Below are 288,358 nucleotides of genomic sequence, written 5' to 3'. Positions count from 1 at the left end.
AGTGCTTTAAAATTTGTAAAGCAACAGACAGATGTGGGCTTTCATTATCTTATCTTTGAAGTCATGGTCCTATGAAAATTTTAATAGGCAAATAAAAATGGGTTGTTTAAATAACTAGGATAATTCCTTGGTTACAGTGAAGCATTATTTTGAAGGGAGAAAAAAGAATACTACTGAGTGCATTTATTTTCATATATATTTTTTCTATATATATATATAAAATATTTCCTTCCTAGGCTACAGGGTAGTTTGTAAATCAGTGTCATACTGACATTTCTCATCACACCAATCACACCAAAGTTGCTAGAGTTGTTAAAAGAGTTCAGTGATGACAATGAAGGGTGTCCCACTGCAGGATGGTCGAGTGGCATGTTGCTTTCTCTATCGTGCTTCTACCATTATTGCCAGGAAATTCACACAGGACAAAAGACTTAGTAATTCTATCTTACTTTATTCCTACGTTATATTTCAGTGCTGCCAGCCATTTAAAAAAAAACAGTCAAAAGTACATTTTCAGAGAAGGAAGAGGGAAAGGAGGTAAAAGTCGCTACCACCTTTACAAGAATGTTGTGGCAATCATGAGACGTTAATTATAAAAGATACTTTGCATATTCCTGTAAAAGTACATTACAAATATTAGTTATTATTTTAGTGCTTTAAAAAAAAAAACCTAAGTAAAGAAGTGTAGCAAGTTCGTTACCCAGATCTGTTGCTGCATAGCTGATGTAATGTTTTTTGTGGTTTTGACATCCATGATCCCACCCTTCAGAATCTGAACTGGGCAGGAACCCAAATAACTTGTTGGAAACACACAAATCTGTGAGTAGTTCTGCCTGTGACTCTTCCTAAGCTGACCCTGGTCAGCTTAAACTGTGGCAAAAGGTGAAGTAGCCCCACTGGTCTTTAGAAAAAGAAAGTTCTCTTTCAGAGGCCGCTTCCCTTGTGATATGGGTGGAGAGGAAGCCTGGGTGGGAGGCTGGGCTGGGACCCACCAAGGCGAGACAGGGTTCCTGCTGTTCTTGGGAACATCCTGGAAGCCTTGAGAGGTGAGACACAAAATCTGGAGGGACAGTCTGCCGGTCAGCTTTGGCCCAACCCAGGGCCGCCTGCCAAGTGAGCTGTTTTTATTGTTAGCAAATGTCACTCCACCCAAGGCAGGATTTTCAAAGATTCCTTAGACGAGTGGGAACTTCTGGTTGCTCCTTGTTTTCTGAAGTGTGTTATGACAGGCATTTGATCTGTTCCTCCTTTGCAATTCAGGAAAAATTCCTCAGGGCCTAGAGGGTGACCTTTAACAGAGAGCAGTGGACACTGTTATTCCTTGCCAGGCAGTTTCAGGGTCTCTGCTGGGTTGACAGATTCATCTTCTCATAGATATGGCAATGTTTTAGGCTGTTCAAGGAGGAAGAGAAAACCATCACTGTTCTGAATCTCTCCTTGTTTGATTTTGAGCCCCACAAACAGGACGATGGGGCGGGCTGAGATTGCGGCAAGTACTGAGCTTGGGCAGAGGGCCCCGGGAGAGAGGCTGGGCCTGCAGGTACCACCCCCGTGGGCTGACAGCCTACACCAGGGTGCTGGCTTGTGCTGGATTGTTAGAGGAGAGGCGGGCCTGTCATTCAGTATTCCCCTTACAGCCATCTGAGCCTCTGCCTCTGGCCAGAAAAGGGGGCAGGAACATCTGGGCCTGGCATCTGCTCTGGGGCTGGGTCCCAAGGGAGCAGACGCTACATTGATGTGTCCAATCCAGGGTTCCGATTGGCTCTGGGGCAAGGGCTATACCCCACCCTACCCCCATTCCAGAGCAATTGCAACCGTTTGGAGATTTCAAGCAGGGAGGCCTACAGGAGTCACACCTGCTGTCACAGTTGTCTGCTTCTTGCTTCTAGTAAATTTCAGACATGCCGGTGGTGGGCGAGGGCCGAGGCAGCCGCGGTGGCGTCTCCTGGGAGGACCACAACAGTGCCAGAAACTCAGGGGCTTTGCCAGGAAGCTAATCTCACAGTGTGGGTGTGCGCAGGAGTGGGCCCGAGATGAGCCTGCTCCTGCCTGGGGAGCAGCTGCCTGCCTGGGTCTGGGGAAGCAGGAAAGCAGGTTTCCGAGTTCCAGCGCTATCCCCTTCCAGCTGTGTGACCTTGAGAATGTTACCTAACCTCTCAGGGTCATGTTCCTTCATCTGTTAAATGATGAGAATGCGAACAGCTACATCAGACAGTCCTAGTGAGGAATAAATGAGATAATACGTGTGGAATGCTCTGTAAACAATCTTGGCTGCTAACATACATGGAGGGTGCTGTGTGCCTGGTACCGTTCCCTGAACTTCACGTGCCTTAGCTAGAATCCTCACCAACTCTTTGAAGTAGGTTACTATTATTATACCCATTAAAATGGGGTAACAGGTAAGGAAAATGGGGCACAGAGATATTAAGTAACTTGCCTGTGGTCAAACTATTACTAGACAATGGAGCTGGTATGTAAACCCAGGTAGTCTGATTCCAAGGCTGCCCTCTTATCTGAGCAATAATACGACAATGTGGGAAATTTCAATGTGCATATTCATCTTTGAGGCTTCCTTCTTCCTTAACCTAATATTCAATCAGTTGCTGAGAGCTGTAGAGTCTACTAGTATCTCATATTTGTCCTCTTGTTTTTATTCTCTCAAACTCATGTGGTGGTTTTAAAACATGGCCTGAAACTTTTTGACACTCCTCTTATTGAGAGGAGGAGTCTGTGTCTCCATTCCCTTGAATCTGGATGGGCTGGTGACTGCTTAGACCAATAGGCCAAGATAGAGGTGATGACGCCAGACTTCCGAGGCCAGGTCATAAAGGCCATCCTTCACTGGTACACTAAGCCACCGTGTAAGAAGTTTGACTTCCCCGAGACGGCCGTGTAGGGAAGGCCACATGTAGGCATTCCAACCAGCGGTCCTGGCTGAGCCCAGGCTTCCAGTCTTCTCCACCAAGGTGCCAGATATGTGAGTGAAAAAATCATCTTGGAAGTGACTCCTGCAACTCCAGCTATTCCAGTCCCAGCCATGTGACTCACCTCCAGTCTTTCCAGCAGAGGCCCCCGAGTGGGGAGCAGAGACGAGCCATACCCACTGCATAAGAAAATGGTTATTGTCGCTTGCCACTAAGTGTGGGACATTTATTGTATTGCAATAGAAAACTGGACACTTATTACATCCCAAACCACACTCGTCCCTACCCGCTATGGGTCCCCCTCCTTTATTTCTGCCTTTCAGTTAATGGCATCGTAAGTCACCCAATGGGTCAGAAACTTTCACATTCCATCTCCAATTAATCACCAAGTTCTGTTTCTTCCATCTGTTTCCCGTTTCAACTGCTTCTTATTCAGGACCTTAGCACTCCACCCATCTACAGTCAACAGCCTCCTAACTGACTGTCTCCTCGAGCTCTCACCCCCTGTCTGTTCTCTGCAGTGCCGCTGGAACTGGTCTCTGCAGATTCATCTAGGTCTGATCAGTCTTAGTCTTGCTGAAAACTCTTTAAAGGCTCCCCAGTCCTGCCAGAAGGACTCACAAGACCTTCACAGTCAGGCAGCCTCTCTCCAGCCAGGCATATCCCCAGCCCAATGCCCTGTGCTCACACCTGGAGCTACTCACTCTTTCCAGAACATGCCAGGCACGTTTATGCTTCTGTACCTTTATACATGCTGTTCCCTCTGCCTCGACTGCCCAAACCTTCATACTTCCCTTGTGTAACATGTTTTTATTCCTCCAAGGCCTAGCTCAGACATCACCCTCTTTCAAGCTCCCCCTCCACCAACCCCAAGCAGAACAAATCGTTCCTTTCTGTACATCGCATTGTTTCCCACTTTCCCTGTCACTTTTGTAGCACTTACTTGTGGCTTATTTGTCTTTAACTCTGCTTCTCCAGGGAGGTGGAGTACCATGTAGCAAAACCTGAATTTTGCTGTACAACACGCATCTACTATGGAGGCTGCCTGGCATCCAATATGTACTCTATCAGTACTTCTAGGATTTCCACTGCTGCTGCTCTAATTCACAGAACAGTCTCCACCCTAATATAATTTGTCTTCTTAAAATACAGCCCCCAACAGGTCACCTCCCTTTCCAAAATTTAGGTGGCTCTGCAGTGAATGAAGACGGAAATCCTTAGCATGACGTCCATGACCTACACCTATGACTTTGGGCTGAAGGAGACTTGGAGTAATGATCAAACAGTTGAAGTTGCCCAATAAGTTGGGTGGGTTAGCGTATTGCCCACTTCTGTGGTGCTTCTGACCCTCTCTCCTCTTGTCTGTATCCAGATATTCTCCAGCATGTCACTGTCCTCAGTTTTTTAATTTCTACTCAGATATTTATCTTCTTAATAGTCTCTTTCTCTAGACAAAGTTTATTCTTCCATTCCTGTATTCTGTCATTGAGTCTCTGCATCAAGTCTCAGGAATGCCTGTGAGGTCATCTTTATTTCTGGGTGTTAGAGAGCAAGTTCACTTTCTTTATTGCCCATCGCCTGGGCAATGACATATAGACACCTGAGATCAGAAGTATTGTTTCTTTCCTCCTTTCCAATGATCTTAACCAAAATTTTGCTGTGCAACATGCCTCCTGCAATGCTCCTTTCTCTCTTATACTCAATACTCTCCACAGTAACTGGTTTTACAGTTTTATCAGAGTATTTCTTGCTCTACACTATAATTCTTACAGACGGAATCCTAAAATGCTGAAAATCGGTCTTTTTTTCCTTTTCTTTCATTCTGTTACGAGATATTTCAAGCAATTATATACCCGTGTACTGGGAATCCTATTTAAAACAAGGTAATTGTGTAATTAAATTTGAGTTATCTGGTTGAGGAATGATATTTAATAACTGTTTGGACATTCACAGTTCCTTTGTTCATCGATGGCATTTAAAGTAAAAAGAAAAACTATCTCAGGGCAAAAGGAGCATATGGATTTTAATATTTTAGGTAAAGGCAAAATAATGCTTAGAGAACCAACAAATATATCTTAAGTTTCTCAGAGAATAACTAATTGCTTCCAATATAACAGCATAGTTTGTTTCCATTTAAAGAACTTAAACATCAACCAGTTCACATGTTGGTCCTTTTAGAGGAATGTTATACACATGATCTAAAACGTATGTTAGAAAGAGAAAATTGGGATAAGCCCGGGTTTGAAAGTAGTGGTCACTTTTCAAACACAGAACACTTGACAGATTTCTAATTCTCTTTCTTTTCTTTTTATGTGGCAAATAAAGACAGAATAAGCCAGTGCTAAATTTTGGCTCCAGAGCAATGATGAAATGTGCACGTCAAGACACCCTATCCGTTTCCCGTTTGGCTCGCTCTCTCCATTCCCTGCATGTCTGCACACACAGAAAGCTCAGGGCAGCTTTCTACTTTGCATTTTCCTCCCTGATCTCTAAAACGCATTTATTAATCTTATTGGAAAAACATTTTTTTTTGCTTTGCTTCCACACTAGATAATAACATATCTAGTAAAGTATTAAAAAAAAATGCTAGCTATCTTTTTATGACACTAATCAGTTAAACTTTTAAGGCTTCTTTTTTTCCTTAAGGCTTTCTATTTACATTATCAGCATTTCAAAATATCCAAAACAAGACCTTAAACCCAGAAGCCACGCAGGAACAGATCAGATTTATCTACAAAAGAATGTAAAATCTTAATGTGGCCAAAATATAACTTTAACAAAGTTAAAAGATAAATGGAAAAGTGAGGGAAAATATTTGTAGCACATAAAAAAATATTAATATCCCTAATATATATATAAAGATATAAAAAAGCTATATATAAAGAGCTCATACAAATCAATAAAATAAAGTCAATGAAATTAATAGGAAAATGAGCAAAGAGCATGAACAGGCAATTCAAAGAAATACAAAAAACGAGTCAAGTAATCGCAAAATAAGAACAAGATACAAGCTTTCACCTGAGATGGGCCAAAATTTAAGATTGTTCATACAAAATGTTGGTAACGATGGGGGGAGGGAATAGGTACTTTACCATAATATTGTGAAAGTATAAATAGATACAACTTTTTGAAGGTCAATTTAAGAAAATCAAAATTGTAAATGCACATACATTTTTACCCTACAATTTTATTCTTTGATAGCTATCCTACAGAAATACCTATATAAGTAAACAAGAGCATATTGGTAAGGATGTTTATTTACTATATTATTTTAGTTGCAAATAATTGAAGAAAACTTCAATGTTCTTCAATAGAGAGCTCTTTAAATACATTACGGTACATTGGCACAATGGAATTCTCTATTGTTCATTCAAAGTATGGGCTGGATCTTCTCCAAGATATATTGTGAACAGAGTAAATCACAAAACTATTTACATAGATAGTGCGATCCAATTTTTTACCTAAAAATTTTCAAATCATGAAGATGCGTGTGTGCATGTACGTGTGTGTATGAAGTTCTGGAAGGATACATACCACAGTGTGATTATCCCTGGAAAGCAGGGATGAAAAGGCAACTCCCTTTTCAGCTTTATACTCTTGAATATTGTTTAAAATTGTGACATGAATTGTGACATGAATTGCTGTCTAAATTTTTAATGAAAACAATTGAAGAGAAACAATATCCAAAGAAATCCTAACCTTAACTACATTTCTCTCATGAGTATCAACCCACCAAGATTTGAGGATCCCTAAAAGACCATATTTACCTTAAAATGTCAAGTTTACTTTATGGCCCTTTCTCTTGGCACTAGAATAGAGACATAGGATTTTACATTTGAGGCCACGAGTTTCGCTTCTGACTCTCTTCCCAATTACTCTGTCTTACTCATTTCCAGATACTTCATTCCTATGGAGGTAAATCTGACCCTTGATGAAGGTCGCCCAGAATAAACCAGCGTACACTCACTGGGGCAATGGGCTGGCAGTGCCCGGAATCAGGAGTCATACAGAGTGAGTTAAAGAATGCCAGCCAGACACCATGTCCCACAACCAGCTGTGAATGTGTGTTCACACACCTCACCAGCCAGGGCTGCCATCTCTTGGCCATTAACATGAAGGCCCAGTAAGCAGAGTATTCTGAGAAAAGCATTAGCCACACTGCAGGGCTTCTGTCACTGTAAGCACAAGAAATCAGGCTTGGTTTTCCTTGAGGGCAAAGGCGCTACCTTCCAGGATCACTGCCAAGCTAACACAAGAGTCTGTGTGCCACAATTTTGTGAGTCACCGAGTGTTCTTCTGATGTAAGGAGTCTTTACTACTCACTTTACCAATGTTCAACAGAGTTTCCATTTTCCCGACTTCCTGGCCAAGTCTCTATTGAGTGGATAGCACTATTGGGCTTACAGAAGATATTCATTAGTCCTTGTGAACTGTTGATTTCCTTATAAAGAGAATTTATGACAATATCTTATGGAGATAGACCAGTGTTGTGTTGGTGAATGTTTAACAACCGGCTCTCCTGGAGAAACTATGCCCTGGTTTGTAATATTTACCGATTTCCATAGTGTGGCTACAACTCCCATGGCCAATTTCAAACTACCAACAAAATTACACTGACAATTACAACTGAATTACACAATTGGGAAGAGACGCACATAATAGCATACCATTATATCGTATTACTACCTCAAGAGCAGAGGTAATAGTAAAGTATAATAAAATAATTAGAAAGTGATGAGTTGTATGTAGACATTTGTTTTTAATATATTTAATCATAAGTTTATATAATTTAATTTCTCATAATGAATGGGTTTAACAACTGGCTCGCACAATTCCTGAAAATTTAACATCTGACTCTTGCAGGCCAATACAAGCCGGCTCCAACACACCCCTGAGACTACCACACTGCAAGATATTATGGATATTCATTTTACTGGAAAAATCACAGTCATTATTTCCTTAATGGGAACTCAAATCACCCTATGTTTTGGACAATACAAATGTCTGTTTGTATGTAGGGACATTGATGCGTATGTCTGTATTCACGCTTCCTTGGCCTTGGCGTCAGGGTTGGATGGTGTAGTAGAACAGAAAGCCATGGATATTGTAGTCGAATAGGTTAGTACTGCTCTGTGTCAATGTGCAATTTAATTAACCTTAAATTGCCTCTTAATTTAGTAATGTGTATTACCTATGAGATTGTTGCAAAAAGAAAGAGGTAAAGAATATACTTAAACACAGAGCAAGTATAAGGTTTAAGGATTGACATATGTAAAACACTTGGCACATAACAGGAGCTCAATACACTTGAGCACCTTTTCTCTTGAACAAGCATCTCCACAGGTCCCCGGGTAACTGATCGGAGCTATTTAGAGAGAGCTGCAGAGCTGGGCAGCATCAGGACACAGCAGGCTGAACCCGGCTCTCCTTTTCATTTTACCTGATTTGGGAATCAGGCTGGGAAAACACTGACTTTATCATTCTGATGCCTGGCAACGGTCTGTAGTTTAATCCTGCCAATTAGAGTTGCCATTGTGGGGCAGAAAATTCTAGAGATAGAACTGTCCAGGATTTGTGGTGATAATATTGCTTTGGGTCACCAAGGTTGGATAACCAGTGCTACGCATTCTTGGGAACAGTCTTGGCCTCACACAGCTTAGCAGCCTCATGAGCTTATGGAGGAGGCTAGGCCTGCACCTAAGTGAGTCGGAACTGAGTTAAAAAAAGTTTTTAAACAGGAAAACCATGTAATGCAACAATTTGAATTCTTCCCTAATTAACTGATCAAATCACATGCTTTATACATGTTAATGGATTTTTTAGAACACCAGAAATTTAATCTAAAATGTATTTCAAACAATATTACCTGAAACTATGAAACTTCTAGAAGAAAACATAGGCAGTATGCTCTTCGAGATCGGTCTTAGCAACATATATTCAAGCACCATGTCTGACCGGGCAAGAGAAACAATAGAAAAAATAAACAAATGGGACTACATCAAACTAAAAAGCTTCTGCACAGCAAAGGAAACCATCAACAAAATGAAAAGACAACCTAACAATTGGGAGAAGATATTTACAAACCATACATCTGATAAGGGCTTAATCTCCAAAATATATAAAGAACTCATGCATCTCAACAACAAAAAAACTAACAACCCAATTAAAAAATGGGCAAAAGACCTGAACAGACATTTCTCCAAAGAAGATATACAGATAGCCAACAGACACATGAAAAGATGTTCAAAATCATCAACTATCAGGGAAATGCAAATCAAAACTACAATGAGATATCACCTTATGCCCGTCAGAATGGCTGTAATTAACAAGACAGGAAACAACATGTGTTGGAGAGGATGTGGAGAGAAGGGAACTCTCATACACTGCTGGTGGGAGTGCAAACTGGCACAGCCACTATGGAAAACAGTATGGAGATTCCTCAAAAAATCAAGGATAGAACTACCATATGATCCAGCTATTCCACTGCTGGGTATTTATCCAAAGAACTTGAAAACACCAATGCATAAAGATACATGTACCTCTGTGTTCATTGCAGCGTTATTCACAATAGCCAAGACTGGGAAGCAACCTAAGTGCCCATCAAAGGATGAATGGATAAAAAAGATGTGGTATATATACACAATGGAATACTACTCAGCCATAAGAAACGATGAAATCCAGCCATTTGCGGCAACATGGATGGACATTGAGGGTATTATGCAAAGTGAAATAAGTCAGAGGGAGCAGGTCAAATACCGTATGATTTCCTTCATTAAGTAGTAGATAATAACAACAATAAACAAACACATAGAGACAGAGATTGGATTGGTGGTTACCAGAGGGGAAGGGCGGAGGGAGGAGGGCAAAAGGGATAATTCGGCACATGTGTGTGGTGATGGGTTGTAATTAGTATTTGGGTGGTGAACATGATGTAATCCATGTAGAAATAGAAGTATAATGATGTACACCTGAAATTTATACAATGTTATAAACCCATGTTGCTGCAATAAACAAAAAATTAAAAAATAAAAAATAAATAAAAATAAAAATAAAAAAAATAAATAAAATTGGGCAAACGATCTGAACAGACATTGCTCCAAAGGAGATATACAAACGACCAGTAAGCATATGAAAAGATGTTTAATACCATTAGCCATTAAAAACATGTAAATTGGAAAACACTGGCAATTCTCAAAAAGTAAAACATGGAATTACAATATGATCTTGCAATTCCTCTCTTATGTATATATTCATGAGAAATGAAAACACAAGTCCACATAAAAACTAGGACATGAATGTTCGTAACATTATTATTCACAATAGCTAAAAAATGTAAACAACCCAAATATCTAGCAACTGAGGAATAAATAAATAGAATATGGTATGACCACACAATGGAATATTAGTCAGTCATAAAAATGGATGATGTACTAATAGTGTTATAACACGGATGAACATTGCAACATTATGCTAATCGAAAAAGGCTAGTCTTAAAAGAAAACATATTGTACTCCATTTATTGCATTTAATTGTCCAGAATAGACAAATCTTAAAGAAAGTAGATTAGTTGTTGCCCAGTGCAGGTGGGATTGGGGAGAAGCAGGAATTGACTACTAAAGGATATGGGATTTTGATGGGTAATGAAAATAATGTAAAATTAATTGTGGTGATGGTTGCACAATTCTGTGAATATATTAAAAGCATTGTACACTTTAATGGGTGAATTATATAACATGTGAGTCATGTCGCAATAAAGCTATTTTAAAATGCAAAAAAATAAATAAAATAAAAAATACATAAACAAACAAAAAAAGTTTTTAAACAGGAAAACTATGTAATGCAGCAATTTGAATTCTTCCCTAATTAACTGATCAAATCACACGCTTTATACATGTTAATGGATTTTTTAGAACACCAGAAATTTAATCTAAAATGTATTTCAAACAATAGTCAGGTGAAATTACAAATATGCAGAAATAAAGAAATACAAAGTGTGCCCAGCTTTCCCAGGAAATAGAGCATATTATAATTAACAATAAAGTGCAGAGGTACTGGTTTGAACAACAACAAAACTTAGTAACACATCTAAAAACAGACTAAAGCATATATAACAATTCACAAAACAGGATATATAACAATTCACAAAACGACAAATAAAAAAGAAGGATTCAATATAGGAGGAAAGCTGGGATGCCCTGCCCTCGCTGGACCTATTCAAATCAAACTCCCTTTTCACGTCCCAGCCCGGTTCCCAAAGGCTTCAGTAAACCTTTTTGGGTCCACATCTTCCAAATTCCCACAACTATACAACCTGTTATCTCTACCACTCAGTTTGTACATTTGTCATATTCTGGACTGTTCTCCTTTGCAGAGATTCAAATTGTCATACCTTAACATCTGTTTCTGAAGGCAGAGAACATGTACTGTAATTTCATGTAAACTTAACGTAACAGACACTCAGTTCATGAATGAACACATGAGCCAGTGAAGCAACAAATGAATAAACAACTCTGGATCTGGGCAAAGCACAATCTCTGAGGTGCTCGGTTTCCTCATCTGGGCTTCCACAAGGAGAACACATTGATTCAACTTAAAAATGGGGCTTTGGATGAATTGGAGGAAGGTGGTCAAAAGGTACAAACTTCCAGTTATAAGATAACTAAGTGTTGGAGATGTAATGTACAACATGATGGCAATAGTTCACACTGCTCTATGATATACTTGAAAGCTGCTAAGAAAGCAGATCCTAAAAGTGCTCACCACAAGAAAAAAACATTTTTTTGGTAACCATATGAAGTGATGAATGTTAACTAAACTTATTGTGGGTATCATTTCACAATATATGCATGTCAAGTCATTATGCTGTGTACCTTAAACTTATACAGTACTATATGTCAATTACATCTCAATCAAACTGGGGAAAAAAACCTGAGGCTTTTGCTATAAATGTTGTTTATTGGCCTGGGGCCACTGGGACTGACATCTCTGACAATGATCTGGCTGCTCCTAACAACTCCTCCTCATCCACCTGGATAATAAAATAGCCAAGAAAAGACCCCCAGTATTCATCTGAGATCTTATTCTTTGACTTCTATTTTTTTCTCTAGTTCATAACTCCTCTAGGACAGTGTTTTTCAGTGTGTGGTTGTTGAATCACCTCATCGGATCATCCGTGGCCCTGGGTAAATACGCAGATTCCGGGGCCCCATTTGCAAGCTATTGGATCAGAGTCTTGAGGGTGAGGCGAGATGCATCTCCCAGATGACTCACGCACTCTAAAGTTTGAGAATCTCTTATTTAGAAGAGAAGAGAGGGAAGGCAAATAAATGTGTTGCATGCTCCCATATGCCATGGCGTTGTATTTAAGATGCCTCCTTTGATTTCACAACACCACTGAAGGTAGATTTTATCATTTTCTTTCAGTGATAAGTCTCAGACACCAATGTATTGATGAGACAAATTGCCAAAGGCCCCACAGTGAGTTAGTACTAAGGCTGGATTGCAAAGCAAGTCCATCTGACTCTCAGTCCTCAGTTCTTTCCATGACAACACACTGCTTGCCCCACTCCTACCGAGGGGGCCTTCCTATTTGCATGTATTCAGGATCCCAGGTTCCAGCTGATATTTTCTATAATGACCCAAAACGACCTCTGAGATGCTACTCTGCAGCTCATTTACCATAAATGCTAACAGCTCAAAAAGCTCCTGGGAATTTCTCATCCACCTGCAGATGCTACAGGGAGCCACGTGTTCACACTCTCTCACGCAACAGCAACACCACATGAACCGGGTAGGGGTCCTCCACACCTGCCCCTGACACACACACACACACACACACAATTACACCCTCGCCTTAAAGGACAGGCACTCCATACAGACATGTGCTGCCATAGGAACATGGGCATAGAATACGTAGCTGGTTCTCCTCTTTCCTTTATAGATATTTTCAAAACAGTGTTTCTTTGGTGATATCTTTTTTAGGCTCCTTGTTTCCCTGACTACAGGCTGAGAAGGATGAAAAGCCTCTGGATGCTTTTTAGTAGATCTTTCTCCACTGAGCTTGGTGGCTGAATGACTGTATTCCTAGCCTTGATTCAAAGTCTATTGTATTAATTATATCATTCATCTGTTTGCAACTGAATCTCAGAATACATTTGCATAAAACACATCCCTGCTCAAGAGTTTAGGATCCTGTCCTCCTCTTGCCTGTGTTAAGCTCAAGCTTCATTCCTGCTCTCAAGCACTGGTGTTGCCCCACCCTGCCCTGCACAAACCTTCCTTTGCCACCTCTGTTCCAGACCCAGGTGATATTTCCAACCTCTATGCCTTCGTTTATGCTGCTTCTCATGTGAGGTTCTAATCCAATCCCTAACTAATTCCCTATGTGATTTTGAGTATGTTGTTAAAACTCTCTAGGCCTGTTTCTTCATTCACCATAAAGAGACTCCAATTGATCACTGGAGCTACCATTTACTGCCCTAAGTATTTTACATGTTTTCTCAAATTCTCCTAATCACCAGGAGAAAGGGATATTATTGTTCCCATTATATAGGTGAGAAAACTGAGACTGAGAGCGGCTAAGTAAATTGCCCAAAGGTACACAGCTAGTGAGGAGCAAAGAAGGAATTAGCACCTGTGAAAGGAAAACTCCTTGTTTTCCTCTACTACTCTACTCACTTCTGTGATCAGATGTGTGGGTTTTTTTCCCCATACTGACCAATTCTCCAACACCAGTTGGGCATCCCGCAATTCAATCCAGTTCTACACTATCTACCTGGAGTTAGTGTTCAGATCCCACAAGTTAAGGGCTCTGTACCACAACACTGCCCCCCTCAATTCAGATGCCAATTGCACAACCCGTGTTGTTACCTGCACTTCTGACTGACCGGCTATAAATCGGAGTTCCTAAGACCCCCTCCTCATGTTCGATGATTTGGTGGAATGGCTCACAAATTTCAGCAAAACACTTCCATTTACCAGTTTATTATGTCATAAAGGATATGATAAAGGATATAGATGAACAGACAGATGAAGAGATACATAGGGCGAGGTCTGGAAGGGTCCCACACACAGGAGCTTCTGTCTCTGTGGAGTTTGGGTACACCACCCTCCTAGCATGTGAATGTACTCACCAAACAGGAAGCTCTCTGAACCCCATATCTTTATGGAGGCGACATCTTCTAGGCATGATTGGTGATTAACTCAGCCTCCAGACCCTCTTCCCTCACTGGAAGTTGCAGGGAGTGGGGCTGAAAGTTCCAACCCTCGAATCACATGGTTAGTTCTCCTGGCAACAAGCCTCCCATCCTTAAGGACTTTCCAAAAGTTACCTCATTAAAATAAACTCAGCAAAAAGAACTCTTGAAAAGAGCTTGTTATAAATAACCAAAGACACTACTGTCACCTTTATCTGTTCTTGTCACTTAGGAAATTCCAAGGATTTCAGGAGCTCTGTGCTCAATATATATTTGGTCCACAAATTATTTGATACTCCTCCCTTCAAGAATTGGAGCTTAATTCCTCTCCCCTTGAGTGTGAGTTGGACTTAGAGATTATCTTCTAATGAACAAATATGGTGGGAGTGGCCATGACTTCTGAGACTAGATCATAAAAGGCATTAGAGCTTCCTCCTTGCTCTCCCTCTCTTTCAGATCACTGGCTCTGGGGGATGCCAGCTGCCATGTTGTAAGGACACTCAAATAGCCCAATGGATAGGTCCACATGGCAAGGAACTGAGGCCTCCTGCCAACAGCCAGCAAAGAACTGAGACCTTCTGCTGACAACCATGTGAGTGAGCCTTCTCGGAAGAAGATCCTCCAATCTCATTCAAGCCTTCAGATGACTGCAGCCCAGCCAAATCTTGATTGCAGCCTCACGAGAGACCCAAAGCTAAAACCACCCAGCTAAGCTGCTCTAGAATTCCTGGCCCACAGAGACTATCAGTTGCTTTAAGCTGCTAAATGTGGGGCAATTTGTTACACAATAGATAACTAAGATACAGGACTAGCTACAAAACATCCCAAGCAATATTTCACACATACTCTTTTTTCCTACTCATATACCTTGAAGTGAATGATTCTGAAGCTCTAGAAGGCCTCAGGATAGAAGGAGCTAGCATCCCTGAGTCACTTGGAGGAGAGGTACCCTAGAAAGCCATATCTATTGTGTTAAACCACAGGCTTGGGGCTTGTTTGTTGGAGTAGCTAGTGCTACTTCCTCTGTTAATCCACCCTCCTTTTTACTTTTCACGGCATTTGTTTTTCTTTACCTCATATGTTATAATTATTTGTATAAATGTCTTTTTTCCATTCTAGACTACAAGTTGCTTTCTTTTTTAAATGAACATCAAATGAGTGATTAGAGGATGGTCAGCAGTATGTGCTTTGCCAGCATATCTCATTTAATTTTCACGGTAATCCTATAAAGCGGATTCTATTATTATTCTGATTTTTCAGATGTGGAATCTGAGACAGACAGATTAAGTGACTTGCTCAAGATCGCGAAGCCCAGAAGAGGCAAAGCTGACAAGTGTTCTGATTCCCAAACTCGAGCTCTTAGCCACTCTGGTCTGGCCCCCACAGGGATCCCTGCATTCACACAGCGCCGGACAAAGTCTCTTGCATGCAGTTGTTGTTTAATTAATGTCTGTGTTTGTGTGAATAAGCGGATGAACAAATGGTAAAATATTGAGGGGAAATGTCATGAAAGTTCACAAACAATCAAAAAACTCTGTGTCCTGAAATCTTTTTTTGTTAATACAAATGCCCCTTTCTACTTGTATGCATCTGAACTTTAGGGTGTTAGAGGCTAGGACACAGAAAGAGATTCATTCATTGGATGAAAAGCATACTTAGAGAATACTAAGAAATTCTTCATAATGTCTACATTTTTAGACAGCCACAAGTGCTTCAGGACATCAAATAAATTCAGGACTTTTCTGAGGAGCCGACTCATTAAGGAAAGCTGCTGAAATCCACAGGCACCTTGTAAGGAGAGAACAGTAACCAGTGTACCCACGGGTGCCTAATTCTCTAGAAACCTGCGTCCACTCACGGGGCCTGGCAGGGGAACCTCAGCAGCATGACAAAGACCGAATTGTTCTCTCCAGAACAACACGATAATGCAGTGGAAGAGTGGGTGCCCTGTGTACCAAGGAAAAAAGGCAGTAAATGAGTCCTTGGCACCACCACAACAGGTCAGCCTTAACAAAGATGGGGACAGAACTCTCTGCCAAAAAACCAGTCTCGGCGAGCTGGCTCTGTGAGGGAAAACTCTATCAGATTTAAACTAAAAGCAGCTAAATTTCCAAAATATGCAGCCAGTGCACCATGGGAAAAAGAAGACTATCCCTTTCTACAGAGGATAGATAAGTAATGAATAGTCTCAAACTCTTTTAATGAAAGCAAAGCCCAGGTCTTCCTTTCTGATTTGTTTGGAATTAACATTAGCTTCAAGTCACCGTGTTTCTGCCTTAAGTTCATACCTGTGTCTATTCTAGCTCTCCCAAAGGAAAATTTAAACTTTCCTTACAGTAAACTTTTTTCTGAAATGAAAAATGTTGAAAGTGGTTAGCTTTGAGGAGAGAAAGTGGTCTTGGAGCAGGAGGGAGACATTTGTTTTCCATTTTTACCTTCCTGTATTAATTTTTTACCAAGTGTACTTATTAATTTTACTTTTTTAATGTTAGAGTTGGGTCTTCATTTTTCTATTATTCTGTTTCAAAAGTAATCAAATATTATCTTTTGTAAGTTTTATGACTACAAGTCTCTGCCCTAAAACAACACTTATTTTGCCCATAAACAAAAGCCTTGCTTCTCAGAGAAAAGTCCACTCAGTGCATGTTCCTTGGAACATAACATTACAGAACACTTTCACTGAACGGAAAAAAAAAATGTTATTGGATTTTTCTGTAATTTTAGTATTACTTAAGATGGCATAACTCTATATTATTCTTTTATATAGATTCATGGTTTCTAACTCAAGGTGATTTTTCCCCCAGAGGACATGTCTAGAAACATTTTTGGTTGTCATAACTTGGGGGATGGGTCTTGCTGGCATCTAGTGGATAGAGGGTCAGGGAGGCTGCTAAATATCCATAGCGCACAGGACAGTCCCCACAACAAAGAATTGTCTGGTCCAAAATGCCAATAGCACCCAGGTTGAGAGGCGTTGATATAGATACGATGATTCCATTGTACAATAGTAGAAATTGTGTAGAAAGCACAAATTAAGTTGTGCTCACAGAGTAACTGACTAGATGGGAGGAGGGGGAAAGCATCTCTTAACTGTTTGGATGACACACCAAGTGTGAGGTTGGGATTGGCCAGATTTGGGGGCAGCTGTTTGTGTCTGTGGTTCCTAGACATACAAGGCACTCGATACATGCTTCTAAATAGAGTTCAATCTATTCTTTATTTCTCATTCATTTATTTAACAAATATTTGTTGAATCTCTGCCATACTATCTGGTGGACACAACTTATAAGAGAAATCACTCACCAACTATGAGCACATCTGTTCTTAATACAAAAGGGAAGTACCCAGGCCGTGCCTAAATATGACAAGAAATATTTTGGCCAGGATATGTCTTTGGAGAACTGAAATAAAATGAGAATGAAACTGAAATGTTAGATATCTTACACGTTAAACATGCATACAATTGATTTCCAGCATGGCTGATTTTGTCCTGCAGTCGTTATAAATAAACTCCTCTCTCTTTGGGAAAGCCAGGTCCTCAAAGGGCACCAATTCAAGGGGCTAAAGGAGGCTAAACAAAGCAAGTAAGAATTCAGGCCTGGGAGAAGGATGGCAAGAGCCTCTGGTACTTTCACTTGATATTTCTGCCTGGTCCCCGCCCTCTCCAGTCGTCTAAGCACAGGAGGTGCTCTGGGACTTCCCTTTGCAGCTAGAATAGCCGGAAGGACATGAGTGTCTAGTCCCAGGGGCTGGACTTGGCTCCTCACTCTGAATGGAGTCATTAGGAAAGTTTCCGAACTATCCCTCTATGAGCAATCATGAATCCACGCTTAATTCTCCTCCATCAAAGGAAACCTCATAAAAATATTCTCCCTTAAACTTAAAGAAACCCCGGCAGGATGGATTCTCTCAGAGAAGTTATAATAGTTTTAAGATTATTGATCCATGAACAATTGAATTCTTTGAATTAGTGCCTAAGAACACAAAAAAGCCCCTGTACTTTTTCACAAGTCCCTGTGGAATTTCCCATTCCAATGAAAGCAAGTTATGCTTTTTTTTTTTCAAATTTAGCAAGAGCACCATTTCCAACAACCAACGTAACCATTTAATACAGCTTTTTTTGGTTTTGTTTACTTATGATTCAGAAAAATATTTTCTTCTAATAACAACAATAGAAAAGAAATGCAGCTACAAAGTACTAAGATCAGAGTAACATATTTGCAAAAAATATATCACAAATGTAATTCCCTCCTATTTTTGGTTGCCTTCAAGGAAAACTTTAAGTTGGAAGGGCAGCATTGATACCAGCTCAACTGGGCCAGAACTAAAGCTGACCCAGCGCTGGCCAAACCCACTGAGCTGTGGTCAGAGCAGGTCCAGCCTGACCTCCCTGCTCAGCAGGCATCAGATGGGATTCTGTCTATCTCAGATCATTCCAGCTCTCACTGCTCCTCGTTGACCCTGCCTCCTGCCCCCAGTGGAGCTTAGGGTAGTGCCCAACTCCGCTTCTGTAGGTGGTCAAAGCCCTGGTCAGGGCCCAGAGCCTACCGTCAGTCTCAAGGTTTGGAGTGCCCTGATCTGGCCTGGAAATAGCCCAGACCACTTGGGGCCATAGCAGTGGATGCTGGGTCCAAGACCAGCCAAGGAGTCCCAGATCAATCCCACAGCTACTCAAATCCAAGGGCTCTGACTGGAACCAGAAGAATTATGGGAATGCAGCAAACCACGTGCCTGGCTGCATTCAGCCCTGGGTCAGTCACAATAGGTGTTCAGAACCCCTCCCTGGTCCCGTGTAATCAATCAAAGACAGACAACTTCCACTAAGAACTAAAGACTTGGGCAGGCTGTCTGGCTTTAAATCATGCCTTGTGTCACTTTGGAACTATGGAACAAGTTAAACCTCAGCATGCTCCTCGACTGTAACTCGTCCCAGTTTCTCAATGAGAATAAAGAAAACACCAGAAGTTATCCATCAGTAGAGCAATATGCGGCACGCTGAGCTAAGAACTGCATTTTCACCCTTGACTCAGAACTTCCTTTCACTTACAGATCTTGCAAATCCTTTGTTTTGTTAAATAATGGCACACACATTTGTTTTTGTTTATTTACTCTGTGCTGGGCAGTGTCCTAAGTGCTTTATAAACATGAATGTATTTGTATATATGCATTTATATATGTATATATAATACGTACATTTATCAGAAAATGGACATAGTATGGGGTTGCATAAATGTCAACAAAGGGTGCACTTTTTAAAAAAGTTTTATTTGTGACTGAATTTATTTTTTAATATTTTTAATTGCTGAAGTAATATGTGCCCGTTTTAAGAAAGTATAAATAGATAAGAAAGTTTTATAAAGAAAAAGTGAATAATCTTGTCCCCTTCCAGATCTATCCTCCTGACGTGACACCAATTGGTTAGAGAGTGGGGTAAGCCTTCTGAAGAGAGTACTAAAAAATATTTTTAGGGCCCGCCCAGTGGCGCAAGTGGTTAAGTGCGCACTTTCCGCTGCGGCGGCCCAGAGTTCCCCGATTCGGATCCCGGGCGCGCACAGACGCACCGCTTGTCAAGCCATGCTGTGGCGGCATCCCATATAAAGTTGAGGAAGTTGGGCACGGATGTTAGCCCAGGGCCAGTCTTCCTTAGCAAAAAAAGAGGAGGATTGGCAGAGGTTAGCACAGGGCTGATCTACCTCACACACACACAAAAAATGTTTTTAACTGAAACCCAAGTTTCAAAGCAAATGATTACATGAGATAAAGAAAAACATTCTTTCAAGAAAAGAAAAAATTAAGAGATGAAGTGGAAAACAAGATAAAGGAAAAGACTCATGCCCTCAGCATGGAAAGAGGCTATAGCATAGCTGTAGTTGTATTTTTAAGTTAATGCTGTTGAGGTAGGAATGGTGAAGAACAAACATAAGTCAGTGTAGACCCGGGAGGATGGGTGGAGGGGACAATGTGAAATTTCAGGCCTTCCATAATTGATCAGAGAGTTTCTAATAGTTACAGCTAGTGAGCACCTAGTAGTTCCTTTCAGCAGACATCTCAAGAGTTTAGTCACAAGTCCTTTTGAAAATAGTCCAGTTGCCTTCTGCTCATATACCAAGGACCTTTGGGATTTCATTTGAACAGTCTGCCAATGCAATAAGGAAATCTCATCCCTCTTCCCTGGAGACAGGAATCGAGCGGCCTAAAAGGGAAATCTGGAACTAGTTTGTCCACTGAGACTCAGCATCTTCCAACAACCTCCGTTCTCCCCTGTGATGTGTGCACGGGACATTTGGCCCAACCTCCAAGAAGGCTTCAAAGCCGAGGGGTCTCACAGGTACTCTGGAGAGCGAGAGCTAGGGCAGTCAGGCCAAAGGGGTTCTTTGTGGAACTAAAATGCAGCACAACATAGCAGAGAACATTCTGAGTAGAGGGATTAACTAGAAAATAGAGAAGGGAATAATCAGGACAGAAAAATACTATAAACTCTGCGGGGTCACCACTGCAACCCTCGGCATAAAGTGAAGGCTTCAGTCTCCAGGGACCACCCTCCCAGCTGCAAAAATGTTACAGACTGAGCATCTTTGTCTTCTGAGGAGACCAAAACAAAGATCAAATAATGGAGGGGGCGGGGAGTGGGAATATGGAACTCCACAGCTCACGGACCTTAACACTGCACGGGATCTGGAAGATTTGTTGTATCACAAAGTAATCAGTCTCTTGGTCTTTCAAAAATACACGTGTTAATAGTTATTTCATATCCACCTAGAGAACTCTTATCCTCTGTCCATAGCTAATTAATAATTCTTCATGAGGGCATGTGTCTTGACTTAAACTTCAAAGTGTTGGAAATAATAGTGGGACATAGTTAAGATGGTGTTTGTCTTAGGCAGCGGCTTGGCACCATGGCTACACATTAGAATCACCTGGAGAGTTTTAAAACATTGATGCCTGGAATCCATCCTCAGAAATTCTGATTTAATTGTTCTGAGGTAAGGCCAGCTTATCCACATTATTTATAGAAGTTGCCCATGTGATTTGAATGTACAGATAGCTGTGAGAAACACAGATGTAGGATCATTGGAATCCTAATCCTGTCCTACATAAGCACCCCTTCCTGTGAGGTGCACGGAGAAGAAAACACAACAAGTAACCCTTTATCAGGAGCTTCAGCCCCAAATCTCACCCTAGCATTGTAGCGAGCTAGGCTGGGCCTAATGAAGAATGCTTTTGCATACACCTCAACAGCCAAAACCAAAGCCAACTAAAAAAGTAACCCTTCCTCTCCAGCCCCAAGTCGAAACCCAAGCCTCAGCTGTTACCACGCCAAGAGGGACAGCCACGGCCACCAGCAAAAAGCAGGAGAATAAACAGGACACATTTACAACTCATATTTTCAACCAAGAAAGGGTTAGTATCCCAAAATAGAAGGAAATACAAATCAATAAGAAAAAGGCAACAATCCGATGGAAAAATGAGCAAAGGATATAGTCAGTTAATAAAAGAGGAGCCTCTAAAAACCAACAAGCATATGAAAAGATGCTCAGCTTCTCCAGTAATTAGGGAAATGCCAATTATAATGACAAATGAGATAGATGCCATTTCACACTTATCAGAACGACTAAAATCCAAAAGTTTGGTAATACCAAATGTTAGCAAGAATGGTGAGCAACAGAAACTCTGATATACCACTGATGGGGTGTAAATTTGCACAACCACTTAGAAGAGCAATTTTGCAATATCTGCTAGTGTAGAAGATGCTCATACCCTTAGGGAATCAGTTCTCCCTTCAGGTGTACGCTGTGGAGACAGGTATGGAAGGAGACACATGCAAGGGTGTCCATTGCGGCACTGTTTGTAACGTGAATAGGTTGGAAGGGTCAATACCCACAAATTGTGGAACAGATAATTGTGGTTTCATCATTATACAATGAAATAGTATACTCAGTTAAACTGAATAAACAATAAAAATATTGTTTATTTCAGCACAGAGTAATCTAAAATGTAATGTTGAATGAAAAGTGCAAATTAACAAGTCATTTTCAGTATGATACCCTTTATGTAAAATATTAAAACACACAACCAATAATATATATATACTCACGAACAAATATGTAGGAAATGTATAACAACATGAGCAGGAAAAATGCATATAAACAACAAGAAAGTTATTACCTTTGGGGAGGGGTAATATCTCCAAAGTTGAGGTTGGGGAGGCATTTCAACTGCAACTAAAATGTTTTCCTTTCTTTCTTTCTCCTTCCTTCCTTACTTTTTTGTTGTTATTTTTTTAATCTGAAACAAATGTGGCAAAATGTTAACTTTAAAACCTGGGTAGGGCCGCCCGGTGGCTTAGCGATCCCGGGTGCGCACCGACGCACCGCTTTTCCGGCCATGCTGAGGCCGCGTCCCACATACAGCAACTAGAAGGATGCGCAGCTATGACATACAACTATCTACTGGGGCTTTGGGGGAAAAACTAAATAAAATTATAAAAAAAAAACAAAAAACAAAAACCTGGGTATAAGTAAATGTGTGCTGTTATATTTTTATCTGTATCTTATTGTACACTTGAAATATTTAACTTTTTAAAAACTTTTTAAGGGGGAAGAAAAAGAAGCCACGAGCATCTCCTTCAATAGGAGATTTGGTGTATTTCCTCTCTCTCCCTCTAATACTGAGACGGCAAAAGAGCTGCAGTGGAGAAGCCTGCTGCTGGCTGCCAGGATCCACTCGCTGACGGGGGTGGAGACTTCAGGGGGAAGGTAGCGATTCTGTCTGAGGCTGACCTGTGTTTTAGGCTCCTCCCTGCCGAGGGAGCTGTGAGCATCCCACCTGTGAAGGGAGCTGGCCTTAAAGAGAGCGTCGTTCGCACCAAATGGCAGGTTTGTTTGGCTCCTTGGACCTAGTCAAGGATCTTCCATTTCAGATGATACTTGACATATCTTAATCCCTTTCAATTTAGAGACCTTAAGCAGCTAAGGCTTCACTTCTTATGGGCTCTTATTTAAAATAGAACTTTAAAACCTTAGAAGGGTCGCCATACATATCTCCAGATAGAGGTTGATTTGAACTATAAAGATCTGGAAATAATCCATGGGATACTGTGGTTATACACTGTAATCCATGTATTAATATTATTTCAATTTTTTTATGTTGCTGAAATGTTCAATAGTCCATGCGTGTTCTGTGCTCTGAAGATGTTTCCAGTTTGTATCAGTCAGAAGTTACAGAACTGAAAGGCAGTCGATATAAATTGCACTTACACTTTGTACATGTAGAGGCCCAGCTTCTGTCAAACATTGAAAATAACATTCTGAGGGTAAGGCAGGATATCCAGGGAGAGGTTTTATTTCTTTATAGGGTCAACAAGCTGCTTATCTTTTTACCAATTAAATCATGTATTTATTTTATTTTTTCCCTCTTAGTTTAAATTTTCATGGTATTAATTTCTCTTTCAAATGTGCAGTCATTATTTATATCTTATGTTATTCATGTTAGTTAAAATTCTTCTCCCCTTAAAATATTATCATAAGAACCAAAATATAATGATTCCTGGCTTTCTATTTAAGTTGTAAGGAGCAACCTGGTTTGCAATCCAGAGGTGAAAGGATAAATCACAGTCATCTCAGAAGAGAAGCACATGAAATATTTATAATGTGGGCAGGTCAAGGATAAGTGCACTTGAGAGTAATTGTATGTAAGCAATTAGCAGGATGCACAGCCTAATGATATAGAGAAAGAGTGACAGTTCCAAATAACATAAGCCTCTCTGGCTAAATATACATCTTCCAAATGTCTCTGAAACATTTCAGAATGTCTATCATTAGCAGTTATCACAGTGATGGTTTTAATTACTGCCATGTCCCTTTGTGGAAGTGAGTGGCTGGTTCATTCCACCCATCTGGTTGTGACTCAGGTTCCAGGTTCCCATTAGAGAAAATTATGGGGGTTGAAAAATGTGAGAGAAAGAGAGGAGAGAGAGAGGGAGAAAGAGAGAAACAAAGGAGAGAAAAAAAGGAGGACAAGGAGGAGGGGGAGCGAGGAAAAGGGAGGGAGAGAGAGAGAGAGAGCGCTAAGAATTCCAGGAACCCAAACAGAAATCCACCACTGGGACCCCCAAGCTGCCACTGATGTGACGATGCTGGCAGATCATGGATCATGGTGCATTGCCTCAACTTACCACTTTGGATAAGTTAGCAGAGGCATCTTCTCTAGAGGTACTGAGAATCGATGAAGAGTGCTGAATCTCTTTTCTTCATAGGGAGTTTTAAAGCACAGAAACTTCCTGATTTTCTCTCCTGCACATCGCTGCTCCTCACTCAAAGGGAGGTCAGTGAAGACCTCAATGTCCCTCCAGCTGGAGCTGTTACTGCTGTTGCTCCTCGAGGCCCTTCAAGGAAACTTCTTCCTTCCCCAGGGCAGTTCATATGTCTTTAGCACTCATTCTACTCAAGGTGTCTATGAATTTTCTCTGTATCTTTTTATATTTTGAATAATTTATGCTGGGCTTTTAAGCTTTTATATGTTCTGTCTCAGATTGTTTTTGTGACATAAAGTGAAAATGCTCACATTTTCTTACCCTCATTTAATTTATCTGGTTACTTGACTGTAAAGCACATTGTTTTCCGTTCGGAAACATAAGCAAGATACTAATATTCCTACAGTCTACCTGGCTGTCTTCTTCCTCTCTGTGGTAGATGTGCGTTGTGTCAATTTAGCCAAACTGGGACTACATTTCCCAGAACTCTCCTCCTTGCACAGTTGGCTTGGGTCAGAAGAGAAATTTTGTTTGAGATACAGAAGGCAGCAAGGGAGCAGCCATATTCTTTTTGTGCTCAGAAGGTTGATGCAGGCCCAGGGTGCTGTTGCCGCTCACACATGTCATCACAAATCTGGGGGCTCTACTGATTGGTGTGAGGCAGTACCTAGGCCCACAGCTCCTCTAGCTCCCATCAGGTCTCCTATGTCACCTTCTCTGACTCCAGGGCCGGGTAAACTCTCCTCCTTGGGAGAGGGCACCAGCTTGTCCTATGGTTCACCTGTATCATAGACCTGGAGGTTTGCAGGGAGTTGAGTCCAATTTGAGCTCCAACCATTCATGCAGTTTCTGCCTCATCTGCTCATGTTCCCATTCATCTATGCTTCCCCTACTTGACGCCCTTCTTTCCTTCCCAACTGCCTTCCTACAAACTTCAAGTTCCAGTACCAGAGGCAGAAGTAAAGACTCACGGAGACTGTTTATCCAGCTCCCACAATTGCATAAGGTCAAATCCCTAAAATAAATCCCTTTTTCTTTATGTCAACCCTAGTGATTCTGCTTCTCTGATAAAACCATGATGGATACACTAACTTTACTTGGTTGGGTGCATTTTGGCAAATAAAAGAAAAAAGATTTAGGCTACAACTGTTAAGGTCAACGTTACCTGTCCCTTAGCCTCGCCTGGATGGGAAATCCGCAGCACTTAGACGTTTCTCTTTGGGTCAAACACCTGGTATTTGAACCAGTCGTGTCATTAGCCTCCATCCTAGGGCTCAGAGCAGGTTAAGGTTTTTTCAGTAACTTTGCTTTAGGTTCTGTGACATGAACAATGCCAAGACAGGTTACTGGAGCATTGAGTGTCCAGGGTATGACTTTCACCTTGGGAGTGCCTGCTGTCAGTGTTCCGTCAGAGCTGGGAAGTTCAGGGCACACTGAGGCCTCTGATCTGGCCAGTCAGCCTCCCCATCACATTACAGGACATGTTAAGAAGAGGTCTTCTCAGGGAAAATAGAAATCCCGTTGGGTAGCCAAACAGTGAGAATGTATTTAACTCTTCTACATGGGTGGGGTGGGTCTGTTGATTTTAAAAGATATGTTTTAAATTATGAGAGTTGCCCAGAAGCCACAAAAATACATTTTGGTTACATGCTTGTTTATGCACAGAGAGCTGGTGAGATCTGGAAAACACTTTAGGAAATTCTCAGTATTGTTCCCATGGCCGAACTTTCCTGAATATAATGTCTTTTTTTTTTTTTGAACATGAGAGTTTCTTTTGGATCAGACTTAGTTATAAGGGTCATGACTTGTAGAGGATCTTAAATAACCCCAAACTTAGATGAACAAGAGTAGTTTTCAAACACAGCTGCTTGACAATGGAGATTGCCAATGTTCTTTTTATGCAAGGAAGGAAAGGATATCTTCAGAAATCTGTTTTCTTTCCTCTGGAGTTTGTTTTTCACTCAGTCCAAGAAGGAAGACTTATTTCTTGTTAACCCCAAATAACCATTTTTCAAGTAATTTTGGGGCAGTCTTACTGCCTTAATTGTCTTGACACCTTAGCTAAATTATGCTGGATTCACTCTGTGTAAGTTCAAGCAAATAGAGTCCAGCTGGGCCTACAAGTGTTCAACTAATGATCCTGACAGGAAAAAGGTCATAGAAATGGAAGCCCAACATTACCCAAATAAAGGAGATTACATCTTTTGATGTTATCTTCCACGTCCAGGTTTATCAGTGTGGATCATTAGAGCCTCGGGTTTCGCTGGGACATAGCAGTTTGAAGATACACAGGGGCTCATGCATGTAGGAGTATTAGGGTGTTCATATATATGACCTATCTTTTACCCATCTGAGTTCAATAATAATTAAGAGCTAGACAAAGTGTGAGATAAATGAAAATCAAAATCACCAGCTCTATTACTGAGAAAGGCTAAATTAGAGGACACAGTCTAGTTGTGCAATAACAGGCTTGCTCCTGACTGCCCGCAGTCACAAGCACAGCTGGAAGACCTCAGTCCTCACTCATAGCGTCAGGGACTGTTCCTGCATGATCAGGGACAGATGAGTCAGGAGGTCCCAAAGGAGAGGGGGGAGGAAAGGAATGAGCGGCATGCCAAGTTCCTGCCTTCAAAATCCCCCGTCAGAGAAGTCACTACTCTCGTGGGGAGAAGAGAGTAAGGGGTGGGGAGAGAGGCCACAATGTTGTTCTGGGGAAGTCTCCACAGGGACACTGCTGCCCTTCCTGGGCTCTGCCGCTGTCCCCTAGCAAGTTCCATCATGGCTCCTGGAGCCCTTAAGGAACCCAAAGTGGCCCAATGGTCTTTAGCAAAGCAGGAGAGAATGTTTCTGTTCTTTTTCTATTTTTGTGGCAGCATCTTGCTAACAGAATCCCAATTTTGCTCAGGCTGGCAATGTAACAAGCTACTTTCTTCCCCAGCTTCTCTTGCACTAAGGGATGGCCATGTGACACAATTTAGACCAATGACACATAAACAGAAGTCTCTTGAATTTTTCTGTGAAATATTTTGCTTTCCAGATTTTAAAAATATATATAGCTAGTAGTGTCCTCCCCTCCCACTCCCTTCTTCCCGCCTTGGATTGGAAATGATGGCATTGTAGCCATCTTGTGATCATGAGGAAGCAAGGATGAAGATGAAAACTGGCACATTAAGCGTGGTGCAGCAGACATACGGAAAGAGATTAGGTGTCTAGTGGTACTATTGATCAGCTGAGCTAAACAAGCATCAGCCTACTTCTGGGTTTCTTGTTACGTGGGAAAAGAAAAACAAATAGAAAGATGTTCGTATGAGACACTTTGAGATGGGTTTTCTGTTACTTGAAATAATTGCGATCTGAACTGATAGCAACCCTATTTCCCCAAGCAGCTTCAGGAGGGAATTTCATGAAGCGGTAAAGTATGAAGGATGCTCCTCACCTTCTCTCTCCCAACCCGCAGCCAGCCAGAGCATCCAAACCAACACCAGTGACCACAGGGATGAAACATGTTGTAGTCATTTCACCCCTACCCCGTCATCATTTCATAACACTGTGGGGCAGAGCCTGTTTCTTCCTCTTATCACTTTATATAAATTTCACTCTCACTGCCTATACCAAGCCAGGGATTTACCGCCTCATTGACAATAATCAGAGTCCATTCTCCTGGCTTTCTTGTTTAACCTAAGGGTCAGCTAACTTGCTACATCATCTACCATCTAGAAAAAATAGGATACGTGAGAATTGTGTTTCTAATAAAGAATCCATTTATAACAAGCTATTTTGTCACCAACTTTTCCACCTTTTAAGCAATCAATTCCCTTCTCAGCAAACTCAATAACTTGTTATCATCTTCAAAGCCAGATTTGTACTGAAAAGAGACAAAGGCTGAGCTGGAGCCTCCAGATATTAGATCAATAAAAAAATCACATTCTCACCTCCTAGGTAGAGCATGCTCAGATCCCAGGGAGCTCCATTTTACGTAATTTATTAGTATTCTAAGCTAATGAAAGAAGTCAGAGGATGTAGGGAGGGAGAAAAACAACCACCATATCATACTCTAATAGGCTGCTTTGGAGACATACAAACTTGAAAAAGATTACAAGCCAAAAAGATATCTGGATTCTTGTTTTATTTTAATCAGAAATCTTAAATAATATCTTTTCTACCAAGAAATATTAACAGGTCCAGGGAACCTTGCAACAAATAAGTACTTAATGGGTTACTGGTTTTTCACTTCCTTCTGTAATGTTCCATAACGTTCTTTTAAATTAATCTGTAAATTTGTTGTAGTGTTTTCTGTGACTTTATGGTTTCTATACACTTGGATAGCTCTGTGTGCCAGTGAGTCTTATTTTTGTCTGGCTGTATCAATTAGAATGTGTATCAGTTACAATGTATTGAGCTGCAAGTAACAGAAAACCTAATAGTGGTTCAAACCACAGGGACATTTACTGTTTAATTATCTTGAGGCAGTCTGTCCTTAAGTTTGTTCAGTGACTTGGTGATGTTGTCTAGTACAAGAGGACTTTCTATCATGCCACCTTGTCCTCCTCAGAGTTGGTGATGTTGCAAGATGGCTGCCACAGCTTCCAGAATCAGTCCTCATAAGCAAAAAGGCAGAGCAAAAAGACAAAGGCAGAAAGGATTTTTTTCATGGGACTCACTTCTTTACCAGGGAGGAAACTTTTCTACAGCAGCACTCCAACAGGCTTCCCTTTGGATTTCATTGTCCAGGAATGGGTCACACGGCAAGCACTGGCTGCCAAGGGGGCTGGGAAATCCTATATGGCATTTTCAACCTTTTGTATAGGAGACAGGCAAAGAGGAAGGATGTTGGGAACAGCTGCTGAGTAAGCCATGGACATCTGCCACAGAGTATAAGCTTTTAGAGATCAGCAATTGCATACCTTTATTTGCTCTCTGTGTTCTTTTGTAATAAAATAAAAATATATCAAAACAATAATACCAGTAAATATATTCAAATAGTACTCGAAAAAAAACGATGTCAAATGCTACCAAAAAGTCTAGTAGGATGAAGACTAAGAATTGATCAGCCGTTATGCTCTGGAGCTTGGTAAACTCTTAAATCTCTAAGGTGGATAAAAAGCCATGTAAAGCAACCCCAGCAACCATCTCTCCCTGGGCTATTTCAAAGTGACATGGACAGGAATTAGATCTATCTTTATGTAAGTAAGGACCCATCGGCTGGTAGCTGGAAGTTGCAAAAGTTGTAATTCCTTGTTTGAGAAGTATGCTCAGGTAGTCCTGAGGTTGTTCTGAGGACTAAATGGAAAATAAATGCAATGTATGAGGCACAGGGTCTGGCGCAGCATAATCACCCAATTATGTCAGCGTTAGCTATGATTGTAACCCTAGTGAGGCTCATTTAATTTTTGGCTCTAATTCCAGGCTGTTGCTTAGCAGTGTTCCAAAGATAAGCACTAAGTCTTCTGGAAATGATTGAAAGTAATCACAATGTCTTAGAGCTGAAAGGACTGTAGAGATTAATTACTCCATTCTCTTCACTTGACAGATAAGAAAACAGAGATCCCACAAGATTAGGTGACTTTCTCAAGGTCACCCACCAAATTAGTGGTAGGACTCAGATTGGAACACAGGTCCCTCAATGCTGAATCCTTTAGAATTATTTTCAGTAAAGCTCACGGTGGGATAATTGAACCCTCCACGTCAGGGGATCTTTTTCAGATAACGGAAGCTTGTTCCTTTTAACCACCAAAACTTAAAAACAATCGTCATCATCATCATTGTTACTATAGGTTAAAAAATCTTCTACTGCTTTTGATTAAACTGTTCTTCTACTGTTTTGATTAAAACACTTCTCCTGCACAATGGAGTTATTTCAGCCTAGAAGATTTGAAATCTTTAAAGTCAGCTTTTCTTGTTACCTTATTTCTTTACCAGTTAAGGTTTGAGCAGTCCCCTTGACTTGTAAAGCAAGTGACAACTTCATTTGATAGTGTTACAATATTGTCAAATTGATCACTTGATATTTTCTGAAATAACAGAAATATAAGGAGTTAAGAACAGTAACAAGCATATGATTCTGTATCTGAGAGCATCCACCTTTATAAGTGTACATTTATTTATATTACATATACATGTAGAATTGTAAATGTATTATTATGGAGATTTCAGTGCACAACGCAGATCTGAAACTCATGCAGAAATTAATCTTAAATGAGTCTGTTATCTCTCCTTCAGCTCTTCAGAGTACACAGAGTTCATGTATAGTTAGTTATTGAAATAATTTGTATCTCTGTAGCATTTTTTTCATAGAGAAGTTCTGAACATCACTTCATTAAACTCCCAAATACTCCTATGAGAGATGAGGCATCAGACATTATTATTCCTCTTCTAGAAATTTGAAAAACTAGCATCTCAGAATGTTAATATGCCCTGAGGACATATATGAACAGGAACAAAGTCCCTTTCTCCCTTGTCCTTCTCACCAGGCAATCTCTGAGTCTCTTCCAGGAGCCTCAATTTAGCCCTCAGTATTTTCAGCTGTTTCAGGAATAGACCCTGCCAGAAAATAAAGCCTGATGTTCACAAATCTACCCTCGACTTCTCCCATCACTAGTGACCACAGACTTAGCCTCTGCCTGCCTCTAAGGTCATGTGATCTCTGTTGCTACAACAACCGTGAATCCATCACATTTCACCATTAAATGTAAATTGCCAGTCACTTACATTCTATCCAAACTTGTTAGGGCAACTGAGCTGGCATCTCTAGAGAGGGGGTTAGCAAATAACAGACCAGCAAAGGATTCCTTCTTGCCCTATCTAGATTTTGCTGCCTGTGAGTGATGAGAGATATTGTTGGATGTTGGGCATGTGGAATGTTCTGGAGGATAACAGGGTAGTCGGGAGGATTAAAATTTAAGGAGGTAACACATGTAAAGTGCTTACCAAAGGGTCTTGTTCAAAGAAAATGTTCAATAAATGTTAGTGGTTGTTATTATTAGTATTTGCAGGTTAGCTGGTCGAATTTGGGAAACGCTAATAATCGTAATCATGGTCACCATTTATTAAGTTAGAATTAAATCTCATGATAAGGTTACAAGGTGATTATCATTTCCCCATTCTACTGATGAGAAAGTGGCAGACTTAGGATTTGACAAAGGTTTCTCCGATTTTAGCAAGCTTGTTCATTCATTCATTCATTTATTCATTCATTAACAAATACCTACTAAGCTACTGTGTCCCAGGTACTGAGCTGGGCAAAGAGGTGAACAAGACAGACTTGGTCCCTGTCCTCACAGGACTTGGAGTATAGGTAGGTGAAACCCCAATGTCAAGATGTCCCATAACCCACCCTCATTCTTGCCCTGCCACCTTGAATGCAAACCTCTGCCTTTCTCTTCATCCTCCCAAAATAAATCCATTCTATTAGGCCACAACAACTCCTCCATACCCTTAATTACCAGCCAGACAACATAATGAAAAGGGAGATCTGATTTATAATGACACACACACACACATCACACTCACAAGTTTCAAACTTAAAATGATTAGGAACTACGTAATGTGACTTTCAGAAAGAAAATTAAAAAAAAAAAAAAGAACACTTCAAAAACTTTTTAGAAAATTTAAAAGATAATAAAGTGATTCAAACAAATGGAGAAATAGAGTCAATTCCAAAGTGAAAACTTAATAATATTAAGATGTATGTACCAACCAATTTGAATTTGAGTTTAATTGAATTTGTAGATTTAACACTGTTGATCTAAAGCCCAATAACTGTTTTTAATCCAAAAAATTACTCTAAAATGTATGTATAAAAATAATAAGAATACCATCAACAAGGAATACAGAAAAGCAGTGCAAGTTTCTGCCAATATCAGACATTAAAACCTACTATATAATAGAATAAGGATTAAAATAATAGGCTAACTAGATCATAAGTTAATGGAACGAAATAAAGAGACTTAAAAAGGCCAAACAATTTACAGAAGTATTCGTGTGGAATAAATTGAAGTACAACTATATAAATTAATATATATATTATATATAATATATATAATATACACTTAGAATATATGTATCTATTACAAAATAGTTTTTTCAAATATAAAGAGAGAAGAAAAATGTGTGGCAGACACTTCTCATTGGCTGATTCAATAGTCTTCCTCAACCCCCTTCTCCCTTGCTGTCTTCTATTATAGAAGTAGGAAGAATTAAATACTTTCCTAGCCAGCACTGCAGCTAGATGTAACTACATGATGCAGTTATGGCTAATGAAACACAAGTGAAAGTCTGCTGGTAGGTTTCTGAGAAGATTTTTGTTTTCCTGATAAAAGGAACTGATGTGGTTCTCATCACCCTTCCTGCCTGCTTTGAATATAACGTTCTTCCTACTATAGATACAGACGTGATAGGTTGAGGTTCAGCAGCCATGTTGGAACCATGAGATAGTAATCATGAAGGAAAGGCCAAGAAAATTTCAGAGACTCCAGCCCCAACATCACTGCGACACTGAAATGATTGCAGAAGCTACTACATTAACCCTGTTTTTAAAATTTTCTGTACCTTATGATGTTTTGGCATCTTAAAAGTCTTGCTGGCCTAGGAGAGACTGTCCTTCCAAGGCTAGCTAATACTTAAAGATGGTAAACAACTTAAGTGGGAAACACACTTCTTACATACAAGCCAAGTGCCCCCTTTATTTAACTCTCACACACCAAGCAAATATTTCCCCTGCCCAAAATCATCCCAGAGCCAGGTACCAGGCAACTAGAAACCACCCTTATAGCCCAAAGCCAACCAGAATTATTTAAACTAGCCAATCTCAAACTGTTTTCTCTGCCCTGCCTTGCCTTTCCTGCAAAAACCCCAATAAAGGCTCTGGCCTAAGCTTACCCTAGTTCCTGCTTCTGACCAAATCTTGCTGCTTCTCCTGTGATCCTGCCTGGCATGGCATGCCCTCTTCAATCAGGACATGTAAGTGTTAAATCATTTTTTAAATGGCATCGATCTCTCCATGTCATCACTCAGTCACCTCTATAAATTAAAATCCCACAAGTACATTTCAGTACAGCTACCAACCTCTGGACATCTTGTAAAGTAGGAAGAATAAACCCTTACTTGTTTAAGCCACTGTTATTTGGATTTTTGTTACTTGCAGTCATATAATCATAACTGATACAAGGAATATTTGATAAGAGGTATTGGAATTAGTGATAGCAATTTTAAAAATAGCTAAGTACTCAGTATACTCCAGATGGATTAATGAGTTAATTTTTTTATTATAAGACTAGAACATTGAATAAAAGATTTAGCAGATCTGTGAGGAAGAACTTTTTTTTCTTGAAACTATAAGGAATCGTAAAGAAAGAAAGTGATAGGTAAATACACATATAAATTTTAAACTTCTGTTCAATGAAAAACAGCAAAAATATAAGAAAACAAAATACAGAATATGAAAAAATATGTATCATATGTGACAGACTATAGGTTCATATGTAAAATATGAAAGGAGCTTATTCAAATTTATTAGCTATATTTCTTCACTCTGATAGATAAATGGGCAAAGAATATGAATAAGCAATTCCCCCAAAGAGAAATGGAAACTGTAAATAAACACCTGGGAAAAGGTTCAGCCCTGGTAGTAATCAAAGAAATGCAAATTAAAGCATTGAAATGTCATTTGGTACCTTGAAATATCATTTGACACCTACTAAATTAGCATTTTTAAAAATGATGGGTTGGCAAGGTAACAGTGATATTGGTGGACTCATTCATTTCAGGTGGCACTACGAATTAGTACCACCTTGGAGAAAGTACTAGGGCAAGCATGGAGAAAATTTCATACCTTTTGACCCAGTAATTCCAATCTTTGCAATTCGCACTAAGGAGAATAATTCAACAGAAACAAAGAAACACACTCAGCCCTGTTCTTTAGAGTCTTAGCAATTCAATTAACACATATTTTACACCTTCCACCTGCCAAGCAGAGACAACACCAAGTCAGAAATTAAGACGACACTGTAGATGAGCTCAGGGGGCTCACAGTCTGGCAGAGGAGTCAGGTAGGCAAATAAATACATTACAAATGGTGCAATAAGTCTGGCAACAAGAATAGAGATGAAATCAGACGAGATAGATTTTTGTGATGGGGGTTCGTGGGGTAGGTGAGCAGAGAGCAGGCAGGGGTAGAGAAAAGGCTTACTGAGGGGACAAGGTGAAACTCTAGGTGAAAAGGCACAGAGAATTAAAATAAGTGCAATTAGTAGTGCAGTTCTGTGGGAATAGATTCCAGGAGGAAGTTTGTGGAAAACCAAGATATGCGGTAGAGAGGAAAGAGAGCTTTATTGCCCTTGTTTGACATCTATAACAGCAAAAAATGAAACATTCTTAAATAACCAAGATCGGAAATATCTCCATACGAATTATGATACACAGTGGACCATTATTCCACCATAAGAATAAAAATTATGAAAAGTATATGAGACACTTAAAAACATTTACGATATGCAGGCAGGATACTTGGGGAGAGAGCAGCTGGCCTTGACAGCCCTGAGCATTGCTCCAAAATTCACCTTTGTTCCGTTTTTCCCTCAAATTTTTTTTATTGACATATAATTGCAAGCTATAAAATTCACCAATTTAAAGCATACACGTCAATGCTTTTAATATATTCACAAAGTTGCGCAACAATCACCACTATCTAATTCCAAAACATTTTCATCACCTGAAAAAGAAAGCCATTAGCAGTCACTCCCCACTCCTCCCCGCCTTTGGCAACCACTAATCTACCTTCTGTGTCTATAGACTTGCCTATTCTTCACCGTGCCCTTTGAGAAGCCTCCCATAGCCCCTGGGAACAGGGGCAACACCTGTTCAGTGCTCTGGCCCCGGTGCAGATACAGGCCCCCTGCAGAGTGCAACTGACTGAACACAAGTAAACACCACCTACTAAAGGTTCAGACATAACACAAGGGAATTAAACATAATCATGTAAATCTAGAGAATCTGCCTTACAGAACACGTGGCTTGCTCTGTGGGGCTCTCAAGACTCACCATCCTAACTTGAGCCCCTCCTCCCTGAGGTGAGCATCATCTTAGCTCCCACCTCCCAGCTTCCCTCCTTGATATCTAGAGCCAAGAGAATAGAACCAGTGAAAACCAGAGTGAAGAGAGCATGAGGGGGCCGGCCCCGTGGCTTGGTGGTTAAGTGAGCGCGCTCCACTGCTGGCGACCCGGGTTCGGATCCCGGGCTCGCACCGACGCACTGCTTCTCCGGCCATGCTGAGGCCGCGTCCCACATACAGCAACTAGAAGGATGTGCAGCTATGACACATAACTATCTACTGGGGCTTTGGGGGGAAAAAATAAATAAATAAAATCTTTAAAAAAAAAAAAAAAAAAAAAAAGAGAGCATGAGGGTGAGGCAGGAAGCACACCTTCTTGGGCTAACACACCCAAAGGAAATCTGGCGGTGCATTTTCATTTTTCCACAATGGCATTTGCAGGAGGTGCGGTTAGTATGGTGTTGGTCTCCAGCCGCCTTCACCAAGCTCATTATCTCTCTTCCTCTCCAGCCTTATCTCCTGCAGGACACTGTTTTGTTCCATTCCCAGTAAAAGCTGTGCTTCTCTGTGGAAATGACCACAGATGAGTTTCCTTGCAATTTGTATTTGCCGTGTTTTCCTGACCAGCTAAGAAGGACGCTGCACATTTGATGGTGAAGTTTGACCTTTTTGTTTTATGCACCACGGCACATTCTCTTTGGTGGTCTCAGCAGTTAGAAGACCTTACCTCATTCTTCACAAACAAACTACAGCAATGATTCATCGCCCCATTTCTCCCAGTCCCGCATACACCTTGGAGCAAAGATGGGGATGAATCATAGCATTGCATTGAAAGCGCAGACACAGAGGCAGCTTGGTGATGTGTTAGGAGGAGCACTGACCAGGGATCAGGATACGTGGGTTTGGGTTTAACCTCTCAGGTTCTCAGTTCCCTCATCAATAAAGTGAGAGTTGGAATAGAAAGAGGCCCCAGCAGTTTCCACTAGATTGAAATTCCATAGTTTCCCTAAATTAGTAAGGTGTGGACAAGATCTCATTGTTCAAGAGATGTCTGGTCTCAGGGTCCTTGTGAGAGAGAAAAGAAGGCGAGGGAAGGGAGAGGAGAGGGAAAAAACAAGAAGGGAACATAGGGGAAGGGAGGCGAGGGTTCACAAGATGATGGGAGGGAAGGGGACAAGAGGAGATGGGAAAAGACAGAAGGGGAGGGGAAGGGAGGCACAGGAGGGATAAGGTGAGGACAAAAGGAGGGAGGGAAGGGAACAGAAGAGGATGAGAGGAGAAAGGAAAGGAGGGAAGGGGACAGGAGAGGAGGGATGGATGGACAGGAGGAGAGAGGAAGGGAATGGAGAGGAGAGAACAGAAATAGGGAGGAGACAGGAGGAGAGAAGAATGGCAAATTAATAAGACTTCATTGGTAAGAAGATAGGAAGACAGGAACGAACATTTCCTATGTCCAATATCAATTCTCAAAACCACCTTCAAGGTAGGTACCAATATTGCTCTTTCACCAGTGAGGACCTGAAATTTCAGATTCTTTGGGACCCTTTCCTGCATGTTGAATGAGCAACACCTCTCCCCCAAGGGATTTTGATGCAGTTGGACAGGCTTTGCAATAAGCTGGGCTAAGTAACTTGGCCAGAGTCTTACCCTGAGTTAATCACAGTGCTGAAATTCAGGCTCAAGCCTATCCAGTTCTGAGACCTGTGTTCTTTCCAGTTTACTAGGCTGAGAAAAGAAAACACAAAGAGAAGTGAGGAAAGGTTTCAGAGTGGATACCTCTCCACGCGTGTAATAAAAAATAGGCTAAGAAACCCTCTCAATGAAATCCACCCTCAAAAAAAAGAGGAAGAATGAGGATGTCAGCATCCTCTGCCTTCATGAGGAAGGCAGAGTGAGTTGCTCCCTTAGTCTCTCCCCTCTAAGTTATAACCTATGACATCCATTGACCAACAAAGGACTCTCTGCACAGCACATCAGAATGCCTGAGAGATCCGTGCATTCTATACATCTGAAGGTGGGTGGACTAGACCTCCTGGAGGCAGTGGAACCAGGGGAGAAGCAGGCAGCTCCTGAGACCGGAGGTTCCAGGATCAGCGGCCACGCCTGAAACCAGGGTCCCCAGGAACTGAGATAATGCCCATGAACACAGGCCCCAGGAATCCAGGCAGCCCATGCTCCTGGAGGCACAAGGAATCACTGCAGGTCCGTGACTAGAGACTCTGGGAACCTGTAACCCAGCCCTTTCCCCATCCCCCCAGCAATGGGCCTCCAACACCAGCCTTTCCAGCAGCGGGGGCTGCATTCAAGACCCTGATACCACAGCAGTGCCAGCAGTGCCAGCAGTGCCAGCGGTGCTGGTGCCCTTGTGGCAACACTTGTGGCTCTCTCCCCCTCCCACAGCCTCTTCCCCTCCCACAGCAGTGACAGGTGGTGCCCACCAACTGAGGCTTCAGGAAACACAGCAGTGCCCAAGACCCAGCCTTCTCCCCCTCTCCCAGAACAGTGCCTCCAACACTAGCCCTTCCAGCAGCAGGGGCTGCATTCAAGACCCTGATACCCCTGGCAGCAGCAGTGGTGCCCGTGACCTGAGATTCCAGAAATCGGGTGGGCACCTAAGACCAGAGGTTGCAGGAGCCGCAACACCACTCGAGGCTCATCCCCTCCCCCTCCCCCAGCAGTGGCAGGTGGTGCCTGCAACCTGAGCCTTCAGGAGCAGCAGTGATGCCTGCCATCCAGCCCCCAGTAGCAGCACCCGCAACACCAAGCCTATCAGCAATGATGGCTGCATACAAGATCCCAGGCCCCAAGCAGCAGTGATGACACCCATGAACCCAGCACCTCTGGCATCGGTGTTGCCAACACCCCTAGATGACCTGAGAGCAGCAGTGCAGGCAGTGCATGAAGCAGTGCCCAAGCCCATGGAAAGCCTGCAGAGAGCCAGGTAACAGTTACATTGGAGACCACAATCCCAGTCCCCACCAGCTACAGAGGAGACCATGACCCCATCACCCACTCCACTCTCCCCCTCCCCCTAGCCTCAGTAGGGGAACAATTGACCCAGGCAACCCCAGAAGCAGCAGAGGTGCTTGTAGCCTGGTGATTCCTGTGGTGACACCCATGACTGCAGTGACAACCTAAGCAGCAAGGTGCCAGCAACCTTGGAGACACAAGCAGCACAAGGAGGGCACTGACAATGCCTCTGGCAGAGGCAGTGGAGGGTGGAAAGTGCAGGCTCTCAAATACAACCACAGGCAGCTCAGAATCAAAGTAAACAAAGCCATATCCAAATAACTAAGGTGTTTAGTACCACAAATACACCAGCAGAGGAAAAACTCAAAAAGCACCATGAAGAACTACAGTAACATGGTAGAACAAAAAGAAAATGACAACTCTCCAGAAACCAAATTTAAATTCATGGAAGATTGTGATCTAACTGACAAAATTTAAAATAGCTGTCATGAAGAAACTCAACAAGTTACAAGAAAACTCAGAAACACAGTTCAATGAGCTCAAGAATAAAATGAATGAACAGAAGGAGTGCTTCACCAAAGAGACTGAAACTCTAAAAAAAGAGAAAACCAAACAGAAATTGTGGAGCTAAAGAACACAATAAATGAGATTAAGAATAAAGTAGAAAGCATTGGAAATACAGCAGACCATATGGGAGAGAGAATTAGCGAGCTTGAAGACAGAAATCTAGAAATGATTCAGGTGGAAGAGGAGACATAACCAAGATTTTTAAAAAATGGAGAAATTCTACAAGAAATATCCAACTTAATTACGAAAGGCAATATAAGGATAATAGGTATTCCAGAGAAGAAGAGAGGGAGAAAGAAGCAGAGAGCTTATTTAAAGAAATAATAGGGGGCCGGCCCAGTGGCACAAGCAGTTAAGTGCACGTGCTCCACTGTGGCGGCCCGGGGTTCGCCGGTTTGGATCCCGGGCGCACACCAACACACTGCTTGGCAAGCCATGCTGTGGCAGCGTCCCATATAAAGTGGAGGAAGATGGGCACGGATGTTAGCCCAGGGCCAGTCTTCCTCAACAAAAAGAGGAGGAATGGCATGGATGTTAGCTCAGGGCTGATCTTCCTCACACACACACAGAAAGGGGGTGGGGCGGCCTGGTGGCGCAAGCAGTTAAGTGCGTGTGCTCTGCTGTGGCAGCCCGGGGTTCGCCAGTTCAGATCCCTAGCGTGCATCAATGCACTACTTGGCAAGCCATGCTGTGGCGGCATCCCATATAAAGTGGAGGAAGATGGGCATGGATGTTAGCCCATGGCCAGTCTTCCTCAGCAAAAAAGAGGAGGATTGGCAGATGTTAGCTCAGGGCCCATCTTCCTCACAAAAAAAAAAAAAAGAATGAAAAAAGAAATAATAGCTGAGAACCTGGGGACAGAACTGGATATACTAGTACATGAAGCTAACAAAACACCCAATTATCTCAATGTAAAAAGACTTTCTCCAAGGCACATTATATTAAAACTATCAAAAGTCAATGACAAAAAAAGAATATTAAAAGTGGCCAGAAAGAAGAAAATAACTTTCAAAGGAAACTCCTAGGCTATCAGTGGATTTCTCAGCAGAAACTCTACACGCTAGGAGAGAGTGGAATGATATATTCAAAATATTGAAAGATAAAAACTGTCAGCCAAGAATACTCTATCCAACAAAATTATCCTTCAGATATGAAGGAGAAATAAAGACTTTCCCAGACAAACAAAAGCTGAGAGAGTTCATTTCCACTAGACCTACCATACAAGAAATGTTGAAAAGAAGCCCTCCTAACTGAAACTAAAAGGCAAAGGTATAGAAAGTTTTGAGCAAGGTGACAAATAGACAGACAGAATCAGAAAATTGCAACTCCATAACAGAATAGGTTAGTAAACACTTAATTATAACATAAAGACTAAAGGGAAAGAAATCATCAAAAATAACTACAACCACTTCAATTTGGTAACAGACTCACAATATGAAAAGGGATAATTTGGGACAAAAACATAGAAAGGGAAGAGGAAAAAGATGGAACTTGTATAGGCAAATGGAGATAGGATACTATCAGCAGAAAAAAGACTATCTCATATATAAGATCTTTTATACAAACTTCATGGTAACCACAAAACAAAAACTGACAGCAGAGTCACAAAACATATAAAAAGAGGAAACTGAGAAACACATCACAGAAAACCACCAAACTGAAATGGTACACAGAAACACAAGGAAAAATAAACAATGGAAATATAGAACAACCAGAAAACAAAAGGTAAAATGTCAGTATTAAGCCTTCATATATTAATAATTACTCTAAATGTAAACAGATTGAATTCACCAATCAAAAGACACAGAGTGGCTGGATGGATTAAGAAACAAGATCCAACAATGTGCTGCTTCCAGAAGACCCATCTCGTTCTAAAGACAAATATAGGCTCAGAGTGAAGGGACGGAATATGATACTCCAAGCAAATGGCAACCAAAAGTAAGTGGGTGTAGCCATACTGATACCCAACAAAGTAGACTTCAAGCCAAAAATGATAATAAGAGACAAAGATGGACATTATATAATGATAAAGGGGATATTCCACCAAGAAGACATAATATTTATTAATATGTATGCACCTAACATAAGAACACCAAAGGATATAAAGCAACTATTAACAGACCTAATGGAAGAAATTGACAGCAACACAATAATAGTAGGGAACTTTAATACCCCACTAACATCAATGGATAGGTCATCTAGACACAGAATCAACAAGGAAACGTTGGCTTTAAATGAAACACTAGATCAGATGGACTTACCAGATGTATATAGACCATTCCAACCAAAAGCAGCAGAATACACATTCTTCTCAAGTGCACATGGAATATTCCCAAAGATAGACCATATCTTAGGAAACAAAACAAGTATCAATAAATTTAAGAAGATTGAAGTCGTATCAAGCATCTTTTCCAACCACAATGGTATAAAACTAAAATCAATTACAAGAAGAAAGCTGGAAAAGTCATAAATATGTGGAGACTAAACAACATGCAACTGAACAACTATTGGATCAAAGGAGAAATCAAAAAATACCTGGGGACAAATGAAAATGAAAACACAACATACCAAAACCGATGGGATTCAGCAAAAGTGGTACTAAGAGGGAAGTATATAGCAACATAGGCCTATCTCAAGAAACAAGAAAAATCTCAAATAAACAATCTAACACTACACCTGAAAGAACTAGAAAAAGAAGAAATGAATGAAGCCCAAAGTTGGTAGAAGGAAGAAAATAAAAATCATAGCAGAAATAAATGAAATAGAGACTGAAAAGATCAATGAAACTAACAGCTGGTTCCTTGGAAAGATAAACAAAATTGACAAACCCTTAGCTAAACTCACTAAGAAAAAAAGAGAGGGCTCAATAAATAAATCAGAAATTCAAGAGGAGAAATTACAACAGATACCACAGAAATACAAAGGATTATAAGAGAATACTATGAAAAACTATATGCCAATAAATTGGATAAGTTAGAAGAAATGGATAAATTCTTAGAATCACACAACCTCCCAAAACTGAATCAAGAAGAAATAGAAAATCTGAACAGATCGATCACAAGTAAGGAGATTGAAACAGTAATCAAAAACCTCCCCAAAACCAAAAGTCCCAGACCAGATGGCTTCTCTGGTGAATTCTACTGAACATTCAAAGAAAATTTAATACTTATCCTTCTCAAACTATTCCAAAAAATTGGAGAGGCAGGGATGCTACCTAACCCATTTTATGAGTCCAACCTTACCATGATACCAAAACCAGATAAGGACAACACAAAAAAGGAAAATTGCAGGCCAATATTGTTGATGAACACAGACACAAAAGTTCTCAACAAAATATTAGCAAATTGAATACAACAATACATTAAAAAAGTCATATGCCACGATCAAGTGGGATTTTTTCCAGGGACACAAGGATGGTTCAACATCTGCAAATCAATCAACATGATACATTACATTAACAAAATGAAGAACAAAAATCACATGATCATTTCAACAGATGAAGAGAAAGAATTTGACAAGATCCAACATCCATTTAAGATAAAAACTCTCAATAAAATGGGTAGAGAGGAAAGTACCTCAACATAATAAAGGCCGTATATAACAAACCCACAGGCAACATCATACTCAATGGTGAAAAACTGAAAGCTATTCTTCTAAGAATAGGAACAAGACAAGGATGCCCACCCTCACCACTCTTATTCAACATAGTATTGGAAGTCTTAGCCAGTGCAATTAGGCAAGAGAAAAAATAAAGGGATCCAAATTGGAAAGGAAGAAGTAAAACTGTCACTATTTGCAGATGACATGATTATATATATATATAACTCTAAAGAATCCATCAAAAAACTATTAGAAATAATTAATGAATACAGTAAAGTTGCAGAGCACAAAATCAATGTACAAAAATCAGTCACATTTCTATACACTAACACCAAACTAGCAGTAAGAGAAATCAAGAATATAATCCCATTTATGATCGCAACAAAAAAAATAAAATACCAAGGAATAAATTTAACCAAGGAAGTGAAAGACCTGTACACTGAAAACTATAAGACATTGTTGATGGGGCCAGCCCCAGTGGCCTAGTGTTTAAGTTCGGTGCACTCCACTTCAGTGGCCCGGGTTCAGTTCCCGGGCATGGACCTACACCACTTGCCTGTCAGTGGCATGCTGTGATGGCGGCTCACATACAACAAGAGGAAGATTGGCAACAGATGTTAGCTTAGGGAGAATCTTCCTCAACAACAATGAGAAAAAAAGACATTGTTGAAGGAAATTGAAGAAGACACAAAGAAATGGAAAGATATTCTGTGCTTGTGGATCGGAGGAATTAACTTAGTTAAAATATCCATATTACCTAAAGCAATCTACAGATTCAATGCAATCCCAATCAGAATCCCAATGACATTTTTCACAGAAATAGAACAAAGAATCCTAAATAATATGGAACAACAAAAGACCCTGAATAGAAAAAGCAATCCTGAGACAAAAGAACAAAGCTGGAGGTATCACACTCCCTGAATTCAAAATCTACTACAAAGTTGTAGTAATCAAAACAGCATGGTACTGGGCCGGCCCCGTGGCTTGGTGGTTAAGTGAGCGCGCTCCGCTGCTGGCGGCCCGGGTTCGGATCCCGGGCTCGCACCGACGCGCTGCTTCTCCGGCCATGCTGAGGCCGAGTCCCACATACGGCGACTGGAAGGATGTGCAGCTATGACATACAGCTATCTACTGGGGCTTTGGGGGGAAAAAATAAATAAATAAAATCTTTAAAAAAAAAAAATACTTTATAAAACAGCATGGTACTGGCACAAAAACAGACACACAAATCAATGGAACAGAATCAAGAGCCCAGAAATAAGCCCACACATCTATGGACAGCTAAAAGGAGCCAAGAACATACAATGGAGAAAGGAAAGTCTCTTCAATAGATGGTGTTGGGAAAACTGGACAGCCACATGCAAAAGAATGAAAGTAGAACATTATCTTAACACCATACCCAAAAATTAAGCCAAAATGGATTAAAGAATTGAATGTAAGACCTGAAACCACAAAACTTCTAGAAGAAAACATTGGCAGTACACTCTTTGACATCGGTCTTAGCAGTATCTTTTTGAATATCATGTCTCCTCAGGCAAAGGAAACAAAAGAAAAAATAAACAAATGAGACTACATCAGACTAAAAAGCTTCTGCATGGTGAAGAAAATCATCAACAAAACCAAAAGACACCTACCAATTGGGAGAAAATATTTGCAAATCATATATCCAATAAGCGGTTAATATCCAAAATATATAAGAAACTCATACAACCCAACAACAAAAAAACAAACAACCCAATCAAAAATAGGTAGAGGATATGAACAGACATTTTTTCAAAGAAGACATATAGATGGCCAACAGGCACATGAAAAGATGTTCAACATCACTAATTATTAGGGAAATGCAAATCAAAACTACAATGAGATATCACCTCACACCTGTCAGAATGGCTATTATTAAAAAGACAAGAAACAACAAGTGTTGGAGAGGGTGTGGAGAAAAATGAACCCCTGTACACTGCTGGTGGGAATGTAAATTGGTGCATCCATTATGGAAAACAGTACGGAGATTCCTCAAAGACTTAAAAATAGAACTACCATATGATCCAGCTATTCCACTTCTGGGTATTTATCCAAAGAACACAACAACACTAATTCAAAAAGATATATGCACCCCTATGTTCACTGCAGCACTATTCACAACAGCCAAGACTTGGAAGCAACCTAAGTGCCCATCAACAGATGTATGGATAAAGAAGATGTGGTACAGGTATACAATGGAATACTACTCCGCCATAAAAAAGATGAAATCTTGCCTTTGCAATAAGATGAATGGACCTTGAGTGTATTATGTGAAGCGAAATAAGTCAGATGGAGAAAGACAATTACTGTATGACTTCACTCACATGTCCAAGATAAACAAATAGACAAACACATAGATAAGGAGACCAGATTGGTGGTTAGCAGAGGGGAAGAGTGTTGGGAGAGGATGAAAGGGGTAAAGGGGCACATGTGTATGGTGATGGATGGAAACTAGACTGTTGGTGGTGAACACTCAGTCTATACAGAAGTCGAAATGTAATGATATACACCTGAAATTACATAATGTTATAAATGAATGTGACCTCAATAAAACACACACACACACACTGAGATATCACTTCACACTCATTAAGACAGTTACTATTAAACAAAAAGGAAAATGACAAATGTCGGTGAGGATGTGGAGATGTTGGAACCCTTGTGCATTGCTGATGGGAATGTAAAGTAGTACAGCTGCTATGGAGAACATTTTGGCAGTTCCTGAAAAAGCTAAAAATAGAATTACCATATGATCTGCAATTTTACTCCTAGGTATATACCCCAAACAATTGAAAGCAGAGACTCAGAGATACTTGTATACCAATGCTCATTGCAGCATTATTCACAATAGCCAAAAGGTGGAAACAACCCAAGTGTCCATGAACAGACGAATGGATGGTATATATGGTGGTATATGCATATGGTGGTACATTATTCAGCCATAAAATGAATGAAGTTCTGATAAATACTACAACATGGATGAACCTTGAAGATATTATGCTAAATAAAATAACCCAGACACAAAAGAACAAATATTATATGATTCCATTTATATGAGGTACTTAGAATAGGTAAACTCATAGAAACAGAAAGTAGATTAGAAGTTACCTGCAGCTGGGTGGGAGAGAAGAATGGGCAGTTAGTTATTGCTTAATGATTACACAGTTTCTGTTAGGGGTCCTGAAAATTTTTGTAAATAGATCGTGGTGATAGTTGCACAACATTGTGAATGCAATTGGTTCCACTGAATTGTACATTTAAAAACTGTTAAAATAATAAATTTTATACATATTTTACCACAATAAACAATTTTTTTCTAAGTTAAGGAAAAAAAGAGGGAGGAAAAAGTAGGCTGAATTAAGTAAAACCTATTCAGTTCAAGGGAACAGATTTAAGATAAAGTCTCAGAGGCATTCCTGGTACAATAGACCTTCTCCACAATTGACACGTCTCCTCTGCACCAGGCTGGCAGTAACTCTTACTACCTTATTCTTTAATAGGGATCTAGATTTAACAATAATGCTTTTCATTTTATAGCATATTCACAATCTTTAAAGCTCTTTTACATTCATTATTCCAATTGACCCTTAAAATAATAGTGACAATAATAATAGGTAGGAGTTCAAACAAAGATTTTAGAATAAGACCTCAGTTTGACTGCCACCCTGGCCACTTATGAGCTGTGTGACCTTAGGCTGGTTAATTAACCATTCTGAGCCTCAATCTTCTGTTCTATAAGATGAGGATAATAAAAGCACCTACTTCATAAGATTGTGGTGAGCATCCAAAGAGATAATACTTGTCAAGTGTTGCCCAGCACATAGTAAGTGCTCAAGAAATGCTAGCCAGTGTTATTTATATATATATATGTGTCAGAAAAATTATCTGACATTTGAAAATAAGCAGAAAATATTACTGGACCTTCTTTCAGTGCAGCACTGGGCTTGATTTTCTATTGACTTTACAACTCTGTAGGTGCAAAGGCTAACTTAAAAATTTTTGGTGAAGATGCAAATAACTTTTGTCAAATAGAGCAGATAAGAAAAAAGATTACAGTTTATTGTCCTGTTGGACATTAACCAGTTTTGTCTTTAACTTGGCATTCTTATAATATTTCTTTATTAAATTGTACACACATGTAATCTCTAATGCTCCTTGGACCAGTTTTAACATTTTAATGTTCCCCTCAATAAATAAAATCTTTGACGTGTATTCATATTATATCTGCCTGAGAGAATATGATTTTACCCTTTCAAAAACTATACTTTAACATATTAGACAACTAATACAGGTAGGCCTGCACCATTTACTTGAGGGACTCTGAAACTCGAAGAGATTTTGACTTGCCCAGAGTTAGGAGCACAATTCAGTTTTCTCTAACTCCAGTCCAATATTTTTTTGTTTTACCTTATGCTTTTGCCCAAATAATATTTAAAAATAGAATAATAACAATAAAGAATACAATATGAAAGAATATAAGACAGTGTTCTTCTGGCAGCCTTCAGCAGTTTCCAGGCTATCTTCGCAGCCATCACTCAAAGAGGAATGTGAGAAACCATGTGAAGCTATTTTCTAAACGTTCTGCTTCTCTAAATGTTTTTCAAACCCAAAGAGGAGAAAGAGACACTCTTCACAGACAGCAATGGTCTAAAAAAACGGATGAGGTGGGGAATCTGATAGTTCACTAACCTAGTTAACGGGAAATCAAAACTATTCTATGCAAAATAAATTTAATCTACATTGATTAGGTAGAGGGAGATGGGGCTGAATCTATCTTGGGATTTGAGCAGACTCAGCATCTCTGAAAACTTTCTAGTAAAGCCTTCAGAATTAGAAGGGTAATTAAGAGGGAACCCTGTGTCAGGGGCTGAACTTGCTGTTATGATCTGGATGGGGAGAGTAACTAAACCCAGCATGGTGCTCAGAATCTGGTGGCCCAGCTGTTCTGGAAGAAGGCAGAAGCAGCAGGCAGAGCTGAACACTGGGAAGGTGAGTGTGGAACCAGGGTTAATTTAAATTAAGCAGTGCCTAAATCAAGTGAAAGGAGCTACCTTTACATTTACTACAACTGCAGGTTTATTAAAATAACATTAGTGAAGAGGGTTTTTTGTATTAAAAAAAAATTACACCAACGTTGTATATTGGCCCAGTTGGTCCCTCATTTTTGTAACACTTTCGTCTCCAAATTTCCCTGGATTTCCTCCTACCTCTCTAGCTGTTCCTTCTCGGTCTCCTTTGCTGATTGTTCATCCTTGATTTCTCAGTGTCAGTTGACTCGGGGGTCATTCATTCCTTAACCCTATCTTTTCACCTCTACATGGTTTAAATGTCATCTGACTTGTCCCAAATTTTATCTACAGCCTCAATCTTTTGCCTGAACTCAGAACTAATATATCTAGCTGCATATGTAAAATCTCCACTTGGATGCCAATGATCAACTTAAACTTAATACATCCAGAACAGTGTTTGATTCTGTCCCCTCACTCCACATCCATGTTCCCCAAGAGAACAAATTTTATGTCAGGGCTTTTGCACATGCTCTTTCCTGGGCCTAGAACACTCTTCTCCTTTTTTTTTTTTTTTTTAATAATTTTGTTTATTTATTTTTCCCCCAAAGCCCCAGTAGATAGTTGCATGTCATAGCTGCACATCCTTCCAGCTGCTGCACATGGGACGCAGCCTCAGCATAGCGGGGAAGCAGTGCGCCGGCACGCGCCCAGGATCCGAACCCACACCGCCAGGATCGGAGTGCGCGCACCCAACCACCAAGCCACGGGGCGGCCCAGAACACTCTTCTCCTAATCATTTCATTCAGATCTAAGTTCCAACGTCACTTCCTTCATGGAGCTGTCCCTGACCCCTCCATCTGAAGTAGCTCCCCTTTTCCCCAGCACCACCACTAGTCATTCTGGTAGTCATGAAGATAACCTGGAAACTGCCCCAAGACGTCATATTTATTACTATATGGAATTCTGTTACTTCAGTGTTTGCTTGTTTCTTGTTAATCTCCTCCTACCCCATAGCTCTGCTTCCTACCCCAATAGAAAATGAGCCTTGAGGGAGTTGGGACTCATCTATCCTAGTCACTGCTGTTCCACCAACACCTAGGCCCTCAACAAATTGTTATTGAATACATATATGCATGCATGAATGCATCTCTGGGGGTCTATTTTCCCATAAAACCTGAGAGTAATTATCACCAAAAGCATGCATGATAATTGGGAAGGAAGAAGGTACCAGTTCAGGCATGACTTTGAATTTCTAAATTGATTCTGGGATAGTAAATGCCATTGGGACAATGAGGAGGGCAGAAGATGCACTCGTGTCTGTGTGTGCGCACGTGTGTGTGTGCGTGTGTGTGTGTGTGTTTTGGGTGCAGGGGGGCGGGGAGGATAAGAAAATAGAAGAACACAAGAGAGTAAACTGTTCACTTTCCAGATTGAGATTCCAATACTCCCCAAATGTCCAGAAAAGCTTCGAGAGACAGATATAACCATTTTATTTTTATTTTGGCAAGTAAAGATATTAGGGGGGAAGTTATCATCTACTATCATCACCATCATGTCATAAAATAAAGGACATTTAACTTCTAAAAAGTGGAATAGACATGAACTTCATTTTTTTAAGCTGAATAAACTTTGTCTTATGAAAACTCCTTATATTGACTTTGTTTCTCCCATTCATCATGGTGCTTTAGAAATGTCACCACTGATATTGTGGGGAACCATTGACTTAAGTGACTGGTTCAAGGTCAACAAGCAATCACTGGCAAGTTTCTCGAGTCTGTATATCTCAACATGTCTATTGCCAATTAAAGCTTTTCGATAAGTGTTCTCTACTAGGGTATTGTCATGTGTAGGCGACCTCAGAAACTTGGCATTGAGATGTTATTTAGAATTTTCCCATACATTAACCAATTATAAGGCCAGACATACCAAAAAAAAAAAAGTAAGATATCTGAAATAAATGTGTGTGTGTTTGCACGTGCATGTGCTTGGGTGTGTGTGTATAATGCATTAAGGAAGAAACTGGTGGATCAGGAGAATTATAATACATAAAAAAGATCAGTAGGAGCCCGCCCAATGGCGTAGCAGTTAAGTTCACACGCTCTGCTTTGGTGGCCCGGGGTTTGCAGGTTTGGATCCCGGGTGCGGACCAATGCACCGCTTGTCAAGCCATGCTGTGGTGGCATCCCATATAAAGTAGAGGAAGATGGGCATGGATGTTAGCCCAGGGCCAATCTTCCTCAGCGAAAAGAGGAAGATTGTTAACAGATGTTAGCTGAGGGTTAATCTTGCTCACACACAAAAAAAGATCAGTAGTTCCTACTGAAACTAATGACCAAGACATCTAGTATCATGGTTATGTTACATAGAACACAAAGTAGAATTTCCTTTCATTTTACTGTCAATTGTTTTAAAAATAAATATTTTTTAAAGACTAAGAAAAAAGGCACAAATAACAGGACAATTGAAAAAAAAAGTTTAGTCTACTGAGGAAACTAAGAAACAAAAGCAAGTGAGACAGATGATACAAAGTGTTATTCATATTTAATGTTGAACCAAATTATTCAGGAATAACATCCACATGAGAAGGAGAATATATTTTGAAAATGGAAAAGTGAATTATTTCCTTAGGTGACTTACTTCATATGAAAAGAGGAAAATCTGCTCGAGGAGAATATGCAGAATGCAAGCAACAGTGCTTTGAAATAAAGTTGTACAGGGACAAGGAGAGAAAGGTTTTGGGCTGAGGGGTCATTCGTTAGCCAGCCAGTATCTGAAAGAAGCAGGGATGGCTGGGACATGTGTCACAGCCCATTAGATACCATTTTAATAAATTAATAATTTAGGTCCCAGGGGGAGCATTGGGTGACTGTAGTCATACATATAAGCAAATGACAATAAGGACTAAGTGTTCTGGTCATTTCATTGACCTACGGGCTCATGGAGGATAGTAAACAGGGACTCGGTGTCTGGCTCACTAGATAAACGACAATAATAAGAGGAATCATAACAGTTCCAATTTGAAACTCTAGGTCTGCAGGGGGCAGCCACATAATCCACTCAAGTCAAAGAGTAAGAAAACTCAATTAGCAGCTGTCCACCACCCCTCTCCACCACCCCACCCCCTCTGATGAGGGAAAGGAGTAGAATTTTCTCCCACATACTCCCTGAGCCATGGGGGTGTCTTTTGAGCTTCTGAACAGCAGTCAGGAAATGAGGCTGTTCAGTAAGTCGATACTGTGAACCACAGGTCTCCTGAAGAGCTTCAGTGGAAAATAATACCAGTGGATAGATTTGAATTGTCAATAAAACCAAAGTTATTCTTCCTACTTAGTTCAAGTAGAAATTGTCATATTTTAAACAAACACTGTATAATATTTGTGATTTACAATCAGATTCAAAATGTTATCTTTTGATTCGACAAGCAGTCAAGCCTCAGGACAAGAAAAGGAAGTTGGTACCAAGCTTCCTGGACCAGAGACTGTCCACCCAACACGCTCCTCCTGGAAACATCTTGAAAATAAAATAGCCCTCAGACCCTCCTGTTTCCCTTGGTTACAGCAGTCAGAGCCTGTCGTGGGCTTAAATCCCACACTATTCGAGATAGATCCCCATGCAGAAGAAAATAAACCCAGTCACCCTGATTTGTTTGAATTTTAACAAAAAGTTTCCAAAGACTCCTGACATTTTGCCTCGAGATTCACCTCGCTGAACTCATGTTAGTCTTTCACTCATAGGAAGAGTCTCTGTGAAGAGGTGGGGACAGAAGGAGAGAAAAGGACTGGAGAGAGCTGAATTTAGTCTACCTGTACCAGCAGCCAGCTGTGTGTTGATCGTGGTCATGCTGTGTCACTTACCTTCTCTGAACTTTAATTTCTTTAGCTGGATAGTTAGGGTATTGATGATCTTTAAGGTCTTTTCTAGTTCCAAAATAATATGATTTGGTGTTTATAACTCTGTGTGATTGGACAGAAAGTTTGAATAGGTCTGTTGCCCAAGAATAAACTGGTTATATCATTCAGTTGTTGAAATGACCAAGATAACTAGATTAAAAAACTCTTGGCTGGTAATTTCAGCAACCTTAACCACTCACTAGTTGACAATGAAGGAGTCCTTTCGATTGCTTAAAATAGCTTTTCAAAACAGTTAACATAGCTTGGAAAAAAAACGAATAACCGTCTTTGGTCAATTCGTCTCCATCACATAATCTGACCTCGTGTACGGATATCTTGAGACACACATCCTGCAGGGTTATTTTGTAAACTCTCCTCTCTTAGCGCCTATCGCACAACATTTGCTGCATCCTGGATGCCTTTTCTTGCTCTATTTCACAACTCCTCTTTCTCTGTCCATTCCCTAAATGTTACTTCCTTAGCACTCCTTCTCAGATCTTTTCCTCTCTCACTGTATTTGCTCTCCTTGGATGATTTCACCCTCAGCCCACAATAGTGTGTGGTAAATGTTAAGTAACAGCTCTTCCAAGGGGGTAAAAAAGCCCAGATTTATAGTGTTTGCTGATTTCTGTGGTATAAATACTCTCACCACTGCTGATTTCAAGCTACTAATCATTGTGGAGTTTGGAATTGATATACAAAATTGGCCCTTACCAGCTGTATGAGCCAACTCCAGCACACCACCATGCCCATCCCTTTTCTACCACCTACATGCTGAAGTTTCTTTCTCTCTTTCTCTATTTTGAGTTTGTTCCAGATTCAAATCCACTTGAATGTCACGTCTTCTCAACATCATCAAGGGCAAAATGTGCACACAATCTACCTATAAACTTTTTCCTGTATTCCCAGTTTATCAAGGCAACCACGGACAGGAGTGAGTGACCCAGGCTATGGGAAATATGCTAACCTTGAACTATTGTGGGAATGCATCTTTTGAACGATGGAATAAGACCACAGGCTGGTGGGTGGGGATGGAGTTTTTCCCAGCAGAGAACGGATGTTTCTGCTCAATCATCCTGTGAAGTGGTTTCTCTTGGGACAAGAAATGGGAGGCGGGGAATGCTTCGAACTGGAGAAAAGAAAGATCTAGGGCCTAAGTCCAGCTAAGTCTGAATCTGAGATACGGAGAAGCCTAGAGTTGTTCTACTAGCAGAGGAACTGCTGCTGTCACGTGGAGGCAGTGAATAGTAACACCAAGTTTCTGATCTAGCAGCAATGTGGAGGCTGAACAGGCAAGGCAAAAAAGGGGCTAATTTCTGGAGATGCCACGCTGAGGCAGAAATTGTGGACCTGGTCAGTCTCGAGAGGACACATCCCATTTCCAAGTCTGGAACGGGGTTCCATAGGCAGCAGTCACCCTAAGTCAGCTGATCCCGCAAAGGGAGGGTCTCAGAAGGGCGTTAACTATAGCAGCAGCAGCAGCCAAGCAGCAAGATTAGAAGGTTAGAGGAGAAGAACCCAAGGGACTCGTGTTGCTCAACCGAGAGGTGCTCTAAGACACTCTCAGAAATAACAGATAGGACTCTGACAGGAGCTGGTTTCCTGCAAGTAGTTCCAGTGCAGGCTCTATGCTATAAGAATTTAGGTATACTAAGGAAGAATAACTTTATGTCGTAGTCACAGGCTAGTGGGGCCAGGGTATTCTCCTGGATTACATTTATTTCCAACTAATGAGACTATTTACTACAAAGCCTAAGCCTGAAAACTAGGAGTCATTCTGTATTATCTGACCTACTATGTATAATCAGTCACAAATTCTTGTCAGTTCTATTGCTCAGCATTTTCTGGAATCCGTCTTTTCTCTTCATGCTCACAGTCATTCCTTCCGTTCAGGCCTTCATCCTTTCTCATGTGGATTTCTCTGAGAGCCTCCCAACCAGTCACCCTAACTTCTGTCTTGCTCCCTCCGATCAATCCATCTACCACATTGCTACAAAGTGATCTTCAAACAAAAACCTCTTCAAGTCACTCCTTTGCTAAGAATCCTTCAGATAAAATCTAGACCCCTTGGGATGGCTGGCATACAAGATCCTTCATCGTCTTTCACGGCTCATCTCATGCTCCCCTGGTGCCTCCAAAACACAGAGTCATCTTTATGGGAGGATGCTTTGGATCTCTTCCCCGTCTTCTTTTTTATCTTAATAACGTGGTTTTAAACTCTTGTGCCTTTCTCCATTTCACCCCTCTCTTCTGGTTTTCCTCTTACATCTCTGGTCATTCCTTCTCACTTTCTGCTTCCTCTATTCATCCCTCAAATGTTGATTTTCCCAGGGTTCTTTCCTCAGCTCTCTTTTCTCTCTTCCTGAAAAACGTAACTCATTCCTGGGGCATCCACTTCCACCTAATGTTGAACTCTCTTAAATCTTTGCCTCCCGATCAGACTGCACTTCTCAACACAGAATGTCTCTTAGCTATCTTAAATGCCATATGTCTGAAACAGAACTTTCCCACCTTCAGATTCCTCCTATATTCTCTACCTCAGTTTATCTCTCTGTTTGGAAGTTGTGTCAGTTATTTACTGCTGCCTAACAAATCACCCAAAAACACTGGCTTAATACAACAATCATTTATTATTACTCACAAGTCTGTGGGTCAGCTGGGTATTTCTGCTAACCTGAGCCAGACTCAGCTGATCTGGGCTAGGTTCTCTCACATGTCTGGAGCGTCAGCTGGGACAACCAGGCTAACTGGGCCCATATGGTTTCTCAACCTCCATCAGATTAACTGAGGTTTATTCACATGGCAGATGGGCAGAGATCCAGAGAAACCATTCAAGGCTTCTGGAAACCTATGATCAGAACTAACACACTATCACTTCCATTGTATTTTATTGAGCAGAAGTCACAAGGGCAGCCCAGGTTGAAGGGATTGAGAAATACACACCACATCCTGATGGAAGAAGCTGCATTGTGAGTGATGTGGATATACAGAGTGGTGGAGAAGTGCAGTGATTTTTGCAGTCTACCACAGAAGTAATCCCAGATCCCTCCACAGTGATAATGTGGTGGTGGTGATGATGATGATGGCGACTAATGTTTGCTAAATGCCCAGCACATACCCTGCTCGGAGCTAATGTCAGGGAAAAGGCAAATCCTGCATTGTGTTTAAAGTTATTCATTAAAATCACTTTGTATTTTATTTATGAGAATCTCAACTTTATGATGAGATGATATAGAATATGTACAAATTTAACCTAAATTTTATGGTAACTGATATGTAAATATTCACTACTTTTTCTTTAACTGTAAAACAAGGATTGTAACTAATCTAATGCTTTGTATTCTCCATAGAACTTGGGTCAATAACTTCCCTTCTTGCAAACAACTGAATTGGTCTCAAAAGTCCTCATTCATTACTGTGTCTATGTCCTGTATGAGAAGGCTGCTTTGAGCAAGGATGGTTTGAAAACACAGTCGCATGGTTTAGTCAACTTATTTCATAAGGATTAAATCAAAACAAAACATTTGTCATTTAATGGTACCTTTGATTTACTAATCCCTTTCCCTGGACTGGACCAAGTATGGCTTTAAGGACTTTCTGGATATTTTCTCCATTACTTTTCATCAGCTAAATATGCACAAAGAAAACTGAAAGGTAATCTTCTCATCATCCTCAATAAAGTATATTTTCATATTCACTAAGATATTGCATTTAAAATAGGATACAAAATTTATATGTATTCACAAAAAAATAATAGAAAACAAGTGCTCATCAGATTTTTTAAAAATTTTCTCATTTTTGCAAGTTTAATAATAATAATAAAATCTATTTTAATAATAGATAAATTGTAGCCTCTGGTTTTAACCTTAATTTTAATCAAGGCTGAATCAAATATATTTGGAGTTTATATTAATTTTTTTCCAAATAGGTACTTTACATTATTTCATTTAGTCTTCACAGTAACTCTAGAAGGAAGTTACTATTTTTATTAATTCCTTAACGTATAGTTGAGGAAATGGAAGGGTAGTAGGTAAAATATGTAGCTCAAAGTGACACAGCTAGTAAGTGATGGGGCCAGGGTTTGAATTCACGTAGTCTGACTCCAGGGCCACTTGTAGACAAAATGCTAAATTGGGACCTCCTTCTCCTTTACTCCCCACATCTAGTTGATCTGCCAGTTCTACCTCTTTTCCATTTATTGACCCAACACCTCCTATTCAACCCACTGGCCCTGAGTTTATTCAGGCTCTCAGAAATTCTTGCCTAGATTATTCCCTTAGCTTTCTGATTAGTCTCCTTGTTTCTAGTCCTGCAGCTAAAGTACAAATCTGGTAACTTCCTTCTCTTACTTAAAACACTTTGAGGAGTAACATATAAATTAAAACTACAATGTGTTTCCACAACTCTATTAGTCAGCTTGGTCTGCCATAACAAGATACCATAGACTGGGTGGCTTAAACAACAGACATTTATTTACTTACAGTTCTGGAGGCTGGAAGTTCAAGATCAAGTTTCCAGCAGTATTTGTTTCTGGTGAGGACTCTGTTCCTGGCTTGCACATGTCTGCCTTCTCACTGAGTCTTCACATGGCCTTTCCTCTGAGTGTATGCAGAGAGAGAGAGAGATCTCTGGTGTCTCTTCCTCTTCTTATATGGACGCCAGTGCTATCAGATTAGGGTCCCATTCTTATGGCCTCATTTAACAATTACCTCTGTAAAGGTTCTAATTCCAAATACAGTCACATTGGGGGTTAGGGCTTTAACATATGAATTTGAGGGGGGACGGGGCACAATTCAGTCCATAACAACTACACACACACATCAGAATGGCTAAAAATGAAAAAGACAAACAATATCAATTGTTGGAAACTGGAACAACTAGAAGTCTCATACACGGCTGCTGGGACTTTAAATTAGTCCAATCACTTTGTAAAATTGGCAAAATCCAATAAAGCTGAATACATACTTAGCTTATGACTCAGAGATTCCACTCCTAGGTATTTTATCCAGTAGAAATGCATAAGAACACTCACCAAAAGCCATGTACAAGAAGGCAGCACTATTCATAATAGCCTCAAACTGGAAAGAACTCACATGCTGATACATAATAGAATGGATAAATAAATGATGGCAAATTCAGACAACGGAGTACTATACAACCAAAGATTGAATGAACTACCTCTCCACATGACAGAGTGGATGATGCTCAGAAACATAATCCTGGCCGATAAAAGCCAGGCACAGAAGAGTACATACCTTAAAATTCCGCTTAAATAATGTTCAAAAACAGGCAAAACAAATCTATAGTGTTAGAAGTCAGGCCAGTGGTCCTCCTTGGAAACAGAAGTAGTGACTGAAAGGGAACAAGAGCGGGCTTCAGGGGTTCTGGTTACATTATGATCTAGTTTCTGGCTGGACAGCTGTGTTCAGTTCATAAAAATTCATCAAGCTGAATACTTATCATGTGTGCACGATTCTGCACATATTTTACACTTCAATAAAAATTTTTCTTAAAAAAGAAATATTCTGAAGACTCTGTTTCACCCCAGAATGAAGTCCCAATACTTCAGCCTAGCCTAAAGCCCTTTGTAACCTGGTCCCAGGCCAACTTTCCCAGCCCTACGCACACTACTCTTGGCGTAAACTCCAGCCAAAATAAGCCATCACCAATACCCACAATGCATAATGCTCTTTCATGCTCTCTGCCTGCCTGAATTCCCTTCTCACTTCATCTACCTAGTTAACTCCTTTTTAAACTTTGAAAATCAGATCAAGCTTCATTCTCCACCAGGAAGATTTTCCTCACCTCACCCAACCAGGCTGCATTAGGAGTCCCTGCTCTGTCCTCCCTTAACATTCAATGTACTTATCACCCTTAGTACATTGCACTGTCATTTTTGGTTTATAAATCTGTCTTCACTGCTGGACTGTGAGTGTCATGAGGGCAAAGATTGTGTCCTTTATCTCTGCATATGCAGCATCCAGTGCAGTGCCACACAAATGCCCAATGAACAGCAAATGAATTCATAAAGGGATTAACAAAATTTAGCTTATGTCTTCATTTTGGCACAGAATTTTTCTTTAGTCATTCTATCAAGAAAAGTCAAAAAAAAAAAAAAGAGAGAGAAAAGAAACTAATCTGGCAGCACAGACTATACCATGCCCAAAGTTTAGTTTGCAACGAGTGCTTTGTTCCCCACAAAAATTAATGTCAGGGAAACCAAAAACAGATTTTTAAAAATATATAATAGTCATATTGCCCATTCCCTAAAGACTGTCCAACTGAACAAAATGATTGCATTCTTCTGGAATATGGGTGAAGTGTTAATGTTCTTGGTTGGCTTGAAACTCAAGAAATTCCTCTAACATCTAGATTAGCCATGTTTCTTGGTGGATCTGCCAAAAATTCCTCAGATATCGCAGTCTGGGATTTATGAACTGAGAGGTTTATGATATTTCAGAGCATAGAATAGGCTATTGTTTTACATGTTAGACAAGTCGAGTAAATGCAGTGAAAGCTGTGACTAGGCTTGGGGCCTAAAAAGTGAACCAAGTTGACAATAGTCATTTTCTAGGCAAGTTCCAAACAGGCTAAAACCAGGCAAAATGCTAAGTAGTGATCACATTGGATTCTCAACAACGTTTCTTCTACTTCTGAGTTTGGGCTTCAGGCATGGCTCCATAATAGAAAGCCAGACAATGTGTTAATGATGATAAGGATGATAAAGATGATAAGGATATTACCATGATGATGATTCCTGGTAAATAAGAGTGCATAATGCGCAACAGAATAAGCACAGATGTGAAACCTGACCTCACACTGCTTATCATCCCAAAAAGTTAAGGCAAAGGTAAAGAGGTAATATGTGTACAATCTGAGAGGTGAACCTAGGCCTACCTTTAGGGCATTTGCTCACCCTCTCTTCAATGAGCACTTCTCATTCTCTCCACCCCAGGACCGGACCTGCAGGATTATTTGTAGCACTGTCCCTGACTCTGCCTATCCTCTTGAGCCACAGCTGATTGGACCACACACAGATACCTGAATCAAACTGAGCCAATCAGATTGTCTCAATTTGGAATTGAGCCACAGTTAAGCCAGTGCTCAAATGAGACGACCTGTAGGGCTGCCTGCCCAGCTGTTTGGGGTGCAAAGGAGTGGGGAAGCAGAGGAAAGTGGACCGCAGGGAGAAAGAAGAGATACAATAAGTTATCACGGCGGAATGGGGGTTGGCGAGAAGAGACATCACTCGCTGACAGCTTTCCTGTTTCTGTTTCCAATCCTCTGGAGAGATAGGATACCTTCTCTGCCCAAGTCTGGCCTGCTCTTTATGACATAACACCACGTTTTTGTTCATGCTGGTTTGGGTGGGTTTCTGAGGTCCCAAGACTATAGGACACGAGCGCTCTCGTATTCAGGCAGGAGGTCTGTCTTCACCCCGCAGTGCCTTCAGAAAAGGAGAGAGGGTGGACTGAGCCCAGGCTCGGGCGAGTGGGATTGCGCTGCAGCAGTCCGAATCCACAGCCATGGCTGGAGTTTAAGCTCTGAACGCTGGGGGCTTGCGAGCTGTTGGTTAGTGGGGGTGTTAATGTGGTTCTTTAAAAAAGGAAGCCTGACACTGTGAATGATGACATTTGAGCGTCAACAATACAAAATTAAGCCTGTGGAAAATTTTAATTATGATAGCTAACACAGGAAATTGCATTTATGTATGGAAACTAAATTTAGAAGCCCGGACAGATTGACAGGATCCTTCCTAAATCCATGTAAATAGCCCACGCCAGGTGCCAGGAAGTAACTGCAGTAGCAGGGACTGGCTAGGCCGGCAGGCCACTTGGCTGTGCTAAAGTCTGGAGGAAGAAAAGGGCTTTTCTCTAGATAAGTTATTTTTTCAGAAGTCTTATCTTCCAGGTTAAGAGGGAAGTAACAGTTTTTGAAAGAATCATTTTCAAGGCGGTTCCTATTCTCTCCCTGCTTTGTGTCCGTAAACAAGGAAAGGGTGTGGTCGAGACTTGGATTTGCTCTGGGCGGTGTTTATGTAGCCCCTGCCAGCTGCCCCAGGCAGGACACTGTGGAAAAGGGGAAGTGGGAGTGGGTGAGGGGAAATTTCTCGGGCTCCTTTCCCTCACCCACTGTGCCCCCAACTCTTAGGGTTCCCTCCTTCCCATGGTGTTCCTTTACCACTTCAAATCCAAGTGACATGAAAACTGAGATCAGAGGCAGAAGAGTGACATTAATGGTGGTTCAGTAGGGCAATGACATTGGAGTCAGGCAGACATGTTTAAAGCCCTGGTACTGCCTCTGTGCTGCTCTTGGATCCACACAAAAGGGGCCTCTACCCTAGGCCATGGGCTCTAGTGGGCCCAACTGTGGCTCTCCTCAAGGCGCACTCCACTCCATGGAGTGAAGAGTCCATCAGGTCAAAGGAACGTGCCCACCAGAGCTCGTATCTCCCCCTCTAGACCATGCTCCAGGTACAGAGACACCAGAATTCCCTGTGCCAATGGCCCCCAGCCTGCTTCCAGGACCCGTACAGGCCTCTTCCCAGGCGTGTCCTCCCGAGGGTGTGCACCTCCTAGATTTTAGGGTGGCTCAGAGGCAGCCGTTTGTAGACAGTATGGACAAGAGTTGGACGGTGCATGCTAGAGCATCTGCATGTGAGTTTCAGGGGTGGGAAGAGAAGGGCACCAGGCCAGGGACTGGGGCATGACTGTCTTTGCGCCACCTCTTTCTGGTTCAGACCAAGGAGTCTGAAAATTCTAAATTTGAATCTGGCCTTCCAGGTTGTTTTGAAGGTTTATTTTTTAAAGCAGGAGAAGAGAACATATTTTACTTATCTGTTAGCTTGATGTATAACTTTTGCCATGGAATATGGGTCTCTATTTCTACTCTTGCTCCTGGCCCCCCAAATGTTAGAGGTGAGCCATGCTACCACTTCAACACTATGTGACCTTAGATAAGTTACTTTAGGCCCCTGAAACTCAGTTTCCTTCCCTGCAAAATGAAGGCAATAACAGTAGCAGTTATTTTGAGAATTTAAAATGTAATTAGTTCTATTATTGTTATGTGCCCTTTGGCAAGTTACTTAATCTCTCTGTGCCTCAGTTTTCTCATCTGTCAAATGGGAGGATACTAATAGTACCTGTCTTATGGGTTGTTGTTAATTAATGTATGTAAGGGTCTTAGAACAGTGTCTGGCGCATAGTAAATGCTATTAAATGTTAGTTGTTGTTGTTGTTATCCACTGCCCAATACCACCACCACCACCACCCGGCCAACTGGATTAAAGGAAACAGCAGCATATGCGGTGTGTAGGTCGTAGTGAGGCACATCTCTGCCACATTTTTGAGTTACTTTGAGACTTGCCTGGTACTCCAGACTCATCCTGTGATTTCAAAATCCCTACCAGACTTAGGAAGCATGAAGCCTGCTCCTGCTTCCAACTGCGACTGTTGCTTTGGCCAAGTGTAATTTGATGAATACAAAGTGAGAGTCCTGTCCTGGGATAACCCTTATTCTTGTCTGTAAAGGACTTTGAGATCCACTCAGAAAGGTACAAAACAAATCTTAAATCTCTGGGCAGAGACGCGGCGGTAACAGTGAGTGAGGAACGGGCGAGGGGTGTTGGCGGCTCTGCTGAGATCCACCGATTGCCATGCCTTGCTATGGAAGAGTTTCTGCAGCCCTGTGCATTGGCAGGCTCTCGGGGCTGGGCAGGGTTTGGGAATTAACTTGAAATGTTAATTTTGTAAATATCTAGAGAGGGCTGATCTTTTGTAAGAGGAGACTTGATCACATAGAAAGAACCTATAAGCCACACAGAGCTACAAAAGGATTTCCCAACTGCAAGCCTCATTTTTTTCTGCTACATAACACTGCCTCTGTGGATCAGCAGCTCTTTCTTCTGCTCAGCACCCGGGCAGCCCACACTCTGTTTGCTTCAATTTTGTAAGAGATTATCAACAGGCAGCTTAGATACCCCAGTGCTCTCCATGGGAGTGAAACTTAAGAAGGGTACCAGGGAGGCCATTAACAAAACATCAAGCATCAAGCCCCTCACCTTCAGCAGCATCCTCTCCCCAAGGACCCATCGCAGGCAGGTTCTTCCTACATCCCTGTGCTCTATAGACACATTTTATCTTGGGAACGTTCTATTCCTTGTTCACATTAAGGCATGAGTAACTAAGATCAGCATACAGTATTATACCTTTCTCAAATATTTTCATTTAAAAAAGACTGAAGAAAGCCCTAAACCAAAGAAATAAGGCAATTTCAGACCGCAGCAGTCAGCAGTTAGAGAGGGTTTTGTCAGGGTGGTGGTCCTGAGGAATGGCAGGCCTATTCCAAAGTCCTTCTCATCTCAGAATCCGTTTATTCAGCCTACATACTTTTCTACCTGTGCTTTCAGGTGTGATATTAGGGATCAACCCCACAAGTTCATTGGCATCACTGTGGTTTGGGGCCAGTTGCACAGCTATTCCCTGGGGACTATGAGCAGTGACCACTGATTCCCTGTGGTCGTGGTTTTCATGAGGCCTTTGCTTTGGAATTCCCTTCTCTTTATAGTCAACAGCTTTGAGTGTTACAGACAGTCATGGAATAGTGCCGTGACCACATCTTATTTGTGTTTGGTGGTTCTGACCACATACATGCACTCCTACATCATAGGAAGGGGACCATTTTAATATACAGAAAAAGGCTACAGTGAGGGAGAGCAGCTCCATGGTGTTGCCAATGAGGGGACCTGTTTTGATTGACTTGAGTGGTGCCTTTGTTTTTAAGATCATATTTGATGCAGGATGTAAATATGTAAGTTGGATTGCATGCTCTGCTGAACAAGCCCAGCAATAAATTATAAACATCGTTGTGACATTTCTTAAAGGAAGTAGTTGCTATGTGTGACTAGTAACCACTTTTGCAAGGGTTAAACATCCGAGCTATTTAAATTCCTCTGCAAGGTATGAAAAGCAAATTAAGTAATCATGGCACAATCACTCAAATCAGAAGAATGAGGAGTGCAGTAGTTTTTTTTTTTCTTGTAACGGTGAGGTGGTAGGGGAACATCAAATCTCTTTGTCAAAATTTAGGAAAAATCTCTAGCCATTAAAAGATTTTAGGAGATAAATGATCCCCCTTACAGTTGATTAGCTAGGATAAGTATCCTTGTGGTACAATCAAATTAACATGTATTGGATTGTTGACTGTGCGCTGTGTACCACAGAGTGAGCGTGTAAGTCCAGGGCGTGGGGAGATCATTGTATGAGTGTGTTATGGGTGTGTCATGAAGCAGCAGCAATATTTTTCTCAATGTTCTGTGTATGAAGCCTAGTTTGCCAGACAGCTGCTGAGGAGTCGAACCAAAGAATATGATAGTCAATATGTTTCATCCATGAGAACTAATTTAAATGAATTTATCACTGGTGCAATAAGCTATGCTCTATGCCAGCTCTTCTCTGCTCAAAAGAAAACAGATATATTGCTAGTTTATTTCCCATGAAGGAAAAGTTTGGATTCCACCCTGAATGTACCTTTGTTTATTTGTAGAGGTGTTTCCTATTTTGCCTTATCAAAATATTTCAGCTGTAGCTTAGGAAATTGAGTAGGTATAGGAGGTTCCGTCCCAACCAAGTCAGATGAGTGTGTTCAATCACAGCTCTGAAGCAGATCTACTATGTTAGCAATTAGAGCACTTAAAAAAAAAAGGGGGGAAATATTTTTATTCCAGTGAGTATCTCCTATGGGAAAAAAGGCAGATGGAAAGAATAGCAATGATGAAACAAAATTAATATATCTGTATTACATAACAACCAAAAAGGCTGCCATGTAACATTTCTATGTTTCCTTTTACAAATAATGCGCATTTTTTTTCTTTGAGTAGGAGTTTATGCTTGAGTTGGCAGCAGCCAGGCCTTAAAGGCCTAGGATAGATAAATGATTTCTGCCCCTTCAAGGAGATTTTTACATATCTCTGCCCAGTGCCATTATGTGTTGATTTGATAGTTTAACATTCAGAAAGTGTGTTTGTTTCCCTATGTTTTATTTCTTGGCTATACGTGTTTATTTCTCTACTTCCTATTTCTTGGCTGTGTTGGGGGTTGGGGGTGGATATCTTTTGCCCTCACGGACTGCCTACATGTGTGAAATCAAATTCCGAGGAAACGTATTCTAACTCTCTCTAAGCAACATAAACTGTTTTATTATTGAAGACAATGTATTCCAGTTTGCTAACAAATCCAGCTCTGGGGTATCAAAAGTTGGAGACTTCCTCTCCTGTTTCTTTCTACAGAGGAGTCAATGGTATTGAACACACAAGAATTGCGTTACTTTTAGGCCGGAGGAGTGAAGGCAGCAGTCAGGGGAGTAAGCGAGTTAATCATGTGTCCTAAATTGAGCTCGCGGCGATGTACCTAGTGCATCCAGTTAACTAATCTTTAATTTTTGTACCAGGCACAGAGCCAGCATGTCCTGTTGACCGGGAAGGATGACAAAGGAGAACATTGTAAAAATGCTGAATCTATTTCACTATCACCAAAGATAGGCATCTCTGAAGCTGACAGTCTTGTTCATACAAAATGCAATGATATCATTCAAATTGTGAGAAAAGGAGTCTAACTTGGTTGGGATAGGAAAGACAAAACAAAAACAAAGAAACTTTGGCCCAAGAGTCATTTCTCTTTGGAAAGATTTCTAAAAATTGAATAGCCCACAGTGCACCTAACAGTGCAATCTGCAGGCTGCCAACGAGCAGCCGTGGAAGTGAACCCAGTGATTCAAGGTGGGAGAAAATTAAGTGGACAGAGTCTACCTTCTGAAGATGCTCTTCTTATCAGAGTTTCCTGAGAGCTTCCAGAGTGATGAGTTCCAAATTATGTACAGCCATAGTGGGAGAAAAAAGATTTGGCTAGCTGCGGACACTGGATTTAATTATCTCATGGCCTATTTCCAGCTTCAGAACAATTTCTGCTTCTACCTTATAACCCATCACAACCCGGGAGTTTAAGAATTTTATCTTAAGGTATCTGAATGTAGTTTATTTTTTTGAAAGAAAATTACCATAGAAAAAACATTTTTTAAAAACCACTATCCACTTATCCACACATGTACACATGTATGTGTACGAATACATAACATATATTTTAGTCACACATAAAGATTTAAATAAAGTAGGTGCCCTGGCTCTATTCCCTTTATGGAAAGTTCAAAGAGAAAGATCTAAACATGGCTTTTTCCTAAATTAGGTGCTATATTCTTTGGAACATGTTTCGCAGGATATTACTTAGGTGCTCCAATTAGCTGGACAGAATAATTATTACACATACAGAAAACAAATGGCTAATTTCTTTAAAAATATAAAAATGAGTCTTACAAGTCAATAAGAAAAAGAAACAATCTTACAGGAAAATAGGCAAAGGATATATACAGATAGTTCAGGAAAAGGAACAAAAACAGGAAATAGACATATAAAAATATACTCAACTTCACTCATAGTTTAAAAATTCAAATGATGATGAGATAGCAACTTTCACTTCCAATTGGTAAAGACTACAAAGAGTGGTGATCCCAGGATAAGGTGTGAGGAAGCAGTCCCTCTCATACATTGTTGGTGAGCATATTAATTGATATAATGTTTTGTGGTGGCAATTTTGCAATATCAAAGTTGACCCAGAAATTTTACTTTTAGGAATGTAACCTATAGAAACACTCACATAAGTATAAAGACAAATGTCCGTGGATGATGGTTGCAGCATGGTTCCTAACAGCTAAAATATGAAACAAACCACTAAAAAGAATGATGTAGATCTCTACGTATGCACATAGAAAGATATAGCAACAAGAAAAAAAGAGCGAGTTACAAAAAGGATATAGAAAATGGTTCCATTTTTGTTATGTGCAAAGGAGAAAAACCTAATCGCATATATACTATAATGTAAATACTGGTTATTTCCAGGGGTGGGGTTTTGGAGCACCTTCCATTTCTGCCTTGTATATTTCTGTAATATTTGATCATGGATTAAATGTAAAATAAAAATGGTTTTTAAAAAATTACATTATGAACGTCACTTAGGTAATTTTCTTGCCAAACGTTAAATCTGAATCTCAACAAGAGAAAACAGTCAGATAAACCCAGATTATATGATATTCTACAAGATAATCAGCCCAGACTTCTCAAATTTATCAGTTACGAAAAATGAGAAGAGGCTGCTCTAGATTAAACAGGGAGACTGATCTATATTTAAAATAACTAAAAGGAACCAATAACTAAATGCAATATGTGATCTTGACTGAATTCTGAATGCATAAAAAACCTTATAAAAGACCTTTTAGGACACAATTGCCTTGGTGAATCTAGGTGAAAGAACAGAATTTCTAGAATTATATTTTGGGAAATACTAGTATAGGAAACGCCCCTTTAATTAAATGTATTGTGCTCTTCCAAGCTAGATGTTCTCATGGATATATTATCTCATTTAATGTTGGTTATTTATAAGAGAGAAAGATGATTTCCTATTGAAGCCAAAACTCTAATTATTACTATGATTGCTGAAGGATACTAATATATTCAATTCTAGAATATTTATCTGGTTCATAGATTTCCAGTTAGTGCCTAGATGCCAACTAGGATTTATTATAAAGTTGGGGACTTTCAGAGCTGGAGTCTATCTTTGAGAAGATACATGGGATCAATCCTCATCATTTTACAGATGAGCAAAAGGGACTCAGATGGGCTAGATGTTGTACTCATAGTCAGTTAGAAGGAAAACTGGTTTGGGAAACCTTGCCTCCAAATTTAATACACTTACAATAAAACCATAAAGATTTATTTGACTGGTGCTAAAAGTCAACAATAGACTAGGCATCATAATGGCCTGCTCTGAGATGGGCTCCTTCTGCATGGAAAGAGGCTTAACACTGGAGGAGGAATTGCATGATAATCCTCAAGGAGCAAAGAGCCTCCAACTCCTAGCGCTTGTAATAATGCAGGCAGCTTGCCGAGTCCAAGCCGAACCAAGACATGCCCTTTGCTTGACTTTTTTATTACATAAGAAAGCACTAGGAGTTCAAGCCAATACTTTTTTCTCCCTAAAAAAATACAAAAGAAAAAAGAACTGACTGCTTATGGAAGATGGATAACAAAAGAGTCCTAGGTCCTTTACTTAGGCTCCTGATAAACATTTCCCTTGCAACACATTCCCAGCAGGCCTCATCCCGTCTGGTAGAATTATGGGAGAGAGGTTAAATCATTTTTCCTTTATAAAATTTGTGTACCTCCTTTTTTTTTTTTCTTTTCTTTTTCTTTTTTTGGTGAGGAAGACTGTCCCTGAGCTAACATCTGTGCCAATCTTCCTCCATTCTGTATATGGGATGCCACCACAGCATGGCTTGACAAGTGGTGTGCAGGTGCGCGACCGGGATCCAAAACCACAAACCGCAGGCCATATGTGGGGCACGTGAACCCAAGCACTATGCCACTGGGCTGGCCCCTGTACCTCCTTCTTGACTTGACTAAGACTCCAGATTTACATCCCCTATTTTGTAGCTCCCTCTGAGAATCATCTCCTGACCTACACAGTGGAGTTAAGGAAATCAACAAGCCCATCTCCCTAAAACGATTTCCCTGACTGGCTCGTGCCCACTCCTCAGGGGCCAGGAGAATGTTCCACAGAGATGATGGTGAAAGTGTGACTTCTCCTTGTAGTGGGGCAGGTACTGGAGCATGGGACAGGCAAAGGACTCTACTGGGCTCAGGGAACCACAAGGGTAAACAAAGCTAAAGCTTGTAGAGGTAAGCCCAAGTCTAAATAGCTGGCAGAGCACATATCATGTCAGGTCAGGAGGCTACTGAGATCGAGGTTGCTGAGTTAAGGGTTTGGAACTGAATGAAAATGGGCTTGTAGCACAGATAGGTCAGGGTTAGGCAAGATAATCTCTTAGAAAATAGCCCCAGATTCCAGTTGGCATGTGTGGCTCACCATTTGTGGCTGGAAGGGTCTGGTGTCTTGAATTAGCTGAAGCAGCCAGGATCAGCTGCACCCAGAAGAGCAACTGGTTAGTGAACAACAGCCAAGACCACCAGGGCCTGAGTTAGAGTCCAGAGTGAAAACTGGATTCCCACATCCAAGGAGGTCAGCAGGGTGTGAAGTCAAAGACAAATCCATTGTTGGCCCAATAATCAAGTTTGACAAATCAAGGGAAGAGCAAGAAAGCAAGCATGAAGGATAGCAGGCAGCCAAGGTGGTCGACGTCAGAGGAGTGCAGTACAGTGCTGGGGGTGGGACGGGTTGGAGTGATGCCAGGGCCACACAGTGGATGATACAGCCACTCTTCAATCTGTTCCTGCTGCTCTGAATGGGATGTGTCTTGTGCCATTAAAAGTACCTCCAGAAACTTGGTTTACTCTGTTTCCTTGCAATTAACTGAGAGTATGAAGAGAAAGGAGAAGTTTGCTTATGGGGAAGAGTATGTTTGTGTTGATAGGAACTCCAGAATTTCAAACATGAACATGCAGGCATTCCTACTGGAATATGCTGGGGCAGTAGGAATGGGGAAATATGGCCAAAAGGACTGCACCGTGATCAGCCACACTGAGTTCTCCAACTGGCTGGTTGGGGATCCATGGGTCAAGTCAAGGTGCTTTCTTTAAAAAAACTCCATGAAAATGCACACATTTTGGGGAGGGTGAGTAACATGAATACACACTCCTAACAGCTCAGTTCAGATGTATTTATGCTTACAACTGGAGGGAATGGAACAAAGGCACCTCAGGTTTGGGGGAAGGCTATGTTCCCAGCATGGAAGCCTGAGAACACTGGGCACCAACAGGGCAGGGGAGAAAGAGAGGGTGAACCCTAGGGGTGCTCCAGAGCCTGCTCAGAAAGGAGGGTAGATAGTGGGGTCCAGTTGACAGGATGCCAGTGTACCTACCTTTACCTCAACCTCTACCACAGTAGGCCAACTTGCGTCTATTTTGCACATTGGGTTTCTGTGATTTTCTTTCATTTGGCTTAGATAATTTGAAAACCACTGTCCTATACTAAGACAGAGTGCCGTCCATGTTATCCAGAAGCTCTTTGTTGGATGCTATCTTGGTTATTTGCCGTAGGACCCTCTCCTCAAGGAGTTTACAGTCTCTCTGGATAGCCCAGTTTTGTAATGTAATGGCAAAAAGGAGAGAACAAAATGGGGTAAGACTGAAGTGCTAAGTGATGTTTTAGCGGCTACAAGTGACTCACAATTGCAAGAAAAAAGAGATCCCTGGGGTGTGGGGGTGAGGGACCATGTCAAAAAAGTACAGAAATTTCTATTTAAAAAAATGGTATTTGAGCTGAGCTTAAAGGAGTAGAGGCTTTGAATAAGTGGGGACGATATTCTAAGCTGTGAAAAGAGCATGAGCAAAGGTATAGAGATACGAATGCTCAAGACCAGTTTAAGAAACAGTAAATAGAGAAAACATATGGATGACTGACGGTGTTTTCCATTTTTTAAATTACTTATTCAGACTGTATCCTGAGCAAGAACAATTTCCTGCAGTTTATAAATAGGTCCCAGTTATTTTAGTAGAACGTAACACTGGTGATCATTCATGGAATGTTCCACAGAGACTCCAGTTTTCCAAGGGCCAGGAAAATGTATAAGTGTGTAAGAAATGGTCCCATACATGAAACACCATTCATAAAACCTAATACAAAGTTTACGCAGAACCTTAGTGTTCCTAACCAGGTATTTGTCTCTCTGTCTCATTCTCCCTCCTGGACTTGTTCCTGATTTACTATGCAAAGTGCCTAAGGCTTCAGATGACATGTACCTCTGGATATAAAAGAACGAGAATAGAAATCGGGAGATAAAAAAACAGGCACAAGAGATGAAGTCATTTGTCTGAGCTCACAGGGAGGGTGGTGCCAAGGTTACAATTCAGGACGCCTATCTCAAGTTCCCTTTCACCCAAGATCTTGAACACAGAATTCCTACCCACCTCCACAACCAAGAAGCCACCAGAACAGTACAGAATTCCAATTCTCGTGATTCCTAAGATGAGAACCTTTTCACTAGGCTGGTATGTTTCATTGGTTGGGGATCCCAATTGCCTACACTTGAGAAACATTCCAATACATAATACATATTATATAGTGTCCAGAAGAAAGAAGATATTTATATTGGTAGTTAATTAGGTTAGGGGTGGATTTGTATTTAGTTGCAATTAGCATCATTCTCAATTTTCCTCTACTGTTCTATTTTCCAATCTGTTTCACTAGCAATTGTATCACTGTATATTGTTCATTTTGGCCTAAGAAAGATTATGAATGTATACATCTCTTTTATTCGTATTTTTCCTTTGGGTTCCTCTTACTATAGACTTAGGGCGAAAGTGAACTGATGATTATCCTAAATATTCTATCTTCCAGTCATACTGCAGTTGGTAAAAGAGGGAGCTTGGACTTCACTCACAGCTTTGAATGACTAAAATTAAGTTTTAGCAGCAATAGCAGCAGCAGCAGCTGACTGCTTTATTACCAAAACTTTCTTAGGAAAAATATCCAACAGTCAATCCTGTCTTATACCTGAAGCAATTACTATCAAACATCTTCAAAACTATGAAATAACTCTATTACTTATGATTCTAAAAGTTTTTGCAAAAATATGAAGTTGTATCTAAGCCTTCACCCATATCCCAGCTCTCTAAATGAGAATGAGCATTATTAAGTCGCCCTCTCATTCTTACAATTAGGTCATTTTATGGGATAATAAAACCATCGCCAACAGCATTTCTGGCCATTCCAATAATCCTCCCCAAAATTCTTAAACTACTCCTAGAGTTGAAAGGAAGCTCCATCCAACTTATCAAATGTAATAACAACTGCCTACAAAACTGTCCTTTGACAGGCAGAATTTGTAGCCAAAGAGTATTATTTTCACGCAGTGTTTAAGATTTGCAGAATTCTTTTTTAAAAACAAGGGTTTTACTTGGTTCAGCATGCCACGTGTCTAAGTTTTACATTTCATGAGGATTTTCAGAGAGAGAGGGTGAAGATATTCTTTTTAGTGATATGAGAGCAACATTGGATTATATATTAAACCACCAGCTAATTAGAAATTAAGTTCACAGGCACAACCTAGCCAAGCATTGGCTACATGTATTTTTTGGTTCCCAACATCCCAATATCTTTACCTCAGGGTATGAAAGAACTAGAGCAGATATTGAGAGAGTTCTGCTTTAGAAAGAAAATCAGGGCCGGCCCTGTGGCTTGGTGGTTAAGTGCGCACGCTGCAATGCTGGCGGCCTGGGTTTGGATCCCGGGTGCGCATCGAGGCACCACTTCTCCGTTCATCCTGAGGCCGAGTCCCACATGCAGCAACTAGAAGGATGTGCAGCTACGACACACAACTATCCACTGGGGCTTTGGGGGGAAAAAATAAAATAAATAAAATCTTTAAAAAAAAAAAAAAAATAAAGAAAATCAGGTTTTTCCGTTTTGATACCTAAAATAAGCAAACAAACGAAGAAAACAAAAAATAAAAAAAACACACTAGTGTTTTGAGATGTGGAAGTTTAGATAAATTCTTCTCTGTGCAGTCCTCAGAAAGTAAGATTCAAAGGCCCTTCATATTTTAGCATTATATATCCATAAAGAGTGGCCACGCCCAGGTGATCAGGAAACACACCTTTCCTTCCTTTCTCCAGTGTGGTCTATTTAGACTTTCCCAAACTGATGCCCCTCCCAGCACTATTTCTACTGAATGTGACTTGAACAAAGGGCTTGGGAGTAGTGGGAGAGGAGGGGATCATGGTGAAATCAATTTTGGAAGTGTGAGATGCAACATCTACCTCTTGGTTGATTTATGAAGCGTCATAGTATATTAAAGTCGCTGAGAAAATCTGCGATTAAATTAAGGTCTCTTTTTGGCTATCTCAGCATTTCCCAAATTTAGTTGACCACAGAACCTCATTCCCTTTTGGGCTATGCACTAGTATTCTGTGGACTCCTTTGGATAAACATTGGCCTGTGCAAGAGCACTGGCTTTCACTCAGACACAGGGGCCTCAAAGGCTCTCTTTGCCACTCCATAGCTTTGAGATTTTGGGCAAGTGACTTACCCTCTCAGAGCCCTAGTTTTCTCATCTGAATTATGGGGAAATTATATCTATCTCTCACGGTCTTTTGAAGACATAGTTTATGCTCAATAAATATTTACCTCCTTCCCTTTACAATCCACCGTAGTATAAATCTTTCTGGGTCTCAACATGCATTCCAATATCCTAATATGACCACTTTCTTTTTTCAGTCTCATCTCCTAGTAACATGGAGAACTGTTAACACTGTTTTAGAGTCAAACTCTATAGAATGTAACTTTACTAGCTGTGTGACTTATGATTTGAGGTATGTTACCTACCCTCTCTGTGCCTCAGTGTCCTCACCTGTAAAATGGGGATAATAATGGTACCTGCTTCATAGGTTGTGAAGATTAAAGGTTAATATTGATAAAGCACTCAGAATAACACCCAGCATAAGGTAAGTGCTCAATAATCTCATTAAAACTACTGGTAGTTTTATCTTCTAATCATACACTGTGCTCCAGACACACTCGGCTTCTTGCTACCCAAAGATACTTGATGTTTTCCCACGTCTACACCTTAAGTCTTGCTGATCTCTTCACCTGGAATGCCCTTCTTCCCTTTTTCTACCTGGGAAAATCCTGCTCTTCCTTCCGGGCCCATCATGAATGCTACCTTCTTGATGAAGCTTTTCTAGATTTCCCCTAACCAGGGGTCTTCCTCCTCCAAGGAATCACCTCAGGCTTTGTAGCTCTCTCTTGGCTCCTACCATGTTCAACTTTGTATCCAATGAGTTTTATACTCCTAGAGGAGCCACACACACACACACACACACACACACACACACACACACACACTCAGCACCCAGCAGTGTGATCTAGCAGGACAACTTCAGGCTGGGACCCAGGAAACCTGGGCTCTGGTCCCAGGCCAACCACTCTGTAATCTCAGGCAAGTCACTTCACAGAAACTTTGGTTTCTTCTTTCTTAAAACAGTGGGTTGGATTAGTTGAGATCTAAGGACTTTTCTGTCTCTACCCTTCTGTAAGTCTAGTATACACTCCTTGGGCAGCCATATACGTGCCTGTGGACTATCAAGTGAATAGAAGGAACAAAATTGGAGCCAGAAAGGTTTGGCAGAAACTCTTCATTGCACTGTTATTAGAAGCAAAAGACGGAAACAATCCAAATAAATAAATTGTGGTGTATAGTGGAATACTATGCAGCTGTAACAACAACAAAGGAATAAGGAAGCTTACCATGTGCTGATAAGGAAAGATCTCTAGGATGTATTAAATGAAAAGAAACAAGGTACAGAACAGTGTTTGTAGTATGCTACCGCTATATAATAAAGGGAAAGAAGTAATCAGAGTATATATTTGGTTTTGTTTTTATATGACTAAAGAGACACTGGGCAGGTGCTCTGGAAGAGTACACAAGAAATTTAAAAAGTGGTTACATGTAGGGAATGGGGGTGAGGGTATGGGGTGGATTGGGACAGGGTAACAATGAGAATTTCAATACATATCACTTAATACCATTTTGATTTTTAAATAACGTGAATGTATTGCTTATTCAAACAAAAAGCTAAAATTAAAAGAGAAAACTGATTGTGACAATGAGTATTTTTAACAAAAAAAGATGTTTATCTTATTTGTGTATTTTCAGTTTTCAGTGGGGCTAAGAAAGAACTAAGGAATGATTTTCTAATTTATTGCTGCAGCTTTGTACTGAGGTATGAATCCCTGTGGCAAAATTGTCACTGGAAAGGTGAAACTTCGGCTATTAAGATGTTCCTGGAGTTTTCTTCCCAAGGCAGCCACACTGATCCTCCAGTTCATGCCACCTGATGCACATGCTCAGAAACCAAAGGCCTCCATCCATCTGGGACGTAGCTGGTGATTATGTGAAAGGCTAATGGCCGCAGTATCAGCACCCCTATTCTTCCTGGAGGATCCGGGAGAATTCAGTTGAGAAGGAGGGCAGGGGCAGCCTCGCAAATTCTGAAATCCTCTTGAAGGGCAAATTAACAGAGGAATGACTGGAGAAAGCTCTGATTCTTCTCTCACGGATGGTTAAAGATAACGCCCACATGCCAATAGCTAGGACACAATTCAGAGAATGCTTTTGGATAACTTCTCTAGCCTTCCCGTAGCATTTACCCCTCAGAGAGCATGAACCTTCCCACCAAATGGGTGAAATCCCAGGTTCTTTTCAAATTCACTTAACCCAACGCCTTAAGAAACTTAGACCTATAAATATTTTTGTTCCTACCAGAGTCCCATGGCAATTGGAAATCCAACATATGATTTTCTCAGCTTGCTTTGGTCCAAGGTCCTCTTTGAAGAGAATCCTGAGAGTGTAAATTACTTGCAGCTGAGACAGGCCCATACTTACCCAGCATGTATTGCATCAAACCGCAGCACTCCTGCCTGGCTGCTCCTGGGAAGGCCTCAGAAGAGCCTCTCAAAGCAGACCTCATACAAACAAGCACCTCACCTCTACCCCCATCTCCTGTCCCCTTCAAAAAACAAACAACAATACTGCTCTGTTCACCAAACACAGGGGGATCTTCTGTTTAAAGTGTTTTTCTTATTTCATATTGGCAGCACTTATTAAGGAACGGATGACTTTCAAGTTGGGTGAACTTTGTTTGAAACGTAAGCACATAAGAATCCAGGTGCTTAAAATGTTTTCAAACTTAAGTACATCCTTATACCCTTCATCAAATAACATGTTTTTAAAGTTTTATTAAAACTATGTCAGTTAAAAAAAAATGCCTTTGACCACATAGTTTGAGTCATTCTGTTTGCTTTTAGGGCTCGTAATAAAATGTCTAAGATCCTATTTCCCTTTTCAAACTTTTGGAAACAGCTTTGGTGTCAGATGGACCTGGGTTTGAATTCTGTTTGCATCACTTACTAGCTGTAAGACCTCAGGCAACTGACCCAACTTCTTTGTGCCTCAGTTTCCTCATCGGTAACATGAGGATAATAATAGTATGCACCACACAGATTAGTTGTGAGGATTAAATGAGTACATGTAAAGTACTTAGCAGAATGCCTAGAGATATATATGAGTAGTAAAAATAGTAATGTTAAAACAATAACAAAAAAATCATTATACCTTGTATCTCCTTTAGTGGAAATGCTTATTAACAGAAATTTAGCAAATATTTCCTCATTTTTGTGATTTTTTTAAGGGCTCCAATTTCAGTCTTAAATAAAGGCTTATCATTAAAATTGAACTCTTGCTTGCTCAACCCTTGTGTAAAAGAAAGAACCCAAGAGAAGAAACCAGCGCGCCAACCATGAGAAGCAAGCAAGGAAAGAATTTCATTGCCTCCACAGCAAATGTTCAGATAGTCTCAATGTTTTTTGTCATCCTCAGAGAATGAGACATAACATTTTATGCTGTGACTGTGCATCCCCACCCACCCAGCATCTGAGGGCATAGGATGGGAAAGGAGGATACCCCAACATTGGAAGTATCATTAGGGGGCAAGATCTAATCACTCAATCAAGACAGAAGAGTTTCTCCTCAAACCAGCTACATGTTAAAATTCTCTGGCTGTGTGGGGAAGTGATTTTTCTCTCTGTTTCTCTTTGTTCCTCACCCATTAGCCTATGAATTTCTGCAATTTCTTGAATGAATTCTAGGCATGAATCTAGCCCACCTCTGGAATCCTTTACATGGACTGGCAAACTATGTCAAATTAGTGGGGGTGGGGGGTGGCTTATCTTGAAGCAATGACACTCTGTCATTGCCAAGGTCATCTTTGGACTTCCAAAAGAATGATGCCACTCATGAAAATAGTAGCCATGCCTGCCTTCTGCTCTCAGAAAAGCATCATGGCTTGCCATCCACAGATACTGAGGCCGTTGTGATGGAGGCACTATGGAAAGCCTGGAAGTGGAAAACTTGATCTCTTTGGAGTTCTTGTTTTGTGGCATATTCTAAATTCTAGTTGCTTTTCTTCAGTTTCCTCAAGCCTAAATAGTGAGGATGCCAATTACTCAGCTCCCCATTGACAATGTCTGGAACAGAGTTGTCCAATAGAAATATAAGGTGAGCCACATATGTAATTTAAAACTTTCACTGTACACTAACAACGAAGTAGCAGAAAGAGAAATTAAGAATACCATCCCATTTACAATTGCAACAAAAAGAATAAAATACCTAGGAATAAATTTAACCAAAGAGGTGAAAGATCTGTACACCGAAAACTATAAAACATTTCTGAAAGAAATTGAAGAAGACACAAAGAAATGGAAAGATATTCCGTGCTCTTGGATTGGAAGAATTAACATAGTTAAGATGTCCATACTTCCTAAAGCCATCTATAGATTCAATGCAATCCCTATCAAAGTTCCAACAACATTTTTCACAGAAATAGAACAAAGAATCCTAAAATTCATATGGAACAACAAAAGACCCCGAATAGCTAAAGGAATCCTGAGAAAAAGAACAAAGCTGGAGGTATCACACTCCCTGATATCAAAATATACTACAAAGCTATAGTAACCAAAACAGCATGGTACTGGCACAAAAACAGACACACAGATCAATGGAATAGAATCGAAAGCCCAGAAATAAACCCACACATCTATGGACAGCTAATCTTTGACAAAGGAGCCAAGAACATACAATGGGGAAAAGAAAGTCTCTTCAACAAATGGTGTTGGGAAAACTGGATAGCCATATGCAAAAAAATGAAAGTAGATCCTTACCTTACACCATACACAAAAATTAACTCCAAATGGATTAAAGACTTGAATGTAAGACCTGAAACTGTGAAAGTTCTAGAAGAAAACATAGGCAGTACGCTCTTTGACATCGGTCTTAGCAACATCTTTTCTAACACCACATCTGACCGGGCAAGAGAAACAATAGAAAAAATAAACAAATGGGACTACATCAAACTAAAAAGCTTCTGCACAGCAAAGGAAACCATCAACAAAACGAAAAGACAACCTAACAATTGGGAGAAGATATTTGCAAACCATACATCTGATAAGGGCTTAATCTCCAAAATATATAAAGAACTCATGCATCTCAACAACAAAAAACTACCAACCCAATTAAAAAATGGGCAAAAGACCTGAACAGACATTTCTCCAAAGAAGATATACAGATGGCCAACAGACACATGAAAAGATGTTCAAAATCACTAACTATCAGGGAAATGCAAATCAAAACTACAATGAGATATCACCTCACGCCTGTCAGAATGGCTATAATTAACAAGACAGGAAACAACATGTGTTGGAGAGGATGTGGAGAGAAGGGAACTCTCATACACTGCTGGTGGGAGTGCAAACTGGTGCAGCCACTATGGAAAACAGTATGGAGATTCCTCAAAAAATCAAGGATAGAACTACCATATGATCCAGCTATTCCACTGTTGGGTATTTATCCAAAGAACTTGAAAACACCAATTTGCAAAGGTACATGCACCCCTGTGTTCATTGCAGCCTTATTCACAATAGCCAAGACTTGGAAGCAACCTAAGTGCCCATCAAGGGACGAATGGATAAAGAAGATGTGGTATATATACACAATGGAATACTACTCAGCCATAAGAAACGACGAAATCCAGCCATTTGTGACAACATGGATGGACATTGAGGGTATAATGCAAAGTGAAATAAGTCAGAGGGAGAAGGCCAAATACCGCATGATTTCCTTCATTAAGTAGTAGATAATAACAATAAACAAACACATAGGGACAGAGATTGGATTAGTGGTTACCAGAGGGGAAGGGGGGAGGGTGGAGGGTGAAAGGGATAATTCGGTACATGTGTGTGGTGATGGGTTGTAATTAGTATTTTGGTGGTGAACATGATGTAGTCCATGCAGAAATAGAAGTACAATGATGTACACCTGAAATTTTTGCAATGTTATAAACCAATGTTACTGCAATAAAAAAAAAAAAAAAAAAAAATTTAAAAACATAAAAAGAAATGGTGAAATTAATTTTAAAAATAGGTTTTATTTAAACCATTATATCCAAGATAGTATCATTGCAACATATAATCTAAATTTTAAAAATTGAGATATTTCACATCCCTTTGTTTTTCTTTTTCTTTTTCAAGGATGGCTAGCCCTGAGTTAACATCTGTGCCCATCTTCCTCTGTTCTATATGGGAGGCCACTACAGCATGGCTTGACAAGCAGTGCATCGGTGCATGCCCGGGATCCGAACCTGTGAACCCCAGGTCGCCGAAGCAGAGTGCACACACTTAACCACTGGCCCACCGGGCCGGCCTCTACATTCCTTTGTTTTTAACTAAGTTTTTGAATCTGGTGTGTATGTAGATTTCAGAAAATTTACTGTTCAAACAGAGTCAAATATGTTGTTCCAAACATACTTAAAAGTTTTCCAGTAACTGAACTAAGAATCAATTTTTAAATTTAAAGTAACTAAATTTAAAAATTCAGTTTCTCTGGCTGGCCCCGTGGCATAGCGATTAAGTGCCCACGCTCCGCTGCTGGAGGCCTGGGTTCGGATCCTGGGCACGCACCGATGCACCGCTTGTCAGGCCACACTGTGGCGGCATCCCATACAAAGTGGAGGAAAATGGGCACAGATGTTAGCCCAGGGCCAGTCTTCCTCAGCAAAAAGAGGAGAATTAGTATGGATGTTAGCTCAGGGCTGATCTTCCTCATCAAAAAAAAAAAAATTCAGTTTCTCTGTCACTCCAGCCACATTTCAAGTGCTCAATAGCCACATGTGGCTAGTGGCTACTGTATTGGACAGCGCAAGTGGAGAAGAGCACACTGTCATATGGAGAGCCATCACACTCTGAGCTTTTCCCTTCCTCATTCTCAGCTGCTACTTGCCGAAGAGAGATTCTAGCAACTCTTTTTTTTTTTTTTAATTTCTACTTGGGTCCCAACAATAAGGACTCAGAATCACTTTTATAATTCTGGGATGGGATAATTAGAATCAAGCTGCCTGAAAATATGCATGTGGAATAATCATCTCATATTTGAAAGGTATGTGATAAACCATTTCTCAGGAGGAGCATGTAGGAAAGTTTTTTTTTAATTGAGGTAACATTGGTTTATAACATTATATAAATTTCAGATGTACATCATTGTATTTTGACCTCTGTATAGACTAGATTGTGTTCAACAGCAAAAGTCTAGTTTAAAGAACATATGGAAGCCCATTTACCTGATGTGACAAGTGGTTAGTTAGTACTGAAAAATGATGTTAAATGAGGAACTAATAAAAAAAAAGATTTTGAATTACATTTTTTTAATTGAGGTGAAATTCACATAACATAAAATTAACCATTTTAAAGCAAACATTTCAGTGGCATTAAGTATATTCACTATGTTGTGCAACTACCACCTCTATCTAGTTCTAAAACATTTTCATCACTCCAAAATAAAACCCCATACCCATTAAGCAGTTATACCCCATCCTCCCCCCCAGCCACAGCAACCACCAATTTGTTTTCTAAGTCTATGGATTTACCTACTCTGGAAATTTCATATAAATGGAATCATACAATACGTGACCTTTTGTGTCTGGCTTTTTTCACATTATGCTAAGCGTACATATGCTAAGTATACAATGTACTGATACATTGTAGTATGTATCAGTGCTTCATTTCTTTTATGGCTGAATAATATTCCATTGTATGTATATATCACTTTTGTTTGTTTATTCATCCATTAATGGACATATGAGTTGTTTCCACCTTTTGGCTATTGTGAGGAGTGCTACTTCCATCATTCATGTCCAAGTGTTTGGATACTTGTCTTCAATTCTTTGGGCCATATAGCTAGGAGTGGAATTGCTGGATCATATGTAATTCTATTTTTAACTTTTTGAGGGACTGCCAAACTGCTTTCCACAGCAGCTGCATGACTTTATATTCCTACCAATGTACAAGGCTTCCAATTCCTCCACATTCTCGCCAATATTTGTTATTTTCTGTTTTTCCCTCCAGTTTTATTGAAATATAATTGACATACAGCACTATATAAGTTTAAGGTGTATAGCATGATTTGACTTACATATTTCGTGAGATGATTACCACAATAATAAGTTTAGCTAACATCCATTATCTCATATAGATACAAAATAAAAGAAAAAGAAAAAATTTTTTTTTCCTTCTGATGACAATTCTTAGGATTACTCTCTTAACAACTTTCATATATATCATACAGCAGTATTAACTGTTGTTAATAAGCAGTATTTTCATCATGTTGTACATTACATCTTTAGTACTTATTTATCTTATAACTGGGAGTTTGTATCTTGTGGCCACCTTCATTCAATACCTTCTCTCCTCCCCGCCCCACACCTCTGGTTACCATAAATCCGATCTCTTCCTTTTTTTTTACTTAAATCTATCCTAGTGTGTGTATGAAGTGGTATCTCATAGTGGTTTTGATTTGCATTTCTCTAATGACTAATGATATTAAACATATTTTCACGTGCTTGTTGGACATTTGCATATCTTCTTTGGAGAAAATTCTGTTCAACTGCTTTGCCCGTTTTTGAATTGGGTTGTTTGTCTTTTTGTTGTTGAGTTGTAAAAGTTCTTTATTTATTCTACATTCTAGACCCTTATCAGATGTATGATTTGCAAATATTTTCTCCTATTCTGTAGATTGTCTTTTCACTTCCTTGATAATGTCCTTTGATACACAAAAGTTTCAAATTTTGATGAAGTCCAATTTGTCTATTTTTCTTGTTGTTGCTCATGCTTTTGGTGTCATATCTAACAGTTCATTGCTTAATCCTTGAAGCACATTTTGAAAAAAAAATGATAGCTTTATATCTGGAAAAAGACATACTTTAAAGTTTTATTTTACTTGAAACATAAATTTACATTCATCTACTAATCTGTTGATAAACAGTCAAACTGTTTCTTGAACATGTTTACTGAGTGAAAGGCCACTTCTCTTTTGCATAAGCCACAGCTGTTTGATATACACTTTTTTTCTTTTAAGTGAGGAACTTAGAGACACTTTCAAAGCAACCTGACTCCGAATATTTTAAGGTTTTTATCGTTTCCACCCGTCCCTAATTTTTTATCTTGCCCACACATAATTTGATGGTACTATTTTTAGTCTTTAACCAGACATTTCAAAAATATGCAACTTAGTTTTCACTCAAAGAACTCTCTTCGCACACTCATATTTAATTGGTTTATGTAATGCTTAATTATAATAAGTATAATTATTAAGTACAATAAGTATAACTGGCATAAACCAATTTGGGAACAAACACAACTGGCTTGATGAATATAAAGCACAACTGGTGGGAGCTGAAGTATCCAGGTGTAGCAGAGTATGGTCTACTAGCAGAGTGTGTTTGGTTTGCCATGGACATCAGCCAATATGCTTACAACACAGAGGGAGTGAAGAGTGCAATCCAACAAGCGGGTTAAGTGAAGAAGCATTAAGAGAGCATCTTCTCTACTATTCTAGAGGTCTAAATTCAGAATTACTTTAAGAATTTAAAAAAAATTGCGGTAATAGGGGCCGGCCTGGTGGCATAGTGGTTAAGTTCGCCCGTTCCACTTCCGTTCGCGTTTTGGTGGCCCGGGGTTAGCAGGTTCAGATCCCGGGTGTGGACCTATGCACCACCTATCAAACCATGCTGTGGCAGGCATCCCATGTATTTAAAGTAGAGGAAGATGGGCACGGATGTGAGCCCAGGGCCAATCTTCCTCAGCAAAAAGAGGAGGATTGGTAACAGATGTTAGCTCAGGGCTAATCCTCTTCACCAAAACAAAACAAAACAAAAAATTCTTTAATAAAAAGAAAATTGTGGTAACATATCCATAACATAAAATTTGCCATTTTAACCATTTTTAAGTGTACAGTTCACTGGCATTAAGTACATTCACATTGTTTTACAACCATCACCACCATCCATCTCCAGAATTTTTTTCATCTTGCAAACAGAATTACTTTTTAATAATTAATATGCAATGACCAGACACATAGCTCTGATATGCTAGCTTCTAAGCAGATATCTCTGGCACTTAGTAGCTGTGTAAACTTGGGCAACTCATTCAACCTACTAGTGTCTCAGTTTTCTTGCCTATAAAATGGGGTTAATATCTACCCCACAGAACTGACAAAAGGACAAAATAATATGACATTTGCTAAAGCACGTTAAAAACTGGAAAGTATTTTATAGTCGCTGCTTATGATTATTAAAAGAAAATTTGAAGATCGTTTATAGAAAGCTGAGACTGTTTATTCTGATCATTTTATGTTATTTCTGTATATTTAGATTACCATATATTCAGATTTATCACATATATATTTTACTTATTTATTGATTGATTCTATCCCCTACTAGAATGGAAGATCCATGAAGGCAGTGATTTTTTTTACTGTTTTGCCCACTGCTCTATTTCAGATCCTAGAACAGATTACGGCATATACATTTCTCAAATAAATGAAAGAATGAATTATTTTATACAATAAATGTATTGTTAGTACTCAAAAAATACTCATTCATAATAATGACAGTTTAAACATGTAAGTCTTTAAGTTTTCCCAGGGCAAAATTAATACATGTGAATAACCAAATGGAACATTTCTAATATGAGGAAACTTCCCAGACTAGCTCGGGGTTAAAAAAAAGTCGTTTCAGAGTAAATAGAAATGAAAAAAATTTATTCAAGTTTTCAAAATGTGTTCTGATTTTTAAATTTTAGGCTATTATCAGTACAATAAAAGATGGATATTAATTGGGTTAATATAACCAAGGAAAGACTTAAAGTAGCCGGTAGTGGCACACAACAGTACTGTTCATCAATATCTGGTTTCAGATGTAGCCTCATGACTTGCTTTGGCAAATGAAATGTGAGTGGAGGAAACCTTGCATCATTTCTGGGTGGAAGTATTTAGTTGCTGGTACTTAACCCTCCATCACACTCCCCCTACAGTGGAGATTGTGGAAGCACCCATTGACATGGAGGTACCATAATATTAAAGTATTCTGGAAAACTGAGCTGACACATGGAAGACAGCTTCCCCAGAGGGTATCTTGAAACCACAGTTGGCTTTATATAAGTAATAAATTAGCTTTTGTTAATTTGGGACTTGCATATTATACTGAGATTTGGGGACTGTGAGTTATAACATGATAACCTAGTCTATAGTGACTACTATATATGTTGACAAGATTTCCTCCTACATTTTGAATGGAAAGTTAAAATAACAATTTATTTCTGCAAAATTTTTGTAATAAAGTACTACCTCTATGGGAGTTAAAGCCATATATAATCACATGGTTTTAAAAATGGAGAGGGGTATGTTACAGACATGATATCAATGAGTTCTAGGTTCCTTTACATCAACCTTGATGCTAATGTGAAGAGACACTTCAGCAAAGCTGCTTTTGAGATATCTGAGAATAATTCTTTGTTACCATCATTACTGCCCAAGGCTTTTTATCTTTTTCTAGATTCTTGCTTTCCACAGAGATGTATTTCTTCTCCAATAATCTCTTCAGACTTAGACTGTCTTTTCTTTGACCTGTTACTTTTTTTTTGGTCGGCGGTACACTGGGCTGTCCTGGGTGATGATATTTTTCCACCAAAGGGTAAGAATTTGAAATTGTGAGGCAGGTATTAATAGTGAAATTTTGAATCCTTGTCTTTCACATTTTTGGAATACTTACTGCCACTTTACTAGAATACCTTGCTAAGGTTATGTGAGGCCTCCCTTTTTGAAGGAAATTTTTAAAAGTAAGTGGGAGTGAGCGGCCGGCCCTGTGGCTTAGCGGTTAAGTGTGCGCGCTCCACTACTGGCGGCCTGGTCCGGATCCCAGGCGCGCACGGAGGCACCGCTTCTCTGGCTATGTTGAGGTCGTGTCCCACATACAGCAACTAGAAGGATGTGCAACTATGACATACAACTATCTACTGGGGCTTTGGGGAAAAAAAGGAGGAGGATTGGCAATAGATGTTAGCTCAGAGCGGGTCTTCCTCAGCAAAACGAGGAGGATTAGCATGCACGTTAGCTTAGGGCTGATCTTCCTCACACACACACAAAAAAATTAAAAAAAAAAAGTAAGTGGGAGTGGAATGGGGTAGGGGAGGTGACTCATCCATCAAATGAAGATTATTCAAGTACTGTTATCTGTGATAAAGGAAGCAGTCAAGAGACACCAATTCAGAATCACACTGGAAAAATTTAAACAGGCATTTCCCAGTACTGCCATTGTTTTCTTTGGTATTTCACCAACACTGTGGGTGGGGAGGTGCTGGGGGCCGTGGCACAAACTAAGTGAAAGGGAAACAACTCTCATTCCTAGTGGATTTCCTGTATTACCTAATGAGGACAGCCCTTACATGCCGATTCTGTTCCATTCAATTCAACCAATATTTTTTGATCACCTTCTAAGTGCCTGCTATGTACAGTCAAAGAACCTGGCCCTTGGAGAGTTCCCCTTCTGGCTATGTTAATCAATCTTCTGAGAAAAATGTTAAATTACTTGCCTTTATTGTTTTTCATAAATATCAAATGTAAACATTGATACAACCATTCAAACTGATGGTGAATGCCTAAAAGGAAGAATCATTTTCACTTTGCTGGGACAATTTCATGTAGCTTTATTTTAAAATGTGCATTTAAAAAATATATACAGGGGCCAACCCGGTTGCACAGTGCTAAGTTCTCGCGCTCCGCTTTGGCAGCCCGGGGCTGGCAGGCCTGATCCTGAGCGTGGATCTACCCACTGCTCATCAAGCCAGGCTGTGGCAGTGTTCCATAAACAAAATAGAGGAAGACTGGCACAGATGTTAGCTCAGGGACAATCTTCCCCACCAAAAAGAGGAAGATTGGCAACAGATGTTAGCTCATGGCCAATCTTCTCACACATACACACACACAAAATATATATACACACAAATATAAACCCATCAGGCCTCTGGTCTATTGATTTGAAATATAAGCATGACCCAAACTATTTGGCTGCCTTTTATTTCTATTTTTTATTCAGGGGTTGAGGGTCAGATCTCTGGGGAAAAAGGGGCTTTTTCAACCCAGAAAAGCCTTCTTCCTTCTGAAGGCTTACAGTGCCGCAGTTGGACACCTACAGACCAAGCAGAAAGTCACTTTCTCCAGACTGCTTTCTAAAGAGCGTTTCTATTCATGGCCCTGGTGATGACACCATCTTTTTTCCCCAACAGTGGCGGTTCCAGAATTTCTACATAGCCTTGTGGGGGTTGACAGGGTGGGCAAGCTGGTTGGGAAGGGGCACTGACAGTTGAGAAAAATTCGAGAAAAGGTCCGGAGTCCGTCTCGTACTGTGGGTAGGGAGAGAACTCCGGCCCCTCCAGCCATCGCAAGGCCTCCACTGCAGCCGGGACGTCCCCTCTCCGTAGGAGTGGCTCCGGAAAAGCATCGCTTCAGGTGAAAGTAAGCCTGCGTTTGGGCGAGAGGCAGGAGTTGGATGAATCACTTGTGGGGTCTGTTCCCAGCTACCCCGAGGGAAAGGATGAAAAAGCACTCACAACGGAGGAAGATCTTGACTTCACCGAAGAACCACCTCCCTCCCCTCATCGCCCCAAGGTTTCCCACGGAGAAGTCACTATCGCTCTTCATCAGGCTGAGCGGAACCTATAAGGCAACAACACCTAGATCTAAAACCAAACCAGCCAACCAACGCTCTAAACCCTCCCTCAGCACGCTCTCTCCATCGCGTTCCAAACGCAAACATCGCGGGTGAAAAGAGGCTGCACAAGTCACGCAGAAAATTAAGCTGCGCCTTTCCATGGCGATAATCGAATTAGCCTCAAATTAAACGTGAAATTGGCCCTCGCCGGCTGTGGGGACAAAGCCCTCATTGTCCCTCTGCTCCGGTAGCAGCGGCGACGGTGCCCATCCTGCCCAGGCCAGCCCCGGCCAGCCCCCGCGACAGGCGACGAGGTCCGCGCTGGGCGGGGGCAGAGCCTCGGCGGGGTAAAGCGTGGACGCGCCCCAGGATCCGCTCGCGCGCGGAGCAGGCTCTGGGTGAGCAGCTGCGGGGCTGCCAGCAGGGGCGGGGGCAGGCGAGAGGGAGGGACCGAGGGAGGGAGGAGCGGAGGAGAAAAGAGGAGAGCGGAGGGTGTGCGGGAAAGAGCATGTGCGCGCGCGTGTTGCGCGCACCCGGCGCCCGCGCCCGCGCGCTCTCTCTCCCCGCCCCTCGCCCCCTCCCTGCACGCTCCCTCCCCTCCTCCCGCCCACCCCGCGCTCCCGCCCAGCCCCCGGAATCAGTGCAGCTGTTGCCGTGCAGGCTGCGGATTCCTTCAGTCCCTCCCTCGGCCGCCTCTCCGCCCGGAGCAAGCGCGCAGCCCCGCGCAGCAGCGCCCACTGGTCCCGTCCTGTGAGCCCCGGCCCCAGCCGCGGACAGCCCCGCGGAGTCGCCTCCCGGCCCACCCGCCCGGCCGCCAAGGAGCGGGAGGAGGACGGGACCCCGGCGCCCCCACCCCTATCCGCGGGAGGTAGGTAGGGGGCCTGAGGCTGGAAGATGCCAACTCACTGGGGCTGCTTCCCGGGCAGCGGGCGGGAGGAGGGGCGCGGGCCCAGGCCGGGAGGACGCAGCTGCCCTGCCGCTGCCTTGCGCCCGGGGAGCGGCGTGGGGGCGGGGAGGCTGCAGAGCCCGGGCGGGGGCGGCGCGGGAAGCCTGGGTCTCCAGTGCTAATTATTGCGCGGGTTATGCGGGGCAGAGGGCGGCGGGCTCTGCAGTGAGGCGGCCGCAGACCAGCGGTGCGCACCGCGGCCACCCAGCCCCATCCCCGGGCGCAGTGGCGCCGATTCCTTCTCCCTGCCTCCGCCGCCGCCTCCCTCCAGCCAGGCGCAGCGGCCCCTGGCGCGGGGGTGGGTGCGGAGTAGGCTGCAGGGAAGGTGTATTTTCAGGTGGCCTCCCTCTAGTCCCGGCTGGTGGGGAGCGGGGCGGCGTTGACAGGGCCGGGCTCTAGGCTTAACGGTACGGGGGATGCTGCCAGGCGTGGTCCGAACTGCGCTGCGCTGCAGCTGAACCGGAGGCGGCGGCCCGGCGCCCCTCACCCCCGCCCATCCTCGCGCCCGCTCCCCCCTCCGCGCCCGCTCCCCGCCCTCCCTGTCGTCCCCACTCTCCCAGTGCTGGGCGTGAGCCGCCTCGGGGCACCGAGCCGCCGCTGCGCCCGCCCTTGAGCTCCTGCCACCCTCTCTTCAACAGGTTTGTACCAGCGCGGGGCCCCTCCGGGCCTGCCTTTGGGGTGGTGGGCTGGAAGCCCCTCTCGTCATCATTCCTCACACCACGCTCGTGGCCCTCTTTTTCGGGGGGGAGAGACTTCCCTTTGTTTTTCTGTTAGGAAAGATGCCCAGTGCTTGCCATCAGATGGGGAGGGGAAATGTGGGGATCAGTACACAAACCGTGTCCATTTTTGCAGTCAAAAGCCAGGCCCGATAGTAAGTTAGGAGAGGACGAGTGTGAGGGTGCTTCGGTGGGGGAGAAAAATGGATTCGGTGGGGTTTATTTAGGCGGGGATGTGCTTTTTTGGCAAGATGGATGGCTCACGGTGCCCTCGCCGTGATGCAGCACAATGCAGCAGTATCGCAGCCTCCCCTGGTTCTCGCTGGCGGGGCTTGGCACGGCCACTCGGCGCCTGCGGCCCCCGCCCGGCCCCACCCAGGCCCGGGGCTGCCCTTGGCCGAGACTCGGAGCTGCGTCTACCTTGTCATGCTGCTTCAGCTGGATGTGGCGTCAGGAGGACCAGGTCACCTCGCTGTGAGGGGGGAGGCTTCTCTTTGGGCTGACCCCCTTCCGCCCCGCCTGTTGGGCTATGCTCGGATGAAGGGGCGCCCTGCAGCTCTAATGCGGGCAGAAGGAGCCGGCCTGCGGCTGCGGACCGCAATCTGATCTCCGACCGAGGGACCTGAACCGTAGGGAGGGGCTGCAGGGAGGACGGGGCCCAGCGGTGTGCGGAGGCAGTGGTGCGTTCGGTATTGGGAGTCGCAGCGTCTTTCTGTGGATCACCCATGATCTGTAACTACAACCCCACTATCCTTCGGTTTCTTCATATGTGAAAGTTCATGTTTATTAATTGGAGCTTCGCAGCTATGACATTACTGTACCTCGGTCTTTGGTCAATACGGAGAATGATTTTTTCCTAGAGGAAACCATTTTTTGAAATGAAGCGATTGATATATTTTAGTTTTTGTGTCCTTGAGGCATTTCTAAAAATACTGACATTCAGTAGATTGTTTTAAAAGGAACCTATTTTTTGATGGATAGTAAATGGTTTCTTTAACCTGTATTTGCTTTGTTTTTATTGTTTGCTTTTTCTGTAAATCAAGTACAATTACATATTTGGATTCTTTATTAAGGATTATTAGGTAAATGAGTGTCATAATTGATGGTAAGTACTCAGATTGATTTAGATAGGCAAGTTGTCTCCAGTTATGACTAATGGGTTTGTGATGGTAACTGACTGCATTTATGTTTGTTTATATGTATTTTTCGTATAAATATTTTTTGCAGATGTGGCTGGGGAGGGGGTTGAGAAAGGCAGACCACCAAGGCCTCTGTGGCTGTTATCTGGTCAGAAGGAGATGGTTCCCTATGTCTTGTTTAGTCTAGACTAGTACACAGGGAATTTTTCTTCTAAATGCCACTTCGACACTTCATTTATTCAGTGTGGAATGGCAAATGAGATGCATTTCAAATGTCACCCCAGCTCTTCTAAAATGTATAGGTGAAAAAGAGAATTTAGTATTCTAACTGGAAGGGAAGGTCAGTGTTGTAAAGCAAGGGCGTGTCTACTTTTATTTTTTAAATCTCTAATGAATCCAAATTAGTGGCATTTGATTTTATGTGGCTCTGCAGAGTAGAACTGAATGCAAATTGTGTGGTTTATGTGCATTATTTTGAGTTTCTCTGATAGAGGGCCATTAAAATGTAGAACTTTTTGGGTTTGGCCTTCATTGTTGTGCTGGTTGTATAAAACCATGTTGCATAAAGATGGTTGGGAGTATTGTTCCCATGGATTATCCAGACATTTTGGATTTACTACTATGTTGTAAGAAAATATCCTGTGTTGATGTCACAGGAGGTTTAGCTGTTCTGACTTACACACCAGCTGCAGAATTCTGTTAGATTAAGCTCTTTGTAATTCTGTGTCTCTGAACTGACCAAAACCTTCAACTGAGAGGATGAGAAGCGCTGCGGCAGTGAAGAAACTGCCAGCGCCTGGTCATCTTCTGTTGTGCAGGCTTTCTGTGAAGAGCGTCTCTTGGGTGAGACTAGTAACAACTGTCTGAGATATTGTAGGAGCTAGTGAGAAGGCCTCACTCTCTACTTGTGACACATTCTTAGCAGAGACTTGGCATTGGCAGAGTTTCCTTGGAAGAGTTTGAGTGGTTATTTTGCCTTGCTGTTTGAAAGTATGGCTTTACACGTGGAAGAACTATTTTGAGATGGAAGGATTTTACTACCACTAAACAAAGATAGACATGAGGAGTGGAAATTATTCGATGCGGTGGTTGTTGAAATAAGTTTTTCATTTTAAGAGCATATTCTTAGAATTTTAAAGCCCAATACATGTATTTTTCACATGCAGTGATGTGATGCTCCTTTAATTATGTTGGGCCCTGACTGCCATCTGCATTATAATCGGGCTTTAATGTTCTGTGGATTTCTGTATGGCAGTCCTGGTTTCTTCCTTGAGACTATTGGGAATGTAAACCATTCTTCCGTAGGGAAAGGATTAATACCTCTGCTGGAAAAGCTACTTTTGTAGGTCTGTGGAGGTGAGTAAAACATCTCATGAATTTCTCTTATAAGTTATCAGTCTTCGCTGTTTCTCAAAGCACCTTTTCTTTGCAAAAGACCTAGTTTAGTACTCTTGATTTTTCTGTTAACAGTTGTCCTGTATCCAAGTTTATGTAGTGTAGGAATAACATCATCAATCTTTTTACCTTGCTGGGTAAAATGAAATTATCCCAATTACATTCACCCATACTTCTATTTTTAAACATCACTGGAGAAGGTATTTTTATAATGTCTCTTGCTATCATAGTGAGGTTCCTGGACCAGCAGCATCAGGACAGGATCACTTGGGAGCTTCTTATAAATGCAGATTCTTAGAGGCCCCAACTCAGACCTATCCAATCAGAATTTGCATTTTAACAAGACCTGTAATCAGAATAAGTGGTTTGTATTCACATTAAATTGAGAAACTGCTCTACTCCTTCAGCTAAGGGACTTCTATATCAAAAGATTCCTTCTAGTATCTCACTTTTGTCTTTTCTTTTGCTGAAGTATCCACACATTTTTTTCCTTGTGTCACTAAGTAGTGTTGAAGAAAATGATGCACTCAGTGTAAATTATTTAATATAGAAATACTTTATAAGGTGGTTCTTTAATCTTTTGGTGGAAGAGTCCTATTTATTATAGTTTATTTAGATTAATCGTTTTTTTTGGTTCTTTTCTAAAACACCTCTAAAGTTGAAAAACAACCCCCCTACCCCCCCCCCCCGCCCCCCAACCTCGCTGGAGAAGAGGGCATTGACTTTGACACAGCAGGACTGGAGGCCAGGAAGCTAAACCCCTGAGCACAGGGTCCCCTCTACCTCCTCTGCTCTCTTCTGGCATCTTGTTCTCTGTCATCAGCTATTTCTCCTGGTATATTCAACGTCCTGCCTTTCTGGTCCATTATTTTCTTAAAGTTGTTTTCTATTAAGTGATTTGCCTATACAAAATAATGTTCATAAAAGATATGCTACAGAATCACAAACGAGTGGGCACTCAGGCAACCACCACCTAGTTCGAGAAGAACCTTATACACTGAGTTCCTTGTGTGCCCCTCTGTCATCCCATCTGAAGCAACTACTGTCCTGAATTTTGTGCTTCTCATTCCCTTGCTCTTCTTTATGGGTTATCCTTTTAAAAATTCTTATTTAATTTTGTACATTTTTGAACTTCATGTAAGTGAAATTATTCTTTATGTATTTTTCTGTGACTTGCACTTTTAGATTAACATTATGTTCCTGAGACTCATTCATTTTGTTGCTGTATTTCATTCATTTTCACTGCTATATAGTATTGCATATGGCTTATTTGTTCCTTCTACTGTAGATGGAGATGTGGGTTGATTCCAGTTGTTTGCTATTATACAAAGGCAGCTGTGGACAGGTCTTCTACATGTCTCTTGGTACACATGTGGAGATACACACATGCCACACACACATTATCTATTTCTCAGGAATGAAATTTGCTGGATCATACAGTATGTGCATCATCAACCTTCTAGGTAATTCCAGACTGTTTTCCCAAAGAGATTGTACCAATTGTATTCCTACTAGTAGTGTGTGTGTTAGACTTGTTCTACGACCTTGCCAGTACTTCATTTACCAGACTTTAAAATGTTGTCCAGTTGGTATTTGTGAAATGTTATCTCATTGTGTTTTTTATTTGCAATTTCCCTGATTATTGAGGTTAAGTATCTATTTATATCATTGGGCATTTATGTTCCTTCTTTTGTGAAGTCCCTGTTTAGTCTTTTGCCTGTTGATCTTTTAGATTTTTTTTGTTATTGATTTGTAGGAGTTCTTTATGTAGATTGCCTACTAATCCCTTGTGGGTTGTGTGTGTTGCAAAAATTACCTCCCAGTTTGTGTTTGTTTTCTAAAACTGTGGTTTCATTTGATGAATAGTCATTCATAATTTCAGTAGAGTCATAATTAGTTTTTGTCCTTTATGGTTTGTGTGGATGATTTTGTTGTTGTAGAAAAATGTTCCTTAGTTTGGAAAGAGCATGGGTTTTGGAGTCAAACAGATCTGGGCTCAAATCCTAATCCTACTGTATGCTAGCCACGTGGCCAGAGCTAGGTTCTGGCCTTGAGCTGGTTCATTACTCTTAGAACCACAGTTTCCTTGTGAGTAAAATTAAAATAATACTACTTCTTCCCACAATAGTGAGACAGCAGTGCACAGTGCTAGGCACATGGTAGGTGTGCAGCTGATGACAGTTCCATTCCTTTCTCCTTGGACTACCTATGCTGTAGGAGCCACTGACCCCTTTGGGAATGCTGTCCGAGAATTACCTTGACATTTTTATATCAAAAGAGTTATTAAACAGCTTATTCTTTTATTTTTTAAAAGGCTGTGTTAGAATGGAATTTACATATTGATTCACACAGTCTGTGTAAGACCACTTAATTGGAAACCGTTTGTCAGTTCAGGTTCCTTTTCTTGAAAGTAGTGTAATTACAATTCTTTCCACCAAGAAGCACGTATACTAATGTTCTCCCTTTGCTGCTACTCTAAGATTACTTTGCAATATTGTTTTTGATGCAGTAAATATTTATTGGAGACCTTCTCTTGCCAGGGCTTGAAATTGGGTTGGGTGATGGTGGTGTGGGTTGGCTTAAAGTTGAATAAGAATTAGTTCCTAGGGCCGACCCCGTGGCTTAGCGGTTAAGTGCACGTGCTCCGCTGCTGGTGGCCCGGGTTCAGATCCTGGGCACGCACCCATGCACCGCTTCTCCGGCCATGCTAAGGCCACGTCCCACATACAGCAACTAGAAGGATGTGCAGCTATGACATACAACAATCTACTGGGGCTTTGGGGGGATAAATAAATAAAATTAAAAAAAAAAAAAGAATTAGTTCCTAAATCCAAGGACTATATACTCTGCCAGATAGAATATACTCTGTAAATGTACACAGATGATAAAAGACCTTTTACTGACCAGGTGTATGACTTTGGCAAGCCATTAATCCTTCTGGTCTCATATCTAAATTTATAAGATGAAAAACTTAGATGAAATCATAGTGGGGTTAAAACCTGGCACATGGACACCACTCCCCCTGTCCCTAGCAGATGTGGAAAATCAGCCATGGCACTCTTTTTCCACTGAGCTGAGATAGAGCCTCAGTAACACTCTCAATACAGTGTCCTAGGCAGTAACTACCAGTTGATTGGATCTGGCACTTAGTTTTTAAGATCCTGTACGTCTCTAAAATTCTGTGATGGTAAGATAATTGTGTAACACAACACTTCGGCAATGTTTGAAATACAGTGGAACAGGAAGAAACTAGAAGCAAAGAGACAGGAAAGAGGTTATTGTGGAGGCCCAGAGGTTAAGGGAGCAAGTTATGGTGGTGGCCAAGGGAATGAGAAGGAGGGGGGGATGGGAGAAAGGTTGTGAAGGCCCAATCCTGTGCCAGCTGTTTGTAGGGTGAATAGATGGGAGGTGGACCTAAATGGATGAGGAGCTAAGGTGATAAAGGTTTCAAATTTGGGTGATGACAAAGAGCGTGGTCGGTGATGATGAGAGAAAAAGACAAGTTAAGGGGAAGAGTGGATATCTGGTAGGGAAGAGATTCAGTTTTGTCTTTAAACGTGAAATTTGAGGTTCTAGCAGAACCCTTAGTGGAGATAATATTCAAGAGGTTGAAGGAGACAGGTCAGGGCTAGTGTGGCGGGTAGGAGGCTGTTGGATGCAGGGGTCTCAAGCTTTATGCTCTGAATTTACACAGCCTGGTCACTCGCTAAGTGACCTTGGGCAAAATGCCTTGACTTCTCTGTGTGCTTCAGTATCTTCATCTGCAAAATGGTATTGATGATTCCTATCACAAAGGATTATTAAAGCTAAGTGAGATAATCCAGTGCCCATCATAATACATTTTAATTATCATAAAACATGGAATTTTTGCTTAGTGTGTTTCATTGTTATGCTTTCAAATAAGTAATTTGATTTATTCAGAGAAGGTGCATTCCAGTAAACAATACCATCATTCAGATAAATAATGCTAAGTTTGGTCTATGTTAAACTTGTCCCTATGTATCATGTCTAAAATTAGGAAAGACAAACCTGTTTAATATTCATTTTTAACAAACAAGAAAACACTAAAACCCTAGAATTTGGGGAAAGGATAGGAACAGATTGTTTATAAAAGGAGAAATCGAGGAAGCCAATAACTGTATTAAATTGTTCAAACTCACCAGTAATATGAAACACAAATTAAAACAATTAGATTAATTTTTCTGCTTAAATCTCTCTGGGACGCTGTGAGATGGGAGCTCTGCATTACTTTTTGGGAGAATATTTGGATTAATACAAACTTTGTGGAAAACAGTGGGCTATATATATAACAGAAACCTTAAATGTTTGTATCTTTTGGACTGAAATCCCACTTGTAGTTCTCTAACCTAAGAAAAGAATTAAAAATAAGGACAGAGGTTTTTATTTATTTATTTATTTATTTTGTGAGGAAGATCAGCCCTGAGCTAACATCCATGCTAATCTTCCTCTTTTTTCATTGAGGAAGACCAGCTCTGAGCTAACATCTATTGCCAGTCCTCCTCCTTTTTTTTCCCCCCAAAGCCCCAGTAGATAGTTGTATGTTATAGTTGCACATCCTTCTAGTTGCTGTATGTGGGACGCGGCCTCAGCATGGTCGGAGAAGCGGTGTGTCGGTGCACGCCTGGGATCCAAACCCGGCCGCCAGTAGCCGAGCGCGTGCACTTAACCGCTAAGCCACGGGGCCGGCCCCAGGACAGAGGTTTTTAAACAAGGATTTTCTTAGCAGTATAAATAGTGAAAAAGCAAATAGGGCATAATCAAATAAATTATGGCACAGGCATAGGATGGAATTCAATTTAGTGCTTAAAATAATGGTTTGTTAGAGTATTACTGAAATGGGAAAATGCTAACAATATAATATTCAGTGGAAAAATTGTATGCAAAGCTGTATGATATGGTATAACTCTAGTTTTGTTATGTTACATAAAAGACTGGAAGGAAATACATTAAAATGTTTGGATGGTGAGTTGATAGGTGATTTCCTTTCTTGTATGAAAGGAAATTCTTATGACTTAATGTTTCTTATTTTGAGTTTTGAATTATTGTACAAATAGAGAAGAGTACAGTAAATAATATAGTAGACTACCATGAGGACCATTTTTTTAATCAAAAAAGCAGTCAACACTTTAATTTTGAAAAAAGGAAAGAAAAAAGCAGATCTGACGAACTGTAGATCATTATTAAATTCCAAAAGATTGTCATATCTAACCTCCTCTGCGCTTTTCTAAGAGCAGTGGAAAAACAAGTAAGCCAGCATTTTAAGGTATAGGTGTGAGAGAGAAGTAGAGCGTTCAGATGTAATAGAATGCTAACTTGCCTCTCTCCACTAACCTAGGTCAGCTTAAAAAGTGGGGGAGACTAGGATTCTTTAGTATTTCCAAACTGCACACTTGTGTGGAGAGCAGTGGAATTCTGTGACGTACTTGTTCTCACTTGTGGAAGCCCAAACACTGCTGCTGGAGCTAATTTTGTAACCATTAGACCATCGTATTTCATTGGAATTGGTCTGAAATGTAGATGAAATTCCAAGTGAAAATTTTAAAATAAAAATGACTCCAGATTTAGATTACTTCCAAAGAATGGTTTCTCAGCATTTGGGAATATTGTAGGCTAAGAGTGGGAGGAAGCAATTTTAATGATATCCTTCCTTTTTTGTGTGAAAGGATATTCTTATGTAACATTCTATATAGAATTTTGTGTGCATGTGTATGATATCTCTTTTATCTATTCTGTCACATAGGTGAGAAAGGGAGATGTGTGTGTGATTGACTAATCTCTACCATGAAGGGAGAGAAAGGGCTATTTTAAGACTTTTTAAATGGGGAATTTATAGAGAGAATATTCTGAAGGTGAATCCCAGGAATGAGTCACATGGTCCTTAGCCGGTGGAAATGTTTGGGAGGAAATAGTACTTTCTGTTTTATGGTCCGATTCCCTAACTGTATTGGTACCTTGTAAAATGTAGCTTATAAAAATGAGCTATTTTACTTCCGTGAATTTTGTATTTTTTCCTTCATGAACTTAACAGTTGATTGAGGAGGGTTTCGGGTTAAGTGTGCTTCAAGATATGACACTAAGATGCTGTAATTTCAAGGTTGCTTTAAAATTGACCCTTGTTTATAGGCGTCATAATTCCATTCTTAGCAAACTCTAAACTCTGAGAGTGAAGAACCATTCGACATCTGTCCTGTAGAATCTAGAATTCCCTGCTGTTTCTGATCTTTAACATATAAACTTGAAGCCATTAGTTAGGCAGTAAAATCTGTATTAGAACATAACTATAGATTTTTACCCAACAGATGAACTAAGAATGAAATTTAGAATGACATAAAAATATAATAGAATGTATGCTTTTGAAGTATGTGTGTGTAATTAAATATGTCTTTGCTTAGAAAGTCCATTAACTTAATAGTGATTATCTCTGGGTGATGGGATTGTGGAAGAATTCTAATTGCATCTCTCCATATTTTCCAAATTTTGGAAAATACTTAATAAACTCTTGCTCTTTATCAAAAATATCTTAACATTTACCGTAATACACCTCATTTTAGCTGGATAAAAACTAATAAGTAAAATGATTAATTAGCTAAATATACCCTCTGCTGTTCAATTTGTTTTGTACCAGAACTTATGGGAAAGCAGTACTAATACTGAAGATGTAAAGAACACTGAAATTTTGAAAAGATTTTTCGATTCCTCATTTAAATGTGCATTTTGTTAGAGCCTTGGCATTTCATTACTTCTGTGGGAGTGTGGGAAAAGATGTAGGAACTGGGCCACAAGGAAGCCTGACAGAAATGTCCTCCAGGAGGAGATGAGCCTCTGTGGCTACTGCCTGTGGCTCTGGATGAAGTTTCTTGTTGTTTCCCCACCCTCTTGGGTGGCTGTTTCAGGAATAATTTTTGTCCTAGTGTGTTTGCCTCAAGGCCAGATCTAAACATTGAAGGGCTGCACATTTTTCTGGAATGTTCTTCACCAGCTGTACAGTCTTTGGGATTGGGTAATACATGTTCTTATCATGGTTAGCACCCCTCCCCTCCTTTTTGGCCCTTTTATCTTATTTATTTAGAGGAGAAAGAAAACCTAGATTCTTCCCTAAAACAATGCTTATTTATTTTGTTCTGTGATGTTTAAACATTTTCCGTTGTATTTTTTAACCTGTAGCATAGGCGTGCTTTTCTAGTGAGTACAGTAGTCTTAAAAGTTAAAAATATTCATTTTTTGACCTTCTTAGTATCCCCCCCCTGAATTTTTGACAGTGTTTGCTAATATATACAGTGCGTATAGTTTTTTTCTGAATGGTTTTTGAAGAATATATACTTTCATAGAGGTATAAATTAGCATAAAATCATCATAACGAAAACTTTAAAATAACATTTTTTTTTTTTTTTGAGGAAGATCAGCCCTGAGCTAACATCCATGCTAATCCTCCTCTTTTTGCTGAGGAAGACTGGCTCTGAGCTAACATCTATTGCCAATCTTCCTCCTTTTTGTTCCCCAAAGCCCCAGCAGATAGTTGTATGTCATAGTTGCACATCCTTCTAGTTGCTGTATGTGGGACGCGGCCTCAGCACGGCCGGAGAAGCGGTGTGTCGGTGCACGCCTGGATCCGAACCGGGCTGCCAGCAGTGGAGCGTGCGCACTTAACCGCTAAGCCACGGGGCCGGCCCTAAAATAACATTTGTATTACAAAAATAATACATTTTTATTTTGTAGTTTATTATAGATCATATGGAAAATAAAAATGAACACAAAGAAGAAAATGAGAATCACTGGACATTCAGTGACCCCAGAAACATGCAGTTAAGATTTTGGCGTTTATCCTTTAAACCTTTTTTCCCCTCTGCACGTATCTGTTTATCTCACAAATAAGGGCCAATTCTCAAATCTTAGGCTAAAGATGTAAAGTTTTGACAGTCTGAATAATCACTTGATGTTGTTTATCACTCTTTGAGTTTACACATGTAGCATGGCAAAACATAAAGTCTTATTATTGGTCATATTTAAAGCTATGACATGGATACTGTCTGTTGCCCTGAGCTGTTTTTAGTGGTGGGGGTGTTAAGCAAAAACGGTGAAGAAACAGAGAATCCAAAATTTGCTTATTATAGATACTTGTTTGAAAAAAATCTTTTTACAGTGGAAAAATACTAGAAATTAAGTTCTCATTAGATAATGTGTGGTTTCTGTTTTGTTTTGAAAGGAATTCCCATCAGAGTTGCATTAATTCCCTTGAGAGATATCTCCATATGCTTCGGACAACATCTAATTTTACTTTTGTCTTCAGATTTCAGAGAGCTACTCCGTAACTTGTTGCAAATGGAATGGATGTGGTTATTATAATCTTGGTCTTAAATGTAATAAATTTTACTGGGCAGGGTTTGGTTGTAACTGTTGAAAGCATACACTGGAGCTCAACTTTCTTAGGGTCATGGTATAGCTGAATTCTTTAAAATTCTATCTTTGGATCTAGGATCTGTTTCAAGAAGAAAAAGCAATATACATACATATTTGATTGTGCAAGCTAGTTCTTTCAGCCCTGGGACGTCGGATGGATGGAGGTGACTTGCTGACACTTCTTTGTTGCCTTAATTCTAGTATCTGGTCTCTTCCTGAAGAAGGTGCTAAAATAGTTTCTTCATGTGGTGAGAGAACGAGGGAGTAGGAAGAGGGGAAAAATACCGTTTTGTTGGAAGAGAAAGAAAGCCCTTTCCAGCAATTTCCATGAGGTACTTTGTGGTTGTTATTAGTCTTGTTTGGCTTGGTGGTTCTGGAGGAAAAGTGGCAGATGACCTTCTTCCCAGGTTTAAACACTAAAGGCCAGTGGTTGCTACTTTCACAGTTTAGAGGGAAAATCTGAGCCGGGCTGGGTGATGGATGGAACAGGGTTGGCTGATGGAGCTTAGCTGCACTACGTAGACTTCCTCTCTCCAAATAAGGGATCTTCAGAAACTTCCAACCTGATGGGAATCATTCTCTTTGAAGGTGGCCCAAACCCATCAACGAAAATGCTTGATGGTTAATGATCATGGGCTGTCTGAAGCCTGCCATAGGGATCTCAGCTGAAGATCTAGGCAGCTGCAGATGTTGAGTCTAGCGCTTGGAGAGGTGTCAAGCAGAGACAGTGCCCAGAGTGGTCTTAGTGCCCCCAGTTAGGGGACAGCAGGCGACTGGAATGTGGCCTTATCCGGATCTCTGACCGGATGAGCACACCTGTCACTATTTTAGGAGGCGAGAGGTGGTCAGAGGTATCGGTCGGGTGACTTCTCTGAGAGAGGTCTGGTCCTTCTCACAGCGAGGTTGACAACTCTGTGCTGCCAGCTGTCCTTAAATACCCAACTTATCTCCTGGGGTAGAGTCGAGGGAGCACCGTGATCCCGGAGCAAAGACATTTGTGTGCTGTTTGAGGAGGAAAGAAACCAGTGCACACCTTGTGTTGTATTCTTGGTTTTAAAGGTAGGTTTTTTTGTTTGTCTGTTTGCTTATTTTAAATTAACACCCACTGCTACAGGAATTCCTGAGTTTCCCTGATAATCAGGACGATTTCTCATTTTGAAAGGCCTTTGATTTTGAAGTATGAGTTCCTGATGTTAAGAACACCAACTTTCATCCTAGTTCTAAAAATCTCATTTGATTCATAAAGTGAAAGTTTAATTAGAGAGCAGGCTAATTTATTGTCTTGTTCCTGAGGAAGACTACTCTCGTCTGTCAGGTGAAGTTTTTATATGTATTTTTCCAGCTATGAGGAATTATTTTGTTAGTGTATGTTTGCATGAATATTTTATTCTTAATTATAGGCTATATTTCCGTTGGACTACACCTTTGTTAAAGGAAACCTGTTCACATGAAATATATATATCTTTAGTGGGTCATAGTTGAGAACTGCCTGTCAGTCTTCTCAACTTTTGAAGTAAGTGGATATTTAATGTAGAGAGTATATTGATAGCTGACCTATCATTGGAATGTTGTGCAGCTATGCAGAGCATGAGGCTCAAATGTGCTAATTAAATATATGTTTTTAGCAAGGATGGAATGTAGCAGCATGTGGTTAACCATTCTGAAAGTTTGTTTTTAAAGAGGACCTTTTTTTTGTCCAAATATTAACGATTAGAGAGTACATTGACTGAGAGGATGTATTGCTCTGTTAAATTGTTCTTTTCACAGAGGTAATGAATTGGACTCATTAAATACTGAGATTACCCTTTAAAATGTACCCTGATTAATAATCTGCTTCAAATTGTAGGCAGTGGGGGCATGACTAGGGTTTAGGATCTGTAGTCAAGGTGTCCCTTTTTAAAGATTTGACCTTGCTTTTTTCCCCTCATTATCAGTTCTCCTTCCTGACTTGGTGAGTACGCAGTCTTTGCTTGGGCAGTGAGGCACATTGGTCCCCCCAGTTTGAGCAGTATTCTGATACTTGTTTTGGGGACCAGTGTGAATTGGATCATTTGAACTAAGCTGCATCCACACAGATGGTGGTCTGATTGTTTTTTTAGTCAGGCATTGTGCAAAGTGACCTGATGGGAGTAAATGGCAGTTAGGTTGTGTAATGTGGCAACATCTTACTTAGTGTGTCTTTAAAGATAAGTGGGATGTGATTCGAGCAAGGCTGTGCATAAAAAGTTGGAATGTGTTGGAGAACTGCCAAGAGATTGGCTGAAAGCTGTGTGACAAGCGCTAATGCAGGCTTGGCCCGCCCTAAAATAGCTACAGTTTAACAAAATATCTTGAAATTTGTCACTTCACTTGAGCAAACTTGCTCCCCTACATGTACGTATTACCAAGAAATAGAGATGGTGGCTTTCCTCTTTAGTTTAGCAAGGTTTATTTTTATTTATTTATCTTTTTGTTCTGACAGTCTTAAAAAATCTGGTGACTATATGTAGAAAAATACTTCTGTGTAACATCTTGTATGGTTTTACCTGGACTAATTACTAATGCATTTTATCCCAAACTTCACGTTGAGGTTCCCCTGCCCCACCCACCCCACTCACTGCAAAATATGCAGCCTTTGTGGTTTGAATAAAAATTGAGACCCTGAAGGTTTAAAAAAAAGTCCTATATTTTATATGTTGGGTAGTCATTTGGATATAAATTATTGATGTTTGAACACTAAAACATAGAAGCAGAGTCAAAGGCATTGGTTACTGCCCTGCAGAATCTTATTTTTTTTCTTAGTTTATTCACTCTTTGACTTCATATTAAGTTCATTGACGGTTTGTTTGCAGTGCTTGATTCCTGTTTGTAGTTGATTTACTTTCTAATTGTGGTCTCTCCATTTTTTTTAAATAGAAAAGCTTGTTTTTTTCAGTCAGGATGGTAAGAACAAAGCCAGGGGCCGGGAGTGCAGTCTTTAGGAGGGGTCTTGTAAGGTTTGAGCCTGTTGGTGACATCATGAGCACCCGCAGAGGGGAAAGTGGGTGGGTGGAGGTGGGGGCTGCCTGTGGGGATAATCCTGACAGTTTATTAGTTTGGGTGCTGTGAAGATGAAATTTTTAAAAATGCAGTATTTGGATTAGTGAGTGTGGAGCTAACTAAGAACAGAGAGGATTTAGATGATAAATGTGTAAACAGTGAGTGAACTTTATCTTGAGGGGCATAAATGCCAATCAATTCCTACTACTTAAGAAGTTTAACAAAGTCCATTAGAAATTTGGACTTAGGCATTGCGATAATTTTACAGCTTTTTAGAGTATCCCGCAAATGGCTTTGTTTCTTTTATATCACTGTCTTTAGATTTATAATAAGCCTAAATTTTGCTTTGTCACTTTCGGTATCTTGCGTATATTTCAGAGGGCCTCTCCTTGTATAGAAACAGTATTTCTGGCTCTATGTAAGTGCCTTATGCAGAGATTTATAGTTCATAATTATTAGGCCTTTGGTCAATAGAGTTGAGGTTATATTTTTAGGTTTGTTTTTATTATATGTAAAAAACATTTTGTGTTTTTACAACATGGAAAAATATTTTGTGGAAAACGTGTAGAGATACTTAGCTTCTTTAGATGTATTGATCTTTTCATTATTAGATGGCAGATGAATTCTCTATGGTATTGTTGACATGTTGGAAAATTTCTTTATTGAGCCCATGATTTCTTTGTTTTTTAAAAAATTATGTTTTTACCTTTCTCTTCTTTTACACATTCCCTGTTTTTTTAAAGATTTTATTTATTCAGTTTTTCCCCCCAAAGCCCCAGTAGATAGTTGTATGTCATAGGTTCACATCCTTCTAGTTGCTGTACGTGGGACTCGGCCTCACGTTGGACGGAGAAGTGGTGCCTCGGGGCGCGCCCGGGATCCGAACCCGGGCCGCCAGCATCAGAGCGCGCGCACTTAACCGCTAAGCCACGGAGCCGGCCCTCCCTGTTTTTTTAAACACACTCTTGGATAGCTGAATTGGTAAATTGAGTTCAGGAGATGTGACCTCTGAGCCGGAGCCACCGGTCTCCTTTTCACTTAGCACGCCATTATCTGATCTGCTTGTGTGATCTTGCTTTTGGATAGTTTTCACCTCAGACCATCCATTGATTTAGAGGATGCATTCCTTTAATCTTGCAAGAGAGTTCAATCATTCACTGTAAGATAAGCAGACAAAAAGTAAAATATTCCTTTTTTGGATTATTGTCTCAATTAGAAAATCATTCATTTTAATTTTACACGTGCATATTGGATGTCATCTCTCTTTGTATGCCTTGTATTGGCACAAGCTCATAAGACTGGGAACAAATAAGCTTAGTATTTAAAATATTCCAGACATAAACATTTACGGAATTTTCTTATGTATGTTGGGGGGTGCACAGAATAGACTCAGGGTTTAATTGGCTCTTTGTGCTGTGTGAAGGCAGATAGAAACATTACAGAAATCTGCTGCAGATGGTAGCAGAGTGGACAGGTGAGGGCCACATGGAAGTTCATACCAGGGGTAGGTGGAGTAATGAGTTGGTTTATGAAATGCTAGCCATCTTAGATGTTTCTACAGCTGTTGTCAGCTAGCTGAAAATAAATTGAACTTGTCGGAATGCTAAGAGTTTTGCCATCTGAATAGGCTTAGATAAAATAGTGCTTCAGATGCCAATAAAGATACCTATTGTAACATTATTATAATAGAAAAAAAAATTGGTAATAACCCAAATGTCCGTCATTTTTTACTTAGAGGAAGGAATATGGAGGCAGTACAAGGTAGTGGTTAAGAGTGCTGACCCAGGGGCTACCTGAATCTGAATCCCGACTCCACCACAGACTCACTTTGTGACCGTGGGCAGGTCATTCACCCTACTCTGTCTGTTTCCTCATCTGTAGGGTGGGGGCAATCATCATACAGACCTTAAAGTGTTATTATGAGGATTAAATAAGTTAATATCAGTGAAGTGATTACTCTGGCAAATATATAACAGTTATTATGATATTGATAATATTATTAGTATTGAAAACCTTCTAATAACATAGGAAGGTTTTTAATATCAGGGAAAAAAAGCAGAACACAAGATTGTGTAAATGGTATGATCTCATCTATGTAGAAAAACATATCAAGAAAAAGAGATGAGAAGGAAATACTCCAAATGTTAATTTTTTGGGGAGAATGGTGGGATTATTTGTGATTTTTGTTTTTGTTTCAATGCTTTTCTGTATTTTTCACTGTTCTACAGTAAGTGTGTCTTACTTTTATAATTTGAAAAAATAAATTTTTTGAAAAGTGCAGGTTTTCCCTTGTAGACAATTAGTATGTTAATTATAAGAACATCCTGTTTATTCTTTAAAAGCTCGGGACCTTCCATTTGACCAAAGTTTGCCTCCTTTTGATTCTGCAATACAGTACTTTCACATTCTTACAGAGTACCTCAGAGTAATGAAACTCCAAACTTTTTAAAAAAATTTCATAATTTAGGTTTTCCTAGTAATTTAGAGTAATGGTATAGTAAAAAAAATATAAACACATGTAGTTATGTGACTGCCATTTATTAGTGATATGACAAATATTATTATTAGACAAATTATGTAACAGAGTTTGGGTTTTCTCATGTGAAAAGGAGATAATACCAATGATTATCCTCTACCAGCTATCACAGCGTCAAGATTAGATGCAGCAATCTATACACCTCATTTCTCAATGTCTGGCACGTTACAGGCACTCAGTAATGATGTTACTACCCTCACTGCCCATCCTGGTCGACAGACAGACAAACTACGAACAAACTAAACTTGGTCCCTTCAAATTAGTCCATACCATGGTGTTAACTCACTGATCTTGAGTGCTTGATTTAAGATTCTGTAGACCAAAGTGGCCTCCTTAAAGGTTCGTTTTTGTTGTATGCTTATTCTACTATCTACCTCTCCATCCTTCAAATATCTCTCTCTCTATTTTGTCACTTCTAGTTAATTTATATAGATTTATTTAAGAAAATTCCCTTCCATGGTGTAACAGGCAGGTTAGGCTGGTGCTGCAGTAACAAGCATCTCCAAAATCTCAGTGGCTCAAACTCACAGAGGTATATTTCTCATTCATGTTATATGTCCATCATAGGATGGCAGGGGGCTCTGCCCCCTGTTTTTCTCACTCAGGAGCTCTTGCTGATGGGTCATACAAAAACCATTGGCCAGAACTAGTCACATGATGCTGCCCAAACTGCAAGGGGAGCAGCAAGTGTGACCTGCCCACGTGACCAGAAAGAGAAGAGACTGGATATATATGATCATTAGAAGTTTCTGGTCAAACATAGATAACGGTGTAGGTTATATGGTCTAACTGGGCATTTCCCATCAATTTCTTTTTTTTTTTTAATAATTTTATTTATTTATTTTACCCCCCAAAGTCCCAGTAGATAGTTGTATGTCATAGCTGCACATCCTTCTAGTTGCTGTATGTGGGACGTGGCCTCAGCATGGCCGGAGAAGCGGTGTGTCGGTGCGCGCCTGGGATCCGAACCTGGGCCGCCAGCAGCGGAGCACACGCACTTAACCGCTAAGCCACGGGGCCACCCCAGCCATCAATTTCTTTGAAGCACAATTTTTGCAGTATGTTAACGTGTTATTTTTTAAAAAGAAAATGCTAGGCTAAGTAAAATGTAATAGGTTTCTTTAGTGAAGGACTTCTCAGAGCCTTTGTAAGCTAATAGGCATTCTACAAGGGAGAGTAATATATGATGTTTCCCAAACTTACCTGACCATGGAATTCTTTTCCTTTTTTTTCCATAGCCTCTCTTAGGCCCAGGGTTTCATAGAATATGCTTTGGGATACACTAGTCTAGTCTGTTCTCATACAAAGCAAAAATGTTAGGGTTGCATTTTAATGATTACATAAGTTGGGGAGAAGCTTTATTCTTATTGCTTGTTAGAAGAGTTGATTATTTGAAGTCTGATTTCTACTATTATGAATCAAATTGCAGGCAGTGTTTTTTTTTAAAGTTTAGTCATGATTGGTTACATGCCTGTGTTGAATCCATAGGATTTTTCTTCATTTAGTTGCTTTTGTGTTCTAAACTTACCATTGAAAAGAGAAAGGTAAACAAACCATGATCACACATCTTAGTGGTTATACAAGATTAAATTGGTATGAACAGATGGCCCAAACACGTATAATTTTTATTGGCTTCAACATTTTTTTCTTGGTTCTCTCTAACTTTCCATAACAAATTTTCTAGAAGTTTTGACACTACTGAAATGAAGGCTCTGATAAGAAGCAGAGTCTCACAACTTTTGTCAAGAGGTATTACTCATTTCTCTACCAGGAGGCTTTGGATTTTAACATGCTATTTGTTGCCAGGGATTTTATGCCTGCATATGTAACAAATCTCAGTATGGAAGTTTTCACTTAAATGTGGCTATAAACTTCATGTAATAAAACTTTAGGTAAGAAGGAGCTCTTCCTGTTTCATAACTTGAAAACTTGAGAGAGTAAAACTTTATACTGACTAACTCCCCAGACCTTTGAGTTTATGGCTTTTTTTTTTTTTGTGATAAATTCAATTTATGGTAGAAATTACATGAAATCCAGGCTGAGAATTCAGTTTTCATTTTTCTCTTTTGTTTGTTTTTCTGCTTTGTGAGTGAAAAGGTGTGAAGCGCAATTGCTGTTTCGTGACAAGAAACACACTTTTAAATGTATCAGTTAAGTCAGCAGCCCCCTACGCCTCTGTTTTGCCCACTGCCATTTTAGTCAGGAGCTGGCCGGTAGTAAACGTGCCTTATGAAGGTGACTGGTGAGGATTTGAGGCAGGAAAAACCTTCTTTAGAGCATGGTTCCCAGTCTTGAACTTTTTGTTGGTTTTAATATCGTCATAGAAAAAGCGTTCATGACCCATCACATAAACAAACATAAAAAAACATTTTTCACATGGCCTGGGGCTGAAGGAGTCAAACTTAATATATCAAGGAGTATTACAAACATGAGAACCATCGCTGTTTACTACAAGGCTGCTCCTGGTCACAGGACTGTTGCCTGGAGCAGGCCTTCTAGGTATTTGACAACGTGAGGTGCTTGTGTTGGGTTTCAGCACTGGTAGCCTTGGTGTAGGTCTGCTTTTGAGAGAGGATTGTTTATTTCCTCACCTTTGGGGACCTGTAGTGCTGTCGTCTCATGGACCACCCTTGTGGACCAGCGAGCTAAGAAGCAGCAGCCAGGTGTTAGGAAGGTTTGTGGCCGAGCAGTGTTTTCACATTGCAGACTGCAGTTCATGGACAGAAAGATTGTAGACAATACATAGAGTTAGGAGATTTAGAGCTGGGCGGGACCCTGTAGACCTTAGTACATCCACTCCATTGTATAAAGGAGGAGACAAGCTCAGAGAGGTCAGGTGAAGTCACACAGCCTCACACCAGTGTAAACACTGAAATTACCATGTTAAGTCAGCAATAGTTATTCTGAACCATTTGCAGATATGTGGGAACACTCAGTCTCCTTGTGACCTTTTTAAAAGTGTTGAGCCTTGAAAGCTGTCTTACCTGTGCTTATTTGGACCACTTGTGATGCATTTTAAAATTATATATATGAAGTGAGCCTGCAAGGTAATGCTCATGTTTGCTGTTTTCATGCTGTCAAACTAGCATTAACGTTTATTGAGAAACATTTGTTGGGAAAATAGTGTTTTACTAAAGATTATAAAAAAGAGAGGTTTTTTTTTTGTTTGTTTTTATTTAGGGAAAGAAGGAAAACCCATTGTGTGTGGAACTAGAAGTCAGCACATGCAGCATGTCCATCTTTGTCTTCATAAAAATAGCAAGTAACCGTGCCCTGGCTACCCGGGCCAGGCTGAACGAAGGTGCAAGTCATTCTAAAATGGAAAAGGATCTGGTTAAATATTACTATGAAAAGTTGAATATGTTTAAAAATTTTCAGAACCAGGGAGTTAGATATAGGCTGACTGAAGAATTCTCTCTGCCCACAGATGATTTGTGCTGTGTGTTATCAATGGTTTAAAGGGGGATAAAGGACACTTCTGAAAAACCAAACCCTCGCCTGCCCCTGTTCCCCCACCGCACACTGATTTGTAACCATGTAAGAAATCTGGGATATGATTGGTAAAAATAAAGCAATAAATCCCATCGTCCCAAATCCTCTTCTGTGGAAGGTAGGACTTGGGAGAGAGTATCTTATAGTGGTTGGGTTCCGTTTCTGGAGCCGTGCTACATGATGGAAGCTTGCCTCTGCTAGTTACTGCCTCTGGGTCTTTGGGAGGTGACTGTATAATTTATCCTCTAAACTGAGTAATTTATGAGAGTGAAAGGGGACACTTTTAATAATTGTACCAGGACAACAGGCATAAACTGGGACTGCCTGAGGCAAACCAGGTGATATGGTCACCCTAGTCTTATCAAATTGCCTGATGTCTGTGTCCCAGTGTCTTCATGTTGTAAAATGGGCATGATAATACTTGCTTCTTAGGGGATTAAGATTAAGTGCAATAAAACATGTAAATTGTGTGGAATGTTTAGCATAAGATAACTGTTCGGCAGAGTTAGCTATTTTTAAAAAAACTATTATTTAGGATACTAAATTCACATAACCACATATATTCAGTTTACTTTCTCGTCTTCATATTATTTCTCCATAGCAAATTTTGCTTTTACTTTTAGTAAATGAATAATAGCATTTACTAATGATTTCTTCCGTTGATGGCACCCACTCAAACTTAATTACTTGCTTTTTCTGAGCCCTTTACTCAGATAAAGGCTGTGAAAGTAAAATTTACTTTTACTTTGTCAGCTACCCATGTGTCTGGCAATTAGTTATATAATTAGCATCTGTGGTCCAGAGAAGGCTGGGCATTGGGGCACTGGTTATCAGGTGGTGGCTAATTCATAGCCACTCTACGGAGCACAGTTTTTACAGTTGACCCTGAGATGTAGGAATGGTTGAGTGGTTGAGTGGGTAGAGAGCGCCAAAATTAGATCTCCTCCTTGCCTCTCTCAAGTTGAATTTTCCCAGCTTAGTGATATGTACAGTTACCAGATTTAGGAAAAACAAGGAGACCAGAATGCCCAGTTAAATATGAATTTCAGATAAAACAGCTCGTCTTTTATAGTAGAAGTATGTCTCTTGCAATATTTGGGACATACTTATGGTAAAAATTCATTATCTGAAAGTCGACTTTAACTTGGTGTCCTGTATTTATTTGGCAATCCAATTATATGGTCTAAAGAGACTTTTTACCCTGTTCAGTGTAACCCACATTCAGATGTATATACAGAAGCATAATCCAGTGCCTATTGAAGTATTGTGTTAACTTTTAAAAAGTCTGTGTTTTTTACCCTCCATTGGAATGGACAGTTGAGAAACTGTTACTGAGTGACTGCTGCTGGGTGTCCACTAAGGCTGAGATAAAAAAGGAATTCAGTCTGGTTTGCCACAGCAGCAGGGATTACATTTGCTCTGTAAGAACTTCTTGGCTGTGAGTATGGATGGACTGAAGCCAGCCCTTTCTCCTTGGAGGGGAGTCCGTTGGTTAAGGTGACTTGTTGAAGCCTTGGCCAATTCAGGGAGTTCTTGGTTTTGTGATTGAATTACTTTAGTAATAATCTGGAGGGGGTGGTGGTGGTTAATTTTGGATCATTTGTATTTCACTTGTCAGTGTAGAGGGAACAATTTTTATTGTCATTAAGAGTGACCTTTAAATACTCTTCCTATTAAATTCCGCTCTTCCTGTTTCTTTTAGTCGCGCTGCCTAGAAAATGCTGGTGAATTTTTCTGCATCCGCCTTGGAGCTCCGTCAGCTTTCAACATGAAGGGCACTGTGTGATTGGAAGATTAGAGGCCGTGGAAACCTGAGTGTCTATTTGCATTTTTTACACTCTGGGTATGATGCCTCTGTTAAGTCAAGTCTCAGAGAAAAAGGTTCGCTAGGTTAATGATACACTTGGTGAAATTAGTAATGGCAAGTGAAGGTTGAGACTGTGTGTCCTGGAGAAGAGTGAGCCAGAGCAAATGGATTTTGGACCAATACTGGCTTTTCAGTTGCTGCCATTTAGAGAGTTTAATGTACCCAATGAGAAGGCACAGGTTTCAGACTATCCTTTGAAGAAAAATGCACAGTGGTGAGAGCTTACTATCAGGCACAGATAGTGTGTGGGTAGGTTAGCCAAGGGAAGAAAATCCCATTAGAGCTGTTTGTTCAAAGTACCAGATTTGGAGGTGTATTTTGTTGTTAACTGGTGGCTTTCCAGAAAATAAATTATTTATATGTAAAGACTCATGCTAGCCCGGCTTTAGACGCTGATAGTTATTTTGAAAAACTTGTTTCCCTCCTTCATTTACCTTCCTTTCTGAGCTGTCTCCTTTTCTCATTGCTCCTTTAGCGACCCATTTTTTTGGGACATGGTTTTGCTCCTCAGACAAACCTTCGTCATAGTGTCATAGGATTGATTTGCAATATGGGTGGAATATTTGTCCTAATTGTTTACGTGACTTAGTGTTTGCGGGTGTCTGGTTGGGTGAGGATTGGTTATAATGGTAGAAATTTTCAGATTTTAGAGCAAGATTCTCTATCTTAGCACATTTGCATCACCTGAGGAACTTGAAAAAAATGCAGAAGTCGAGGCCCCACCCCCCAGAGAATTCGATTTAATTGTCTTGGGTACAAAATGGGCCCCAGGACTTTTAAGAGCTCCCCAGGTGATTTTAACGTATAGCCACGTTGGCACGTTATCCTTTGGTTTACTTTCAGAATTCTGGCTGTAGCCTATGCTGTTCGTTAGGTTAGCCATGAGCCTCCTCGGCTACTTATATTTAAATTAATTAAAATTAACTAAAACTAAAAATTCAGTTCCTCCATCACACTAGCCACATTTCAGATGCTCAGTAGCCACATAAAGCTCATGGCTACTCTTCTGGACAGATATAGAATGTTTCCAATATGGCAGACAGTTCTGTTGGACAGCCTAGATTTCGGCTGTCTGTAGGATGTTCATGAAACAGAGAGGAGCTGTGAACATTTGAGAAGTCTGATACAGGAAGGACAGGCTTGGAATAGAGCTAATCCAACAGGACTTGCCAGGACTGAGTTACCGTGTGTGTTTTTAACAGCCTTTTTCTCAATGGTCTTTTGGCACCAGAAGCCCTGCAGCAGTTGGTGCAATAGATTATGTGTCACCTCTTGCTGAAAGGCCCCGTTTAAAGCAGGCTGGCCTGAAGGGGTGTGGTAAGGACTGAGGGCAGGAAAATGTGAACTCTGGGGAGTCCAGGGCGAGGAAGGGGAGAATTAAGCTTTATTCCTGTAGAGCCGAGGAATGCACTTTAAGGCACTGAAGCATGAGTATTTGGGGTAAAACTAGGTGAGAGGTGATTTTATCCCTTCTGTTGGAGAAACACCTGCCTCAGTTGTTTGCCTCTCCTGGCTCATCTCTAGTGTGTGGGAGAGAAGGACGGTACTAGCATATATTTCCAGTGTGCTTGTGGGGGTTGGGCAGCAGGGAGGAGTTGAGAGAATGGGATCAAACTAAATCATTTTTATTCAGACATATCACATAAAGATCCAAGTAGGATAGAGTCATGCAAAAGAGAAAGAGAAGAAAAATGAAGTATGCTAACGGGTGTAGATTTTCTAAAGGATGCTTTCCTCAGACAGGTCCTCTGAAGGAGTGAGAAACCCTCAGGTGGAGAGGCTGTCACGAGGCGAGGCGACAATCCAGTCTGTCCCCTCCAGCCTCTTTGCTGAGCCTCTCTTTTGCATTTCACTGGACATTAGCACCTCCCCAGGAACAGATTTCTATTGCTTTTTCTGAGCCCGTCAAAAAGAAAATGCCAAGTGTCCGTGGGCACAGGGAGTGGGTAAGAAGAGCTCTGACAATGCTTGAATCAAAAGTGTGCAGGTCGTCCAGGGGCGAGAGTCCCAGCAGCTTAATAGGGCCTGTGAGTCCCTTGAGTTTTTCCTATTTTGTCATTGTCTGCTGTTAACCGGGGGTGAAGTTTAAGTGCCTGTTGCAGGCTTCATTTCCTTTCTTTGTTACGCTTGCCAGGTGAGTTTTCCTGATGGGTTTGTGTCTAAATATCCGTACTGGCAAGTGATAACCGCACAGCACTGCCTGCCTCCCCCTGAGGAATCAGCGATCAGGACCTTCCCCCAGTTACTTCCACTCAGCTTTGACTGCTGGAGCAGAGACATACTTCCTTTCCCACTGTCAATGAGTTTTATACATTTTGTTAACACTTATCCTTTATTTTGAATTATGTCCAGCCCTTTTATTTTGCCTCGTTTTCTGTTCTGTTTCCTCAAGCTCAGAGAGCTAGGTAGGAAATGTTAATTTCTTTCAAAAAACTTTTAAAACGTTTTAAAAAACTTCTTTTAAAAACAGGAAAATGGAAGATTGGAAAGACCAAAAAGAAGTGCTAAAAAGAATAGTTGGAAAACAAGCATTGACTAATTAATATCTTGTGTGGTAATGAGCCATGCTGGTAACTCGCAAGGGTGCTGCTGGTCCTCCTGCTTATGGATTTTGGAGGCCTTTACGGAATTGAATTTTAAAGGGCAAGTAGGAAACTTACCTCCAAGCCCTTGAAAATTTGCGTTCTGAAGTACCGTAACCTTTCAGTTCTTAGTGTAGTACACAGAGAAATCTAGAAATAAGTAGACCTGGGTTCTCAACAATGAGGTTAAATTGCAATTAAAACCAAAGGATGAGGTGGTGTCTTAGACATCCTCTTGCTTGGTGATTTCCAGATAATGTACATCAGAACCACCTCAGGGCCTTTTAAAAAATTACAGGTTTTGGTCACATCACATCCCTATTGAATAGAATTTCCAGGCACAGGGCCCAGGAATCTATATTTTAAAATTCCTAGGTGATGTTGGTGAGCAGCCAAGTTTGGGAACCACTGGCCTTATCATCTTACCTCAGTTTTCAGATGAGGAAACTGAGGACTAGGGTGGTGAACTGATTTCCTTACAGTTAAAGGTAGCCAGAGGGAGGACTAGACCAGGGACCTTTCTGAGGTCCCTTTCACTCCCAAGAGTCTGTGACTCTCTGGTTTCACCTTAGACTGTCGTGATATCTGACTCATAGTGTAGTCTTCTTTCTGAAATTATTTCTTTTCATTTTATTTTTGGCAGTGTGTTGAATTCTGCTCCTGTTTCATTCTGAGAGTGCTGTTTCTTACTTTATTATAAAAGGTGGCGTGTCACAGGTCCTGCATTGTCACACAAGCTGGATGTGAGCTTTGAGGGTGATCTCTGGGACCCTTTTTCTCAGATTTCAGTGTTGTGCATTATCTCATCCTGGCGACTTCTTTGTGATTTACAGTTTCCTTCCTCCCCTCACCATTTAAAAAAAAAAAAGTTCTATCTCTTGATATATTTTTGGCTGCAAAATAACTCCAGATGGTACGTTTTGTGTAAGGGAAAAAAGTAGCAGAATTTTTCACACTTGTTTGTGAATTATTTTCCTACCTTCAATTTTAATGAAGTTATTACTCTTAAAAAGGATTAATTTTGTAAAGACTAATCACTGAACAAACGTACTTGTATACAGTATTTAATTCCATTGGCAAAAATCAAGAGTCTTGTTACTTTTACATCTTTAAAGATTTTATTTATTTTATTTTTTCCCCCCAAAGCCCCAGTGGAAAGTTGTATGTCGTAGCTGCACATCCTTCTAGTTGCTGTATGCGGGACTCGGCCTCAGGATGAACGGAGAAGTGGTGCCTCGATGCGCACCCGGGATCCGAACCCGGGCCGCCAGCATCGCAGCGCGTGCACTTAACCACCAAGCCACAGGGCCGGCCCACTTTTACATCTTTATATCATTTGTTACTCTTTTATATCTTTAGCATCAGATGCTAAAATAATCCAATTTTCTGGAAATAGAAACTTAACAAAAAGAACTTTTAATGCTTGGGTTTGACATTGAGAAATGAGTGCCAAAAGTGGGATCAAATAATATGATGTACTTGAAAGTACTTTGAAAAATACATGGCACCATACAGATGTAAGTTATTGATTTTAAAAATCATAATTCTTACTTGAGAGCTGATATGGTTTCAAATGATTGAGAGCTTTTACAAAGAGCATGCATACAGAAATCCCTAATTGGGAATGTTTTGCAAAATATTACTGAGTTTGTAGATTATTTATGGAAAATGTTCTTTACTTTGAAATGATCTTTTCACTGTGGTTTTTGATTAGTTGGTTTTTTCTGGATCAAGGAGAGGACCTAGATCTATTCTTTGAGCCTAAACTGTTTTTAATGCTGCTGTTTCCATAAGAATATGAGAGCACCTCAGCATTAATCATTCGTGCTGATCACCCCAAGAATCTATTTTATTTTGCTGAGTTGATGCAGAGGATAAACAACTTTTTAGAGATTTTATAAACAGATCTTTTAATTCTGAAAGTATTTAAGGGGTGGTCTTCTTTGGTGTGCTTTAATTCTAGTGGGTTCCACAAAAAAAGAAAAGCGGACATTTGAACAATCTTGAAACCACTGAAATGCTGACAAGAGAGTTATTTCAAAACGCATTTTCTCCAGAAATTTCTGATTGGGAATAAGCGCTTTAAAGTAACTGGATACTTTGATTAATCTACCATGTCAGAATTTTCCCTCAGTAGTGGATATGTTTTATCAGACTAAATTGGGTAACTGCCTCAGGAGCATAGATGGGCATGGAGCTTCAGAGAGAATGTGGAGTACTTCCCATTGCTGGGCTCCGTGCTGGCACCAGAGCCCAGAAACGAGAGTTCTGCCCTGTCTCTCCCTTCACAGGGGAGCAAATGAGGAACCAGTGACAAGTTCTTGTCATGATTATTACAAAATTGTGGACACAAAATTGGTCTGTCTTATTCAGGTAGGTGACAAATGGGATAGGGACAGCTTTCTGAAGAAGGATGATGTCTGAGACGACTGTTGAAGAATGAATAGTGTTAGCTGGAAAGATTAGGGTGTGGAGGAGTCCCAAGCAGAGGAAACAGCATGCACAAAGCCACGGAGAGAGGAGAAGAGAGTGTGCTTTGGGAGGTGTTCTCTTATGGCCCAAGCTGAGGGAGCGTGTTGAGGAGTGAAGGGAGCTGAGGCAAGGGAAAGGTCTTGCGTGCCCTGAAAAGGAGGTTTTACCCAAAAGATGAAGTGGGAGGGAGTTGAAAGATTTCAGGCAAGGTTGTGTGTTTTTCAAAGCTCATTTGAGCTCCAGTATGGCAGAGAATAAATTTCAGTAGGGCAAAATGGCAGAGCAGGCAATAATTCAGTTATGAAATGCTGAGGGACTTTACTAAGGTCAAGGTTATAGTTCACAATTTTTTTGAGGTCCAGAGAAATTGTTAATAATAAACCTGACTGACAGGAAAAACTGAATCCCCAAGGCATCGTAGTCTGTCAGTGTGAGGGTTTACCTTCTCTCCCACATAGCCATACATTTGAAGAGTCTTCAAATCCATATTCAAGGATTGAAGATTGCCCACATTATTAACAGGACTTTATAATTTTCAAATATGTTCTCTTTCAATTACTCTGCACTTAGGTAGAAAAAAATTTCATTGCCTACTGGATATTATGATTTGAACTGTTATGGTGGTCAACATTCTTGGTGAAGAACTGATCGGAAATTGTTGATCATATTGTGTAAGAATAATTCTTTGGAGTAAATATGTTCCTGAAGAGTTGCATGTAAGGTAAAATTTTGCACATCATATTTTAAGTGCCTTATAGCTATGCACTATTTAAATTAATCCTCTTGAAACTTCTTCAAAAATGATTTGAAGAATCATTTTTAAGTAATTTACTTCTGGTTTCTCTCTTTTCTAAATCCAGATTTTCCTATAGGTTTTGGTTATAGGCCCTTAAAGAAACAGAAGTTTAGCATTGCTCGTGAACATTGTTAGTTCTTTAGATATTTCCAGAGGAATAATGTACTTTAAGAGCTGAGAAAAAAAAAAACTCTGTAAAATATTTGTTTTGAGGATACATTTATGAAAGTAATACATTTATTAATTTCCTGTAATCCCAGGGCTAACCTTTGTTAACATTTTGGTGCACTTCTTTCTGGTCTTGTTTATTCACACTTGCTCACACACGTACACTCACATATTTACACTTTAGTTTTTATGTAATTGTGCTCACTTTGTTACATCATGAGTTGTGTCTATGTTAGGAATGTTCTTTTGAAAACTTTTTTCATGGCTGTGTAAAGTAGCCAGACAGTCTGGGCATTTAGGTTGTCTTCGGGTTTTTTGCTACTATAAAAAACACAGTGATGAGCATTGTTGCATTCAAATTTTTATCCAAATTCTTTTCTGGTGGATTCCTAAGCGGGGAATTGGTGGATCTAAGGAATTTTATTTGACACCTGTTTCTAAGGCTGTAAGTTCCCATGACCTCCTTGCAGGTGTCTTACTACGACTTGTGTTGACTGACTGACTCCTGTGGCAAATGCCTTCAAACTTAAGCAGGCTGGTAACATTTTATATGGGCTTTGGTTTTTGTTACTTAAAAGATTTGCTTCTGGAACATTTATGTAAATGACAGTAGTCTTTATGCTGAGGACACAAGGGCATGTGTCTTATATCTCAAGCAAAGATACTCCCAGCCTACATTAGAAATTAACTGACTACTGGGTGGATTTCCTTTCTTTTCATGTGAAATAAGAATGAGATTTATTTGCTTGTATAAACTAGAGCAGAAAAGTTAATAGAAATAATAAAAGCTGTCAGACTCTGTTTAACTCTATTATGCTTTTATACTCAGATTCTTTTAAAACTGTGTTTAGAAAATTGTTGTGCAGTTTAATGTGTCTACAGAATATTGAATATAGTATTTATCAGAAAACCCAATCCTTGAAGTTTAGATAGAACCAAGGAGGATATCTGGATGTTTTCAGTGTTCTTATAATTTCGTCTATGCTCAAATTACTCTTACTTACATATTCTGTAAACCATATACATTTATGTGTTCTGGATTTAAATAGGTTAAATTTGGGGGAGAAGGTCCAAGACTAAGTACCAAGATAGAATATTTTCACGTAGAGTTGCTTTTCTGTTTTTAGCTCGTGTTGTATTTACTGCTGAATAGCTCCTTAATCAGGAGGCCCTTTAAATCTTACATCTAATTTTGGGTGCTGATAGGGTGTCTATCAAAGACCCAGAAAGTTAATATAACTTCCCTGAAGTCACATGAGTGGGTTACTGTCTTTTCTTGGAACACATACAAAGAAAGAGTCCTTCTTCAAGACTGATATAATCACAATGTCATGCTCTTTCTCACAATACCACTGTAGAGAATTACAGAGAAAGAAGCAATTAAATGGTACTATCCAAATCCAGAAAAGAATGAGGCTCAGTGTAGGGCAATTGGGCAGTGGACAGAATGCAGATTTTTATATAACTATAATTAATATAGGCATGACTCATTTGAAGTTAAAAAACTTCAAATGTGAAGATTGGATTTTAGAAGTTACAGAGAATGATTATTCACATTATGAAATGACTCATCCCTTGTAAAAGGACATATTATCTTTCTTTTAAGGGAGATTCCCCTGGAGCATTTGGGTACTTGGCTGCTCATTGTTTTGTTGGTTTCTTTGTTTTAACTGAATTAGAATGCCCTATGATGCAGTTTCTTAAAAAATTATGATGTGACCCAGGTGTTCCACTCCTAGGCATTTACCCAAGAGAAATGAAAGAACATGTCCACCCAAAAACTTGTACACAAATGTTCATAGCAGCTTTATTTTGTAGTAGCCCAAAACTGGAAACAACTCGTATGTCTATCACAAGTGAATGGATAAATTGTGTTATATCCACACAGTGGAGTACTACTTAGCAATGAAAAAAGAACAAACTATTGCCATATGCGACAAGATAGGTGAATCTCAAAATAATTATACTGAGTGAAGAGGCCAGACAGAAAAGAGTTCATACTGTGTGATTCCATTTATATAGGAGATTTAAACTAATCTCTAGTGATGGAAAGCAGATCTGTGGTTGTTTGGGGGTGGAGGATGAGGATAAGTTGGGGTGGGCTAGGAGGAATGGACTACAAAGGGGCATGAGGAAACTTTTTGGAATGATGGATGTGTTCATTTTCTTGATTGTGGTGATGGTTTCACGGGTGTATACATGTCAAAACTTATCAAATTGTGTAATTTATGTGCAGTTTATTTATACTTATTATATGTCAACTATACCTCAGTAAGTCCCCTCTCCACCTGTCTACTGGCTCCACTACGGTGTTATATCCCACTCAACCCACCCGCAGTCAAGAACAAGGGCAGGAATGGGCGAACAGTTGTAGTCCAGTGTGCAGAATGCTGTGCTAGATATGTGCACAGGGGGTGCAGTGATGGCCTCTGTTGCAGGAGGTGAGCTTGAGCTGAGTGTTGGAGAGGGGTGTTTTAGCAGGTGTGCAGAGTCTGGGAACTGTAAGGGGGTTGAACTGTCTGGAATGAGGGTGTGTGTGAGTTTGTGACAGGGGATCAGACTGGGGGAAAGCAGAGGCCTTGTGTTCTTATCATATAGTCTGAAGCGTTGTTTTGAAAGCCCTGGGCCATCGCTGGTGGATGGTAAGCAGGGGAAAGACGAAATCTGCTCAGGGCCCTTGCCCATGTCTGGGAGGATGAGGAGGCAGGAATCTCAGGTTCAGAGCTCGGGGAGCCCTTATGAGATGCCACTCCCCAATCTGTCCAAAGAATGTTCCTGCCCGAGAGAACCTTGTTACCCAATAGAGATCTGTCTTGCCAGATGACTCTGCTCTGTCCAAGAAACTGCACACTACATTGGAATCCCACCTGTACAAATACTTAAAATTTCTCATTTCAAAAATAAAATGTTCTTTGTAGAAACTAAGGAAAATATAGTTTCCTTAAGAAAAATAAGAAAATTTAAATGGCCTTTAATCCCACCACCCAGTGCTAACTACTTTTAACATTTTGGTATATATTATTCCAGATAAATGTATGTCTCCAAACAAAAATAGAATCATAATTTTTGTGTATGTATTTTGTTACCTGCTATTTCATCTGAGCATCGTCCCATGTTTTACATATATGTATAAAATATCATTGTTTTTATTTAATGCATGAGAGTCTACATGTTAGTGTCATGATTTATTTAACCAAATTCCTTTTTTGGGATTTTTTTGTTATAAAATTTTAAAAATTCTGGGAAAAACAGCATCTTAGTTAAATCAAATAAATCAAAGAATGTACGATTGATTAAAATGTTATTCAAACATTTATTTTTTTAGTTTATATTACAGAAAAATAGCCCTGGGCTAGTGGATATTATAACTAAACGAAGGGGAGGGAGGTCCACTTCTAGAATTACACGTGGGTGCATACAGTGGTTCTTTGTTACCCAGTGATAATTATTTCATCTGTGCTGTTCACAAAAAGTAACCACCAATGTGAACTCAAAAAGGAAGATTTCTTCCTTATCAGAAATAAGTTAAAAAGTATAAATAACAGTAATAGCTAACATATTTTTGAATGTTAATGTATTGTTTTAAGCATTTTACATCCATTACCTCATTTAATTCTCAAAGACAATTTTATGAGATATAGGTTCAATTATTTTTCCTATTTTACAGATAAATAAACTGAAGTACAGAGAGGTTAGTAACTTACTCAAATAAGTGATCAATTTATGATATGGAGACATTCAACAATAGTAGTAAGCAAAGACATGCAAATTAAAATAATGAGAAATCACTTCAGAGACCCCTAGTGATCTTCTCCGTAATAGTGGTGTTGATCAGGATGGAGGGAAAACAAGGCCTCTGGTATAGTGCTGGTGGGAGGGTCCATTTCTGTAAAGTAATAGGTTTCTCTTTTAGAAGTTCATCCTAAGAAGATAGTTGGTCAGGGTTACAATGGTATTACCACATTCATGAAAATATTATTGAGACTAGTGAACAACTGTGTACAGTAGGGACTTTAACAACTCTTATAGTAGGGACTTGGTTAAATAAGTTATAAGTTATGGTACATCCATATGGTAGAACACTGCTCAGCTATCACAAACGATGATTTGGCTGTAAGTTTTTGGGAATAGTTCTTCAGGAAATAGTAAATGAGGATAAACATTCAGCATGGACATCTGTGCACACGCTGTGCTCCTGGTTGGGTATTTGGCCCCCCACCAGGGAACCAGCATACCCGGCTTCCTCCTTTGTTTACTGCAGTGCCAGAGAAACATGTCATCTGTTGACCCATAGGATGCATGTCCATGCAAGGAACGCCTGGAGTTTCTGTGGGGAACCCTCTGGGGTTCTCTGAAAATAAGCATCATAAACAATACCAGCCTTACGGGAAGGAGAGAAGGAATGACTGTAGTTTGTTATTGATCTTACATTAACTTCATTTAACAAATGCAGAAACAGAATTTTATAACTGGGAAGTCCAGCCACAGCAGAACTACAAATTGGTTTTGTTTTGTTTCATTTTTCTAGTCTTCCTCTAGGCCCACCTGAGTATCTTCCTTCTTCTTCCCTTGAGACTTGCTCCACCCAGTGAGTTTTCCTCGTTATTGTCCTGCCCCTCTGTGCCAGGACTTTTTTCCTACCAAAGTTTACTTGTCCTGGATCTTGTTTCCCCTCAAGTTCTTTTTGATTCAGATGTTTTGTTGAACAATGACTTGATGTGTTACCCTTCTTAGGTAATTGAACTTTCACAACTGCCTTTTCTCAAAGATGTAACTATTTTGGGAATTGCAGAAATCCTAATGCCCTGACCCCACCCCTCAGGGGCAGCTCATCCTGAATCCTCCTCCAAGACAGAATTTAAAGGCTGCCTTGATTCCCAAAACTTCGTTTCTTGTGTTACAGAAAGAACTTTGTGTGATGTGCTTTCTACATTTTGAAAAATGTCTGCAAATATTTTGGGAACTGAATTTCAGGAAGGGCTGCCCTCTGGCTGAACTCTGCTTACAAAATCCATAAATACAGGGTTTCGGCCCTTCACAGCAGGCCAGGTGTGAGTGTGCACTAGTGACCTAACAGAGACCATTTCTGTGAACATCCTGCCAGAAGAGTAGAGAATAACAAGGGAAAAAAACAAACTTGATAGTTGGCTTTCTTGTTGAGGGTGTCAGTGAAGAATGGAGCTGCTGTCGACTTGTTTTTATATACTTTTGCTTAAAGAATGGGTGTTAGAGAGTCCCAGTTGGAAAACCCCTTTGTGCTATGTTTTATTAGGTTGGGGGCACAGCATGGAGATGGGAGTCAGGATCTGGAGCCAAACCCAGATCAGGAGGTAGCAATAGAGCATTGCCTAAGAGCGTAGACCAGTGGGGCTTTCTACGATGATGGAAATGTTCTCTGTCTGTGGTGTACAGTTGCCATGAGCCACATGTGGCTTCTGAGTGCATATGGCTAGTACATTGAGGAGCTGAATTTTAAATTTTATTTAACTTTAATTCATTTAAATTTAACTAGCCGCATGTGGCTCGTGGCAACTGTGTTGGGCAGCATAGGATAGACTGAGAAGCTAGACAGCTTGGGTTCAAATCCAACTCCACTAACTTTACCTCTTTGACCTTGGGGAAGTTCCTTAACCACTCTGTGCCACAGTTTTCTCATCTGTAAAATACAAAAGATAATAGTGCCTACCTCAAAAAGGTTATTTTGAGGATTAGATGAGTTAATATTTATAAAGGGCGTAGGCCTGGCTCATAGAGCTTTATAAATGTTTGTTAAACAATGCAAATATACATATATTCATAAAATTAAAAATTAAAGTCAGATCCATGTTGTGTTTTCTTTCAGGAAGCCCCCATACATCAATCATCAATGCGTTTTTCTTAACATCCCTTAAATACTGTGGAGATCAGAAAAGTCATTTATTCAGTAAATATTTGTGGAGCCTGGACTTTGTGCCAAGTGCAGTGCTGGGTGCTGGAGGTACATGTGGTGGTGAATAAGAGACTTGGATCTTATCTCTTATCCTCATAAAATAGCTAACACTCTAGCACAGTTTTCTCATCTGATGGTTATGGAACTTTAGGACAGGAAGGGATTTTAGAAGTAGGGTAAATGTTCAGGTGTAGGCCCAGAAACCCAGAGGAACTTTCTGCCTGCCCCTGGTCAGCTAGCTGAGACATCCATTTTGTCTCCTGACTACTAGCTCACACTTTCCCTTTGCACTTATGGGTCACGTGTGTCCTGAGGCTCTCACTGCCCACTTCAGAAGCCTTCGTGTAAGATTACTATTTGTCCTCTTCTGCAAAGGATTGATCTTTCAATTCTGAGATGATGATGATCCTTCTCCCATTATAAAATAGTGGCAATATTAGATAGTAGCTTTTTGTGTTTGTTTTAATTTTTACTCCTTAACAAAATAAAGGTTGGAAACCCATGTTGGTCCCTCCATTTTTTTGTTTGTTTAACTTTATAGACTCATGAAATTGAAAAGTCTGCGTCGGACCATACTACTCCATTTGGTTTGTGTAAACTTTAAAAAATTTATATATATAAGCCTTGACAGTTATGAAGTACTGAGAGTGAGAAGCTTTTGAACCATAATTGATTTGACAAGAAATGGATATAATGAAGGAAGGTGACTGGTGGTTTGCCCTTTGATTTGCTTTCAACACTTGCTAAAGAGCGGCGGGAGGGGGCGGCGGGAGGGGGAGAGAATCTGCCAGATTGCTCTACATATGAAAAATATTAAAATGTGAGCATGGCTTAGCCACTGAGATAAGAAAAATCGTTTAAAGTTAAGTTTCTAAATGATGTCCTAAAAACACAGCGTTTGTAATTATCTAATTAAATTAATCAAGGCTACAGGTAATAGAAGTGATATGGGAGGCATTTTCTGGCAGATAAAGCTTCAGGAACTTTCCCATCTGCACATGATTATGAAGCCCCTGTTACTTCACTTTCTCCCTTCCTTAGCCCGCATTTCTCACTACGAACTAATCATACATAATAATAAAACCCTGGATGTCAGCCAACAGAGTTTTGGCTAACTTTTTAGAGTGTTTGTGAAAGTGGAAGAAGCAACGCAGCTGTAATACTGGGTACTTTCCAACAGAGGATATGTTTTCCAGATGAAAGCACAAGTAGTAATTGAAATGTAATCAGTATTTTTGGCATCTTGGTATTATAATTCTTTTCACTTTTTGTTATGTTATTTGTTCATTTCTTAGGATTTGTTTTGTGCTTTTTCTGTGGTCTGTAATCCACTAAAAGTGAGGAAATGAACGAGTATTTTAGGCAGTTTTTCACTGTTTAAAAAGAAAACAATGGTAAGTAGTCTTATTTGTTAGCTGAAGACTTATTTTAAATAACCACAAAATTTTCGTTTAAGATATTTTACTGTGAGACTTGTTTCGGGCAGCAGAGAGAAGAAAATCTAAATCCCAAATACAGTGTCCAAATTTCAGAGCTGAGTGGAAACTTCTAGATCATCAGGTAGTCTGCAGCCTCAGTGTTCATCAAGTGTTGTCAGGGCCAGGCCAGCTGGAGGTGCCCCTTCCTTTGAGAGGCTTGCCCTGCTGAGTGATGAGCTCACCTTTTTCGTCCCATCCACCACACTAACGGAGGAGGGATGCAGATGAATTCATTGGTATTTGGGGCTTAGGACGTTTTTTGTTTTGTTTAAGGTGCAAGGGGCTCTAGTTGATCAAGTTCTCAGCCCTTAGTTTTGAAGATCCTCATGCCCGCCTCGCCCACACCTAAGCCTCATTAAATCAGAGAATCGCCCCAAGTGATTGTGACGTGCGGCTAGGGCTGGGAACTGCTGTTCAAGTTGACTCTTCTCTCTTGACAGATGAGGAAACTGAGGCCCTGAGCCTCTAGGTGACCTGTCCCAAGTCCTCCGCTGGGACTGACCGGAATCTGGGACATCTGGTGTCTAGAAGGGATGTCAGAGTCTCTGATTCCAGATCTCTGGTGGTCTTCTCACAAGAGGCCTCAAACTACTTTGTGGAGAGGCAGGCCAGGAGGCTGCAGAGAGTGGGACCCCAGTGAGGAGGATGGAGCCTTGCTCTCCCTGTCCTTTTCACCCATGTGCAACTGCCCTCCTTTTCCCACCAGAGCTGCTGCCTTCCTCAGTGAGAGGATGATAAACAGCCTCAGCTGCTCCTATTTTTTTACAGAAACAAATAGGTTTGTAATTAGCTAAATGAAATGGCAGCTTCCAGACCAGTTGCTGTTGATCACAGAAGAGCCTTTCGAATAGCTGGTCACCTCTGCATATCTTAGAAGCCTCTTTCTCCCCTTTTAGGGGACAGTACATATTATTTAGACACAGTGTTTGGTGTAACTGACAATTTCTAATGCTATGTGTATCCATTAGGGATAATTTAAACCAATTAAATGGTAACCTGGCTTGACAGCAGGGTGCAGATCTGTAATATCCGAAAAGAGGGGTTGGACCGCGTGGACTGAGTTGGTCTGTTCCAGCTCTTCTCCTGTCAGAGGCTTTGTCTAAAAGCCTTACCCGTGCACTAGCCCTGGCCATTCCTTGGCGCTGCAGCTGTGCACTGGACGGTGGTAACCTGGTTCACTCCCCACCCCTGCACTGGGCACCTGTGGGACACCCCCGCCTGGGGGTGAAGCCTCTGAGGAGAGGAGAACACAAAGGAGCGGGGCTGGGAGTTGTGAGGGAAAAAGAAGCAGGGATATGGAGTAACTTATGTGCAGAGACTTTGCTTGAGAAAAGTTTGATCACATTTTTGTTAAGTATTTACAGCTCCAGGTAATCATTAGCATATTTTGGCACATTTGGTAGAAAAACATTTGCATTGTAAATCAAGACTGGATTAAAGGGCTTTGGTTCATTTCCAGACCTGCCGTTTATTCTTGTAATAGGACAGCATCTGTTTCCATATGTAGAAGTCGGAGAAATGAAGAAGAGAAAATTGTGTGTACTTTTCTTTTCAGGATGTCAATCAGAGAATTCTCTCATCTCTTATCTAAACACTCACTGGCCTCTGAAATGACACACCCACCTCCCAGTGTGAGACTGTGGCTGTGACTGGGAAGCTGGTGATTTTCAGATTTCTGGCCTCAAAGGCCTCACTCCTGCTGTCTTCTGGAAGCTGATGGTGAAGGTTTGTTGCTCTTGTCAGGAGCCCATTACAATGACCTAAGGAACGTAGACCTGTAGTGGGCAGCTGGCCTCTGTTGAGCGCTGTGGCATGGTCAGGCTGATGGAGTGGTCTGGCTTTACCTGCCCACCCCCTCCTCTGTGAGGAGTTGGTTTACATCAGAGAAGGCTGCTCCTGACATCACTGTCTGTTTCTGGCAATAGAGCCACAGCAGAGGTGAAGGATACGTCCTGCCATTTAGAGGAAGTGAAATAAATTATTTACTTCAGAGAATACCTTTTGAGGCTGGGATATGTATGCGTGGGTGACAGCTCCCTGCCTGCTTTTCCTGCAAGGTTCTGTACGTAGGGAAAGATTAACGTACTTGGCCTCAAGTCAGACAGAGATGTGTCAATGAAAAATCTATCTCAATGCACAACCAAGGGCAAACTCTGGCTTTGCTGTGTTTGTTTTTTTCCTTTTTGGAATGTACGCTGAAAGCAAGCGGGGGGGGGCTCCTCATCTCTCTTTTGTAAAGCCTGTTGGGCTGGTTAGCAGGAACTTTCTGGAACTTCTAGAGGGAGGTTCCTGGAGAATGTGTGAGTAGTGAGTAGTCTGGTTGAAGAGGGCCAGCACTTGTTGACTTTGCCACCTTAAGAGTCAAGAGGGAGCTCTGTTCAGACTCCTGAGCTAACATATCAGCCAGCTCACCTCAGAGGAGAATGCACTTTAAGTCATTGCCATGTTCCCTCTGGTCATGAGGAAAGAAGAGGGCTGATACTGCCTGCCTGTGCAGCTGGCATCTTTCTTGAAACAGCAGTCACTCTGGATTTTACACTGAGTGGTTTTTAACAACTGGGTACATTCTTAGTTTTTGGTCATTGATCCCTAAGTTAAAAGAAATCCTTTTCCTGTGTGGAGCTTACTCTGTTGAGCTTATTAATGTTAAAAAAAAGATATTTTTGGACCCTGCTCATCCAGTCTCACCTGCCTCCAAGACTGAGACTCCATTCTGATGTATTATACGTGGTTTCTTGGCATGCTCCATTTGGAGATAGGAAAATGATCTCATGGGAACTTGGCCAGTCTTTCAGCACACTCTATAAGCCAGTGGCTACCTTTCTGTTCTCAGAAGACGAGGCAATGTGAGGGGTCTCTTGGCTCACCTGGTTAGTGCCTTTGCAGTCAGAGCAAACTAAGAAGGCCAGCACCCTATCTGTTGTCCTCCTGCAGGCCCAGTGTGGGACAAAATGTGTTTCAGAGAAATCTCTTTGACACTGGCTGCCCACTCCCTCCCTGGAGGATCTGAGGGTTTTAGCTGAATTTAAAAGTATCACAGGCTTAGATGCAAGAAATCTCCATAAGCATGAAAAATGACCATTCTTGTAGGTCACCATTTTGATCTATGCTCTCATCACTGGTCTCACAAACAGGTCTTTCCTTTCTAGTCTTTGAACATATCAACTCTTTTTGAGCAACACAGCAATATCAAAAACATATGCCTGTCATCAAAAAGCAAAACCAACCCATTCGTGGCGGAGGAACTGCTAAATGTCTAACTCTTCATTATCCCATAGCTGAGTGTGGTTACAGTGAGTGGCTTTCCCATACTTTGTTGATGCTTCCAAATGTATCAGTTCACTTTTTTCAGAAACGTGTTGGTGCTATCATGATCAGCCTATAGAACATGGGTGAGATAAGGACACTTCTGGAAACTGCATTTAAAATAGCCATAAGAAAAAAAATTCTACAGCTGCTGTGATACCTTGGTGGTTTGATTTGGTTTGTTAGCAACTCATCCTCAGAGTATCCCCCTCATTATGTCTGGACTTCCCTGCAAATGACTGATGCTGGATATGTGTGCATTGACTTTTAAGTACACTAGGGGGGACTGATGAGTTCAGATCCCCTCCCTTAGAGCAAAACTCTGATCAGGAGGATCACAGAGTAATTTCTTAGGGAAACTCCTTGAAATGCAACCCCCCAAATTAAAGAAGCAAAGAGACATTTTCATTTAAGCAGTATAAACAAAGGACTTGTGAAGCACAGGCAGTTTTATATTCTGACATTCTTAAATAAAACCTTTTTGCATTTTCACATTTATTTAGGTAGCAGGAATGTCTTCACCTTTCGTGAAGGACAAAATCTCAGACTCAGTAATATGCCCTGGGTGAGAGATGTCACACCAGCATAGGCAGTATTTTCTTTCTTTCTTTTTTTTTTTTTTTGTGAGGAAGATCAGCCCTGAGCTAACATCCATACTAATCCTCCTTTTTTTTTTTTTTTTTTTTTTTTTTTTGCTGAAAGGCAGTATTTTCTAATCAAAAGTTTTTTTTAATGAACATATGTTTTACTTGGTACATTATGATATTAAAAAAGTATAAAATTGCCTAATAAAATAATTGTTTTAATGATAAATGTTTCCAGTGGTGCCCTTAAAATGAATGTTTTCATCAAAATGTAAATGCTGTTTTCAAAATTTTTTACCCATTTTTTCAGTGTGGTTGTGAAACCCAGTGAAGATGTTTATAAGTGTTTGCAGAAGAATACTTTTGTTTTAAAGAGAATGCAAATATTTTCTTAATATGAAAACACCCCTACAAGGAATGGTTACAATTAAAGTAAACGAGATTCAGTTAAAAATAGGAATGGAAAAGACATTCTTTTGAAATATCTTGAGCCTCATTGAAGAGAGTATCGTGCATACCTTGGGAACCAAGTTTTGAGTGTTACTACAGTGTATGATCACAAGAATGGCAAATACTTTGTGGTTAACCAAATCTTAGAGGCCTCTTAGTTGGAAGGGATCTTAGAATTCATGCAGCACAGCTTCCCACATAGTACTTGGTCCCCTCTGTAACTGCCCTGTCAAGTGTTACTTCCCCACCACATGTGAACCTCTGGTGATATGGTGAACTCCCTGCTCTCCGGCCAGCCCTCTGCGTTTTTGGAGAGCTCTAGTTGTTAGAAAGCTCCTTCTAACCCTGAGTCACTATGAATTTGTTGCTCCCTGCCTGCCAAAGAGTCTGTGCCTGTGCCCACATGAGGGCTTCTGAAGCTACTTGAAGATAGTTGCCAAGTGTCCCTTTAAGATTTTTTTCCCCTGTGAAGTCCTAGCTCCTGGGTGGGACTCCCAGGTGTCTTACAGCCTGGCTGCCCCCTTCTGGACACTCTTGGGTTGGTCAGTACCCTGGGATGATTACTTGATTTCTGACAGCAAAGCCATCTAGATCGTGCTGCCTTCTGCTGGTGTTTGATACTGAGCTTACAACATCTTCTTTGGACTGCTATCAGTTTTCACCTAACCTTGGGTACTTTAAAAACCTAAATGTAGGACTGCGTGGGTTCTTGAACAATTCTGAGTCTCTTCTCGGTCCAGGGTCCTCCCCTGTGCTAAGTGTGCTTTCTGAGGTAGTGAGGAGGTGTCGCCTGGACCTGGGCCCTGTGTTGTGAATCTGCCCCACCACCCTGTGATCTTTGAGTCAGCACCCTTTGAGTATGGCTATTCAGCCCCAATGAAAATTGGACTTGGGAAATTAGCCTCTGTAATTTAGACAGAAATTTTAAGTTTTTTCTTTGGTCATTGAGGGAAGTAAAAAATTCTGATGTGATAAATACGGTAAAAACACGTAAAATGTAGATAATTCTTGGCCATTTAGGGGTTTATTTCAGTTTTTGTTTGTTTACTATTTACAGCTTACATTTGAACAAATTTACCATTGGGTAAACTGGAAAATTTTTCTTCTTGATATGGCAGATTTGGTAGGGAGAGTGCTTATAATACTTTGGGAAGATAGAAATTTTTAATTATAAAGTTTATTCATTAAATGTTTACCTATTGTGTACTATATGGTAGGCATTGTATCTAGGGATACATTGATGAAAAAGAGAAATGCCTAATAATTCATGGAAAGTATAGAATATAAGGTGAGAGAGTCATTTAACAAATAATTAAATTACACAGGTAATTATTTAAACACTGTTGATACATGCCATGAAGAAGAAATACTGACAAGAGCAAACCAACAGGAGGCCCTGGGCTGGTGGGGCTGGAGGCTTCAGAAGAGCCTTCCTCGACAGGCTGACCCGGTTCTCCTTTATCTGTTGTCCCTATCTTTAAAATCACAAGTTATTGAGAGAGAGCAGCTCTATTGCTAATGAGATTAGAAAGCCTTCCTTGACTGTAGGATCCTTTTTGGGTTGGGATTGGCATTTAATGGCATTCGAGTTCACTGGGACACGGCTAAAAATCCAGCACCACTGGGGTGCCCAACCCCTGATTTTCTCTCTGCGCTGAATCAGAGAATGCTAACAGGATCTGGTTCCCTCCAGTTCTCTGAACTGCCCTACCATCCTGTTCATTCTTCACTCTGTTGCTGAGTTGGACAAAAGAAGCAACTAACTTCTTTGAAAGCATTTGGAGTTGGGAAAACAAAGTGCATGTAATGTAGATATTTTAGGAAGTAGGAAACTGGTTTATTAATAACATATTTCAAGGAGATGAAAGTACAGGCTTGATTTTGGTGAGGCAAGGAATTAAAAAATGTAGTTTCCAAAGTCACATCACCAGGGAGCTTTTAAAGAAACTCAGAGTGGTCTGGATGTTCTAGTTGTTGTTCTTCTAAGCCTGTTTCAAGCCTTTCTAAGCCTGTTTCCTATAACAGGGAAAGTTGCTGCGTTCCTTTGCTCTTGAACCTGATTGAGGACCTTACCAGCTAAGCCCTTATTTTCATTTTGTAATAAGTTGAGCAATAGAGTGGGAGCCAAGCAAATCTGAACTGCAGGCCGATAGCCCTGTGGCTTTGGATAGGCCGTGCTTTATCCTGTGCCTTTCTGAGGAGTGTGGTGGAGTGTTCGGTGGATTGTGGTCTGGCCCTGTGGTAGACATACTTACTTGTGGCTGGTCACCTTACTTGTGGCTGGTCACCTGTGACGGGTGCATGCTCTTAGTTAATCAGAGAGCTCCTCTGTGGTTCTAAACTTATGGGCCGGCCCCGTGGCTTAGCGGTTAAGTGCGTGCTCTCCGCTGCCGGCGGCCCGGGTTCGGATCCCGGGTGCGCGCCGAGGCACCACTCCTCCAGCCACGTTGAGGCCGCATCCCACATACAGCAACTAGAAGGATGTGCAGCTATGACAGACAACTATGTACTGGGGCTTTGGGGGAAAAATAAATAAATAAAATCTTTAAAAAGAAATTGTTTAAAAAAAAAAATAAAAATAAACTTAAGGCAATATTTTAAACACTGTGGCTCATTTTTCTTGTATATCAGTGTTTCAGTATTCTAGAAAGCCAAAGTGAATCTCCACATTTACTTAATGACCTTTGTTACGAAGTTTGATATCGAGCACCTTTGGAAGCACGCTTTTAAAGAATAATGTGCAGAATTCTAGTGAATTGTAGTCTGCATATATTGTTAAACGGTGTTTAAAAAATTTTTTGCCAGATTGATTAAGTTTAAACAAATTTTAGTAATAGACGTTTGATCATGTTAAAACGGTAATTGAACGATTTTTCTGCAATTGAAGTCACTTCTTTTCAAGTATCATAGGCCAAGCTTTACTCATTTTGTTTATTTGAGAGGTTACAGATTTCTAAGTGAGTTTGGGAAACATTTACGAGGCACACAAAGGGTAAACGCTTGCCACGAAGTGTTAATCCAAGCAGTAAGAATTGTTGGAACTGCTCTCTGAGAAAATTTAACTGATAATATTTAAACCTTTGTAAATTTGGGTGTTATTAGACAAGCCTAGGATTTAGGTCACTTTGCAAAGGGAAATGATTCTTAAAATATTACATATTAGAATAAATATGTTTATTTATCTCAAATGAGATTGTGAAATTCATGATTACTCCATTCCTATCCAAATATGACCCATCTTATTTTGCAATAGTTGAAAATAAATTTCTTAACAAAAATTCATCCTTTGCTAAATGAATCTGAGTGAAGAGAAGGTTGCCCCTTACATAACGTTGAGTACTTTTTATTGGGGTCCAGGATGCATACTATTCAGACAGAAAGAAGCATTGTGTTTCAGAGTTAGATTGCTTTGGAGTGATACTGTGCCTGCTGCGTGCCATTTTATTTCGCAGTTGTTTTTGAGCACCTGCTATGGTTTAAGCATGGTGCTGGTGCTGGTGGTATAAAGATAAACAGAACAAAGAGGATCCTGGCCCTCAAGGAGTTTTCTGTGTGTGTGTGCATGTGTGCTTCATTTATCATTTTGTATAGTGTTGCTTTTCAGTGCAGTTTTACATTTTTCTTTCATTTGATCGTTATTCTATTTTCACTTGAGAGATTTGCACAGAATTTTGGCACTGGGCTGCTCTAGGAGTAAATGTCAGCTTCCAAATAGAAAGCACATTATTGCTCCTCTGTTACTTGGGCATACACAATACTGACTTAAGAAATTTCACAAAGAATAAGGCAGTGAAATGCCAAACTCACTGAAATTCAGGATTGGCATTTTGGCAGCAGTACCATTAGACCTAGATTGTAAAATAATTTAAAACTATCTAGAAGTAAAGGTAAGACCAAGATGGTTATTGGCTTAGAAACACCACATTGGTCATAAGGTCACAGTGTTAGGTCTGCACTGAGTTAATGATTTCAATTTTAATTGCTCCTCTCTGTAAGGAGAACAGAAACAAGGATGGCCTTTAACTGCCAAGTATACAAGGATAGCCGTGTATTTAGTAGAAATTATTTAAAATGTTTTTTGTTTGATTCAAGTTAGGTGATTTGAGACTTATAGACATTGGAAAAGCTGACCTTTCTTTTGAGATCTGTTTTCAAAATAAAGCTAGTTTAAAAAAATTTTAAGGCTTGCAAATTTATATTTAGAATCTAGATGGTGTCATATGTAGGCAGAGAAAAGAAATAAGGTGCTTTGTTTAAAATTTTAATGTACAAATAGTAAATGAGAATAAATTTCTATGCAGTATATTAAGAATTTTCCTTTCATTTAAGGCAGTCAGATGATAAACCTGTTTATAATTTAGCTGTTATTTGTGCAGTTTACTCTGTAAAATGGAGGGAGCTCAGAGAGATGCCCTGTTTTCCCTCCACATTATAGTCTTCTTTGTTGTAGAAATGTATTCTTGGTCATACTGTGTAATATAAGTTTTTAAGCCATAATGATGGATTCTTTTTAATAGATTGTTTTAAATAAAATGACCTATGGTCAGTGTATTTTTCCACTAGTGAAATCTTTTAAAATAATTAATTTCCTTTATAATGAGTTGATTTTGCTCCCTCAAATAGTAGAGCCTGCTTTAACCTGCCCATGTTAAAAAAGAAAATTTGTCCCTAGAGCTGTGTTCATAAAACTAGAGCCAGTCTTCCAGGGGCATCTTTTATCTGTGTAAGAAAGAGGTTATTTCTGAATAATGAAGGTGTCTTATTTTGTTATAGCAGCCCAAACAGGCTACCATAGGTTAGATGGCTTCTTTTAAAGAACAAACATTTCTTTCTTTCTTTTTATTTTATTTTATTTATTTATTTTTTACCCCAAAGCCCCAGTAGATAGTTGTATGTCATAGTTGCACAGCCTTCTAGTTGCTGTATGTGGGATGCGGCCGCAGCATGGCCGGAGAAGCGGTGCGTCGGTGCACGCCCGGGATCCGAACCCGGGCCGCCAGCAGCGGAGCGCGCGCACTTAACCGCTAAGCCACGGGGCCGGCCCACAAACATTTATTTCTCACAGTTCTGGAGGCTGGAAAGTCCAAGATCAATGTGCTGGCAGATTTGGTGTTTGGTAAGGACCTGCTTCTTGGTTCTTAAACTGCCGTCGTCTTGCTATAACCTCCTGTGGCAGGAGTGAGGTTACACTGTGGGTCTCTTTTATGAGGGCACTAAACCCATTCATAAGGACTCTTCCCTCATGACCAAATCACCTCCCAAAGCCCCACCTCCCAATACCATCACGTTGGGCATTAGGATTTAACATGTGAATTTTGGGAGGACACAAACATTCAGTCTATAGCAGAAGGTTTATAATGAGTGCTTTAGTCTTTGAATGTTGTAAGCAGAAGATGGCTGAACCATCACTGTTTGCCTAAAGTACATATATTAGCGTTTGGGGAGAGTAGCCCACTGTGAATTTTTACATCAGAGACATGATGAATGGGACCTGTGGTATATGAAATTCTAATTCTTTCGTACAAAGAAATGTGCTCTTCATCTTCCTGTCTTTGAAGACCTGCCTTCAAGTCTTCGTTTACTTAAAGGTGATATGCATTTTCTCTTTAGCTCAGACAATGTTTCTTAACCTTTTTTTCATTATTCTTTTGCTCCACCAGGAGTCTTTTAGACATTTTTTTCCTTATCTCCTACCCATGAAATTTTAATATCACAGACATACTGTATCTCTGTGCTTACACAAAAAAGAGTAAGTTTTTTTGCCCCATCCCCAAAATGAATTTTCATTCTCTGGGAGCCGCATCATCTCCATTGAGAATGTATGAGTTAGGAGGCCTGGTTAGGTAGGTTGCTGCCCTGTGTAGTAATTAGACTTGGAAGAGGGCAAATCTATTTCCTCATTTATTTAAGAACCTTGAGTCTGTCAGATATTTTTTTGATATGGACCACTATTAAGGGTTTGTACCTCAAAACGCAGGCTAAGTTATTCATTTAAAGCATGGGCTTTGGAGTCATACATACTTGGTTCAGATCCTCTTAGCTTCCTCATTTCCTTGCTGTGCTGCCACAGACAAAGCCTTAATTTATTCATCTGTAAAATAGGGCAGTAATGGTATCTGCCTCAAAAGGTTGCTAGGGAGGACTGAATGAAAAAGCAAGTAAATATCATGCCCACATAAAGTAAGCCAGCAAGAAAATTAAGTTATTTTTAATAGCGTTAGAGTTTTCTTTGGTTGTTAGACTCATCAGCTCTCTGCATTTTAAAGATTAGCTTGAGTTTTTATGGTTCTGGATTCAGTGGTGATAAAGGTGTTATAGATATTGGGCTCATAGCTGTGTAACTTGATGTAGTTGTTGAACTCTTTGGACCCCAGTTTCTACATTTTAGTAACTAAGATAGAAAACAAAATAAGTTGGTTGAAGCTTCAAATATGGCAGTAATCCTAATAAATGTAAATGGATTATATTTGCCCACTAAATGACAGAGATTCTTGGATTGAATTTAAAAAATAAGAGCCATAACTAAAACAAAATCACTCTAGAAGATGAAATAGTAGAATGGAAAAAAATATACCAGGCAAATATTACCATCAATCAAAGTAGAATGAATGTGTGAATAGGAAGAAAATAGAATATTTCATAAGGTTAACAACCCACAAGGAACATAAAATAATTATGATTTTTGTATGTATCCAGCGAATTATAAGGAAAATCTGATAAATCCATGATTATGTTGAGAGATTTTAACATGCTTTGTCATTGATAAATAAAACAGGTAAAAGTTAGTATAGAATATTTGAGGACCACCTTTGTTAAGGAGGTTTAATTATTAAACAGGTCTCTGAGCACCCTTCCTTTTCAAAATAGTCTGATTCTATGAATTTTGGCTAGTTTGTACAGTGATATCATATTTTTGTACAGTCGATGTGTTCCTGTAAAGCTGCAGGTAAACTGGATAATTTTAAAAGTGAATGACACTTTTATAACGGACATTGTATGGGTGTGACTTTTCTTATGTTGTTAGCTGTCACACTAGGACTTTTTATGTATGTCTTGGTGTTTGTGAGCAGAAAATTCTGAATGCTTAGGCTGGAATCTTGGGCCTTTTTGTGAAACTAGCTCGGTGAACCTGAGTAACAGTGGGTTAGCTGGGTTTATTCATCACTGTGGTTCTAGATGTGGTTTCTTATGAATACTCCTCTTTACTGGCTGTTTTACACATGCTGCACAATGCCTCAGTGGGCACATGGCAAACAGGATGTGACTCTCTTGCTTTCTGGGGACTGAATAGTTGAGAATGTTTAGGCAGAACTCTCATAGGTCTCTTCCTGGAAGTTCTCAGACACACAGTTTGGTCCCTTCAAAGTCCCTGAGCAGAACTTTTTTTTTTAAGATAGCACACCAGCAGTCCAATGTATACTTTTCCAAGTCTTTTATGAGTAAAGTGGGGAGGTTTTAAGTGTTTGCAGAACATTTGAGTCTGCGAATTCTGCCAAAGTAATTGTTAGCATATGGTTTTCCTCCTCAAAAAGGATTGGCAAATGTTAGTCACCTTTTTCACTTTTATTTATTTGAGCCTTTAATTAAGATTGGGTATTAAGGAAGTGTGTGTGTGTGTGTGTGTGTGTGTGTGTGTAGTGCCAGTGAAAATTCCATTTATTCTCTATTTGTTGCTTTACTCTGAAATCTGAGTAGTTCAGACAAAAAATAAATTCTTTTCGTGGGGAAAAGCTAAATAAAAAAGGGAAACATTTTAATATGTACATGGAGAAGTACCTTATTAAATTTATGTTCATGTTCATTAATAGACTAGTCTAAACTTCCTTGAAAGCAGAGTGCCCAGCAGATCTATGTAGCTCAGAAGAGTCTGTGTTTTGGGCTTTGTGACTGATGGAGATAGTACCAGAGAGGCAGCTTGAATTGACATTGCCTCTGTGGCCTCACCTCCAGTCTTCCTTCTGCCTGTCTCCCACTCAGCCTGCCAGCCCGCAAATAAATAATTAGCAAGCACTTAATGTGTCCAGGCACCCTGCTAGGAGTTGAGAGATATAAAGACAGTATGATGGGATCATGATCTCAAGAGCCTATGGCCTATTGATGATAAGTAAATAGAAGTTTTTTAATTGTGACACAGTTTTAAATGATAAGTGGTAAGTCAGAGATATATAAGGTGTCTGGGAGGGAGTGCATATGCAGGCTGTCTAAGGTTGTCTTAATTCAGACCAGGTGGTGGTGGTGGTAAGTGATTAGAGGTGGCTTCCTGGATGAGGTGATACCTTAGCTAGGATTGGTGGGAAGAGTGGAGAGCTTTCCAGGTAGTAATTTTGGAGGTGAGACAGGAGCATGACTTCCTTCAGGAGCTACGAGAGCTTAGGACAGGAATAGTGAGACCAGGCTGGCAAGCTGGTCAGAATCCCCTCATGAAGGTTCTGATTTCTCTTCAAAGGTTTCTGGGCATTATTCTGAAGGCATGGGGATTTATTATTCTGAAGGCATGGGCATTGGTGGGTTTTAGTCACAGGAATAAAATGATTAGGATTACGTTTGAGAAAGGTCCCTCTGGTGGCAATGTGGGGGAATGGATTAGGGGTTAAAATTAAAGGTGAGGTGCTGGAAGAAGAAACTATTGCTTGAGCTAACCTAAGAGATTTTCAGGAGGTACAAGCAACCTTGGAGCCTGAATGTGGGAGAAGAGGGAGAAATGAAGGCTGACTGCAAGGTTTGTAGCTGAGGTCACTGGGAGAAATGAGGGTGCCATTCAATGAGGGAGTGACAGAGGAAAAACAGAGTCTGGAGGGAGGAATTATGAGTTTAGTTTTAGACACTGACTTAAAGGCAGGGGTGTGGGTGATATCACCTGGGGAGATTTTGTAGAGTAACAGAAGAGGGCAGTGGAAGGAAGTTTGGAAATAAACTATAAAGAGCAAAAACCTTTGCACTTTTCTAGTACCTGTGTGACATGAAAAATACATTTGGCATCTTGGAAAGTAAACAGATGACGTGTTTTCCCTCTGGGCTTTGCCAGGTATTGACTTTAAGAATTTTAAATTCAATAAAGAGGAGAGCTAATAGAATACTCCTAAAACTTGGAATGGTGATGCTCCACTTTCTTTCCTGGTGATTATGACCTTCTGCTAACACATGCCAGAGCTGTAGGAACTTCTTTGCCTTGTAGGTCTAGGATGATTGTTTCCTCATGCGTTTCTGTCCTGGTCTGCCAGTTTGAAGAAATAAAATCGTTTTCTTCTCATTGGGGGTGAAAATGGAAAAGCTTTTGGAATTTCTTTGTATCTTTTGGAAAATTCCAGTTCATAGGACGTAGGATTAGAGAAGAGTAATTTGGTGGAGGAATCTTAGCTTTTTAACATATTCCTTATTTTTACACACACAGACACACACGCACATGCACACACACAGTTAGGAGAGGGAAGAGTAGGGAAGACAGATATGTACTTTTAATCATTTTCCCAAAACCTAGCCCCCAAAGACGTGGGTGTTACTCATATCACACCCAAGCTATTATTGATTTTTATTCATTCAAGGATTATTTAATGAGTTCCTGCTGTGGTGATCAAGTCTGAGAGAATCTGGGCCCTCACTGAGCCAGCGGAGGCAATGAGAACCCTTCTCTGATAGAGGAGATTGTCTTGTCTTGTGCCAACCTTACATGGTTCTCTCAAGCATTCCTAATGGTGGACCCACCAGGCAGTTACAAGATGGCCATCCCTTCTCTCTTCTCTCCTCCTAATCTTCCCTCAGCCATTTAAGAAATACAGATTACTTCACTGGCCCTTGGGACACATAGCTGATAAGTACCTTGGGAAAATCTAGCCCTTTATAGATAACCTCCCAGGGACACCTGTATGTGTGATACAAACTCCTCTCGCAGCTGGCACGGTCCCTTGTTGAAGGGGGTTAGAGAATAATGATGTTTGTAGCTTGCTGGGCTTTCTGAAATCCCCGTGCCTTGGGCGTGCTTGTTCACGTTCTTTCCTTGACTCTGACTATTCTTTCACCCTCAGGTCACTCTGCTGTTGCTGTTGAACACTTAAAAGCACCCTTTCACTATGGCCCTGGTGGGCATGTGGGATGTTTTGCTTTGACATTGCCCTGAAAATTAAGAAAAAAGAAAAAAGCTTCCATCATCATGAAAACTCGGCTGTTTGACAAGGATATTGCCTTAGGACAGATGGAGACTATTGAAGAAAAAAATATCCCATATATCCAAATTCTTAGACACTCGAGTGAAACAATAGAATAAAAAGAATAAGGTATAGCATCGATATTTCTTTTGTACAGACTAGTAGGAACTTTTGCTTCCCACTCTCCTCTTTGTTTTAAGGAACAAGGGTGTTTTTAAAGAACACCATTAAGAAGAATACTTGGAAAAAATACTTATGTTCTCTGAATGACTTAAATTTTAAGCTTAAGAAAAAGATTAACACTTGCTTGTTGAGAAATGTGTGGAAAGCATTCGGTGGTTTTGAGGATAAGTCAGTGGTAGGAAGAGAGATTCATGGGGGGACAAAGGTTGTAGTTGGGCTTACTCAGGAGGCAGGTGTGGTGAAGTTAGAGCTGCCCTGGAGGCCGCGGTGTGGCTTGTTCTCATTGGTCAGCAGGTGGCGCCAAATAGCAAAAGCGACTCAGAGGTGTGGCATTTAGATTTCACCTTGGGTTGGGTTAAATCTCATTTTCTGTACTCTCAAAAATTTGGAATTAATAGCACTTTCACATTTTTTCACCTAGAGATGGCCTCCTCCAAGGCTGAATTTTATAAAAAGTCTTTAGTATTGCTACAGTCATGAAAATTAACCATCTCCAAGTTCAAATGATACATGACAATATTGGTTTTTTTTTGAAGAGGTTATGATTTTGAATGTTAAAAGCAACTGTGAGATCATTCAGTAGAATATGTTTACTGGCTTATGTTTCTGAAATTTTTGTGTTTTTATAAAATCTTGTAAATACATTGCTAATGTAGATGTTAAAATTAATCTACTGATAATTTATATTGTTGGGATTGGTTATGTCTGCCTGATGGGAATCCAGGATTTTGCTCCCATTCAAGATGTTTCTGTTTGAGCAAAGATGGGTGACTGTTTGAGTTACAGATGTGTGGCTCAGTTGTAAGGTGGACACAGTATAGGATGTCCTTAGGAACATGTAGGATGTGTTGGCGCTGTTCTTGGATAGCTTGTGAGAAAACAGCTAATGACAAAGGAGGAGGCAGTTCTGTGCTTCTGCCACCAACTACTATACTCTGTAAGGTGGAGTTCATTTGTTTCAGCTTAATTTATTTACCATAGAAACCTGGTTGTACGTGACATTTGTGGTTCTGTGTTAGAACTTGAGAAAAGCTATATTTGAAGCATAATAGGAGAAATGATTCTTCGCTGCGTATGTGGCTTTATTTTCTTTGTATGTGGCATATATGAGGTTAAAAAATCGGCTGGAGTGGTCATTTTATGGGTGCTAAGTGGTGGTTTGGCTTTATTAGTGCACAAGCTCTGGTGATTAGGCCTGTTAACTCTGGTCTGTGTGCATGTTCTTGGTGCATAGTGAATGAGGCTTTGAAAAAATGAGCATCCAGGTACAAAATCTTAAAATAAATTTTCAAATCTTAAAACGGAGAGTGGGATGGGATGGGAAGGAGAGAGAACAAATATTTTCTCCCTTGGGACATTTTGTCCAAAAAGGGGGCATCTTGCCTCCTCCTCCTCTTAACCCACCTAGATAGCTTTGTGGGAATTGCAAGAATGTACCACACCGATAGGATTTAAGCACATCCTTGCCTCCTGGAATCTGTTTTCCATACAGCATCAGGATTGATCTTTTAAAAACATATATCCAATGGTGTTAAGTTATTAGCCTAAAATCCTGCAGTGGCTTCTGTCCACTTAGGCTCGTAGAGCGCTCCGTGGTCTGGCCCCACCTGCCTTTCCAAGCTCGTCTCCTTGTCTCTCCCCCTGCCCACCAGACTCCAGCCGCAATGACGTCTCCATTCCTCCAGCAAGCCGTGCTGTTACTCACCTTGTGGCCTTTCCACAAGCTGTTTCCTTTGCCTGGAATGCTATTCCTCTTGATCTGGCTGTGACCTGTTAGTTTTTGGCATGGAGATCTCAGTTTAAATACCCACTCAGAGAGGCCTTCCCTGACCGCCTGATCTGAAATGGTCACTCACTCACACTCCTTCACGTCACTCCACTTTTATTTCATTTTCTTTTAACTCTCTTACCTTTTCTTGTGGGCTTTTTGTCCAGCTCCTCCTACTAGGACATAAGCTTCTCTAGAGCCGAGTCCTTATCTTGTTTACTGTTGACCTAGCATCTGGAACAGGGCCAAGCACGTAGCAAGTCCTCAGTACATTCTGGTTCAATGACTGAATAATTATTGAAGGGAGAAGCTATATTTAAAACTAAATGTATTTATTTCTCTTAATTCTCTGAGAGCACTGTGATAAAGGGCCAAAAGTTGAAGCCTAGGTTCTTGTTTCCCATTTATCCCAGTAGAACGTGGACCCTAGGTGGGTCCCTGAGGAGTGGGTATTGATATTGTTAGTAGACTTTGTAATAACACAGCAATATAAATAATTGCAGTCATTATTTATCAAGCATCTACTATGCACTGGTACTGTCTTTGGTGCCATACGTTTACTGTCTCATTTAATCTTAGGCATCACTTTTCTAATATGTAAATGAGATGTTTAGATAAAGTGATCTATTAGCTCTCTTATGTAACATTTTATGAATTTCCAGGAGAAGCTAAAAGATTATAGTTTATGGTGATACACAATAGAAATAAATGAGTTCATTCAGAAGCCCCAAATAGGTGTTCATCCAGCTCCGATAAATCTTTAAAATTCTGAAGTTTAAATTTTAGAGAGGAGGAAGAAACCCACCCTCCGTTGGGCATCCATCATCTCATTCAGTCCCCTTAACAACCTGTAGAGTATCTTCCCTCATTGTTGGTTGGGGAAATTGAGGCTTGGAGATACTGAGTACCTTGGCCAAGGTCACACAAGGTAATGAGGCAATGCTGAAGTTCAAAACCAGCTTTGATTGACTCCAGAGACCCGTTCTGGACATGCACGAATTGTTTTACCTTCTACTCACCTTTGTCCCAGGAGGTTTTATGGGGACTCTGCATTTTAGATGCCTAAATAGGGTTTTCTTTTCTTTCTCGCAGAGCTCTAAGAAGGAGCTAATGTGGAAGAGCGGCTGAGACGGTTCAAGATGACGACCACAGTAGCCACAGACTACGACAACATTGAAATCCAGCAGCAGTACAGCGATGTCAACAACCGCTGGGACGTGGACGACTGGGACAATGAGAACAGCTCCGCGCGGCTCTTTGAGCGGTCCCGCATCAAGGCTCTGGCAGGTAAGTCTCCTTCATGCCCCATCACAGAGGCCCAGGATGTCTTCTAGTTCCCTTTAAAATCATCCACCTTACAAGATCAGCTTACAAGACTCCCTTACAAGATCGGCTCACCTCTACTTAAACATGTCCCATGGGGCCGGCCCTGTGGCTTGGTGGTTAAGTGCGCGCGCTGCAATGCTGGCGGCCCGGGTTCGGATCCCGGGTGCGCATCGAGGCACCACTTCTCCGTCCATCCTGAGGCCGAGTCCCACATACAGCAACTAGAAGGATGTGCAGCTATGACATGCAACTATCTGCTGGGGCTTTGGGGGGAAAAAAATAAAATAAATAAAATCTTTAAAAAAAAAAAAAAAAATATATGTCCCATGAGAGCAAGCTGACCATTTCATAAGGTAGCCAGTTCCATATTTGGAAAACTGTCAGTCGTAAAGCCAAAATGAGTGATTTTTATAGCAGTTCAGAAAGAGCTGCCCTAAGGTTTGTGAGAATTCTTTTTTCTTTCTTTCTTATTTTTTTTTTGGGAAGAAGATTAGCCCTGAGCTAATATCCGATGGCAGTCTCTGATAAATGGCAGTCTCTCAAGATAAATATCCTCTTTTTGCTGAGGAAGATTGGCCCTGGGCTAACACCTGTGTGCATCTTCCTCTATTTTATATGGGATGCCTGCCACAGCATGGCTTGAAGGGGTGCGTTGGTCCGCGCTGGGATCTGATGGGATACCGCGCTGGGATTCCAATGCGGAACTGGCAAACTTAACCGCTGGGCCACTGGGCCAGCCTCCAAGAATTCTTTTATTTTTGATGCATCTTACATTTTGAAATATTGAAGCGTACTATATATACCTTATACAGAAAAATATACAAATTAACTTGTGTACTTAGTGCTTGTGATATGTGAATTGACCTGACTTGTTAGAGCACTTACTTTGAGTGACCAACGTCAGTATCACATGCAAGGGTTTTAGATCTGAGAAGCAATAGCTTCATCTGGTGAGGGCACATTTAATACTGTAACAGGTAAGTCTGCTATTCATTCATTAAAACTAGCAGGGACGCATCATTACTTTGTGATTTCTCATTCCCTTGCTGTTGAATACCTAGAGCACACTTTCGCGGTGGCCTTAGTTGGGGTGGGGAATGTTTGCCCTGAAATTGCCCTGAAAATCAGGAAGGGGTTCTGTCACGGTGAAAACTCAGCAGTACTGAATATATGCAAACCCAGGGTCCAAGTGGAGTTTATGCAGCGTCTTGCATCTGTACTTTGAGATTTCAAATAAAATAGTTTCCAAGTGAGAAAAGTGGGTTTATGATTTTTTTTTCTGTTGTCTTTAATTACGACAAGTAAATTGGAGTTATGACTTAAACAGGTAAGTTTACTGTTAAATTGGGAACATAGCTTACTTTTTTGTTCCCTTTACAATGTAATCTGATTGTGAGGCATGTTTCATTTAGAGCTCTCTTAATTGTAAGTGAAAGGAAACCTATCCCAAAGTGGTTTAAATGACAGAATTTATTGACCAAATGGTAGACAAATTGGCCTTTAAGCAAGACTTACTCCTGGGCTTCAATGGTGTGAGCAAGACTCAGTTTCTCTCTCCCCGCTTTTTGGCTTTACTTGCTAGTGTGTAGCAGGCTGCACGTGAGCAGGCTCTTGGGACCCTGTAGTCCCGAGATGGCTGCCCTAGATCCCAGATCTGTCCATAAGGACATCCAGCAGAAAAGAGCACATTGCTTCCCCAGTACTTCCACCACGGTCCTGGGATCTGTGTCACTGGCCTGATTGATCATGACTTGGGTCATGTGCCTCTCTCAGAACCTCTCTCCCGCTGGAGTCAGAGAAGAGGATATGCTGATTGACATCAGCTAATCAGGACACACTTCAGGAGTGAGGGGGGTTGTGGGGGTATGGGGAGGGGTCAGTCCCACCCAAATAGCTTGGCTAGAAAATTTGGAATATAATAGAAAGGGGGAAGAAGGAAATGGATGTTGGGGATGCAGCCAACTAAATGCTATAGGAAAATTATTCAGCTGCTTAGGATAATGTTTCTTGAGTGGTGGTGATTTAAAGATCTTTCTTGAGCTTGCCCTGTTTATGAGCATAAATGAATGTTTACCCAGATAGTCACTCTAGAATTGGATCTTTATTTTCTAGCTTACTGATTAAATGGAACCTTATGGAAATCATGATCCTGGCTTTCGCTAGTGGATTGGTTTGTACTTTTAATCTCTATCTCTCTTTTCTTGAATCTTCATTTGAGCCTTTAGGCCAGTATGATAGTGGGGCCAGTTACCTTTGCTCGTGAGTCATTTTCTTTCTAGTTCCAGGCTACCATGTATTATTTCCCTTTTAAGGAGGATTTTACTTGCAAACTGCAGGGCAATTCTTTGCTCTTTGTATCTGATCTTTCCTACTAGTCCAGAGGAGATTCCCCCAGGTGTCGTTAGTATTGATCAGTTGTCCTGACACTTCCTAGAATGTGTTTCCCTCAGTGTTATCCAGGTCCCTAAACAATTGTAATTATTATAATATTAGTAAGCACTTAATATGATGCTTACTGTGTTCCAGGCACTGTTCTGAATGCATTGCATATGTTAACAGTTAATCTCATAATAACCATATGAGAGAGATTATTATTATCTACAATGTATAGATGAGAAAACTGAGGCACAGAAGATTACGTAACTTGCCCAAGGTTACACTTTTGTTAAGTGGCTGAAGGCAGACTGGCTCCAGAGTGTATATTCAACTATTTTTCTATATTCCGTAAAATACAAAATGACTCAGAACTCATTGGTGTAGAGTATTGATGATGTGTAATTCAAACATGTTAAAACGCTCAGGAGTGCATCCTGTGGCCTCCAAGAAGCAATGAGTGACCATGAGAAGTTACTGAAAAGAAAGCATGCTGCCTCCAGGTTAAATGATGTTGAAAAAAAGAATTGCTTTCCGTGAATCCAGAAGATAATAAGGAGAACTATCCCTTTACTGGAGGAAATTATCTTATCTGACTTCCCTGTTCTGTGGGACAGAAAAATCTGAGCTCTCTAAGAAATCTTATATGCTGATAACAGGAGTAATAGAACAGTCCAGCAGTGTCTAGAACAGTGGTTCTAGAATTTGAGCATGCATCAGAATCACCTGGAGGGCTTGTTAAAGCATAGATTGCTGGGCCCTACCTCCAGAGTTTGTAATTCAGTCAGTCTAGGATGGGGCTTGATAATATGCGTTTCTAACAGGTTCCCAGGTGACACTGATGCAACTGGCCTGGGGAGTCACATTTTGAGACTGGTATAGGGTATTGACGGTCATCTGGTTTACTTCCTTGGGTGACTGAGACCATTTCATCTAGACCCAGCTAAAGTCTAGGGAGAATTCAAGCATCAAACTCACCAGTGTTGTCTTCAAGATACACTTTAATGTGGGAGTGGTGTGAAAGGCTGGCCACCTGATTTTAAGAAAAGGGAAATATCTTCCTGACTTGCATAGGGCAGTAATATAGTGATAGGCTCAGCGTGGGGGAGTGTTGTTGGAGGGTTTCTGTTACAAATGCATGTTCTGAAGTGGGAAAGCTTATTAGAGCAGTAGAAACATACATTTCAAGTTTCCTGTCTCTCTAAGGTGTTCTCCATGTTGAGTCTTGTCTAGACTTCAATCTGAATTCTGAGGTGATTTACAAAAGACGTCAATGCAGGAATTCATCTTTTTACAGTGCAGTGCATTGTGTATAGATAGTATAACCATTACCTTGTGTTGTCCTTTTCTAAGTAGATTTAAATGTCTGTATCTCTTAGGAAATAAGGTGAGGTAAACTACTTGCTACTAATTTTTATCCAATTTACAGGTACTTTTTGTTATTAGGCTGCAGTATATATATTCTCCTGGTGAGTTGTAAAAACCTTCTTAATTTCAGTTTTACTTGCCTTCATCCTCTTCATGTTCAGGAATTGCTTTTAACTCAGTGTGGTATAATAAGAAGTAAATTTGTTCTCTGTTTCTAGTTACTGGCACAGAGCTTCTAAAACCCTTGGAATTTTCTGTCTTTTGTTATTCATAAAGAGTCCCTTTGATCACACTTGTATTTAGGAGGTGGCTTAGGGTGAGACCCCTATGTAGCCTTAGGATAGGGATGGTCACTGGAAAGACCAACTGATTTAGAAGGTGGGAACTTTCAGGTCTACCCACTCACCAGTGAGAAATGCGGGTAGCGGGGCTTGGAGATTGAGTTCAGTCACCAGTGGCCAATGATTTAATCAGTTTTGCCTACATAATGAAACTTCCACAAAAACCCCTAAACAACAGGGTTTGGAGAGCTTTTGGGTTGGGGAACGCATCAGTGTTGCTGGAAGGGTGGTACGCCCTGAGAGGGCCTGGAAGTTCTGTCCCCCACCATACCTTACCCTACGTACCTCTTCCATTTGGCTGTTCCTGAATTATATCCTTTATAATAAACCAGCAAACATAAGTACAATGTTTTCATGAGTTCTGTGAGTTGTTCTAGCAAATTATTGAGCCTGAGCAGGTGTGGTCATGGGAACCCCTGAATTTATAGCCAGTCATTCAGACATACAGTGGTCTGGGACTGGAGACTGGCATCTGAAGTGGGGGCATTATTGTGAGACTGAGTCCTTAACTGAGGGGTCTGCACTAACTCCGGGTAGTTAGTGTCAGAATTGAATTGAATTTTAGGACGCCCATTTGTTGTCGAAGTATCAGACTCAGTAAGCTGTTTCACAGGGGAGATGGCTTCTCTGGTATAGTGTGTAACATGTCCATTTTTTTTAAATGTAGAAATCAGGCCTGCAATCACTTGTCTGGTGCTGATTTATCATCACGAAGATGAAAGAGTCTGGAGTTGGGTCACTTCCATTGCCCAATGAGCTTTGACTCTTTCCATTCTCATTAAACTTTTTTGCTTGAAAATTAACTCTGACTCATATCTCAGTCACTCATCACCCCTCCTGCTCCTTAGTAGTTAGAAACATCAGAGGGAAACACCAAGTGGAAGCACAAGGAATGAACTCTCCTATCTTTGTAATCCACCTAGAGCATCTCCTGGTGGGATTGAAAACAGCAGCTTTTTCTCAAAGTGAGAAAAACTTCATCTGAAAGCTTCCCCCTCACACGGGTTGGGTGAAGAGGGAGTCTCTCAAATCTTCAGCTTGTAAAAATGAAAGACTTAGGGATATTTTAGAAAATAATTAGAGTTAATATTGACTGTTGCCACATATTCAAAAATTTTATATGTATGAGGCTAGTGAGATATATACTTATGCCTAAAATTAAATGAGTTACCGTTTATAGTTCAGAAGCAAGATAAAAAGAGCATGGGTCCATCATGTTGTGTAGCAGAGAGATCATGTCATGCCAGTTCAGCCTTGAGGCAGAGTGCTGTGAAGTGATTTTTATGCATTCTGTAAATGATTTCCTGCATCCCATGATGGCATACTCACGTTCCTGACCTCTGACCGAATCGCCTCAGTAGTGTGGAACATGTGATGATGAAAATGGCTCAAAATAAGCTAGACTTTTTGGAAACCAGCATTTTATTTTAAATAAAAATAAAACATAAAAGTTGAATCTTTTAAGGAAATGTAAAAGGTAAATGTTTTCTTTTTACAAATGATGGATGTTTATGGTTGTAGGTTATATTTTGTGGAATCAACACAAATTAGGGGAAGTAGTCTTTTAAAAAGTGTAACATTTAGCTTGAAAATACTAAGAATTAATATCTTTATATCAACACTCAAATAGTAAATTTAAAAAATTAGGAAGACATACACCAAAATATTCAGTGTGTATTTCTGAATGACTCTCCTTTTTCCTTACCTTATTTGAATTTTTTCCTGAAATAAAATCTGAACTATTTTGTAATTAAAAAAAAAATGCATGAAAGCATCTTACCATCTAATATCACATTCAGAAGTTTTGATTCTTTCCCAAAAAATAATGGCATAGAGAGATGGTAGGAGAAAGCCTGTGTATGAAAAGAGTATTAAGAAAAAATGACAGGGCCAGCCTGGTGGCATGGCGGTTAAGTTCGTGCATTCCCCTTCGGCGGCCTGGGGTTCGCCGGTTTGGATCCTGGGCATGGACCTACTCACAGCTCATCAAGCCACGCTGAGGCAATGTCCCACATAGAAGAACTAGAAGGACATACAACTAGAATATACAACTATGTACTGGAGCTTTGGGGAGAAAAAAGAAAAAAAGAGGAAGATTGGCAACAGATGTTAGCCCAGGGCCAATCGGGGAAAAAAAAAAGACAAATTAAAAACGAGATTACTTTGGGAGTTGTCACTCATCAACATTTATGAGTTAAAATTTTGCATAAGAGCCTTTCTGCTAAGCTAAGGACATGGCAAAAGAAATTGATCTTGAGTTTACATGGTTATGGGGGAATCAAGGACAGCTGATAGCCGTAGGGAAATGAGGTGAAAGCATCTACTTGTATCTTTTACGTTACCTGTATAGAGTAAATAACAGTTATTAGTGGCTGTATGTATAAGCCAGATTCCCTTTAAACATACATGTTTATTTGAGTGACTAAGAATTTTGGTGAACATTTAGTCAGCTAAAGCAGTAATGTACTTTAAATATCTAGATCAGTGCTGTCCAAAAGAAATATAATACTAGCCACATGTAGGTAAGATGTTTTAAATTTTCTAACTAAGGTGTTTCAGTTAATCAGGTTATCCAAAATGTTATCATATCAACATGTAATCAGTATAAAAAGTTATTAGCAAGATACTTTACATTTTTTTTATACTAAATCTTTAAAATCCAGTATGTATTTTACTACCTGCATTTCACATGGTCAGTAGTCATATGTGGCCATTGGCTACCAATTTGGACAGTGCAGCTCCAGTGCCTTCACATAGACACTTTTATTGGCTAAAATTGCCAAGTAAATATGGGCTTTAAAATATCTATCAGGTGTTTGGTCTCGGGTATATTTATGAAGCAGTAATTAGTTGGCCACTTGGCTAAATGTGAATTTAAATTCTGATGAGTGATGCATCAATTGAATTATTCTAAAAACAAACACTTCTCCTTTTTGTGCTTTCCAATACTAAACTTTTATTAAATGGGTGCAAAGTAGCAACAAAGACAGATCCTCCACAACATCTACACTTCTCTTTCAATTGAAAACATTGACACTGTTCTCAAGCACTGTTTTTGGGTGCAGAAGACTCAATAGCACACTTATTTAATAAGGTGTATTCCAAGGTCCCCCCTTCCACATAAATTGAGATTCACTACTGTGGGAGGGAGCACAGGAATCTGCATTTTTACTGCATATGGTACATTTTGAGAAACACTTTCCTGGGACATGGCCTACGTGTTCTCACTTAATATTCAAATCCTGTTATCCTTGAGTATTCGCATCAAAACGAAAATCAACGTTTTGTCTCTCCTTAAAATGTTAGTCTGCCCTTTCCCCCCCAGTAAGTAGGTCACAGTTTATGTTTGATATCTTGACACCTAAGAAGGCTTAATGTTCTGCCCAAACTGAGTCTAGTGCTGTCACCTGGCAGGAGGGACACATTCTTCCTGTAATCCTTGGCCTCATTACAGCCCCTGCCTGGGTGGATCCTCCTCCACGTGGAGGTGATTGAGACCTACCCCTGCCCTTCAGCCCCTATCACTGTTTGGACCTTTTAATTTGTAATCTCCAGGAAGGTAGAAGATTTCTCCTGGCCTAAATTAGCTCTCTAGTGCTAATTAAAATTAACGGGAACGCTTGAAAAGTATATCCTAAAAATTCTGTAGTTACAGATTAAAAAAAATCAGGCACAGTTTTCTCAGGAGGAAAAGAGCTGGATTCTGTCCTGAGAATTAGAGCAGAACTTGCCATCATTTTCTCCCAGTTGACTGTAAATTTCAAGCTATCATTATTGTACTTAAATTATTTACTTAATCCTAAGATAGACAGATCTGCACATAGATGGAGGAAAACTTATTTTAAAACCATAAAAGATTTTTAAGTTTACCTCTTTTGAGAGATGTCCTAATGTCTTTTCTACCTACAGTCACGAGTTTTTAATTAGCTAGTTTAGATATTGGCTTTATATTTTTTTATGATCTCCTATAATATAGTGGTTTTACTTAGAAACTTTCCAGAATAAGGCCATTAATTCAGTCAACCACCCCCTGCCAAAATGAGTAAACAAATAAATATGTATGTAAAATATTTGACTTTCTTCTAGTGACAGTACAGAGCCAGCTTGCTGTTGAATATATAAAGAGATCTATAAAAGATGGTCTGGAACTGTCTAATTAGAAAGATAAAACCTATTTACATGAAATGTTAACTAAACATGTATGCAAGTGCCAAGAAAGTAGTATAGGCAATTACTGCTCTAGTAATTTCAAGGGAAGGATTGATCACAAGAGGAAGAAAACCGAAGTCATTTTAAGAGGATGGGTTGAGTAATGTAAAGAGGGAGAGAGACTGGGGCTTGAACCTTGGCACGACTGCTTCAGTTTCCACTGCAGCAAAATAGAAGGGGCCAGCCGCCAAGTCTCTGAGGGACCCCTCTCATTAAAATAGTCCACTTTCGGCTTCTCAAGATGATACACCACTTGAAGCTTGGACTCATTCCTCGAAAATTAAGCTAGAGCTTTCCTTATTTGCATACTCACTTCCCTGTTCATATGGAACACTTTTATAACCCCAGGGAAAGGCTTCTTGCATGAAGGAATGGATTTTTATAGTCAGGATTAACAGAGATTTAATAGCTACCCATTATTTTCCTCATCCACTCTTGAAGCTGTTCCCTAAATTATGCATTATTTGGGATTATTTGTGAGAGAGGCATGGTCCGTAATGCATAGTAAATATACCACCCATTATTTGTGAATTCTGAATCTGAAAGAGCGTTTCATATCAGGTTCATTAAAGTTGTTGAAGAGAATGTCTGTTTAGGTCATCACATGTAGTCTCAGATTATGCCCTCAATTTACTTTCTGTGTACACATGGCTTCAGCAGTTTCCTGACCACAGGAATGCAGGAATCTTTTCTTTCTCTTTTGGGTACAGCTTCCTCAGGTTTCCTTCCCCTCCTTTTCTTCTTACTGCTGTAAATGACTCCCTCCCCACTTTTGGAAGCTTGGATTCCTGCTGCTGTTCCTTAGATTCCTCAGATTCTCTTCTCACCTCAGCGAGGGCTGAAATCCCATAGTAGCTGAGGTGAACAATCCTAGCTGGGAGAACCAGCCTGCTGTTCCTCTCCTTCATCAGGCCTCTTAAGCACACACCATTCCCTCTTCCTAACCCAGCCCCCATTCCTGCCCCTCAGTCTTCTAGAGCCCAAGTTCTCATTCCTTAGTCACGTCAGAGAAGTTCTCTTGATCCTCATTCCCTTATTCATCTCTTACTCCACACTTAGCCTTTGTCTTAACTCCTCTTCCCACCCCACCAGAATATTTCCTTAAGTCAGTCTCTACTTTTGAGGAACGCCAATCATCATTGCTATGATGATAAATTTTATGGTTGATTTATGATTAAACTTAGGGAATATAACCTCTCTTTTGTTGGGGGCTTCCTGGGTAAGCAAAAGAGGAAAAACTTATGATTTTTCTCCTTTCTTATGCTTTTCCTGGCTCTCTCTGCATATGTGCCCCCCTCCCCAGCCATCTGTCTGTCTCTTAAATATCAGGTTTATTGAGATATAATTTACATAAAATTTACCCCTGTAAACTATACAGTTCAGTGGTTTTTAATATACTCACAGAGTTGTGCAACAACCACCACTAATTCCAGAACATTTTTATCACCCCAAAAAGAAATCCATACACATTAGCAGTCACTTCTCGTTTTTACCTCCCCTAGTCCCAGGCAACCACTTTCTGACTCTATGGATTTGCCTGTTCTGGACATTTCATATAAATGGAATCATACAACATGTGGCCTTTTGTGACTGGTTTCTTTCACTAAGCAAAACATTTTCAAGTTTCATCCATGTTGTAGCATGTATCAGTACCTCATTTCTCCCTCTGCTCTTTTATATAAGTAATAGTGGTGAATTAGTGATAAAGAACAGAAAAAATTCTGTGAAGGCTGCCAACATCATAATACTGTGATTTTTATTTGGCAGTTGCCTGGGAACAGATGGCAGATCCGTTGTAGGCATCTGAGAGTACTGTAGACTTACGAACTTTTTCATTTACCCGGATGTGGTCATCAAAAAAGCCTACTAGTAGATGTTTAGTGTCTCATGGTCATATTTGTTGCTTTTATTAAACACACTTACACAGTTTAACTCCTTTGCCAATTTTCTACCCAAATGGACCTGTTAGTAGGTACCATTGTAGGAAAAGAAAAAGAAAAAATGTAATTTATATACAGGGCATTTATAAAGTCCTGTACACTTGCAAATAAAACATATCACATGATAAGAACAAACTGAAAGTCATGAAGTAAGTTTTATATTAACAATGCAATTCAAATATCTAAGGTTCTTTTTAACCACCATCTTCAGTTATACTATTCAATTTAATTTTCTAATTTGTAAAGAAAATTGGTGTTGAGTAGATGTTAGTTTCTTAAATTACATTTTGATTTTGGACACCAAGTTGATTAAAGAAGATGGTTATGATGATTAAACTGTATATTCGTCAGTTTTGACATGATCACATTAAATAGTAATCCAATGGGAGGAGTCTGGGTAACAAGGTAACAAGCATTTAGTCTGTGTCTGCTGATTGCCTTCTCTGAAAAGAATCCTGCCTTCAAAATTGTTTTTGGTTAGTCTTTTCTGGTTGTCAGGAACAGAGATTCACTTGAGTTATCTGAATAAAAAAAGATACGTGTGTGGTGGAGTAGGGGAGAAGAGGAGGTTAGTGCAGAGTTTCAGGTGCATGAGACCCAGAGATCCATGAGTGACTGATGCTGCTGTAGGGCTGGAGGCGTTCTTCATCTTTTGGGTCAGCTGTATGCCTCATTCATTGGAGCCTGCTGCATTGTAATGGTATCTGCACCCTCACAACTCAGCTCACACATGGCTTTGGTGTACTGTAGTTTAACTCTGTGTCTTGCCAATCTTTTCTCTTTTGACCTCATTGCTCAGTGACTCAATATCCTGGTTTTCTCTAGTTCAAATTTCTGTGAGTTTGAGCATGGAGATGGAGCTCTGATTGGCCCAGATAATCTTTTTGTACCAGGTCATGGCCAACTGGATATTTACAAATAATTCCCTTTAGAAGAGGTACCCACAACATCGGTGAAGAGCAGGAAGCCATATATATAAAACACTATTCCCATCCATCCATGGCTTAGAGGACATCGGGCTGGCAGTTGGAGGCTATGGTTGGCATTTCTTTTTTTTTTTTAATATAATTTTTTATTTATTTATTTTTTCCCCCAAAGCCCCAGTAGATAGTTCTATGTCATAGTTGCACATCCTTCTAGTTGCTGTATGTGGGACACGGCCTCAGCATGGCTGGAGAAGTGGTGCGTCGGTGCGCGACCGGTATCCGAACCCGGGCCGCCAGCAGCAGCGTGCGCGCACTTAACCGCTAAGCCATGGGGCCGGCCCAATGGTTGGCATTTCTAATGCACAATTGTGGTGTGGTAAAGGAAGGTACTTTGTACTAGGACTTTTGGGGAAAGATGTTGGGGTATCTTGTGTGATCAAGAGCTAAACCGGCAATCTGAGGAAAGGGCAAGGTGCAGACAGGCCTTGTAACCATGGAAATTAAGGCTTTCCATCTTTCACTCTCTTGTCTTTAGATTCCCCGTGTGAGTAAACTGTCTCTGCCCCTGTAGGTGGTCTTCCAAATGACAGGAAATATGGTTGCCATCTGCCCCTAGACTTTGCTGTCCACCACTTTCCCCATTTTTCTAGTTCCAGTTGGAAACATTGGGGGTGTTTGGTAGGGAGGCTATAATTTACTAGGCTTTGGTCAGGGGGCTACTCGTGAACCAGTAAACTGTGGTGTGGGGTGTGGAGGGATGTAAGAACATGGCAGCTGTCCCTGGAATCACGTGGAGCTGTTCCCGAAAAAGGGGTGGTTACTGGGCAGATGACAATAAATAACAATAAATGTTCACCGCACATTTTCAGATAGACTGGTGCTCTTGATTCAGAGATAAAACTATTTTATAAAATGGCAAGGTGACATTCACCATTGACTAATTGCTTCCTTAAAGAAGAAAGCAACCAGTAATGTACAGCTTTCTTTAGGATCTTTGAAAAAACAAAGTTAACAAAGAGAAACAAACATTAGCATTTCAGCCTTTAGAATATGCCTCTAATAAGATGTTAAGTTTGCACCGAAGTTATTAAGTTGAGAATTTGCTTGGTGATTTTGTGACTCGGAAACAGTCTATCCCATTCTTTCTTCTTGGAGCCTCAAAGACCACCGCCATTCTTAGAGTATGACAGGTGCCCAGTCATAGGGTGTCATTCCAGATTTTTTAGCAGTACAATGACGCAAGTGCTGTATAGGCGTGACCCTTACCCACGTGTAATCTATTTTGGGGAAATAGACCATGTGTATAAAACAAGCAATGTATGCAACAGCATTACATAAAAGTGTTGTGATACTTCTCCCAAACCTGAATCTTAGCCTCTTCATTTTCTAGTCGATAAACGTAACCGTTTTCCACAGTGCTTCTCTCTTCTGTATTCTCATTAGTTAATCTTCAAGGGAATTTGCTGAGCTCTGAGTTTTGACCTCTTTCTTGCAAACCTGTGAATTTTCAGAACCCTAAGGTTGTGACATAATTGAGTGATGGGCACATGTTGTTGGATGAGGCTGATAAAAATTTTGCCATACGGGTTTAAGTTTCTGCAGACTCCTTAGATTTCTTGAACATGTATGTGAAATTGCTTTATTAGCCACACGATTGTTTCTGGGCATCTTGAGAAACAGATGGACTTTAGTCAGGGAGAGGCTGGGCCATTTGCTGGTCCCCAGACCCTCCCTGCATTACATGTTACCTAGTAGATCACCCCGTACGTCTTCAGAAACCCCAGCCCTCTCCACTGTCTCGGCTTGAGCCCCAGCTCCTCCATGGAGCCGCCTTGCTTGTGTGTGGTTCACGCTGATCTTTTCAAGAAACTTCTTTGGCCTTTATTATTCTGTACCCCTTACCCGCTGAGTCTCATTCGTTTCATGTGTGTGCTCAAGGTGGGTGTATCCATATTCTCTCTAGCTGATTACTAAACTCCTTGAAGACAGTGCAATGAGTAATATTTCTGTCTGCATCCCCTGCAGCACCTCGTGTAAGTCTGAGTGCAATTAGATGCTTTTATTTGTCAGACTGAAGAACCCATTCGTGGTCAGAGCTACTAAATATCACTTCATTTGGGGGAAAATTTCCCCCTAATTTCTGTGATACCTGCTGAAAAGTGCTGTGTGTTTAAGAATTTTACATTAAAATGTATTATAAAATAATGCATTGTATTGTACATTGTACATTACAATGCATGCATTGTAAAAAAAAATCCCTACATTGTACCCCTAAAACTAATACAATATGTCACTCACATCTCAATTAAAAGAAAAATCCAAACACTACAGAAGAGGACAGTGAATGTTTTTCCCTTCCCCAGACCCCTTTCTGAAGATAATTCCTTTTAGAAGTTTGATACATATCTTTTGAAATATTTTCTGTGTACATTATTGAAAGCACTTTTTCTAGTAATTAATAGAAGCAGGACCAGTTGATTGTTAGAATTCTGGAGCTTAATCTTTCTCCCACCAGAGAATATTTGTCTTAAATTTTCATTCATGCAGAATCTGATCTCCCTACCATGTTAATTTGTGGAGATGCTTTTGGAAGTGGGGGGCATTGTTTGTAAGCCGGTACAATCCCCTACACAGTGGATGGGACAGCCTTCCCACGAGGCTCTCAGTTTGCCCCCTGCCTCTTTTTGTGCTGACACATTTCTGTGATTGTCCACTCCTTCGTCAGATCACTGCAGTGTTTCTGGATCTCTTCCCTCTTTGTCTCTTTACCTTCCATGTTTCTGGGATACTAAAGACCCTTAGTGGGGGCATGTCTCAAGAGGCGCACCCTCCTAGGTTGGCCTGCAGTTTGCCTGTCTTCCTATGTGGCATCATTAGCCTCAAGTCAGTGCCAGCAGTTGGAGTTTGATAATTTAATGGTTCATTACAAATTTATAAATGCTGGCTACAGTTTTTCTCCTGGAATACTGTATTGTGACTTTAAAGATGTAGGGAATTTGTGAATATGGTAGCCAAGCACAACATGGAATGGAATGCTGTAATTGTAGTATATGGTGCCTAGAATACTTCCGTTTTGCTACAGCAGCCAGAGGCCATTCATCTGTCCCTCAGACTAGGCTACAAGTGGACTAGAGTGCTGTTGTCATTGTTGTTGTTTTAAGTGCTGTGTAATTTAAGCCCTTTCTTCTGTGGTTAACAACAACAAAAACAATCTAGTAACTTTCTAAATCCATGGGGCCAGTGGTACGTTGTTTAGCCAGTTTGACCCTGTGGTCAGTTTTTACCTTTTCCTTTAGCCAGGGACGTGGGTTTCCATGGGTTGACAGTCCTGAAGCTGTTTTACACACTGATGTTGGGGAAATAAGTTTACAGACCGAATCTGTTGTGTAGCCCTTTATATGTCTCTACTGTGAACACACAAAATTTTATACCCGGGACTGGTCACCCTACAGAGAATTCGTGTGCACTTCCTGTTTCTGCCCTGAGCCCCTAAACACACCATGCATTGGAATTGTCTCCAAGCATCTGAAGGAAGGCCAGTGTTCACAGGGATGCTTGTAAATAATGTAGAGGTATTCAAGACTGCCTTGAGAAATACAGGATGGAGGGGAGGCAAGGCTGGAGGATGCACTTGATACTAATTCGAAACTCAAAACCCCAGCACTGAATTAACAAGTGTGCGTGTGCAGCTTTCTTCATGCATTTAATCAGCAGTCATCTTCATGCGGGCCAAATGTAGGTCTTTTTTTTAAAACTCCCTCACATTCAGGGAGCCATTTTAATTGGCATACTCAACACCATTATTATCCGAACTGAATTTTATCATGGAGGATGAAGTCTCTATGTTTTTTCAGCTGAATGGAAGACGTCAGAGTCATCATGTCGATCTAACCTATAACTAAGATTTTGAAAGATGGGCTGGCCCCGTGGCTTAGCAGTTGAGTGCGCGAGCTCTGCTACTGGCGGCCCGGGTTCGGATCCCGGGCGCGCACCGCCGCACCGCTTCTCCGGCCATGTTGAGGCCCGTCCCACATACAGCAACTAGAAGGATGTGCAACTATGACATACAACTATCTACTGGGGCTTTAGGGCGGAGAGGAGGAGGATTGGCAATAGATGTTAGCTCAGAGCCGGTCTTCCTCAGCAAAAAGAGGAGGATTAGCATGAATGTTAGCTCAGGGCTGATCTTCCTCACCAAAAAAAAAAAAAAAGATTTTGAAAAAAAAAAATTTGGGGTACAATATCCGTAAGAAATATGTTTTATATGGCAGTCTAGCACACACAGAAATTTATGTATATGGGTATACTTCTGTATACACCCACATTTAAATTTCACGAAGTAGTGTTTACTTGTGCTACCTGAGGTACTCTGATATTTTCTGTTCTCTTCCATTTTTTTGTAATGCTAGTATCAATCCACTGATGAGATTTTTAACTAACAGTGTTGGAAAACCCGGTGGTAGCAGGTACATGTAAAAGTACACTTAAGTGATCTATTTTTTAAGCTTTGTGAATCATGATTATTAGAGTGAGGTGGCATTTGACTTTTTTGTTTCATTCATTTATTAGTGAATGAATGAGTGAAATATTTATTAAGCACCTATATGCCAGGTACTGTGATTAGTGTTAGAAATACAGAGATAGGTGATTAAGTGAAAACACATCTGTGGTCAGTAGAAAAGATCTTCATTTCTCACAGAGGAGAGGCCATGTCAGTAGATGGAAGGGAGTTTTAGGCTGAGTAAGCGGTGCCATGAATAGCATGATGGTGCCTGGCTGTCTTAGGGAGCCACATGCAGAGGGAGCTCAAGGTAGAACCATAGGAGTGGACAAGGAGGGCCTTGAATGCCATGCCAAGGAGTTTAGCCTGTGTCCTTTTGGCCAGTGGTTTTCTTTCTTTTTTTTTTTTTTTGTGAGGAGATCAACCCTTTGCTAACATCTGCCAATCCTCTCCTTTTTTTTGCTGACGAAGACTGACTGTGGGCTAACATCCGTGCCCATCTTCCTACACTTTATATGGGACGCCGCCACAGCATGGCTTGCCAAGCAGTGCGTTGGTGTGCGCCCGGGATCCAAACCAGCGAACCCTGGGCCGCCGCAGTGGAGGGCGTGCACTTAACTGCTTGCGCCACTGGGCCGGCCTGGCCAGTGGTTTTCAAAATTTAGCTCAGGAGAATTTTTATTTTCAAATAGAATATTATTTGTCACCTCAATATGTAAAAAGGCAAACTGGGAGACACCCTGGATGAAACAGAGTGGCCTCCCCTTGATTTCTACCCCCAGGGGTCCTGAGGCCCCTAATGACTTAGCCTGAGAACCACTGTATGGGGTCAGGGAATGGTAGGATCTGACTGGTATCTCAGGACACTGTGGGGGATGGCTCAGTGAGGAGATGGCTAGAGGGAGGGAAGCCGTTTTAGGAGACGGTCATGTTCATCCAGGGAAGAGACGAGGAGAGGCCCTGAAAGTGGGGTGGAGGCAAAGGGCTTGAGAGAGCAAGGACTCAATGTTACAGTCCCTAGGACTTACCATGGGAAAGAGAGGAGGGAGGGAAGTGAGTTTGGTTTTGATTATATGAAACCTCACGTCACGTTTTCTCTCCTGGGTGCCAGCTGCTTGGGGTATTTTGGTCACAAATCTGCAAGGCAGGCCACTGTTTGGATTTTTTTTTTTTTTTTGTCTCTATGATGTGGACTCCAGTTTTCAGGATTATATTACATTTTCCTTAGCTCATATTTGTCTGTATTCTCTCCAGCCTTTGGAAACCGTATGGGCCCTGAGGCGCTCTCAGTCTGCCTGTCCGCATGCATGTTTGGAGTCTTCCTGGGGTGGGCACCCGGATGTTCTTGGGTTTGGATTCCGGCACCCAGGACTGTCGGTCTTAGGGCTGATGCTGAGAATGGAAGAATGGCTTTAGAGGCCTGGAGTCTGAGATTGAATCCCTGCTCTGCCCATTACTAGCTATAAGGTGGTGGGCAAGTTACTTCTATAGGAAGAGAATCATAATGTCCACCTTGTGGGATTGTTGCGAGAACTTAAAATAATATGGAAGGTGCCTAGCTCAGTGTCCGCTCATAGGCCTGTGTATGAGGTATTGATTATAAAATTTCATTGTGAAAATAAGTCTTCTGGAGAGGGGGCTCCTCTCTCCTCCTGCAAGGAGGGCCCTCCATATTGAGAAATGTTACATTAATGCAAGGTGGGAAGATTAGAAGAAGTCAAGCTGGAAAAGCAGGAACATTCAAGGGGCACATGTTCTGATGGCCTGAAGACAATGGTGACCTGTGGCTTCGTTTGCTGTGGTGTTCAGAGGGCATTTGTGACTCTCAGGCCTTCTTCTGGGAGGCAGGAAAAGCTGAAAAAGACTTCCATTTTTTTAATTAAAAAAAAACTAATATGTTCTTTGCATTTGCATCTTCTCCTGCTGCATTTACCTGTTTTAGGTTTGTACTCAGTGCCCGTTAAAATGATCATAACCTTAAACATTTATTGAAAGTGATTTAGGAGAAAAGTGCAAAAAAAAATCTAGAAACTTTTCTTGGAGTGGAGGTTGAGGAATTGATTTTTTTTTTCCCCCTGCAAATAACAAAAATTGGAGGGGGAGAGAGAGAGAGACGGAGATGGGAATGGGAGACCTGTGTTCCTTGGAGGGAGAGGGATGTGCTCAGCATAGAAAAGCCAAGTCAGATAGGCTGGCTGTGCCTGGAAGATGGTTGGTCCTTTGTGGGGGTTATTTAGCTGTAGTGCACTGTTCCTCTTTGTTGAGACAGCTGTAGTTTGGTATCAGGGGATAATAAAGAAGAAATATAACTAGATTTTCGGGGGTTTATTTGTAATACTTATAATTTGTGTATCACTTTCATCTTGGAGGAGATTATAAAAATATTACTATAATATTAAGAGCAGTGTTTGGTAGGAGGCATTAGCCCCCATTTTACAGATTTCAGTCTGAGATTTTCTGAATCAGTTTGTTGTTTGCCCAGCCTGCCTGCTCCAGGGGTAATATAAATCAGGGGCCCCTGCGTTCCAGGGTGGTAATTGAAAGCCTTTGATGCCTGTCTCTGACCTGCCTTTTCTCTCTCGGAAATTGCTCTCCTTCACGTAAGTATTTTTGGGCCTCTGAATGTCCTTTAGTTCATGAAAGAAAAAAATCTTGTGCCTCTCTCTAGAATTACTCCATATTAGAGAATTATGAGTAAGACTTTGAGATACCTTGAGTAAACTTAGAAGATTAGAACTGTTAAAAGAACAGAAATTAGAGCAAAGATTTTTCTTATTTGTTTTAAGAGATGAAGACTCACTTGATGACATCAGTGGTGGTTGAGCTTATTAAAACCTTTCCCAGTAGAGCCAAACGTTACCTCTACTTAACAGGAAAGCTGAAAGTTAAGAATCTAGTATTTTACAGCATTCTTTTTATTCCTGTCAGGCAGAAGAGAAGTGTGACCAGTTAACAAGGGAGGCCTAAGTGACATATATAACAAAAAGATCAAACATTTGTTTTTGTTAAATAGTATACTAAAAAGATATGGCAGTATGAATTATAAGATATGGACATGTAAAATATATCCTAGATATGAGTCTTAGTAGGTTGTATAAACAACTTGAAAAATTTTTTTGAAAAGGGGTATTTTTTTATTGATGTCTTAATAGTTTATAACTGTGAAATTTTAGTTGTACATTATTTTTTGTCCATCTCCATATAAATGCCTCCCTTCACTGAAAAGGGGTATGTTTTTATTTAAGGAAGGATGAAATTAAATAAGTGGAGGTATCCTGAGACCCCACCAAATGACAGATTCTAGTTGGGCACTTCATTTAACACGCCTACTGTTCCATTGCTGTTCTGTTGTTAGAGAAAAGCCAGCAGATGGCCAGTAAAATCTAGGGGAAACATTTTTTAGGTCACAAAGCTATTTTATGGCATTTACAAAAGTGGCTTCAGATCGGAGGCCATTGTCAGTACTGTTACTGAAGTCAGGAGATCGGGGTGCCACTGGGCTTGGCTAGTTGAGGCTTGGGAGAAATCATCCAGCCTTTCTCAGCCTCAGTTTCCTCATTTGAAAAACGAGGTGGTGGTCAGGTTGGATGGTAAGTTCCCTTACGCCTCTAAAATTGTGTGTGAGCTTCTGGGGAGTTAGCAGGCTGACTTCCTGTGGTTACCCAGGTGAGTTTTGGCTTCTTTTTCCCTGTGGTTTCTGTGTACACAGTGAGACGCAAACTGTGTATAGTTATCGAGATGATAGCAACCTTTGTGCTTCTCCAGGAAATAATAAATGCCATGGGACTTTGACTCAAGTCCTAGGCTCTTGTTTATTTTTTAACTTTTTATGTTTGATGAGTCAGAAATGGCAGGCTCTGGTAGGATGATAACAAAATTTTGATTGTAATCACTTCAAATTACAGGCCATTCTCCTGTGTAACGATTTTTGCCATTTGCCCTTCCATAACCTTTTTTTTTTTTTTGAGGAAGATCGGCCCTGAGCTAACATCTGCCAATCCTCCTCTTTTTGCTGAGGAAGACTGGCCCTGGGCTAACATCTGTGCCCATCTTCCTCCACTTTATATGGGACGCCGCCACAGCATGGCTTGCCATGTGGTGCGTCGGTGCATGCCCGGGATCCGAACCGGCGAACCCCGGGCCACCGCAGCGGAGCGCGTGCACCTAACCGCTTGCGCCACTGGGCTGGCCCCTGCCCTTCCATAATCTTTAATAGGCAGAATAGAAGGACAGTGTTTTGATCAGTAAGAACCTTAGTTCGTTACTTCATGAGCACTTATAACACTAAAGTTATCCTTAACAGAAAACTCTGTATGTTCCCACACTGATAGGATATCAGTATTCTTTAGCTGAGTGGGCAAGTCTAAATATTTTAGGATGGTTGATGATGTAGTGTCACAAAACCTTAGGAGTAAGGAAAACTTGTCTATTTAATATCTACCAGGGTGATCTTGTGCACATGTGGGCCTGCACATGCACACACATACAAACTGTGTAAATGTGTGTGTGCCTGCCCTAACTATGATGTGTTGCTACTGACATTCCTAAACCACCAATTGATTACTTTCGTGTTTTGGGGACTTGATCTCAAAGATGCTGACTGAAAAAATTTTTGAACAATTTCATGAAGGTTGGACTTGTAAAAATCATCAGGCCTGACACAAGTGGTAACTGTGATGAATGGAATTTATTCTACAGCACTATACACAGATGTGAGGCTTGGAGGCAATTTGGAATCAAAAACTAATTTATTAGGCCTTTTGTTATAAAAATGAGAGTTGGCAGGATTCCCATAAAGTTTTTTGTTTTTTTTTCCTTAAGGGTTGAAGAGAGGACTTGGAGGGATCCGCGCGTTGGTTGATAGCATTTGAGAACGTTTTGTTCGAGCTTCAGAATCACAGACATATAACATGCGGCTTTAGATCTGCTGTAGTGCATTCTGCCTGAGTCTTTACTGAAGCTTTTTAAAAATTTTTAGTTGTGGCAAAAGACATATAAAATTTACCATCTTAACCATTTTTAAGTGTACAGTTCAGTAGTGTTAACTATATTCACGTTGTTATAGTAGATCTCTAGAACTTTTTCATCTTTCAAAACTGAAACTCTACACCCATTGAACAACTCCCCAATTCCCCCTCCCCCCCAGCTCCTGGCAACCTCTATTTGACTTTCTGTTTCCGTGAGTTTGACTACTCTAGATACCTCATATAAGTGGAATCATACAGTACCCGTCTTTTTGACTGGCTGATTTCATAATGTCCTCTTAATGACTTAGCGTAATGACCTCAAGGTTTATCCATGTTGTGGCATGTGACAGGATTCCCTTCTTTTTTAAGGCTGAATAATATTCCATTGTAGGTATAGGCCACATTTTCCTCAACCGTTCATTCATCAGTGGACACCTGGGTTGCTTCCACCACTTGGCTCTTGTGAATAATGCTGCAGTGAACATGGATGTGCCAATATCTCTTTGAGATCCTGCTTCTATTTCTTTTGGATATATACCCAGAAGTGGGATTGCTGGATCATACGTAATTCTATTTTTAATTTTTTGAGAAACCTCCAGCTGTTTTCCACAGCAGCTGCACCATTTTACATTCCTACTAACAGGGCACAAGTGTGCCAACTTCTCCCCATACTTTTCTGAAGCTTTTATTATGTCATTAAAATAAGGGGTATTGGAGAAAAGGCACTATCATGGTCACAATTTGTATTTTTTCTGATAGATCGTAACTAAAAGGGTGATAGAAATGGTAATACAAAGGTGAGTGGAGGGGCCGGCCCCGTGGCTTGGCAGTTAAGTAAGTGCGCGCGCTCCGCTACTGGTGGCCCGGGTTCGGATCCAGGGCGCGCACCGACGCACCGCTTCTCTGGCCATGCTGAGGCCGCATCCCACATACAGCAATTAGAAGGATGTGCAACTGTGACATACAACTATCTACTGGGGGGCTTTGGGGAAAAAAAAAGGAGGAGGATTGGCAATGGATGTTAGCTCAGAGCTGGTCTTCCTCAGCAAAAAGAGGAGGATTAGCACGGATGTTAGCTCAGGGCTGATCTTCCTCACAAAAAAAAAAAAAAAAAGGTGAGTGGAGAGGTGGTTATGGGTGAGCATGGCAGGTTACTTAGTCTCTCTCTTATCTCACCTCATTCCTTACCTGTCATAAAATTCTAGTTATAATGAATGAATCCATTTATCAGATGGTTTTAAAAAATGCCTCCTGAATAAACTGTTCCCTCAGAACATCATAAAGAAAAGTCCAGTGCAGAAAACTGAGAGAAAGGGTCTTTGGACAACAGAGTGTATTGGGGCTGACTGTGTGGTTCTGTACTGGGCTGGGAGGATGAGATTGAAGCTGCCCATACCATAGTCTGGGTCTTCATTCTCTCTGCGCGGGTACAAGTTGGACGTCTGAGAACATGGAAAGATATGGGTCATCTGCCACTTAGTACAAGCCTGTTGGCTCCAACTTGGTGTTAGATACTGGAAGTTGAGGTGGGAGAGGGGATTAGGATGAGCTTTCTCTGATTTTGTGCTCACAGAGAGGCATGAGAAATGCATGCCACTTCCTTTGTCTTCAGTCCCCTCTACCTTCAAGTTTGCCCTAGAAATGAAAGAGGCAGCAGGAATTCAGAAGGCCTACTTTCTAATTTCCAGTATGCAGTAACTTACTGTGTATCTCTGGGCGTGCCGCCCTGTGCCTCGTTCTCCTTATCCATAAATGAGATGGCTGGCTTAGGTAAGTGAATTTTGAAAAGGACCTCTTGACACCTGTTAGGAGTTCTGGCTTTCTTCTCCTCATTGTGAAGGGTGAAGGTATGGACTGGGGGGTATTACATAGGGTAGAATAGGCTCTGCAGTTTACCACGTGGTGCCACCTCTCTCACACAGCCTTTGTCTGTTTAGGCTTCTGTTCAGGCTTCTGAAATGCCTAAATCATTTTTGAACAACTGTTTCTAAGATGATTCTGGGCTAGGGAGTATGGAGTGAAGGTTATATGAAACTTGCATCTGCCCTAAAACAGATTATGGTATATTTCCAGGAGCAGTATATCTAGAGGACCTTAGAGATTTTTTACTTCAGATCCCTTAGATTTGAGGGAGAGTATTGGAGAAGCCAAGGTACTGCTCGGGGTCACAAGGCCAGTCAGTGTCAAAAGCTGAGACTGGAGTCCACTTTTGATTTTTCTTGAGTTCGTAACTCGTGTACTTTCCATTATTTTAATGAGGTAGATAAGAATGATAATATAATAATGAGGTGCATAAGAAGAGATAAGCTGTACTCTAAGGCAGTGCATGATAGGTGCCAGACAAGGCGGGCTGACAGTACTGGTATAGGGTTTCTGAGGAGGAGGAATCATCCCAGCTAGGATAATCTGGGAGGCCTTGCTGGAGGAGGGAAGTTCTGAGCTGAGCTTGAAAGATGGGTGGACTCTAGACCAAGAGGTGAGGGGAACACCAAGAGCAGAGGCATGGAGATGGGAAAGCCCAAGACAGGTGGTAGGGCATGGATCAGTTTGTCTGGAGCAGAGGGACAGGTAGGAGGAAGGGACAAGGACTGACATTTATTGAGCATCTATCTTGTGTCAGGCACAGTGTCTGGTCCTTTAACAGTGTCATCTCAGCATCCTGAATTGGGAAGTGACATCCGGACAGTGTACTTGTGTGAGGACATCACTTTCTCTCCACCCCATCTGTGTACTTGGCATCTGCCCTCCTTAGAGTAAAAGTCAGTTGTGCTTTAATCTAGTGGGAAAGTACCTCGTTTAAAATGGGGACAAGAAGAGAGGGAAGAATTGTCTGTTTCTGTAAAGAAGGTCTCAGGGGAAGTTGATAGTGTTGAATTCTTTTACAGTAAGCCTGGAGTCTGCCTCCCAGTTAATGGCAGCTGGCAGGCCTTGGTGCTTCTGAGTGACTGGGCTGACCATGAATTATTCAGGGCCTGTGCCCAGTGAGTGGCTGCCTAGCAAAGTCCTGTGGGAAGGAGGCTGTTATCTCATTGAGAGATCAGCAGAAGCTCAGGTGCTGTGGAGGAAGAAATGACTGCACCCTTAAAATATTTCACATTTTAGCATGCCAGGGCCGCACGCAGTGTTCACAGCCCTGCAACTGGGTAATCCGGACCTGTTTTTCAAAGAGCAAGAAATAACACCCGCCACCCCAAATTAATAAATGACAATAACCTACGCTCTCATGTTAGTATGGCACATGTGGGCAGGGATTTAGTTAGAAGCCACATTAAAATTGCAGATATGATGGTATAGCAACAGAGACCATTCATGTAGAAGAAACCCCACTCTGCTCTGTTCTTAGCGCGTAGAGAAATGCTGTTGTTGATCCATTCAGAATGGTATTTAACTACCACTAACCCCATTTGTTGCATGCTATGGTGTGTGTCCGTCCGTCCCATTTCCTCACTAGGTTGAAAGTGCCTGCAGAGAAGAAATCACTTCTTAGAACTGCGTGGGTCCCTCTGATGGCCTGTGTTCCCAGGTGGGGCTGAGAGCACGTTGGATGGGTTCACTCTTGCACTCTGTAGACCAGGAGGTGTGGGGCCTGTGTCTTGATGATGAGGTATGCATCCCCCACTCCCTTCCTCTTCCTCCAACGCTCTCCAGTTGCCTGTTCAACCTGCTCTTTCCACCTTTTCTCGTTGCAGCCAGTTTATACGTTAAGCTCCTGGAGAAGGTAAGATGGGTGTGAATACCTGAGGCCAGGGTCCAAGGCCTGTTTTCACAAAGAATACATTTGTATTTCCTCTTCCCATTTCTTTCCCGTGAGCTGTGCTACCACGAAACAGTGTCTTCTCATTGTCCCATTTGCCCCCTTGTAAACTCGGCCCGAGGGCTCTGAACACCTGTGTGTGTCAGCCTTTTCCCTCCATGTCAAGGTGGGAAGTAGAACCAGAAATCCTGGGCAAGAGCAGGCCTGGCCTCAGCTGCATTCCTCAGATGTTCTTTTCCTTTGAACCACTCTACTTGCAGTGAAGGAGCCCCGTCTTGGCTCTGGCTGGTGTTATATTCACAGGCATAGCAACACCTGTTTGCTAAAGGTGGGGCCTCTGGACTGGGGCATTCTTTTGCCCTTACAGGGAAGCTTTGCTTGTGCAGATAACAGACATGATAAGAATGCAGGGATAAGGTTTGGCTGGGGTAGAAGATTCAATAAACTGCATTCCTTCTCCAGGACCTTGGGTGCTTGTTACTGAGTGTAACTTGCCATTTTTCTCCCTCTCAGCAGAGATGCCAGGTGCTTTGTATTCAGTTCTGCTGTGACCAGTAGAACACGAAACAGAAAAAGGATATGAGTGGAAATTAGATTTGCCCTGGTATTTCACATTCAGCCATATAACTAGATGATTTTGTGGGAGGGTGTATGTGTGTGTAGAGAGAAACATCCATATCCTCCAAGGAACAGAGATAGCAGTTATTGTAGATGGAAAAATACCTTGAGCTGTCCCTTTAATTTTTCTTCTTGTTATTCTACATCCTGAAGTATAAAATCTGATAGCCCCACCTCAAACACTGACCTTTCTAAAAGCACGGGCCCTTTATAACTTGTATCATAGTGAGTATTGTGTTCTTGCCATCTCTGAGGTGTTAACTGCTTTTAATATCTATAAAATATGATTTTGAATATGGCTTTCCTGATGCATAATGTGGTGAGTTAAAGAGAAGAGTTTGTGAGTACTTCCCAGGTGGAGGACTGGTCCTGCCATTCAGAACTGTCGTTGTCCAAAATCCAAAGAGATGACTGCTCTGGTTCCCAGCCTGAGGTCAGTGACTCCATGGGAAACCTCCAGCATCCTCCAGCTGGTAGCCACCTCCATGAAGAGATGGCCAAAGGTAGGGTAGAATTAGTTTTTGAAGTTTCCTCTATGAGGAGTTTAAAGACCAGTAATCATAGCTGCTAGGATAGTGCTAAGATCTTTGTAAACATTTATCTCAATTATAGAACAACTCTATGAGGTTGGTCCCATTATTGTGCCAATGTTTCAGGCTCTGAGAATCACAAAGTTAGAAAGTGGCGGAGCCAGCTTCCTAGGTTCCAAGTCTGTTTTTCACCACCTTTCCTTCTCTAGCTTTGCATTTCCAAACCCAGACCCAAATGCTCCGTCAGCAGTGCTCTAGGAGTAAGTTGAGGGGTTGTCTCAGCCCTGATCTGCTTGGAGTCATGTGGGTTGTGAGGGGACGGAAGTGCTGCTGACTGCTTCCTGATGCCCAGGCTGTGGGCCCTGAGTGTGAGGTGCCATTGCAGAGAAAGAGACATTCTGGAGGGGTGGCAGGGAGGAGGCAATGGCACAGAAATGCCAGTGTCAGAGATGTGTTCTGCCAGTGGGAATTTTTGAAATTGTTTTTTTGGTGGGACTGGTAGTTTCAGATAATTTCTTCTGTTTTCTGTTATTTTTGGCTGGATCTCATGGTAGTATGCTTGGTTGGTTGGTTGAGTTTTCTGGTATGTGGGGCAATTTCCATTGAAAAGGCATGGGTTTTTAAGAGAAGATATAGACTGAGGCAGGCTTTGGGGAGAAAGGACAGTGGTAACTAGGTGGTTAGGGGGTGGGTGGCTCTCTGGGCATTATTCACTAGAGTGGACAGGAGAAGAAGGATCACAGTTAAGGGTTCAAGACTGGGCAAAGTGGGCAGGAGTAGGTGGGCCAGAGAGACCTGACAGAAAGACAATCTAAGCTTCAGCCCCATGGAGCACACATGCAGCGGCATGATTTGGAGTCCACTTCTCTATCTGGCCACGTGAGTGGAAGAGGATTATATTAGTAGTGTTATTTTGGTTTCCTATAAAGAATCGAAAAACGCTCAGGAGAAATTGGCTGTGGTCGTCCACCTGTCAAGGGATTTGATAGTGATGAATGAAAGGCAGATCTGGAAATGGCTGTAGAAAGTGGCAGAGAATTTGGCAAAACAGTTTATATGTGAAACTTTCTTGTGTCCTGCCCCTCCCTGTTCCCACCACTTCTTTCCTAGCTCTTGAGTTGGTTTTTCAAGTCCTTGAATGTGTACAAATCCCATCACATCTTAGCATGTTAGCCATCCTCTCCCAGACATTTTCAATCTTGCTAATGTTTAGATGTTCAGGAAATGAACATCCCATAGTTTACCCTTCCAAGCTTACTGTAATGCAGGAAAAACATTCTTTTTTTTTTTTTTTAACCTCCCAGACTACATAGAACAAACAGAGGCTTAATCTCATCCCCTTAGTGTTCGCATTCATAAGCTGCATGTTAAATCATACAGAATCTTAGTGTACAGGTCCACCAAGTATGAGAAAAGGAATAAAACTAAACCAGATAAGACTAAACAAAACCCATTCACAACAAGAGAACCCTCAAAGTAGCAACTTCTGTGTGAACTAGCAAAGAATGTGCCTGATCCTGGCCTAAACTAAGTGTTGTCAAGGTTCTTGTGGAGGCCTGTTTGGGCTTTAGGTTTATCTTGATACTACTTACTGAGTTTTATGGTTTTTCTGAAAAGCTTAGAAACCATTGGTAAACTGATATTATACTCTAGGTACAAAGGAGAAACAGTGCTAGACTTGGTCGATCTGGGGTCCAGCTGTGGCTCTGCCAGTCACCAGCTGTGGGGCCCTGGGTAGGGCACTGTATCTCTCTGAACCTCAGTAGTCTTGTCTGCAAAATGGACACAATACCTACTTCACAGGGTTAGTCACTTGAGAAAATGTCTGAGAGAGCATTTTGTAAGCTACAAAGTGCTATAATAATGCGATGTTGTTGCTACTGGGGCTATTCAGTTCACGTGGAGATTGATGATAACTGGGACTGCAACAGCAGTCGCCAAGAGGCGGGAACCCACGTCACTCATAAATACATTTAGAACCAGAAGGAGTTTTTTGTGACCGTAGATTCCAACCTGTGTGATTTATAGGTGAGGATTGCGAGCCCCAGGGAAGGGTAGACATGCGTGCAATTACTTAGCTTCTTGGTGGCACTCAGGAGTTGGGGTGAGCCTGAGCACCTGACTCTGGCCTTGGGTCTTTCCACCATACCACAGCACTTCTACTTTGTGCTGTCCACAAATAATTCTAGGGACTTGGTTTTACCTTTCTGGCATCACAAGGATGGAAGATACATATTATTCGGGCTTCGGTTGCTTCGCTCCCATAGCTGACTTTGCCAGATTACGCCTTGGAATCTTGATGCAGCTGGAACGCAGGCACAGCTGCTCATCAGGGTTCACCACATGTGTTGATACCCTGGCCTGGGTGAGGGACAGTAGTTTTTCAGATTAGAAAAGATTGAGGGGCTAGGCCAAAATTGCAGGGTCTATTTCTGCAGAAGGCTTGGTAGACTATTGAGCATTCTCAAAACTATCTCAATCCCCTTAATGTTCCCATTCATGTGCTACATGTTTCTGCCATAGGTGTCTTCAGGATTCTTCTTCTTAGATCACTATAAAGAAAACTGTAGGTAGGACCCCTGGCTTCTTGCTTTATTAACTTTATTACATGCAAGTTCCTTTAAATTCCTGCTTTCCTCCTTAGCATGTCTCCATCCTTTCCCTCCTGCCTCTGTAGGTGAGGGTACCTCCTCTTGACTAAGGTGGACTGCTCCACCCGTACCTTTGAGCCATTTTCCCACCAGCCTTTTCCTGCCTGTGCCAACTCAGGGCTGAAACCTGTGCACAGAGGACACACTCAGCTGGACCCTGCCCCAGAACCCCTTGCCCTGGTCCTGTAGCTCCCGTTCACTAGTCTTATCTTCACAACCTCTATCTTCTTGTTCTCCTTCTTCCCTTTTCTCCTCATTCTTGAACTCTCTGTAATCTCCCTTCAGCTTTTATTACCCCACTGACCTCCTGTTCACGCACTGGATCACCTTTTCTCTGACGTCTAGTTCCTTGTTCATTTTGTAGAACGTGGTGCCATCTATCACCTTCCCTGCTTGAATATTTCTCTCCTTTCTTGGATTTTCATTCTCTAACTCCCTTGGTATCTCCATTGTTGTTTCTTCTTCCTCTCCAACTCATGCCTTCCCCAGGGCTCTAGGCTCAGCCTCTTGCCTCTTACCTGCTTTCTAGATTTAAGCCTACTACAGTCTCCACTCTCCCTCCGTGCGTGGGACTGTATCTTCAGCCTTGAGGTCTCATTCCAAATCCCTGACTGCTTCTGGACATGTCAGCCCGTGGTGCTGCAGGTAACTCCAATTACCTAGAAGGAAATATCCAGTCCTCCCCTACACCCTGCAGCCAGCTGTATAAACCCCAGCGTTTTCTTCACCCTGAGCCTTTGAACCTCCCATATACTGTCAGTTACCAAAGTCCTGTGGATTAACTCTTGCATCAAGCCCATTCCTTTTTTCCTATTGCCACACCCTTGACTAGTCCTTTAACCTGGACAACTGCAGTAACCACCTAAGTGACCATGCTACCTTTCGTCCCTCTCCTTTCTCCCCATTCTAACCTTCCACTACCAGACTAATCATCCCTAGAGCCCAACTCAGACTCCATCCTCCTCTGGCTCAAGAGTCTCCAAAGGTCCCCAGCCCAGGCTTGCTTCCAAGCCTGCTTCTCAAGGCTTCCCCCACTCCTGACAGTCCTTTACGCTGTAGTCAAACAGCAGCACTCACTGGTGCTGTTTCTGGGACAGTCCAGTCCGTGCCTTCACTTGTGCTGCCTTCCCCCACTAGGAGAGGAGGCTTCCCCCTCGCCCCGGCCTGTTGCTAGTCCACCTGTGCTTCAAGGTCTGGTCCAATGCCATTCCCTCCTGCTGTTGTTCCTGCCTGCCTTCCTGGGTGGGTGTGACCTCCCTGTCCTCCGAACTCTTGTAGCTCTCTTCCCCTAGCCTGTATTCTCTTCTTGTAGAATTGGACTGTTTGCATATCTGTCCCATCTCCTTTGGCCAGCAGCTCTCTCAGTCATCTTTGAATCCTCCAAAATACTGGACAGTGTGCCTTGCACACAGTTGGCACCCAGTAAACACTGAATGGAATAAAGAATGAGTGCCTCTGGCCTTCCTTTAACTCCTCCCCCTGCTGAGTTGGAGGTGGTTAGATGAGCCATCAGGGTGTGTCCTCTTCTTCCCTGGGCCCATCACACCAAACAGATTCCCACTACTCACCTCCTGCCCCTGTGCGGTTATTAAACCTTTCCCCAGCCTCAAACTTTTCTTTCCAATACTTACGTGTGTTCACTCTGCCTGGATTGTTCTAAGTCTGCTCTTTAGGATTGAGTGTGGTACACTAGTCCCAGCCTCTACCCCATCACATTGTATGTAACCTGGCTAATTAGAAAGCTTATTTCATCTACTTCTGCATACCACAGTGAGCTGAAAGGGAGACTCTAAGAGTGGTGACTCCTACTCTGTTCATTAAGTGGCTTAAAGATTAAAAATAAAGCCTTGTAAATTGGCAAGCACTTTGCAATCTCCTTTTCTGTGCCCATAGCTGGACACTTAGAGATTTATCATTTCACCAGTTAAGAAGATCTTAATTGAGAAAATTCTCCATTCTACTCTTTGTGGGGAAAAATGCGAGAAGAGGTGCATTTTGAAAAATATAGACCTAATTTTTAATAGTATGACCATTGTTAGGGCATTTTTCACATTATCCCCTCAGTGACCTTGTAGAGATAGGCATTGATTATCCCTGTCGGACAGCAGAGATTTAGAAAGAATCCAGGGTTTCTTCTGAGGTCACAGGTGACTAAGAGGCTTGGCCAGGACTAGAAACTCAGGTCTCGAGAATCCTAGTGAAGTGTTTCTTCCAGTACCCCGTGTTTTGCCACCTTCCTGTCAGTGTCGTGAATTGTGGCAGTGGTAAAGGGCTTTTTTTTAAATAACATATTCATTCTTGTAAATAATTTTTTTAAAATTTTATTTATTTATTTTTCCCCCCAAAGCCCCAGTAGATAGTTGTACATCATAGTTGCACATCCTTCTGGTTGCTGTATGTGGGATGCGGCCTTAGCATGGCTGGAGAAACGGTGCGTCGGTGCGCCCCGGGATCCAAACCCTGGCCGTCAGCAGCGGAGGGCGCGCACTTAACTGCTAAGCCACGGGGCCGGCCCCTGGTAAAGGGCTTTAAACTGTAGAAAACACTGTAGAAAAAGCTCTACGTCTTGGATGATGAGAAGTGTCTTCAAATCCTGGGCCTAGCTTTAGAAAGCTAAAGGTCGACACTGGATATATTAAAAACCCAGTGTGTGGATGGAAGGAGTGGGGGTTGTTCGGAGTTGAGCAGTTAGCCAGACTCTAGGTTTGTTTTAACTCTAGTCTTGGACAGGATGCAGTTGCTTGAATTACAAGTGCCCTGGGGACTAAAGTAAACTTGGGGTGGAAGCTCACCTCTTTAGTGCAGATTGGAATCTCTTAGGAATGAAATTACCTTCTTCAGTGAGTGTTGCTGCTCCATGCTGGAAGCACCAGATTTGTAATTTGTTGTCTGTTTATAGTGAGGAAAAGGGGGGCGGGGGAGACGCGTCAATTATTTCCCAAGAATACATTTTGATCACTGTTATCTTCTCTGTAGAGGACTTTATTTTTGGTTTACATTGGTGGAAGAAGTAGCTAAGGAGGAGGGGAGTTTAAAAATTTTGAAGAACCCACAAGTTTAGAGGCCTTGTTGGACAATAAAAGTAAGATTTGAGTTTACAGCCAAACCACCCTGAACGCGCCCGACCTGTTGGATCTGGGAAGGTAAGCAGGGTCGGGCCTGGTTAGTACTTGGATGGGAAATTTGAGGGTAATATTTGTTCTCTTATCTCCAGATCGGCTCAGAAACTCCTCCAGGTTCGGGATCCTTAAGGTGTTTATCTGTGTACCTTTCTCCCACAATGCTTTGCAAGTCGGTGCTCCCATGAGTCTTCCTTGCATGGAATTACTATTATAGGGCCAGTGTTATCCCAGAAAACCTCCAGCTTAACATCCCATGATGGCAGCAGAAGTCTGTTAAGATTCTATCGTGAGCCCTCACGCAGGCCTCCCGGCACTGTGGCCCCGCACAGCGCCCAGTGTGACTTTGTTTTACTTTTACACGGGCCGGCGGCCGCCGTGTGGTTGGCGCCCGCGCATTGGGGACGCCCGCGCGCCCAGGTGCGCGGCCCTCGTGGCCGTATTATCTCCGCCGACGCTGAACGGTGGGTGAGCCACCGAGGCCGGGGACCTGCGGGGCTCCCTGCCCTCCCGGCCGCCTCCGTTTCGTGTGATAGTAATTGGAGACTTTTCCGTTACGTGAGGCTCTCAACAAAAGATTGTAATTCCAGCAGCTTTGTTTGGGAAGGCACCACCGCGGCGGGCGCGTCCTGGGCCCGGCCCAGGGGTCGGTGGCTCCGGACAGCGAGGGCGCCGCGGGCCGTGCGGGCGGCCGGTGGGTGGGGGCCGGCGGCCTCCCCCGCGCCCCTCCTCGTGGTACAGCCTGCGTTTCCTCTACAATGCTGTTATGCTAATCAGGTGACATCACCGCCCAGCGCACCGCGCAGCGCGAGTGGCTCCTGATTAAATTACAAACCGACGGCCGCCCGGAGGAGGTGTGCGCGCTGCTCCCGCCAGCTCCGGGGCTCGGCGACTGGGGCATGCTTAGGACTGGCCATATTTTAAAAAATTTCTAAGTCGGACTTGCGCCTCCCTCTCTCCGTCCTCCCGCTCTTCCTTGGTAATTTATGTCAAGCTTCTAGCCAAGGGCCGCAAAAGGAAAGAAGGCGACCAGGAATTAGATGCGTGTGTGGTAACTCCTGGCCGGGCTGAGGTGGACTCTTCTGCAGCCAACTCCCTATCAGATCACCCTGCTGGACTTTCAGACTGGAATGGGGCTTCCTTAAGGTCCAGCCCTTTTTGCAGGGGCCGGGAGCCAAGCCGTGCGGAAGCTGCTGTGTGTTGGATGGGGGTTGGAGGGGGCCGGAGCGGGATTTCCACCGTGCAGCCCGCCAGGGCGTTACGCCGGGCATAATGGAATTGCAGAGGACGTCTAGCATATCCGCGCCGCTGTCGCCGTCTTACACGGGGCAGGTGCCTTACAACTACAACCAGCTTGAGGGGAGATTCAAGCAGCTACAAGGTAAGCCGCCTCCCAAAGGCCGGGCCTGCCTGGGGCCGTGCCTCCGGGGGTTCTGAGGCTTTATTTGTGCCATATGGTACTTGACCCTAATGAAGACGGGCGGCTGCATGGCCCGGCCCCAAAGCCTCTGGTTGGCTGCGAGCACCCCATTCGCTGCTTAAAGGAGCCGGTTTCTTACTCCCTACTCCAGAAACGCCACCATTTGGAGCCCCCCCCTCTCTCCAGTGTCCTTTTGGCTCTCTTGGTTGTCAGGTGTCCGCTGCCCACTGCATACACATTTTTTGCCCTTTTAGCTATCTGTGTATCGCAGTAGATCAGTGCCAGTAGACCTATTGGTATGCAAGTATTTGATTCCGGGTCGCCTCTGTCTCCCAGCCCCCAGCCTCTTACCTCTGGGAAGCCTAAAGGTGTAAAGTGCACTGCTCGACACCCAGTCCTGTAGAACAATAGCAAAAGGGAGGAGGGAGTGGTCTTTTTGTTCCTAAGTCTTGGGTAAATTACAGTTTTGATTCCGAAGCTTAATTTTAACTCTTTTGATGTATTGTGTTGGGGGGAGAGCCTTCCCATCAATTTAGTGGGCTATGTAATTTATAATGAAAACCAGTTATTGTCATTCCAGTGTTATGGGTTGGATTAGTTGGATCAATTACAGGTTTCTTGGAGACTATATTAGTCTGAAATAATTGAAGGACTCCGATATTTTACCACACATATTTTTATGGAGAGCAGGGTCCTGTGTGCAGCAGTGTGTGGGATGACGGGCCCGCAGCCTGCGGCCGGGGTGGCCCCTGTATCCTGCCCAGCCAGTGGGCCTGGCCAGCAGTGTCTCAGAGCTTATACATGAAAAAGGATTCATAACTGAAAACAGAACTGCTTCCGTTTGGAAGCCCCTGGAATCAGTAGTAGGCCGGGAATGGCTCTAGTGCTGTGGAATAGCCTTTGCAGACTGTGTATGTTTCTTATTTTAACTCTTCTCAGTGCCCCAAATGTGGTTCCTGTGAGGAGGAGGAGGAAGGAAGGAAGCAAGCAGCTCAGTCCTAGAATGTTTTCATTGGGAAAGGGGGGAGGATGTATTTCATTCATAAGTTTATTTGTCTTGTGAAATAGTTGACAGTAATGACACTTTTCTGGAAAACAAGAGGCAGGACAGGACATGATTTTAAACATTTGCTAGGCTGTGCTGCATTCCTGGGGCAGTTAGCTAAGAGGAATCTCCGTTCCCTCCAGGGAATGGTTCTGTGTCTTTGGTTCATTCCTCTTGAGCTCTTCCAAGGTGGAATTTGCTTTTTTGGAAAACTTGAGGGGACCAAGGCTGTTGGGGGTATTCGCAAGTGATAGAGAAGTGGGAGGTGTGTTTCTATTATCTTCTGGGTCTATGTTAGGAGCCCCACAGTTTCAGATTCTGAGAATTCAGAATGCACCTCTTCTTCAAATGACCCAGGCTCCCCGCTTCATTGTGTCACACACCAAGGAGAAAGCACCCTTGGGGGATCCTCCATCAGAAAACCTATCACTGATGTCCAGTCAGCCTACTCCTCTAGTCTCAGAAGGAATGCAAAACCAAGAAATACAAGGTGTGGGGAGGAGTGTATCCATAGGCCCACCCATAACAAAAGACTGTTATTCTGAAAGGTTTGAGGATGGTTGTAAAACTGCTCACTGAGAAGGGTGGAGTTTACACACAGGAAATGTCTTAAACTGTCCTCTCTGGACAGAGTAAAATTTAAATTAAAAAAAAAAAGAAATAATCACATGCGCCTAATAGTTTTCCTCATGTGTCTCAAAGAAATCCCTTCAAAAGAGGTGGGCTTCACATTTTGTGTGGTGGCTTTTTTTTTTCCAATGACCTTTGTCCGGTAATTTAGTTCTAGATAACTTTCTTATTTCTGAGTATTGTGGTTTAGGAGTTGCACAAGTTTAGTGTTGGTATTTCTGTAACAGAAAACCACCCATGTTGAGGAACTGAGAAAGGGTGAATTAACTCTCAAGTCTGGTGGATCCCAGAAGAATTACAAACATTTGGCACAGTCCTTAGTAACAAATGTAACTGATTGCATTTTAAGCAACTTTAGGAGAATTTTTGATAAAACTTTTCCCCATCCCCCCACCCCCAATTTGGTGTTTTGTTTTTATTTGTAATTCTTTCAATCATCACATCTTTGATAACATAAATTCTATCTGCTTATTTAGTTTTGTACATGCCTACAAAGCTGCTTTTTTCAGTTTTCTGGGTATAATTCTTCCTAGCACTTATAACCCAATATTGACAAGCTGCACCTCTGAATCTGTATAGGTTTTTTTTAATGCCTTTTATATGAATTTATTAATTTAGCATCTATGCCTAAGAGTCTCAGAGTGCTGTGATCTCATGAGGTATTTCTGCATTTTTGCTGGTTTCAAATATTTTCACACTGGATCCTAAAAATTTGGGGAGGGACCATGGGATGAGATGTGATGTTCCAGCTAAGGGAAGTAGGATGTTAAAATGAGTCTGGTCTACTTAGATAAAGTAGTTTCGAGAGATTTGTAGGTAAGTGAATAAATATGGTTAAAACCAAAACCTCATTGACTTAAAGGACTGCGATGCAGAGTGATATCTATCACAGTAATGCTCCTGGTATAAGACAAGAGGCAGGACCTTCAGCCTCTGATGGCTTCAGACGTTAACCACCAACACCCAGCACACACCTAACAGACACACCCAATGCGTGCTCTCTCGCTTGCAAATTTTTCACCTGCAAAATTAAGCTACCACTTTCCTCAGAGTCTGTTCATGTATCTGATCAAGTTGAATTAGTTGTTTTGTTTTTCTTTTTTAAATAAGAGAGGAATACTGAAATATGACAAAACTTAATCTCACATGTTTAGAAAAATGTGTTTGAGGTAACAGAGAGGTTCATAATACTTTTTCTCCGGTTTCACATCAGCTAGCTAACTCCTTATAGGAAAATACTCCTGCTACTCTTCTACTCAGAAACTGTTGCTTGTGCCTACTGTATAAATTCTAGATTCCTTAGCTTGGCATTCAGGACCCTTCCCCAAACGGCCCCACCCCACCGACTTCCTATTCCAGCTCTTACATTCCAGTCAAATCTTCCAGGTAGGCAGGCCTGCAGCTCTTCATAAAACCAAGCCCTGGGTTTTGCCTTCATTGTTGACCTTCTGGCTCAGATGCCCCATCCTTTCATTTTACCTATAGAAATCTTTCCTACAATTTTATAAGACTATTTGTGAATTCCAGTTATTCCTGAAAGCTTCTCCTTGTCTCCTCCGTTGGGGTTGGTGGGAACAAGATTTCATTGAATGCTTACCATATACCAGACATGTTAGTAGGAGCTTTAAATATGGTATTTTATCTTGTCTTCATATCATAGCTATAAGGTTTTAAAGATGAGAAGATAGAGTCAAATAGCTTGTCCAGGGTCGCAGGCATTACTGAGCTCAGGCTGCACATTGTTGTTCTCGAACTTTCTCCGCCCAGACTTCTAGGTATTAATATTATGTTTTTCTGCAAAAAAATAATGAGGTGACATTGTGAAATGCCCACCCTAACCTGATTTCTTTTCCTGCCTACCTGCCCCACAGAGTACTGATTCTGTTGGCTCAGGCAGTGAAATTTTAATGAAGACAGCATCTAGTTGAAAAGCATCCAAATGAACTTTTTCTGCCTTTTTTGCAGCCTAACCCTGACATGACATCTAGCACCTGGTATTTCTGTGGAAGGTGCTTTCTCTTAGGTGTCATGGCTCAATGAATTTGTCCCACTGTCCGGAAAGAGCTGTGGAGTGGTCTTCATTGGGACATAAAGGGAGACTAAAAAGTTTCAGGCCGTGGGAATGTATTACTCAGGTTTATTACGTGCTAGCTCAGAGTTGCCTTGTTGAATTTCTTCATTTTTTTGTTTTGATTTCTTAACTATTAGGGAAAGAATATTGCTGGTTTTATACCTGTGGATCATGAAGAAAATTTATTCTTAAGCTTTTAAGAACTTTTCAGTTTGTTATGGTATCTAGATGTTTGTCTTGTGTAATTTCTTTAACTTCAGAGAAAGAAGATTGCTGAGTTTACACCTGTTTGTCATGAAGAAAATTTTAAGTTCTTAGATATAAAGTAATAGTCTTCAAATATTTCCCACTGTGACAGTGAGAAGAGCTGATGACAAATGATAACCCTGTTTTTTTTCGGGGGGGGCAAGATTTATAAGAACGTATTTGGGTTTAATGAAAGCATAGAAGATTGACTTTTTGGTCTGGATACCTGCCAATACTATGATACTGTAGTTTTTCTAAGCCCAGATAACTTTGTGGGATAAGTCACAAATTAAAAAAACAACTCCTTTCACCAGTTTGCCAGAGTTTGAGCTCAAAATTAAGAAGTTCCCAACAGATTTGTGAATTAGAATCCTTTTTGAATGATGTAGTAATAATAATTATTATTTTTATTAATGTGTGTAGCACTTTAATATGTCATGTTGCATAATTAACTAAATGAGATTATTCAAAGTACCCAGCATGGGATCTAGTACTTGCTAAGTTCTAAGTAAGTGTGCATAATATTAGTATTAATAATCTCATGGGGTGGATATTCTCTTACTTTTTATGGATAAACAGACCATTGGATTAAGATCAGCTGGTATGAGGCTACCTCTCCAGAATCCAGGTTTTCTGACTCCAAATTTGACCTCCTCCTATAACCGCAAAGTGTATGGGTTAGGTATGAGCCACGACACCCGTTACCCAGATATCATGAATACATTCTGATGGCATAGAAAATTAATGAACTCAGAACTGCTCAGATTTCTGGACACGTGGTGCTCTCAGTTTTTGGTGGGCTAGGGATGCTGACAGTTAAAGGAACACCGATTCTTTTTGCTTAAATCCAATGTTTGACTGGGACGACCATTAAAGGGGCTCTTGGAGGCCAGCTAGGAAGAAGAGGAGGGTGATACATAATTCCCTTTTTGGAAAAGATGCAACTTTTCTTAGGGTAGTGAAATAATGGGACTCAAAACATCCTGACTGCTGAGGAAGATTTCTGGATGACTGTGTTCCAGAACATCACCTCTTCTCACGCTGTGGGCCTGGAAGGGGGTCTGTTCACAGCCCCACTCCCTCTTCCTTTGTTTTAGTCTCTTCCTGCGTTTCCTAAAGCCCCCATACAGCTGTCCTAGCCTCCCTCAAGCCCAGCCCTGATAAGAGCTCTCCTCTGCGCAAAAACTTTTGGGATTTGACTACAATGTCATTTGACTTCAGCTGACTTTCACATCTCCAGTTTCAGCTCCTCCTTATTCGGTGGTATTTAGGATTCCCCAATCCTACCCTGCATTTTCCTACCCTTGAGACCCTACTCTTCTGGTTTCTTCCACTGGGAATTATTTCTCATGTCAGGATCATTCTTTTGAGGTTCAGTTCAGATGCCAGTTAATTCTAAGTATTCCCAGTCTGAGGGGAGGTCAGAATCCCTGCTTGGATTCCCTTCCTTTAAGATTTAAAGTTTAAGCACTTGGTCGTTCTGTGATTTTCACATACTGCTTTTGGTTACAGTTTGAGTTTGCCTCTTTGTTTTCCCTACATTTCACGATGTCTGAGAGCATAAAGACAAAAGTCTGACATAACCTGTCTTATGTGTGGCAGTCACTAAGTCTTTTCTTACATGTAGCAGTCACTAAGTCTTTGTTAAAGAGGAAATAGATGAAGTTAATGTTATGGACTGCTTTATTACAGTGGTTCTCAAATTGAGGTCTCCAGACCAGCAGCATCAACATGACCTGGGAACTTGCCAGCAAGAGAAATTCTCAGGCCCTACTTCTGACCTACTGAATCAGAAACTCTGGGGGTGGGGCCCGTACTAGGTATTTTTCACTAGCCTGCCAGGTAACTTTGATGCACACTCAAGTTTGAGAAATACTCCCTTATTGGATCAGCCATACAATCTTTGCGGTTTGGGAGGTGGCAGAGGGAAGACGGGGAAGAACAGACTGCATGAATTGTTCCCAAATGGGAGCAGATATTACATCTGATTTCTTATTGAAGACTGAAGAGTTCTGGAAAAGTATGTTTTAGAACAAAATTATGTAATAGAGAGAAAAAGGCATTTAACTAGCCAGGAATGGGCTCTATTCTGCTAAATCAGAGAAGCCATTTAACGTCTGTAGGCCTCAGCCACCTCATCTGTCAAATGTGGTCAATTATTTGTCCCGGTTCCCCCACCGAGTTGGTGTGAAGACCAATCTAGAAAGAGATGTAAGTTTAGAAAAAATAGAGTTAAAAGTAATAGCATGTGTAGGTTCCTAGGACAGTTCGGTAAGGCATCTAGTTTAGTTCCTTTTAGATTCTTAATCAAGAATCTGTTGGATTTAACCTTAAAAATAAAAGTCCCAGGGCCGGCCTGGTGGCGCAAGCCGTTAAGTGTGTGTGCTCTGCTGCGGCGGCCTGGGGTTCGCCAGTTCGGATCCCGGGCGTGTACCGACGCACCACTTGTCAAGCCATGCTGTGGCGGCCTCCCATATAAAGTGGAGGAAGATGGGCACGGATGTTAGCCCAGGGCCAGTCTTCCTCATCAAAAAGGGGAGGATTGGCAGATGTTAGCTCAGGGCTGATCTTCCTCACAAAACAATAAATAAATAAAAAATAAAAGTCCCAGCAACTTGACATCTGGAAAGGAGGCAGGTGGCACCTGGCCACAACCCTTTCTGGGATATCTGAAGATCTGGGCTGCTTTCCTTATCTGAATGCCGGCCAGGTTTACCTTCCAGGGTGTGTTGAACAGCACATGCCGTAATCTATGTGAAGTTTCCTTGAAAACGTTCATATACTATTAAAAATGTAAAGTATGGTTATTGTTTCCATAATCATTTTTTTTTTTAAGGAAAATTTCTACATATAGATGAACCCTAAGAATTCGAGTATTGTACAGCAATTTAAATAGTGGACTTCAGGGTTCATTTTCCTCTCTTTTGAAAAATGTGAATAATGACAACTTCAAGTTTTCAATTAACGCTAGCTTCACAGCCATACATCTGTTCATACTGGAATTACACTTATGCACGTTATCAAAATAAGCTAGGCAGATTGCAGCCATTTTTAGGTCTTGGTGCCTTTTCTCTCTCTTGCCTGACAAGTTTCTTTCAACTCTTAGGCCCCAGCTATGAAAAACTAATGATGGGGGAAATAAATGATAGGGGCATGGTAAGCATTTTTCTAACTTCAGTCTTCTTTGCTGGATTGGCTTAACTAAAAATTGACAATTGTTAAACCATTTCATGGGTGCAAAGAACTTGCCATTTAATAGCTTAGTAGTCACTAATCTAGGCTACTTTAGAGCAAGAAGAATCCTAAGAAATAAACTAGTAAAATAAAACTGATTTAAAAAAAGAGAGGGCTTGTTTGTTTATTAACAAGTATTTATTGATTGCCTGCTTTTCAACAAGCAGCTGTCCTCTGGTTAGAGAAGGTGTAAGCGTGTTTCCACAACACTGGGCTTGCTGGCTCTGAGCTGACTGGTGAATAAAAACAGTTGGAGAAATAAAACTCCAGGTGAGGGACCAGGAAGGGGAATTTGAGCAGGTTCAGAGTGGCCAGAGTTTAGAGTGCAGAGTGAGGGAGGGCTAGTAGGAGGGTTCTAGAAGGATAATTGACAAAGGCCGGAGGGCGCATGGTCCCTTGAATCAGGTTAAGGAGTTTGGAAGTGTCAGGCAGTGGGAAGCTACTGAAGGGTTTTAAAGAGGAGAGTGACTTGTTGTGACTTTGTGTTTTTAAAGAAAGCCGGTCTGACTTCTGAGTGTGATTGTTTTGGAGGGTGGTCAAGAGAAGAGACGGGAGAGCAGTGAGGCGGCTGTTGCATTTGTGGGGTGAGAAACTTAGAAGCAACATAGCCTCCCTTGGATTTTGAACTGCAGGGTACTTAGAATCTTATCACTCAGTGTGGTCTGTAGATGACCTGGGAATTGGTTAGAAATGCAGAGTCTCAGGCCCACCCGAGACCTGCTGAGTCAGAACCTCATTTTAACAAGATGCCTGAGTGGTTTGCATGCACCTTCGAGTTTAAGAAGTGCTGCCTTGGAAATCATCTCTACTTGCTCCTCTACCCCTATAAACAGAGAAGGAAATAGTCCCAGAAAGATTATGACCTTTCTGAGGTTTAAAGTTTATATGTTTTGTATAAAGTCTGCATTAAAGGTAGTTTTGTGGGGTTTTTTCTTTTAAGTAAACTGGGTAATTTTAACTAACTATAAAAATAATCTTGTAGGGGCTGGCCCTGTGGCGTAGGGGTTAAGTGTGTGCGCTCCGCTGCAGCGGCCCAGGGTTCAGATCCCCGGCGTGCACCGAGGCACCATTTGTCAAGCCATGCTGTGGCCCCGTCCCATATAAAGTGGAGGAAGATGGGCATGGATGTTAGCCCAGGGCCAGTCTTCCTCAGCAAAAAGAGTAGGATTGGCATGGATGTTAGCTCAGGGCTGGTCTTCCTCACAAAAAAGAAAATAATCTTGCATCCAAATATATAATAATTAAAGAAAGTTTAGTATTACCCTAGGAGATTGCAGAGCTTTAAAAACATAGTTGGTTTATTCCTAGTTTTGTAAGTCTTTGTAGAATTTGGCTGGGGTTTTTTTACTTGCTAATCCTGCAGTTCTAGAAATCTGTGATGTTAAAAAAACAGTTTCTTTTCATTTACCCATTTGGTATTAATGGAGAATTACGAAAATACTCAGGGCCCATTTCTCTCAGTTCTTCCAGAAATTCAGCATGGTGTCCTGGGATGTAGAGGCTTATTAAGTCCATACCTGCTTTATGACTTCACTCTTTTATATAATTTTAAACTATTTTTTTTGAAAGCAAAAATATCCCCCCTTCCCCCACATTCCATCTCAGTAAAATGATCATATATTAAATGAATGTTGCTGTTCTTGCAGTTGGTTAGACTTTAGTCCAGTTTCACATGTATCAAACTTACCTAGCAGTGCCTCCGACTTTTGGTGTTAGAAGTGGATTTGAAATACGTTAAGTATCTGTTACTTGATAAGTGCTCATTTCCTGTGAGTCTGCAGGTGAAGCTTTAAAATTACTGGGCATTGATTTAGGTGGGAGAGAAAAAGCACCTGCTGAAACTTGTTGGCTGGAAGGTTTTGTCCCTTAGAAGAAGAAAGAAAAGGGGTGGAGGAGGTAAGTGACTTCTGTTCTTGATGGCACCACACCAGAACCTTGGTGACGGAAGGGGTGCAGATAATGAAAGCACCAGTAGTCAGGAGATGACTCAGATGATGTTCTTTCAAAGGCAGGGTTGAAGGTCATTAATGGATACAGTTAGATTTCTAGCTGTTCTTTGTAGTACTCTAAAATTCTTTTTATATATTTATTATTTCATAGCCATACTATGACACTTTCAACAGAAATAAAAATGAAATAATAGTTCATGTAAGATCCTGCAATCCCAGCAAATCTTAACTTTCCGATAGTTCTTAGCTATATGCATCTATAATTTAACACTATTATAATCATTATACAGATTGTTTGGTCTTGGTGTCTTGCTTGTATTTTTTATTTAACGTTGTATCACAGACTTTTCATATGTGATTATTTCTATGCCTCTTGCCAAATATTGCCAAATTGCTTTCCAAATCAGGGCAGTTTATTTACCAATCTGAGCCTGTTATCTATGGGATGGAGGTAATAGACATTCTGTGTAATAAGATTGTTGTAAGAATAAGTGAGATTCTCCATGGAAACTGTGTCTGACATGGTACCTGGTACATAGTGGGCCCTCAGTAATCAATGTCAGCCTTTATTACTGGTCCTGGTTAAATGGCAAAGCAGGGCTCAGCAGGGGCCAGTCTTCTGAACTTGAGTTGAGTGTCTCAACCCCCACCCCCACCCTGAAACCTGTTCTGGGTGTGGTTTCCTTCAGCATGTTAGAAGAATGTTTAGTTTGCCTGAAAGTGCAGCCAACTGAAACACCTTCTTTTATGTTCCCCTTTAGAAAGTACACAGGGTTGACGGTAGTCACTTGAGTCTGGTGACTTTTGATGTAGGTTGAAGGTCACAATGGTGGTGCTTCTCCGAAGTTCATAAAAAGCATCTGGAGCAGTTACTGCTGAAGCCAGAGCGTCCAGCACTTTGTTAGAGAGGACTACTGTAGCCAAGCTCGTATTAACTGCCCTCCACAGGTTGTTGAATGCCTCTACTGTGTTTGCTTTTGAAAGGCCTTTCTTAGCCTCTCTCTCTCTCTCCCAGCCTTGTTTTCAAGAGGCACAGGACCTTTAAGTAGCAAATCCGGTAATCACAGTAGCATGGAGACCCAGGCCAGCCTATATTTGGTTTCACAAAGGCCTTCTGAAAGATCTGGCCTTAAAGTCCCTTTTTAATGCTGAAATGATGCAAGTGGAAAGTTAATTTGAGGATCACTGAGACACGCTTTATTCATGAAGAATGTGAGCAAAACATAAAAAGTCTGGAGGCTCTGTTCTTCTCTGGTGGCAAGGAAATTACATGGGCTGTGTCATCATTTGGGCGAATTTTACCCCTCCCCCACACACTCACACTGAGAGTGCAATTGTGATGGAATTTTGGAGTGAGAGCTATCTGTTTAAACACAGACTAGTTGCAAGAGTGTGTGTGTGTATGTGCTTTGCCTGAAATCCTTATACAAATCATAGACATTGTTTTTGTGACACTGACATGCAAATGGTGGTTATCTCTTGGAATGTGGCCTTGACATTTTGCATTAGGTATTTTTTTTTTTAAGAGAAACTTTGAAGGTCTATTTTGAAGTAGATGCAGTCTTTGAAAGTCTGCCTAGTCTGTTTGAACTGTTAGATGGCAATGAGTTTCTATAGATTGCTAGCTTGAATGTATGTAGTTGAGAGGTGAATACAAGTCTAGTGCAAAGTATGTTTCTGGTGCTTGAAAACGGTGCCCTGATTTCTATTGAGGGAGACATTTATTCCTACAGAGGTTTAAACGACTTGCTATAAAAAAATTCAGTCTAGCAGTGGTAGAGGGAGATTATGCATTATCTGCAAACAACTGCCAAGCAGATGAAATCCCAGCTGCACCGAGTCTGTGGTAGAGAGTGGGTGGGGGTGGCCAGGGGAGCCACATGATCAGAACCTGGCGTGGTGGTATGGTGAGGAGGGCTGTCCAGGGCTGTCAGAGGCTGTGATCAGTGTTAGGACGTTTGAGCTCTCATTTCAGAAACACAAGGTGGTAGAAAGCACATGGGCCATGGATTCACATAAGCCAACATTAAAATCTTGGTTCCACCAGTGACCTCACTGTGCTCCATTTTCTTCATCTGTTAAAAACTGGGACGAATAAAAAGACCATGGAGTGGTTATGAAGCTTAAATCAGTATATTGTACTAATAGGGTGACCAACTCATCCTGGTTTGCCAGAGACTTTCCTGGTTTTAGCGCTGGCCGTTCCATGTCCGGGGAATCTCCCCGAGTCCCAGAGAAGCTGGGTGGTGGGTCACCCTAATTATATGTGAAAGTATCTGTTACCACATACGAGGACAGTGTCTGTGTGTGTGTTCATCCCTGTGTCCTTCCTAGTGCTGGCCGCATAAATAAATGTCTCATAAATAAGGGAATAAATGAATGAGTAAAGTAATGAAGGCAGTAATACTTTTTTTTTAAAATGAGTTAGTGGATCTTTCTTTCTATTGCCTCTTCTCTCCTGAGAAAAGAGATGGCCTCAGCAGCCATATAATAATGTGTTGAATGAAAGAATGAATCACGCAGTAATGATTTTGGCCCTATGATGTGGCTAAACTGTAACTTCAGGAAGGGCTTATCTGGGTCTACTTTTTTGATAAAATGAAATTTTGATAGGACCTGAGGGACCTCCCTCATAGAGGCTCTGTACCCTGCAGGGCACTGGGGAATTTGCTTACGTTGGGTGGGGAGGAGAGGAGAGGCCCACGATACTGAAGTACTTGGAGAGAGAGAAACAGTTCCCTAGAAATTAATTAAACATCAGGTCCTCTCTTCTTTTTTTGTTGTTTTCTTTCCTTTGAGTGGGATGGGGCAAGAGTAGTTGGACCTGGAGAAAGTGTAAGGGTTACGTTAATGTAATCTAGTCACATAGCAAAAGAGGTCCAAGTGTACCCCGCAAAACTGAAGTCCACTCTTCTAGGTGTGGTGGCCATCCAGAGGTTTATATTGTGTGCCTGTGAAATGAATGCAGCTTCTAACTTTCGAATATGTCTTTAAAGTCATACTCATTCAGCAGTGGCCTTGACTATAGCCAAATTTGACTAGAAGTTCTTGGCCACGGAACCACATACTGCAGTCTTTATCAGGGTAGTAAATTCAGATGGCTTTTTGGGAAGGGAGAGGGCTGGAGTTGAGGGAGGGGGACTAGGCAGTGACCTGCTGGGCTCTGGCTCTGGAGCTGGTTCCTTTGTGAGTGTCTGCCACCAGTGTGCTGGGAGTCAGATGGCGGGGGGTGGGCCCAGATACCATCTCAACCATGGCTGTCATCCAGTGATTCTGAAATGACCTTTCTTACCTCATTTTCCTATGAGGTCATAGTTGTCTGCAGACATAAATTATGTCATGGATTCTTGCTCCCACTTTGTTTGATAAGGAGCTGCTCTTCTGCTCAATGCTTTTTGGAGGAGGAAAGTGGGGTGCATAGGTCTCTCAGTGATTCCACAGTTGATTTGGGATCTTCTTTGTTCTCCTTCCCCCAGCAGGAATTCACAGGGTAACTCATTTGCTAAGGTTCCCTGTATTAAAAACCAACAAGCAAAACTCCTGTTGGAGTAGCGTTGTTAGTGTAATTATTGGCCTTACTCACCCCCTGTTGAATATCTTCCTTAGGGAGGGCCTCTCTCTGTAGCTCTGTGCTAGGCACTGGGGTAGTTTCTATCCCTGTGTTCAGGAAGCTCACAAACAAGTCAAGAGACTGGAAAACAGATACCATTTGTGTAGTAGGATTTGAATGAGTAAGTATAAGGAAGGGGGGGGTGCTTTACCACCTGCCCTCCCCACTCTGTCCGGATTGCTGTGAGAATCAGTTAACAGTAATGTGTGTGAACTCCCTATGAAAAATACAAACTCATAATCAAATCGAAGACATTTTTTTGTGGGAAAACAAATGCTGAGGCTGTGCTTGTTCTCAGGTCCACTCATCTGGTCTGGTGTCCCCTGATGAAGGAAACAGACCTTTTCAATAATAATAGCCAACATTTATTGAATACTTATGTACTCAACTCTGTGCCATTTATGATATGCATTACCTCATTGCATGCTCAGAAGAATGCTAGAGATTAGCACAGACATCTCTGTTTACAGATGAGGAAACCAAGGTTTGGAGAGATGAAGTAACTTGTTCAGTGTCATACAGCTAGTAAGTGGTGGGCCCGGCAGTCACACCCAGCTGTGTGTTCACAGAGCTATACTCCACGCTGCCTCTCCAGAGATAGTTATCTTCCTGGGAGGATCTAGGTGTGGCTGGGTGCGGAGGGAGCGGTTGGACCACGTCTAACAGCAGCCTACACAGTTTCTTGAGTCTGCTTTGAAGCAGCTTCCTCAGCCCTAGTTCCTCAGAATGCATCCTCTCCTCTGGGTGTGGGATTTATGATGTGGTTTCCTTCTTCCTGCTTCTGGAGGTCAGCTCTTCTCCCCCAGAGTCGGAAAGACCATCAGTTGCTGATAATCTGCTGTGCTGGAGTCACTCTGTGCCAGCCCTGTGTTCAGGATGGGTCATGGTTGTGTCACCACGCGGTAAGCCAGGGTGCTGTGAGGGCCAGATCAGTGCAGTCTGGTTTGGAATTGGAGGTCACACCCTTTCCATCACATTGCTCATGAGTCTATTTGATGCCTGTGATGTGAAAGTTCAACCACAAGCAAAAAACCTCTTGCACTGAACGTGACTTAAAAAAAAAAAAGTTTTTGTGGGCTTTCCGCATGAGCCGGCTATGAACCACGTGCCTTCATGTACATATTATTTATCCTTTTAGTAGCCCTGTGAGGTAGGTGGTGTCATATCTGCTCTGTGGATTGAGGAACCCGAAGATCAGAAAGGTGAGATGAGATGGCAAGGTCGCTTAGCTAGCAAATGACAGAATGGGTGACTTTGCAGAATTCTGCAGCAAAAAGAGGGGCTGTTTTCAACATTTCTTTGAACTTAAAGTGTGTACTTTTTCTACATAGGTAGAGGCAGACAGCAAGGCGTAGTGTACACGTCAGCACATGGGTAGATTGTATTGATTTTAGTTTCGTTTTAAATTTTGTGTAAAATGTGTATTTAACCACTTTTATTAGAGATGCAGCGAAATTCCCAGGTGTTTAAAAGTGTCACACTTACTCAGCAACAAATTGAATACACAGCTTAAAAATGGAAGGCTCACCAATCAGTTTCTCAAATCTCAATTTGTGATAAAACCATTGCTATTGATGAGTAAATCCTTCCATTAAAAACAATGCAGTCTGCTAATTTGCTTGTCACTGATATTGCAAGGGGCATAACATTGCAGGAATGGGTAATGCATCTGCATATCTTGAAGGACAGAGTTGACATCCACCCACATGTGGATACAGTATTTGGTAAATGCACGTATGGTATTCTGGAGGTATGTTGAGCCATGTAATAGCTTAAATTCAGGTGATATTGAGTCTTGGTGTATCAGGATTCTTTTGAACATAGCTATAGACGTGGATATAGATAGGCCCACTGCTAGATTTGTGAGGGCTCTGAATTTTGAGTTGTTAGCGATGAAATACTTGCAGCCTGTCATCTCTTGTGATAACAGTGATGTCGTGACTCAGTGGTGGTCAGACTGCGTGATGGCTCAGCTTCAGGGTATCAAGAACTCATTTGAATCTGTCCACAAACCTCTGAACCAAAAGGAGAGGGAAAATGTGTTTACATACATTGGAAAGTTGGGTCCCACCCTGCCTCTGCTTAGGCAGTCATGAAAACCTTGTCTTTCTTCCTTTCTCCTGCGTGAGGCAGGAATTAACCTGTAGCACAAAACAAACATGTTTGGATGGATGCTTAGGGCAGCTTCCAGAACCTGGTTCAGTTTAGGTTATGGCAGCAGAGTTAGAGGGCAATTCTGGTGGGTGATGGTGATGGTCTGTGTTTTATTCCTGTCCTCACCCAAATCTGCCTCTCCTTGCTGCTGCTGCCTTGGCTCAATTAATGACTTAAAACTAGAACATTGACGGGAGGTGTGCATAGGCCCAGGAAGATAACTGTTGGCTCTAGTTGTTGCTTCAGTTTCTTTACTCCAGTGATAGGAGTAGTGTTACCTAGAACTTGTCCTCAAAACTGAACTGGCAAAACTTGGAAGCCAGTTGCTTATAATGTGCTCTAGTTGATGCGCCATTGCAGACTGGCTGTTGGAATAAAGTAGCATGTGCCTCTTAGTTAAGAAGAATCCGTGCTATGGGTGAAGGCAGGATAAGTTTTTAGAACATGTTTATATTGTGAGATCCCTGAAGGAGCCATCAAATCCATCCACTCGTTCAATCAACAATTCAACAAGCAAGAGATTGTCATGGTGAGCAAGTTACAGTGCTACGCACACTACAAACACCGGTGTGTAAGAGGCAGCCACTGCCTCAAATTACATTCTAAGACATGCAAATAACATCCCTTGGTTGTGAGATGTGAGAGAGGCGTTTTGGAGGAGTTGACATTTGAGCTGCAACTTTAAGTATGACCAGGATTAGGTAATGAGATGGTGGGTGCTTGGGGGTGGGGATGGGATATGACCAGATGGAGCTATAAAACCGTAGGGCATGTTAGGGGAATGGCTAGACATCTGCTTAGGATATGATGTATACTTTTTCCTGCCATTTCAGTTTTTAATGCTTATTAGTTGGGGTTTTTGCCTCCTTTTTGTTAGCCAGCATCCAGCTAATGTTGGCACAGGTCCAGGGAATCAGGTGCTTAGCAGCTGATGTTGGTGAAATGACCTTGCATGAGTGACTTGTATCTTATTTCTCTCACCTTTTAGAAAAGGTTGTTAGATCATCATCTGATACAGATTTGAAGGCCCCTGCAAATAAATGCATGGAGGGTACTGCTGGGAGTACCAGTAACCAGTGGTAACTTTGATTTCACCTAATACTTCTTCGTCTTTTTTTTTTTTTTTTGTGAGGAAGATCAGGCCTGAGCTAATATCCATGCTAATCCTCCTCTTTTTGCTGAGGAAGACCAGCTCTGAGCTAACATCCATTGCCAATCCTCCTTTTTCTTCCCCCAAAGCCGCCCAGTAGATAGTTGTACGTCATAGTTGCACATCCCTCCAGTCGCTGCATGTGGGACACGGCCTCAGCATGGCCGGAGAAGCGGTGCGTTGGTGCGCGCCCAGGGTCCGAACCCGGGCCGCTAGTAGCGGAGCGTGTGCACTTAACCGCCAAGCCACAGGGCCGGCCCCACACCTAATACTTCAAGGCTTTGCTGGGTAAGATGCCCACTGCTAAAAAAATGTAAGCATTCCTGGCTTCTGTGTTCTGTGGGCTCACAGAATCGGTCCTGTCAGGAAACTAACAGGCTACCCAGGAGAAGGAAAGCAAAAGAAAAGATATCCTCATGCAGAAAGAAGGAAAGTAGGACCCTACCTAAACTCTAGCCCAGTAGTGGTGGTGGTGGTAGTAATACAGCTACAACTTCTTGATACCCTGTGCAAGCACTGTTTTGAGTACTTTGCATGTATTAATTCATCTGCGGCTCCCAGTGTCCCTGTGAGATAAGAATTATCTCCATTTTGAAGATGAGGAAACTGAGGTAACAAAGGATGCTTTGCCCAAGGACACTTAACTAGTAAGTGGTAGAGCTGGGATTCCAGTCCGGGCAGTCAGCTTCTGGACTCTGTGAGTCCTTTACTCTCTCTCTGTGTTGCCTCTTTCGTGATGCTTGAGGCCTATGCTTTTGTAGATCTCACATTAGCATTTTGTGAGGATCTGGGCAACCTTGATCTGGTGACAGCAGTTGTCGAAAAGTGGAAATTCCTGATCCTATTCCAACTGTAAAGGATTTGCTGAGACTTTCGCTTTTAATTGGTGGTGGTATTGAAAGGCAGTATGATAAATGCAATGTAAAATTCAGGCCCGCCTGGTTTTGGAAGACTTGATTCCTTTTTCTTTGATAGTAGTTTGCTTTGGTGGTTCTGGCAGAATAAGAGGGACTCAGCTGACAATGCAGATGCCTTGATCTTTTTTTTCAGTGTTAAAAGTTATTTGTCACCATGTTACAAACTCACCATTTCTTTCCAGCAGCATTGAGTTTTTGTTGTTTCAACGTTTTGGTTTTGGTAGTGGTTTCTCTTTGTTTTTGCCTGGTATTTTGCCAGTATACAAAATTATTTGTGCAGAAACTGTGAGAAGCTGGAATGCAGGTACTAGTCCTGAAGTAGAATTTTGGAGTTAAAAGTGTAGTGTTCACTTCTGAGGTGTAGCCTGCAGAGAAGGTAACCCTCGGGCAGTTTTCAATGGTGAGGGCATTACCTAGGAACACAGAGTTGGGCCAAAACCCACGTTTTAAGTTCAGATTGTTGGAGTTCACTGATTTTTCTTGACTTGAAACATTTTCAGCTGCTGGAGTGTTTGTTCATGTATTTAGGCTGAGTTTCCTTTTGTTCTGTGATGTCCATGTGTGGATAAAGTAGATAATCTCTATTTCTGGTTCAACTGCTGCTGCCAAGTGTAAGTGAAGACTTCCAGCTGCTATTTGCATTTTGTTTTCAGGCCACCTTTTGAGTTTCCCGATAGCAGAAATGAAAATAGTTTTTAAGAGGGGCACCAGTTGTTATACCCTAAAACCAAAGACTTGATTTTGTTTGCCATCCATTGTGTTGTAAATTTGGCATAAGAGAAGCAAGTAATTTATATTTATTGTTTATATCTCACCTAGTTCCAGAAATGATTTAATTTGGCCTAGGCAAGTGTTTCCTGATGATCATTTTTTTTACGTGTGTGTGATGATAATTCTGCTCCTTGGAGAGTTTGGAATCGCAAGACTCATCATAGGATTGTTGGGTTGGTGAATGCTGGGTTTGTTCTCTTCCTTGGCCTCTCTTTCCAGAAAAATGTGAATGTCTTTTTTAGGAAGGCCTGGCATTGCCAGACTGAAAGCTGCCATGTCACTGCTATTATGCCTGTTTTTCCGGAGAAATTTTCATTAGCAGTGCTGTAGAAAAACCCTCTAGTCTGAGAGTGTATGTTGTAAACTCCCGTTTTGATCTCTTTTGAGATTAAAGCTTATTTTATGGATTTGTATAGTCCAAGTGATCTCTTTTACTTATCTTTGAGATGCAATGTAGTTAAAATGTAGAAGGAGCCAAGACAAGCGTGTAGTCAGAATGAATTATAACAGTTTCCGTTCAACATGTGGTCCCCACAGGTGTAAGACTGTCACCCAAGGAGAGAGAATACAGTACCAGATTATGAGCTCCCACGTTTTTGACATTGACTCTGTGGAGATGACAGCCAGTGTGTGGCCACTGTATGGGTAAACCATATAATATAACAAACCAAACTTTTCTGAAAACACCTAAACTCCCCATCTTTCACATTTACATGTAGGAACCATAGCATACCCTGTTGTGAGGGTTGCTTCATCTCTTTATAGTAGGAACAGCATATTAAGCAGGAAGATCTCCGGCTCTCTTAATACCCAGACTGTGGGCAGACCAGATCGCACTCAGCTGGAGCACATAGCTGTAGACTGGGCATATCAAGGGAGTTGAGCGTTGCTGTTCAGTCCTGCCTTTGAATTGGCAAGTTATATCTGCTGTGGAGTTCTGAAAAGTATCTTCGTGAGTCCCAGTAACTCCTGAGTATTGACCTTTGGGTTTAGGTATAATGTAAGTCTTAGAGAATTGATGAGAATGTAGGAACCGGTTCTAGCCAATGCATTAAGACTAAAGTGACTGCATTGTTTGTCAGGTCTTACCAGAAAGTACAGTGTGACAGAGAGATCCTAAAACTGTAAAAGTAAATAGCCTGCAGCAGTTAACCATATTTACTTTGGAAACAGGTTATAAACCCAAATCTCTATGCTGGGAACATGAATGAGTTTCTTTTCTCCTTTCCCCAGGTAAAAGCTGCTATTGAGAACTGCTCTCTGGTGTTGCTAGGACACACCTGTATGACCTTCTTTATGTAAATAATTAACAGGGAAATATTTTCATTTACGTTAAAGCCATATATGAAAGAGGTTTTCGGGCTGGCTCTGATAGCCCTTGGCCCCTGTGGGAGAGTAAGCTAACACTGAAAAAATTCAAGCTTCCAAATGGTCAGATGGAACCCTAGAATAGCATCGTCAGAGTAAAACCCATGTGAAGGTTACTCTGGGGTGACTTTATTGTTACATAAGGAGTAGATTTTTGTTTCTGTCTGGTATGTCGAGTGGTGGAGGTTAAAGATAGAACTACGCATGGAACTAAAAAGCACCTGAAATTTCTAGGAAACCAGCAACGTTTAGAGGCCTCTGGCCCTCTGTGGCTGGGCACTTTGCATTTTTAATGCCCACACTGGTTCTTCACAGCCTGTTTATTGAATGCATAAAGGGCAGATTGACCCACCTTATTGGGAAAGCAATTTGAAGCACAGGCCTTGTGAATTGGGGAGATCAGGAGTATTGCCATCAGCTGTGTGTGTGTGGGGGGGCATTTAATCAGTGTAGTCAGATTCTCTTTTAACAAGAACATCTTCCCTCCCTCGTTGTTTCTTGACAGCGTGAGAAATTTACTGCCAGTAACTAGTTAATTCTGAATGGATTTGTGTTCCTACCGTGCGCTTCTGAAAGTACCAGGCCTGGTGGTAGCCAAGAGGAGATGTGCACGTAATAAATTCAGTGAAACTACAAGTGTTGAATGGCAAGCAGAGGAGTTGCCCGTAGTCATTAAATGCTTCTCCTTCATAATTAATAATCTTTTCAGTGTTCTTAGTATTGGGGAGGAAGGGATGCTCAGAATTGAGAATTCTCGATAAGATCTTCAGTGAGACACAAGGCGGTGACTGCCCAGCTTGTCCAGGACGTGGTCATCCTTTGGGGCTGACAGAATTTGGTGTTGCTTTCCAGGAATCATGGCTGGCACTGAACTGCCACTGCCTCTGGGCTCCCACCGTCACTCCTCAGCTGGTGAGCCAACCCTCGGGAAGCACAGCATTCATGCTTTAGTTTCTTTGCTTTTTTTTTTTAACATTTTATTTGCCTTGGGATCACTTTGAAGCTTTGGCTTTTCAGGGATTTTCCTGGGGTACAGCCCCACAGTTTAAAAAAACTGTTCAAGGCCTTACTTAGCTCATAACAAGAGTAAAACCCTTTTCCCCTCATCATTACTGCTTCCTCCTCGCTGCCTAATTAGCCAGCTGCTGCAGGTCTCATTACACTTCATTAATCCTGAGCATCTGTCTATAGGAACTGCCTCAAGATAAAAAGAGGAAACTCAGCGAAACATTTTTGTTGCTGCTGCTAATTACCCCAAGCTATACTTTTTATTAATTAATTGCTCTACTTCCAAATCTGAACGAGGACCTTTCCCCATGCCAGACACCAGGCGTTCCGAACACTCCTCCTCCTGCAGATGTCCTCTCTGTGGTTTGGTACGTGGGGTACCTGTAATTATCAGGGCCAAGAATAGGGTGGCCCTGGAAACCAAGGTAAAGGAAAAACACACCTGGAAGTCTGGTTGTGTGTGACCTCCACTTGTTCAAAGCCTTCAGTTGATGCTGATGCTTTTTTTAAACAGATACCATTTTAAATTATCTCATCTGTTTGTTAAAATACACGATGGCAAAACAATTAACAAAGCTAGTTTTCTTGACTCACTAGTTCCAGAGTCTAAAAAAGAATTTTAATGGGGGTTGTGATGGGAGAGAGTAATGGATATTTCTATGTTCTGGCTAAAGGTGACCTTTGAAAAGAAAAGGGTTGATCTTGGGTTTGCAATTGGTGGTGACTGAGAGCAAGGACTCTGATGGTGAAAGATGAATTACACTCCTCCCAGGTGTGGAGCAGGGGAGATGAGCACCTCCCTTCGTGGAACTTGAAGAGAGGTCCTGAATTGAAAGAACAACGGAAAATATGGAGGATTCTTTCTGATGAGGATGTCTGTCATCATTGAATTATGAGTAAAACTCCCAGTTTGGGAATTGTCAGGAATTCAGGTTGCAGAATACCTTAAGAGGTTTAGTTCCATGAGCTCCGTTTAGGTGGAGAAAAATCTTATTCACCATTCAGGCTTGAACCCCCATTTCATCTCAGTTGCAGCCTAAGGTCCCTGCTAGTGTAGAATTCTGTTTAGAACAGTGGGGGCTGTGGGGTCAGACCTTGGTCCAAACTCCTGGGACTGTGCTTGCTTTGTGACTGTGGACAAGCTACTGAACCTCTCTGAGCCTTACTTTGTTTTTATGCAAAATATGTTTGATGATAAGAGTACCTACTTCACATGGTGGGTGTGAGAATTAAATGAGTTTTAGTGAAGTGCTTAGAAGACTGCCTGACTCTTATAGTAAGTGCTGAATAAATTGAGTACAGGGGTGGATATGGGAGATGATTGAATTCCTTCATCCTCCAGGATCGTGTCCATGGAGCTTTCCACCTGTGTAGCTGAAGCACTGGTAGATCAACCCCAGTGGGCTCTGATCTTATCCTTGTGGCTGATTGGTGATGTCACCTGGACTCAAACCTTTGACCCCTTGACTCACCCCTCTGGTCAGTTGATCCCACAGTGTCTTTTGCCACCTGTTAAATGCAGTATAATTAACTGATGTGTCGTTAAACTGTAAACTCCTCCAGCACCTATGTGTATTTTCCATTGCTTATACAGCAATTTACAAACGCTTTTTATTTTTTTTGTGAGAAAGATTAGCCTTGAGCTAACATCCGTTGCCAATCCTCCTCTTTTTGCTGAGGAAGATTCTCCCTGAGCTCACATTCTGGGCCCATCTTCCTCAACTTTATATGGGATGCCGCCACAGCATGGCTTGACAAGTGGTGTGTCCGTCCACGCCTGGGATCTGAACCCGTGAATCCTGCAGCTGAAGGATTCAGCTGCTAACTTAACTGCTGCGCCACCGGGCTGGCCCCTATAGACACTTTTGAAAAATGGAATTTGTTTTTCCCGTAGATGAAATCTGAGGTGGAACCCCAGTAAATAAAAGGTATAAAATGGGAGCTTTTCTGACCAAAGTCAGGACAGAAGGTACTTGTAGCCTGACCTCTGGGAACCTGGTTTGAAAACTCCTCTAGCATCCTGTAGACCTCAGTGTTTCTTCAGTGACTGTCACTTCTTTTTATGTTAATATCCTCAGTGTCCCCATCTATTAAAAGGAAGTATTAATATTTGTTTGCCTTATTTTGCTTATAAATTTTGTATGAGGTTAAACACTGATTTAGTATTCTCCAGAAGAAAGATGTGAATTTCAGGCTGTCGTTTTATTTTGGAGTCCTCATTGAAGACAGCCCTTTACATAAGACCTTTTGTGGTGCCCCAGGAGAATTTTTCCTCCAGTTAGTACCCTTTTTATTCCTACCTATCAATCTCATACCCAGTGGTGAGCCTCAGTTCTCTTATCAAATAAAAATGAATTGTGTTTTCCCTTCAAATGGAAATGCCCTTTACATATTTCAAAAATGATATGTGCTCATTAAAAAAAAAAGCAACGAACAGTGTGGAAATGCCTCCCATCTCTGGTTTTACTCCCTTGAGATAATTACAGTTAATAGTTTGGAAAGTATCCTTCCATACCTTTTTATGTAGTTATTTATACTTAAATATATATATATATGCATAGGATCATACTAAGTATACACACTGTTCTGTAAGTGACTCTTCATTTGTGGCCATTTTCCTAAGCCTGTACACTGAAGATTTCCCTTACTGCTTTTTTTTTTTTGGTGAGGAGGATTGGCTGTGAGCTAACATCTGTTGCCAGTCTTCCTCTTTTTGATGAGTAAGATTGGCTCTGAGCTAACATCTGTGCCCATCTTCCTCTATTTTGTATATGGGACGCCGCCACAGCATGGTCTGATGAGCGGTGCGTCGGTCCGTGCCTGAGATTCAAACCTGGGAACCCCGGGCCACCGAAGTGAAGTGCACAAACTCAACCACTACGCTACCAGGCCAGCCCCCTCCTTACTCTTTTTAATGCATACATCCTATTCTTTTATATGGATGCATTGTATTTTAATTAATCAATCTGTTAGTGTATATTTAGTTGTTTCTGGTCTTTCCTGTTTTGTTGTTGCTTTTTGTTTTTTACAATTATTTTAATAATTTTTATTTATTTATTTATTTTTCCCCCAAAGCCCCAGTAGATAGTTGTATGTCACAGTTGCACATCCTTCTAGTTGCTGTATGTGGGACGCGGCCTCAGCATGGCCAGAGAAGCGGTGCGTCGGTGCGCGCCCGGGATCCGAACCCGGGCCGCCAGCAGCGGAGCGCGCGCACCTAACCACCAAGCCACGGGGCCGGCCCTACAATTATTTTAAAAATCTGCAGTCTGCATCCTGTACAACTATGTGTGCCTACACAAGTATTTCTAGAAAGTAAACATCTATGGGTGTGATTGGTAGATGGAGGAAATGCATATTTTAAATTTTGATATTGTCCCCTTACCCGCCCACCAGCCACATGAGGGTGCCCGTTTCTTCAGTAAGTGTGAAGGGATTTGTTTTTCAAGTCCAAGGAATAGAGTTTAGTTTATTTTCACCTAGTCCTGAAAGTGGACCTTATGCCATCTGCCACCCCAGCAGAACCTCTGTGGTCCCCTAGCCTTTCGCACCCAATTCCAAGATTATCATCTTGATAATGGAGGAAAAACAGCCAAGGTCTTCATTAAGCAATAAAATGCCCCTGAAGAACACATCGGCTATAGCAGTAGGCTTCCCAGGCCATATCTGGATAACTAGCAATAATACTCCTCCTGTGACAGGGTTGGTTTACCTTCCCCCTTTCCCCCACAAACTGGCAAAACTACAAACAGCCAGGTCCGCACACCTGTTGTAAGCAACTGACTTTGTGGAGTGCAAGATAAAGCCTTGCTTGTAGGAATGGGAGGGAAATGGGGTGGGTTGGGGTGGGGGGCCTGCATGTGGGTGTGAACTCTAGGAAGGACATTATGAAGATTTGCATTTTATTTTGTGTGAAGAGATTTGCATTTAAGTTAAGCAACACTGCAACAAGTTTAAGTTTCCAAAACAAATACAACAGAAAAACTGATCTCCTTATTTATACCCCCCCCTTGTTGCTTTCTTTTTTCACTTGAAAAAAGTTAAATTAAGGTAGGTTACCAGTTGAAAGTTAAGAAGATTCAGAATGATCCAGGTCACACCTTGTGCATTGTCTTCTGTAAAACTGTGCTTAAAGCTTTGGTTAGTGTTCCTATTGATGAAAATTAGATTTTGGTTAAAAAAAAAAAAGCAAGCTAGTGTAAACCGTTAACTGTCCTACCCACCTTTGATTAGTGTGAGGGATCTTTTGGGGCCACCCCACATGTCAACTAGGTCATCATAGGGGTTGAATCTGAGGTCATTTCCTCCTCCAATTTTTCTGTCCTCCTTTACTGAAACAAGGCAAGGTACATTGTGTACTTATAGGATCTACCAGCCAAAACTCTGTACTGTCTGGCTTTGAAAGAAATCTTGTGTAACCATTTATCGTATGGGTGAGGTTGAGGAAAACCACAAGGGAAGTTAGCAGAATTGTTTTTCAGTGTTTGACCCTGTGAGTGACAACTTTCTCTTTTTCATTTTGAGATATCTTAAAAATAACTAAATGGTAGTTGAGTATAGCTATCTGTTATCTAGTGTTGTGAATTCCTGAGGAATTGAAAATTGCTCGTTAACTTTTGAAGAAGAGAACTCAATGCTTTTAGGTGCCCTTCCCAGTGTCTTCATACTAGTTACTCAAAAAATGGTTGCTTGTTGGTTGATACATTAAACCGAGGAGGGAAAAATGACAGGAGGCCTTTATTGCTGAATGTCAGGTACTAATGTGTATAACATTTGCTGTTCTACGTGAAATACTTTGTCAGGCAGTGAAATGGTTGGCTGAGTTAAATGTATAATCGAGTATTAGATCAGAGGTTATCATTTAGTAGGTTACTTCTTGAATGAAGAATACTCAATGAGAAGTGAAATTTTGGTTCAGTACACTGGGATATCACTTAGAATATAGTGCTAAGCTCTGAAGTTCTTTAGTTCAGTCCAGGGAATAGCTCATCTTTATAAAATTATGCATTTTGTTTTTGAATCTTGTCACAACCAGTAGTTATTTCTGAAATCCACGTGTAGTTTGGACACCTGCCCCCCTCCCCCTAAACACGCATGGAGGCTTGGGCTTCCTTGCGTGTACAAGTGTAAGTTTGGAGTTGGGCATTGAAGATGAGAGAGTCTTATTTATCATTTTGTCATTTCAACCCTCATAGTTTCTACACTGGGTCGTGGTCACTGACCAAAAGGGTTTAGGTGAATAATTTGTAATGTTCTTTAGGACAGAAGCCAGTTTTTAAATTCTTCTGTGTTTACATTCATTTGTTTTTAAATATAATTTCTCTTATTAAGTGGAACCTTATCCTAATTCTGTAGTTCCAAATGATACCTCAGCATCACCATGACTTGCTTTGTTTCAAAATGCTAATCCTTTGCAGATTAAATTTACACATATAACCATATTTGGAGGACTTCAATGATATCTTAGGGTATCTTCGACAGACACTCCTACAATTAGTTGATTCAGGGAATGATTATTTTAGTAAACTCTCTACTATGCATGAAAAGCAGACAGCTTCATGGTGACCTTTAGCTCTTTTTGACTGCCTCCTCCTTCTTCTCTGTGTTTGTCTCTGGTTTAAAAAAGAGTTCCTCGATCTTAGCTTTTTTGAACTCAAATGAATTACGGTTAACTTGGGCATCCTCATTATTTCGGAGAGCTGTCAGAAACTGTCCTGAGTGGCTGGAATTAGTGCGGTTGTCTTGATGGCATCCGCCTTTCTGGAAACATTGAGGTAGAGCAGTAGTGTCCTCTTGCATCTTGAGTGTCTGACAATAATGTGACTCTAGTGTGTGAAAGAGAGTTCTGTTTTCCTCCCTGCACTGTTGACCCTAAGAATCCTGGAAAACTGGAAAAGATAGAACATCATAAGCAAGGGCCTAGGGGTGCACACTGTGTGATTTTTAATATACTGGTTTAGACCAGCTATGTGGTCCTCAGAACAGTATGGCTACCTTTTTTGTGCATTGTATGAAAAAAGAAACATAGTAAATATAAATTCTCTCTCTCCGTATCCACTTAATCCCAAAGCTCCTTAATAAAAATCTGCCTTTAGTCCTTGAAAATGAAGTGCAAGATTTTATCTTTACCAGTGAATTTGTGTACCGCAAGATAGACTGGCTTAGAATATAATATTTACTGCTTCCTTAGTTGTTGCTAAGAAAAAGTAATTCTACACAGACACCACCCCCCATTATTGCAATTAAATTACCTACATGAAGTCTTATCTCTCGTGTACCTATTACGGTTGTTGCCCTTTAAAAATTCTCTCCTAGATGGTCTGTATTAATGTTCGTGTTCTGCCATATAAGTTCAGTAATTAAGGATGTGGTATCTGTTTAGTTCTAGCTTTTGAGGATATTACAAGTTACCCTCAGTCCACCTTGGACTTAGTATTTTTTAGTCACCTTCCAGGGAGGGTTAGGGGAGAGGAGGTGATGGCAAATAAAGAGCCCCTCAGAGTAGAGAACCTGAAGCTTGCGTGGAGAGGGGTTGGAACGTTGGGAAATCTGGCCTCAAGCCACCAGGCTCCCGCTCATCCTTTGACCTTGAAGTAGTGGCCTTGAGTTCCAGCCCATGGTGCACGTGCTTTTCCCTCCTGACAGCTGGGGTAGCACACTATGAGCTCTGCTGTGTCAAGGCAACCGGATAAATACCCCTCAGCTGGGGAGGGGAGAAGGCCCTGCGTTCACCCCCTAACTGACCTGACATGTGGGCAGAGTCCTCGTAACATAACTTAAAAAAAATAAATGTGGCTACTGCACATCAACCTGGCTGCATGTTTAATAGTGAAATTTAAAATGGTCCCCAGTACAGTACCTTGTTCGTAGCAAGCACTCAGTGCATATTTGCTAAGCTGATTTTGATTTGAAAATGGAAGCTAACAAGTGGGATATAGGACCAATGACATTATAAAAATGTTTTAAACCAGAAATTGACAAACTTTTTTGTAAAGAGCCAAATAGTAACTAATGGCTTTGTGGGCCACATAGGGTCTCTGTCCTATCTCCTCATCCTCCTCCGACACCTCTTCTCCCCTCTTCCCCATCCCGCCAAAATGAAAAACCACTCTAGTTCCCACGCTGTACAAAAATAGGCTACAGGCCGAAGTTTGCTGGTGCCTGTTTTAATTTGATCTTTTCAGTCATGGAGGAGCTGATGTGAGATGGATGGTTGGGATGTTTTCTCTGTTGTTTTGGGGAGCTGATATCTTGTTTTCTTCAGGCTGTGTTTGATGGCCGCGTGAGTGGGAGCTTTGGGATTCTTCAGGGCTCAGATAGGTGAGGGTTCTAATCCTGGATGTGTGCTTGCTAGCCATATGCCCTCAGGCAGATCACCAGAACCTTTCTGTGCCTCCTCTGGTTAGAACTAACGGCTTGTAATAAACAAGGTAAAGTTAGTGAAGATCCTAACACAGCATCCACCAGAGCATAGGAGCAGAGTAGAGCTTACTTCATCCTCCGTCCTGCTGATTCTCCCTGGCTGCAGTTCTGGGCTGTTTCATGCTGCACTGTCCCATAGAGATGGAGAGTAGCAGATGAGCAGACTCATGATATGGCTTCCTGTATATGAAGGCAGTTTTGAAGTGTGACACTCATTTTCAGGCAAATTTAATGAACGGTTTCTGAATATTTCTTCATAAGGTCCTATTTCTATTTTTTTAAGGCACTTAACTTTTCCCTGCTGGTTTTGGCATTTTACACTACTTAATTGACCCTAGTTCTCACCTTAGCTCTCGTCTTAGAAGAGTTAGTGATGTTACTCTGCCCATTTGCTTTCAGGGTTTGCCCCTACCATAACCTCGGCTGCCTCCACGGTCTTGGCTTTTTGTAAATTGTGACTTTAAGGGGCTCACCTTGAAGTGATGACTGACAGGCAGGCAGGCAGGCCAGCCACCTGGAAATTGGCCTGCTTTCTCAGTTCATTATTATAGGTCTCCTTTCAGAAGGTCCCTCTGCAGTGCCTTGGTTTCCATGTTGGCGAAATTGGGCCTGAGCGACTCAGAAGAAAGCCCCTCTGTAAGCTGCAAGCCGGGCCTGTTCCCTGATGTAAACTGTAGGTGCAAGGTTATATAGAGTTCATAGTTGTTTTATAGTCTGCATATCAAACTGTTAAGTATTAGCAGAGAATTGTATATTTGCTACACATGCATTTAGAACAGATGTTTACATGTGTTTTGTCCATGGAGTGGGTTAAACTGTTAGGAAAAATATTTGAACTCAAGTTCTATTTATATCCAAACCAGCAAACATAAATTAAAGTCCCCCAGACTAATCCGTCACAGGGAGGCCTTCAGTCAAAAGATTAGTTTCCTTCCTTTTGCTGCCTCAAGATAACGGTTTGATTCTCCATTATCAATACAGCCAGTTGCCTGTTTCCGGTTTCCTGCTCTGTGTATTTTGTATGTTGCTCATGGGAAATGATTTATTTATTTTTTCAAGCTAAAAACTTATGGAGACTCCACCCTACTGTATTCTTTTGTTTTGAATTAGGATTCCTTTTTTTTTTTTTTTAACAACTTAAGAATTTAATGGAAAAATTGATAAAACTAGTATAAATAAGTCTTGTGACTATTGGCCTGTTTGGGTCATGTTAAAATAATGTTATAAATACACCCTTATATATTTTGCAGTTTCACTTTGTTAGATGGGTATGTGGTGGCAGTTGCCCCAAAATAAAATAAAAACAAATAAAATTTTTTCAGACTTTTTAGGTTAGCTTTGGACCACTTTTAATCTGAAAGACAGTACCACACAATTGCATATTTATCATTCATCAGACATTGAGAAATAATTGCAAGAAGCACTTCAGTTGTGAAAGATTTTTAGTGATGTACAATGATAACATTTAAATGGTTAGGGTCTGTCTATGCGATTAGGAATTTCTTTCCTCAACAATTCCAGTGGGACTATCCCAGCAGCAGCAGGTTTTGTTGAGAGCCTGTTTGTTGGGCATTCGATGTTTGCTGATTCATTCAACAAGTGTTTAGCGTGCACTCTGCCAGCCATATGGTAAGGCTTTACACAGACGTAGAATTGGGTCCTTGCCCTGGAGGCGGTTAGTTGAGGAGATAGGATGCAGGATACGTAATAAAAACATGAGAGACCACAACCTATCAAATGAAGGCCTATTGGAAGAGCTAATCTTGACCTGGGTCTTAAAAGAGAGGTAAGAGAAGAGAAAGTGCCTTCCAGGTTAGGAGAATGGTGTAAGCAAAGGTGGGAAAAGGAATGTGCAAGATGAGAGTTCAGAACATGATGAAGAAGACCTGTTGAGTTCAGGAACACAAAAGTAGTGTGTCAGAGAAGATCCCAGAGGAGGCAGGTGCCTTAGGAGAGGCTGCTCGGAACTCTTGAATGCCAGGCTCAGAGATTTGGACCGTCTTGTGGATGACTGGGAGCCATTGAAGGTTTTGGTACGGTGGTGTAACTTTGAAAAACCACTGTTTGGGGAAGATGACTGTGGCAGTGATGTTTAAGGTGGGTGAGAATGGGAAAAGTACAAGGCAAGAGATTTCAGTAATTGTTGGAGGTTGGGGCCTGAAACCATCCTAACTGTACTAAGCTTTTTCTTCTAAACACCCAAAAATACATTGTTGAATCATTCTCTTGGCAACTGATCCTGTACTACTTTGTAATATCTTTTGTTATTTTTTAACTTTCCATTTAGTTTGTCCAGCTAGACTTCTAGTTCATTGAGGGCAAGAGACCTTGTCTTAGACGTAGAGTTCTGGGTATGTTAGACACTTTGTAAATACTGGAGCTTGTTAACACTCTCAACTTCAGATTAGTCTTTAGTCAGCTAGTTATACAATAGTGTCGATTTAAATAGCCAGTCATGGGGATCTGTTCATGGGATGATTGCTTCGTCATCTCCTTTTGATTTCTTCTGAGTTTCCATCCTTGTACCTCTTTTCCTACTGTGAACCCAAGTCTACATCTAACTTAGCTGTGTGTCTGTATAAAGAAAAATCGCACATGATTTCCAACTCTTACTTAAGATAGGCCATTATCTTAGCAGAATTGAAGAAGATCCTAATAGAAAATATTCTTGGGTAACACCAGCAGGTTCAGACTATGTGAAAAGTAGAAGAAAGATTTGCTCTCTTCAGCCAGGCATAAATTCAGTCTTGGGGAAATAATGAATGGGGTCATTTGTCAGTTCCTGTTTCTGTATTTCTCTTATTTTCCATCCGGAGATGTTCCATGCCTTCAAGCCTTTCTTCATCCCTGGCTCCCATCCCTTTCCATAGCCAGAACTGTGGCACATGGTGAATATGGTTGTGTTTAGTGCTCTGTGCAGAGAGTGTTGCAGAAAGATGCTATACAATCATTTCCATGACAAAATGCCCTTGTGTTCATCAAAGCTATTTCTATATCCTATAGCTTAACTGACTGCTAACACGGTGTTCATTGTCCTCGCTACAGCAAATTCTCCAGAGTAAATAAGAATGAAACATTACAGCCTTCCTATATTGATAATAGTCACTCCCTAAAAAGAAAGGAAAGTTGATTATGTGCTTCTAGAAGGGGAGGATGGACAGGATATTCACAGCCCTTTGGTTAAAATTAAGCAAGTACGTTTCTCTGTTCTCAATATCTCATCCCTTTTCTGGAAGACGTCTTCTGAAAATTTCAAGTTATTTATCAAAAACAAAAGACAATGAATTTAAACACTTAGAGGAGAAGATGTAGCCATGCATCCTAATTCCTCTTAACCACACTGAACAGTGGAAGAGACAGCAACACTCAAGGACACTTAGCACATCCCAGCCCTGCCACTACTGGTTGGTGACACTGAGCAGCCCTTAACTTCACCGAGCCTTGGGCTTTGCTGGAGATCAGTCTTGTGTCCCACCTTTCTGACACAGTTGCTGTGCAGATCTAGTGAGCTTTAAGAAAGTATAAATTGCTCTTCAGATTCGTGATGGTGTTACTGAAGGCATACCATGTTATAAAATTCTGTTTTCAGGGAAGAGCACTATAATAGAATTTCATTTATAATTCACTCCTTCCAGGGATCAGAAACTGACGTAGATGTTGAGACTCACCCAAGGTGGGTTCTCATCTGCTTCTTAGTAGTTCTTATTGACCAGGCGGTTGGCTAATTCATCTCTGAGCCCATGGAGCTAAAGACTTAGCTAGCTGGATCTTCACACTTGGAACCACTTCTGGTTCTCAGGATTTCAAGGACATTTTGGTAGAATTTATGGTTCTGGGAAACTTATTTTGAGAGCAGCTTTAGGAGTCCTTCCTGACTGCCACCCCTGCATTGTCACACAGACTGCCTCACCAAACTCCCTCCCATGGAGGGCTGCTGGTTCTTTTTGCCCTGTCTTCACTCAGGTCCCCACTTTTCTAATCTCTGAACTGCTGGTGCTGCAGCTGCCTCAAGTCCCGGCTTGTATTGGTAGGTACATGATGATCTCTAGGCCACCAAGAGGTGGTAGTGTCCTCAGGTACCATCTGGGGTTCCACTCTGCCCACCACATTGTGAGTCATTGCAAAGAGGGGTTGGTGAGGAGTATTTAAACCTGAAGGCCTTTACGTGGAGGAGTGAGGAGACCTAATTTCTGTGGCTTCACAGAGAGCGAGCCTTGGTGGGCCAAAGAAACAGATCTAGTCTTGATGGAGACACCATCCTAACAATTGGAGTTGCACAGTGATGGAGCAGACCCTTTCACAAAGTAAGGACTTGGGTTAGGATGGTGAGATTATAGGTGATTTCCATATCTTATATCACTGAAACATGTTTTTTAAAAAATGTTGTGCTAGAGGCATTATTGCATAGTGATTGAGAACAGGGCTTTGGAGCCAGCCTGCGAGGAGCGTTACGAGAACCTACCGCATGGAGTGGTTACCAGGACTGTAAAGCACGTAGATCGGTACCTGGGTAGTAAGTCTCAGGGTAGTAAGTCTCAGTGAACGCTGTTATTATTTTAATAAAAAGAAAGAACAAGCCATTTTCTTTCCATACAACTATTAACAACCTCCTGGCACATGCACACACAGAGTGTCCCCCTTTTCTGGGATTTTTAAATAGCTGGCCTGAGTGCAGAAGAAGAGGTTTTTTGCTTTTGAAAGAAGATTGATTTAGATGACTTCTAAAGCCTTGTTCCGCCCTGAGATTATATGATTCTATGATCCCTGGTAAGTTTCTCAAATGGTTGAATTGATGAGAGCACAGCTTTGTCTGGGAAAGGGAGAAGGAACTAATGTAATGAGCAGTTACAACAAGCCGGGCACTTTGATGTGCCCTTTACCTCCTCTCATTTAATGCTGGAGCAGCCTTTAGGTGAGTCCCTCTAAATAAATATAATGTAGGGAATGGAGGCAGACACAGCTGAGAGATACTCACAGGGAGCAGGGCTGTGGAGGTGCTGTTTCTTGGAGGCACCACCTACTGAGTTTGGGGCAGGGCTGAGTGGGAACCTGCCCCGGCGTCAGGCTCAGCCCTGTCAACTTGGAAGGAGATGCTGGCATGATTTGGCTTGATTAACAGCAATATAGGCCCCAAAAAAGTAAAAGGAGAACAGAAATGGCAAGGGGGACAGAAGAGTTGGCTGTCACACTGACCCAGACCAAGCCCTCCCCTGTGGTTCTCTAGGCTGCTGTTCCTCTGCCTTGCAAGGAAGCGGCAAGCCCTTGTGGAATGAGTGGGCCTGAGGGCAGGGAATTTCTGCTGCCATCAGCCAGCACGCAAACCATCAGCATCAAAAAGCCTTCGATGTTGGCTAAGAGAATAATGAATGAATAGCACCCCAACTTGGGTGTCCCTCTTTGTGGAATGCAGTCTGAGACACTACAAATGCCACCTTCAATTAGTGTGAACCCAGAATGTCTAAACCAGGGTTTCTCAACCTAGGCACTACTGACATTTTGGGCTGGATAATTCTTTACTTTGTGGGCCATCCTGTGCACTGTAGGATGTTTAGCAGTATCCCTGGCCTCTGCCCACTAGATGCCAGTGGCACCTACACCCCAAGCGTGACGATCAAAAACGTCTCCAGACATTATCAAATGTCCCCTGGGGAGCAAAATTGCCCCTAGTTGAGAACCATTGGTCTAAATAACCAAAACAATATGGCGTTTGTAAAGGCTCCCTTTTCACATCACCAGATTTGCCTCATATGCATAAAACTAGAAGTGGGCTCTCTTCCCTCTGCTGCTCCCATCATCTCCTCACACAGCTCTCAGGCACAATGACAGCAGCGTGAGCTAGGAAACACACCTCTGGACTGTCTTCCATTATCTGTGCCAAGGGCCTCCTGCTCCTCCTCAGGCAGGCATCTGGCCTAATCTGCCTCGGCCTCACCAGATTGGGAGTGCAGGGCTGATGTCATTGTGCCTTCCTAGGAAGGGTGGAACAAAAGACGGAGTCCCCAAGGACATGCAGCTTCATCCTCAGCTTGGCCCGCTGGGTAGGCTTTTTTCCCTTCCTTTCCCTCCTTCCTGCCTCAGAAGTGTTTGTTGTTCTCCAAGCGCGCCATTGTAAGAGGATACGCCAAGCTGGCCAGGCTTTGTGTCTCTCTCCTGAGCCCGTTTCCTGCCCCTCATGTGTCGGAAGGGTGTTGATTCTGGTCCAGTCCCTGGGTGGAATCTTCCATGCCTTTTCTACTGTGGTGGCGTGAGCCTGAGGAACATAGACCCTATGTGAATTTTCTAGCACGCTTATGCTACCTGAAGCCTGCTCTTAACCTGTGTGGGGAGAGGAGAGGAGAGGGAGCAGGAGAGAGGGCAAGAAAGCAAGCTCTCATTTCTTTCATTTTATGTTTTTAACTTCTCCTCTTCTTCTCTCCCTTATTCCTGGAGTTCCTGAGGACTGTAGCAACCCTGGAGAGCCCTCCTCACACAGATCCTCAGCCTGTTTTATTTCCCCTCAGTTCTCTCTGTTCCACCTGTGACCTCTCTGTTTGCCTCTTCATGGGGAAGAGGGTTGGGGTTGGGCTATAACTCTTCAGGACAGGGTGCTGTGGGAGTGCGTTTACTGTCCTTTGAAGCAGATCCTCAGAATCTCCTCGTAAAGGAATTTAGAACCTGAAAGAAGCCAGGGGTGTTTCTGTAATTTCAGATTCACCCAAAGGAGTGACAGTTGGCTAAGGAACACATTTTGTGCTTCTTTATTTAGAAATACCTTAATCCAAGCAGGTTTTCATTTTGATCTTGTTCCCCTGATAGGCTGGGTGTGGAGTGACTTTGGGCCCCAAACCCTTTAATGACAGCCGAGGATACCCATCAAGGTCTTTATTAAAGACGTTTCCAGTTCCAGTGTAGCACATAAAAGATATTATAATTTAAAAAATATTAGATGACCCTGAATGCATCTGAACCGGGAGGTACTTGCCGTCAGTGAACTGTACCTAGGAGAAGTTTAACGTATCTGTGTACTTGGCTCTGGACCTGCTCTTTTGAATAGCCAACCTTAGGCCAAAAAATACAGCTCCCTGAGTCACTGTCATGAAGTTATCATCCATCATGATGATTGTGTGATTAATAATGCATGTAATCTTTTCTCTGTGACATGGTGTTATTGGTGCAGCTCCTTTTTCAGTCTGCAGCGTGCCCCTCACTGCCTTTTTCTTGTTCTCCCGATCGTGCTCTTTCTGGTCCTTTATTTTGGGTTGGCCTTTTTGTCCCTGGGGAAAGGCCTTCTTTTTCTCTGGATAGGCTGTTCCTTTAGGGACAGGCTGGACTGGGAGGAGCTGCTGGCTGTAGCAGCTGGCCAGCTCCCTTGGCAGGTGCCTCAGTGGGTGCCCCGGCTGCCTCACCTGGTAAAGGCTCATCCCACGTTGTCTCTATCTCGCTCCCTCCCTTTGGTCCGGTGGATGGAGGCCTCGGCAAAGCCTTCCAGGCAGACCTTTCCCTGATGCTCTGGCCAGCCTGGGAACCCAGTACCTGGCCACCGGGTGTATGCTCAGCAAGGGTGGCTTTTTAGTTGTCACCCAATGGTGCTGAAATGCATAAAAAGTTGTTGGAGTCTGCTCCCTTTTTTGTGGATTCGTATGTAAACATCTTGGTGGGTTTGGGCTTGCCCTGGAAGGAGTAGGTCTTGGGTCCCTTTGCTGCCAATTCATGCTGATGGAACTAGAAGTAGGGCAAATAACTGACAGAAGAGTAGCTCTGTGGAGCACAGTCAGGGAGTACGAGTGGGTGGTCCAGGGCACGTTCTGTGGATCCCTGTTGAAGGTCTTCCAGCACCCTGCCTTTAGAACATTCTGCAGAAGTAAGAAGATTGGAAGCCTGTTTGTATGGGATGTGAAGGGGCAGTTCTGGGTAGATGTGTATAGAGTTTTATGCTTTGAATTGGGCAGAACTTGATCACTGAGGTTTGAAAAACTGAATACTGTTTCTTGGATGACTTGGAGGTGCGAATACCACACTATAGGCCATAAACTAGCAGTTGCCTTTTCAACAAATGGTGGAGGTTTGGAGGTGGTAGCTGTCCACTCATCTTACAGAAGGGGACACTGAATCCAGTGTCTCAGCACATTTTTGGTGACACCTTGGGCCCAGGCCCTGCTCCCCTAATGCCTGGCCAGGTCTCTTTGCACTCTATCATGTTGCCTGCCATTTTCTCTGTTGTTCACGGGGTGTGTGACTGAACAGGTACAAGAGTCATTGCAGATCAAGTTCATGAGTGAATTTATCTTGTAGAGCGTTGCCTGATTCTTTGTACATGAGGGAAGCAATTTCTTGGTGTCTCTTGGGCTTTTCTACCTCATTTCCTTCCATATCCTGTGTGCTTCCCCCACACTCGCCTTTTGGAGGAACAACAGCTATAACATACATGTTAGAAACTTTGCCAAATATTATACTGTTGGGCGGGACTGCAGAGGAGCCCACTGTGATCTGTTGCATCCTGCTGCCTCTTCAGCAGAGATGGGAGAAAATGAAATGAATGAGATCAAAGGATATTCTGCTGGTGGTCTGCTTAGGGGCTCAGATGTTCAAGGCTTGTATGATTCCTCTATTCCCAAAGAGTTGACTGTGCTTAAGAGCAGCTAAATAGAGGTTTCATCAGAGTTTAATTTTGCTCTTCTTTCTTTGGATGGGGTCTCGTGACCCTGCTGTCACACACCTGCCGCTGCCCTTTCTGTGGTTGGTGGTAAAGCAAGCTCTCCTCTGCTTGCAGATGAACGCGAAGCCGTGCAGAAGAAGACCTTCACCAAGTGGGTCAATTCCCACCTTGCCCGAGTGTCCTGCCGGATCACAGATTTGTACACTGACCTTCGAGATGGACGGATGCTCATCAAACTGCTGGAGGTCCTCTCCGGAGAGAGGCTGGTAAGTGGGAATGTTATTGTCTTGCACTGTAGGTGGGAAAGTGTTTTAGAAAAATCAAGTGTGGACTTGTCTCCTATTGAATTCTGCAATTAATGGTTGATATTTTGGAGAAGGAGAATCTCGATAAATGAGATGAGTATGTTGGAGAAAGCTCCAGTGTAACGTTCTGAGTCTGGTGATGTTCTTGAACTCTGATAAAGTGGCCTCGTTCTGGTAATTTGTGACGTTACTACCTTTGGTCAGAAAGAGCTTGGCCGATGTCCCCAGTTAAACGGCACGGTGCTGGAAATTGAAGGGCCGGGCTTGGGTGCTGGTTCCAAGATGAATGTGTATCCTACAAGATCATGGAATAATTTTAACTTTGTGTCTTCTTGATTCTCTGGGAAATCTGAGCTGCCGTTTTAAGGTGGCAAGAGCTGAATTCAGCGGTCTCTGACGTTTTTTGCTTCTTGGCACACTTTTATTTTGGGAGTGGAGGGAGAGGCTGGTGTTGTATTGTCTCCTTGGGAACTTGGAGCTTCCGATGAATTCACCGTGCCTTTTCGGGCCGGGGAGTTGTGAGCCTACAGTGAAAATTTTATCCCCATTCTGTTTGCCAGAGCTACCTCGGCTGCCTCGGATGTGACTTTTGTTTATGAACCTTAAAACAAGGAAGCTTAAGCCAGTCACTGTAACTGATCCAACAGGTTTTGTCTTGCCTTTGTTTGAAAATGGACGCTGTATTCTACCAGAGCACACGCAGTTCCATAGGTGGTTGTGGGGCCAAGCCAAACGCTGACGCCCAGGGAGAGAGCCCCACATCTGTAGTGACATCACCAGGAAAATATGATGCTGGTGGTTGGCAGGGCTGCCAGAAAGCCTTATTTTTAACTTGATCTCCACCCTGTAACTTGATAGCCATGGTGGGTCTGTATGCAGACCGACCCACACACCTCTGACCCACAGGCAAGGGCTGAGGTTGTACCCTGCCCTATTATTAGCCCACAGACAGATTGCCCCTTTGCGCCTGGGTAAAAATGGAGTCAGTTTTCTCTCTCCCTGCGCCTCCCTTCATGAACAGGGGCCTCTAAAAGATAGTGAAGCCCCATCTCATCTACAGTTAGTTTTGTTCGTGCTCTTTGTTCCCTGAGCATGCAGGTCTTGTTGCCTCATTTCCTTTGAAAGTTTGTGGGTCAAGCTAGACAAACTAGATAAATAAAGGAGGCTCCTGCCCAAGACCATGATGGTGCCGTGAGGGCAGTGTGTAGGGGGGAGGATGGGGGCAGGAGGCCCATGTGGAGAGGGCAAGGGCTGGTCATTTATTGCATGTCGATTTGTTTTTTGAACTGAGTCTTGTTTGAGACCCTAGGCTAGAGTGACTGTGATATGCACCTATAAATGTAATTTTTGTAACCAACCTTTTCCCCTCCTCTCACTGTTTTTTTTTCTCTTAATGTTTAACCTAGTATGATTGTTTGATTATTTTTTTTTTTTTTTTTTGGAGTGTGGTTTTGAAAGTAGCTAGAAAAATCATTCAAGGTCACGTGGATAGAAATTAGTTTGAACATTTATTTTTGTTCCAAGAGGGTCCAGTCTTCCAGGCTGTGGGGAGTAAATTGTTTACCTTTGAGAGTCCATAATTCTTTTATACCAAGAAGATTGTGTCTTTGATAATGTCCACATAATAAATGGGATCAGGCCCATTGCCCTTTATCCTGAACAGGGCAACAAAAATATTACTAAGGAGGAAAAAGCAACTAACGAAGCATAATTCTGTAGTTCTTACTTGCATGTGCACACCTCCCACTCCTCTCTATTTGCTGCTAGAAATAAATCTTGTTGCAGTAACCCAGAGACCCAGGAGAGCAGGGATGGGGAAGAACATAGGATGGCCGCCATCTCCAACCTCTCAGGCAGTCAGTGCCAGAAACTGTGTTTGGCAATGACATACCACTTTGTAAAACCTCAAGTGCCTTGACTTCTTTTATTATCCATTCCTCTCAGCCAACCCTGATTATAGGTTGGGCAGTCTGATTAATCTTCTCATTCCGAAAATACAGATACCATAGATAGAGTGAGCTAAAAGCTCTTGTTCATTTGGACTGGAGATTTTCAGCCTGTTTGGCCCTGTGGTTTATTTGGTTTATGGAACTTTCTGGAAGGGACACAAACCACTCTCTGCTTTTGGCTACAGAGGCTGCCAGGGACTCAAGTTAGAGACCCTTCCTGCAGGAGACTCCTCCTTGAGGGCTTGCCCCAAAGGATCCTGGCATATTCAGATTCCAAAACTAATGAGATGGTTAGAGCTTCCAGGCCTGGGTAAGTTAATGTCCACAACTAAACGTGTATCATCTGATAACATTCAGTGGGCGCTGGGCTTTCTGCACCAGTGATCCAAAACCCTGGGTAACATAGACATTTGCACTCCATCTGGAGCCGTGTCTCAGTCGGCATTTTAGCCCCAGCACTTACCACCAGCTTGGCAGTAGGTAGTAGATAAATGTTTGAGGGGCTAGGGTATCTAAGTTTACTTTATTAATAGATTCTTGGAGCCAGTTCATCCCTCTTTTCAGAGGAGGAAATTTGATTTTTACTGAGTGAAGTTCAAAGAAACACTAGCTGAATGATCCAGATAATTCCACCTTAACTCCACCCTGCATTTTGGCTTGATAAATTTGAGTTAAATTTGGACCGGTTTTAGGTAGGCATTTGAGTTATCAAGACACTTGATTCTGATGTACTGGGGAACATCAGAGGGCAGAAATCCGCATCTCTGGTCCTGGTTAGGGCAGGGTCCGTGTCTGAAAGTGTTCCCCTCTTGGCCTCAGGTATGTCTGCTGATGGGGCAATGAGGAAACTCGGAAACTGAGCCAGGAAGATGTTGCTGGGATTGGGTTGATGACAAAGAAAACCATTCCTTTCCGATATCTTACTCTGAAATTACTCTGGACTGTAACTCTTCATAAGGGTCTTGCTTTGAAATTCCCTAAAAATAAAGACCCGCCCTTGACTTACGCATCAACTGAGCAGGTAGAAGTGGTGAGCATAGAACCTGTGCCGGTCACTTTGTCATTGGTCCCAGATCCCAGAACCAGATTAGGACAGGACTTGAGGGATGAAGGTTTGTTCCACGGCAACTCTGACATTTGCAAGAAGTGGGGGCCTCTGGCATAAAATTGTCAGGCATGGACTTTGGTGGTAAAGTGGAGGCCAGAGGTCATAAGCCAAGTTCGAAGCTTGCCTGTGCCTGTCCCCTTCCCTCTGGACCTCAGCAGTGAAGAATGGTTGTTAGTAAGACCGCCAGTTTTCTGCCTTGCTCCTGCCAGACTGAGCCCTCACCTCTAACTCAGAGAGGACAAGGTTTTCTGAACACCTCTGCCCCCACCATTTCCAATCACAGATGACTGCTGGTTTTTGCTTACCTTTGTTTTCCTGATATTCTGTCTTCTTACTCTATTAATCAGTCTCAAAGAAGAGAAAGCAACAACAAAAAAAGATTTTTTTGTTTTGTCACAGTTAATTTCAAAAGAGGCTGAGCTAGGTGGAGAACATAGATTTACCATGAGGTTTGTTAAGCCTTAAATCCCACATGGAACTACTCTGAATGAGTTTTACATAAAGCCTTTGTTAGGAGAACCATACTGGCCTGTATTGTTGAAATGGGTTTTGTGGACTCTCCACAGAACCTACCTGTTGTTTGTAATATCGTTTGTGTGGGAGAATTTGCTTTTGTTCTAAACAACCAGGCACAGAAGAACACTCCCATTAAATTGCGGTCTAATTGCACAGATGCAAAAAGTGAATTAATAGTACTAGCTACCATATGATAAAGTACCGAATCAGTGGCCCCAAAGCGCTAGAGTTCAGAAAGGGAAACTAAACTAGCCTTCTGGATGGGGTGTCAAGAAAGCCTAGGAAGTGGCTAGGGTTCCAGCTGGATCCAGGAGGAAAGGTTCAGATGTGGATAGCCAGAGAATATCAGGGTCGAGTGTCAGCTGTGAGGAAGAGCAAAGAGAGGGTTTGGGGGCGGGCATCAGGAAGGAAATGGTGTAGGGATAGCATCCTGGCTGAATTGGAGTTTGTTTTTGGAAGGAATGATGATAGTAACTTCACTGTGTATCACTTTTAATGTTTACTGTCACACACATTATCTCGTTGAGTTCTCACAGTCTAATGAGGTGGACAACTTATGCTTTATAGAAGAAACAGGCAGGTGACCAGGGTCTTGATCAAGGCTGGCATCACTGGTATAAGTAATATAACTTGAACTCTAGCCCACTCTGTCTGTTGGTCCCCTCCCTTCCCACTGAGCCTGCTAAAGGAGAAAATGCTCCTTGGGAGGTAGGTACCAACCAGTGAGGAGATGGGCAGGAATTAATAGAACACAGTATGTTGTTCCCTGATTAATTTTAGTTGGGCAAGAATTGTTTATACTCTTCTTAAAGCTCAAAGTTTGACGTGTAGGGAGGCATTTGGCCGTATAGCGTATTAGAGGAGATTTTGGAATTAGTGCTTCCCATCCTACCCTCTATATTAAGTAGAGGCATTTGTGTGTCTGTGTGTGTGTAGTGAAAATCTGTTTTTGATTAAAAGACAAAAACATAAGCAGGTGTCATTCTCACTGGAATACTGAGACCAGATAGTGTCTTTTCTCTGTTTCCTCTTCTGAACAAGAGATCAGCAGGCACTTCACAATTCTCTGTGCGTGCTAGGGGGCCTTCCACCCTCCAACAAGTAGATGTGTTTTATAACTGGAAGTGACTTTAGTGGCTACCAAGATCCCTTCATTTCATAGGTACCTTAACTCAGAGAGTAAGCGGCCAGCAGGGCCATCCAGCTGGTGTGTGGCAAGTCTAGGCCTAGAGTTGGCCTCTCCCAATTCCCAGGGCTGGTGCTCTGTCCACCCTGCAACCCCTAGAGAGCTGTTGTTCCAGGTGGCTTCAAGGTGGCTTTGGACACCCATGGAGAAAATCGGAGGGAGCGGGATCACCAGCCTCCCCGGGGGGCCTCCCAAAACACCCTACCAGAACCCCTCCCTCATGTCTTCTTCTTCTATTCTAGGAGGCCAAATTGGCTCAGAGAAACATTTGTTTTCTCTTTTTCATGTCTAGGCTCTGACAAAAACCCTGCCATTGTGATTATTCCATAGTTCTGCAAATCCTGAGGCCCTGTGGGGTGTAGTTGACCCAGACTCAAGGCCGGGTGGGCATTTGGGGCAGAGCCGGGGCCCTGGGCTCCAGCTTCCTCCTTCCTTTCTAAGGGCATTGGGTCCACTTGGGCGAATTTGCCCAAGGCCACGCAGCTTCTCAGGGCCAGGGCTTAGACCAGCTGCTCTAATAAGCAATTAAAATTCTGTCATCAGATGCTAGGGGTGGTTATTTAGCCCTGTAATTCCCACTCCTCCTTTGGAGTCGGCAAGAAGATGGGTCTGGAGCGAGGCCTGAGGTGGAGCTGTGCTGGATACAGATTTGGGACTAGTAGGGACAGAAGGGGCCTTGGGAAGGGAAACAGGAAAAGCGCCTGCAAAACACAGGAACATGGGCCATGGTGTGGGAAGAACAGGGCAGCTTGTTAGGATGATTTAAAGGAGGATCAGTAAAGATAGGCATTTCCTCAGAGGAACTGCCTCCCTGCCTGCAGAGCCCTCTTGTTTCTGAGTCACACATGAGTCTGGTATTGATCCTCGTCTTCACAATAATGGCATTTCAAACTGCCCCATCAGAAAGGACACATAGGACAGAAATGCACATGTTGCCGTGGGAACTGACCTGTGTCACACTAGGAATTTGACAATAATTAATGGAGGCAAGACAGGGAGCACTCCTTTTCTTGGCAGAATTAGCTACTCTTGGGACGAGGCTTAGGAAAGTGTTTATTACTGAGAGATGCAACCCCCACCTCTGGTTCCATTGTGTTTAGTTTTCTCCATTGTTATCTCTTCTTCCTTTGGAGAAGATGGAAGTTTAGTAATATAAAAATAGCCCTTTAAGAAAATGGAAACTATCTGCCAGATGGGAACTGAGTCTCTTTATTTCCTGCCACTCTTGGTTCTTGGTGTGGCATAAAGAACGAGCTTTGGAATCCTGGCCCACCACATACTAACTAGCTGCATGGATTACTTCATCTCTCTAAACCAGTTCTCATCTGTAAGATAGCAATAATAATAATTATTGTTACTCAGTGTTATTGTGAGGATTAAATGTGGTAAGAGAGATAAACCACCGAATAGAGAGGTTAACACAGTTAGTTGCTCAGTAAATGGCAGCTAAGAATTTTTAGATCTTGGAAGCTTTTGTTTCCAGTTTGTATAACCAATGTGTTTCAATGTATAGCCCTGTGAGATCATTAACATTTCTTAAAATTAATTTCCTGTAATTATGTCTCCCTAGACTTGCCCAAGTGTTGTACCTTACAACGTTGTAGAAATCCTCTCAGTGGCAAATAGAGCATAAGAGTTGGGAGTGGAATACCTGAGTTTCAGTCTTATTGTTACTCCCCCTCGTGTTGTGCCTTCAGTAACATCATCTAACCTCATCATGTCTAGTTTATTCTTTTGGTATAAAGGGAGTTAGTATGCCCCTGAAGGTGAGTGAGCATCATCTGAGATGAGATGTGGGAAAGTGTTTTGAAAAACATAAAGGTGGTATAATGAGGTGATGAAGCAAATCTCCTCTAATAACTTGTACTGTGCAGTAGTTAGCCTAGTTTGAATTACTAGCTACACAGCAGGAATATGTTATTTAAAATATCTCTGTAAATCATGCTTTTCAGACTTGTTTTCTAGTAAGGTTTGAATTATAGAGTTCTTACTAGGTATAGAAGCCCCAGGTGTCAAGGTTTGGGTATTTCCACACCCCTCCTCTCCCTCATTCCATCTCGCCTCCCTCGGGACACCAACCAGCCACATTTTTCTCTACCACCTTTTCTCTTCGTTCCGGTCCAGAATTTAATTTAGGGTGTCAGGATAAGAAGAGTAGTATTATCATCACTATTTTGGGGCACATTCTCTTCTGGTTTTAAATTTGTCTTTCAACTGATGTATATCAACTTTTCTGGCTCTTAGTAGGAGAGTTCTATCTAGACCCTAAACATTTCCCCTTGTCTGCAGAGGTGTGTTATTTCTAAACAGTTTGAAGCCCAAGTGGCATAGAGAGAAGGGAGTCCTCTTTTTTGTTTTAAGAATAATTATTGGGAGGAAAATACTTGAGGTGCTCCTTGCTGGTAGAGACACTTTGTGGGCTTGCGAATGCCATAATGATTAGTTTACCATTTCATTTACGTAGCAGCCCTTTGAGATAATTATTGAAATTATGCCCATTTTAAGGATAAACTGTTGAGAAATAAGGCACTGATTTGCTAGAAAGTGGGGAAATTGTAGCTTGAATGTGGGCATTTTAACGTCAGATTCATTATCTTCTACACCACGTTACCCAACAAAAGCATATTGTGTAGATCTGATTTGCTCATTTTTGATGTTTTAAAAGATGTAAAGGCCAGGAGCAGTAGGAAAACTAAACAACAACAACAACAGAAACCTTAGAGAGAGAAAAGCAGAGCATCACTCTCCCCTCCCCACCAAATCTTGGTTTGATTTTGGGAGAATTGCGAAAATAAAGAGGGGAGGATCTCATGGAAGTTTTACATTTTCTCGGGCTTTTGGAAATTGGTGAGGTTTGCTTTTTAACTATTTGAACGGAGTCTGATGTGAAGAGAAGGTTTTGTTTCAGTTCCTTTCCTTGTCTCATGCTCTAGTGTTTCTGATGGCTGGAGCTCTCTGGGGACTTGAGTTGCATCTGGGTCTGGAGTGATCCATCCTTAGCTCATTTGGCATGACCAGTCAGCATCAACATGGGGGCCCTACGATGTGGATTAGACTTCCCCAGCATGCAGGAGAGTGTTTGGACCCTGATCACAATCCTCCCCCACCCACACCCTTGCACTCCACATTCATGTAGAAGCACACACATGTCCTGCTGAGATTTTGTAGACAGAGAATAGAGGCTGGGAATGGCTCGTGTATTAGAGATCAAGTTTTTCAAGATAAACTCTGGGGGAGCAGTGGTTATGCCTGATGGAGCATGGGAAGATACCGACAGCCCCCAGTCTATTCCTTGTTCTTCTCCTCCTTAGCTCCTTCTCATTCCGTCTGCATCGTTAGCTCCGTCTCATTCCGTCCACACCGTTCTTCTCACCCTCAATTAGGAAACAACCTTTTCTGTCCTCTTGGAGGTAGACTTGGGAGAATGTCTGCTGCAGTTAGAAAAGTGCCTCTGTCCTCGTTGCTCTGTAGTTCTCAGCATGAAGTCACTTTCTTTGTGATTGAAACACACAAGGAGGTGGACCACTATCTCACTAGTCAGGGGCACAATCCTTGAAAAGAGCTGAGAGGAAAAGTCCTCTGAACAGTAAAAAGAAATCTCAGAAGGCTCTATACCAGAACTCACACACCTTCTTAGAGGCAGTTAATCCCCATCCCTCAACTTTGAACAAAGTTTTAATCAGGAGCCTCGTTTAATCCAGAGCCACCTGGGTATGAGGAGCACAAGGGGCTGCTGGGAATAGTCACTTTTTCAGCTGAGAAATGATCCCGATCCAGAGAAAACCAGGAGAACTGAAAGTGCGCACATGAGAACCAGATGCAGAGTTCTGCCACTTCTTTCCCAAGGGGCAATAGTTGTACCTCCCTCATCAGGGGCACTGCTGATTCCACGCTCATCTCTCCATCTGAGGAGAGGAGCATAATGAGGCCCGGTAATGTGGCCGACTTGTGGGGGCTGTCGGGCGTACTTTTGAAGGAGACAGTACCAATGTCAGCCTCAAACCACATCTACGGAATCAGTCACAGAATTTTATATAGAGCCTTCCCCTTTCTATTTTATGGCTAACCTTTTTTACCTCGTTAGATTGCTGATTTTGATGTAATGTTATCATTTGATATCACATAAATAACAAATCCTAAGATTTCCCACATACCTGAAATAAATTAGTTGTGAAGTATCTGAAGAGAAAACGCCTTTTTTTGAAGGGGGGTGGTGTAAGGAAAGCTACCATAATAGTGTGAAAAGCTTGATTTAGAGATGTTTCTTGTGCTATTGCTATTTTCTATTGCTATTATTTACTTTTTTTTTCCATTGCTATTATTTGAAAATAGAATCTGCTGCTTATGGTAAGGCCTCTGCTTGTAATCTTATTTTCTCAGGGTCAAAGCATGTTCTTATATGCTTGCTAGTTGTTTTTGTAGGAGAAGAGAAAGTCAAGAAAAAAAAAACAGTCTGATACTGGACAGACTTAAAATGGCCACCTGGGGCTGGCCCCGTGGTTTAGCGGTTAAGTGCACGCGCTCTGCTGCTGGCAGCCTGGTTTCAGATCCCGGATCCCGGGCGTGCACCGACGCACCGCTTCTCTGGCCATGCTGAGGCCGCGTCCCACATACAGCAACTAGAAGGATGTGCGGCTATGACATACAACTATCTACTGGGGCTATCTACTGGGGAGGGGGGATAAATAAATAAATAAAATTATTAAAAAAAACCAAAATGGCCACCTGTTGGCACAAGCAGTTAAGTGCGTGCACTCCGCTGCGGCGGCCCGGGGTTCCCCGGTTCGGATCCCGGGTGCGCACTGACGCACCGCTCGTCAAGCCATGCTGTGGCAGCGTCCCATATAAAGTGGAGGAAGATGGGCACAGATGTTAGCCCGGGGCTGGTCTTCCTCAGCAAAAAAAAAAAAGAGGAGGATTGGCAGATGTTAGCACAGGGCTAATCTCCTCACACACACACAAAAAAAGGCCACCTATTGCCCAAGTTGCCTTCACTTCAGATATTTTCCATCTAGCAAATAACTGAGGATCTCAACTACAGAGGGGAAAATGAGAAACAGGCAAGACATTACTGGAGGACCGGCTGCCACCCTTACCTGGGTGTGCCCAGGTTGCTGCACACCTGGCTGCCTTTCCCCTTTGAGGCCGGCACATATAGCACATACCATGCCTAGCCCCTCCTCAGGCGTTCAGTTCACTACGTGCCAGCCTTGTGCTCGGAACTGAACGAACCAGAGGCCCCTGAGATAAAGCATCATCATCCCTGCTGTCAAGAAGCCAGTAGTCTAGTTGGAAGTAATAAGAGGAATACATAAAACAACAGCAAGAATGAAAGATTATGATTAGTTCCTGAACTCTGTGGTCCAGACCATAAATGTGTCAAGTTTTGAGGAAAGGGAGACCTGTGAGAACTGGAATGGTTGGAAATGTTTCCTAGAAGGAAAGATGTGTTTTGACCTGAGCCTTGAAAGATATGGTGAGATGGCCAAGGAGACTCTGGGGAGGTAGGATGGCAGCCACCAGGTCAGCCAGGCCCAGTACATTCTTCTGGCTAGCAGAGTGTGCACACCTGGTGGTATCTTTGTGAAATGGTGAGATCATCCTGAGGTGCAGCGTCTGCTAGAGAGGGAGTGATGGGAAATAGAGAAGGAGGTGGGAAGAATGGAGCCGGGCAGTGGAGGGCATGAGCTTGTTCTGACACAGCAGATAATAGAGACCCATTGAAAATTTGGTGTGTATATGCACACAGATATATTTTTCTTTTGCTTTGTTTATTTAAAATGTTCACCTTCCAAGGGCCTCTTTTGGATTTTGATACAACTGGATAAAAAGAAGAGACGTTCAGGGTGTTCAAATTAGACTGTTCGCATATTTTTTTCCTTTATCCTTTCTTTTCAGTAAGTCACACCCTTTTATTCAACACCCTCCCCATCACCCTAATAAAACCACCACTTGGTGGTAGGTCCCCTTTTTTCATTTTGAGCCAACCTTAGGAACTGACCCAGACCAGCAGGTGGCAGACCTATTTTTACATTTACAGCAGTCAGAAAATCCTCAGAGGTATTTTGCCATGCATCTGCAAAAAATTGTATGGATGGCAGCAGTAGCTCTGAAATTCTTTATGAAAACTGAGTTTCTTTTTCTCTAAACTCTCAGCTTCTATGCTCATTTGTAAATTATGTGTAGCTTCCATGATTAAACAAACCTTTGAAGAGTGATCAGTTACCGTCTCTTAAGTAAACTTTTCTAAGGTTGTTAAGATAAATGCTCTCCTTGGACTGAATGAGCACACATGTTTTTGAGTGTTTTGGTTTGAGTAGGAGAGTGCTGCATGAACAGGCATGTGTGAACTCTGGGCAGTAGCTCTGAGCCTGTGTGTGCCCTGCTGGATGATCTGTTTCCACCTTCTGCTCACTCGTTTCTAGCCTAAACCCACCAAGGGACGAATGCGCATCCACTGTCTGGAGAATGTGGACAAGGCCCTTCAGTTCCTGAAGGAGCAGAGAGTCCATCTTGAGAACATGGGATCCCACGACATCGTGGATGGGAACCACCGGCTGACCCTTGGGCTCATCTGGACCATCATCCTGCGCTTCCAGGTAAGGGGCTTGGCCTGGGGATTAGGCCTTCCTCCCAGGTACAAGCATCCTTGTGTAACTGGCCTCCTCATTCCAGAGGAACCAGGAAGACTAGGTTGAAGTGAATTTCAGAGTCAGGTGTGTGGAGTGGTGTGTCACATCCGGCTGCCGTGTAGGAATGTGGCAGTGACCACATCCTCCTGCAGTTTTGCTGGCCCCTGAAAGTCTGGGCTCTCCTGGCAGATAAAGGGGTTTCTAGGCTACATCCCCACCCACCACTTAACTGGTACCTACTCTAAACGTCTGGTCTCTGCCTTTCGGCTTTCAGGAGCAAAGGTAAAAGGATGTGGTTGATGCTAGGTTACTATCACTAGACTGTCTGGACTTCACCAGGTTGTGGCTTGTATCGTAGAATATTTTTAGGAGAAGCCGTTTACTATTATGACATGTATGTGCGCTCCGTTTTCATCTTCTCCTCATTCTCCTATGGATATGAAGAAGCAGTTTTTAGGGGGAAAATGCAAAAGCTTTATGGTTGTTTGAATCAATTATGATTTTATGGGTTTGTTATCCTCGAGGGGAAGGTTCTAAATATCAAAGTACCCTAAGCTGGAAGGAACTCTCAAGGTCGTTTTGTCCCGTTCCTTCTCTCTATGAGGAAGGGGAGGGACCTTGCCCGGGATCACACAGCCAGTCATGCTGCAGTGCCTGCTTCTGACTGCTTAGGAGAGAGCTCAGCATTTCATGACTGGGAAGCACCTCCAGCCTGATTACTTTCTCCAAGCACGTGCTTCACGTTCATGTGTTTCAATTAAAATTTGAAATGCAAGGAACACTTCCTACTATAGCGTCAGGTTACTCTGCAAACAAATGTCCTAACAGTCCCTTCTCTTTGGTGGCTGTGTTCTCTGTGCCTTTCCTTCCTATTCTGCCTTTTTGATGAAGTCTGATTTTTCTGGGTAAATAAAAATCCAACCAAAAAATGGCAAAAACAGAAATCAAATTATGGCTCTCTGAGTTTTCTTATTAAAACTCTGAAATCTGCCTGGCATTGGGCTTAAGTTTACAGTGTTCTGGGGGGGTGGGGGGGTGGAGTAGGGATGGGGCTAAAACAGAGCGATACAAAGAAACGGCTCCCTGAATGGGGCCTGATGACTGACTCTCTTGGGAACGCTTTTTACTAATTCAGATTCCCTGGTCCCAGCCCCAGTGAATCAGATTAAGTAGGACTGAGGGAGGGAACCACTGTAGAGATGACATCATTAATGGAGTTAATTACAACAATCAAGGACTTTATTTTGCAGATAGAACTCTTACGTAGGTTTCTGTCATTTAGTTCCTGGATGATTTGAAATTGGAGTGAATACTATTAAATCACTAATTATTGCTATTGGGTCCTTGGCCAGCAGAGGTGAAATTAGCAGGACACTCTTTGAGCCTCACCTCCATTTTGTAGAGTAAAAAAAGCTCTATTTCTATTGCCTTGGGCCTGTAGTAATTAGAGCGTGGTAGGGCATCCTGATGGTGGCCTCTCTTGACAGCAGCTCAGTGCCCACATTAGTGAGCTGGCACATGCAGCCCTTTCCAGGATTCTCAGCATGAATTGGGTTGAGTCATTGACTAATTAGCTTCCTACCAGCTTGCCTTTTTCTGTACTTGAACCGTAAAGACTGATAGGTACTTTCTCCTTTTCCTTTAAGGCAAGAACGTAGGCTGCTGATGTCACTGCAAGGCCTGCAGTGTTGGTGTCTTACATGACCCAGCATTCTCCAGCAGCTTTATTAACTCATCACCCGTTCCATAAACATGTATTGATTCTGCATCAGCCGAGGCCTAGCTCACGTTCTGCCTCCTCTGTGAAGCTTTCCCATGTGTCTACAGAGATCTCTCTTTCCCCCAGCTCCTGAATATTATACAGCCTTGTCTTACGTTCCCAGAATGCACATGCGCGTGTGTGCGTCCATGTGTGTGTCCATGTCCCCAGAGCTCCCAGGATGTGGCCTGCCCTGTATGTGCATAGCAGGTATCCATTAAATACTGATGACACAGGTTTTATGCTGCTGTTCCTTTAGAAGAGAGTAAAAGATGGCGTGAGAAGCTGGAATGAAAGTCTTTGAGTTTGCCTTGTGAAAATAAAGAGTTGTCTTCATTTCAGAAGGGTAGACTCTGTTTCTAAATGCACAAGTCTGGAAATAGACTCCCCTCACACAGATGTGTAAGAAAGCTGATGGGGGTTAATGTGTAAAATTCCACCTGCCTTTTCTGGTGAGTCAGTCTGACCCCTTGAATGAGGGTTAGCCTTTCACATTTACTTTCTGCACATGAGCTAATGAGCCTAGTAATAGAGTTGGAGTTTATGCAAACTCAGGCTTCCCATACTTAGCACAGTTAAAAATGGAGAATTTTTTTTAGAAGTTTAATTATTTCAATTTCCAGGTGTTTTTCCTAGTTGAAAATTTCTCTCTCTCTCTTTTTTTTTTTTTTGTGAGGAAGACCAGCCCTGAGCTAACATCCAATGCCAATCCTCTTCTTTTTGCTGAGGAAGATTGGCCCTGGGCTAACATCTGTGCCCATCTTCCTCCACTTTATATGGGACACTGCCATCGCATGGCTTGATAAGTGGTGCGTTGGTGCATGCCCGGGATCCGAACCTGCAAACCCCAGGCCACCACAGCAGAGAGCACGCACTTAACTGCTGCGCCACGGGGCCGGCCCCAAAAATTTCTCTCTTTTAATCTTACATTTATATGTTTTATCCTCCTTTTATCTCTTTTTCAAAAAGAATTCTGAGGCGTGTTTCTAATCAAATGGAAAGACCTTTGACAGGGGCTGGGGCAGGGGGGTTGGAATGGTTCGAGCTGAAAAATGATGGGTGACCTCCTAGGCCAGCATCATTTACCCCCAACCTTCATCCCATATTTTATTATTATAGGCAAGAAACTAAAGACAAAAGGATATTTAGAGCATTTGTCTAAAGTCACACAACTGGTAGGCAGCCCCTAATCCAAAGAGGTAACATTTATGGGTCCTTTCTGTGAGCTCAGCACTTCATTTTCTTTATTCATTTAAGTACACAGCAGCGCAATGAGATAGCCACAGTTGTTACATCCTTTCCTCACATGGGAAGCTGAGGGATCTGCCTAGGGACTACAGTAGATGGTGGAGCCTGGATTTGGATTCAGATGCAGGTAGACTGACTTTGGTGCCAGTAGGCCAGGCTCTGTGTATAATGTTGAAAATATGCTGCCTGTGAGTGGGTTATGAATGCAGACTCGCTCAGTCTGTTGGAGTTGCTATAATAAAATGTTAAAACAATCACAGACTGGGTAGCTTATGAACAATATAAATCTATTTCTCACAGTTTTGGAGGCTGTAAGTCTGAGATCAAGGTGCTGGCGTGGTCAGGGTGAGGGTCACAAACTTCTGGTTGTATCCTCAGATGGTGGAAGGTGCTAGGGATTTCTCTGGAGCCTCTTTTATAAGGCACTAATCCCATTCATGAGGGTTCCACCCTCATGACCTAATCATCTCTCAAAGGATCCACCTACAAATACCATCATGACTGGGGGTTAGGATTTCAACATAAGAATTTGGAGGGGATACAAACATTGAGACCAGAGCACAGACCCTGGAAGCGCAGCATTTAAGTGCACACTTTCTTTGAGAGTTTGGGTCAGCTTTCAGGCAACAGTGCATACGCTGTCCTCATCTATGAAGGACACACCCTGGTGTGAATAGTGTTTGGTTATGAAAAACTGAACTTCATATTTTTCCTGGAGTCTAATGAGGTTCAAGGTGTAACATATGAACCACTGTTCTAGCTTATAGTCGGAAAGATGGGGTATCTTAGGGGTAGAAATGACTCCTAATAGGTGCTGGGAAGTCGTGCAGGTAACTAGTCTTCACTTCCATCTTATCTGTGGGCAAAGTGGAAGACCTAGTTCGTTGGTGTTTCTCTGAGGTGAAGGCTGGATTCAGAAGGGAGTTTTCATTGACACTCAGAGTAGGTAGTCCACAGGGCTGGGCTTTGATCTAAAGTATACTCTTTATGTATATACAGACCTATTATTCATTCTGTGGCTCTTGTTAGGCAGCTGACCCATCTATTTGTCTAATATTTCTTTATAAATCTTAGATCCAGGATATCAGTGTGGAAACTGAAGACAACAAAGAGAAGAAATCTGCCAAGGATGCATTGCTGTTGTGGTGCCAGATGAAGACAGCTGGGTGAGTGTGAACTCGGAGGGCGTCAGGGCCCACTTCTCCCAGGACTGAGTTCCACTGTAGTCATCACGTGCAAGGTGTTGACAAGTACCTCTTCCACTGCCTCCATTGAGAAGTCTTATTAACTCGTAAGCAGTTGATAGGCTGACATTTCAGCTAGCTCTCAGAACGGAAGGAGATCTGATTTATGTTCTGGACCTGTCATCTCTGCGCTCAGTTTCCCTCTCTTTATTAAGGAAACTCAAGAGAGCAGTGGATCTTGAATTTTAAAAGCCTGAAACCATGTTTAGGAATCACATCCATGATATTTAAAAAACGGTTGTGGGTTTTCTCCTCCCTTTAATTTGTGGTGCTTTGGGGAGCTTCATGCAGTAAACTCAAGAGTAATCTTTACACATTATCTGTCTCGGTTTTCCTTCCTTTTATTCTTTCATTGAAATTTTAGTGAAGATATTTTTTAGAGAACTGCATCTTTTTTTTTTTTTTTTTTTTTTTTGGTGAGGAAGATTAGCCCTGAACTAACATCTGTTGCCAATCCTCCTCTTTTTGCTGAGGAAGATTGGCCCTGGGCTAACATCATGCCCATCTTCCTCTATAATATGTGAGATGCCTGCTGCAGCATGACTTGATAGGCAGTGTGTGGGGCCACGCCCGGATTCCGAACCTGCGAACCCCAGGCCACCGAAGCAGAGCGCGTGAACTTAACCACTGCGCCGGCCTGAGAACTGCATCTTTTTTGTTGCTGACGCAAGTTGTCAGGGTGCATAGGTGCTTACGAAGAAGTGATGTTGTACCAGGTTAATTAGAGGGTTACTGTTGGAGCTACTTAAAGGACAAATGTAACTGTAGTGGATGTGATAAGTCAGTGATGAGTATGGAAACCACAAGAGCATATAGCCTAATATGGGGATCAGGTTATGAATGATCCTTTAATCACCACAGATCCAAAGTTGTTAATAATCAATATGGTGCTGAATAGCTGATTGATTAGGGGTAAGTTTCAAACATAGGGCAATTTTTCAGGGAGATAATTTATAAAGCTTTATCCAGTTAAGTGATATAAGGAGGAAAGAAAGCTGAGTGTCACATGTAGGTAATCCTGGCATCTTCCTCTCCCAAAGTAATGTGCAAATTCGGAGCTCAGTGACTACAGGGTCCTGATATCTTTGTTGGTGGAGTAGAAAGCCAGTGGAGGCAAAAAGTTCTCAGAGGTATCTAGGTTTTGGTTGCTTTTTCCTCACTAAGAGTGGTGTTTTAAATCTAGGACACAGTTCACATCTTTTGTCAGATTGAATTACCAAGAAAGAAAAGCCGTGTGCTTGTATATTTTATTTTTATTTTATAGCAAGCTGAAGTTGAGGTGAAATTTGCTCTGACTTGATTGTCCTTATTGATATTCACGCCTCAGAGTTTTACAGTGCTTGCATACTTTTTTTTTTAAACACTGCATTTAGCAAAAGTATAACCCTTTATTTGGTAATTCTGTTGCTTTTCTCCCATGCTTTGTCCTTGGCAGGTACCCCAACGTCAACATTCACAATTTCACCACGAGCTGGAGGGACGGCATGGCCTTCAATGCACTGATACACAAACACCGGTAAGTCCTGAGAAGTCAGGCTAACAATTTTGGGATAGGATGTTGACATTCTTCTGTAGCAGATCTGGGTGACTTTTGGTCTCTTACCCGTTGCGTTAGATGTTGCACCATGGTGGAACTTCCTGCATTCCACGGGAGGAAAATGTGAGAGAATATGTAAATTCTCCCAAACAAAATAAACAAGTCCACCCAATGTCTTCACTTCTCTTAATAAACTTTGAAATGTTTTTTCAAAAATCAGATTTCGTTGTTTGATGATTAATATTGTAGAGTTTTACTTCGCTAAGCGGTGATTTTAACACGTGTGGAGTTTAACACGTGTGGAGTAATAATCATGTCTTACTGGTCACATGATTTGTTTTCAAGCCATGGTTTTTGTTGTGTTCACCATTGTTCTACATAGGCCTGACCTGATAGATTTTGACAAACTAAAGAAATCCAATGCACACTACAATCTGCAGAATGCATTTAACCTGGCAGAGCAGCACCTTGGCCTCACTAAACTACTGGACCCTGAAGGTAAGGACTCGAGGGATAAAGAGTGGGACCTTTATCATTGAGGGGTTATATAAAATCTACTTTTTGTCAGGTAGTTTTCTGTGTACATTGTGCTATGGGAATTGTCAAAGGAAGTGGAGCTTAATTTTGGTGTAGGAATTACTTCAGGATTTGTGCAAAGGATTACATTTGAAAAGGCCTTGAAAGATGAGTATGATTCAAACACGTTCTGAAGGAGAGGGAATGCTAGGCAGAGGGACTTACGTGAGCAAAGGTGAGGAACCAGGAGAAAGGAAGGTGTGTTTGGGGACTAAAGGTTCATTGGGAATGGTATTCAGAGTAATAATAGGAAACATCACTGGAACCGTGGATGGGGGCCCAACAGGTTAAAAGTTTTAGAGGTTATTCAGCAGGCAGTGGGGAGTCAATGAAAGTTCTTAGCAGCTGCACTCAAGGAAGAGAACCTGGCAGAGGCTCTCAGTGAGTGCTTGTTGACTGACATTCATCCCAAGGTGGCAAGCAGCATGGTTTGGAATGGGTGGAAACTGGGAACAAGGGCCTTGTTAGAGAAGGTTGTGCAGTGTTTGCTTATGAGCAGGTAAGAGCTCAAATGAGGAACGTGCATCAGGAAAGTGAATGTGTGGGTAGAAGAAGGAATAACGTAGTCCCCTCTTAGTGCTGGCTGCTTGTGGGCACAGCATCCTGTTCTCTACGTGGAACCGATCTCTACTCTGTGGGTCGCACAGGACCCCAAAGACTGACTGCAGGTGACATGGAGCTGACCTGTGTGGGGCAGTCCTGCAGATGTAGCTCCCTTGCTTAACAAAATCCTAATTCTAGGCTTCATGTTAGCATGAGCTGTCATAGGCACTTATTCTAATTTTGAGAAGCATTTAAAATATAAGAGGATTTGTGTGTAATGCTGGAGCTTTTTAAACCCTTTCAGCTGTGAGTAGATATTAGAGAGAAAACTGTGAGTGAAAGTTTAAAGTTCTATAAATATAGAACAGGAAGTTGTAACTCCTCAAGGGCAGATCGAGGTCGTGAGGCTGCCAGGCAGGCTTCTTGCTCTTTTCCAGTGCATCAGATTCACCGATAGGTTCACCACAGGAAGCTGAGATGAAATTATCTTTGTGCTAACCCATTAAATGATTCCTTAGTATAAACAGAAAACTAAAATTCCCTGGGCTGTGATAAACCCTCTTACTCAACCCCTACCTCACTGTGGGAAGGCATCCTGCCGCAGCCCTAGCTCTTCCGCTGTCATAAAGAACCTTTTTTTTCTATCACTATGACAAATTTTTTAAATAACTTGCTCATTAGTTAATCTTTCTAGTCACTACGCAGTATGAAAAGTGGTTAGTGTTCCCGGATTCAAGACAAGGAACTAAAAAAGGCAGTGATGGGGCCGGCCCCGTGGCTTAGCGGTTAAGTGTGCACACTCCGCTGCTGGCGGCCCGGGTTCGGATCCCGGGTGTGCACCGACGCACCGCTTCTCCAGCCATGCTGTCGCCACGTCCCACATACAGCAACTAGAAGGATGTGCAGCTATGACATACAACTATCTACTGGGGCTTTGGGGGAAAAAATAAATAAATAAAATTAAAAAAAAAAAAAAAGGCAGTGATGTTACATATCCTGTGTGTTTGATCTTGACTATGAGTTGTCCTTCACCAATGTTAGTTGTCCAAGGTCCCAGAGAGCGTCAGTTAAAATACAGTTGTAGACAAGTTAAAAAATAGAAAGGTTTTTGCCTGCTCACTCCTTCCTGTTATATCCACATTTTGTGTTTATTAAATTGCATACAAGGCTGGCGTTTTTTATCTGGCCTTCCTCCAGTTTTCTCTCCTTGGGGCACCCTTTGATGGGGCTGAGCAGACGCAGGGGCCGGCCACAGGGGCCCTGGAGTAGCTGTGGTTCTGGCCCTCACTGCCATTGGCTGCCTCGGTGATGCTTTGCAGGGAGCTTTCCAGCCCTGTGCCCTAGAGTTCTCATCCTTCAAATAAGAGAAACAATCCTGCCTCACACAGGGCTGCCGGGAGGGTAGAAGTGAAGGTGCAGGTGTGAAGGTGTACTGGAAAAGAACCTGATCAATTAAGAGCCTTCCTGTGTGTTCTCTTCTCCATCTGTCCCGAGTCGAGTATTTCACTCAATATTGCCAAACCTTGAGGACTTCTTCACTCATTGCCATCTTCACTCTCTCAATAAATGTTTATGACCACCCGCTTTGTGCAAGACAACACACTAGGGATTTGGGAGGTAGAGTGGCACAGGGCTTACCAAGACAGGGTTCCTACCCTCTGGGACTTAATCTTGTAAGACAAAATGTGCATAAATTATAATACCTGGCAGAAAGTGAACTGTGTGTCAATGTAAACAAAGTCCTTAAGAGAACAGAGGAGAGACGAAATTACGGCTCTAGGGATCAGAAACAGCTGTGTTGGGAGTGGTAACTTTTCAGCTGGACCTTGAAGGATAGGAAGAAGGTGATGGAGTAGGGAAGGCCATTTCAGACAGAGGGAAGTTGTGAGGAAAGGGAAGGACTGTTGGAATTGTGGGATGTGTATGGGGAATGGAGAGTGGCCCACTGTGTTTCAGATAGATAGTGCCTGAGAAACAGTAGGCTATAGAGTTAGAAATGTCTAGAACAGTGCCTGGCAATTAGAGAAAGTCTGATAAATATTCAGTAAATGGATGGATGGAAAGAAGGGAAGGAAAGTTATGACAAATTCCGGAGGACTAAGGGGCTTGCACTTTTATTTTTCAGACTGCAGGGCACTTTTGCATAATTTTGAGCTAGGAGGAAGTATGTTCACAGCTGTGCTTCTGGAAAATCAACTAGCTGCAGTGTACGAAGTGAATTGGGTAGTAGGGAAACCCAGTGAGGAAGCCATTCCTTCAGGTCTGGTTATGTTGTGAGAGTCTGAACCATGAGTGACAACAATCCAGACTCAGACTTGGTGACTAACTATATATGGGTAACAAGGAGATAAAGATATCCAAAGACTGAGTGACTGGAAGAAATTCTGGTGCCATCGGCAGAATTAAGGACCCGAGAAGCACAAACCCACTTTGGGGGTGGGAGGGGGCAGGGAGATGAACATGGTATGTCTGGGTAGTAGCCATGTTGCTAAGAATTCCAGCTGAATTCCTACTATGTTCTTCACTTTCTCTGGAGTAGTTTTGCATAAATTTTATCTTCCTGGTGGCTGGGGATCCTCTAGAGACAGGATCATGTCTCTTAAAACTTGAATGTCCTTATTACAATAGTAATTTCTACAATAGTAGAAAGCATTACAAATATTCATGTAATAAAAGAGTCAGTGAGATCTTCAGTAGCCTTATAATTAATGCACTGATGGCAGAACTCTCAAGTAGGAAAAATGCAGGCACTGGCCTTTTCAGTGTTGAACGGTTGTTCTGGGTTGTTCCTGCTGCCTGGGTGGCGGAACCGTGAGCAGAGTGCTGAACGACATCTTCTCTGGGTTACAGATATCAGTGTGGACCACCCTGATGAGAAGTCCATTATCACTTACGTGGTGACTTATTACCACTACTTCTCTAAGATGAAGGCCCTGGCTGTTGAAGGAAAACGAATTGGAAAGGTGAGCTCACACCAATTTTACAGGTTGTGAGACGTAATTAAGGTTCCTTTCTCAATGTACTGCCACTGAGCACCTTGTTCTCCCGTGCACCCATAAATTTAGCCATCAGCAGTTTGTGGTGGACTCTCCAAACGGCAGGGAAGTAGGCAGAAGCCTCTTCATCCCGAAGAATAATGGGAGGTAGGAGTGGTGGCTAAAATATTCAGGAAGGGATTTGAGGGGAATCTCAGAGCCAGAAACACCCCTCCCCTCAGCCTTACCAGAAAATTGGGTATTGAAAATCTGATTGGGTTGGCTGATGTCATGGGTGTAAAATCCTACTTAGCACAGTTGAAAGGCCTCAGTAGTATGCTTTTTATTTCTGGTTTGACTGATGTTCACCTGCTGTATATTTCAAAACACCTCAGACCAGATGACATGTCTTCTCAATGCAATGGAATGGAAAATTCATGAGCAGTCATGGGACAGGACCAAGCAAAATAGAGCCCTTTTTGTTTCTGTAGGAATTTTGGAGCTTACGCAGTAGGAGTCATTCATAGTCTTAAACCCTTTGCCTGGGGGTTGGGAGGTTACAGAACCAATTATAGTTGAGTTAAGCTATCATTGTTTGCAAATAATAGCCACAGTCTGAGTGCCCATTAGCAAATGGTTCCTCAAGTTTAAGATGCTCGTGCCAGAGTAGCATAGAACTGTTTCAAAGCCAGTCATTAAGTGCGCGTGTCCTCGTGTAGGGTGCAATCATGTTTTTCTTTCATAGTGATATGATCTTACGTTTCCATTTTTCTAACTCTTGTTGACAGGTGCTTGACAATGCTATTGAAACAGAAAAAATGATTGAAAAGTATGAATCACTTGCCTCTGACCTTCTGGAGTGGATTGAACAAACCATCATCATTTTGAACAATCGCAAATTTGCCAATTCACTGGTTGGGGTTCAACAACAGCTTCAGGCATTCAACACTTACCGCACTGTGGAGAAACCACCCAAGTAAGATGCAGAGTGGAGTGCATGGCCATTAGTATGGGAAGAGAGATCACTGCAGCCCAGACCCCTGTTTTCTGACACGCATGATCCCATCTCTTAATGAGTGCCTCTCACCAGTGGCCTGTCGTACTCCTTTCCGTCTGCTCCTGTGTCGCTGAGATTTATTACAAATCATGCCCTCTGTGAGCCCTTTCCAGGAGAGTGTGCCGCTGATACACGTGATACTTGAGAATCCTGAAAAATGGTGCAGGTCCCCAATCCCTTATCTTCTGCCTGTTTCAGAATTCCATATTTTTTGGATTTTAGAAAAGTAGAATGCGTGTATGTTGTATATTATAAGACTCCAGGTGGGTCCAAGGCAATAACCCCTAATCAGGGCCGCTAATATATCTAGCAAAATGTGTAAATATTCACATTGTGGATAAAAACGGACGGTAAATGGTTTTGTATTAGTTCAGATAAGATTTTGCTGCCCAGAAAAGCTTGATTTTTCACATCCTTTTAAAATTCCTAGTTGTCGAATAGGGATTGTGGACCTTATCTCTTATTGTGGTGCTAAAGTCATTGCTCCTTTTTCTGAAAGTCTACTCAGTTGTGAGTTTCTTGCTGAGGTCTCTGAAACCCATTGAAAGTTACATTAGGTAGTCATTTGAATAATTCTTGCTGAATGCATCCAGCTGTGGTCTCTGAATGACGTTAAGACCGTTGTCTAGGACTTATGGTCTAAACTTTGAATGAGGTGATTAATGAAAGAGTGGTATTGTGTGCCCCCAAATATAAATCTCAGTAACAACAACCAACCAAACACAAAAAAATTCCACAGTTGGGCACATTTTGTGGTCTGTAATATCCAAAAACTAACCCACTGTGGTTTCACTAACATGCGTTTCACATAACTCAGACCAGAGATAAATGGCTTTTAAAATTGCGTGGCTGAGTGAAATGTTTTTTTCTCCAGAAGCAAATGAATTTTTCCCTTTGAAGGAACAAAATACAGTCAATAATCTTTATGGGTTTTTTTGTGTGTGTGTGTGTGCGCTTAGATTTACTGAGAAGGGGAACTTGGAAGTGCTGCTTTTCACCATTCAGAGCAAGATGAGGGCCAACAATCAGAAGGTCTACATGCCCCGGGAGGGGAAGCTCATCTCTGATATTAACAAGGTAAAACCGATGCATCTGGTCCTGTTTGGGCCCTGGCTTCCTGGAGGCTTCAGGTTCTATTGCTGAGGCTTGGTTGCTAAGAGGGCAAGAGACTGAAAGAATCCACCCCTGCTGCCTGCTGAATTGATAAGTGACAGCTGTTGCTCAGGTATTGCAGAGGGTCAAGTGACTACTTGGGGTAGGCTAGTCTTTTGGAGGCTGGGGGACAGGGGGAAATGTTAGATTTTATCGAGCGAACCTTGGTTCAGCCTGTTTATCTTGTTGCTCTCATCTGTCCAAGGCGGTTGACTCAAAAGTCTTTAAATTGCAGAAGGGAGAACTCGAAATCTTATTTCATGTCATCTGGCATCTCTAGAGGTTGGGAGTTAGGATTTTGGCTCCTTCCATCAGAGAAGCTGTCAGACGATTTCCATTATCATGCCTGTAAGGTCTGCAATTATAAGATTTCACAGTGGGCATTATTTCCAAGCAGAAATTTGAAAAATCTAGAACTGTGGTCAGTTGTACACATTTAGATTCTTTTAAGTGGAATTTTTTTTTAACGTGAAGTGTGATGTATTTCATAGAAATGAATTTAATGTGGACAATCATTGAGGATTTTGAAAAAAATACTCAGATATATGAATTAAAAACAAGTGGTTCAGGGTAGTGTGAAAGAGAGATTCATAATGTGATTTCGTTCTGAGGAAAAGCATTTATCTTTTTTATATGATCAGAGCTATTGAAGATAATTACTTTGTTTCCTCTCAAAATAAGAGATTTATAACTTAGTTATATTGCTCTCTGTCTACACTGTTTTGTTTTCCAAATATAATACCGGATCTTGAGATTTAGAAGGGGAGAGTGTTCCCATGGGGCTCAACTGAGAGAAAACTGGTTTTTCTCAAGGCTTAAGCGTCAGTGAGAGTGAGGATGAGATTTCCCTTTTAAGTTCACGGGTCTTGTTGAGAAGTACTAGCTGCTGACTGTAACCAAGGACAGTTCCTTGAACATTGCCGGAAACTGTTCTTTTTCACTTCCGTAGGCCTGGGAAAGACTGGAAAAAGCAGAGCACGAGAGAGAACTGGCCCTGCGGAATGAGCTCATAAGACAGGAGAAACTGGAACAGCTCGCCCGCAGATTCGATCGCAAGGCGGCTATGAGAGAGACTTGGCTGAGCGAAAACCAGCGTCTGGTGTCTCAGGTTCTGTTCTAGACGTTATTCGAGAAACTGCTCTCAGAGGAATCTAGAATTGTAGACCATGCCCAAGGGCCATAGGACATCTGCTTTCCAGCATCCAGTGTTCTGAAGTAACTGTCAAGTCATCTTGCCCACTTGCCATGAAGAGGATGTTTATAATTTCTAGTAGACTTTCTCTTCTATTTATTTAACTTCATAGATTTGGAAGTAGTTCAAGCAGAGTTTGGTTCACACACACTCACTGGCTGTAAACATTCTCATTTATATAATTTTTTAAAAATTTCCCTCTTTCCCTCAATCTTTGACCAACTAATTCTTGAGGCAGTTAGACTGGTGGTGAAATAAATACAAGTGACTTTCTTTTCTGCTTGGCTTGACATAACTATCACCTGCTCCAGTATCATGAGTCAGGGGCTAGATACAAGCTGGACCACTCTGTAAAAGGAGAAGTTGCTTGCTGGTTTGCTTTGAGGAGGGCATCTGAGCTCCAGCACAGAGCTTCAGAGGGTCCTAGGGAAGGCAGCGACCAGCAGAGGAGCTCAGCTCAGGAGTTGGTGTTTGGCTTTAGGACCAAAGATTAAGGAGTGCTCAGGATTCCGCCTCTGTTCTCTATTTCTTTGTTCCAGTCAGAAGGCTTTTTTATTTTGTGTTTCTTTTCATTCCATTTCTCTGTAGGACAACTTTGGATTTGACCTTCCTGCAGTCGAGGCCGCCACAAAAAAACACGAGGCCATTGAGACAGACATTGCCGCATATGAGGAGCGTGTGCAGGCCGTGGTAGCCGTGGCCAGGGAGCTCGAGGCGGAGAACTACCATGACATCAAGCGCATCACAGCGAGGAAAGACAATGTCATCCGGCTCTGGGAGTACCTGCTGGAACTGCTCAGGGCCCGGAGGCAGCGTCTCGAGATGAACCTGGGGCTGCAGAAGATATTCCAGGAAATGCTCTACATTATGGACTGGATGGACGAAATGAAGGTAAACCTGACTGAAATGAGAGGCCAGAGCTGATCCAGTGAGGCCTGTGTTTTCTGGGATCCACTCACTAATCCCCCACCATACAGTTGTGCCCCTTGTCCAGCTGCCCACTTCTAAAGCCGGAGAAGGACCACATCACCCATGGGAAGACGGTTAGCTCACAAGTTAAATGAGGTGTGAAGTGTGAAAAAGTTGTAGTGAAGACTGGTTTGTAGCTAGAGATCTGCGACTGTGATTGAGATCTAATTTAGATATATTCCACCATAGGGAATCAATCAAATTGTGGTTTTTTTAATTCTTTAGAGTTGAACTGGCTTTCTATCTCTTTGATCCATGTGTGAGTGGCTCTAGCTTGGGGAGGGGGTCCAGGCAGGTGGTGTGGGTAGGTGGGAGAGTGGTAGGCAGCAGTGTTCTCGGGGTGCAGGTCAGGAGCCAGGCACCCAGAGTTCACATTGTGAGTCCCAGAGCTGCCTGATCTCCTTGAGCTTCCTTTCCTTGTCTTTAAGTGGAGGTCGTAACCATCTCCCTCGTCGGGTTACAGCGAGGATTAAATGTGGTAATATGTGTACAGATCTTAGGGCGGGGCTAGTTGCAAATGGCTGCCAGTGCCGATTTGTGCTTCCCCTTCCATTGTTGACATCCCTGAGCATAGAGTCCTAAGCTTTCCCCCAACCCAGCAAGAGGCCTGCCGCTGTGCCATACCCTTGTGCCCATTAGTATCCTCTAATGCAGGCTGTGGAGAGCTCATCCACGTCAAGCAGTTCCCCAGCTGGAAGCCATTTAGCCTTGTAGCTAGAACAGAACAGGGCAGTTTTCAGACAGTACCATGAAGCCTCCATTATCTCAGCACGTTGTGTTCCCAAGCTTGACCTTATGCAAGGGGTTTCCTTCCCGGGATGTATAAGCCATCGTCTTTTCCTCGCCTCTTGAACTATTCCAACCAGAAGGGCAAGGTGACCTGATACCGTCAGTTTTCCCTGTTATTGTCCCATATTTATGATGTTCTCAGGTTGGGCCTGTCTTGCCCTCTTAAAATAGGAATGTTCATGAAATCTTGCAGAGAGATGCTTTTCATTTTATAAATTATGATGCACATTAGAATTCAGATTGGGCCAGAGACGTCCTCAGAAATAAGAGTGAAGTTGAATATTCCATCTGGAGAGGATGTGGGATGAGGCCCCCAAATTGGGCTGATAGAAGAAATAAAAGAACATGTTGGTGGGTTCAAACTTACACCAGAGTAGTTGCTCGGGGCCTGCTGAGCATGACAGCTGCCTGACCCTGTTCTCCCTACTTGGTTAAAGTTGTGGTTTGTAACTGGATTCTTCTCCCATTGATTATGGAAGTGTCGTGGAGGCATACCTATAAGCTTTTAACCGAGGAAAGCATTCATTTAAGGGGTCAGCAACTTCTAGGAGATTTCTTTAAACTCTGAAGTGAAATAACTCTGTTACCTTTATCCGTTAGCTTCTTGGTTAGTTGTCGCTGCAGCGGTTTCTTCTTGGAGCCCTAGATTACATTTCATATCAATCGCCCCTCCCTCCCTTTTCCTCTTTTCTGTGGTTTTTAGTGTAGATTCGACTTGCTTATTCCAAGGTAGATGATCCTTAGTGTATTATGTTTCTCCTGATTCAGGCTTTCCGGTTTGCTTTGTTCTGCTCTGGTTTGCTCATCGTCATCTTCCCCTAAAGATATGGGGAGGATGGCTTGCTAGGGGGAGGGTGCAGCTGGGTTGCTGGCTCTCAGCCTGTCCAGAGATGATGAGTAGCTGAAGTCAAGGTTGTATTCACAGGTGTCCTTTCTGTTGCCTCTTGTGCACAGGTGCTATTATTGTCTCAAGACTATGGCAAACACTTGCTCGGCGTGGAAGACCTGTTACAGAAGCACGCCCTGGTGGAAGCAGACATCGGCATCCAGGCAGAGCGGGTGAGAGGTGTCAATGCCTCTGCCCAGAAGTTTGCAACAGACGAGGAAGGTAAGGATGGACCGTTCCAGACATTACCTCCTAGTCACCAGAGGTCCATCTTTGTGGAAGTCGATAAGTTGTGTGTGGCAGTGGGGCTTTTGAGCTTCCTGTGCCGTTGTGGTTCCCAGTGGGTTTGTCTGCTGCTGCCGTGTTGTGGGTATATGAGATGCAGTGGGGTGGCCTTCTGAGCACTTTAACTCTGTCTTGCTTTTCTGAAATGAACTTGTCTTTTCCTTAAATACTCAAGTGCTGTTTGGTTTTGAGTGGCTTAAGGTTTGGCAGTGAAACTTTGCCAGACCACACTCGATGTACACCAGCAACCTGGTGTGGCTGCTCAAAACTCTCATGGCTTTCATGCTTGGTTGTGCATGTCTTTGTTTAAAGCATGTTTGGAAGGATTTGGTTTTGTTTCTTATATTTTAGAAACAATTAAAATGCAGCTGTCTTCTTTCTTAGAATTTATGTGCTTTTTGGTTCATAAGTGATCTAAAAATAATAACACTTGGGGCAAAAAAAATAACACTCCTCCCTGCTCTTCCAGTCAAGGTCCGAGAAGGTGCTCCGTTGCCCCATGATGTGGCCCTGCACTTAAGAGTTGACCTGGTAATCTAGTAGTAAGAGCATGGGGTGTAGCTTACTGCCTGCAAATGAGCAGGAACCTATGCTAAACTCTGTCACACACCCACGTTCCTTCCTTGGCATTAAACAGGTTACAAGCCCTGTGACCCCCAGGTGATCCGAGACCGAGTGGCCCACATGGAGTTCTGTTATCAAGAGCTTTGCCAGCTGGCAGCTGAGCGCCGGGCCCGTCTGGAAGAGTCTCGTCGCCTCTGGAAGTTCTTTTGGGAGATGGCAGAAGAGGAAGGCTGGATACGAGAGAAGGAGAAGATCCTGTCCTCCGATGATTATGGGAAAGACCTCACCAGCGTCATGCGCCTGCTCAGCAAGCACCGGGCGTTCGAGGACGAGATGAGCGGCCGCAGCAGCCACTTTGAGCAGGCCATCAAAGAAGGTGAAGACATGATTGCGGAGGAGCACTTCGGGTCAGAGAAGATCCGAGAGAGGATCATTTACATTCGGGAGCAGTGGGCCAACTTGGAGCAGCTCTCGGCCATTCGGAAGAAACGCCTGGAGGAGGCCTCACTGCTCCACCAGTTCCAGGCAGATGCTGACGACGTTGATGCTTGGATGCTGGACATCCTCAAGATCGTCTCCAGCAACGACGTGGGCCACGACGAGTACTCCACACAGTCTCTGGTCAAGAAACACAAGGATGTGGCAGAGGAGATCGCCAACTACAGGCCTACCATCGACACACTGCATGAGCAAGCCAGCGCCCTCCCGCAGGAGCACGCGGAGTCTCCAGATGTGAGGGGCAGGCTGTCGGGCATCGAGGAACGGTACAAGGAGGTGGCAGAGCTGACGAGGCTGAGGAAGCAGGCGCTGCAGGACACCCTGGCCCTGTACAAGATGTTCAGCGAGGCTGATGCCTGTGAGCTCTGGATCGACGAGAAGGAGCAGTGGCTCAACAACATGGAGATCCCAGAGAAGCTGGAGGACCTGGAGGTCATCCAGCACAGGTGAGTGGGGATGCTGCTGGGGGTGCCAGCCCACCCCTCATTACCACCAGTGACCAAGGAGGTGACTGTCTTGTTGAATTGCCTTTTCAGATTTGAGAGCCTAGAACCAGAGATGAACAACCAGGCATCACGGGTCGCGGTGGTGAACCAGATTGCACGACAGCTGATGCATAGCGGCCACCCAAGTGAGAAGGAAATCAAAGCCCAGCAAGACAAACTCAACACAAGGTGAGCGTGAGCCAGGGGTGTGCTGGCTCCCTGCGTTTGGGGCTGAGGAGGGCGAGGTCACTTGCCAAGCCTTGCTGTCAGGAATTTCCTGCACAGCGTCACTGGCATTGTGGCGCTGATGTCATGGCATTGGCATCTGCCTTTGGACATACCCTAGTGTTGCAAGAAGTGTCTTTTGGGGTGACATCATTCGGGACAGCCCAGCACCTGCCCCTCCCCACATCAGAAGTTAGGGCCTTGGTGAGACCTGTACACAATGTGGTAGATGATGGCATCAAGTTGGCACCTGTGCTGTCCATTTTAAGATGACTTCTGGAACAGGACTTGAGCATGTTTGAGAGATAATTGGCCAACGAAAGTCCTGATTATCAAGGTAGACCTTTGTCCTGGTCTTATCTTTCTGTTGAATAAACACATTTGAATAGGTTGTGGTGGCACGATGGCCTCAGTTCTGAAGGTTACTGTCAGGTTGGGTTTGGAATATGTTCATTGGGTGCAGTTCAAAGATGAGTAAAATGTGTATGGCAGTTGGGGGACAGATGTGTTGTCACTGCTCATGTTGGAGCTCTTTAACAAGTCCCTGTTCACGTCAAGCTCTTTCCAGATTATGTTGTGTCCCTGAGCTGTTTCAATGATATTTGGTGTCCATATACTGAGTGAGAGCATTTTCCAGAAAGCATTTAGTCAAAGCAAAGATGGAGAAAAAGAAATTGCAGCTTTGACCATCACTGTTAGTTTCATTATCCAGCCATGAGCTTTCAGCCTCTCTTTCACACCACTCTCCTCCAACCCCCTGCACTCACAGGTGGAGTCAGTTCAGAGAACTGGTCGACAGGAAGAAGGATGCTCTTCTCTCTGCCCTGAGCATACAGAACTACCACCTTGAGTGCAATGAGACCAAATCCTGGATTCGGGAAAAGACCAAGGTTATCGAATCCACGCAGGACCTGGGCAATGACCTGGCCGGCGTCATGGCCCTGCAGCGCAAGCTGACCGGCATGGAGCGAGACTTGGTGGCCATTGAGGCGAAGCTGAGCGACCTGCAGAAGGAGGCGGAGAAGCTCGAGTCTGAGCACCCCGACCAGGCTCAGGCCATCCTGTCTCGGCTGGCCGAGATCAGTGACGTGTGGGAGGAGATGAAGACCACCCTGAAAAACCGAGAGGCCTCCCTGGGAGAGGCCAGCAAGCTGCAGCAGTTCCTGCGGGACCTGGACGACTTCCAGTCCTGGCTCTCCAGGACCCAGACGGCCATCGCCTCAGAAGACATGCCCAACACCCTGACTGAGGCGGAGAAGCTTCTCACCCAGCATGAGAACATCAAAAACGAGATCGACAACTATGAAGAGGACTACCAGAAGATGAGGGACATGGGCGAGATGGTCACTCAGGGACAGACCGACGCCCAGTACATGTTTCTGCGGCAGCGGCTGCAGGCCTTGGACACTGGATGGAACGAGCTCCACAAAATGTGGGAGAACAGGCAGAATCTCCTTTCGCAGTCCCACGCCTACCAGCAGTTCCTCAGGGACACGAAGCAGGCTGAAGCCTTTCTTAACAACCAGGTAATGTTCATCCTTGCCTTCACTTCCTATTCGAGCAGGCTCTGCTTGTGTATTGAAACATATTGGCCGGCGCTACTGGTTTAAACCACACCTGTGATGTAAATGAAATTAGATAATTTAGAGACATGTTTTCCTTGACCTCTGAGTCATTGAAACCCATTACAACGTAGGGGACAGGAATTGAGGAATTCCATAGGAACTTTCTTGCCTTGCAAAATACAGATTTGTTTCAACTACTGTCAAGGACCTCTAATGTTCATAGAATGTCCTCATAGTATCTCATTAAATTGGCAACATTCTGTGAGATATTAATTCAATGGAAAATGTACAGTGAGGATTTTTTTTTTTTTTGGTGACCAAATGCCTCTGTCTTCCTTGCTCTAGAAGAGCCAGGGACCTCACCTGATGACACAAGGCAGAGATTAGGAAAAAAAAATAGCTGAGGATGGTGGGCAACATCAAGGTTGCTAATCTCTCTTAAAAAAGAGAGTTTGAAGGGTGTGTTGCTGCTGCCTTCGTGGACCCATGAGAAGACCTTTCTGGCTGATGCACAAAGCTTTGTTTGCTTTCCTTACTCACTTTGGGAAAAAATTTACTGCATTTAACCAGTTAAGGAAATTTAATCACTTTTATGGTATCCTACTGGCTTTTTTTCCCCTCCCAACTTTTTGTTTTATCTGACTCAAGGGATAATTTTATTTAAGTGTAATGAAGCAAGTGTTGTGAAGTATGTTGCATGGAAATTTAGGGCAAAGGAAAGAGTGCTTGTGTTATTCTGAAAGTGAGTTATATTTCATGAAGTCTCATCTTGCTATGCTTTTATCTTTTTAAATAAGGAGTATGTTTTGGCCCATACCGAAATGCCCACCACCTTGGAAGGAGCTGAAGCAGCTATTAAAAAACAAGAGGACTTCATGACCACTATGGATGCCAATGAGGAGAAGATCAACGCTGTTGTGGAAACTGGCCGGCGGCTGGTGAGCGATGGGAACATCAACTCAGATCGCATCCAGGAGAAGGTGGACTCTATTGATGACAGGTACGGTGTTCTCACGTTCCTAAGGGGGTCTTGCACCCTGGGACTCTCAAGCATTTGAATCATTGGCCGAAAGTCCTTGGGACTGTGGGTATAAATTTCCCAGGGGACAAGATATGGGCACCTAGCAAAATTTAGTCTGCCTATCACAGAATCAGCAATGCATGGCTGCCTGAGAATGTGGTTCTCGTTGTCAGACATGTACAAAAGAAAAGCCTGAGAGGCCAAACAAATCCTTAACTTAAGACTTATAGGAGCAATAATGCTGAGTAGCATTCGGGGGTAAGCCATGCCCTTCAAAAGTTGATGCACTGCATGTCACCCGACGGGACCCTGAGAGCCAGACACTTGCTCAGCGAAGCCCACATTCCCCCTTATCCACACAAGCCTCCGCTGAAGCCTTTCAGGAGGGAGCGGGGAGGGAGAGAGAGGTTGGCTTGTCCTGAATACCTGGCAGGGCCACAAAGGAACATTATCAGGCCTTTCTTAGAAAATTGGCTTGGATGATGCTGTAATAGGATCTATTTCATCATGAGAGAAAAGGCCCTTTTCGTCTTCTGCCAAGGCATCTCTAGGACTGGATGGATGCTCTTGTTTTATTTCTATTGATTTATTTATTTGCAGTTTGGAAAGATTTTTCTCGCTGACTGAAAACCATGTACTCTGCTTCACTCTCCCCTCTAATTCTCACCCTGCCTTGGTTGTTATGGAAGTGGGAGTTCAGGGCAGGTCAAAATGTGCATGCGCCTGCACGGGCTGGTTCTGGGCTAGCCTCTTCCATCTTGGTCTGGCCCTCTGGGTCAGTCACTGGCCTCTATTCCAGCCGATCTTCTCTGGTCCTGGTTGGGTTAGGGCTGGATTTAAGGGCTTATTGTGAGACTGATGTCATGGAGAAACAAGCCCTTCCTCAAGGCTTCTCCTCTGACCTTCAAGTGCAGTGAAAAGGAAGAACTTCCTGCCAAGAGCGTGTCTTTGTTGACCATCTCTAAGAGGATCCCCTGGGACCCTGGGCCTAATTAACTTTTTGTGATATGGGGTGGAAAAGGGAATTACTCTTTGCTCATAAAGATTGAGCTTCTGGCTTTGGCATTTCCAGTCCATCTTTTGCTCTGATTTGAGCCTAAATCACATGTTTTAAGGGTAGTACTGTGGAATTGGGTATAACATATGTCAATTAAAATTTTGTATCTGTTGCTTTTAAAACAGCTACAAAAAAGAAAAGTCTTTCCACCAAACCCTTCTTAAATGGGTGTGAGAAAAAAGGGTTGGACAAGGCATTCTTAACTTAGAGAAAAAGAATTTCCTTTTTTCCTGATGTTAAATCTCTGATTATTTTGTAAATATGATACCCCATGTTCCTCCGTGTTAGGTGCACACAGCTGGTTTCCTGAAGGCAGGCTTGGCCATTAGGCACACGTGCATTCAGGCAGCTGCCTTGCAGCTTCCTCTGTGTATTTGTGTGTCCCCCGGTGCTGCAGCTATGAGGGGTTGTTGGAAGCAGGTGATGTTGTCAAGACCGGAGACTCCTGGAAATGGTTATTTCCCAGCCCTTGGTTACGGGTTAACCTTCCTTTTGCCCTTGACTGAGAGCCTGGGCTGCTGGGGTTCCAGAGCCTCCTTAGGATTTCTGTTTTTAAAAAGAAATGGTGAAAGGATTCTGTACTATCCATAAGCATAAGAAAGATGGAAAGGGGAGGGGGCTTTCCACTGATCTGCCCTCAGGAGGACTACGTTTTCTTATTTTCCTCCTCTTGTGTTAACTGAATTCTGGTTTCTCTTTAATATCCCCAGAGGCCTCAAGATCTGAAACTGATCCCAGAGGATACTTGTCTGTTATGAAAATATACAAATCTGTGAGTTCCAGATGGTGTAGGGGCACAAACTAAGTAAACATCTAAACCTTCAGATCTAATACCCTGTCCAGAAACGTTCTGACACTCTTGTGAAACTGTTTTCAAAAATCATAATGTGCCTACGTTCCGGAAATCTTGTCGATTACCACTGAGTTTGTTGAAATGAAAAAGCACCAGAACAAAGACGCTGACTCTTAGCAGATGTGGGTGGGGCGCAAGTGGCCTTTTAAGTGCTTGTGACTGAGTGGAAAGGAGCCTGCTGTCCAAGCCAGCCCTGGGGGATGCGAATGGGTGAGCTTCCTGGCTCAAAGGAAAATTCCAGCCACAGCATAGTCCTGGGAGAACAAGGAACAGTATCCAGCTTCATAAAGCTAGACCCTATGTCACATGGGGAGAAAAGCTTAAAAATTACCAACCTGTTATACTCAGGCACCTGAGGTTCTTTACTTTTCACAAGAATCTGGGTTAAACCCAGCATCTGCCCCATGTGATGAGGGAGCTTTTGGGTCTTACTATAGGGGTAGGAGGTGAGAGATGGGAATAAAGCAAGAGATTTAACCTTGCCCTGAACAAAGAGTGCTCTTAGGACTGTGGGAAACTACGGCCAAGTTTTAGAAGGGTCTTCCCTATAATTAAATCCATGATCCAGCCTTGAAAGACCTTTGCGAGTTTCACTTCCCATGAATGCCATCGGTTACCACTAGTAAACAGCTAAGCCACACTCACTTCTCTCGAGGGTTTTCTGAGTCAGCAACAGTTTCGGCTGCCTGCATAGCTGTTTTTCACTCTGCAGAGCACATCAGTCAAAGGCCATCATCTTGCCCTCTCCTAGATCTGTGCCATTTGGACATGGGGCCCTAAATCACCGTTTGGCCTTTTCCTTCTTCACAGTCCCACTGTAAGAGAAATCCCCCACCACAGAAATCTGCTGGGCACATGTCAAACTTGGTTATATAGAGATAAATTCAAGATTCTGTCTGGTTGTATCTCTCTTAGTGAATCTTCTCAGTGTTTACAGTTATTTTTATTTCCAGTGTTTCCCTGAGCTTCAAGGATGTATGTCCTGTTGTAACTGCTGGTGTCTGAGTCTCCCTTGCCATCATAGCTCTTTCGTGTGGCACTGTGGAAGAGAATGGGATCTTTTATTCCAGGCCTTTCACCAAAGGCAGGACTCTCGCATTTTGTGCCTAACTCCAACTCAAATTACTTTTCTCCTAAAGATTTGCTTTATTTTCTTAAAACCCCCTACAAATAGTGACTGGAATTTGAGGGTAGGGAACTTGAAGAACTTTTCTTGACGTTTCTTCCACACCCACATTTTTAGATGGCTATTCCAAACTCACTAAAAAAATTTTTTTTTTTTAATTTCTGGTCTCTGAGAAAGGATAGCAATGAAGTAAAGCGGCTTTGGTCTTTATTTTTTGGTGTTATAAAAGCAATAGAATGTTAAAAGTTTAGGGGGGGAAACTACTACCTTTAATCTCATTGTAGCACATGCCATTTTAGTTTTTGCTTTCTAATCTGTGCCTTGGGAGTTTTATATCATTGAATATTCATAAACTCTTCATTTAACATTATATAAGAAGTATTTTTCTATTTTTGCATTTTGCCTAAGTGGTATAAACATAGTAAGATCCCTTTTTCTGAAGCTCTGAAACCCCTTTCAACTAAAAAATAAAATTAAAAAGTCATTATATGTGTGTAGCATATACCTGACAGTATTATTTCCATTCGTGTTATTCCTGTTGTTCTGTGGTCACTGGTACCTCTAGGAGCAGAGGGCATTTCCCTTCGGCTCCCCGGGCAGATCACAGCTGCAGTGCTGCCTCTGTCACTTGTTTTGCCAGCACTCACTGAGGGCCCACGTGACACATGGCATTGCTGTAAGATCTGTCTTGCTCCTCAGGAGGATTCTTTACAAGTCAGTCAGCAGCAAGTGCCCACTGAGCTGCTCTTTCTTGGCATTGTGGGAAATCAGAGGTTGTGTGCTTCCTCAGCCCTGCCATAGGGGCCTGGCAGAGCTGGGCAAGAGACCTTGCCCAGGCACGTGCAGCAAGAAATTGCTCTGAGAATCAGAGTGAAAACCCAGACCTCTTCATTTGCATTCTGTTTCTTTACCACTCTTAATACCCTGCACTTAGGCTGCCTGGCTTGCCTAAGTTACTCAGGAATATCGGGGAAGCTGTGTTGTGGCAGTGCTGATTCTCTGTGTGATGTAGTCCTCGTGACTGCGGTAGAATCATTTAAAGGCCGTCCTTGCGCGGCACTCAGAGCATCCACCTAGCTATCCTTCACAGCTCTGGTGGAGAGCCTAAGCCACTGGGCGCGTGTTGGAATTTTGCCAGTGAGTTCTGGCACTTCCACAGTGTGTGTGAAGAAGCTGTGTCCGGCGTTCCAGCTGGGGAGTGAGCACCCCGTTTCCCTTTTGTTCATAAGTTCAGCAGCTCCTTCTAATTCTTACAAGTTCTTTGTTTAAGTTTTTGTACTTAAACTTCTTAAACCTTGATTACTCTTATCTATTTAGAGTGGGGTTGAGTAGATAGAAATCTCAGAGGTCCAAAAATTTTCGTTCCTGGTTTGTTGTTTTTGGTGATCTTTTCTCAAGATGGGAATTTGTTCATCAGGAAACATTAATTTAAAGCCAGTTACATGATAGTATATATTTTCTTAGCCATGTGTATGTCCTGTCACCTAGTTATGAGTTTCTTGAAGGTAAGTTTCAAATTCTCCCACAGTGCCTAAAATGGAGACTTGAAGAAGTGATGCTCAGATTTTTTTTCCTAGCACCAGATGAGGAAGCACAAATTTATACAGCTTATTTGACTGCATCCCTGGCCTGTTGTGTGGCTTGAACAGGTGTCTTGGTCTCTCTTGTACCGTGGCTTACTCATTTGGAAGATGCTAAACTGGCTTGTTTATCTTGTCTCCTTGACGTAATTGAGAACTGTAAGCAAACCGTTTTCACTTTATATAGAAACCCAGGAAAGAAGTTGAGTTTTAAATTCTGCTTTTCAAAATTTTCTCCCTCCCTTTTTAAAAATTATTTTTATTATCATTATAACAGACATAGGAGGAATCGTGAAGCAGCCAGTGAGCTTCTGATGAGATTGAAGGACAACAGGGATCTTCAGAAATTCCTACAAGATTGTCAGGAGGTATGTCTCCCTTTAACCTCTCCCTTCCTTGTTTCTAACAAGAGCTAGCAAACATTTGACAGAAAAGCCCTTGGGATTATAAAATTAATTGAGGCCAGAAATTCATATCACCTCTATAATTTGTAGGTGGGGCAGTTTGGCACCTTGTCAGTTCTCCAGCCTTACAAGCTACCACCAGAGTAACTAGATTATTATAATCTAGAATATTATAGTCCAGAACTGTGCTGTCCATCTCAGTAGACACTAGCCACATGTGGCTATTATATTTTAAGTCAATTAAAATTAAGATAAGAGTATAGTTCCTCTATCATACTGGATGTATTTTAAGTGCTCAGTAGCCAACTGTGATTAGTGGCTGCCATATTGGGTATTTCCATTGTTGAAGACAGTGATATCCTAGAATATTCTATAACCTAAAAAGCATTTAATATTATGTTTTAACTATTTAAAGTAATGTACATTTAATGGTGTGGAAGGAAAAGACTAAAGAAACTGGAACTGGCTACCCAGGTAAGAAGCAAAGATTAAAAAAATAAAACCTGAGTTTCTTATTCACTGAAGACCTTGATATATACATCTTTCGTGCTCCTTAGATATACATCTAAGATGCCAAGAGCAGTAATCCTGATTTCAACTCTTGAGTTGAACATGTGGTATTCATCTGATGACTCTCGTACTATTTCATGCTCCCCTGATAAACACATAAACAAACTTGGAAAACTAAGGTTAGCTAGAAAAATGCAGTCTCTCTGCAAGCTAGTTGGAGAAAAGCATCCAGCTGACTTTACATGCGTGAGTTCATGAGCACATCGTATTTCTCTGGCAGAGAACAACAGTGTGACTCAATCCTCTCTGGTTTATTAGACTAAATCCCCTTGGAGGCAAAAACGGGATGAAGAATATCCAAGTGAAGCTGCAGGGACCTTGGGGAGTGGGGTTAGAGAGTATGGGGACAGGATCAGGTCGTGTGCTAAGAATATGACTGAAATCATTACAAACATCTTATATGCGAATGTGTGGCTGTGTGTTAAAAAAAATACAGCTCAACAATGATCATGTTAGATCATGTGACAGAAGCGATCTTTCACGTCCATTAAACTGCTGTCTTACTGCGAATCTTGCAATATGCTCTAGCAGCTAAACCTTAAGAAGGAAAGCCCCTAAACTATGTAGTTTAGGGTCTATCGGCTTTCAGTGCCACATTGATGAATGCAGGTCTCTGGGGGATTTGCCTGGAGCTGGGCAGGCTGAAGACAGGAGTGCCTCTTCAGGTGCCGTCCAAGCACGAATAACCTATTTGAAAAGGATGCTCATGGAAAGAGGCATTCATGGCCACAGACAGGGTGGGAGCAGACGAATGGGAGGTACAGTCAGCTGTGTGGAGTTGCATTTGTGCTGCAGTGAGTACCAAGTGCCCTTTAGCATTGGAGGGAGTAAAAGGGCTCAGGACGAGTTTACAGCCTGGGCTGTGCCTTCCAGAGTCAAGGTCCCTGTATTACCTTGATGTTTCCCTGGAAGCACCATCAATGACTGGTTTTAACCTTAGGCCATAATGGAGTAGGAATCAATAGGATTCCATACTCTCCCTTAAAGGGCAAGTTAATGAGATGAAATTCCTTGAGTTGAGCCTGGTGAAACCTGGTCTAAATTTGAGAAAAAGAATGCCAGGAAATGAGCGGGAGGTGAGGGGACAATAAGAAGCCTTGAGAGAAACCCAGTTGCAATTTCCAGCCCCCTATTTTTCTTTTACATACATGTGGGTTCATAAATAGAAATGTGTGGAAAAAGGAAGTAAATAAAACCATAGTCCTTCCCAGGGGAATTAAGGAAATAGGCTTACTAGGTCTTTAGATCTTTGTTAACACTTGTTCCAAATTAGCATTGTTGGTTGTGAGGAGGAGTTCACTCCCCAACACACACTAGTGTGTTAGACATGCCCAGAGGGCTCGATCCTGTGTGATTTCCCCTCAAAGCATGCAGAAAGGTTTTGGCTGGGCTTGTATGTCCTGGAGAGGATTAGCAGGTCTCCTTGTGACTGCTCTGCCAAGGCTCACTGGTTTATCCTTTCTCTCCTCGAACCTCTTTAAAAGTTAGTACAACCATAGTGTCTGCTGGGGCGTGCCAGTGTCCCGAATCAGCATATGCAGTTTCTGTGCGGTGACAGAATTTAGGCTAGGTTTAGGGGCTCCAGAACCCTTGGTGTGGAAGCATAAGCAAAGGGGTGATGTGTATTGTTCTTTGGCTGTAAACTGTCCATCATTCAGCCTCATTAAAATATGCCCCTTTTTAGCCAGAATCTCTGAGAATGGAGTTTGTGTGTGGACCAGCCCTGCTTTTGAAAGTCTACCTCTTAAGCTGGTAGATATTTACAGAGCACCCAGAGCTCAGGTTTAATAGCATTGCTGGCTCTTGGGCATTGTTGGAGGTCTAGGGAATTCACGTTGTTCCTTTGTCACACCCTGTCCCTTGTGGGTACCTTGGTTAGAGGTGAGACAGGTTGTGACATCTGCTGTTGTTGCCAGCCCCCATAAGCACTGCCTGGATGGGGAAATTGATTGCAGCAGCAGTAGGGTGGGAATGAGCAGGGGCCCTCATGTTCCCAGTTATAGATGGGGATACAAAAAGCCTCATAATTTTTATAGTGTTATTTTAGTGTGATATCCTGAAAAATGAATGATGTAAAAAATAGTGCTTTTTTGCTGTATTCACTCACAGCATACCTCCTGTTTTCTGAAACTGAATTTTTTTTTTCAGGAGGGCCGTATAACTAGTGTGTGTGGCACAGGGATAGTGAGTTCAGTGCTTCACTGTGAGCTTAATTCAGTGATCAAAGCATTTTTCCTATCCCTTTCCAGTCTGCGCAGTGTTCTTTTCTGCAGAGACTGAGGATATTCTTAAATGACCTTTGTAAATGCCCACAGATAATAACTGTAGTTCTGATTCCAGAATGCTGATGAAGGGCTGATGAACTAGCAAGTTCCATAGATCCATTCCATTGTGCTGTATGGCATGATGCTTTATCTGTGGGATGATGTGTTCAGCAAAGAGCAGATTTGTTTATAAGCCTTTGATTTTTATGTAACTCTTTTTTTTAAATCTCTCTTGGGTAGGTGGTTATGAATAGCAAAAATATGTGAATGTCCTTTGCAATTTGGATAAATGCTTTCTATTGTGTTTAATCTTTGTATGTTTGTGTGTGTGGAATACAGGGGAAAGTTTTACCATTTTGTTTCCTTTTCATCCCTTTTCCCCTATGAATGAATGGCCATAGTATTTCAGATTTTAGCTACTCAGTTAACTGGAAAATAGGTAATTCTTTTCAAGTAGGAAATTTAGCGTCTCTGTTGTTGTGTAACAAATCTATGGTCTTTGCTTTCAAAGGGCGTTATGAGATTTACTGGTTCTTCCCCTTGATAAAGAGTGACATCAAAGATCTCACTGCCTTTTACTTTCAACCCCTGCCCCGTCCTGCGTGGTGGGTGAATATCTCGAGAAAGGTACAGATGGTGCCTGGAGTTCCCCACGGTCAGAGCCAGGGGTGCTCCTGTGACCTGCATCACCCTCCTTGACGTAGTTTTCAAAGAACAGACTTTCTGTTGTTGAAGCAAATTTATGGAGAAGTCTTTCCCAGCAGCAGCCCAGAGTATGAGTGAATGGCCTTGGAAATGTTGATTCTGTAGGGGTTTCTATTGGTTTTATATGTCATTTCTAAACCTTTTGGAAATAGGACCATGAAGGAGTTTGGGTACAACTTGGTTGTGGCAGCGACTGATAATAAAAGTCACAAGGGAGAAGGGACACAGTCCCTGAAGACGTTTGCTTCTGGTTCCGGGCTGACCCTGCACTCCTTTGTATATCTTCTGCCTGGACAAACAAAAAGCTCTTCCTGGGCTAGTGCTGGGCATGGGGTAGTAATTAGGATCCTAGCCTGGCCAACTCCAGGCAGGCAGTAAGGAGCCAGGCGAATCGGGACGAAAGCCAGCAGGAGAAGTGTGTCCAGGGCCTCTGGCTAAGCTGACTCCCACCCCGAGCCTCATGAGAGAACTCCGTTCTCACAGCTGTCAGTGGCTGGCAGGCTTTGTGAGGATTTCCAGAGTTTAGATCCAAGTAGACATGTTGGGTCTCAAAATCAAGGCCTGTGAAGTGTTCTTGGACTGAATGGAAGGCCCTTTAGAGAAATAGCAGCTATAGAAAAAGAGGTGACGGTGACTCAAACTTGAAGGAAACATTGAGAGAGCATCATTGTTGCGGTCATCCCTACAGTGAGCAAGTTATTTATGCTTTTTGGCATTCCCATAGATAAACCCATGAAGGGGAGGGAGGGATAAAAGAGTGGAGTTTTTGTGTTTTTTATAGTAGAACTAAAAGAGTAAAAAGATTACTGAACGGAGTAAAAGACAGTTAATCATGATTAACATGGTATAGCTGGCATAGGTATTGGGAAGAGAAAGAAGGTTGTGACTTGGACTGGTTAGGGCAGAATTTTAAACACACGCCTTTGGGGTAAAAGCTGGTTAAGAGTGCCAAGCAGTTTGAAAGCTGACTCGGAGAGCTTTTGTACTTCTGGATTCAGTGTTAGATACATAGTTGGCAGCAAGGCTCAGGTACAGCCTCCATACAGTGGAGATGCCTGTCATGACGGGGCAGAGTTTTAAAGTAAATGTTTGGTTGTCTGTTGACATGGAAACGTGCAGTATGCATAGTATGACATACACAGCTCTGTCCAGGCAGAAAAAAAGGCTGATGTCTATGATCACAGTCTCTGAAACCTTCCTGATGTTTTTTTTCCTAGCTCTCTCTCTGGATCAATGAAAAAATGCTTACAGCCCAGGACATGTCCTATGATGAAGCCAGAAATCTGCACAGTAAATGGTTAAAACATCAAGCATTTATGGCAGAACTAGCATCCAACAAGGAATGGCTTGACAAAATTGAGAAGGTGAGTTAAAATGTTTGGTGAGGCTCCCATTTCCGCAGTGTGGCCGTGGTGAGAAAACGAACTGGGTGGAAATGAGCTTTTCATTTAGCACATTTTCCAGCATATTTGAATCACATCGGATCATATAGAAAAGTTACACAGCCCCCAGCAGTCCCACTTCCCCTCACCACACCCTGACTTCAACCCAGCAGAAGGGAGCAGAATAGCAGCGACCCAGCTAGGTGGTACAAAAAGGCTTGATTTATCTTTTAATGAAAACTAGGTGTTTAGTTTCTGTTGTGTATCTCTTCTCCTGCAGATGACCGAATGTGAGCCCCCGGGGCAGAGTCCCCACTATCTTGATCGTATTACATGTATTGGACTGTGACAGAGACTGATGAGATCCAGTTGCACAGAATTTAGAAATATTATGTATTTTAAGTTTTCCCTATCTTTCTTGTGTGACTACTGTATCCTAAGCACTATAATAATTTACATTGTATTATTTCGGCACAGAGAGATTCCATGCAGCATAACTGAACACGAATGTGAAGTTCCCTGCCCTCCCTTCTCTTTCTTCACACTTTTTATATTGTTTTAGACTGTTAATGGTTAAAATAATGTGTTAGGTCTTTTGGGGGTGAAGTGGAGGGGATGAAATCTTAGGTTCCTCCTATTGAAGCGATTTCTGCCTCCAGCAGTCACTTCTTGCTTGACTCCCACGAAAGCCATGTAGTGTGCGTAGACTAGGCCATTATCAGTTTTACTGAGCAGTAACTTCATGTGGAAGGACTCTATGTTGAATGAATTAGGTAAATCACAGATCAGATATCTTAAGTTTGTTTTTCACAGTGACTTTTGTTCTCCAGCAGACTGTATTTATTTGTGTTTTCCAGGAAGGAATGCAGCTCATTTCAGAAAAGCCCGAGACAGAAGCTGTGGTGAAGGAGAAACTCACTGGTTTACATAAAATGTGGGAAGTCCTTGAATCCACCACCCAGACCAAGGCCCAGCGGCTCTTTGATGCAAACAAGGCTGAACTTTTCACCCAGAGCTGCGCAGATCTGGACAAATGGCTGCATGGCCTGGAGAGTCAGATCCAATCTGATGACTACGGCAAAGACCTCACCAGCGTCAACATCCTGCTGAAAAAGCAACAGGCAAGCACGAGGCAACCACGTACTTGGGCCTGTGTCTGTTACTGCCATAGTCTTAGTAGTCTTAACTCACCCACTATGTTCTCAGCCATCCACCTCTATGTGAAGGGATTGTAACCCAGCTGTTTGCTCTGACAGCATCATGGAGCTTTCCAGAATCAACTGGAAAGACACAGTATTAGTACAATTATTGGGTGTCCGTGCATGGGAATACTGTTTTTATCATCGTCTTAGTTGATAGATAGTATCACCATTTAACAATTGAGTAAATATTCATTGTTCAGGGTACTTAATAGATAATAAAAGAAATTTGGGTTTTTTACATCATGATAGAACACTGTAAGGGCAAATGAATTTACTTCGAAATTATGAGAAAACAGCTTCAGTGAGGTTGAGAAAGCAAGTTGGTGGCAGAATCTTCCAGTGGCTCTCCTGGGTGAGTTTGCAGTGCATGGCCAAGTTCCAGGCCCAACAGTTCTGCTGAGAACCAGTCCCTGCAGGAGCATGTTTGCCAAGTGCTGAGTCTTGTTTCTTCAAAGTGACACCCACCCTACCTTTTGCTAAATGATGCAGTTTCTCTGCTCTTCAAGTTATTATACATTAAAGAGTGTTTTTATGGGTGGTTTTTAGTTGCAGCTGTTTACCTCCACTTCCTAAGAAAGGAATCAATTTATTCCCAGATACCATCCCCTATCTCTAAGCTGTCAGTATTTGGTCTTCGCAGTGTGGTGTTTCCTGAGGGAGACACCTCTGCTTTCACTTCCACTCAATTTTCCTCATGTAAATAAACAACTCGTATGTTTTCAGCTGATTATCCAGTATTTAAAAAAAGAATAATCAGCTTTCTGAATAAAGAAATTGAGAGAAGATGATAACATTAGCTGTCCTTCTTGCCTAAAAGACCTGGAACCTCAAGACTTGGTTCCTTTCTGATAGTTAAACTGGTTTCCAACATCGGTTATGGCTTCTGAACAGGCAGATGAAGACTATCCTTTCCCCATAATTAATTCTTATTTCCTCTGTCATTTGCCTCCTAAAGTTCCTATATAAACTTGAATGTTGCTCCCAAGTTTAAAAATCCTAGAAAGGGATTTTTAAAAAAAACAGCTGACAAAGTGGAATTCTAAGTGATAGTGTGATAGATGTTAGGAACCATTTCTTGGTCTCTCGTCTCTTTACATTAATATTCATCCATCTTCCATTTTGGCCAGTGTGAAAAACAAACAGTTCATAGGGTTGTCTGTGTTTCCCTGTCTCTGGTGTGAAGGTTGGTCTGTTTTCTGCCCTCAGATGCTGGAGAATCAGATGGAGGTGCGGAAGAAGGAGATCGAAGAGCTCCAGAGCCAGGCCCAGGCACTGAGTCAGGAGGGGAAGAGCACCGACGAGGTGGACAGCAAGCGCCTCAATGTGCAGACCAAGTTCATGGAATTGCTGGAGCCCTTGAACGAAAGGAAGCACAACCTGCTGGCCTCCAAAGAGATCCACCAGTTCAACAGGGATGTGGAGGACGAGATCGTGAGTAGACCCTCACCTGTCCTGCCTGAAGCCCGTGTTCTCGCTTCTCTGCTGGACTCACCTTGGGCCACGGTGGTGAGCTGAGTTGTAGAAGCTCATGCTCTGTGTATTCACACAAAATGCAACTCCATTTTTCTGTCTGGTTTTCTAAAGATATTCTAGGGTTTTCATGCCCCTAAAACAAGAAGTTTAGAAATAAATAAATAATGTGGATTCACGGTGAGTCCAGCGTTGAGAATGAAGTAAGGTCTGGGAGACTAGCCCTTGTCCTGTATTGGAGAAGAAGAGCAGGTTCCTCAGGCAGCCATTCCCAGTGGGATCGAACACGCTTTTCTCTCTCAAGCTGGAACTCCCTGTTGCCCTTGTTCGTGTCAAATATTTGTTCTTTTTGAGTGGTCCTGATCACCTATTTACAATTTTTTCTAGTTGTGGGTTGGAGAGAGGATGCCTTTGGCAACTTCCAGAGATCATGGCCACAACCTCCAGACTGTGCAGCTGTTAATAAAGAAAAATCAGGTAAGCATTTCTGCTCAGGCCAACTCAGTCTGATAAATAATTGCTTCAAATTACAAGGCAGCGAATGTGAGAGAGCTTTGAAGGCTTACGATTTCTCCTTGGCCCTCATGGCTTGGCATAAACAGTATGCTGTTGCAGTTTAGCAAGCCTTTCGTTTGTGTTGCCTGCTCCCACAGACCCTGCAGAAAGAAATCCAGGGGCACCAGCCTCGTATCGATGACATCTTTGAGAGGAGCCAAAACATCGTGACTGACAGCAGCAGCCTCAATGCCGAGGCCATCCGGCAGAGGCTTGCCGACCTGAAGGAGCAGTGGGGCTGCCTCATTGAGGAGACGGAGAATCGCCACAGGCGGCTCGAGGAGGCACACAGGGCCCAGCAGTACTACTTTGACGCGGCTGAGGCCGAGGCGTGGATGAGCGAGCAGGAGCTGTACATGATGTCTGAGGAGAAGGCCAAGGTGAGAGAGGGTTCTGGCCCTCTACACAAGAAGTGGAGTCCCATCCCTGCCCCAGAAGAACCTGTGACTTCGAGCTTGTTTTCTGCTGGGGGCTGTGTCTTTGTGAAATACTTCATTGTTGCCTTTGAGTATCATGGCGGCACAATGGTGCATAAAGGTGGCTGGAATCTGGCTATTTCTCTTTGATACAGAATTTTCTTGTCTGAATCTTGGTGTGTCATTAAGACTGGGTTCATCCTGCCTTTTCTTTTTTTTTTTTTAAATAGGAATTTGCCAGAGTCCTTCTTGCTTTTTCTAGTTATAGGATTACCTAAACTTTATAACATACAAAATGCTTTTGAGACAATTGGAAAGTATTTTAAGGTTCCAGAATGCTGTCATCTACATATCTGTTAGACTGTGAGGAGTTTCAGCCAGCCAGGATGTGCTTGGTTTGCCCAGGCTTTGCTTTATACCTCAGAGGGGTCTTGGTCATTCTGCATTGTCCTCATGTTCGTCTTTCACAGAAGCTTCCCACAGTCCGGTCCGTACTGACACTCTTGAAATGCTTCTGTGTTCCGCTGCCCCTATCACACTTATGGTTATTTTCTTTCTGATGATTTTTCCTCTTGCCCCAGATGCTGTCAGCCCATCCCTCTTTAAGGTGTGTTGGGTCGGAGGGGATGGCTGTGGTCGTGATAGTCACCTCTCTTTGCAGGATGAGCAGAGTGCCGTCTCCATGTTGAAGAAGCACCAGATTTTGGAACAAGCCGTGGAGGACTATGCAGAGACAGTGCATCAGCTCTCTAAGACCAGCCGGGCCCTGGTGGCCGACGGCCATCCTGAAAAGTGAGTGCCATTATGTAAAGATGATACTGGTCGATCACTTCTTCCCAGTAAGGACCTCTTACTCTGACCCATGCAAAAGGAAATGGTAGCATTCATTTTGAGTAACTGCTAATGTAGATCTTTGGGAAGCATTTGTAAAACAGACCCAATAAGCCTGTGCTGAATAGGAAGGGTGAACTGTCATATTAGGAAATAGCTCTTATGGATTAAATATCTCCTGTTGGCCAAGGCCCTATTGAGAGGTTATTGGTATCATGAGTCAGAAGTACAGATTGACTTGCACAGATACAGGTTATGAAAGCACCTACCCTTGGGTTGAAAAAGTCATCCAGTTTAGGAAAGTCATTATTAGCTTTAAGAGGAGTGGTAGACAAGAATACATGGACCTGTAAAATAAAAGGACTCCAGAGAAGAACAGAATGATACCACCTCCTAACTCTTATACGTCGAGTCCTTAGAACGCCTTAGGAGTTTAAAAAAAGAGGTATGTGTGTCATACTCCCTGACTGTATGCCAGGCTCACGAACTAACTTCAATGGCAGTTGTTTTGGGCTTTCTACGTAACTGCCTTTTATGACTCAGGAAGGAAAGGGATCGGCTTTGTGAGTTGACCAGGGCAAGTGGGAGATAAGGTCAACGGCTGTGTTGGTGTATTGGTCCTTCAGGTGTTCATGACCAGGATTCTCAGGAAAGTGTCCTTTCTAGTCTCCAGGGACAGGGATAAACAGGTCCTTGTTTCTTTGATTTCCTGTTACAAGACAGTCATTCTGGGGAGAAGTTGGAGGGAGGGGGATGCAGCACTCCCAAGACCCACAAAAGGGGAGCAGCAGGCTCTGCCCTCCTGGCAGGGGAGAGCATACAGCCCGGAAAAGGTAAAGGTGTGTGCCAGACGGGGATGTCTTTGGCCGTTCAGCAGCTTGGTACCTGAGAATGGAAGGTGGCTCCTGGATTTTGCATTAACTTTTAACGTCAGAGGAAATCCTGACTTAACAGAGCCAGCAGTGCAGAGAGTTAGGGTTTCTCTCCCCTCCCTCCACCATTACAGTCAGGATGGCCTTCGGCCTTAATTATTGTGCTTTTACATGTTGGCTCTTCATTACTTGAAGTTGAGGTCAAATTTCAGAGTTTTATATTTTAGGCTAAATAGGTTAACCAGAAGTTTCCTTCAAGAAATTTTATGTAACATGTTCTCTTGGCATTTCTGCCTCATTTGTTTTCTCCCTGAAGAACATTTGACATTTAAGGTCCTTTTCCCCCCACTGCCCCCACCCCCCCTTTTCCAGTGAGCGCATTAGCATGCGGCAGTCCAAAGTGGACAAGCTGTACGCTGGCCTGAAAGACCTTGCTGAAGAAAGGAGAGGCAAGCTGGACGAGAGGCACAGGCTCTTCCAGCTCAACCGTGAGGTGGATGACCTGGAGCAGTGGATCGCTGAGAGGGAGGTGGTCGCAGGGTCACACGAATTGGGGCAGGACTATGAGCACGTCACGGCAAGTACTCCGGGCAGAACGTGAGTGGTTGTGCAATGAGTGTTGGGTATGGAAGGCCATTTGCATTCCTTGTCTGTGAGCACATAAAACACCCCTTGACTGACTTGAATCATAGGTCACAGGGTTTAGTTTCAACTCTGTTTTTGTCACCAGACGACTTTGACTTAGATCGTTTAACCTCTCTGTGCTCCCTTCTCCAGTAGTACAAGGAGATGGAGGCAGTGCCTTACTCTGCTACAGTGAGCAAGAAGGAAGCCTGATTGATTAGAGGTTTTAGAGCTAAGATCTGTTCAGTCATGCATATTATTCGTTTCTTTCCAAAGGACGTTCATGTGATTAAGAAACCCTAGTCTCACTGATTTCTTTACACCCATTCCCGTTTCAGATGTTACAAGAACGATTCCGGGAATTTGCCCGAGACACAGGGAACATTGGGCAGGAGCGTGTGGACACAGTCAATCACATGGCAGATGAACTCATCAACTCTGGGCACTCAGATGCCGCCACCATCGCTGAGTGGAAGGACGGGCTCAACGAAGCCTGGGCTGACCTCCTGGAGCTCATTGACACGAGAACACAGATTCTCGCCGCCTCCTATGAACTGCATAAGTTTTACCACGATGCCAAGGAAATCTTTGGGCGCATACAGGACAAACACAAGAAACTCCCCGAGGAGCTTGGGAGAGATCAGAACACAGTGGAGACCTTACAGAGAATGCACACCACGTTTGAGCACGACATCCAGGCTCTGGGCACGCAGGTGGGTGGGGAGCTGCACAGGGGTGTGTGTGGGGGTGGTTTTCTTTCCATCAGCATCTTTGTACATCTCTGAGCATCTCTCTTCATTCCTTGGCTCCTCAAAACATGCCTCAAAGCAACAGATCTTAGCTCAGAGTGAATCTTGCCCAGCAAAAAAGAAAAAAAAAGAACGGGCCATGCTCTTGGGGGAGGAACAGGTGGTGGGGGTGACCAGGGTGGAGGAAATTAAAAAAAAAAAAAGTACCTCAAAGAATTGCCCAAGTTATATGCACATGCGTGCACACATGCACATTGTTATAATGCTCCGTTTGGGAGAACTTATTCCATAAAGTTCTGAGGTTGCCACATTTGCAGACATTGTTAGATGGACATCCCCATGATTAAAATAAACCAGATGCACACACAGACATTTGCAAGTTATAGACCTGTCAACAAGAATTTGTATTATATTAGCATAGCCATCCAGAATAATTTCCAAAATAAGACCTTATTATTTTCCATCAACTGGGGTCTGAATTATATATCCAGAAAGATGGAAAACAAGATTCTAATATTTTAATGTCCCTGGTCTTTTTCCCCCTAGTGTAGAATGGCTAACACTAAGACTTTGTTTAAAAGATGTTTGACCAAGTGTTAATAATGTAACAGTAAAAATCTGTGGTGTAATCACTCTATAGTTCGCTCTCTGCACAGTTTCTTGTTTATTCTTATGTCTTTTAGATGAAAAATAAGTTGCATCTTTTTTTTCCCCCTAAATTTCATGGTCCTAGAGAAGAAGCCAGTTTTGTTCAAGATACCAGCCCTGAGTTTATCAGGAGTTTTGTTCTTGTCTTTTAGAAGCGCATTGATAATCTAGCGCAGGGAAACTTCTGTAGAAGCTCACGAAGTAAATGTTTTTGGCTTTGTAGGACACAGTGGTCCCCGTTGCAGCTACTTAGCTCTACTATTACAGCATAAAGCAGCCATAGACAATATGAAAATAAAGGGGCATGGCTGTGTGCCAGTAAATCTTTATTTATAAAAACAGGCAGCCCAGGTTTGACTGTGGGCCGACCCCTGATATAGTGCATCAGCCTCATCACTCTCTGGTGTGCTTTGGGGTTTTCTCTGTGGAGAGACCACCTTTACTGCCGTTTTCTTCTCGCTTCCCCTTAATTTGCCCCTTGTAGAAGCAGAGGGACTTCTGTCACAGCTGGGGCTTTGTTCAGATTAAGTGGCTTCAGCTTCTCTACCAAGGAGGTAGAAGGTGTCGAGGGAATATTTAAAAAAGATGCCTGGAGTGGCTGAGGGTCTGCATTAAGCAGAATGTAAAAGGGCCCACCATGATGTAAGGGTTTCCAGTCTGTCTTTCAGAGCTGGTGGACTCCGGCTCTGTGAAAACTTGCCATCCAAAAGCTTGTCAGCTGCATGTTCAGTGGCTTTCATTACACGTAAGGTCCAGGAGCACCATATGAACATGTAAGGATCCATAACGATGCGGTCTGACATGTGGTTAGAGCAAGGTCGCTGGAGAAGGGCAGACCCTTGTTTGAAGTGGGGCCTGTCGCTCTGTGTCACTGCAAGTTTAATTTACCTCTCTAAGCTTCAGTTCCCTAACACTTTGAGGATTGAGATGTTTGTAAAACGTATGCCATAGCAAGAGCTCCGTGAATGTTCTCTGTTGTTACATAAAAAAGCTTAGGGGAACTTTTGGGAGGCCCAGAGGCAGAGTGAGAACACACCTGCCCGGCAGCAGGTGTTTCCTCTGCACCTGTAAAATCATTTACTTTTGGAACTTAAAAAGATTCCAGAGATGATGGAGTTGCTCCCTCATTTTTTAATGAAATCCCTTTACCTTGTGAGGCTCAGAGAGATGAGGGAGCCCATTGAGGGTCCAGTCACATCCAGGACAGGAATCCCCTCCCTCAAGCCTGACAGTCTCTACCTCAGGGTACCCACTGGGCTAGGCCATTTATAGCTATAAGAGTATGTGTGCCCTTTCTGCGGTTAATGACCCAGTCCAGGTTTACTAGAGCAGAAGGGAAGGCTCTTGGTGCTGGCTCCCAGAAGCCAGTGGTGTTTCCTTCCTGGCCATTTAACTCCTGTGTCAGCCTGACCTGCCACCATTCTCCGTGAGAGCAGTGGGGCACGAGGAAACAACACAGTGTTGGCACCGGATGGTGGTCTTCAGTGACTCCTCAGAGCTGTAGTTAATCTCTTATGCTGTCCTCCTGCACCTTGCTTTTTGTTGTGAGAGCAAATTAAAAACAGGTAAAGGTTGTTTTTTAAAAATTTTTTGAAATATTTGGTTAGTCATATAGGAAATTAGCTTTTCAAATAATTTCCTAGGGACTTGCTCGTTGTAATTTGAGTTATACCTGAGCCATTACCATGGAAACCAAATGATCATCTTTGCATCTTTTGTAGAAATTTCTTTTCCTTACCTACCACTACCTAAAGTCCCTCTGTGTAGTCGGGGTCAGTAGTCTACCTCCGCCCAAGCCCCAGTGTTGTCCATCCCCATCCCCTTTGACCCCACCTACACCCCCCACGTAGTATTTCCCCACATACTCCCCTCACAGGCATCTGAAGGCTCCTGTCATCCAGGACGACTGTTGTCTGGACGCAGATCACACAACCTACAACCTATCAGTGAATGCAGATTGAATGTACATTCCCCCATATGTCTGTATTTTTAATTAGACATAGTACACATGTATGACACTACTACTATGTATTTTATATACATAAAACATGGAAGAGAAGGAAATTTAAAAATATAAAATAGCCATGGTTATTAGTTTCTCTTGTAAAAGCATATCTTCCTCCCACTCCCCATCCCCCAAAAAAGGTGAAGCCTATTCTTGGTTTTTCCTCCTTTTTATGCAGCAAGTAGACATTATGCACACAGTCTGCACTTTGCTTTTTTCTCTTAGCCATCATCTTGGAGTACTATTCATATGAGAACACAGAGCCCTCCCTCATTCTTTTCCATGACTGCTTAGGGCCTCTTGTATGGATGTGCCATCACTAATTTAACCAGTCCCTCACTGACGGGTATTTACTTTATTTTCCGTCTTTTGCTTTTATAGACAATGCTACAATAATTAACCTTATGTGTATTTCATTTCCTAAATGTGCAAGAAAGTATGTAGGATAAATTCCCTAGAATGAGATCATAAAATCAAAAGGTACATGCATTTACAAGTTTGATGAACACTGCCCATGCCTTCTATAGGAGCTATAGCCTGTTGTCCAACCAACAGTGAATCAGCTCACTGGCAGGTAAATCATCAAACTTGAATTTTTGCCAACTGGTAGATGAAAAATTACAGCATCTGTGTAGCATCTTTTCATAAGACCCATTTGCATTTCTTATTATGCAAAGTTTTTGAAATTTGAATTTTGAAATTTGGCTAGTTAAAATTTTACCTTGTTAAGCATCAGTCAGTTTTTTCAAGTATATTAGTTGCTGCATTTTTATGTTTTTCAAGTTGAAGCGTCCCCTTTGAGAGCTCTTTACAGGTGATACGTATATTGTTTTCAGCAACATCACATAGCAAGGGAGGAGCCATTTTCAAAATGTGTTCTTCATGACAATTTCTCATTCATGATGAAAACGTCGTCTTTACCCTGAGGGAGCAGATTAGGTGTTTATTTTTTTAATCTGTCTGGATATGTACCATGTGGTTTCTGTACTGTCTTTATATCCCAGGCCCCCCTGGGGGACCTTTCCTCACCAAGATCTCCCGCCTGTGTTCCTGTAGCATTTCATTTGTCTTATCCTTCGTGCAGAACTTAACAATGTAGTTCAATACGTTTATAGTAAACTTGGGTTTTTGTGACTTGGATCTCCCTGATGAAATTGTGAGCTTCTTGGGTGGCAGGGGCCCCACTTGGACTTGGTGCTCCGGTTAGCGCGTAAGCAGACAGCATGTGGTGTGTGTGAAGGGAGAGCTGGGGCAATGGAGAGAAAGCCCTGCCATCTCACCTGGCTCATCTCCCCGTGGCTTCGCAGGTAAGGCAGCTGCAGGAGGATGCGGCCCGCCTCCAGGCAGCCTATGCAGGTGACAAGGCCGATGACATCCAGAAGCGGGAGAATGAGGTCCTGGAAGCCTGGAAGGCCCTGCTGGACGCCTGTGAGGGCCGCAGGGTGCGGCTGGTGGACACAGGGGACAAGTTCCGCTTCTTCAGCATGGTGCGCGACCTCATGCTGTGGATGGAGGATGTCATCCGGCAGATCGAAGCCCAGGAGAAGCCAAGGTAACACTCCTGGGCAGGAGGAAATCCGGCTAACTGACCCCAGGTTAATGCATAGAAGGGATCTTCCAGAGAGAACTAGAGGCCTTGCCTGAGAGTTCAAGGCTAGAGGAGGGTTGGGGGGGAGTTTGGGGGGAGCCACCGCTGTGTCCGTTGTCTCCTGCACATGGTTGCCAGGGAACGAGGGGCCCAGTGTCGTCAGGCCCTCTCCATTTCCATTTCTCCCCCGACTCCGCTGCCATGTTCCATGCTCACCCCGGCCCTCCTGCCCTCGTCAGTGACCTCTTGCCTTGAACATAACCAGCTCTACCTCACAATTGGAATGAGATGGCTTTTCTGTGTTTTTTTCCTCTATTAGATTAAAAACCACTCTATCCCTTTTCATACACATTACTAAGAGTGTCTCTTAACCCTCAACATCTACTCTAATGGCGTCTTGAGATTATTATTTGATATTTGTTCTATCTCGTCTCTTTGGTTGAGTTTCATACAGAGCAGTGAAGAGAAGCTAATAGGTGACAAGGCAGCACATATATAATCCCCACTTCACTCCTGCCAGCACCAGCCCCCACCGTAACTGAGAAATGAACTATGCTCCAAGAGAAGAAATACTTTTATTACTATATATGCTGTATACTATATGTATGTATATATAAAGCCACTCTGTTTCCTAGATCAAGACTTTCCAGTTCATTTTGATCTATGAAAAGCTCTTTCATCTCTACCAATCACTGATTTCTAAGCTAGTTCCCACTCTGTGTGTCTCTTCGTGTCTAATAAGGAGACGATATCAGCTGCTCTTTGGAACACGTGTCCTGAACCTTGGACAGCTAACTCACTGGGGTACGATTGGGGATGCCTGTTACTGCCTCTGTACCTTCTTGAAAAGAGTCCAAATTACATTTCAAGGTAAAAGTTTGAACAGAGATCCAGTGGTTTTTCTGGCACCTGGCTAGCAACCATTTTGAGTTACTCAGACACACACAAAAATGAGAGGAGCCTTGTTCTGTTAGGTTGCATAGCTGGTTCTGAATCACACTGTGACTGTGCTGTAGCTCCAGTGACCCAGCCTGAGCTCAGACTGTGAATCAGGCCTGAAAGGCATAGTGTGCCGTTGAACAGTGCCTTCAAATTAATTACGTGTTTTGAAACCTACATTTATTTGAAAAGCTCGATCTTCTAAAAGAGATATTGTCTAATTTTAGGGATGTATCATCTGTTGAACTATTAATGAATAATCATCAAGGTATCAAAGCTGAAATTGATGCTCGTAATGACAGTTTCACAACCTGCATTGAACTTGGGAAATCCCTGCTGGCGAGAAAACACTATGCATCTGAGGAGGTAGGAGGCCACTTTGCTCTGGGGCCCCAGGGTGAATGCAGCTGGTGTTAAGATGTAAAATGACTTTATTTAGTGAGTATGTATATATGTGTGTATGCACACACATACACACACAGGAATAGATAGGTTCTTATACACATATGCACATTCTTACACATTTCAGAACTCCGTCTTTCCTCTATGTGTAGAATAAGACAATTACGCAAGACTCTAGGCACAGAGCCAATCAGTCCGGGGCGCAGAAGACAGTTGTTGAGGGCCCAGGTTGAGGTTTCCTCCTCTCACCTCCTCTATCAGTACTCTTCCAGGGTGATGCCCCTACTCTGTTGCACGTGCCCTAAATGAGTTTGCTCTTGAGAACTTGGTTGCTAGTTCCACTTAGGGTGATGGTAATAAAGAGGCGAGTGTGGGGCCTCTTTAGGAGATTGGATGTTCTCGTAGAGAGGTCAGGGCTTTGCCCCTCGTGCTGTCTCTCTTCCTCAGCGTGTTTGCTGAAGGGAACACCAGAGTCTGGAGGGGGCTCAGTGTGCTGTTGGCCTCCTCATGACAAAGCAGCTTTGGGTGGAGCCCGGCCTTCCTCTCAGCCCCTTCTGGAAGGAATGTTGCCATGCTTTTCTCTCCTCTCCCGGTACACAGATAGGCTGAGGAGTCCTTAGATGTTTCCTGGCTTAGTGGTGGTCTCTACAGAAAATGTGTTTTTCTTATGTGAAGTGGCTCATCAAGGGGAGGACCAGGGGGATGTGGTACATTCTATTAAGATGTCCTTGGGGGTCCTTCTCTTCTCACAGATCAAGGAAAAGTTACTGCAGTTGACAGAAAAGAGAAAAGAAATGATTGACAAGTGGGAAGACCGATGGGAATGGTTAAGACTGAGTAAGAACATACTTAATCTTTCTGCTCTTTTTGGGTGTCCATTGAAAGCATGCGAGTTTATTTTCCTGCTTTAATTGATTTGATGTGGTGTTATCACTTAATGATTTTTTTGGAGTTTTAAATGCTTCTTTTTTAATGTCCTATTTCACCATTTCATGCTAAATATTTTTAAGTAGCTCCCTGTGGCATATTCCTTATTTTTCATCCCATGGTTGATCCCAGTGTTGTAAGCAGGATTTGGGTGTTTAGGAAGAACATGGGATGGCAGAACTCGGTATCCCTCTGGGAGAGTACAGACGGAAGCCCTCTCCTCCAATTGTCTTTAAGAAGAATTATTACTGCAGAGTCAAGCAAGTGGAAAGTTGGCCTGATTAGGTCTTATATTTGGTGCTCTTAGTAGAAGGTTAATAAAAGCTAGCAACTACAGAGGTTTTGCAGTCAACTGGGCGTTGTTCTAAGTGTTTTATATATTTTTCTGTATTTACTCCCCACAGTGACCCTCTGAGGTAGTTCTATTTTTAATCTCATGTTATAAAGGAACATGTGAGCTAACACAGTTTATAATTTACAGTGTTGGAAATAGCACTTAATAATTGGTATGAACACTGAAAGTAGTAGCCCAACTCCAGCGTTATTTACCATCCTCGCCATTCTGTGTTTGGGGCTCTGGGCGCTGTCCTTGTGTTGTAACCCCCTTCTCAGACACCAAGAGTGCTTACTAGAAACAGGATCCAAGAGGCCTTTTCTTAAAGGTGTGTTTTTACCTAGTGAGGACACTTCACCGTCTTGGGCCCAGAGCCCTCTTTTGAAAAAGAAATCACAGTTCTGACCATTCTTTGGGTGAGGATTTGGTCTGTAAATTCTGAGAATTCCCAGAGCAGGCTCAGCTCAGCAAAACCCCTGTTACACCCCACTGTGAACTAGGCACTGGGTGTATGCTGGGCATACAGGATGAGGTGACAGTCCCTAGTACAGTGGTGGCATCTTCTCCTTGTGGCTGTGTTGGGGGCCACCAGGGTGATGAAAAGAGACAGCCGGCAGCTCCTGGGGACAGATGATGCCTGCAGTCAATTTCTTACCTGAACAGCCTCCAGCATTGCTGCTTGAGATGCAGTGAAAATTCACGTTAGACGCAGTGCGAAGCCGGTTGTGACCTGCCTGCTCATGACTGCAGTGGAAACCATGCTGCTTTCTCACATGTGGGGACCCAGGCTGAGTAAAGCAGAAGCCTTGGCCCATATTGTCCCCACTTTCTGTAGTGCTCCCCATATCTTTCCCTCTCTCTCAACCTCCCAAAATAAAGCATAGAACTACCACCCCAGAAAGGGTGATGTATGAATGCCTGCTCCTTTAGCGTAATCTGGTTGTTATGTGGGTTGTGAATTCCTGCAGGGCTCTGAGGCTCATCTCACTGAAGTAGGGCTGAGTGAGCAGAGCACACCCTCTAGGCCTGCACTGTCCTTACGGTAGCCACTGTCTACATGTGGCTCTTGAGAACTTGAAATGTGGCCAGTCCAAATTGAGATGTGCTGTAAGGGTGAAATACATGTTGGATTTCAAAGATGGAAGGAAAAAAATGCCATATCTCAATAATTTTTTTATACTGATTACATGTTCCAGTGATAACAATTTGATACATCAGGTTGTCTAAAATGTGCTTTTGTAATTAATTTCACCTGTTTCTTTTTAATGTGGCTACTAGAAAGGTTAAAGTTGTATACGTAGCTCACGTTACATTTATGTTGGACAGTACTGATCAAGAGTAGACTGTAAACTGGCTGTGCAGGCAGCTGCCACCAGAGGGCGGTACCGTCCCTGACTGCCACGTCCCCCTGCTCACCAGCACTCACTCTTGGTACCCTGTGCAGTTCTGGAGGTCCATCAGTTCTCAAGGGATGCCAGTGTGGCCGAGGCCTGGCTGCTCGGACAGGAGCCATACCTATCCAGCCGAGAAATAGGCCAGAGCGTGGATGAGGTGGAGAAGCTCATCAAGCGCCACGAGGCTTTTGAAAAGTCTGCAGCAACCTGGGACGAGAGGTTCTCCGCCCTGGAAAGGCTGACAACGGTGAGTGACTGCTGGATGCCGGGGCGCTCAGCCTATTGGTTGTCATAGGCAACCCATTTTATTTGCTTGCCTCCTAGACTGGAGAATTTGCATTATTGCTCTGTTTTTAAAAGCAGTAAGGATTTTCGTGCAATTGGTGGCTCTCTCAGCACGGGACCTGGGGAGACTGCCCAGGGCTCCTACCCCCTCTGTCACATCCTGGACAACTTGATTTAGGATCACTTATCATAGCTTCCTGCTTGGGAGTCGATTGATTGGGGTTTGCTTTTCTCTTCTGATCTGCTTTTCCTCCCATATCTAATGGAAGCTTTGGTTTCTAGGAAGCATAGCCTTATAATTCCCTTCAGAATTTCAGAATTAGAATTCCCATCAAGTGATAGCTTGATCCTAGACCATTGAAAATTCTCCCCATACCTGATCATCTCTTCTGCCCACATCAAGGCCTTAGGATAGGACTTGCTCACTGGTGTTTCCACTCCCAGGACACTTAACACTCCTGGTAGAAAGCTGATTCTTTATGGTATACAAAAATGGTCTTTTTTCCGATTTCTACAATTCTGGGGATTTAAAATGTACCTGAGTACTTTGGTGTTAAAAAGGAATACTTTTGGTGCATGCATATTGCTCGTGAAATGGCTTAGTTTCAATTAGACGATTCTGTGGCTTTTTTTTATGTGTTATTTAGGTTTTGGCTGAACACAAATCCCTACCACAGCACAGGAGCCTCCTTGAGAATTACTGCAGCTCCGTCTCAGTGGTGTTTGTCTGAGCCATGATGGGAGGTTCAGCAGGGACCCTCACGCTCGGGCGCTTTCTTCCTAAGCAGAGTTGAGAGCTGCATAGCTCATTCAAAAATTAAACCCAACGTCCCGGGGGCCACACAAACGACTCATAGGGATCTGGCAGCCCATGGAATAGAGCTATTTCACCACCTAGACCTCTGTTTCTTATAGTTTTGGGGTTGTAGCTGCAGTTCCTATGACCTTAATGCCATTGCTTAGGATGTTAAAGCTTCTGATTGTGCAGTATGATCCAGTGTAGAGAACTCAGACAAGAGGACTTCCTGGGTTCATCTAGAACCCTTTCCTTAAAAGAGGCAGAGTTTGGGGCTCTGCTGAATGTCACTGTGTTCTCCCTTAGTTGGAGTTACTGGAAGTGCGCAGACAGCAAGAGGAAGAGGAGAGGAAGAGGCGGCCGCCTTCTCCCGAGCCGAGCACGAAGGTTTCCGAGGAGACCGAGTCCCAGCAGCAGTGGTGAGTCACAGGCAGCTGGCGCTGCTGGAATCTGAGCTTCAGTGACAAGTGAGGTGTAGGGGCATCTTTTCTACGCTTGTGCTATGCTAGGCTTAGCCACATGCCCTTCCTGTTAATTACTTCTGTAGAATATTTAGAATCTGTATAGTCACCCCTGGATAACGTCTGAGAACGCTGACTTGTCCACAGTCACATCGCTGTGTAGGCGGCAGAAGTGGAACGTAGACAGCACCCTCTCTACTGCACACATGTGCGTGTGCACACACACACACACACACACACACACACACTCACTCAGAATTTCCGTATGATTAAATGGATGGAGGGAACCACCCAGATTTCAGGCCAGTGATTTTGTGGAGATGCTTTGTGAAAGTTCTTTGTGACTTCACATGAAGGACAGAAATTATTCTCTATTTCTGAAAGGCTAGTTATTTTGCTGTGGTAAAAACTCCAGGACAACCCCTAACGCTGCCTGCGTGCAGGGACAGGGCATGCCTGTAGTCTTCTTCTCCATCTAGAGTCTGTTTGAAACACTTGGAAGGTTTTTAAAAAGAAGTTGTATTCTGTAAAAGAAGGTTGTATATGTTTTTCTGAGAGAAAACCTGTAGTAAAATTAATGTTGTTCTCACCCGTCCTCTCTTACCGTTTTTCTCTTTCTCCTCCTCTTCATTTCTTCTTCCTCCCCCTCTCTCCCTCCCCTTCCCTCCTCTGTCTTCCTTCTCCCGTTTACCTAACAGGGATACTTCAAAAGGAGAGCAAGTTTCCCAGAATGGTTTGCCGGCTGAACAGGGATCTCCACGGGTTAGTTACCGCTCTCAAACCTACCAAAACTACAAAAACTTTAATAGCAGACGGACAGCCAGTGACCAGCCATGGTCTGGACTGTGAAGTTCACTACCGTTTGTCAAGAACCACTCTTTCCAAATCCTGTTGATTTCACCTTTTGGCTTCCACTTCACCCACAGTGTTAAAATTTTACTTAATTCATAGCCTTCCTTGGTTTCATATTTGTTTGCGTTTAATTCATGTTTATTTGAGTCTTTTAACTGATGGATGCTCAGTTGCCTTAAAGCAACGTACTCATTTTTTGTTTATTTATTGTGAGCTTTTTACTTTATTAAGATTTTACAGCAAAAGCCTTACATGAGTAATTGAAATTAAATGAGATTACAGCAAAATGAAGAAGAGAACTAGAATCGGACAGGTACGGCACATCCAGTTATACTAACAGGGTGCAGTACTGCCCTGTACGTAGCCCCTTTATTAACCTGCAGTAGTTCACTAGTAACTAGGAAGACTGGTGTATGAGGAAGGAAACTTTACTAAGTACTAAGATTAAAACCTCAAGTCAGCTGTGTAACATTCCATGAAGGATGCATTCATTTATTGAAAAGGATAAGAAAATAAAGGGAAGATGAATCTACTTGGGAAGCTATTTTAGTTTTTAGGTGCAGAATCTCAAACGTTTTGAGATCCTCAGATCGCTTATTACTTTTTACAAACGAGATCCTCCCTTATTTTTTTCTGCCAAGTCCTGAATTGAGAATTCTGGGCTTACTTGCAACAGATAATGCCACCAGCCTCGGGAGTAAAGTGCCCGCTGACTGCTGCCGCCACCTTTGTCTTGGTCACTGCCAGCCCCGCCGACACGTGGGACGTGGCAGGTGACGGCCGTTGTCAGCGTGTGTCGGAAGCCTGCCTACCAGACTTCCAGGCCTCTCCATTCAGTTGATGACTTCAGGGTGTCAAACTATTTTAAATTTTTCAGACAAATGGAACAAAAGCCATTCTGGTTCACCCTGGTTACTTGAACGATGTACTTGGTGGACCACCTTAGGAGCATGCCTCCTGGCTTCAGAAGTAATTTAATGTCTCTGTAGACAGAAACTCCATTGTATGTCTCTGTCGTATGTACGGATCTCCTGATTCATTTTTCATTTTCTTACGACTTTCTGGAGTTTTCTAATAAGAGTTTTTTAGGATGGCGTTTATCAGACCACCAGCAGGGATTGAAAATGTTTTCACAGAAATTCTATTCCTTAGGAATAAAAGCTAATGAAAGAGGTGATTTCCTGGTACTCGTAAAGACAAAACCAAATCCACATTACATCAAAGCCTCGTGAGACATTCACTTGCTCATTTGCCATATTTAGATGTTAGGGGAATCAGAAACCTGTTTTGATATGTGTTCTCCATGAGTTAAGTCTAATTTGTCTTTTCATTTCATGATGCATGTCTTTTTTTTCTTTTGTCAGGATAACATCATATAGCATCTTGTTTGTTTTTCCTTATTTCTATGTACATATCTATCTACTTGTGACTGTAGATGGGTATATAGATAGATGCCAAGCTTCTTATTGTTCTGGGGTTAGTGTGCACCATTATTGGGTCTCTGCCTTAAAATTCACCAAAATCCATTTTAGAAAAAAACAGTGCTTCATCTTTGATCTTTAGGGAGCTCTGACGTGTTTCTGGCTCCAAATTGTATGTGTCATTGATCTATATGTATATATGTGATGTTTCCATATATATGTTTAAATTTTGTATCATCCGGACTAATACCCAATTTTATGCTTTTTGTATTCAGAAGACCAAAAAAAAAAAAAAGGAACCACATAAGCACAGAGGAAAGGAGTGCTGTCATGTCTTTGGCATTTGTTCTCATGCCTGTTTTTACCTAGATTTTTAAATTGTAGCTTGCCAGAGCAAATTTTTAATTACAATTGGATTGTGTTGGAAGAAGAAAAGCCTTTTCATTCCTTTGAGTTACGGTGCAGAGACTCAAGATAATGAACTTGGAAATAGCGTTGCTTCGTGCACTTAGGAAACCAATCAGGTGTTTCTTGTGCTACTAGTTGTCACGTTGCATTTTTGTTCACCTCCTGATTTAAACATCTCAGGTGTACGCGGCCACTAAAGCACTCGGGACTAATTGCTCAAGAGAAGCAGCATGGGGTGGGGGCGGGGTGGACCCCCGTGTACCCACCATCTGGTCGTAGCACTTATGATTTGCTTTGATGTCTGTCTCTAGTGGTGTGTTGTCTGTTGGCATGCTTAAGCACATGTCCATTAAAATTCATTTTGTTCCTTTTATTTTCGTTGTTTTCTTGGTTAGCGATTCATTTGCATAAACATTAATTATCTCTGCATACTGGTTTGGGGTTTTCTCTTTCCTTCTAACTCTAAAGAAAAAAATTTTTGCTGCAGAATTTTCCCCAGAAGAGGCTCCCCTGGCCTTCACCTACCTTGAAGTGTGACCAAGTACTATAAATTTTAGCCTTTTTCCGGTAAACATTCTTCTGTCCAGGTCACTGCTGTCACTAGCATTTTTCGAGTCAACACCTGCAGCACTAATTTTTTTTTAACGTGGTTTCTCTACACACTAACCTCATGTCTCCCTGGACTCACGCCTGGCATAGGCCCTCCAGACCAAACTCACACTTCCTCCCCACCAGAAGTGTCCTGAAATCTCACACTAGAACAGATTTGTCAACTTTGAAATCCACTCACTTTCTTTTGACTCAGGGTTTTGTTTTTTGGTGGTGATTTCCCCTTCTGTATCTCTCCTTTAAAAGTGAAAGGAAGGAGAGAAATATTTAAATAGCCTATTGCTCATAAGCATGTGTCCACAGGCTGTCACTGCAAGGCCAGGATATCACCATGCCTTTTTGCCCAGAGAATCTACTTTCCACGTTGTTATGTGGGTGAAGGGTTGCAGTCAGAAACACCCTTAAATTGCATAGCCTCTAGTCTCACCCTAAACCCTGATGCTAATGGTGATAGTTTGCACAGACGGAATATAAACTCGTGTTTCCCGCCTAGCCACTTAGATAAGACTTGAACAAGGGATCAGTTCTGAGAGTTGACATATCTGAGTGTTCAAGCAGTGGTGGCCAGTCTACCATTTATCCTTTTGAGGTTGCTGCTGCTAATTTGGTGTCATTTGGTTCTGGGCAGCAGTGGTGGGGGACGTATCTAATGAGCGTGCCATTGACACCTCCATGTTTGTCCGTGTATAAGGGGTGCAGGTTGTCTGTAATCCACTAAAGCGCCAGCCACACCCACCCAGCTTTAGTAACTCGCTAATCCCACGCCCTGAGTGTATCAGCCAGGGGCTGCTACAGTTAATGGTACACAGTTGATGGTACACAGGCTGAAAACAATAATGAATCAAGACCCTACTGCATTTCCCAAGCCGAAAAGCCATGAGGGTTACAATATAAATGAGCTTGGGAAGGAACAGCTCCCGAAGACGTCTCCAGCCTGAAGGGTCAGAGCCGCTGGAAGCCTGGCTGTCTCTGGGCTTTCTCGTCTCAGTGCAGCAAGGCACCGTGATCAACCAACACGTGATGGGGAAGGCCCTGGTTCTGTCTTTGTTTGGGGGTAAATAGCTGTGTGGTGTTGAGTGACTGTGATTGGCTTTTCCAGCTCCTTTAACACAAACTACAACCCACTCACGATACAACTTCGGCAGATGTGGTTAAAACAGTGTTTGTTGACTTACCTCATTTCCTTCCAGCTCTTAAGTTCCAAAGTCTAACTGGGATGGTAGATGTGAAATGCATGATTGTCATCCTAATTTCTGCATGTGTTTATGACGATGTGTTGAGGGGAGGGGGAGAGAGCCAGAGAGCATTTTCAGAAGCGAAACGTCTTTCTTTGTCTTACTTCGGGGGAATGCTGTGTAGCTCTGACAGAGTTGTCTATCGATCTGTTTGTGAATGCCCTTTCGCTTAAACTTCCAGCCCTTCTGGTGGCGTCCTTGGTTGTAAGGTGGCTGCTGTATAACGTCCACTCTCTCATATTTAATATGTGTGATTGTTACCGTTGTCCTTTTGTTTTAAAGTAACCACAAGAGGAAATGATCTGAGTTATATTAGAGAAAATGGATTGATCGGAGGAGCAGAGTGCAGTAAAACTCATACTGGCATTTCGCTTTTCTCATATCCCCGTAAACGGGCGGGTATTAATCCATTCCCACCTTCTAATGTCCTTGGTGTCCAGCTGGCTTTGTGGGATGTGCAATGGTTTTACTGTACTGCCTCGATCTGTGCCAGGCATTTATACACAGCCACGTGTGCGAGTCAGTCAGAGCGTATGTGGTCACCCCCGTGGCTCACGGGGTTAGCTGAATGGCCTCTGTGCTGTCCCTAGATGGCAGAAACGGCAGACACGAGCGAAATGGTCAACGGCGCTGCAGAACAGAGGACAAGCTCGAAAGAGTCCAGCCCCATCCCCTCCCCCACCTCCGATCGCAAAACCAAGACGGCCCTCCCGGCCCAGAGCGCCGCCACCCTGCCGGCCAGAACCCAGGAGACGCCTTCGGCCCAGATGGAAGGCTTCCTGAATCGGAAGCACGAGTGGGAGGCCCACAACAAGAAGGCCACAAGCAGGTAACGGCGGCACAGGCTGAGGCACTAAGATGGGCAGTCAGCTCGTTACAGGTAGAGGCGGGTCGCTCTTGAGTTGAAAGGGGAGTGTGTGTTCATGTAGGTGGTTTGTTCTGCAGCTTCCTGGGCATCATGTGGTTCTTAGGACTGATGCTGGAAAGTTAGTAGAGCGCTTCTTATTCGCTGAGAGAGAGTTAAGTGTGGTTGGAAATAGCAAAGAGAGGCCTTAGTTCACCCTGAGAAGGAATGCTGCTAGATTGAGGTTGCAGACTCTTCCCTAAAGTGAGATGATGTCATTGTAGTGTTCCTCCTCCTGCGATTTTTTAGGACATTCATCATTTCCCATGCCTTATCTCCAATCAGTCTTTATATTCCTTATCTCCCAGTAGCCCTGCTTTCATTATCTCTATTTTACAGATGAGGAAATTGAGGCTATGGGAGGTTAAGGAAGCTTACTCTCTGTAGAAACCTAGTAAATGGCATAAATGGGGTGAAACTCATATCTGACTCCACAGCCTGTGTGCTTAACCAGTAAACCAAACTGCCTGGGACCACCATGTACAGTTGTGCAGGTTGTACACTATACCAGGGAATCCCATCTAAAAGCTGCCATCCACATTGAGGACAACATAGGTTTATTTGTTAATACAGGCAGGTGGCAGTAAAGTTATCTTGTTCTGATAAAATCAGTATATTATGATAGTTTGCCATATGATGGAGAAAGGCCACCTTTTTCTAATTGATCCAAAGGTACCATAAGTGCTAATGGCCCTGGATTTGCCTCCTGTCAAGTTGCCAAGCCACATCAAGAATGAAGCTGAGCTGGAAGAGCTGCTTAAGGCCAGGCATGTTTCAGATAATGAGCCTGGCCTGTACCCAGTTACCACAAGAGGGTACTACAGCAACGAGTACCAAACACCAGCAAAAATCTTTCCCAGCAGACCCACGGGTACCTTTATTTAATGAAAGAGGGCACCATGTTTTTCCCGAAACACAGAGAGGGAAGTGGCCCTCAAAAACCTGCCACTATTTGCCCTGTCCCAGGAGTCCACGGAGGAATTTTGTTCCACTGTTTATTTTTAGCAGAATTTCGGAGGGACTTTCAGCACGGGGTCACACCACCTTGTGTGAGGATCATTTTCATATTAATCAGATTCTTAATTTTTGAAGGGAGGGTGGTGTCGAACCTTGACGTTCCTGTCTTTGCTTCTCAGGTCCTGGCACAATGTTTATTGTGTCATAAATAACCAAGAAATGGGTTTCTACAAAGATGCGAAGACCGCTGCTTCCGGAATTCCCTACCACAGCGAGGTCCCTGTGAGCTTGAAAGAAGCTGTCTGTGAAGTGGCCCTTGATTACAAAAAGAAGAAGCACGTGTTCAAGCTAAGGTGAGAGTCGCCGTGCTGCACAGTTGCCGGGGAGTGGGGTGTGTTCATTTTCACTCTGGGGGTTGGTTTTCTTCGACAGATAGTGTTATCAGGTGGGTCCTCTCCTCTGCCATTTAAATAATCAGTAAAGTGGCAAGCCAATTTGGCACTCATCTCGGTCAGGATCTTTGGGGACTGTGGCCAGTCACGGGGGTCCCTGTGGTTAACAGCACAGCTGAACATTGAGGAAAAGGAGGTTTTGTTTTTATAAGCTGGAACTTAGTGTTCCCTAAGACAAGGTGAGCTAGTTACATTTCACAATTTAGGGGAAGCTTAGAAAAATAGTTTCCCCATTTTTGCAGCTTATCCAGATCCAGGAGGTGCTATTCTTTGCTCATGAGTTGTCTGGAGATGGGTCAAATGAGTCATCCTGGAGCCAGATGGAGACAAACAGGGAGTGTGTGCACTCCCCTGACTCGCCCAGCAGATGTTCCAGATGCCTCTGGAACCGTCTAGTTCCAAATGTCTCTACCCTGTAGAACATACGCACCTTCCCACGGAGTGGTTCCAACCTCAGAAGTTCTGCTTGTACTTGGAAATGGGCAGAAAAAGCATTTTATCTTGTAAAAATGTAAAAGCTAAACATGTTAGTGGTTAGGATATTACTTAAAGTAGTTAAATACTAATTCGATCTGTTGCTTTGGGATCTGAAGAGCTTTGGTCTCCAGTTATGTGTGTGTCTCATGCCAGTTGGACTAGGCCAAGGCCTACAAATGGTGTGATTTATTGAGCTCTGTTGACGAGCACTGGAGCGGGCTCTTCGGGACTTGGAACACTTCACATTCTGTGAGACGAGGCACAGACAGCCTGGCTCCCTGGCTGCCTCCCACTTTGTACTCCTTGATGCAGCTTCAGAGGGTCAGGATATTGGCAGAGAGCACTTAATCCTCCTCCACCCTGGCAACGCCCCCTTCCTCTTGAGAGCAGCAGAGTGAATGAGTGAGCCCTCCATGCTGATGACCTCGTGGTGTCAGGGTGATGGCCTCGCCAGGGCAGTTTGTTCGTTCTGAGACATGCGTAGAAGGAGAAATCTAGGAGACCTTTTCTGTATGTCTGTTCAGAAACTCTGGTGTTTGTAAATGTGGAGGATACGAGCTCAGGAGCAGAATTTCAAAAGGGCTCATAATTTTTAAAGAGCTTTTTCTTGAATTCCATTTAGAGCAGTGATCTGGCATCGAGTGGTCTTTGCCAAAACAAAGCCAGATGTTGATATATTTGGGACTTTTTTGGTTCTTCCATTGGATTGAAACGCTAAGTTGCCTGTGTATATTATACTGGCCCAATTATGTGGCTTCTTCATGTCCAGGGGGCCACTGCTGGGCCTGTGCGGGCCCCAGGCACGGTTGGTGATGTATGCAGGGCTCTGATGGGCATTCTGGTGTGATTCTGTGGCCTGCTTGTATCCCACATAGGATATGGGAGTTGGGGGATTTTTTTTTTTTTTTTGAAGTTGTATTGTGACTTAACTTTCTTCCTTCAAATTACAGACTAAATGATGGCAATGAGTACCTCTTCCAAGCCAAAGATGATGTAAGTTTCTAAGATTCATTTCTCTCAAATACTTAAGAGTTTGCAAGTATTTGTGGCATGATAAGCTTTATTTATGATGTTCTTCAATAAGTAATGGTCAGTGGTGGCTTCTGTCATCTGGTCTCCGCTGTCGCTAACACTGGAGGTGTTAGCTTCTCTTTATGTCTCTAGGAGGCAGGGAATGTCATCTCCTTGTCTCCTTGCCGGGGCGGGAGAGCTAATGCAGGGTCTGTCAAGTCCATGGAGGAAAACGTGCCCACCCCCTCCCAGAGGATGAGGTCCAGTGAGGTGGGCCCAGGACTGAAGGTGAACCCTGAGGCCCAGTCAGGAGCCTCCCTGCTGCACCCCACTGCCTTTAACCAGCCATTCACGGTTGTGCTCCACCTTGGAGAGAGGGTTGACTGATGAGAAAACAACGTGGGCTTTACATTTTAAAAAACAACTTCTGTTAAATTTATACAGTGTTATATGTCAAATATATTAAAAAAGAAAACAAAAATCAGCTTTTAGGGTAGGTCCTGACAACCCGCAGATGGAGCCCCTCTGAGTTTGTAGGACCATGTAGTAGAGTGGTGACCTTCCGGGACTGTAAATTGAATTCTCCTGAGAGTTGAACCGTGTTCACTCTACTGATAAAGCGGAGGTTCATTTGGGCATTGCTTACCCCTCAGTTAGCCACATGCCTCTGTTAGCCAGACACACTGTTCCCGAGCCTTACAACCGACAGAGGCTCAGACGGTCATCCAGGTGGAGTGAGAGCATCTCATGCCTGTGCCTCTAAGTTGAGTCTCACCTGTGCCCCCTCCTTTGTCCAGGAGGAAATGAACACATGGATCCAGGCCATCTCTTCCGCCATCTCCTCCGATAAACAGGAGGTGTCTGCCAGCACCCAGAGCACGCCAGCATCCAGCCGGGCACAGACCTTGCCCACCAGCGTCGTCACCATCACCAGCGAGTCCAGTCCCGGCAAGCGGGAGAAGGACAAAGAGAAAGACAAAGAGAAGCGGTTCAGCATTTTTGGCAAAAAGAAGTGAACTCCTTTCCTTCATCTCGTGCCCTTCTCTTACCTTTTCAGTGAAATTCCAGCATGCAAGCTCAGAACCAACACATTACTCTCTGTGCCTGATGTTCCTCAATGTGGTGATTTCTTTTTTTTTTTAATTTATAGAGCATTTCTTGGGAGGGGTGGGGAACATACACCTAAACACTTTATCTCCAAGTTACAAAAGTTTGAGGTGCAGAGGGAAGACCAGATTTTTTTTAATGAAATTATATAGATTAGATCTCAATATTTAAACTGTTCCTCAATTTTGTGAGGCTGTGTTGGAAATAACCTGCCTCTAGTGCTGTTGGTATGCAGGGCAGCGGTGCTTAAACAAGATTTCCTGTGCTCACCAGAGACAAAATGTACCAATTTCCTGACACCATTCTCTTCCATTCACTCCCAGTGGTTACCCTGAGTCTTGACTATTAGAAGTGCCCACGATGGGTCTAACCTTGATTAAACAGATCGTGTATTAAGATCTCGCTGCAGCCATAGTGCAGCTCCATGTTAACTCTCCAGACCAAACCGTTTGTATCTGGCATCACTTACTAACACGCGACATGTGGCTTTTCTGCATCAACTGCGACGACGGTTCAGAATGTCGGGATACAAGAAGGAATAGAAAACTGATACTGTTTTAAATAATCTGTAATTTCAATTTTTTTTTTTTTTTGCTGAAATACATTATATTGTATGTTTGAGATAATTCTAGTACAAAGTATAATAAAACTAGATGTATAATAAACCCTTTAAATCATTGGTAAGTGTACAAGTGGAACTGAAGCATTTACTGGACAAAGTAATGTTACTCTAATGGTTACTTGCTCGTGCGTTGCCACACTGTGTTATAATTTGCTTCATTACCTTGCTATTTGATACATAGTGTGCATTTCTCTGTCACTGTAACGATTGTAATGACAACTTTTCATCTTACTGCACAATCAAAATGGCATTGATAGGAATGAACTCCGAGGCTGGGCCTGAGCAGGGGGTGGTCCCTCAGGCCTGGTGCTCAGTCGTATGACCTGTTCCTCTCCACTTTTGCCCTATCTGTTAAATATATGCTATGTCATTAAATGCTTTTAAATCTAGCACGGTGGGTCATTATTGTTTTTCTCTCCTGCGTGCACGCTGTGTAGGGAAATTGCAAAGCGAGAAATAGCAAACAGGAAACATTCGACAGTCCGTCTGGGCTCCTGCTCTGCGTTCTCGTGCACATGTGGTGCACCAGCTTTGAAAACTACAGCAAACAGAATAATAAGTGTGGAACGTTGTGCAGCTACACATCCAAATTTTATCTATTTATGAAAAAGTTATCAGAGAGCTTGCTAAATCTGAGCTGTGAGGCAGACGTTGGCAAACTTCTTCTGTAACGGGCCAGAGAGTAAATATTTTAGGCTTTGCGGGCTGTACTCTGACTGTGGAAAGTCTGCTCTGGCGTAATGCAGAGGCAGCCACTGACGATATGTAAAGGAATGGGCATGGCTGTGTTCATATAATGTGTTTCATATAATTTTCACATGCCACACTGTTATTCTTTCGATTTTTTTCCTAAAGATTTAAAATCTTAAATCTGTTTATACAGATCATGCAAAAACAGATGACAGGCCAGATTTGGCCCGGGGGCCAGTTTGCTGATGCCAGCATAAGGTCATGGGTCAGATATGCGTGAGACACTTGTCCTGTTTTATCTGGGCATGTTGACTCCATGCTGTTTGTATATTTTCTTACATGAAGCAGCAGTGGATGCTGTGGATTTTCAGGAAGTTCTTCCCCAAAGGCCGTGCCTGCCGTGACATGCCAGTCCCGGGCTCCGCAGCTGAACGGCACTGGAGCTTTCTGTTACCCCCTGAGACCTCACCTCCTTCCCCTCCTCCTCTTAGGTGCACCCAAGGCCATTTATCTCACCATGTGACACTCCCTGCCCTTGCCGTACTCAGGATTGGAATCAAGTTGTTCAGGCCTCCACAGACGAACCTCTGACCAAAATGTTTAATGAAGAAAAAGCATCATGGAAAATAATCATGATTGATCACAGCCTACTCTTGACAAAACCAGGCAGAAAGCGGGAGGACACGCTCAAAAGGAAAATAACCAGCAATACCAGAATCCCGTAAAAAGCACACACACGTGCAACATTGTGCACATGATTCCAGTGGGTCACGGAGCTCTGATTACAAAGCCTGGGTTTGAGGTGCGTGCTCTCTGTGCTGCACTTGCTGAGGATCCGCTGGGGCATGAAAGGGGAAGAGGGTGGGCAGCGGGAGGAGAAGCCGCAGCAGGAGTCTGGCTTCCGTGGGTCCTCAGGAGCTGAGGTCAACAGGTGTGATCAGAAAACCCAGAGCAAGACCTGTTCCCTGGCAGCAGTTACAGGCCATATAGGATTGTGATCTTCAATCCTGTCAGGGTGAATAGTGGATGATTTTTTATTAATCCTAGCCTATTGAATATTTTTAGGATGGGTGATAATACTGGCCTCTCTGCATACATGTGAAAAGTGAGAAGCAGTAAAATAAGACTATCAGGCCATGAGGGGCACTCTTGATTGATTAAAGGCCACTTTTGTCACATTTGAACATCTCTGAAGTTAGGATACATCGTCAATTGATGACATCTTGTGGGTACTTAGACATTTGACATTTCACATTTCTTGAGGGCACCTTGCTTATGCTTCTTACAACCCATGGCATCTTCAGTTGATGAAATAGTGTATCAGACTGGGCAGTGGGCACCTTATCTTCTCACCATGTTTTTGGCACTTTTAGGATTGGTTGTGTACCAGGGTCTTAAGATATTTCCTGTGGATATATTCTTTTCATTTGTTAGTTGGAATACTTAAAGGAATATTTCCTTTCATCTAGTGGTAGAATTCATATAGGAAAGGCAGGATAAATGCTTGAGTCTTTCCCATTATTTGAATTGACCTTTCCAAGTATGACCCATAACCCAAAAAGCCATAAAAAAAAAAGTAAAACTTCTGTCCATCAAAGCTCAAGACATCTCTGACCATTGAAAGTTGTGGTGAAATCTTTTCACTTTCCATTTCCTAAAACCAACCATTGAAATTATCCACTTTGCAACTTAAAAATGTCCGTCTTTGGCTGGTGGAAACCCCTTCAAGTTGGCTTCTGAGTCCTTTTGATAGAACCCTCATAATCTTCGATAGCTTCCTCCTTATCTGGCATGACAAGATGTCCCAGGCTCATCCAGTACATTTCTTGCCCCCAGACCTGCAATTAGAGGTTTCTCTAAGAAACCCTGGTTTCTTTTAGTGGAAAATGGTATTTCAAAACCATGATTTGTGCGCTAGCAATGCTCATTGCTACTGGGTTGGTCCTTGTTTCTAGGCCGTATTAGTAGATAGAACTAAGAAAAAATAACTCATGAGTTCATACTCAAATTCAGCATTGCAGGGTTTTTTACTTAACATTTCCTGTATTACATCATCATCTTTTTCAGTGGAGAATCATGGCTCTCAAGGATGCAAGGGGCATAGAATTAGAATATCCTGTAATTACTGATGTGCTTTATCCCATATTACACACATAAACTCAGAACAGCAATACTAATACCACTCCCAATATAATTACTGAGAACAGTTCTTGTTTTTTTAATTAAACCTAATTTTATAATAATAGTAGATTCACATGTGGTTGTAAGAAATAATTCAGTACCCTTTACCCAGTTTACCCCAATGGTAACATCTTGCAAAACTATAGTTCAATATCACATCCAGAATATTGACACTGATACAGTTAAGATACAGAACAGTTCCATCACCGCAAGGGCCTCCCTGGTGCCCTTTTTTCAGCCCCACCCCGTCTAAGCTCTGGCAACCACCAGTCTCTTCTCCATTGCTGTGAATTTGTCATTTCCAGAATGTTGTCTAAATGGAATCACACAGGATGTAACCTTTTAGGATTGGCCTTGTTTTCGCTCAGCATCATTCTCTGGAGATTCATCCAGGTTATTGCTTGTATCAATAGTTGGCTCCTTTTGTTGCTGAGTAGTGTTCCATGGTGTAGATGTACCCTGGTTTGTTTAACCACTTCCTGAAGGACCTCTGGGTAGTTTCTAGTTTTTAGCTACTACAAATAGAGCTGCTAGACACATTTATGTGTGGGTTTTTGTGTGATCATAAATCTTCATTTCTTAAGGATAAAGAAATATCCAGGAGTGCTGAGAACAGTTTTTTAAAACATTTTGTCTATGCTCTCTCCATTCTCCCCTCTACCCCCACTTTTAGGTCGTTTTACTGCATCTACAATGACGGAGCAAATGGCTCTTACTCTGCTCTCTCCCTCTTAACCCTCATTTAGTCACAGTTATACAAATAATGGTGTATTTAATGCTCACCACCAGTCTGCATGTGGGTGTTCACTAGTTATTTTGGTTGTCTGAAGCTCATTCCCTTGGTGGTGTGTATATATATATGTTTTTAAATTAGGTTCTCCTTCTTGCCACCCCCTCCCCTTTATTTTTGTCCAGTTCTTTGGGTCAAGCACTTAAAGCGAAGTGCTCCTCTGTTGCTTTCAGGACTGAATAAAGATCTCCCAAGGGAAAAATAAATGGGAGCTTCAAAGTTTTTCAAGGTTTAAACCCAACTTAACGCAGGCAGCCTTAGAAAAATGAGTTTTTCAACTTGTGAAGAAAAAAAAAAATCCAACTGGCCTGACTGTGAGAAAGAATGTTACATCCTGTTTGGAGCTATGAATGTTTTTTGTAAAAGGTCATCCTGGAAGAAGAGTCTCAGGAAGTGGAATTGGAGGGAACTACTCTTTCTCTCTCATTTAAATTAGGGATCAAAACGCATGAGAAACATTTGTGTGTGGGATCAAGATGCTTCTCCTCAGTGCTGTTCAGGGTGTTTTCACTCAAGTGGCGGAAGCGTCGCCAACCGCTGAGACTCGTGAACTGGGCTGACTTGGGAGAGTTGGTGAGTAGAATTATGTGGTAGAATTCAAGAGTCTCATTTGGCTCTTTTCTCTACAAGGGTGCTTGGAAGACCTGCTTCCTCGGGAGTGCCCAGGGTTCTTAATGCACACGGGGTTAGTTGCCTGAGCTGCCCTGCTTGTCAGCTGTCAGGGATTTGTTTTTCTTATGGTCAGGTCAGCATCCCAGCAGGAAGACGACACCTGGACTCAGAGAAGCTGGAAGGCCCTCTCCCCGCTGCCCTGCCGGCCCTGCTCCCACAAGGCTGGTGGCTGCTCCCCGGGAGCCCGGCTCTCTGTTCCTGCCCCGGCACACAGACGTCCTGGAGGGCCGCCACGTCAGGGCCACAAGGGCCATGTGGGCTTGCACAAGTTTCCACTCGGCCTTCACTTGTCCCTCCAGGTATTTATCACACTTTGAGGACCCATTGTGTCTGGGAGTGGGAATGGAGGAGGCGGACCATCAGTGGAGTTTCCTGAAAGTGGTTCTTTAAAGGGAAAGGGAGTTTTCTCTTGCATAAGCCCCCGGGACTTGCTCCCTGGGGTGGGGCATCCTGTGTTCCAGAGCCTGGGCGTTAGGCGGGGACCTGGGAGCTCTCTCCACGGGAGGGGAGACAAGCCTTGGCTCACAGCATTTTCCCTGGAGAACTTGCTCAATTTTCCGTCACCATTTCAGTTTCCCTGTCACAGGGAATTATTTCCAACGTTGCTGTTCTTCAGGCTTTGATTTTATGAGGGAAACAGTCTCTCAAGGTTTTACTCTCCCGTCCCGGGCCTCCATCTTAGGAAAAGGTCCCACAGCCTTAATTAGAATGGAAAGGAAAGAGTGTGCAGATCTGCACCCGTGTTTGCTGGTGTACAGGCTGGCCCTTTCCTGCTGCCATCTGTCTCACATCTGTCACATCTCTCCACTTGTCTTTCCTGGGCGCAAGTGACTTGATTACTTCATCCGGCTTGCTCGGCCTCTGCTCTGCTGGGGAAAGAGCATGGGCTCTGAGCCCAGGCTGGTAGGAATCATGGCTGCTTCACCATCCAGCCAAATAGCAAGTATTCCCTCATCACCTTTGCAAAGTACCTACTAAGTGCCAGCCACTCTCGGGAGCAGCCCTTGTGGAGCTTACGATGCATTATACTCCTTTCTGTCTGCTTCATCTGAGCCTGGGTCTTCTTTTTGAAAGGGAGTTGAAGAAATGAGGGGACGGACGCTGCACTCCATATGTCAGTTCTTCTTCTCCCACAGTTTGCTGCCGGGCAGGAGGCTCTCTGTATGTTTTTTCCCCCTAAAAATGATTTTATTAGAGTGCTTCACAGTTCAATAACAGAAAATCCACATCCAAATGGTGTCAGTAACAGGGAATTTGTCAGCTTGCACAACTAAAACATCCCAACGTAGGGCAAGTTCAAGGGTTGATTTGCTCTAGAAGTTCTCAGTCTTGTCAGGACTGCAGGTGATATGTCTGTGTTCTCTCGACCCCGCCCTCATGGGTCAGTTTTGGCCTCAGACTGGCTTCCCTCATGGTGATGGCGGTGGCCAGCACCTCCGGGGTTGTGTCCTTGTTCACATCTAGGAGGAGGGAAAGGGCTCCTCTTCCCCAAACATAGAACAAAGCCCCGAGTTGCACTCTGAATGGACTAATTTAGGTTTTGCACCCATCCCTGAACCACGTCTACTACAAGAGAAATCACCTCAGGCAACCAGGGTGCCCTCCTAGTCTATCCAAACCCCAGGCCATAACAGAGTGGACATGGGTGGGATGGGACCCCAGTGTCCGTCGTAACACAACATTGAGGAAACCACATCAAAGAATAACAGCATCAAGGGCTGGCTTGGGTGAGAGGGGTTGATGGAGATTGTGTGTCAGTGTGGGGATGTGAAAGCCTCCACCTCTTGCCCGGCCCCCGAATGCTGCATGTCTCAGGATGAAAGTGCTGGCCCCAAAAGAGGGGTGGGGTGGAGAAACAGGGAGGGGAGGCTTCTCTGCGAGAGCCACTTTTTCTTTGAAAAAGGAGAAATGGTGGTTCTAGAAGGACCTCCTCTTGGAGTCAAGATTGAAGTTCTTTGCATTTTAAAGCACGTTGGCCAACTATTCAAGCTTGCCCCCCGACTCTGCACAGGTTGATATTGGCCTGGGTTTCCTTCCAAGGTGCTTGTTTGCTGCGCACCTGGCTTTGGAGAACAGATGTGCGTTAATGAGTAGGAAGGGCCCCTAGAGGTCTAGTCCTGCTTGCTACCGTCTGCAGGGCTCCCTTCTCCAGCAGTCACTGGGGGGTTACCTCAGACCTCGGTACAGCTCAGAGGCGAAAGGAGCTGATGTTGGGAAACTATAAATTTATGAAGTAACAAAATGCTTGTCTAAGGAATTGAATTTTTTTTCTTTTGAAATAAGGCCCTCCAAAAGGCGCCAATTATCTGTTTCTTTGGGGATTCCCAAGTATCTGAGTTCGTGGTCGGACCATCATTTGGCTGAGAGACAGTCTGTGTGGGTGCACACTGTCCCGGGTGCCCCGCCCCAGGAGGGAGCAGCTCCCACATCACTCACCCTGTTTTTTACAAAGTCTCTATCACTGACAGGAGGTAAAATTACCCAGAATATAATGACTTACAAGGCCAAGGATGTCCTATATGACTGGGCTGGGGCTGCTGGGCGGGGTCCAGGGGAAGCCATTTGCTTGGGTAAGAGGGCTTGGTGGAAAAGAGTGCCACCAGTCTTTGGAAAAGGAGAGAAGGCAGAATGTCTGGCGTTCCTCAGTTAGGAGAGGAAAGGATTTAAATTCTGTAGGTGACCAGTTTGCAAAGATGAACCTGTCCTTATGTTATCTTTTTAATTGTGACACTTGGCATTTCCATCATTTCTCTATCACAGTTGCCTCTCAGGTAGAAGCAGCCCGGCTGTGGGAATATAACCAGATGGCTCCCCCCATGTCTCAGATCTTTGGGAGCTGGGACCAGGGGAGGGCCAATATTCCACCCTATGGCTGTCTTCATAGCACTTGGAGCCCACCCAAGTGGAGTGCCATTTCTGCACTGGCTGTGATTGATAGCCAGCATTTTCTGAGCTCTTGCTGTGTGCATCAGAGGCCGCCCTTAGCACTTCATGTGTGATAACTCATCTAATGTCACAATCACCCTGTGAGGTACACACTTGTTACCAGGGTATTGTTATAGCCGAGACCAGAACTGTCACCACCAGGAACAGGAGACAGTGAGCCAAGCCAGAGCTGGTAGCACCAAGACCACAGCATCTCAGAGTGTTCTGAAGCTTTGACAAGGTCAAGTTGACTCCCTGACCGACCTCCACCTGCCTCACCCCATTCAGCTGTGTTATCTTCAGCTTATAAGAAGGGTATTTGCCCAGGGTCTCACTGGCATCATGCATGACCAGCCCAGGCTCTGTGTAAGAGGGTGTGTGAATGTGACCACACCCCAGAGGAAAAGGGAGAGGGTCTTTGCTAAGAAATGAGCACAAGCTAGGTCTGAATGTGCCAGAACAACTGGTTGGGAAAAACCAGCCAGTGATTTAGGTATGGGACTCGGAACAACTGGTTTTACGTGTTTCACCCTTTGTTCTTCTCCAGACAGAGTGACTTTATCTTACTAATAATAGCAGCTAACTTTGGGTGTTACATTGTGCCAATTACTTGAGTTTGGTTATCTCGTTGAATCTTCATAGCAGCTCTGTGAGGTCACGTTGGTTGTCTTGATTGTACAGAGGAGGAAACCAAGGCTTAGAGAGGTAAGCACTTGTGTAAGTAGCAGCTGGGGTTCAAATTCTGACATACCTTTCCAGAGGCCACACTCTTCCTCAGACTAAACCAGCAGTCTTTGTGATGTCCCTCACCTAGATTCTTTTCCTGCACTTCTCTGTGGGCTGAGAAACAACTGTTATGAAACCAGTGCCAGTCAGTAGGGGGTCTCATGAGCATAAACCATCCTCCTAAAGGTGGGCTTCTACGGAAAGGACTACAATGCCCACCAGTGCCAGGTCCACTCAACAGCCACCCAAGCCTGGGTTCTCATAGCCACAGCTCCTCAGTGACTCTCAGCACCCACATTACTCTAGAGTTGAATGTGCAAACTGGGAGTTTTGCTCTCAAAGCCATGTGCGACGTGATTGGAGGGTGGCTGATGCCTGACTCAGCCTTACAAATCTCCAGCTGCCCAGATCTGGACTGTCTATGCGCCGAAGTCTTTTTTGGGTCAAATTTAAGATGAGATAAAGAGCACATGGTGGGGACACAATAAATATTTGGGAGGAATACAAGAGGGAAGGAAAGAAGAGAGGAAGATGGGAAGGGAGAGTGGAAAGATCCTCCAACTAGTTGGGTACTCTGTAGCCTCAGGAAGGTAGCAGAATAAATCATGGCTCATAAAACCTATCCCCGTGTTTGATGTTAGAAACCAAAAGAAAAGAAGAAAAGATCAGCCCACAGTCTGTGTGGACAGGTTTCATAAATCTCCTTCACAGCCAAAGGACATGAGACAAGTTATGGGGACTGATGGGCTCCAGCTGGGATGGGTCAGATTTTCATTCCAGCTCCCTGAACTGGCCACAGGGCCCCTTTGTTCCCTGACTTCTGTCGTTTCTCTTTGCTTTGATTTCTGACTTTCCCCACTGTCCTTGCATCTTACTCCTTGGTTGTCTTTTCCACGTACGTAACATCTTACACAGTTAACCGTCACATGTACTTATTCTGTGTAGTATTTTTGCTTATATTTACATCACAAACATTTTACCACGTTGCTACAGAGACTTTGTGGTTCTTATCTCAAGGGCTATATATCACTATCCATTTGGTCGATGCACCATCAGTTATTAAAACGTTCCCCCAAATTCTAGATATTTAGCAATAAGATCATTCCCCACCAAATAGGCTTGTGTTCCTAAAATCACAGCTCTGACGTGGTTCTTTCCAAGGACAGTGCTCTGAGGGCATAAACTCCTTCCAGTGGGGCCACTTCACAGACCATATTTCCCTTTACTCACCTCCCTCAGGACAGGGTACACACCTCGGAAGCCCGTCTCTTTCCAACTGTGTGGAAATGAATGTTCTCTTGGGATTCGTTGCCCTTTCCTGCTCTTAGCCTTGATCTCAGCCACCCTGACAGCCTCAGTAACTTTACATTGTAGGGAACTGGGATTGGGGCTTAATCTTCTTGGGTCCCAATGCAAATTTTATCATCTCTAGCCCAACAAATTTTAAGCCTGCATCAATAATTTCTCTCTCTCATACAAACACACAAATAATTTCATATTACCACACACCTTGCCAGATTTTCTTGGGAATTGCTAGGTCAAAAGCTAAGAACATGTTTACAGATTTTGCTTCATGTTCCTAGTACTGCTTTCCAAACAATGTATCCACTTAGTTACTAGCTGTAAACAAGAGGAACAGTCTTGCCACAAAAAACAACTTTTTAATTTTTTCTAAGCGTAATATGGCTTCTCAAGCTTGCTTTGAGGTTCTTTGACTACTAGCTAGGGTGAACTTTCTCTCCTGTGTTTGACATGTCTTTTTCCTTTTGAGTAAATTATCTGTTCATACCTGGTTCACTGAGGGTTCTGAGTCACGAGCCACAAAAACCCACTCTAGCCAATTTAGTAAGAAAAGGAATTTATTAAGGCTCCCAGAATCTCCAGGAGGGCCAGAGCACCAGGCTTAGGGTTTCTACAGCCTGCGTGATGCCAAAAGTCCTGCTGCAGGACATGCTTGAACTCACCACTGGGCACAGACTCTGCAGGCGCCCACCGTTGCCCCCTACCCGCTGCAGACCCTGCAGCGGGAATTGCGGCCATGCTGCCTTGAATGACAACAGGTCCTGCGTAGGCTATCCTCCTTCACATCACCAGCTTCCAATGCAAAGTCATGCGGGTACATACAATTGGCAGACACGGGCCACAGACCAGTGCCCTCACCGCAAGGGAGGCTGGGAAAAGGCATCTTAATTTTCTATAGAGGGAGGATTCTGCCTCATGAGATGGTGGATTCTGCAAACATAGGAACAGTGTTAAAAAACTGGGTGGCTGTATTAGTTTCCTTTTGTTGCTATAACAAGTTACCATAAACTTATGGCTGAAAACAACACAATTTTATTCTCCTATAGTTCTGTAAGTTAAAAGTCAGACACAAGTCTCAGGGGGCTAAAATCAAGGTGTCAGCAGGGCTGCTTTCCTATCTGGATGCTCTAGGGGAGAGTCTGTTTCCTTGCCTTTTCCAGCTTCTAGAGGCTGCCTGCATTCCTTGGCTTGTGGCTTTCTTCCTCCATCCTCAAAAGCAGCAATAGTGGACACAAGTCCTCACAACACATCTCTCTGATCATCTACATCTCTCTCCCACTTTTAAGGACTCGTCTGATTACATTGTGCCCACTTGCATAATCCAGGATAATCTCCCTATTTTAAGGCCAGTTGATTAGCAACTTTAATTCCTCTTTACCATGTAATGTAACATATTCCTAGGTTCTGGGATTTGGACATGGACATCTTTGGGGGGCCATTATTCTGCCTACCACAGTTGTCAAAAAAAGACAAATATATACCATAGCATCTTTAGCGCATTTGTTTATTGAAGTCACTGTCATTTGGCTATAAACTGAAATGCTTT

At 42.4% G+C, this 288,358-nt stretch overlaps 1 protein-coding gene and 1 pseudogene across 2 annotated transcripts; one reads left to right on the top strand and one right to left on the bottom strand.

Annotated features, from left to right (window-relative positions):
* Positions 1–85,801: 85,801 nt before the first annotated feature.
* LOC147915966 (uncharacterized) lies at positions 85,802–87,218 on the bottom strand (annotated as a pseudogene).
* On the top strand, positions 85,820–277,915 carry SPTBN1 (spectrin beta, non-erythrocytic 1). Of its 2 annotated transcripts, XM_004436641.3 has the most exons (36): positions 85,820–85,996; positions 139,606–139,800; positions 208,881–209,032; positions 220,256–220,429; positions 224,544–224,635; positions 226,149–226,229; positions 226,633–226,748; positions 230,220–230,332; positions 231,133–231,320; positions 232,361–232,478; positions 233,503–233,661; positions 234,334–234,636; positions 236,458–236,611; positions 237,312–238,182; positions 238,273–238,410; positions 239,216–239,972; positions 240,809–241,011; positions 245,926–246,016; positions 250,809–250,955; positions 251,831–252,094; positions 253,382–253,606; positions 254,033–254,122; positions 254,299–254,580; positions 255,278–255,408; positions 256,692–256,896; positions 257,282–257,656; positions 261,653–261,897; positions 263,100–263,238; positions 264,027–264,111; positions 265,980–266,176; positions 267,317–267,429; positions 268,170–268,233; positions 272,587–272,825; positions 274,037–274,210; positions 275,737–275,779; positions 276,595–277,915. In XM_004436641.3, exons 2-36 carry the CDS (start codon positions 139,653–139,655, stop codon positions 276,811–276,813), a joined length of 7,095 nt encoding a protein of 2,364 aa, XP_004436698.1. In that variant the 5' UTR covers positions 85,820–85,996; positions 139,606–139,652; the 3' UTR covers positions 276,814–277,915. The 2 variants fall into 2 exon arrangements, with proteins under 2 accessions (XP_004436698.1, XP_014647776.1); XM_014792290.2 differs by lacking the exons at positions 85,820–85,996; positions 139,606–139,800 and adding an exon at positions 171,978–172,517.
* The last annotated feature ends 10,443 nt before the right edge of the window (positions 277,916–288,358 follow it).

The sequence above is a fragment of the Ceratotherium simum genome, chromosome 11 (assembly GCF_057802395.1).
Source record: "Ceratotherium simum simum isolate JZ-2026a chromosome 11, ASM5780239v1, whole genome shotgun sequence".
Lineage (NCBI taxonomy): Eukaryota > Metazoa > Chordata > Mammalia > Perissodactyla > Rhinocerotidae > Ceratotherium > Ceratotherium simum.
Note: the sequence above shows the minus strand (reverse complement) of the source record. Positions and strands in the feature narration are given on the sequence as shown.

Bases quoted from the DNA above. Each gene is read 5' to 3' on its own strand.
- SPTBN1 (XM_004436641.3), top strand. From the start codon at position 139,653: ATGACGACCACAGTAGCCACAGACTACGACAACATTGAAATCCAGCAG. The intron at 234,637-236,457 runs GTAAACCTGACT...TCTTGTGCACAG, and splicing joins ACTGGATGGACGAAATGAAG to GTGCTATTATTGTCTCAAGA. The intron at 275,780-276,594 runs GTAAGTTTCTAA...TCCTTTGTCCAG, and splicing joins TCTTCCAAGCCAAAGATGAT to GAGGAAATGAACACATGGAT.